Raw genomic sequence first — 288,358 nt, forward strand, 5'->3', positions numbered from 1 at the left:
ATGCCTACTACAGTAGTACAAGTTTATATGCCAACTACCTCTGCAGATGATGAAGAAATAGATGAAATGTATGACGAGATAAAAGAAATTATTCAGGTAGTGAAGGGAGACGAAAATTTAATAGTCATGGGTGACTGGAATTCGTCAGTAGGAAAAGGGAGAGAAGGAAACATAGTAGGTGAATATGGATTGGGGGGAAGGAATGAAAGATGAAGCCGCCTTGTAGAATTTTGCACAGAGCATAACTTAATCATAGCCAACACTTGGTTCAAGAATCATAAAAGAAGGTTGTATACCTGGAAGAATCCTGGAGATACTAAAAGGTATCAGATAGATTATATAATGGTAAGACAGAGATTTAGGAACCAGGTTTTAAATTGTAAGACATTTCCTGGGGCAGATGTGGATTCTGACCACAATCTATTGGTTATGAACTGCAGATTGAAACTGAAGAAACTGCAAAAAGGTGGGAATTTAAGGAGATGGGATCTGGATAAACTGAAAGAACCAGAGGTTGCAGAGAGTTTCAGGGAGAGCATAAGGGAACAATTGACCGGAATGGGGGAAAGAAATACAGTAGAAGAAGAATGGGTAGCTCTGAGGGATGAAGTAGTGAAGGCAGCAGAGGATCAAGTAGGTAAAAAGACGAGGGCTAATAGAAATCCTTGGGTAACAGAAGAAATATTGAATTTAATTGATGAAAGGAGAAAATATAAAAATGCAGTAAATGAAGCAGGCAAAAAGGAATACAAACGTCTCAAAAATGATATCGACAGGAAGTGCAAAATGGCTAAGCAGGGATGGCTAGAGGACAAATGTAAGGATATAGAGGCTTGTCTCACTAGGGGTAAGATAGATACTGCCTACAGGAAAATTAAAGAGACCTTTGGAGAGAAGAGAACCACTTGTATGAATATCAAGAGCTCAGATGGCAACCCAGTTCTAAGCAAAGAAGGGAAGGCAGAAAGGTGGAAGGAGTATATAGAGGGTTTATACAAGGGCGATGTACTTGAGGACAATATTATGGAAATGGAAGAGGATGTAGATGAAGACGAAATGGGAGATAAGATACTGCGTGAAGAGTTTGACAGAGCACTGAAAGACCTGAGTCGAAACAAGGCCCCGGGAGTAGACAACATTCCATTTGAACTACTGATGGCCTCCGGATAGCCAGTCATGACAAAACTCTACCATCTGGTGAGCACGATGTATGAGACAGGCGAAATACCCTCAGACTTCAAGAAGAATATAATAATTCCAATCCCAAAGAAAGCAGGTGTTGACAGATGTGAAAATTACCGAACTATCAGTTTAATAAGTCACAGCTGCAAAATATTAACACGAATTCTTTACAGATGAATGGAAAAACTTGTAGAAGCCGACCTCGGGGAAGATCAGTTTGGATTCCGTAGAAATGTTGGAACACGTGAGGCAATACTGACCTTACGACTTATCTTAGAAGAAAGATTAAGAAAAGGCAAACCTAAGTTTCTAGCATTTGTAGACTTGGAGAAAGTTTTTGACAATGTTAACTGGAATACTCTCTTTCAAATTCTGAAGGTGGCAGGGGTAAAATACAGGGCGCGAAAGGCTATTTACAGTTTGTACAGAAACCAGATGGCAATTATAAGAGTCGAGTGGCATGAAAGGGAAGCAGTGGTTGGGAAAGGAGTAAGACAGGGTTGTAGCCTCTCCCCGATGTTATTCAATCTGTATATTGAGCAAGCAGTAAAGGAAACAAAAGAAAAATTCGGAGTAGGTATTAAAATTCATGGAGAAGAAGTAAAAACTTTGAGATTCGCTGATGACATTGTAATTCTGTCAGAGACAGCAAAGGACTTGGAAGAGCAGTTGAACGGAATGGACAGTGTCTTGAAAGGAGGATATAAGATGAACATCAACAAAAGTAAAACTAGGATAATGGAATGTAGTCAAATTAAGTCGGGTGATGCTGAGGGAATTAGATTAGGAAATGAGACACTTAAAGTAGTAAAGGAGTTTTGCTATTTAGGGAGTAAAATAACCGATGATGGTCGAAGTAGAGAGGATATAAGATGTAGACTGGCAATGGCAAGGAAAGCGTTTCTCAAGAAGAGGAATTTGTTTACATCGAGTATAGATTTAAGTGTCAGGAAGTCGTTTCTGAAAGTATTTGTATGGAGTGTAGCCATGTATGGAAGTGAAACATGGACGATAACTAGTTTGGACAAGAAGAGAATAGAAGCTTTCGAAATGTGGTGCTACAGAAGAATGCTGAAGATAAGGTGGGTAGATCACATAACTAATGAGGAGGTATTGAATAGGATTGGGGAGAAGAGAAATTTGTGGCACAACTTGACTAGAAGAAGGGATCGGTTGGTAGGACATGTTTTGAGGCATCAAGGGATCACAAATTTAGCATTGGAGGGCAGTGTGGAGGGTAAAAATCGTAGAGGGAGACCAAGAGATGAATACACTAAGCAGATTCAGAAGGATGTAGGTTGCAGTAGATACTGGGAGATGAAGAAGCTTGCACAGGATAGAGTAGCATGGAGAGCTGCATCAAACCAGTCTCAGGACTGAAGACCACAACAACAACAACAACAACAACATGATTTACGTCCGGTAGACACCACACCCCCCTATGCGCTCACCACGTTCAGTGCTTTTAATGACAATTGTGCACACGATACGACCACGCCCACCGTGCAGGCAGCCGCCCTGCGTGTTGATGAACATTCCCCGCCCCTCTCACCCACGCCGGTTACCCCAGGCAAGGCTGACAACAGACAGTCGTTGCGCATCCCGACCCACTCCGTGCTGCGCACACAGCCGACCTCACCAAACAAGTGCACGCCATGCTCACGTAATAGGCATGTGACTTTTGTGCTGCCTTTTCGCACCCGCGCTAACAGTTACGCCTCGTCGCGGCCCACTCATCCAAAAACTTCACGTCAGGACGTTACTCAGTCTCATGTGCAGGTCTCAGTTTCTTCCGTCACTGACGGAATAGCACACATGATAATTACCACTCCTAGCCCTCCCATTAGGCACAGGGTTAGACGCCTCAACCCCATTAAGTTGCAAGTGGCCCGGCAGCAAATTAATGAACATTTGGAGGCAGGTATTGTACAACTGTCGGACAGCAACTGGTCTTCACCAATTCACCTCATCCCCAAACAACGGTTCTTTTCAAATGTACGGTGATTACAGACACTTAAACGCTCGTACCGTCCTGGACAATTACCCCATGCCGAACAAACGATTTCACTCACATGTTATCGGGATCTTAAGTGTGATTGACTGTAATGTACCTGTCACCGGATTTCCCGGAAGTCATTCCAAAGACAGCTATTATCATGCCGCTCGGTTTGTTCCAATACAAGTTCATGCCCTTCGGCCTGAAAAATGCGGCACAAACATGGCACTGTTTCATTGACTCAATCTTACGACAGTTCGAGTTTTGCTTTGAATATCTGAATGACACTCATTTTCAGCAACTCAGCTGAGGAACACGAAAATCATTTATACAAGGTCCTCCAGTCCTTGAACTCCAACAGCGTCGTGGTCAACAAGGACAAATTCCAATTGCGCCATTCCTCTGTCAGTTTTGGGTTACACCGTCTCAACAGACGGAACAAAGCCTCCCAAATCCAGCGTGCAGGCCCTCACGTCACTTCTGCCTCTGGCTGCTTACAAAGAACTCCAACGTTTCTTGGGTACAATAAATCACTAACATCGGCATCTGCCTTCTGCCGCCGCTATGCAGGCCCCGCTGACAGACTCGCTGGCGGGCAAACAGACTTCAGGCCTTAAATCAGTTCGCTGGACTGAACATAAGCTGGAGGCCTTCAAGGCTCTAAAAACTTCCTAAGTTCACGCCGTGACACTCGCCCATCCTGACCCATCGGTCGAGTTGTCCTTCACTCTGGACGCCAGTGACATCGCGGTGGGGGCAGCACTACAGCAACACGAGGGTGACACCATTTCTTCTCTAAAAAACATATCTAAGCTCAGAAGAACTATTCGAGGACCGCTCTTTCTTCATCCTCACTGATGACAAACCACTAGCAGACGCTTTCTGCAATCCTCCTGAGGACCCACTCCCTCGGTGTTTCCGCCACTTTGATTTAGTCTCTCAATTCACAACAGACGTTCGCTACATCAAAGGCACAGAAAACATCCCCACTGATTTTTTTCTCGCAGATCAATAATGTCTCACGCATCGACTTATCCAACCTGGCCACTATCCAGGCCTCCGACAAGGAATCTCGAGCTCTCCTCACGGACCCTCAAACATCTCTTGTGTTTCCAGAATGAGATTTTCACTCTGCAGTGGAGTGTGCGCTGATATGAAACTTCCTGGCAGATTAAAACTGTGTGCCCGACCGAGACTCGAACTAGGGACCTTTGCCTTTCGCGGGCAAGTGCTCTACCATCTGAGCTACCGAAGTTACATATCAGCGCACACTCCGCTGCAGAGTGAAAATCTCATTCTGGAAACATCCCCCATGCTGTGGCTAAACCATGTCTCCGCAATATCCTTTCTTTCAGGAGTGCTAGTTCTGCAAGGTTTGCTTCTGTAAAGTTTGGAAAGTAGGAGACGAGATACTGGCAGAAGTGGAGCTGTGAGTACCAGGCGTGAGTCGTGGTTCGGTAGCTCAGATGGTAGAGCACTTGCCCGCGAAAGGCAAAGGTCCCGAGTTCGAGTCTGGGTCGGGCACACAGTTTTAATCTGCCAGGAAGTTTCATCTCTTGTGTTTACAAAAGCTAAGTTCCCCGGCGTTTTGGAGGAGGTGTGGTGCGATTCTTCTACCGGCACCCTGCGGCCGTTGCTCCCGCCCGCATTGCGCCGGCAGACCTTCGACTCCTTGCATAACCTCACTCACCCTGGCGTCTGTGCCACTACATGGCTCGTATCCGAGCATTTTGTTTGGAAAAATATTAAATGGGACTGTCAGAGCTGGGCACGCAACTGCATCCCGTGTCAACACAACAAAATCAGCTGCCACACCAACCCTCCAGTAGGGCCACAGATATATTCTCTCCACAATCATGTCTGGCTGGGTGGAAGCTGTTCTTTTACCCAACATCACCACTGAAACTGTGGCCAAGGGTTTCGTCTCATCACGGATTGCCAGGTTCGGTTGCCCAACCACCACCACCACCACCACCACCACCACCACCACCACCACCACCACCACCACCACCACCACCACCACCACCACCAACCAAGGTCAGCAGTTTGAGTCTGCACTGTTCACCATTTTATGAACCATCTGTGGCATTAAAAAAATTCATACAACAGCCTACCACCCGCAAAGCAATAGGTTAGTTGAAAGGTGGCACCGCACCCTCAAAACTGCCTCTGGTCTGAGGCGCTTCTATGGGTGTTACACGGTCTCCATTCGACCTTTAAACCAGACTTACAGGGAACCATTCTGAATTCGTTTTCGGGGAGAACCCAGTCCTACCAGGGGAACTTATCTTGCCTCAAGCACCCGAGGATTTCCCCCTCCCCTACCCAGATTTCATTAGTCGCATGTGCACTCACTTTAAACGTGCACAGCTACACCCACCTATCAGCCATTCCCCGCCAGACACTTACATGCCAACCGCACTTAACACTTGCTCCCATGTTATGCTCAGGGATGATTCCGTTAGACAACCCCTCAATCACCCTACCTCAGCCCCTTCAACGTACTCCAGCAGGGCGAGACAACGTTCGACATCATGGTTAAGGATCGTCTTCAAACTGTTTCATTGCACAGGCTCAAACCTCCTTTCGTGGACTCTGATGCCCCTCTGCCGTCTCAGTCGGACCCTCTCGACGACTTTTCCGCCACAGAGCCTCAAATGCTTTGTCTGATCCCATGGCGGTGTTTTCTCCAACCCATGATTTGTGTCGCCATTCGCAGGTTTTCCAGGCACGTCGTCATCCACCCTATGTGCAGGTTCCGCCACCACTTCACTGACTGTGGAGATTCGCTTTCCCACATTCAACCTGGGCTGCAACGTGCCACCACACGACAATGTGTCGATCGTCACCTCCAATGACCATGTGCTCAGGCTCCTAACAGACACCGTGGCCTCGCCATCCAATGGGCAGTTAAATGTCGGTGTGGTACATTGCCTGTCCCTCACCCGTGAGTGTGACCCATCAGAAATCTGCATGTTCATCCCGTCGGACGGTTCGATCTGCATACAGGGCAGACACGCCTGCACCACGCCGCACGACGTTCCACACGCTTGCTCTCGGGTCAATCGACGCATCGTCCAGCTCTGCTGGTTAACCAACTACGAGGTGGACATGCCACCAGTCACACCGCCTCTGCCTCAACACTGAGATGGAAAACCCGGTTGTGCGCCTGCTGACTCGCACACGACCTCCACTCAAGCCTCACCGGTGGTACTGCGGGGCGGGAGGGGGGGGGGGGCAGATGGGGCCAGGCAAGCTGCTGGGAGAAGGTTAATACTCTGGAGCATGTTCCTGTGAAGATAAGACCAGTGGTGATGCCAAAATGGCACCACCTGCTGAAAGACGGCAACATAGAGATAATATGAAGGGATGATAGAGTAAGCAGACCGAGGGTGGAGGACTGCAGTCTTGGCATCAATGTCAGCAGCCTCTTTTCCCCTCAGACGGGATGTGACCAGAAACTCACGTGAATGTCACAGTGGCTCCCTCAAGAGTGAGCAAGTGAAAACTTCCTTGGACCCATTGTGCTAAGGGATGGACTGTGTACAGCACACAGAGGCTTTGAAGGGCATTGAGAGAATCAGAGCAGATGACGCAATTAAGAAGTCTGTGTCACCATATGTACTGCATGGCCTGACACAGAACGAAGAACTCTACTGTGAATACTGAAAATGGATGGTGACAATGACAAAGGCACACCTGACAACAGTCAATCTGCAAATCACAATTGGTCTCCAAAAGCAAAGTTCCATTACGTAAACGAGAGCACGATTACACAGGGCCTGCAATTGCGTCAAAACCTTCGCGAATAATAAATGGATTAACCGTAGCGAAGGACTGACTTCGTTCAATATATGTTACCATGAGGAACCAAGGTGTAGCTGGGAGATTCTTTGAATCTTTAGCCTCATTCTGCTTAAGTTTAGAAAATGTAGACTGAGATGGTGATTGGGTCATTGCAAGAAAATCCCTCCGTGACTCCCAGTGTCTCCAATGTCATGCTCCCTCAAACTGGGAGCGAGGCTGCCCCCTCCCCCCTTCCCCTCAGAAGGGGGCTCACTCGCCTTAGGTGATTGTTCACACCTCCTGAACTCCTGACAGAGGGACCAATTGGCAGTCTGGGAAGGTAACAGCTCAGGCAATCAACCCTCCATGGGCCTGGGCTGTAGCAGGGGTAAGCGTGATCCCTTACCTGTCAGCCTGGGGCTGGCAATTATGCCCTACCTAGTCACCTGTTATGTGTCAAACGTGTGTGCCGGCCTTAATGTGCACACAGGAAGGAAGAAGAAACAAAGGGGAACCCCAAACATCGATGTGGAGGAAGGTAGGAGATGGTAAATGAGGAAAGAGAGATAAAACAGATGAGAGATTGTTCTGATATCAGGCTACTAAAACTTTAGAATAAATTCCCAAAATATCACACATGTTCCCCAAGGGAGAGGGGAAAAAGAATAGCAGGAAGATAGACATGCAGCACAGAATGGGAAAAGGTGCTGCGAAGACTGGGGCCCTGTGTTAGCCAGGCTCGAACTCACCAAGGAGTGGTGAGCCCCCAAGAGGAGAGGTCGCTGGGTGCAGTATAACAACAACTGACCCTGCAATACATTAGTGAACAGACGGAAGTCTTTCCTCACTTGCCACCGAGGAGGAGTTCAGAGTAAGTGCCTTAAGCTCTAAATGAACATAGGCTAGAGCACAAAGTACTACTAAAATATTCTCATCTCAGTTTCACAGCTTTCACTATGAGCCTGTGACATCTGGAGCAAATGCAGTGCGAGGTCTGCTGTTTGGCCAAAGGATGGGGCAGCCTGCCTTGAGTCACGAGGGCTGCCACACTGTCATCACAGTCACACCCAGGAACATCGCTAACGGCAGCATTCAAGTGATGCCATTGTCAGCCCCACTCTTTCCTGCCTGTGATGCCAGAGATTTATTGTTTCATGAGAGAGGCAACTGGATGCTTCTATGAAGCAGTTCCAGATGTAGTATGGCCGAGGGCAGGAACAAAGAAGTCAATTAAACAAATCTACTATCGTCCTGACATCTCATTTCGCTCTCCAGAGGGACAATCCATGGGTCACCTAACAAAAATAATGATTTTTAAAGATCAGGATCATATACATTAAAAGTTGTGACATGACAGCGATGTACGAATACTTACCAACCAGTGCTGGTCTGATATAATGGTAACTGTTGCTATTCCATGGTTTTAAAATGGTGGTAACTGTTGCTATTCCATGGTTTTAAAATGGTGGTAACTGTTGTTGTTGTTGCTGCAGCTGCTGCTGTTATACGGCCATCTGCTGCTGAAGCAGCTCCTGCTGAGCTCCAAACTGCAGCTGATGCAAGGTCATTTGTTGCTGGAGACTTTTCAAAACTCGTAGTAATGTTGCACCTATCTAGCAGCACTATAGATTTGTACTGTCTCACCACTGTTGAGATCATGGCACACGTTTTGTTTACTGGACTCAAGACACAAGAATAGTTTGCACACAGTACAAGTCCAATGCACAAAGGCAAGTCCAAGTGTAGTCACCAGTGAACAGCTAGTAACAATCCAGTCAACACAGTAAACCATAGCAACTATATGGAATAGACAATAGTTGTTATTGATGCAACAGAAGCTTAAAATAACAACATGAAGTGACCAAAAAGACAAATTTGCTTATGCCACTCTGTGTGGACCACCTCTTGCCACCAAGGAGAGCACTGGTTGCAGCCACTTAACCCTAATTGAACCAGGGATGTATCAGCTGCCTGGAGTGCTGCTCTCATAAACCAGCACTGCTGTATAGTTGCTCCGCCAAAAAAGAAACACCCATAACCTTTCCGCTGGGATATGGCACAAAAAACATTCAGTTTAGGAAAGTCTCATTGCAACTCTACTATCTTGTGGCAATTTGCTGACTGCAGATGTGTACATCATGTGTACTCACATTTACAGTTAGGTGAAATGTCAATTCATCAATGAAGACAACACGATACAGAAAAATCTTCGTCATGCAGCAACATTTCTTTTTCAAAGTAGGCACGTAAACCACAGTCTGCACGCTTTAGAGCTTGGCTGCGCGAGATTAGCCGTGCGGTCTAAGGTGCTGCAGTCATGGACTGTGCCGCTGGTCCCGGCGGAGATTCGAGTCCTCCCTCAGGCATGGGTGTGTGTGTGTGTGTTTGTCTTTAGGATAATTTAGGTTAAGTAGTGTGTAAGCATAGGAACTGATGACCTTAGCAGTTAAGTCCCATAAGATTTCACACACATTTGAACATTTTTTTAGAGCTTGTGTCAACTGCAAACATAAAGGATGTAGTATCTCCTTACATCTCAACACAGATTTCACCAGAATTGCTAATTCACGTCTAGCCTTCTGAACTGTTTTCTTGGAGCTAAGCATGGAAGGCTCTCACTCGTTCAACATGCTCTACAGTCACTCGTGGTTTTTCCACACTCTTCCCTTTGCAAAGGCAGCTTGTGTCTTCAAACTGATGATACCATCTACAGATGTTATAACTTGTAGAGTTACAATGGAACTTAATACAGAATGCATGTTGAATGTCTAGTGTCCTTTTGCAGGGTCAAGAATAGTAACTAATAATAAGGTAAAAGTAGGCTAAGGGATCTGCAAAATTTTGCAGATAACCATAAGTTAAAACTGCACACCACAGTGGAACTACAGCCATCAAAACAACAACCAATCTGAAATGAGCTTATGAAAGTTTGTGCTTTTAAACTAACCTGTTCCAGTTAATATTTGCTACACTAAAGAGTGCAGTTACTAATTAAATTAGCTGAAGATAATCATTTCAGCTAGAAAATAACATTTGTCAAACTTTAAATTTCTGAAAGACTAGTTTTATTAGACAGGAATTATCTGTAATATTTACTGGGTACAGCTTCAGTACTGAATCAGCAATGCTAAAAGTACTGTAATTACATTAAAAGATAATAAGCATTACATAACAGCAACTTAGTCAGACAAAACTGCAATGCTAGACAGTCCAGAACCCATTCACTGGACAAATGAAGCCGAGTTGCCGGTTCTGTAGCCATAGCTTCACAATGGTGCATTTCCGACGTATTGTCATTTGGAAAATTTTGTTCATTTGACATTACCTACCCTGCTCCGACTTCATTATTAAATCATTTTTCTCCACCATATATTACATTTCGTACATTGACTTAAGAGTCTTACTAAAATTGCACTGTTTCAAAGGAAATAAAGTATAAGCACTGCACAAGCACAAACTAAGTTTTATTTAGCTTTCATTTTGATAACTGTCAATCTGCATTATTTACGATGCAGTTGACAAAAGATGAGACACCAATAACACAGTACAATTGGGAAGCACTTCATTTGCTGGGTGGGATAGTTTTTTGTTCTTCACTTATTATTCCTTCCTCTAAAAACAGTTTGTCTCCTGGTGGAGATTTCAAAGTGAACACAACAGGTATCTTGGCTAACTGTGGATTTCCGTCAGTTTCCAGCAATCTAATCCAAGAAAGCAGAGAATCTCTGCTCGAAGTACCAGTAGCACACATGGCCAATATTGTGCCATCATCTTGTTCGTGTACACTGGGTGCTTGCACAACAGCAGTAATTCTGTCTCCCGATATATCGATGACGGGATCCCTTAGATTGCTTACATCTGCAACATTAGACAGTGATTCACATGAATTCAATATGGAACTTGCTGGAATTAAATTGATACTATGTTGCACATTTGTCTCTTAACTTATGAGAGTCATATAAGGTTTTTTTTTTTTTTTTTGCAATTTTTATAGGATACAGAGATACAGTTGTCACATGCAGAGATACAGTTATCAAAATATAACCCAATGGACACTCACAAAAAGTATTAAGCAAAGACAAATCATTTTCAAAGTTGATTTTCCTAACTCCCACCCCCACCCCACCCCTCATTCCATGACTTCAGTGAACTTTTGGTTGCCAACAACACATGTAGTTCCGAGATTGTCTTGGCATTCTTTTATGAGGGCAGCACCATTCGTAATCCAAATGGTTCAGTCATCTCTTGTGTCTTGCCTTTCAACTATCCCCACAAGCAAAAATCTAAATCGATAATGCCCACTGGGGACTTAAGTAGCCAAAAAACATGACCATTTCTCACGCTCCATGTTCAGGACAGCGTTAGGTTTAGATGATGTCACCTGACATTCAGAATGCGCATTATGCTGGAAGAACATAACCCATGCTTGTTAATAAAAGAAAACTCTTGGAATAATGCTGGAAGCTCGTTTTCAGGGAAGTCTAGAAAATGGGGACCTATAAGGCGATGCTTAAACAATACCATGGAACTGGTCAATAAATAACCATAATCAGTGTTGAACACTTCAAATATATACACTTAAGCACAACCAAAAATGTCATTAATAAATAAACCCCTGCAACAGTTGTACCAACATATCAAATGATAACATGTTTCTTATCTGCATAAATAATTTTACCTCTGTAATCAATGAAAATTCAATATATGGCAAATGTTTTTTTTATTCTAATTTGTCTACACTACCACCTCCTAAAAGATTTTCTATTCCTCCTGAGAACACTATACAACAAATCAATTCATATGCAAGTCTTAAAATATGTATTTTATATTATAAAACTTTGCTTAGCTTAGTTTTTACTACAGGACAAAGAAGATGATGTACACAGGGTGTATACGTGGACAAGTAAAAAAAATTCCTGGATTTTTTCCAGATCTCCTGGTTAAAAATACATTTTTCTCCTGGGTGGGAAACACTTTCTCCCGGGTGAACATACACTTTTTCCGTGTTAAGTGAAACTATACGTTCCCTCGGAACTGTAAAATTTATCAGTCATTTGAATGGTTATGGTTTTATACAGCGGCTTAGAATTTCCCGGCACTTTAGGAAATGAAACTCAGGGGGAAAAACCACGTTTTGGAAAGTTCTCTCATGTGCAGCAACATATATGCTGCATATTTTTGTATTACGAAAGTATAAATTCGAATTGCACCAAAAACCGCATGTTACTTTCCGAAGCATTGAAATCGAGATTGCTATACGCTTTTGTACGCCAGTCATAGCTCATATCACGATATCTCGCCAGCCGATGACAGCGGATATTCATAGCATAGGACACATGATGTAGTCAGCCAATAGCAACATCACTTACGTGGTTTAAATTAATATATGCTTTGTTGATACAGGAAAAGCAAACTTTTCATATATTATATTTGTAAGATTAATAAGTTACAAGTGAAGCTAAGCTTTCACATATAATGTTGATCTTTTTTGCATGTTTTACACTTTAAATAAGACACATCACACAAATGTGCCAGTAAAATGTTTAATACCAAAATAAATCTCTGATCCTCTGGGCTCAAAATTCTTCTAGATGGCTTGTCATCAAAGAGTTGATTTTTAAATGAGAGTCAAATGCTCTGTGATTTAAGAAATCTATCGTACATTCTCGCGCATAGTTCATCTTGCGCAAAAGGAAATTTACTTTGAAAATAACGCTTTTCAAACCACAATTCGCAATATTTTCCCAAGATCTGTTGCAAATAGATTTGTTCCAGCATTTGCCAGAGAGTGCCACATAAGAGGCGTCCCCCGCACTTGCGCAGCTACGACGACGTAGAAAGCCCATATGTTTGTATGTGTAAAACATTAAAAGATCTTACATTATGTCATAAAAGAAACAAGGCATCAGAGAATATTCCAAAAGAGCCGGAATTTCTTGAACCATACTGAAATGAATAATTCGCGTTAAACTGCACATTCATATGTCGAAGATTCGCAGCGAAGTAGGCCTCGATACAATATTAAGCTTTTCAGTGTGATTTTCGGGATGTAAATTTTCTTGGAGTACCAGTACTGTATTATCTTAAGGTTTCTTCTTTATTATGGCATAATGCCATATGTGCTAGAAGATAAAAACGTGCACTTGAAATGCAGTGAATAGTTGAAACTAGCCAATAGTGTGGAATTAAATACTTCCTTTGAAACAAACTGGCTGCCTCAGTGGAAAAGATAAATAAAAAGACAATTTCTTTAGCAAAGCGACAAAAATAACTTCATTGTTCTAAAAGGTGATTAATGCTTGACTGTCAGAAAGGTGGAAATAAAATAAGATCTGGAACTAACAACATATTGTAGCCTTCCATGAATGTATTTTAATTCACTTGATAGCTCCCAGCCACAGAAATCACTTTTTTTTTCATTTGATGTGAGAGCAATAAACGAAGAGGCAACAGCAAAATCACTAAATGTAAACCCCCCGCTGTAAGTCGGACTGCTCTGCGCATCAGCCCCGGATCTACGATATTTCGAACCAGGGCAATACTAGATGATGCCCGCCCCCCCCCCCCCCTTTCGAGCATTTGAGACAGGACGCAAAAAAAAAAAAAAAAAAAAAAAAAAAAAAAAAAAAAAAAAAAAAAAAAAAAAAAAAAAAAAAAGTTCATTTTGTAGCGCACATCTTTCTGAAGAGTCTGATGCATAAAACTTCGAGGAAATGTAAGAAGTGTTATTTGGTCTTAAGTGTGCCAAAGTGCAGTGCCACCCCTCTTCACACAGCATTCTTCTACCACATGTCACTGTACTTCGCATTGTGGAACTCAAATGTGTATATTTTGTAATTCTCATGCTCCCAGTCGGATGCCGGCACGGTAGCTCAGCGTGCTCGGACAGAGGGTTAGCTGCCCTCTGTAATAATAAAACTGAGTTAATCAATCAACAGCGAAGTTACACGGATGTCTTACAACTTTCGCCCCGAGTAGATGCAACAAACGAAAGCGAACAAAACGAGATTAAAAAAAAAATAAATAAATAAAAAAATTGACATAATGCCCCTCTTTTTTATAAAAGAAACCCTTGCAGTTAATACTGGATGGGATTATTTGTAGCCGAAAGAACAAGAACTCTTCAGAAAATATGGACTCTTTATTGCCTATTAGCTAATAACTTACTGTTCCGTGAGGCATAAAATGAAATACAGGGTTGGGTTGTTTTGGGGGAGATCCCGGAATTTGCCTGAAGAGATTTAGGGAAGTAACGGAAAACCTAAATCAGGATGGCCGGACGCGGGATTGAACTGTCGTCCTCCCAAATGCGAGACCAGTGTGCGTACCACTGCGCCACCTCGCTCTGTGAAATACAGGATACATAAAACCAGGTACGACAAGAGACAAGCAAGACAGTACACATTTCTTCAATCCTTAAGTCTTAGCGTTTTTCTTTCTCTCTCTAATCTTGGTACAGCTTTACATGATGTGCTTTCCTTTCTGCGAAAGAATCTATTACCTCATCAAAGTTCGTCAAACGTTTTGCTACATGAAAATTCTAAACTAATACTGGCAAAGCTGTTAATGCAAATAGTACCCAAGACTGGTGTGGTTTCTCGATCTGATTACGCCTATTTTGTCACTGTCTGCTAGACAAAAGAAAACAGGTATTTCTAATATTGCAGCAACTGTAACACACACCAAATAAGCAAGACTGTTTTGGAAATAATTGTCATTTTTATAATATGACAGAATCTAATTCGCGAAGTACCAATCTGAAATGCCTATTTGGCCTACTACAAGCAAAAAGCTTTATTTTAGGAAATAGTTTCATATTTCATTCATACGCTCCAGTTTTTGAAGCACGAGATCGAAGAGTAGTAGTACGAAATTTTTGTATAAATTTGGAATCGTCATATTATTCCATAATCTGTGTGATGTCCCCGTTTCTTTTCCTTCCTCATTCTAACAAACTATCTTCTCATCACTAATTCTGTAACTATTCCTATCATTGTCTAAGCTCATTCATTCTCCGGTTAACTCTACTAACCCTACCAGAATCACCGGTTTAGTTATCCAGTGTTTATTCTCCGGTTAGGCGTTATTACGTGTTTGTACAACGCGTTTTCTGCGCTTCTCCCAGAATAGAACTTAAGCGGCTTCTAGCCAGGTAATGTACAACTTGCCCTTTCTACTGTAGCAATCTGGTCAAAAATTTTCTGTCAAAATTTCATTTTCTTGGATACACCGAGAAGATAACGTAATCTTTCTTACCTGTTAGTCGTTTATTTCCACTCTGGTAGTCTGAATCTATGTACTTCGCTAGTAATTATAATAACGCTAATTATTCGCATACCCAATCCATCACTTAAACAAATGGCTTCCACCCGTTCAGCTTTATTCCGCTCATCTCTAATAGCCCAATCCCCTTTTGTCTGCAGGGAACTTTATTTCTATATGCGACGAGGATTTCCCTGGCATGGACATCACGTACACTATGCACGCATTAAAAAATCAACTTATGATTCATTCAGAAATCAAGTTAGAATGTGTTCAAAAAGCAACAGGGATGAGTTTCAAAATCATTTGAATAATCGATAGACTAACTTGCGCTAACTGCTTGGCGCTTTGTGAAACAAGTTTTTTTTCCCTCAACAATACGAATTGGCCCCCTCACCACCGAAATTGCCGCTGCGTACACAACCTACAGCAACATTTCTGTAGCCAGAAGCGGGAGGAGCTACTACGCATACGCGACTCAACTACGCATGCACATGATCCCGCTCGCAACTGCTTACATGAATCTAATCTCATCGGAGGAAATTCGTTATCACGAAGCAATGCATAGTCTTCCAAAACCTTTTGACGCATTTTGCTGTTGGCAAATTCTTGTATGAGCACTGTTTTCTTTTTTTTATGGTGTTTTTCCTATGCAATTTAAGTTTTATTCTCTAGTTCATATTTTGTTGCTGCAGTATTATTCTGCAGTAGCGGGATACAGTAATATCCTTTGTTAGAGTATCGGTTCTTACCAGTCAAAATTACAAAAAAATTAACTGAAAACTAAAACAATGAAACATTCCCGGAATTCTAAAAAATTCCCGAGTTTTTCCCGGATGAAAAAATTCCCGGGTATTTCCCGGATCTCCTGGGTCGTATACACCCTGTGTACATTGGTGGCAAAATATACACGAGAGAAACTCAACAGATGTAGAGTGTATGATATGGGTGTAATTAATGCAATGTTTAATGTTTTCCAGTTAGTAGTGATCCAATTTTTCTAGCTTTGTGCTCCTGCATTTGCACTTAAACTTTTGCTCTACTTATTTGTTATTTTATTCCTACTGAGTCAATACAATTTCTGATGTTTAATTACAATAATGAGCAAAAGCTACAGCTTCAAACTACATTTACTCTCGCGCACAGTTTAAGGCAATTTGAGTAAGAGCTAACAGTAATACTACTATGATGATTAACAAAAATAACCAGTTTTTGAAACTATAATGTAATTGGATAAACAAAAAGTCTACTCACCAGTTGGCAGCAGGAGAACGCATATATAAAGGTATTTAAATTTGCAAGGTACTAGGGGCAGTGGCTCCTCCTCCTGGCAGAAGGGTTGAAGGAGAAGGAAGAGGTGAGTTGTGAAGGAAAGGAGCTGGCGAGGTTTAGGAAATGGGGAGAGTCTGGAAAAGCCGCCCAGAGCCTCAGGTTAGAGGACACTTACTAGACAGGACGAGAAGGAAAGACTGATTCTTGGGGAGTACACCGGATAAGATTTGAAAACCTGAGAGCTTAAAGGTGGAAGGCAGGGTAATACTCAAGGCAAAGATTATTGCTAAAACTTTGTACAATACTTAATAAGAGTGGAAGGCTAAGTGCATTGCATGTGATGGAGATGGGAGGGGGGGGGGGATGGGAGATGGGGGCGGGGGGGACAGATGGACAGGTCAGAAAATGAAAGATGTAGAGAACTAAAAGGGAGTGAAGAAAGGAATAGCTACTGTGAAGAAATTCTGAGATTGAAGAAATTAACATAAATTACGGCCAAGTGGGTGGTGAGAACCGAGGTCAAGCTGTAACGCCAGTTCCCACCTGTGGAGTTCTAAGCAAGAAAGAAGGGGGAAGAATCTAGATGGCACATGTGGTGAGACGGGCACATAGATCACGACTGTCATGTTGTAGAGCATGCTCTGCAACAGGACATAGTGTGTTGCCAGTATACATCCTCTCCCTACACCCATTCATCCTAACTTATAATATTGTGGTTGTCATGCTGATGTACTACACGACCACTGTATTACTGCATTTGGCCTCCTGCGGCCATTAACAGAACACGCAGTGACGTTAGATTAAACAAGTACAGTGGTGTTCAAAGAAACCCATCGCACTGTGAATGTTTTCAGGACACTTGGGCATCCCCATGGCATATCACAATAAAAATTGATGATAAACCAACCAAAGTGCCCTCACTCCCCTGTGGTCAACTAATAAAAGGCCACATAGTGTTTACATAGTAGCTGGTATATGATGTGTAGGTGATGGTAGGAGAGTACATACTGCTAGTCTTACTGTGGAGACAGTAACAGTGGTAAGAGCCATATGTTAGCAAAATGGGAAGGAGCATAGGGTCCGACAAGGATATTGTGGGGACTGGAAGGCAAGAAATGGCTATTTTAGGTGTGGTGAGCAAAATGTTTGACACAATGGACCTCATTTCAGGGTGCAATTTTAAAGTCATAGCCTTGTTGAAGTAGTTGATTAACCCATTCAAGACTGTGATAATAGTGAATGACAAGAGGTGTACTCCCTAAGTTGTTTTTTTGGAGGGATCAGCAATACCAGCATTGGATGTGATGGCCTGGGAAACCTGCTTCTTGGTTGGTTTGGGGGATTCAAGGGACCAGACTGCGACGGTCATCGGTCCCTTTTTCCAAATACTAAAAACACCCACAGAGAACAAAAAAATTCTTTAACACAATAGGAGACAGACGACACAGAACAAAAGAAACGTAGACAAGGACCAGACAAAACGAAATAAATTCACATAGAGTGTGACAGTGGTTGGCCGACCATAGGAAAAAAAAAAAGGAAAAGCCAACCACCGAGAACACATTAAAAACTCAGTTTAAAACCGGAGGCCAAAGGCCAGAATCAACACAAAACAATAAAATAAAACACAATCACTCAGATTAAATGATAAAAACCCCCTGCCCGAATAAAACACAAAATTAAGCCAGCCATAGCAGGGTCATCTGTTAAAAGGGCAAGGAGCGTGTCAGGCAGTGCGAACGTCTGCCTGAGCACAGCTAAAAGTGGACACTCCAATAAAATGTGGACCACAGATAAAACAGAGCCGCAGCGACACAGAGTTGGGTCCTCACGGCGCAATAAGTGGCCGTGTGTCAGCCGAGTGTGACCAATGCGCAGCCGACAGAGGACAACAGACTCCTGGCGGGAGACCCGAAGGGACGACCGCCACACAGTCGTCGTCGCCTCGATAGGGCGAAGATTGCTGGGCATGGGCAGGTTGCGCCATTCAGTGTCCCATAAATCGAAAAGTTTTCGGCGTAAGATTGCCCGCAAATCAGTCACCAGGAGGCCGATCTCCAGAGGTGGTTTACTGGTGGCCTCTTTCGCCAGGCAGTCAACATTCTCATTGTCGGGTATCCCAACATGGCCTGGGGTCCACACAAAGACCACAGAGCGGCCGCAACGTGCAAGAGTATGCAGGGACTCCTGGATAGCCATCACCAGACGAGAACGGGGTGTAAACACTGGTCGAGAGCTCGTAAACCGCTCAGGGAATCACTACAGATAACGAAGGACTCACCTGAGCAGGAGCGGGTAAACTCTAGGGTACAAAAGATGGCGACCAGCTCAGCAGTGTAAACGCTGCAGCCATCTGGCAATGAACGTTGTTCGGAATGGTCCCCTAGAGTTAGCGCATAACCGACACGACCAGCAACCATCGAACCATCAGTGTATACAACGCCAGAGCCCTGATAGGTGGCCAAGATGGAATAAAAGCGGCGGCGGAAGGCCTCTGGAGGGACTGAGTCCTTCGGGCCCTGTGCCAAGTCGAGCCGAAGGCAAGGGCGAGGAACACACCATGGGGGTGTACGCAAAGTGGCCCAGAAAGGAGGTGGAACAGTGAAAACCCTAAGCCCGGAGAGAAGCTCTTTGATGCGGACCGCGATCGTACAACCTGACCGAGGACGACATTCTGGCAGATGGACGACCGATTGCGAGAACAGGAGAGGATAGTTTGGATGCCTGGGCAAGCTGAAAACATGGGCAGCATAAGAAGCCAGCAAACTTTGGCGGCGTTATCGCAATGGGGGACACCCGCCTCCACAAGTATGCTGTCCACTGGGCTGGTCTGGAAAGCACCAGTGGCAAGGCGTATCCCGCTATGGAGGGATGCTGAGCCATAAGCCAGGCTCCCATAATCCAGACGGGACTGGATTAAAGCCTGATAGAGCCGTAACAGGGTAGATCGGTCGGCGCCCCAGCGAGTGCGGCTCAAGCATCTCAGAGCGTTGAGATGCCGCCAACACACCAGTTTAAGCTGCCGAATATGAGGCAGCCAAGTCATCCGCACATCAAAAACTACACCCAAAAACCTGTAGGTCTCCACCACAGCAAGGAGTGCGTCGGCAAGATAAAGCCGCGGCTCAGGTTGGACTGTTTGGCACCGGCAGAAATGCATAATGCGGGTCTTGGCAGCTGAAAACTGAAAACCATGCGCTACAGCCCAAGACTGCGCCTTGCAGATAGCGCCCTGTAGCTGACGTTCAACAGCTGCAATGCCAGTAGAGCTGTAGTAAAGGCAGAAGTCGTCAGCATACAGGGCAGCGGAGACAGAATTTCCCACCGCTGCAGCGAGCCCGTTTATTGCGATTAAAAACAGGCAGACACTGAGGACAGATCCCTGTGGTACCCCATTCTCCTGGACTCGGGAGGAACTATGAGAGGCCGTGACTTGCACGTGGAAGGTACGATACAACAGAAAATTTCGGATGAAGATCGGCAGAGGGCCCCGAAGACCCCATCCATGAAGCGTAGAAAGAATGTGATGACGCCATGTCGTATCGTACGCCTTCCGCATGTCGAAAAAGACAGCGACCAGGTGGTGATGGCGGGCAAAGGCAGTACGGATGGCCGACTCCAGACTCAACAGATTGTCGGTGGCGGAGCGGCCTTTACGGAACCCACCCTGAGACGGAGCCAGAAGAGACTCCAGTACCCAATTCAAGCGCCGGCTCACCATCTGTTCGAGAAGCTTGCAAAGAATGTTGGTGAGGCTAATGGGGCGGTAGCTGTCCACCTCCAAGGGGCTCTTGCCCGGTTTCGAAACGGGGATGACAATGCTTTCCCACCATTGCAACGGAAACTCCCCCTCAACCCAGAGACGGTTGTAAAGGTCGAGGAGCCGTCGCTTGCAGTCCACTGAAAGGTATTTCAGCATCTGACAGTGAATGCGATCTGGCCCAGGAGCAGTATCAGGGCAAGCGGCAAGGGCACTGTGAAATTCCCACTCACTGAATGGAGCATTGTAGGTTTCAGAATGGTGGGTGCGAAAAGAAAGGCTCCGACGTTCCATCCGCTCTTTAATGGAGCGGAAGGCCAGTGGTTAATTGGAAGAAGCGGAACTAAGAGCAAAATGCTCTGCCAAGCTGTTGGCAATTTCGTCAGTCTGTACAAACTGCTCCATTCATTCAGTGAGAACGCAGGGACACTGACAGGGGTCCGATAGCCATAGAGGCGTCGGATCTTGGCCCATACCTGCGATGGAGGGACATGGAGGCCAATGGTGGACACGTACCGCTCCCAGCACTCCTGCTTGCTTTGGCGGATAAGGCAGCAGGTCTGCGCACGCAGCCGTTTGAAGGTGTTGAGGTGTTCAATGCAGGGATGTCGCTTGTGACGCTGAAGCGCCCGCCGGCGACCTTTAATCGCCTCAGCGATCTCAGGTGACCACCAAGGCACAGTCCGCTGCTGAGGGGACCCAAAAGAACTGGGAATGGCAGATTCTGCGGCAGTAACGATGCTGGTGGTGACTGAGTGAACCACCGCATCAATGCTGGCGTTAGAGAGAGGCTCAATAGCGGCAGTGGAGGAAAACAAGTCCCAGTCAGCGTTATTAATATCCCATCTGCTGGGGCACCCAGAAGAGTGACGCTGTGCCAGTGACAGAAAGATCAGGAAGTGGTCACTACCACACAGGTCGTCATGCACTCTCCATTGGACAGACGGTAAGAGGATAGGGCTGCAGATCGAAAGGTCGATTGCGGAGTATGTGCCATGCGCCACGCTGAAGTGTGTGAAGGAACCATAATTTAAAAGCGAAAGATTGAGCTGTGCCAATAAATGCTCAACGGTGGTGCCTCGACCTGTCGCAACCGACCCACCCCACAGAGGGTTATGGGCGTTGAAATCGCCCAGTAACAAGAAAGTTGGCGGCAATTGGGCTATCAGCGCAGCCAGGACATGCTGCGGGACATCACCATCCGGTGGCAGGTAAAGACTTCAGACGGTAACAGCCTGTGGCGTCCACACCCGAACTGCGACAGCCTCCAAAGCTGTTTGTAGAGGGACAGACTCGCTGTGAAGAGAGTTAAGGACATAGATGCAGACGCCACCAGACACCCTTTCATAAGCTGCCCGGTGTTATAATAACCCCGATAGCCACGAAGGGCAGGGGTTCGCATTGCTGGAAACCAAGTTTCCTGAAGAGTGATGCAGAAGAAAGGGTGAAGGCTGATAAGTTGGCGGAGTTCAGCTAGATGGTGGATGAAACCGCTGCAGTTCCACTGGAGGATGGTATTGTCCATGGCTGAGAAAGGCGTGACGGGACTGGGAAGGCAAATTACGCCGCTGGGTCACCTGCTGCCTCTGATTGAGCACTGGTGCTAGCGCAATCCATGGCGTCTGAGGGACCAGCGAGATCGAGGTCCTCAGCGGACGCCAGAATCTCCACCTCATCCTCAGACGCAGAGCTGGAGGGTTGCGGTGGGGTGGCTGCCACCGCGAGTTCCTTGGGCTTAGAGCTCTTCTTCTTGGATTTCTCACGCTGCTCCTTGGGTTTAACTGGCTGGGAGGGCTTCACCGATTCAGTCTCCGGGACTGAGGAGGATCGTGAAGCCCTGCGACCAGCTGATTGTGGGCACTTACGCCACTGTCGGTCGTCAGCCTTCCCGCAGGTGGAAACCTGGGAAGAAAGGGATCCAAGGGACCCCATGCGAGCGTGAGAAGCCGAAGAAGTTGGACACTTCTCCGGCTGAGAAGCGGGGACGGACGTCCCCGATGGGTGGGATGGTGTTGCTCCTGAGGTAGATGGCGCAGGAGCAACCCGGTGGGTAGAGCCCCCCACTGGCAAGGGGGCAGGAGGAGTTTTACCACTCGTCGATCCGGCCGGAAGTCGCGAAACTGATGGGGCGAGCACAGGTGTTGTAGCAGCAGCGTAGGAAGATGTCATTCTCACAGGATGTAATCGGTCGTATTTCCTTTTGGCCTCAGTATAAGTCAGTTGGTCCAGGGTCTTATATTCCATGATTTTGCGCTCTTTCTGGAAGATTCTGCAGTCTGGCAAGCAAGGTGAATGGTGCTCCCCGCAGTTGACACAGATGGGAGGCGGGGCACATGGAGTATCAGGATGAGACGGGCGTCCGCAATCTTGACATGTGAGGCTGGAAGTGCAGCGGGACGACATATGGCCGAACTTCCAGCACTTGAAGCACTGCATCGGGGGAGGGGGATATAGGGCTTGACGTCACATCGGTAGACCATCACCTTGACCTTTTCCGGTAACGTATCACCCTCGAAGGCCAAGATGAAGGCACCGGTAGCAATCTGATTTTCCTTCAGACCCCGATGAACACGCCGGACGAAATGGAGACCTCTGCGCTCTAAGTTGGCGCGCAGCTCGTCATCGGACTGCTAAAGAAGGTCCTTATGGTAAATAACTCCCTGGACCATATTTAAACTCTTATGCGGTGTGATCGTAACAGCAACATCCCCCAACTTGTCACAAGCAAGTAACCGTCGTGACTGGGCAGAGGATGCCGTTTGTATCAGGACCGATCCAGAGCGCATTTTGGACAAGCCCTCCACCTCCCCAAACTTGTCCTCTAAATGCTCGACGAAGAACTGAGGCTTTGTGGAGAGAAAAGACTCCCCATCAGCTCTCATACAAACTAAGAATCGGGGTGAATAACTGCTACTGCCACCCTGAGATTTACGCTCATCCCACGGTGAGGCCAGGGAGGGGAACGTTTTCGGATCGTACTTCTGAGCGTTAAATTGAGCCCGAGAACGCTTAGAAACTGCTGGCGGCTGGCCACCAGCGAGAGACGATGTACCACGCTTCATTGCGGGTCATCCACTCTGATGCCACCTACTCCGACCAAGGGCCCTCCCCACGGGCGCCACCCAGACACAACAAGGGCCACCTGGCAGGATGGCCATTGCCGGGAGTCCCGATACCCCAGGAGGATAGGCATCTACTCCTTGGCATACGTGGGGAGTTAACGGCGCAGGCATCAGCAGAGCGATCCCTGTGTTGTCAGGCGGCTACAACCAACAGGGTACATGGCGGCCCCACTACAACAGACTGGCTACCGTGCTGGATGTTAGGCAACATCTGGTTCATGGTTGCTGTCAGTGCAGAAAGAGTCACTGCACAGTGCAAGGTGTAATCTGCACGCAGGAACGTAGTCATGCCCAAGAGATGTAGAGCGGGCAGGACTGCAATTCAACAGCGAATAAGCTGGCGAAACGTCTGATCGCAAAATGGACAATATGCACCAAGTAAGGCGCCCTTCCCCAATCGGCTCGCTCTTCGGAAAATTTTGAGAGATGGAGGTCAAACCCAACAGGGGACCACCACAGAAGGCCGAAAAGTTTGAGACTCCTTTTAGTCGCCTCTTACGATAGGCAGGAATACCACGGGCCTATTCTTACCCCCGAACCTGCAGGGGGTAAACCTGCTTCTGAACTAGGCTAGTGGTTTAACTATGTGCAGTGAAGGATCAGGTGAGAATGGTGGTATATTGCTGTTTCAAATCTCGTCTGGTGCAGTCCCCAGAAATATGTCTTTCTTCTCATTCCGTCAAGTAAGTCTCCCCTCACCTGAGGATCTATGCAACTTATCCAAATCCTTCCCATTTCCTAAGCCTCACCAGACCTTTCAAGGATGTAGCCAGGATTTTGTCAAAAAAGAGGGGGGGATCTGATTTCTTAAAAACAATCTTACAAAGAGTCATGTTTTTCATTTATTTTTAAAATTTCTGTAAAGAACAATAAACCATTTTATTCAAAATTGATCTCTGAGCTCTCATCAAGTGTTACATAAGAGTGCTGTAAATTGGCAAATCACTAAGAAGCAATCATGCTCCAATCTCCATCATCCAAGGTCATTTTACGCTCTTCTTCTTTCAGTCTGGATTTGAGCTGATGAAGTGATCAAGAGTGCAGAAGTTCTAATTTTAGGGACACCATGATTATTAGCAACAGGGCTTTCGGAATAAAGAATCTTTGTGCGACAGAGATGCTAGAACAATTTTTTGTGGCGAAAATGCGAAGGGTCTGAAATTATTCAACCTTAAACTTTCCCAAATTTCCTCATTTAAATATGCATGTCATGTCTTGCAATAAAAGAAAGATCATTTTCTGCATTAAAAGAATATCCCAGTAGATGAAAGTGTGAGCCTAGGGGAGGAGCATTTGGATTATTATTTATTTATCATATGGCTTTTAGTGCCAAGACTCCCAAAGAGATGTTCAGCTCGCTTTCAATGCAGCTCTCTTTATTTAAGCAGATGGGCTGCAACTTTAAGGGCATTGGATTATGTCAGCAAAGAATGGTGTTCAGAAGGAATTAGCTGTGGCCTATAGTAAGGGACCAACCTCAGCACTAGCGTAAAAAGAATATGGGAAACTGCTGAAAACCATTTTCAAGGTTGCCAGTAGATGGATTCAAACCATCTTGCTTCCCGAATCCAGAGATTGCTAGCTCAGTGGCTCAATGTGCAGAGCTACCTGAAGCCAGTGGAAAGTTTGGAACAACTGCTTGTTCTACATTGTTTTAAAATAAAATAAAATGCATCACAACAAAAGACTGAATTCTGACTGCATGTTTTTCATTTAAGTGTGGATGTTTAGTAATTTAATAGTGCATGAATACATGCATATTTTAAGATTTAATTGTGCATAGAATAGCTGGCTTCAGTTATTATAGTGTTACAAGAATATAAATAGGTTTAAGTTGAAAGGGGGAGGGAGGAATGAAGGGCACTGTCGGCTCCGATGAATTCAAGCTGCCTGTTGAAAAAAATCTTTTAGAAACGAACAAACTATGGAATGTGCTGTCATTTCTCCCTCTCCACAAACCTCTCCCCATCATTCCATCAGAACTGGCTTTCATAACTGAGTACCACCAGATGGCCAGATTTGGCGATATTTTGCTATTTTGGCTACTAATGATACAATACTGAGAAAATTTTTTAAAGAAATGCAACCATTACAATCTGGGTGATATTTTTGTTGATCAGCATGATTTTTGGATCACACAGACAAATCCAAGTGTATTTTGATGCATTTATTTTAATTTAACGTTATTTGTTATGGTATTTACCACTTAACTGACTAGGGAAATACTGAAATATTGGAACCCTGAAGTTCTACCAGTCTCCAAATAATGACTGCAGTGCCAACATTTAACTGCTATAGATTGGTAATTAGGGTATTATAGTAGTGCAAACACATTTTTAACTTATCATAAAGCACGCAGATGAATAAAAATCTGCTTTCCTCCTCTTTCTTGTTAAGAACATATCCATAATTAGAAACTATTACAACAGATTCAGAAGGATGTAGGCTGCAGTACATATTGGGAGATGAAGAAGCTTGCACAGGATAGAGTAGCATGGAGAGCTGCATCAAACCAGTCTCAGGACTGAAGACCACAACAACAACAACAGCACACTGCACAAAAACAATAAATGGTAGTACTTAATATTCAATTCAACTGCAAGTAAGAACTGAACTGATTAAAAAAACAACTAAGCTCAAGTAAGGCCAACAATTGGTCTTGCATAAAATAGGGACTGGCGATGGCTGACAGTGCTATGGATGTGTAGATAGTTCAAATCTATCGTTGGCCTTGCCGACTATCAATAATTTTTCATCATATGATTGAAAATAAACATAACTCAATTTCACTACATGGCAAATAAGTTGTGTGTAATTTCATTTAGGTGATAGGAGGGGTCTGGACTCCCTTGGACCCCCTCCCCCCCACCCCTTTGGCCGTGTACTTGGTCCTTTTCCTTCATGCCTCTTCCATCCCCTTCAAACCTTCTGCCACAAGGAGCCACTGGCTCCAAAAGCTTGCAAATTTAAATTGCTTTATATGTGTGGTCTCCTGCTGCTGCTTGATGGGTAGATTTTATTATCTACACCAGTGGTTCCCCACAGGTGGTCCGTGGACCCCCAGGGGTCCGCGAGCTTTGCCAGGGGGGTCCGCAAGATGCTATTAGAATAAAAAATATATTTCGTATGATAACAGATTTTTTGTTTTGGTCGCTCAATAGTTTTTCAGTAATGAATATGTCAACGTTTTATCTAAGTACGAAAAATAGAAAACGTATAAAAAGACTCTTAATTTGGATTTTTTAGGTACTTGCTACTGTGCTATGACAAGGTACCAATCATGCTCAATGAGGGGGTCCTCGAGAAAATTTTGTTGGGAACCTCTGATCTACACAATTACATAATATAATGATTCTTGTCTCAGCCAATGCTAGCAAGTCAAAACTGTTTGCTCTTTTTAAACAGATAACATACATCTAGTGAAGTACTACTAGAGTTTATTTAACTAAATACAATTTCCAATGTTAAAATACTACAAGGTGATACCAAGATTAGATCCACTTGTCTCCAACTCAAAAACTTTTCCAGAAATGTCACCACCACTACATCACATACTTGAGAAAGTAAAAGGGGATATGAATCTTAATCTTACACACACAGTTGTTTTAACATTTGTGAAATCATTTGTCAAATCATAATTTACAAAGGGCTGATTTCTAAGTAAAGCACTCCACGGTTCTTGAGGTTAGATAACACACAAGGGCCTAATTAGCATTAGTAGGTGGGTAAAACTATAGGGACCAATAACAAAGGACATTAAATAATAGTTAAAAAAAGCAACAAACACAGTGGAGCAGTAAAGTCAACAACTTGAATGACATCCGCTTTTAGCACTTTGGAGTCCAAGCCTTCAACATCACTCGGCCGACATCTTGCCCGAGTATAGCCTGGGCCTCAATTTAATAAATGCACGAGCCATCTTTCACTCAGAAACTGGACTCATTTCATATGAGAACAATGTACGGATGTCTCACTACCTGTCCTTTGACAGGTGCTGCCTTCTTGTAGTCAATTCTAGAATTATTCTGAAGGGAACATTAGCAAACAAAACAGATGCTGCCATGAATGGCTGAGCCAATATGTGATGGCTCTGACACAATTTTGTGCATGTACTTGTTCAGTTTCACACTTTGCTGTAATTCTGCTACAAATAAGTCATGTTTGTTGAGTGAGCAAGATATTTTGGAAGTTCAAGATGAAATTTCTCGATAACTCAATTCTCACTTTTTTTATAAATGCTAATAGTACTGAAACTTCCTGGCAGATTAAAACTGTGTGCCGGGCTGAGACTCGAACTCGGGACCTTTGCCTTTCGCTGGCAAGTGCTCTACCAACTGAGCTACCCAAGCATGACTCACGCCCCGTCCTCACAGCTTTAATTCCGCCAGTACCTCGTCTCCTACCTTCGAAACTTTGCAGAAGCTCTCCTGCATACCTTGCAGAACTAGCACACCTGGAAGAAGTGAGAATTTCATTCTGAAAACATCCTGTAGGCTGTGGCTAAGCCATGTCCCCGCAATATCCTTTCTTCCAGGAGTGCTATTTCTGCAAGGTATGCAGGAGAGCTTCTGCGAAGTTTGGAAGGTAGGAGACGAGGTACTGGCGGAATTAAAGCTGTGACGATGGGGTGTGAGTCGTGCTTGGGTAGCTCAGCTGGTAGAGCACTTGCCCGTGAAAGGCAAAGGTCCCGAGTTCGAGTCTCGGCCCAGCATACAGTTTTAATCTGTCAGGAAGTTTCATATCAGTGCACACTCCGCTGCAGAGTGAGAATTTCATTCTGCTAATAATACTTTCTGACATTACTGTTTTAAAATTTGTAATCTATCTAAAAACTGAAGTAAATACAAAAACAAAATCATGAGGCTTTGTCCTGTTTTAATATGTATTACTATATAAGATATATCAGTTAGACATGTGCCAGAAGTGGTTAAAACAATGGCATAAATGACTGGTCTTCTTTGCCCGATATTTCTCTATCTGGCCAGTCTTCAAAGTGTTAAACAGGCTGCTCAGTGAAGCTATGACACCTGCAACTACAGTCGAAAATTAAATCTCCTTTGCCACGTTGCTCAAGTGACTAAAGAGTAGAATGCATTCTACAGCATGTGCTGTACTTGCTAAAACCACAGATAATAAAAACACATTAAAATGCAGGGGATATCTAAAACTTTTTCAATTTTCTTGCCATGTCAATTCGGGATGAAATCTGGAGCTTTTGATGATAGACTCCATCGTCATCGTCAGGAGCAACTGACTGTCTTCACTGCTGCTATGGCGGCCTTATATAGCCTGTGGATGGCTTCTGATTGGTCGGCTTGTGATTAGTCAGGTATTATGTACTGCTGTCGCACACAGTGTCAATGTCTGTGCTGGTGGAATGTCTCTGCTGCATCTCTGCATCGACCGTTCATTTCCATGCACTGCTCGGATAATACCCGCTATCGTGGTTAAAGTTTTTCTCGCTCATTTGTATTTCAACAGCCTCCTTAATAACAGAATCTCAGTATGTGGAGGCATGGGGCAAAATTTTTATCTCATCAAACAGTATTTTATTTTTGTTAGTTAGGCTGTGCTTCGCAATTGCCAATTTCTCTAGTTCTCTATTTTTAATACGCCATTGGTGTTCCATACAGCAGTCAGAAACGGTATCAATTGGCCTGACCTATGTAACTGCTTTCACACTCACATGGGATATTATAAATTCCAGGGACCCCGAGGTCAAGACGGTCCTAAACAGGGTGCATCATCACCTTAATTTTCTTGTTGTTGTTGTTGTTGTGGTCTTCAGTCCTGAGACTGGTTTGATGCAGCTCTCCATGCTGCGATATCCTGTGCAAGCTTCTTCATCTCCCAGTACCTACTGCAACCTACATCCTTTTGAATCTGCTTAGTGTATTCATCTCTTGGTCTCCCTCTACGATTTTTACCCCCCATGCTGCCCTCCAATGCTAAAATTTGTGATACCTTGATGCCTCAGAACATGTCCTACCAACCGGTCCCTAATTCTTCTCAAGTTGTGCCACAAACTCCTCTTCTCTCCAATTCTATTAAATATCTCCTCGTTAGTTATGTGATCTACCCACCTAACCTTCAGCTTTCTTCTGAAGCACCACATTTCGAAAGCTTCTATTCTCTTCTTCTCCAAACTATTTATCGTCCATGTTTCACTTCCATCCATGGCTGCAGTCCATACAGATACTTTCAGAAACGACTTCCTGATGTTAGCAAATTTCTCTTCTTCAGAAACGCTTTCCTTGCCATTGCCAGTCTACATTTTATATCCTCTCTACTTCAACCATCATCAGTTATTTTGCTCCCCATAGCAAAACTCCTTTACTACCTTAAGTGTTTCATTTCCTAATCTAATTCTCTCAGCATCACCCGACTTAATTCGACTACATTCCATTATTCTCATTTTGCTTTTGTTGATGTTCATCTTATATCCTTCTTTCAAGACACTGTCCATTCCGTTCAACTGCTCTTCCAAGTCCTCTGCTGTCTCTGACAGAATTACGATGTCATTGGTGAACCTCAAAGTTTTTATTTCTTCTCCATGGATTTTAATACCTACTCCAAACTTTTCTTTAGTTTCCTTTACTGCTTGCTCAATATACAGATTGAATAGCATCGGGGAGAGGCTACAACCCTGTCTCACACTCTTCCCAACCACTGCTTCCCTTTCCTGCCCCTCGACTCTTATAACTGCCATCTGATTTCTGTACAAATTGTAAATAGCCTTTCGCTCCCTGTATTTTACCCCTGCCACCTTTAGAATTTGAAAGAGAGTATTCCAGTCAACATTGTCAAAAGCATTCTCTAAGTCTACAAATGCTAGAAATGTAGATTTGCCTTTCCTTAATCTTTCTTCTAAGATAAGTCTTAAGATCAGTATTGCCTCACGTGTTCCAACATTTCTACGGAATCCAAACTGATCTTCCCCGAGGTCGGCTTCTACCAGTTTTTCCATTTGTCTGTAAAGAATTCGTGTTAGTATTTTGTGGCTGTGACTTATTAAACTCATAGTTCAGTAATTTTCACATCTGTCAACACCTGCTTTCTTTGGGATTGGAATTATTATATTCTTCTTGAAGTCATAGGGTACTTCGCCTGTCTCATACATCTTGCTCACCAGATGGTAGAGTTTTGTCAGGACTGGTTCTCCCAAGGCCGTCAGTAGTTCTAATGGAATGTTGTCTACTCCCGGGGCCTTGTTTCGACTTAGGTCTTTCAGTGCTCTGTCAAACTCTTCACACAGTATCATATCTCCCATTGCGTCTTCATCTACATCCTCTTCCATTTCCACAATATTGTCCTCAAGTACATCGCCCTTGTATAGACTCTCTATATACTCCTTCCACCTTTCTGCTTTCCCTTCTTTGCTTAGAACTGGGTTTCCATCTGAGCTTTTGATATTCATACAAGTGGTTCTCTTTTCTCTGAAGCACTCTTTAATTTTCCTGTAGACAGTATCTATGTTATCCCTAGTGCTATACACATCTACATCCTTACATTTGTCCTCTAGCCATCCCTGCTTATCCATTTTGCACTTCCTGTCGATCTCATCTTTGACACGTTTGTATTTCTTTTTGCCTGCTTCATTTACTGCATTTTTATATATTCTCCTTTCATCAATTAAATTCAATATTTCTTCTGTTACCCAAGGATTTCTACTAAACCTCGTCTTTTTACCTACTTGATCCTCCGCTGCCTTCACTACTTCATCTCTCAGAGCTACCCATTCTTCTTCTGCTGTATTTCTTTCCCCCATTCCTGTCAATTGTTCCCTTATGCTCTCCCTGACAGTCTGTACAACCTCTGGTTTAGTCAGTTTATCCAGGTCCCATCTCCTTAAATCCCACCTTTTTGCTGTTTTTTCAGTTTTAATCTACAGTTCATAACCAATAGATTGTGGTCAGAGTCCAGATCTGCTCCTGGAAATGTCTTACAATTTAAAACCTGGTTCCTAAATCTCTGTCTTACCATTATATAATCTATCTGATACCTTCTAGTATCTCCAGGATTCTTCCATGTATACAACCTTCTCTTATGATTCCTGGACCAAGTGTTAGCTATGATTAAGTTATGCTCTGTGCAGAAATCTACCAGACGGCTCCCTCTTTCATTTCTTACCCCCAATCCATCTTCACCTACTGTGTTTCCTTCTCTCCCTCTTCCTACTCTCGAATTCCAGTCACCCATAACTATTAAATTTTCGTGTCCCTTCACTACCTGAATAATTTATCTCATCATACATTTCATCAATTTCATCATCATCCGCAGAGCTAGTTGGCATATAAACTTGTACTACTGTAGTAGGCGTGGGCTTCATGTCTGTCTTGGCCACAATAATGCATTCACTATGCTGTTTGTAGTAGTTTACCCTCACTCCTATTTTTTTTTATTCATTATTGAATCTACTCCTCCATTACCCCTATTTGATTTTGTATTTATAACCCTGTATTCACCTGACCAAAAGTCTTCCTGCTGCCACCGAACTTCACTAATTCCCACTATATCTAACTTTAACCCATTATTCTTTTTCAATTTTCTAACCTACCTGCCCGATTAAGGGATCTGACATTCCACACTCCGATCCGTAGAACGCCAGTTTTCTTTCTCCTGATAACGACGACCTCTTGAGTAGTCCCTGCCCGGAGATCCGAATGGGGGCTATTTTACCTCCGGAATATTTTACCCAAGAGGATGCCATCATCATTTAATCATACAGTAAAGCTGCATGCCTCGGGAAAAATTACGGCTGTAGTTTCCCCTTGCTTTCAGCTGTTCGCAGTACCACAACAGCAAGGCCATTTTGGTTTGTGTTACAGGGCCACATCAGTCAATCATCCAGACTGTTGCCCCTGCAACTACTGAAAAGGCTGCTGCCCCTCTTCAGGAACCACACATTTGTCTGGCCTCTCAACAGATACCCCTCCGTTGTGGTTGCACCTACGGTACGGCCATTTGTATCGCTGAGGCACGCAAGCCTCCCCACCAACCGCAAGGTCCATGGTTCAAGGGGGGGTTAATTTTCTTAGGAGGATAAAAAATCGGTCTTGTACCCCACCAACCCAGGACTCTTCCTATTTTACTGGATACAGCGCCACAAAAAGGAAGAACCGCAATTGATGGTTCATCCTGTGAGTGTGCAGCATTTTTATGTTTCCTTTTCTTGGAGAACACTGCCTTTATATCATGTGCACCATAGCCATTCTTTTGGAACACGTACCTCAGATGGTTAAATTCGAACTTCAAATGGTCCTTGTCAGAAACAGTTTTTGCTCTTTATACCAACATGTAAAACGGGCTCTCTTCTGAACAGGATGATGGAAACTCTGTGCATGAAAATATAAATCAGTATGTGTTGGCTTTCAGTACACAAGAGTGGCCTACACGCCCATCTGCCTGTCGTCTTACTAAAACATCTAAGAATGGCAAGCTTCCTTTCTTTTCCATCTTGACAGTGAACCAGATGTTTGGATGCATGCTGTTCATGTGTTCCATGAATTGTTCGAGAGGAGCTGAGCCATGCGGCCAGACCATAAATGTATCGTCAACATAATGATAAAATAAGGATGGACAGAGGGGAGCCTACAATTTAATGCATGTACGTCAAAATTCTCCATGAAAAGGTCAGCCATGATGGAGACAATGGAGAGCCCATTGCTATATCATGTTTCATTTTATAAAATTTACTACCATATAAGAAGTAGGTGGTCGTAATCACATGCCAGAACAACTTTATAGTTTCAGGAGGAAAAAGATCCACAAACATTTTCAAAGTGTCTTCCACAGGAAGTTTAGAAACAGCGATACCACATCCAGGCTGACTAAAATGTCATTTCGACCAACTCTAATCTGTTTGACATTCTCAATGAATATCTGGGAGTTTTTGATGTGATGTTCACAACAGCTGAATACGGGAATCATCAACTTTGTTAGGTATTTGACCAGCTTGTAAGTAGGGGAACCAACTGCACTGACAATAGGTCTCAAGGGACCATTATCCTTGTGGATCTTCAGTAGTCCATACAACCTGGGAGGTCTAGGAGCTCAGTCTCTGAGATTTTTCATATCATCATCTGGAAGATGGGAATTCTTCAGTAGCTCCATAGTTTTTCTGCTGTACATCAGATCTGTGTCCCGTTTAAAACATTTATATGTGTTGTCCTTCAGTACTGATGTCATTTTGCTATGATATTCAATAGTATTAACCTTCATTACTCCGAAGTAAATGGAGCCCACCTCTCTCCTCTCTACTGAAATTAGATTTGGGAGGCTTAGCTGAGGCCAAAAAGCGACTGGTAATAGGCCTCACTTCGTCGGCATCGTCCTCACTGATAAGATCCATGATGGGTATAGTATTTAGTGCAGGAGCAAAACTCAAACCTTTATTAAGAGCCAAGATAGCTCCTTTGTCCAGGTTCTTGTCTGACAGGTTGACAACAGTGCATGCTGTTTCAAAGATGACTCTGATCTTTGCATACCTGCAAGATGCTCAAATTTCTTTACTTGTTTAGCCGATGTATTGCTAAGATGAGCTTTTTGATGAGCAGCCGTCATCATATCGACCCACTCCCAGTCAAAATGTGAGAAAACTGTAGATAACAAAAGATGGCAACTATATAAACTGTGTGCATTAAAATCCAGTTCGTACCTTGTGTGTCATAACCTTACTTTGACAATTGTCTGGCTGGTCTTCCATAATATATTCTTCATTCCAACTGACTTGATATGGTGTTTAACCACAGCAAACTTTGGCACAATCTCCTTGTCGTGACAGCATTGCAGAAATGCCAAATTACTCCGCAACTGCGCATATTTGACACGCAGCTTCTCCAGTTGATGAACTGGGCATGCAATGTGCTCCCCGTAGAGGAAAGTAATATGTATTCGTACAGTTTCCGACCGCTGTGCAGAACACCAATGGCATATTAAAAATAGAGAAATTGGCAATTGTGGAGCACAGCCTCACTAACAAACATAAAATACTGTTTGATGGAACAAAAATTTTGTCCCATGCCTCCACATACTGGGATTCTGTTATTAAGGATGCTGTTGAAATACGAGTGAGCGAGAAGAACTTTAAATGTGATAGCGGATATTAGCTGAGCAGTGCATGGAAATGACAGCTCGATGCAGAGAAGCAGCAGAGACATTCCTTGCAGTTTTTACGTTCCCGCAGAAGCAGTGACACCACCAGCGCAGACACTGACATCATCTGCAACGGCAGTACATAATCGCCAATCAATCACAAGCCGACCAACCAGGAACCGTCCGTCCATGGGCTGTATAAGGCCACCACAGCAGCAGTGAAGATGATGACAATGGAGACTATTGTCGAAAGCTCGAGATTTTATTGCGAATTAATGCTACAAGAAATCCGAGAATGTTTTACGTATCAGTGCTGTCGTGAAAGACTTCATTCTCATAAAACACAGAGGGTTAAGAAACTGACATTGAGTTAGAAAGTGGTGTACTGTTATCGGTTTGTTACAGTGATCGCAAAGTGGTGTAGAGCTGCCAGTCAACAGAAAATGATGGTTGAAAAGACAGTGCCTGATATACAGCATAGTTAAAGCCATCACCTGATGATGAGATGGTCCTAAGGAAGCCATCTGATCCATTGGGAGGTTTAACCTCCCTGAGCTCATTCTCACAGAGAGATGACCAGTGTCCATTCCAAAGTGATAGAATGTTCCCACGTATAGAAATATTAAGATCTTCTGAGGGGACATGGCAACTAAAAGGCCAGGGTGTAGACTGACAGTCTCAGAAGAAGAAGAAAAAAATAGGAGCCTCATTCCCAACACGCTGACATATCAAAGAATCAATACGAACAACACACCAGTGCCAGCATCAGTGAGCTAATGAAGGCATACCTGGATTTGCTGTACGTGTACAGCACATGAAAACTGCTGAGCACTCAGAGGATCATGGCATTCAAAACATTTAGAGATTCTGTGTCACCAAGCATGTGGCCTGATAAATGGGAGGGCTCTGCAGTGAAAATAAAGAGTACAGGTCTAAAAGGCAATACCTAAAATCCTCTTCACCAATAACAGACATACATCCAGTACCTCTGTCATCCTTGGAGCCACCAGTGTAAATGAAGGTGGTCTTTCAAACTTTATAAGAGGTTCCAGAAATGTCGAGCAAATGACTGAAGCTGGACTAATATTCTTTGGAAGTGATTTAAGTCCAAAAAGGACCTCTGCACAAAGCCATGGAAGGGAAGGTGTCTCAGCCCTTCATAATGCAGCAAGTAATACGTACTAAAGCTTTCGAAGCAGAACACAAAAGTAAATTCTGGGAGACAACAAAGAAGCAGAGTGGCTCATACTCACGGTCAAGGTAGATATCAAAGAAGGAAACATATTTCCTGGGCACACAGGACAATCAGCAAGTGTATTTGCTGTTGAGAACATCATGGTGGAGTGACATTGGGAGTTCAGCTGCTTCCACATAAAGACTCATAACTTGACTGGTAGAGAATGCCAAACAGATCCCCTTACGATGAAATGTGTTACAGTGATGTACAGTGGATGGTTGAGCAGATAAATATACAACACACCTATCGTCCAGCTTTGATCAAAGGATAGATACAAACAATGGAGAACTGTCCGGCCCACTCCTCATGAGGGGTAAGTCAGAAAGTGTAGGACATTCAGAGAACAGAGACAGGGTGCTGCCAGGTAGGGCATACGGGAGGACCAACATAGCTTTCTATCAAACATTAATCCTAAGAACTTGGTGGTTTTAATGGATGAACGAGAAGCTGAACCAAGACAGTGTCCCAGCTTAATGAAAGTGCCAGCATGAACATGAAGAACGAAAGAGCAGACGCAGCTGTGAGACGACATCAGCCAATAGCACATTGAATAGGACGTCACCACAACAGGAGCGGCCTCTACCCGAAGAGAACATAAGTGTCACTCCTGCCAGCCATGGCTGGACAGCAGAAGACAGGCAGTAGCAGACCTGGACTAGAAACCACATTGTATATAGCGAAAGACATTGATTGTTTGCATCTCGCTAATTGCTTGTGACACATTCTTGTAAACCAAAGTTAAGTATTGTCAATCCTCTTTATTATAATAAAAATGATTAATGTGATTTGCTTGAATTGTTGTATAGCTATCCGAGAAACAAGTGCGCAGGACCCCACAGAAGGAACTGATTTCACAACCAGAAATTCATATACATGGTTTTTTTCGTGGAGAAGTGGAAGCCATTATCTACGCTCCTATAGTAGAGGTGGTCGAAAAAGCACCAAGTTATTGCTCAAGTAAATAGGTTAACTGAGAGGCAATTGACCACAAAATCATAGCTGAAGAAAGAGTCTGAGATATCTGGTGGGAGAGTCAATAAGTGGGTTTATTGCTATAGGAAATAAGATTATTCTTAGCACAGAGTCATAGGTAACCTGTTCTTCTGAATAAAAATGTCTGGTAGCATAAACCCACATGTGCATTAAAAGCCCAGCCTTTTTAAAAACTCCCAAATAAATTGAGCACGGGGCTTCAGAAGACCCACATTCGCATTGTACGAAGGATGCCCACACTCCGACAAGTAAGTGTCATAGGCCTTCTGGGTATCAAAAAATATAGCTTCAGTGTGACACTTCCACAGAAAGTTGTCCATGATGTGAGTCAACAAAGTGACAAGGAGGTCAACTGTTGAGTGACAATGTCTACAAAAGCCGCACTGGATGTCTGTTGACAATTCCTGAGACACAAGTCACCATACCAGCTGCACACTGTTCATCCATCTCATTACTTTGCAGACACTAGTGGTGAGGGAAATGGAGTGTTGCCTGTCTTCACCACAGTGGCTTTGCACCAATGTACAGCAAATGTGCTATTCTTCGGATACAATTGTTAGTTATACTTAGAAGGAGAGACAGCACTGGTCATATTTTTTTGTTTTATTAACCGCAAAATCGATTTTCGGTCACTTAGTGACCATCCTCAGTGCTGTAATATACAATTTAAATTGGTAGGCACTGGTGTCAACAAGCTTAGAGCGATCACATTTAAGCTTGTTGACACCAGTGCCTACCAATTTAAATTGTATATTACAGCACTGAGGATAGTCACTAAGTGACCGAAAATCGATTTTGCGCTTAATAAAACAAAAAAAATAGGACCAATGCTGTCTCTCCTTCTAAGTATATCCATTATCTGGTCGTGGTGCACAGGACACTCCATGGAGTCGCCAATCAATACAATTGTTAGTATTGAGGAGAAAGTGCATGCCAGCAGGAGATAGGTGCTGCAACATCTGAACGTGGATGTCATATGGTCCCAGAGTGGAGGAGCACGACACTGAAAAGGCATACTCCAGTTCATCACAGTACAAGCAGTCTCTTAGTATTCACGATCACGGGAAGTGAAAGACATTTCCCGAGCATCGGCCACTCACTTCTGAGGCAGGAAGGCAGAACAGCAATGTGCAGAGTTTGAGACCATTGAAGCACTGGCTCGAGGACCGATAAAGATATTTTTCACAAAAGCAAAACCAGGTATCTAAAGATAGATCTGTCCCCCGCAACATGACAAAGTATATTCCAAACGACAAAAGAAGTATTAAAGGAAAGTCCACGCAGAAATATCAGAAATATTACAAAACGGACAGATTGTAGAAATTTGGCCAAAGGCAAAGTGGATCACCCTGTGGCACCAACCTGGGCCACCTGGATCCTCCCCTCAACCACCAGCTTTCCTGCACTGTGCAGGTGGGAGTTGTCCTTAGAACACATTATCTGCTCCTGAAATTGTCTCAGCCTCAGCCTACAGTCCCCACAGTCTCCATCCAACAGTTTCCACTCAATCTATTACCACCTCCCAATTCACATCCCCTCAGCCTCAGTTTGCACCTCTCTCTGCCAATGCACCCACCAGTCTTTTTCCCTTCTCTGCCTGTCTCCTTTTTCACTCTCTCCTGCCTCCCAATGCTAAGCAAGTGTGCTTGTTAGTGTGAATGTGTGTGTTCCTTATGAAGAAGGTTTTGGCCTACAGGTCAATATGTAACAGTCTCGTCATTACGCCTGTCTGCAACTCGACAAGTCATCTTTATGGTGAGTAGCAATCTCTCTCTTTCATACTACTAATAAAAGGTGGAGTAAAACATTTAGAAGAATTAACAAAAGAGGAAAATGTTCTGGCTATGGAACACTTAGCTGGCACTGAGAATAATGTTGACAAAGTACTCTACCCAGTCTTCACTGCTGCAGAGTTATTATTTGTCGGCCTGAGGAGGGAAGCCCACCTCACGTGGATGTAGTGGCGCTCACCTGAAATCTGAGTGTGCCAATGCACAACCCACTCACCAGTTGGAGCAGTCTATCGTACTGAATTTAAACACAAGCAAATATTTCTTGTGCATAATTTGTTTACTAACCACATACAAGCCACGTGCAAGATGACTTGTCAGCTTTCTAAAGCTGTGGGGAGGCTCTACTCCTCATTGTCGACATTGCCTCAGATGCCCTATGTGAACTGATGCTGCATACATTCCATCGGAGTTTAGCCATTTTTAAGGCCAACGGCTGTTAACTGCATATTAGGGGTGATTATCTTGGCAGCTTCACAGTGCCTGGTTTTGTACACACTGTACTACAGCATTCAGAAGCAGGAGGATCCTGCTCCGTTATTTCTTCAGAGGTAGGGTTTTTTTATCAGCTGTCTCTATGGCAGAGGAACAGTTGGTGGTTCACACTAAAGATATGCTGGGTGATGTTTTTGCACAGGACTGTTATTGAAGGGATCTCAGAGACAGAATAGGGGCAGGAAAATTTCTTTTTATTTGTTTTATCATTTGCTTTGCATTTTTTGGACAAGAACGGCGAGATTAGTGTGTTAACATTTCATCAACAACAAAGTCATTAGAGACGGAGCACAAGCCCAGATTACTGAAGGATAGGGAAGGAAATTATCAATGCCCATTCAAAACAACCATACAAGTGTTTTCTTGAAGCAATTTAGAGAAATCACGGAAAATCCAAATCTTGATGACCAGATGTGCATTTGAACCATCGTCTTCCGAAATGCAAGTCCAGTGTCGTAACCACTGGGCCACCTCACTCAGTGTTGGACAAGGATCTGGACTTATGCTTGCCAGAGAAAACCAAATCATCATCTCTGAAGTATTATCTCTTAAATTTCCGTACTTCTGTACGAGTCACCTCCATGTGTGGGTGAATGTTTATTACCATGTTGTGCAGATATAGTGGTGTTAGACAAGGGTGGTAGTTTAGTCCTCAGAGACTTTACAACTGGGTGCTAAGCTGGAGGTCACAGGTCTCTGTGGTCATATCCTTCATCGGTTGGTAGCCACGATAGTGAGAGTGGTGTTATGGAATGATTTGGGTGGTGTATATTTTCAGAGCAGCAGTAAGAGGGACCTCTTCCCTCACTCAGATCTCGTATATAGACTGCTCATCAAGGTACACAGGGCATTTGCAGGACAAAGTGGCATGGCATCCTGTACAGTTAATACTGGGAGGCGGGGGTGGGGGTTTGTAGATTCCCTCACATGCTGCAGTCTGATTCTCCATTACTGTCAGCGTCTCTGATGGAGAGCTCTTTCCTTCTGGGTGTTCGTATTATTGGGGTACTAACAGGCCTTAATGACTGTCCTCGCCTCCCCACCTCCAGACCGAGTGACTGGCTGGCGGTTGGGGAGGCACCAGAGCTCTGGCACTCACTGGCCTCCACTAGGGAACGTGTGTGGGCCCTGCCTCTCACCCCGGGTACCAGTCACCTTTTACGTGTTTAACACGTGACTGGTATTCAGGAATGCATGCGAGTAAGAAGGTGACAAGGAAGACCGACACTGAAGCAGAGTAAGAACATAAAAAAAATCTATGAACGAGACAGGAGGAGGACAGCCTGGGAAAGAATAGTGGAAGAATAAGACTTGATGAACAGTGAAAGTAGTAATATTGCAAGTTCTGAAGCCCCTTGTTTGTTAAGTGCATACTCAAAAGAGTTGTGAGTGGGGGTGGGGGCAGAGTGATTAAAAAGTTAGTTATCTTGTTCAGTTACCTAATAATGATTTCTCTGCCAATGATCCTTAAAATTATGGCTGTACCACTCCAACTCAAAGAAAATTTTGAGCTCTACAATGAAATGTGGATGTTAGTAGTAGCCTAAGCAATTATATCATTTAAGATCTTATGATACTCGTTTCACATTACATCTCAGCTTTCATAATGTTTCGGAAGGGGGGCAAAGATGAAACAGAAGGCAACGTACAGAGATGGTGACTACAGTTAAATACAAGGTCCACTGAAAAACCACATCTAATTATGGTGATTTCAGAGCAAGTACTGTATAAGGTGCTTACTAATGATGTATTGAGTACGAGTCACCTTAGCATGTGACCACACACTCTCAACTATAATTCAGACGATACTGGGGACAACAGGAGTTAGTGCTGCATGAATGGCATTTTTGAATGTGGAATAAATGACAGCTTTCCTTCTCCTCCTCTGATGTTCAAGGTGAAAAGTGAGATTTTGATGCTGAAGTCTTTGACCTATGCCTTATTTGTATGCCTCTTTTACACAAGCGCACGCACGCACGCGCGCGCGCATACACACACACACACACACACACACACACACACACACAAATATACAAACCATCTGGATCTTCAGCTGCAACTTGTGGTTTTTGCACTGGTTTTCGCATGAGTATGAAGTAATTAACAGCAGCATCTCGTAGCCACACTCTGTAAGCCCCTTTAACATAAACTGGTATGTTTTCAGGGTGTGTGTCTACAAGTTTCCTTTGATCTGGACTTTGGACACTCACAACCCATGTATCATCTACACTGTCAGCTAGCTCTGCTGTCTGCAACACAGTTAAGAAAAGTTTACATACAAAATGGTTTAATTATGCAGAAAGGCTAAAAAATTAAATATATATATATATATATTTTCTAATGCAAAATTAGTCTGTCCGTTTAACAGAAATTTAGGAACATTTAAGTAGAAAATGGAGGTTCCACCTCTCTGAACTTCTAAATGTACCTTCTTCAGTGAGGTAAGTAGGTAATGGTTGTAAAAGGAAAAGAAAAAAGAAAAGGGGGGGAGGGGGAGACACACTAGGTTAAGAGCTGTCCACTGTCCATTTTCGCAGAACAAGGGAAAGTAAACATTAAGGAAAGTAAACCCCATACAGATAAACTTGGCCGTACTCCAAGTTCATCATTCTCAAGTTTCTAAATACAGTCATATGCACAGTGATTTACTGAAACCATTGAATGACACTTCCATGTTTTTAATGAATGCGAGGTGAAATTTATACCTTTTACAACCTTATTCTCAACTCTAAAATGCATCGAAAAAATCTTCATTGTGACTTTTCATGCTTTTCCGGTGGATCTGTTGCAAATACGCTTCTCGGGTTTGCCGCCGTCGTATTGTGTAACTCGCACAATATTTCCTCGGTGCATCATCAGTCGTGCCTTGCAGCAGTGACAGCAGCAGCTACCACCATCTGATGATGTCGAGCAGTTGCATCCAGGAAATATTGTGCGAGTTACACAATACGATCCAGCAGCAAACCCGAGAAGCATATTTGCAAAATCTTCATTGTTATGCGGATCATCTTGTCGGATGGTAAAACAAATCAGACACAGTGATACGGAGCAGCTGCACATCACTACCATATCACCAAGCCGAACAGAACCTAGCAGTTAATTTTAATAAAGTACCCCTACACTGCAGACATGACATATGCTTTGCTTTAAATAAGTGACTTATTAACTCTTAAGATTTTGTAAACTCCATGAAGTATCACACATATTAAATGTGCTGATGAAATTATATCAATAGTTATTAGTATATGTTTTAGTGAGCAATTTTTACCCACCTCTAAAGAGTTAAAAAAAAAAAAAAAAAAAAGTTTTAGAGCAGGTCTGAGTCTTACCGTCTCTGAAAAATGCACTGCTTTAAGACACTGCTTTTGCCAATAACTGGAGCATTTTCAAAAGAGTTGTCCGATTTAAATTTCCTTTTTTATTTAATAGGCAAGTTTGTAACATTTAACACTGGTGACAATAAAAGCTATGTTTTATTTTTATTTATATGAACCATTTAAGATATGAAATAGCTACATAACTCAACTACTTCTGTGGCTCTACACCAACAGAAGGAGATACAAAACAAACTGAACTTCTCAGAACTGTAGAAGGAATTTACTCTAGAAAAGTGCAAGTAGAGTCAGACTAGGATTGCAATCCTAGTCTGACTACTTCCATTAGGTGAAATAACTATATAACATAGGTGATTGACACATGGTTTACAGGAGCTGTGTACAAAGATTCCTCAACATCTGCTGAGCAAACAGTAAGTGTGGAAGTAAGAGACAGGAAGAAGAAAGAAAGAAATAAGGGTGCTTACAAATCATCACACCCTGTAGATGCAGATGGGCCTATCGTGAAGTATGTAACCAAGAGGGAAAGCTATTTTAACACCACAATAATTTATATGCACTGTACTGTTTATGTTTGTCCTGTGATACATTTACTTCTGGGGGAGGAAAAATGAGCTCTCACATGAAATAGGATCTAATAAGACATGACAGAAGAAATAACTTTTTACATTTTATGAACTCACCATTAGACCTTAAGTGTACTGGTGCAAACAACTCATTTAGACAGTATGATTTAGGGATTAAAATATCTTATATCTGAAAGTATAGGAAGTGTGTCATTTCCTTAATTCATTATTTACAACATATAGCCACACATTCTTCCATTTACACATCCATTTTCTCAATGAAGAGGAGACTGGAAGTACAGTTGGAGTAGGCTATGCTATACTGTATTCCATAATTGACCATTTGTTGTTCCAGTTAATTCCCATTTAACTGCCATGTGACTCAGTATTTGTCAAATACAGCTGGTCTCCAATACTGCCACATGAAGGGGTAAATTCATGTAAGAACTGAGTGATTTTTAGAGTTCCATGCCTCAATCGGTAAAAATGGAACTGCCATCCTTTCATCCTTCTGTCCAGGCGTCTGTCTGTCCAACCATTAAAAACCCTTTTCTCAGGAATCAGTAGACATATGAAGTTGAAATTTATGTCACACACTTAGGTCTATGGTCACTTGGCAGTATAAGAAATTGAAGCTTCTAAGCCATGCAATCAAAAGAAACGGCCCATTATGTCACATACTTTGATACTCACAAACTCGCTCATTAAAACCTATACGGCACTTCCCATTTGCCTAGAATCATGAAATTTGGCAAGAACCAAGGTTTCACAGTACAAGTAAAGGGGAAAAAATCAGAAAATTGTTAATTAGTAATTATATCTCACAAAAATATTTGTTTTTTATTCATTTTTCAGACTTCAAAATTAAAATTAAAACATCACTGAAAGTCTTTGAAATGAAATGTGCATGTAGCTAGGGCCTCCTGTTCGGTAGACCAGTCGGCTGTTGCAAGTCTCTTTAGTTGCTGCCACTTCGGCGACTTGTGTGTCAGTGAGGATGAAATAATAATGATGGTCACCCAGACCCTGAGGAGAAAATGACCCACCTAGGAATTTAATCCAGGCCCCTCGCCTGGTATTCTGTTGTGCTGCCCAGTCAGCTATGGAGACAGACAGAAAGTCTTCAAATTCTAAGGACTGGTATCTTGCCAGTGTCAATGTTGATAATAGGGAACAACTGTCAAAACTGTTGATTCCCAGGGTGGACGAACTGTCTACATATACAATTAAATTTGTTTGGAACCCTCAGAGTGTGAGTCCTTGTTGCACTTTGCCAGTTTTTATTGGTTAGTACATATTCTACAAATACAATGAAAACTGGATCAGGTAATACAGTTTTGTGCAACCCCTTGATAAACCCTAATCTCTTCCAGAACTTCGACAACTGCATAGAGCTATATAGAAAAAAATTTTTTTTAAAAAAAGAAACATCTCCCTAGAATGTTAAGACTCAGGGTAAAATAATAAATCTACTGATGAGTCATGTCTATCTCTGGCTTAAAGTAATAAGAAAATGTTTTACAATGACAATGCTTCATTAAAATTTCCAAGTACAATTTTTTCTGCATCATTTTCCTCTGAAATCATCTGCTATCTGCAATCTTGATCTGTTATATCAAGTTGTTCAACATCTTATTCTTCATCCAAATTCCTAAGGACAAGTGCACCTGTTCTATGATGGATAAGCAATATCATAAGAAACATATTGGAGACCACACTTACATATTGAGTGGGAGAAGAATGTGTGTGTGTGTGTGTGTGTGTGTGTGTGTGTGTGTGTGTGTGTGTGTGTGTGTGCGCGTGCGTGCGTGCTCCTGTACACACACACACACACACACACACACACACACACACACACACACACACACACTAATCTCTTAATTCAGAATAGTCCCTATGCAATATGCAATACCATGGTTGCAGCAGGAACATACAGGGGCTCTGAATTTTCTCAGTGGATTTTGTGAGAACACTGCCTTCTTCCAAAGTTTCCCATTTAAGTTCCCCATCTACATCTATCTACATCTACATTTATACTCCACAAGCCACCCAACAGTGTGTGGCAGAGGGCACTTTATGTGCCACTGCATTACCTCCCTTTCCTGTTCCAGTCACGTATGGTTCGCGGGAAGAACGACTGCCGGAAAGCCTCTGTGCACGCTCGAATCTCTCTCGAGTTTGCTAAACATCTCCGTAACGCTATCATGCTTACCAAATAACCCTGTGACATAATGCATCACTCTTCTTTGGATCTTCTCTATCTCCTCTGTCAACCCGACATGGTACAGATCCCACATTGATGAGCAATACTCAAGCATAGGTCGAACAAGTATTTTGTAAGCCACCTTCTTTGTTGATGGACTACATTTTCTAAGGACTCTCCCCATGAATCTCAACCTGGCACCCGCCTTACCAACAATTAATTTTATATGATCATTCCACTTCAAATTGTTCCGTACGCATACTCCCAGATATTTTACAGAAGTAACTGCTACCAGCGTTTGTTCCACTATCATATTATCATACAATAAAGGATCCTTCTTTCTATGTATTCACAATACATTACATTTGTCTATGTTAAGGATCAGTTGCCACTCCCTGCACCAAGTGCCTATCCGCTGCAGATCTTCCTGCATTTCACTGCAATTTTCTAATGCTGCAACTTCTCTGTATACTACAGTATCATCCGCGAAAAGCAACATGGAACTTCTGACACTATCTACTAGGTCATTTATATATATTGTGAAAAGCAATGGTCCCATAACACTCCCCTGTGGCACGCCAGAGGTTACTTTAACGTCTGTAACGTCTCTCCATTGAGAACAACAAGCTGTGTTCTGTTTGCTAAAAACTCTTCAATCCAGTGACCAGCTGGTCTGATATTCCGTAGGCTCTTACTTTGTTTATCAGGCGACAGTGCGGAACTGTATCGAACGCCTTCCGGAAGTCAAGAAAAATAGCATCTACCTGGGAGCCTGTATCTAATATTTTCTGGGTCTCATGAACAAATAAAGCGAGTTGGGTCTCACACGATCGCTGTTTCCAGAATCCATGTTGATTCCTACAGAGTAGACTCTGGGTTTCCAGAAATGACATGATACGTGAGCATAAAAAATGTTCTAAAATTCTACAACAGATCGATGTCTATAGTTTTGCGCATCTGCTCGATGACCATTCTTGAAAACTGGAACTACCTGTGCTCTTTTCCAATCATTTGGAACCTTCCGTTCCTCTAGAGACTTGCGGTACACGGCTGTTAGAAGGGGGGCAAGTTCTTTCGCATACTCTGTGTAGAATCGAATTGGTATTCCATCAGGTCCAGTGGACTTTCCTCTGTTGAGTGATTTCAGTTGCTTTTCTATTCCTTGGACACTTATTTCGATGTCAGCCATTCTTCGTTGGTGTGAGGATTTAGAGAAGGAACTGCAGTGCAGTCTTCCTCTGTGAAACAACTTTGGAAAAAGGTGTTTAGTATTTCAGCTTTACACGTGTCATCCTCTGTTTCAATGCCATTATCGTCCCAGAGTGTCTGGATATGCTGTTTCGATCCACTTACTGATTTAACATAAGACCAGAACTTCCTAGATTTTCTGTCAAGTTAGTACATAGAATTTTACTATCAAGTTAGTACATAGAATTTTACTATCGAATTCACTGAACACTTCACTTCACACATAGCCCTCCTTACGCTAACTTTGACATCGTTTAGCTTCTGTTTGTCTGAGAGGTTTTGGCTGCATTTAAATTTGCAGCGAAGCTCTCTTTGCTTTCGCAGTAGTTTCCTAACTTTGTTGTTGAACCACATTGGGTTTTTCCAATCCCTCACAGTTTTACTCGGCATGTACTTGTCTAAAACACATTTTACGATTGCCTTGAACCTTTTCCATAAACACTCTGCATTGACAGTCTCGGTACAGAAATTTTCATTTTGATCTGTTAGGTAGTCTGAAATCTGCCTCCTATTATTCTTGCTAAACTGATAAACCTTCCTCCCTTTTTTTATATTCCTATCTACTTTCTATATTCAGGGATGCTGCAACAGCCTTATGATCACCGATTCCCTGTTCTGCACTTACAGAGTCGAAAAGTTTGGGTCTGTTTGTTATCAGTGGGTCCAAGATGTTTTCTCCATGAGTTGGTTCTCTGTTTAATTGCTCCAGGTAATTTTTGGATAGTGCACTCAGTATAATGTTACTCGATGCTCTGTTCCCAAGTGTCTGTTACCTTCTCGTATGGACTGTACCAACCTGTTACAGTCCTACAGTCTCTCTCTATATTCATTCAATTTCTGCTATCTTACTTACTTGATAAAGACTCCAAATGCTGGGCCAATATTCTATAACTGGTCAAATTAGCATCTCACAAAGAGAAAATTACAAGTGGTACAATACAAAACCTTTTCAAAACTATGACTGGTTTCAATTCGCCCCCCCCCCCCCCCCCCCACCCCTCAAGAATCCTCTCACTGACAGTGGTCACATGTTTAGTGCCATTCTAAAATCAAATTTTAAATGAATCTTAAAATAGTATACTAATTTAGATGTAAATATAAGATAATTCTACAATTTGAGTATTACACAAATTTTATGAGGGTTCAATGTGGCTGCACTTTGTTAGGTGATGGTATCTTAATTTTCGACATACATATCAAAACATACTGCAATGGCTATTAGCAATTAGTGTCACAATCATTTTACCCTTTCTTTTGGTTGTTCCACCCACATCAACCATAGCTTTCTCAATAAATATTAATTTATAAGATAAGCTGCCTTCCTCTAGCCACTGCACAAAATCTGCATGAAAGTCACTACCTTCAGCAGCTCATGGCTTCCACGGTATCTAAGAATTTTTAGGGCTTCTGATGAAAGTTTACACACACTCTTCAAGGTACTGTATACCTTTCTTTGCTGTAATTGTACAGTTGCGTTCTGTACTCTCAAAAATATTTACGAACAACGTACAGGGTGATTATAATTGAAGTTAAACTTTCCAACCCCTGTAGAAATAACACCACTGGTCAGAATGACGTCATATTGCAACAGAATATTATCAGAGAAGGAGGAAACATATAGCAGAAGAAAAATAAATAGTTACAAAATGTAGCAGTGGATGGCGCTGCAAGAATCATAATTTACAGAAAGATAGATCCTTTATCATTTAGCTACAAAATAGCAGGTCAGCAACTGGAAGCAGTTAATACCATAAATTATCTGGGAGTACGCATTAGGAGTGATTTAAAATGGAATGATCATATAATGTTGATCGTCGGTAAAGCAGATGCCAGACTGAGATTCATTGGAAGAATTCTAAGGAAATGCAATCCGAAAACAAAGGAAGTAGTTTACAGTACGCTTGTTCGCCCACTGCTTGAATACTGCTCAGCAGTGTGGGATCCGTACCAGATAGGGTTGATAGAAGAGATAGAGAAGATCCAACGGAGAGCAGCGCGCTTCGTTACAGGATCATTTAGTAATCGCAAAAGCGTTACGGAGATGATAGGTAAACTCCAGTGGAAGACTCTGCAGGAGAGACGCTCAGTAGCTCGGTACGGGCTTTTATTGAAGTTTCGAGAACATACCTTCACCGAAGAGTCAAGCAGTATATTGCTCCCTCCTACGTATATCTCGCGAAGAGACCATGAGGATAAAATCAGAGAGATTAGAGCCCACACGGAGGCATACTGACAATCCTTCTTTCCACGAACAATACAAGACTGGAATAGAAGGGAGAACCGATAGAGGTACTGAAGGTACCCTCCGCCACACACCGTCAGGTGACTTGCGGAGTGTGGATGTAGATGTAGATGTAGATTTATTAACGGTTGATTACAAATGAGAAATGAATCATACAACAATGCCCAAGACATATGTTTGACATTAAACAAACTGTACTACTCAGTGTGCATGGACGTACAGGTGTGATACTGTTAGTTACATAAGCCCATCCACCACGGCAAGGTCATATCACATCGCACAGGAAAAATCGGTTTTTAATTGTCCCGAGACCAAAAACTGCATAAGAAGTATCAATCACATTGGCTTTCAATTGTCCTGAGACCAAAAATTGGCAGTAAGAAGTATCAATCACGCCGACTTTTAATTGTCCTGAGGCCAAAAACTGCATAAAAAGCACCAATCAAGTTCAAATTGGATAACTAATTTCCATATCACTGGTGCGAAACATATTCAATATGCTGTCCACCATTTTCTGCAAAAAGTTGAAATCGAGAAACAGCATGTTCCACAACTGATCAAAGTGTTTCTGGGGTCACATTCAGAATGTGTAGCGCAATGTGTGCCTTCAGTGCGGCTAAGTTTGCAATCGGAACACTGAGCACAACATTTCTCAGAGAGCCCCACAGCCAGAAGTCACACGGATTAAGATCGGGTGATCGTGACGGCCAGGCTGTAGGGAAACGGCGGCTGATAATTCTAGCATTTCTGAAACAGCAGCTCAGCAGCTGCCTAACTGGATTTGCAATGTGTAGTGGTGCGCCATCTTGTATTAAAATGATCCCATCCACACATCCGTGCTGTTGGAGAGCTGGAATGACTTGATTGTGTAAGACACCCACAGTGCTTACCAGTGATGGTAAAAGTAACAGGACTGGAAGCAAGTGTGTCTTCGAAAAAATATGGCCCTACGATAAAGGATGCCGTAAACCTGCACCACACAGTGACCTTTTCTGGATGAAGTGGTACTGGTTGATTTGTGTGTGTATTTCCCACAGCCCATATTCGACAGTTCTGTATATTGACATATCCTGTCAGATGGAAGTGGGCTTCGTCTGTCCACAAAATCTCCCACAGCCAATCACTGTCCACTTCCATGCGAGCAAGAAATTCTAAAGCAAAGGCCTCTCTTGCTGGCAGGTCAACAGGAAGCAACTCATTCACAAGGGTAATTTTGAATGGATAGCAAAGAAGAATGTTTTGTAGGAGCTTACACACTGTGCTCACGGGTATGTCCAATGATCGGGCAATTCTCCATGCACCACACGTTTGTACACCACCACTCGTCTCCTCCAGCATTGCTGTGGCCACTGCTTCAATTTGTTTCCTTCCTCTACCAGGTTGCACACAAAAAGAATCCATCTTTTTGAATTTCCAGACCCTTGGCAGTCATTGGACCAAAACCCTTCGGTGTCTGGAACTTCTGCAGAGTGACGTGTGCACAGTCATCATTCTCGTAACACAGCTTTACAAGCAGAGCGAACGTCACAGATGCGAAAGGAGGAAAAGCCGTGTACCTGGCGTGTTTATACCAACTTAAGTGGGTCATGTGAATGACAGGTGTTTTCATTTACGTATTCTGACACACACAGTGCCATCTATTGATCAATTTTCACACTATTATTTTTTTTTCCTTCTGCCATACGATTTCCCTCCTTCTCCGATAACATTCCATTGTAACTTGAAGTCATTTTAACGAGTGATGTTATTCCTACAGCATTTTGAAAGTTTAGCTTTAATTGTAATCACCCTGTCTAACATTCCATTAGCACTGATGTTTCAAACAAGTTGCGACAGTTGTAAGAAAATGAAACGCCTACAGCTGCCCTTATATTCTTATTTATTGTGTAGCTACCTGTTCTGGTGCTTCAATATGCCATCTTCAGGCCTTAGTTGATGCTGAAGGGGTTATTACAGTTCATATACATGCTGCATCAGTGGGCCAACGTAACTGGTTTACGCAGACTACCTGTACCTGTGATGTGAGCACTCCAGCCAAACTGCCAACTGACTGGATTAACATTCAAAGAGTGCCAACATCACACCTACAGATAGACTGCATAAACCAGTTATGTTGGCCACTGATGCAGTGTCTATATGGATCGTGATAACCTCTTCAGCATCAACTAAGCCCTGAAAAAAGTGCACTGAAACACTGGATCTGGTAGCTATATAATAAATAAGAACAGAAGGACAGCTATAGGTGTTTCATTTTCTTACAATAGTGAGTGGCTGTGGTCCCAAAGACCTCCAGTCAAAAGGGTGGAGATACAAAAAGTTGAGACAGGGTCAATAAAAATTAACACAGAACTTATTTTTGTACTTTTAGAATTTGTACTGAACTATTACTTAAGCATTCATTCTTAGTTGCCTTAAAGTTAGATTTGAAAACAACTGGTAGCCTCTTAACATGGAATAAGCCAAATTAATAATGCTTCTTCCATCACTGAATCAATGCAAGAATCAGTAGAAGACAATAAAATAACAGAAAAAACCAGCACAGAAAAAGTAACAGAAATGTCATTTATCAGCTGTCTCATCAATAAAAACAATTTACTACAAAACTAAGCAGAAATATTTACAGACACTGCAGATCACTAGAGTGAAGCAAGATGAGGAAAGTCCCTTATTCCACAGTCCAGTTATTTAGGGGGAACAACTGTGAGCTTTTCTTTCAGTAAGAGCTAAGATTTGTGCGGAAAAAAGCTTTTGATACATTCTTCAAGATTATTTCATCAATGTTTTTCTCCTCTTTGCAAACACGTCAGCTGTCAGTTTCTTCTTTTGCTGTGACTTTCATTTCCATTATTTCTACTTTCTTCTACATTGTATTTTGCTTCATAACATTTTAGTGTGTATTGAATGTCCTGGGATAACTAAGCACCTGTCATCCCAATGGTACAGAGCTAATGTTTCAGGTAATCATTTCAGAATTTTCTTCTTTTTGTAATACTCCTTTTAGTATATTATATCTGTATTGATTGTGATCGTATTGACCATATCAAAATGTATGACCATGGGTAATGAGCACAGTTCTCGGTACATTATAAGAAGCAAGCAACTTGTCAGCATTGCCTACACCATCTTTCACTCTATTTTAAAATGTGATAAATGCTTCTATTTATCTTCTATGCCAGCATCTTTTAACTAACACCATGCATGTTTAATGCCAAGATATGCACTTCCTGTGTGCAGGAAAATAAATGTTCCTCCACTACGATACCAACGTACAGCCAGTTTTCAAATTGAAAAGTGAAATGTTGACAGCTTTTTCTTTACTAGCTCTTTTTTTATCAACCCTAAAAAGAAAGGTAATTTCTTCAAAAATCCAATACTGGTCAACCAGTTACCTGTAGTTATTTTGTGAACTGATTGACAGTACCAGGTTCACAGGGTCTCATAATAGTGGTGATGTCCTTCAAAGTATCTTCCTTTTCATTGTTATCCTCTTCAAGCAGCACATTTTCATTTCTTCAAAACGTTCTGGATCAAGGATATTACATATGTTACTGCTGCCTGCCATGATCAACCATACCTCACCTAAAATATGATAAGGTCTCTGAAATAATGCAGCCAGGTGCAGTGTATCAGCTTGCTATTTGTATGTAAAAGTATTGAAACTCTTTAAAGAGAAAATAAATGCATGTTACATGCTAAACTATTGCTGTATTACCTCCTGTGTGATGTAATTAAAACTAAATGTACTACTGAAAAGAAATGAGAATGGATATTGTCTAACAAAATGAACAATTAGTAGACATCTAGCGGACAGAGCAGCCATCCTGAAACCAGCTTGTAACAAAACAAAGTGGGAGACAAGGAGCTGCTACAGCGAAGGTACCATCGCTGTCAACTGTCAAAAATAATGGACAGAGAATGCCAACTTGCATTGGTGTGAACAGCTGTAACTGATTGAGGGTTAAAAATAATCTCTGCATAAGCTTTCAACAACACAGTCTATGGTTCAAAGAAGTTCTGATCTTGTAAAAAAAGAACTTAACTGTCACCTACTTATATGAGGGAAATGTCAACTGTCATTGTTGTGGTCTTCAGTCCAGAGACTGGTTTGATGCAGCTCTCCATGCTACTCTATCCTGTACAAGTTTCTTCATCTTCAAGTAATTACTGCAACTTACATCCTTCTCAATCTGCTTAGTGTATTCATCTCTTGTCTCCCTCTATGATTTTTATGCTCCACACTGCCCTCCAATACTAAATTGGTGATCCCTTGATGCCTCAGAACGTGTCCTACCAATCGATCCCTTCTTCTAGTCCAGTTGTGCCACCAATTCCTCTTCTGCCCAATTCTGTTGAGTACCTCCGCATTAGTTACACGATCTACCCATCTAATCTTCAGCATTCTTGTGTAGCACCACACTTCAAAAGTTTCTATTCTTTTCTCGTCTAATCTATTTATTATCCAAGTTTCACTTCCATACATTGCTGCACTCTGTACAAATACTTTCAGAAAAGACTTCCTGACACTTAAATCTACACTCGATGTTAAGAAATTTCTCTTCTTCAGGAACTATTCACATAAATTACATGAATTTCTTGATTCTGAAACTATGTAAGCATATTAGTAGTATAAGGGACAGTGTTCATAGTAAAATATATCATTGTGATTACAGTGCAAAGATGTTTCTTGCATCAACTAATTGACAGTGAACTCACAAAAATGATATTAACACACTTTCCTTGTGGAACAGGGCAACTTTTGGCATCACCAACAGATTCAAATGTCCTGGGGGTCAATGGCCTTAAGTCCTTGATAGCACTCAATGGGATTTTATACATTTTCCACAAGGACAGTGTTCTAATTGCATGTGATATCAAAGAAGTGCAGTGGAACCTTGATTCTTTTCCAGTCGCAGCTGTAATGGTTTAATAATACATAGTGCTTCAAAAAGATTCATCTAGTTTCAGCGGACTGTATCCCATAAATGAATGAAGATATAAACTTGAGGTAAATTTGTACTTGCACATCAGAACTAAAGGTCTGCCTTGGTGCCAGTTGCAACTTGTCAGCTTATGTTGTTGCCAGCAGGGGTCTCCCTGAGGCAGGTAGCTCAATCTGCTACTTGCTGTTCATCACACAATGCGTGCCATGTTGGTGATAATAGAGCAACAAAAGACTTGTATTCTCTGTTGCAACAGGTGCAATGCACTTCCAACTGCCTGGCATGACTCGTCAATAGTGTAGCCTATACTGTACAGGCCATACGGATCTTCCACTGCACCAGTGGCCACCGAGGTCACATGATCTCACAGTATGTGATTTTGTGTAGTTTTTGAAACATTTCACTTGCGTGCTCCTGACTCGAGAACTTTGGGTGAATTCCACCACCACATAGTGACAGGGGTAAATGCAGACATCAACACAAAAAAACAGGACAAGTTTGATTATTGTCTAGATGTTTGTGACACATCTGGTGGAGCATTTGTGAGCAGTAAATGAAAACTTTGATCCTAAATATAAATGTAAAAAGTACCCCAACACTGTGTGTGAATGTTTGTAAAATACATCCACTTCTAAAAATGAGATGGTTATTTTAAAAAAATGAAAATAAAAACTAACTATCCTATGAGTAAGTTAAAATCCACCCCCAAGATTTTATCTTCATTCATGTATAAGACATAGGCTAGTGAAATTGGATGAGTCTTTTTCAAACAACCTGTATTTCCAGACATGACAGTTATGTAGACCAGACAGGTCTTATTTCACCCTAATGCTGATCCACTAATCTTTCACATTTATAATGAGATGACCATAGCTACCTTCAAAATTTCAGTCATCTACTAGGTATAATATCAAAAATCATGTCACGAACATTCTAACTAGACCAAATGCCCCCTTGAAAACCATGATACAACTATCCAAAACATTAAAGAATGTTATGTTCTCAACACACAGATATTTTGTGTTAGGGGATGCAGTAAATGTTTGCATTGGTCAGTAGTGCAAGATTAATATTTGCAGCATGTATGTCTCTTCTAAGCAGTCTCCGACTTTACAAGAGTTTATACAATAAAAGCTCTGCAATGGTTTCAGATACTGGTATGAAAATGAGGAAGAAGTTTCTGAAAGTGTATGCCTGGAGCACTGCATTATATAAGAAATACTATGTGGTCCACAAGAAATCTGAAGAAGAGCTACTGCTAAGGCCACCAAGAATAGTTAACCTTCCATTGGAAGGAGCAACAGCAGTGGAGGGGAAGGTTAGATAAGATACTTGAGTGTGTAAAACGCAATACACAGTGTGTTGGGTTTGGTAGTTCTGCAAATATTACAATATCGGCACAGGATAGGACAACAACAAACCAGTCCAAAAGACAGATGACTTGAAATGAGAAAGTCTCCCAATCTACATTAATAAGTTAATGTTTCTTCTGCTACTGTGTTTACTAGAAAAAGTTTTTTTTTCCCCCAGGAACTCCGTATGCTGCCATAAAACTAAATAAAGTAGGTCTTGATATCCCTAACTGAATTGTGGCTTTCCACAGATGTACCAACAACGTAGACACCAAAAATCTTCTTCATGCCAGAATCCATAAAGTTCAAGATAATGACACCATAATGATACCAGATGTACTTGCAAGCTCAGAACACATCTGAGGATGCTACTGCAAAAGGACAGGGGTAGCGGGGGTGAAGGATAATACAATAACATCATCAATGTTTTTTAGTTAGTCAGAAACCAATTTCCAGAAATTAGATGCGTAAACACAAAGCTGTTCATATAACTTTTCCAACACTAGAAAGCCCAAGACAGACTTCTTGTTATTTTTCCAACCTTTATGTATTCAAAGTGTGATGGCAGACATACAGCAATGGAACAGTGTAAGTGGAACACCATCATTTTTAAAGTAGCAGTTTCCCTGTTATGCAGTGTGTTAATTCAGATCTCACCAAGGATAATACCTATGGAACAGAAGAGCAAATTATTAGAGTGGGGCACAATCCTAGCTGGAATGTAAAGGGATGTGGCCTCTCACCACTCTTGCTTTTATTAAGTGGAGACATGTGCCACACGGTTTCATTCAAATCAAAGGAAACACGAAGCTTCATGCTCTGCCTTCTGCAGATGTTCTGTATACAATTTACAGGTTATATCTGAGAAATACAGCACAGACATCAACAACTAAAAAACAAAAACTATGGCCGTCTGTGGAAAATACCCCGGACAAAGTGAGATGTATTTGAAAAATAAAATTATAGAAAGAGTGAACACATTCAGCAGTTTAAGTTGTAAACTATCCTTTCTTGAAGAAGCAGACTTGGCTGAGAAAGCCATAAAATATACAAAAACAATGAGATTTATTAATAATGTAATAAAAACTTCTCTAGTTCAGAAGCACACCAAAATATGCCTTTATAAGGCCCTAGCAAGGTGTGTGCTATGCTACAGCTGTGAAGCCTGGACACCAAAGACAAATTACGCAGAAAATACTAACAGTCTGTGAATAAAGACGCATTGAAGAAACTTAAAATGGAACATATCACACATTATATACAGCACTACCAAAACAACTGGGGAAAACTTCTACAATACATGACCTCGCAGAAGATCCCAAACTATGTACTACAATACCATCCCAATGGTACAAGATCACTAGGTCAACCAATGAAAAGATGGCAAGAGAACTTCTGGATGAGAATGAAGTAATAGTTTTTACTTTTTTCCCATATGTATCTTTAACACTACTTCATATATCTTTGTCCTGTGCATTCATCTCTGGTCCCCAAACCACTATACTGTGTGTGTGTGTGTGTGTGTGTGTGTGTGAGAGAGAGAGAGAGAGAGAGAGAGAGAGAGAGAGAGAGAGAGAGAGAGGAAAGCGTGGGATTACATTTCCTTTAGATCCTTCTGATAAATATCTCTCACGTGTATTAGATTTAGGTTTATGATATCACTGATCAGTTTTTTTTGTTTTTGTTTTTTTTGTTTGTTTTTTTTTTTGTCAGTTTACACATACATTGCATTTATTTATATTGAAGGTAAGCTGCCAGTATTTTCACCAAGTGATGTTGCTCTGCAAGTGTACCTGCATTTCATAATTATTTTCTAATAAAGTGACTTCCCTTCATACCAGTGCATCATCTATCAGCATGCCGAAGACAGCTAAAATCATTGTCTGCCATTTTGTTTGAATGTATCTTTAATAATGACAGTCCCATCAAATTTCTTTGAGGGACACTGGATGTCACTTTAAACTGTGATGATGTCTTCACATTATAAATAAGTTATGGATTCTTTTAGTTGGAAATCTTTGGTCCAATTCCATCTGTCTCACATATTTTGTAAGCAAATACTTTGTATACTATATGTGGAAGTGAGCTGAAAGCTGTCTAGAAGTCAAGAAGCACTGCCCAACTGTGGGCTCTGCTCTCTGCAACCCTATGAATGAACATAGTGGGCCAAACATCATTCATTGGTATTTAAAGAATCTGTGTTTGTTTCCACTGGTCTCCAAAAAAATTCATCCATCTATCTATATCCGAATCCTGCTCCAGCTACTGCCGAGTCTGGGTGCTGACGAGTCCTCTCCATTTGGCTCGGTCCCCCCACCACTTTTCCTCCTCCACTTGCTGCCAGGTCACACCTCTCCTTTCTACAGATATTCTCACTCCCATTTTCCACCGTGTTTTTGGATGCCCTCTAGGTCTTTTCCGATCCATCTTTAGTTTTTCCATAATTTTGGGGAGTCTCTGCCCATGCATCCTCTTAACATGCCCATACCATCTTAATTCTTTTTTTCAATTTCTTCTCTCATATTTTCTTGTTTAAGGTCCTTTCTAATCTCTACATTCCTTACTCTGTCCATTCTTGTTTTTCCCTTAACTGCTCTGAGAAATTTCATTTCCCCTGCTTGCAGTCTGCTCCAGTCCCTTTCTGCCATTGTCCATGTTTCTCCACCATAGGTGACAATAGGGAAGTAATAATTCTTATACATAAGGAGTTTTGCTTCTTCTGAAACTTCCTTATTTCAAATCAGGTGTTTGTAGGGTTCTCCATTCAAGGTAATATTACCATTGATCCCTTTCTCTCTTCCAAATACCATTCCTTCACTCTTATCTTTATTTATTTTTAATCCATACCTTTTCATTATTTCCTTCCACACATCAAGCTGTAACTGTACATCTACCTCTTTATCACCCCATATTACCATATCATCTGCAAGAATCATCTTTTTGTCTTTTTCTTTTACTGTATCTTTAACTGCCCTTTCATTCCCTCCTTCACAACATTAAAAAGTGCAGGGGATAGAATACTTCCTTGCTTAAGTCCTTGTCTTATTCCGAAGTATTCAGAGTTCCCCAATGGTGTTCTAATTCTACAATTGTGTCCTCTGTACATTGTCTTTATTACATTAATGTATCCATCTTCTATATCTATCTTCTTCATTTCTTCCCAGAGTCTTTCCCTGTTAACTGAGTCAAATGCCTTTTCTATGTCTATAAAAACCATTATCACCCTTTTGTTACACTCCCAACTTTTTCCCATCAGTTGACGGATAGAAAATATCAGGTCAATCGTGCTTCTTCCTTTCCTAAACCCATGCTGTTCTTCACTCAGCTCCTTTTCTATTTCTTCAGTTATTCGATTTAGTAAAATTCTTTCAAAAAATCTTAGCTGTATGACTCATAAGGGTTATTCCTCTGTAGTTTTTACAAAGCCTTTTATTGCCTTTCTTGAAGATGGGAACAATGTCTCCTGTTCTCTAATCGTCAGGTATTGAACTATTTCTCCACACGCTTGATAGTACTCTATACAGCCACTGCATTCCCACTGGACCTGCTGCTCTTATCATGTCCACTGATCCTTCATCAGGTCCTGGGGCTTTCCCCCCAGTCATCTTCTTCACAGCTTTTTCCATTTCTTCCCGTGTAATTTGTCCTAATTCTGTTTCCCAACTTCTCTCAATTTCTCCATTATTTGTTTTTTCCTCGTGTAACTGCTCCTCAGTGTTTAACAGCTTAAAATGTTCTTTCCAGAGATCTTTTATATTCCCTGGATCTTCAATCACGGTACCATCCTCTGTTTCCATCTTTACTGGTACTTCAGAAGCCTTCCTTTTATTTCTCATCATTCTTATTGCTCTTCACATCTTCAAGTTTTTTTGTAAACTCTCCCCATGCCTGATTCTTTGCTGTTTCCACTATTTCTTTGCACTTCTTCTTTTCCTCTATATATCTTTTATGGTCTTCGTCATTTTTAGTTTTCCACCACTTTCTCCGTGCTCCTTTTTTCTTCTAACTGCTTGGATTGTGGTATCATCCCACCAACTTGTCTGTCTTACTTTCTCCTTTCCAGATGTTCTACCATATACTTTTAGTGCTGCTTCGACTAAAGTGTCTTTGAATTAACTCCATTCTTTTTCTACATCACAGAAAACTTCTTTTGGAAATTTTTGTGTGATTAATTCTCTGTACTTCTCAGCACATTCACTCTCCTTCAGTTTCCAATCCCGTATCCTCATCACTTTCTTCTGTTCTCTATTTTTCACACGCTGATTCATTTTCCATTGTCCCACCAGTAATCTGTGGTCTCCATCTGCACTCACACTTGGAATTACCTTCACATTTGTTACTTTCTCTCCCCATTCCCTAGCTACTAGAATATAATCAATTACACTCTTGGTTCTTCCATTCCAACTGTATCTGGTGGTAACATGACTTTCTCTCTTCATAAACCAACTGTTTGCTATTTTCACTGCATTCCTCTGGCACAAATCCAGAAGTCTTTCCCCCTCTTCATTTCCGTCTCAATATCCAAAACATCCCAATACTTGCTCAAATCCCTTTCTGTCTTTGCCTACCTGTGCATTAAAATCTCCCACCACTTTGAATAAACTCCATTCTTTTTCTACAAATTCATATCACAAAATGAGTTTCATGATTTTACAACAAACTGATGTTCCAGTGACCTACAAAATAGATGACTGCTAGAAGAGGTGTCAGTTCTACACTCCAACATTGAACTGAAAGGTATGCCGGCTGATTCAATAGTTTTTCCTCTATCTTCTTCTTCTTCTTCGTCCTCTTTTCTCTTTTCATTTATTCCAATGTTGACATATTTCTACTAAGTTTTGCATCCATGATATTGACAAAAGTAATAACTGTGCTGCAATCTTCATAATTATAGATGTTTCAGATAATTTTTGTGTTTCAGCCATCATTTTATCATCTTGCATTGTGGTAGCATTATTCTCAATGACAATCTGGACACAAACCTTTGATCCAATTAATGACTGTGTATGACCAAAAATGACACCTCATCAAGTAAAATCTTCCTTCAAAAACACTGAGCACTTCTCACACATCTGTCTCTACACTTGTTTTGACTTTGTTCAGCTCTCGTTTCTCATCAAGGATTCAATTTCATACAAATCTTTCTCTATTTTTACTAGTAATATTTTATTATTGTTACTGAACAATGGTAGGTCATTCACATCTCACACTATCTTACCACAGCACAAATATGTCTAGCATGTGGTGTGCAATATTTATGATTTTGTGTTACAGATTGTTCACATTCTCCTTCCCTTCTTAAGTACAAATATGTTTCTACCTTCAACTTTTTGCTCTATATTACTAGTAATCAACGATGTTCAATAACTTTGTGGCTACTAGTTGTTACCTCTACACTTACAGAATGAAAAAGTTGGGATATGTTTGTTGCCAGCAGATCTCTTTCCATCACTAACAGGCCACCTAACCAAATGTTAAAGTTTATTTTCAAAAACTGTGTTTCATTATAAGCTCACATGAATGTGTGCCCCTCCCTCCTTCCCTCAAAATATGCGCATCTCCCAGTCTATATATTGTACAATGAAATCTCTTCCTACTCCTTAGGCTTCTCTGCATCATCCCACAACTTTATGTCACATGCGTGGGCAATAGATTAATATTTTTTTGACCACTTTTAGCATTTATGTTCAATAAAATTATCTTACACTTTGCAGAGTTATTGAGTTCTTCAAGGCCACACATCCTCCCCCTCCCCCCCCCACTGACGGACATGACACTACATGACAAATAGATAAGACATTTCATCTCTAAAGTGAGGTAGTTATTATACACCCCCTACTGGATTGTGGTGCACAGCAACAGTTGCAAATGATATTATAAATTATCCAGAAACTACCTGATATGTATCCCACATAGTCACAAAGCACCATCAACTTCCATGGCATATGGCAGCAGAAAACACACCAGAGTGTTTAAAAACAGAGCAAGCAGCTCAGCAGTCTGCCTGCATTTATGAAGCTGCTGGCCCTTAGTGATTTTCCTACCCTGACCAGCTGATTCAATGCCCACTATGGAGCATGACTGAGAATACGTATATAGATTCATGCAGTTCATGTAGCCGCATGAAACAATCTTCAAAACTCCAAGCAAGTGTTTGTGGGATGTGATGGTCCAGATGCAACTAAAACTAAATACAAATAACAATGAGCTATGAGCAAGTACTGAAACAGTGTGGCTCCTGATGACAAAACAAATAGAAATCAGAGCCTTAGTATGAGGTTGTGGATGGGGGAGGGATGGAAGACACTAATGCTGATAAAACAGTGCCGCTATATTTCACATTGTACATTTTTTCTTATTTGTCTACCTCTCCACCTGTTATAGAAATTCTTCAATGCTGTTTGTTTATTTCTACTTTTTGCTGTGACAGACAGGCTTGCTTTCTTCTCCCACATCCATCATGTTATCTTCAACCATTATAGTAGTTGTTAGCAGCAGTTTATAATAAATCACCAAAGTTACAAACACAGGAAATTCCACTACAAGTGTGCTTCTGTGTCTAAAGTTTACAAGTTTCATGACTAATAAAGATAGTATCATTACTGTACGTACGTACCTGATAAACCACCACCTTTGACTGCAAGTCGACACTGCTTATTCTTTTCATAGCTAATTTGGCAAGTTCCAAATTATCATTTGGTACAGGGTTTGGTAGTGGCCACGGAGATAAGTTTTTAAATTTTGGCATCCAGTACATCATTCTCCAGTATTTACGTACTGGATGCCCTCTCCTACCAAAAATATTTATTAGAATTGTTTCTAACTCTGCATCTGGCATAACTCCTGCAAGCAAAATACATCACAATTGAGGCACTAAACAATAATTATCAGTTAACATCTGTCATTACAATTAATTACATTGGAACGAGCTGTTGAGAAAAGCAATGATATTAGCACGTAAACTACTTCATGGTTGTCTTTGACTGCTAAATTCTTTATTTGAACAACCCACTATAGCAATTTCGTACATATGGCCATTATCAAGTCGACATAACTGTGCTTTACCACATGTCAAAACCTAAAAATTATCTGACTTATATGCATGTCATCACATTTGTGCCTACCTAGCTTGCAATAGTGGATTGTTCAAATAAATAATTTTAGTCAGAGGTGACCACAACATTGTTAATAATAATAATAATAATATACATAAACTACACTCCTGGAAATTGAAATAAGAACACCGTGAATTCATTGTCCCAGGAAGGGGAAACTTTACTGACACATTCCTGGGGTCAGATGCATCACATGATCACACTGACAGAACCACAGGCACATAGACACAGGCAACAGAGCATGCACAATGTCGGCACTAGTACAGGATATCGTAGAGATGCTGGATGTAGTCCTGTGGAACGGCTTGCCATGCCATTTCCACCTGGCACCTCAGTTGGACCAGCGTTCGTGCTGGACGTGCAGACCGCGTGAGACGACGCTTCATCCAGTCCCAAACATGCTCAATGGGGGACAGATCCGGAGATCTTGCTGGCCAGGGTAGTTGACTTACACCTTCTAGAGCACGTTGGGTGGCACGGGATACATGCGGACGTGCATTGTCCTGTTGGAACAGCAAGTTCCCTTGCCGGTCTAGGAATGGTAGAACGATGGGTTCGATGACGGTTTGGATGTACCGTGCACTATTCAGTGTCCCCTCGACGATCACCAGTGGTGTACGGCCAGTGTAAGAGATCGCTCCCCACACCATGATGCCGGGTGTTGGCCCTGTGTGCCTCGGTCGTATGCAGTCCTGATTGTGGCGCTCACCTGCATGGCGCCAAACACGCATATGACCATCATTGGCACCAAGGCAGAAGCGACTCTCATCGCTGAAGACGACACGTCTCCATTCGTCCCTCCATTCACGCCTGTCGCGACACCACTGGAGGCGGGCTGCACGATGTTGGGGCGTGAGCGAAAGACGGCCTAACGGTGTGCGGGACCGTAGCCCAGCTTCATGGAGACGGTTGCGAATGGTCCTCGCCGGTACCCCAGGAGCAACAGTGTCCCTAATTTGCTGGGAAGTGGCGGTGCGGTCCCCTACTGCACTGCGTAGGATCCTACGGTCTTGGCGTGCATCCGTGCGTCGCTGTGGTCCGGTCCCAGGTCGATGGGCACGTGCACCTTCCGCCAACCCCTGGCGACAACATTGATGTACTGTGGAGACCTCACGCCCCATGTGTTGAGCAATTCGGCGGTACGTCCACCCGGCCTCCCGCATGCCCACTATACACCCTCGCTCAAAGTCCCGTCAGCTGCACATACGGTTCACGTCCACGCTGTCGCGGCATGCTACCCGTGTTAAAGACTGCGATGGAGCTCCGTATGCCACGGCAAACTGGCTGACACTGATGGCGGCGGTGCACAAATGCTGCACAGCTAGCGCCATTCGACGGCCAACACCACGGTTCCTGGTGTGTCCGCTGTGCCGTGCGTGTGATCATTGCTTGTACAGCCCTCTCACAGTGTCCGGAGCAAGTATGGTGGGTCTGACACACCGGTGTCAATGTGTTCTTTTTTCCATTTCCAGGAGTGTATATACATATACATAATATAATAATAATAATAATAATAATAATAATAATAATAATAATAATATACATAAACTACATGGCAAGCACCCGTATCATCTAACACAGCCACACATTGACCAAGACGCATCCAACACATGGCTAAGAAAAGGCAATATATACAGTGAGACGGAAGGATTCACGATTGCAATACAGGATCAAACAATAAACACCAGATATTACAGCAAGCATATTATTAAAGATCCCAACACCATAACAGATAAATGCAGACTTTGCAAACAACAAATAGATCGAAATATCCATATCCAATACAACAAATATACAAAAGAAAACAGGAGAAAAAATTGAAAAATACATCCAACTGGCTGAGGAAGTCACGGACATGTGGCATCAGGATAAAGTTGACATTATACCAATTATACTATCAACTACAGGAGTCGTACCACACAATATCCACCAGTACATCAATGCAATACAGCTACATCTAAACTTATATATACAACTACAGAAATCCGTAATTATTGATACATGTTCAATTACCTGAAAGTTCCTAAATGCAATATAACATATACCGTACAGTTAAAAGGAAGTGACGCTTGATCAAGGTCCGCGACACTTTCAGTTTTTAACCAGACCTAAGATCTGAGAAAGGAAAGAAGATAATAATAATAATAATGAAGAAGAAGAAGAAAATCTCCACCATGAGCTGTCTCCTTTCATATTTCACGTAAGTAATGACAGCAATCAAAAAACCTCTTATTATTTTGTTTTTGTTCACCCCGTGGAGGCCTGGGAAGAGAATAGGCCTCCGGTATGTTCTGCCAGTCGTAAAAGGCGACGAAAAGAACGAACCACTAATATGGCTAACCCCCCTTTTAGTGTGATTACTTGGTTCAGGACAGAACTAAAGAAGCCTCGGACAAGCGCCGTCATGGTCGGGGACGACGCTTGAACCCTATGCCCGCCCACAATGGTAACGACACTGCTAGCCAACTGGAAAATGTTTTAAATCCAAATAGAGGTGTTTTGCAGGATATGCTTCCTGCAACCACCCTAGAAGGAAAACAAAGACAGAGGATGAGATGGTCAGATGAAGTTAATCGACACCTCATGTACTGTTATTACCAAGCAACAAACCTAGGAACCAACACAACTGGATACAGATCACAAGTATTACCAGATACCCAGAATTAAAATTTTTAACAGAACAACGACTAGCTGATCAGATCCATGTAATAATCAAACATAACAGGATACCCCAGTCAGAATTAGAAAACATCAAACAACAAGTACAACAAATACTGGAACAAAATAATGTGCAATCAGAGGAAGAAGAAAATACAGTAATGGACTCAAACATCCCAGAGCAAACAAAGACCAACATGCATCAATTAAACAATCAGAGGAAAACGAAATCTTAAGACAGCCACCAGAACAAGCACAAATAGAACACGAAGTGACACACATGTTAGATATAGAAGAGAAATTTCAGCTGACATATATAGAATACAAAGACACAAACACAGACATTAGACCATTCTTGCATAGACCACAAGATTGAAACAACAATAAAAACTATCAACACAATCATACACAACAAAATAAATGAAAACACAACCATGGAAGAGTTACAACCACTTGTTTATATAGGAGCACTCACTACACTAAATATACACACTAGGCAGAGATCAGAACCAACCAACACACAGAAGAAACCCACAAAACCAGCATGGCAACACAGGCTACAGATCAGAATAGAAAAACTGAGAAAAGACATTGGACAGCTAACACAATTTATAAGAAATGAAATGTCAGAAAAAAAACGAAAAAGGTTAGGTAAAATCTCACAACAAGAAGCGATAGAGCAATTAGATGAAAAGAAGCAGAAATTACAAGCATTGGTCAAACGACTTAGAAGATACAAAAAAAGTGAAAACAGAAGGAAACGAAACCAAACATTCAACACAAACCAAAAGAAATTTTACCAGACAATAGATAACACACACATTAAAATAGACAATCCACCAAGCATAATAGACATGGAACACTTCTGGAGCAACATATGGTCAAACCCGGTACAACATAACAGGCATGCACGGTGGATACAAGCAGAAACAGACACATACAAGATGATACCGCGGATGCCTGAAGTGATAATTTTGCAACATGAAGTCACCCAAGCAATTAATTCTACTCACAATTGGAAAGTCCCTGGAAAAGATAAAATACCAAATTTCTGGCTAAAGAAGTTCACCTCAACACATTCACATCTAACTAAATTATTTAACAATATGAATATAATAGAGGGAAACATTCCACGTGGGAAAAATATATTTAAAAAGAAAGATGATGAGACTTACCAAACAAAAGCGCTGGCAGGTCGATAGACACACAAACAAACACAAACATACACACAAAAATCTAGCTTTCGCAACCAACGGTTGCCTCGTCAGGAAAGAGGGAAGGAGAAGGGAAGACAAAAGGATATGGGTTTTAAGGGAGAGGGTAAGGAGTCATTCCCATCCCGGGAGCGGAAAGACTTACCTTAGGGGGAAAAAAGGACAGGTATACACTCGCACACACACACATATCCATCCGCATATACACAGACACAAGCAGACATTGGCCTTTACAAATGTCTGCTTGTGTCTGTGTATATGCGGATGGATATGTGTGTGTGTGCGCGAGTGTATACCTGTCCTTTTTTCCCCCTAAGGTAAGTCTTTCCGCTCCCGGGATGGGAATGACTCCTTACCCTCTCCCTTAAAACCCATATCCTTTTGTCTTCCCTTCTCCTTCCCTCTTTCCTGACGAGGCAACCGTTGGTTGCGAAAGCTAGATTTTTGTGTGTATGTTTGTGTTTGTTTGTGTGTCTATCGACCTGCCAGCGCTTTTGTTTGGTAAGTCTCATCATCTTTCTTTTTAAATATAAATTATTTAACAGTTACATTGCAGACCCATACACATTCCCTGATACACTTACACATGGAATAACTTATCTGAAACCTAAAGATCAAGCAGACACAGCAAACCCAGCTAGATATCGCCCCATAACATGCCTACCAACAATATACAAAATATTAACTTCAGTCATTACACAGAAATTAATAACACATACAACACAGAGCAAAATTATAAATGAAGAACAAAAAGGCTGTTGCAAAGGAGCACGAGGATGTAAAGAGCAACTGATAATAGATGCAGTTGACATATCAAGCTAAAACTAAACAAAGGTTGCTACACTACGCATACATTGATTACCAAAAAGCTTTTGATAGTGTACCCCACTCATGGTTACTACAAATATTGGAAATATACAAAGCAGATCCTAAATTGATACAGTTCCTAAAAACAGTAATGAAAAATTGGAAAACCACACTTAATATCCAAACAAATTCAAATAATATCACATCACAGCCAATACAGATTAAGCGTGGAATATACCAAGGAGACTCATTAAGATCTTTCTGGTTCTGCCTTGCTCTGAACCCACTATCCAACATGCTAAATAATACAAATTATGGATACAATATTACTGGAACATACCAACACAAAATCACAGATTTGCTATACATGGATGATCTGAAACTACTGGCAGCAACAAATCTACAACTCAACCAATTACTAAAGATAACAGAAGTATTCAGCAATGATATAAATATGGCTTTTGGAACAGAAAAATGTAAGAAAAATAGCATAGTCAAGGGAAAACACACTAAACAAGAAGATTACATATTGAATAACCACAGTGACTCCATAGAAGCGATGGAAAAAACAGATGCCTATAAATATCTAGGATACAGACAAAAAAATAAGAATAGATAATACAAATATTAAAGAAGAACTAAAAGAAAAATATAGACAAAGACTAACAAAAATACTGAAAACAGAATTGACAGCAAGAAACAAGACAAAAGCTATAAATACTTATGCTATACCTATATAGACCTACTCATTTGGAGTAGTGAAATGGAGCAACACAGACCTAGAAGCACTCAATACACTTACATGATCACAATGCCATAAATATAGAATACATCACATACATTCAGCAACAGAAAGATTCACATTAAGCAGAAAGGAAGGGGATTTATCGACATAAAAAACCTACATTATGGACAGGTAGACAATTTAAGAAAATTCTTTCTAGAACGAGCAGAAACTAGCAAAATACACAAAGCAATCACTCATATAAATACATCGGCTACACCACTGCAATTTCATAAACACTTCTACAACCCTCTAGATCACATAACATCAACAGATACGAAGAAAGTAAATTGGAAAAAGAAAACACTACATGGCAGGCACCCGTATCATCTAACACAGCCACACATCGATCAAGACGCATCCAACACATGGCTAAGAAAAGGCAATATATACAGTGAGACGGAAGGATTCATGATTGCAATACAGGATCAAACAATAAACACCAGATATTACAGCAAGCGTATTATTAAAGATCCCAATACCACAACAGATAAATGCAGACTTTGCAAACAACAAATAGAAACAGTAGATCACATCACAAGCGGGTGTACAATACTAGCAAATACAGAATACCCCAGAAGACATGACAATGTAACAAAAATAATACATCAACAGCTTGCCTTACAACATAAACTTATAAAACAACACGTTCCCACATACAAGTATGCACCACAAAATGTACTGGAGAATGATGACAACAAATTATACTGGAACAAAACCATTATAACAGATAAAACAACACCACATAACAAACCTGACATCATACTCACCAACAAAAAGAAGAAATTAACACAACTAATCGAAATATCCATACCCAATACAACAAATATACAAAAGAAAACAGGAGAAAAAATTGAAAAATACATCCAACTGGCTGAGGAAGTCAAGGACGTGTGGCATCAGGATAAAGTTGACATTATACCAATTATACTATCAACTACAGGAGTCATACCACACAATATCCACCAGTACATCAATGCAATACAGCTACATCCAAACTTATATATACAACTACAGAAATCCGTAATTATTGATACATGTTCAATCACCCGAAAGTTCCTAAATGCAATATAACATATACTGTACAGTTAAAAGGAAGTGACGCTTGATCAAGGTCCGCGTCACTGTCCATTTTTGACCAGACATAACGTCTGAGAATAGAAAGAAATAATAATAATAATAATAATAATTAAGAAGAAGAAGAAGAAGAAGAAGAAAATCTCCACCATGAGCTGTCTCCTTTCATATTTCACGTAAGTAATGACAGCAATCAAAAAACCTCGTATTATTTTGTTTTAGTAGCTTCTCTTACAGTTATTATATTATTTAAACAAAACCTGAGAAACTAAATAACAGATTTCTAATTAGCTTATAATTATGTTACCCATTGTTAAAATTCTTTAAAAATACATGGGTCACCATTAGAATTCTGTGCAAGAAGCTAAAATGCTGTGGCAATGCAGGCTTTCTTGGCAGATTTTAGTTATTGATGAAATCTTCTCCGGTTATTAGCTGAGTCGTGGCACAGTGTTGTCGCAACATTTTGACTAGTTTCCTGTTTGTCATCTTCAGGTGAACAGTCAGGTTTATGTTCAGTTGGTTCCTTTATAACTGCTGCCACCAAGGCGTTATTCTTCAACATTTTGACTGTCTCAGGCTATATACGCCTTCCGTGAGAACGACGACAGTCCATACTGACAGCTGACAAAGGCTGTTACTGTCAGACGACTATTGGCAGAAGATTGAGATGCTACTAAAAAATCCAGCATATGAGCAAGTGAAGAAGGATCCTACATTAGTTTTGACAAGGAAGGCCACCACCTTCATCAACAACTCACAAGTCGACACGGATAAGGTCAGAATGCTGCACTCCAAAGTGTCGGCACCACTATCCCCAGATCCCCTTCCCTTCCACTGTGGCTCGAAGGGCCCTCACCTCCGGCAGCAATGTCTCTTCTGGAACACTGCTAAGTGGCCCACCCATCGGGCCGCCAGCAGAGGAGTCTGTGGTTTAGCAGCTGTAAAGGAACAAACTGGACACGAACTGCACCCTTCACCTGAATATGACATAAGATGCCACGACCCAACTGATAACCCGAGAGAATTTCATCCACTTCCTTAAGTCCTTGATCATTACCCACAAGTTTTTAATCTACGACCTTGTATGCTAAAATTTTGTAAATCATTTTACCCTTCCCATTTAAAGTTACCTTGGATGGATGCTTGAGATGTTATGGCATGGAGTACAAAAAAAATTGTCAACTGACGGTAGCAGGAAGTACAAAACTCGTGCATCAGAGATATCTATCACAGGCATCTGTAGATGCAAATTTCACAGACTGCATAAAAGATAAGGTCTTAATAAAGTACAGAAAACAAATGCACCTAGAAAGTATAGATATCTGTGCTCTACTGCGAAATCTACATCTAAGAAACATCTAAAGACTGCAAATTTTCAGCTACCAACAACATGCAACACTTCAAGCAATTGTGTGCACTAATTAAACATAATAATGTGATTTGTTAACACTGAACATATATTTAAGTGGTTGGAAGTCTTTTATGAAGTTATTATCTGCAGTGTAGTCTTGTAGGGAAGAGAAATGTGGATGCTGCAGAAAAATGCTTAAAATTAGATGAGCATTAGGTTACAATCACTGTAATGGTGACAGATGTTAAGTTACTCCCTATCTTCATTACTGTCTTTTCTAGTTTATTTTTGCAGTCATAGGACTACTGAACACAAGTACTGAGAGCTTACATAGAGATCACACTTTGTTATGAAAATAAACAGACCACATATCTATTAAGAATCCATCTCTCTTATATGTCCAAAATGTCTCTTATACGTAGCAGAATAATGAAGTCATTTAATTAAAGAATGAAAACTGCCTCTGTGAAATGGTAACACCACAAGTTAAATTACCATTATTATTGTACTTTTTACACGACACTTCCCTAACAATGCCTACAGTCATCCGGTCCTGTTTAACAGCTGTGTTTGTTACAGATGTACACAGAACCAATCATTGCTACATTGCATTTTCCACATAAATTAAACAGGTGAAACTCTCAATATGAAACAATGGTAACTTCACGTTGGAATATTAACAATATTAGGAAAAGGAAAGATTGCTACTCACCGTAAGAGTTGCAGACAGGCACAAAAACAAGACTATTACACATAATAGCTTTTGTTACACATTAATTATAGTGTTGTGTGTGTACTCGTGCACACTCTTTGCCGAAGAAGGCTTTCGCTGAAAGCTATACTGTGTAGCAGTCTTTTCGCTGAGCCTATCTGCAATTCAGTGGGTCATCTTTACAGTGAGTGGCACCTTTCCTTTTCCAAATATTGTTGCTACTCTCAATATCTTTCTCCACGACAATTACTACTTCTAAAGCACAACACTGAATGTACGTTGCTCCCCACAAAATTATTGATTCTCCAACAAGACACTGCATCAACCATAAATCTCTTAATTCCAACACCCTTTTCACAAAATAACTGGAATACTTTTCTCCTATAAACCAATGTAACACTCTTGACTATTAATTCCACTTTCTACCCGATTTACATATTACATATCTGCAGTGCTGCGGCACGCGACTGCTTCGTACAGAGGCCGGACAATGGCTCCTTCTTCCACTAGCACTGGGGTTTTGTTGTCTTTACATTAAAGATAATGCTTTCACAGAGAAAAGGCACACTCGATTCTTAACATTCCAGGAGCCAGCGATTAAGTAAGGAGTACAATATCGAAAGTTAAGACAGCAAAATTAGTAGTACTCCTAACGTGGGTGGATCAAGTAACTAATACAGATGTACTGAATCAATCTGGGGACTCGTTTTTGAGGCATCAGTGTAGAGCCAGTCTGGTAATGGCAGAAAGTTGGGGGTAAGGGGCAGGGGGGAGAAGAAAACTGTAAGAGGACATCAAAGTCTGACTTCACTGAACAAGTCGAAACGGCACTAGGTGTGGAGGTGTGAAGAGGCTTGTACAGGATAGACTAGCATGGAGAACTATGTCAAACCAGTCTTTAGACTCAGAGCCACAAGAAACAAGAAAAGTAAATTTAAACTTCACTGAACATATGAGTATTTTGTTAATAATAGGTAATAAATGTAAAACAAAACATTCCAAAAAACAAACATTACAAAACAAGATAATGGTCACTGGGGAGCTTCTGAATGTGAGCTTTCAATGTGTTACAGAAATTTTACAAGGAATGCAGAATAGAAAGCACTGAACAGTAAGAGCCGTAAGCTGCGAGCTCCTGTCCTTCACAGTGATCACTCATACCCCTCATATGCCCATCGAGCCCAGTAACGACACTAAATGTGAACGACAATAGGACACACTGGTGGCCATTCTAGACCCCCTGAAAAACTAACAATTTGTCAGAAAAGTTCACTGTAGACTGTATCTATGTGTTTGTGTAATTAGCTGTTACGCTAACAACTGGTTTTGAGGACAGGTAAAATCTAAAATTAATTACTTATGAAGTTCTGTGCCTCCTTTATAGTTGCTTGGCGTCCATTCTGGTTGATTCCACACATGTTGTAAGTAAGGTTTTCATTTTTAAGAATGAACTATGAACTGACCAGTTACAGGAGTTTGCTCTTCGAAAATATAACTCAACTTTTTGTCACAAACTAAATCGCCTCAAATCAAACAGTTCACACCACTGACAACTCCATAGTGTTTCTTTCAACAGCCATCTTCCAACTAATTCCTCCATCATACTACACTACTTGGCAGTTGCTAAGGACAGAAACATCATTGGACAGGATCAATCACAAGCAATGATGGACACCGTGAAACATAGCACATATGTAATGGAGGTGGAGTGGTATATTTATAATGAAAAATGGTACAGATTTAACCACATGGGAAAGTAGGATATCGGACATAAGTTCACGTTTGACACAAGTCAGACTCTCAACATAATGGTCAATATTGAAATCTCAGTAAGGAATACACCTTTCTCAGCAGTAATGCACATTATTCACCTGTTATTCATGCTGGCCACCAAACTGTTGAGGAGTCCTTGGGGCATATTGACCCACTCCTCTCTCAAGACAGTTTTCAGTTCTTGCGTGGTTCGGGCACGGGGTGCTAAGTGGGAAACATGCCTGCTGAAAGCATCCCAGGCATGCTCTATAGGATTTTGGGCTGGAGAGAGTGTAGGTCATTCCATATGTTCAATATCTTCATCTTCCAGTGTGTCCAACCCCCTGCAGTACTGAGTATGCAGGCATTGTCATCCGTACACAAAGTAGGGGCCTACCACACTCCTGAAAAGCCAGACATGATCCAGAATAATCTCCCTGGAATACTGCTGTGCTGTAATAATACCTCGCAGAAAGACATGCAGCAGTGTTTAGCAAATGCGCATAAGTCTGCTCAAAACATAATGCCTAGCCCGTACTGCAGACTTTCACGAACATTCCATGGTGTGTAAAATGTTACGCTCTCTCCTCATTAACTGGTGGCCAGAATCACATACCACAGTGAAGTGGGATTCATTGGAGAACATCACTCTGAACCAATGTTACTGACCACAACCAACATGCACAAATTACTGAATGCATACAGAGTGTTTGTACACATGTTCACTGCAGTTAACACATCCTGCCCTCTACATTTCCTTTTACTTCATTGCTTGGTTGTTCTGTAGCAATTTTTGGTTGCTCCTTATCAATTGTCAAGCAGTGTACTACCACCCCCACTACTACTGCTACTGCTACTACATAACTCATATAAAATAAATATCAGTAACAAGTTGCAGCTCAGCGATATTTGAATACATTGCTGTTTTACATCCAAAATATTTCTTTCACAGTTAAATACTTTGTGTTCAATGTTTTCGAAACAAATTATACACATTAGAATAATGGCAGTAATTTAATTTAAAATTACAACTTAAAATTATACTGCAAATAAATCTTCTCCAGTTGTACATATTAGTTTTATTTATGAAAAAAAAGTAAGAATAAATTAGAGTTTTAGAGTTATGATTTTGATTCCAGCAAATCACCTCATGAATTTAATGAGAATATCATATTACATGGCGTATGACAGAAAGCGCTCCCCCCCCCCCCCCCCCCTCCAATGAACCATGGACCTTGGACCTTGCTGTTGGTGGGGAGGCTTGCGTGCCTCAGCGATACAGATGGCTGTACCGTAGGTGCAACCACAACAGAGGAGTATCTGTTGGGAGGCCAGACAAACATGTGGTTCCTGAAGAGAGGCAGCAGCCTTTTCAGTAGTTGCAGGGGCAACAGTCTGGATGATTGACTGATGTGGCCCTGTAACACTAACCAAAACGGCCTTGCTGTGCTGGTACTGCGAACGGCTGCAAGCAAGGGGAAACTACAGCCGTAATTTTTCCCGAGGGCATGCAACTTTACTGTATGGTTAAATGATGATGGCATTGTCTTGAGTAAAATATTCTGGAAGTAAAATAGTCCCCCATTCACATCTCCAGGCGGGGACTACTCAAGAGGACGTCATTATCAGGAGAAAGAAAACTGGCGTTCTATGGATCGGAGTGAGGAATGTCAGATCCCTTAATCAGACAGGTAGGTTAGAAAATTTAAAAAGGGAAATGGATAGGTTAAAGTTAGATATAGTGGGAATTAGTGAAGTTCGGTGGCAGGAGGAACAAGACTTTTGGTCGGGTGAATATAGGGTTATAAATACAAAATCAAATAGGGGTACTGCAGGAGTAGATTTAATAATGAATAAAAAAATAAAAATTAAAAAAATTTGAGTGCGGGTAAACTACTACAAACAGCATAGTGAACGCATTATTGTGGCCAAGATAGACACGAAGCCCATGCCTACTACAGTAGCACAAGTTTATATGCCAACTAGCTCTGCAGATGTTGATGAAATTGATGAAATGTATGATGAGATAAATTATTCAGGTAGTGAAGGGAGACGAAAATTTAATAGTTATGGGTGACTGGAATTCGAGAGTAGGAAAAGGGAGAGAAGGAAACATAGTAGGCGAATATGGATTTGGGGTAAGAAATGAAAGAGGGAGCCGTCTGGTAGAATTCTGCACAGAGCATATCTTAATCATAGCCAACACTTGGTTCAAGAAGCATAAGAGAAGGTTGTATACATCGAAGAATCCTGGAGATACTAGAAGGTATCAGATAGATTTATATAATGTTAAGACAGAGATTTAGGAACCAGGTTTTAAATTGTAAGACATTTCCAGGGGCAGATGTGGACTCGGACCACAATCTATTGGTTGTGAACTGTAGATTAAAACTGAAGAAACTGCAAAAAGGTGGGAATTTAAGGAGATGGGACCTGGATAAACTGACTAAACCAGAGGTTGTACAGAGTATCAGGGAGAGCATAATGGAACAATTGACAGGAATGGGAGAAAGAAATACAGTAGAAGAAGAATGGGTAGCTCTGAGAGATGAAGTAGTGAAGGCAGCAGAGGATCAAGTAGGTAAAAAGACGAGGGCTGGTAGAAATCCTTGGGTAACAGAAGAAATATTGAATTTAATTGATGAGAGGGGAAAATATAAAAATGCAGTAAATAAAGCAGGTGAAAAGGAATACAAACGTCTCAAAAATGAGATCGACAGGAAGTGCAAAATGGCTAAGCAGGGATGGCTAGAGGACAAATGTAAGGATGTAGAGGCTTATCTCACTAGGGGTAAGATAGATACCGCCTACAGGAAAATTAAAGAGACTTTTGGAGAAAAGAGAGCCACTTGTACGAATATCAAGAGCTCAGACGGAAACCCAGTTCTAACCAAAGAAGGGAAAGCAGAAAGGTGGAAGGAGTATATAGAGGGTCTATACAAGGGCGATGTACTTGAGGACAATATTATGGAAATGGAAGAGGATGTAGATGAAGATGCAATGGGAGATACAATACTGTGTGAAGAGTTTGACAGAGCACTCAAAAACCTGAATCGAAACAAGGCCCCGGGAGTAGACAATATTCCATTGGAACTACTGACAGTTTGGGAGAGCCAGTCCTGACAAAACTCTACCATCTGGTGAGCAAGATGTATGAGACAGGCGAAATACCCTCAAACTTCAAGAAGAATATAATAATTCCAATCCCAAAGAAAGCAGGTGTTGACAGATGTGAAAATTACTGAACTATCAGTTTAATAAGTCACAGCTGCAAAATACTGACACGAATTCTTTACAGACAAGTGGAAGAACTTGTAGAAGCCTTGGGGAAGGTCAGTTTGGTTTCCGTAGAAATGTTGGAACACGTGAGGCAATACTAACCCTACGACTTATCTTACAAAATAGAGTAAGGATGGGCAAACCTAAGTTTCTAGCATTTGTAGACTTAGAGAAAGCTTTTGACAATGTTGACTGGAATAATTTCTTTCAAATTCTAAAGGTGGCAGGGGTAAAATACAGGGAGTGAAAAGCTATTTACAATTTGTACAGAGACCAGATGGCAGTTATAAGAGTCGAGGGTCATGAAAGGGAAGCAGCGGTTGGGAAGGGAGTGAGACAGGGCTGTAGCCTATGTTATTCAATCTCTATATTGAGCAAGCAGTAAAGGAAACAAAAGAAAAATTCGAAGTAGGTATTAAAATACATGGAGAAGAAATAAAAACTTTGAGGTTTGCCAATGACATTGTAATTCTGTCAGAGACAGCAAAGGACAGTGTCCTGAAAGGAGGATATAAGATTAACATCAACAAAAGCAAAACGAGGATAATGGAATGTAGGGAACGTAGTTGAATTAAATCAGGTGATGCTGCAGGAATTAGATTAAGAAATGAGACACTTAAAGTAGTAAAGGAGTTTTGCTATTTGGGGAGCAAAATAACTGATGATGGTCGAAGTAGAGAGGATATAAAATGTAGACTAGCAATGGCAAGGAAAGTGTTTCTGAAGAAGAGAAATTTGTTAACATCGAGTATAGATTTAAGTGTCGGGAAGTCATTTCTGTAAGTATTTGTATGGAGTGTAGCCATGTATGGAATTGAAACATGGACGATAAATAGTTTGGACAAGAAGAGAATAGAAGCTTTCGAAATGTGGTACTACAGAAGAATGCTGAAAGATTAGATGAGTAGATCACATAACTAATGATGAGGTATTGAATAGAATTGGGGAGAGAGGAGTTTGTGGCACAACTTGACAAGAAGAAGGGACCGGTTTGTAGGACATGTTCTGAGGCATCAAGGGATCACAAATTTTAGCACTGGAGGGCAGCATGGAGGGAAAAAATCAGAGGGAGACCAATAGATGAATACACTAAGCAGATTCAGAAGGATGTAGGTTGTAGTAAGCACTGGGAGATGAAGAAGCTTGCACAGGATAGAGTAGCATGGAGAGCTGCATCAAACCAGTCTCAGGACTGAAGACCACCACCACCACCACCACCACCACCACAACAACAACTTTCATCACTTACTTACTCGCTGTGTGTGTGTGTGTGTGTGTGTGTGTAAAAAGTTACATTGACATCTGACCATCTCTTCTGGGTATTAAGAACTGAGATTTATGTTTAGGAAATGTATTTAGTTCTGAATGCTGTGGTATGTGCATTAAATGTTTGCGAGTGTGAATGAGCGGACAACCAGTCTTGGCCACAACTGGCGAAAGTTCCATGCACAGACATGATGGAGCCTGCTTGCTAGGCCATCTGAGTCATCCCGGATGTGGATCATAGGAATAGCACCCCTTTCTCTATACTGGAAAAGCCTTGTCTCATTTACACACAGAAACATCCTGCCCTGCAATATTGATAAAAGAATTACCACAAAAGTTTTCTAAGCCAATCTGTGATGGTTGAGATACCCTGTACTCATGCGAGACTTAGTTCATCCAGCTGGCCGAACTGCAGAATATACAGGTTTTTGGGGCATTCGGATGTGACAGTGGCCAGATGCTTGGCCAAATGAAAATGTGAGGAGAGGCACACATGTGGCGTTCCAGTCAACCAAGTCTGACCACCAAGAGAGAGGACTACTGTATTGTGCACCAAGCACACAGTGACCCCTGCACCTCCCGCCTGAAAACAAATAATGGGCTCCCTGCGACATTTTTGTCATCCTGCACCATTGGTTGGAGACTAGTAGCAGCCGGCTCAGGAATTAGTGTCCCACGCATAAGCTACCACTAAACCCAGAACACAGAAAGCTACATTCACAGTGGTGCAATTATCAGGAACTGTTGACTGCTGATGAATGGTGTCGCGTTGTGTTCAGAAGTGAACTGCAGTTAAGCATGACCATCGATGGCGAGTACGCAGGTGACCTGGGGAGAGATCCCATTCTTCCAATGTTTTGGAGAGGGAATGTTACTCCTGGCTTCACGCTGAGGGGAGTCGTCGGGTACTGCCTCAGGTCACAGCTGGTAGTGATTAAGAGCAAAACGATACATCACGGATGTCGTGCATCCTCATGTTACCTCTAACGTAACAGTATTATGGTGCAATTTTTCAACAGGATAAAGGTCGACCACATAGGGCATGTGCTTCTATAAACTGTCTTGACTTATTCGGACATCAACTCTGTTCCAATGCCAGTATTCAGGATATCAAAAACCAGTTACAACAGTTGTGGGCCAGATTACCTTCAAAGATTATACAAGATTTATGACTACCTTGCCAACTGAATCAATAACATAGTAATGATAAGTGGGCTCATACTGCCAAGTTGTTTGTAAATTTGACTTAGTTTTGTAATCACTGGAATAACATCACACACCATCTAAACCTGTGAAGTCTTGTTTCGTTTCCTCCTTCCCTTCTGTGTCCTTCACTTTTTGGTCACATCTCTACAAAGGTCAGGTACACACTACTCATCGAAGGCTGTCATCCGTGTTGCTGACTGCACGGAGTGCGCACAAGAGTTTATTTAGATTATGTGACTCCATCCATTCCAGGTAACAATATCTGTAGGAGACTGGGAGGTATCAGTGTAAGATACAATGAAATGCTCTCTAGTGGTTATATGTCTAAGCATTCACAATGATGTACCACAGTTTGATGCATTCCTATACAACAGGTAAGATCGCAAGGAAAGCTGGTTAAAAGTTGATTTCAAACACATTTTGGGGGAAAATTTAAGCATATATTGAAAGGATATGCTAATGAGAAATGGAGATGGTGTATTTGTTGCATTAGACAAGAAACTAAAAATTCACCAAGGTAGAAATTGAAGCCGCATGCAAGATTGTTTAGGCAAGACTCGGTAGCAGAGGTGGGCAACAAATTACAACTGTGACCTTTCATCAACCATGAGACTCTTGGTGTAACCAAAACATTTAGAGAGAACCCCCATTAACTGGAGCATAAGTTCCCCCAATCATACTGTAATTATCGGAGCACACTTTAGTCATCCCACGATCAATTGGTTGAAATACTATTTTGTTAATGGGGGCTAATCCATATCTTTTCAATAAATTCTTTCTTAGCTCAGGCATCAGTATTGCCTTCAGTGCCTTGGTCTTAATGTCTTACATACTTCTGTCATCAGAACACATACTTTGTGGATGTTGCTAATTCCAAATGAATGACCCCTGGATCGAGGGTCTGACGACTTTGCTATTTCATCCCTTAAACAACAGAAGAGATCAGATCTATTCGTTGCCATTATATACAATATTTATTTCATCAGGCAAAGTGAATGCGGAGTGTGATATCACTCCTCTAGCCAAACAGTTGGTCAGTTCATTCCCTGAGATATGCACGATTTGGGATCCAGAGAATGACAATCGAGCAGTCAGTATGACTGATTTCAGCGAGAAGGGCAGGAATAACAGAGACCACAGGGTGACATGAATAACATCAGTCAATGGTCAGAAGACTGCTAATTGAGTCACTACATATTAAAATATGGTGAAGGAAGGCCCATTTAATAAGGTGGAGGGCTTTTAACTGCTATCACCTGGTTTGTAAAAACACCACACCAATAGGTAAGATCTGCAATTCGGCAAGGAGACTGGCTACTGGATTAGTCCAGAAAGCACCAGTGGCAAGACAAACTCCACAATGATAGACTGGGTCTAACAATTTCAAAGCCAAAGGCGCTGGCAAGCTGCAAACCTTATAACCATATTCCATTCAGGATTAGACGAGGACCTGGTAAATATGGAGAAGAGTAACATGATTCAAACTCCAAGAACTGTGGGTAAGGAAGCAGAAAGTGTTAAGTTTCTGCACACAGCTAGTGTCTAGTTGACAAATATGGGGTTGTCAATACAGGGGAAAAAACAAAACACACACACACACACACACACACACACACACACACACACACACACACACACACACACACACACAGAGAGAGAGAGAGAGAGAGAGAGAGAGAGAGAGAGAGAGAGAGAGAGAGAGAGAGAGAGAGAGAGAACTTCCAAGAGCTGATTACCCAAGTACAGTTTGGATCAAGATGGACTGTGGTACAATGACAGAAATGCATGACCCACAGTTTTTGCAGAGAGAATTGGAAACCATGAAAAGCGTCCACATAGAGACCTGTCAGATGGTGCATTGAAGCTGGCATTCAGCCAAGGCTTCTCCGTGGGAACTATACCAAAAGTCATCAACATACATCGAGGGGTGACCAGTCACCTGACATTGGTCACTAGCCCATTATGGCAATAGCAAAGTGTGTGGGTCTTGGGCCATGGTCTTGTGGAATGCCACCCTCATGGACCTATGGAAAGCTGAGTGAAGAAATAGCTCTTACCACGGAACAACCAATGGGACAAAAATTGTAAGGAAGGGAGGAAGATTGTGCTTAACATTATGTCAACACTGCGGTCATCAGAGATGGAGAACACTCAGATAATGCCAAGGATGGGGAAGGAAATCGGTTGTGCCCTTTCAAAGGAACCTCCTGGCATTTGCCTGGAGTGATTTTTGTAAATCATGGAAAACCTAAATCTGGATGGCCAGATGTGGGTTTGAACAGTCGTCTTCCCAAATGTGAGTCCAGTGCCACCTTGCTTGGTGACAAAAACTGATGAATATAGAAATGGGAGATCTTCTGGAAGGTTCCCTCTGGTCTCCTGACTACAATGGAAGTGTTACGGCAGACTTGGTACTATAATTCTGAGACTTGTCAGGTGGACTTGCCATCCAAACTCTCCTTGATGGGTGGATGTAGTTACTACCCAACAGTAAACCCTCTCCCCATCAGGAGTAGATCTGAGTTGAGGTCACATCATAGAGATCCCAAGAGCCACAATGGAAATAAATGTCCAAAGAGGGCCTGCCAAGTGCACAGCAACATCAACCTGATGCTTACTGCTCTCTTTGACTCCAACAGTATGGTATACCATTAAAGAGTGCTACAGGGATGTTCTCTGTAGTCTATGTGATGCTGTGTGTTGCAAGACACAGGACTTGTGGTCAACAGTGAACTGGTAGCTCCATCATGACAATGGTCCAGCACATACCTCACACTTGATTCAGAATTTTTTTTAATCAAAAAACAGGTTCCTGTGCTTCAACTGGCTCCTTATTCTCCTGATATTCCCCCCCTGGGGTTTCTGGCTGTTCTGCAAATTTCAGAGGCCATTGCACTGAAAGGAATGTGATTTCAGACAAGTCTTTATGGCAGCAACGACAGCTGGGAGAAGTGTGTGGAGTCCCAAGCACATTACTTTGAGGGTTATAACGTGTCCCACACCTTTTTTCCCCAAAGGTTGGATACTATTCTAACTGACCTCTTATGTGCTGCAGGTGGTGATTTTCTTTTCAAGGCTTCTTCATTAAACACTCATGAAATTCATCTTTAAAGCACTCAAAAATATTTGTTTCATAGTGAAGCGTGGAAACATTGGACATAGGAATATTGTGGATGTCCTTCTGGTCACTTACGGTTGAGAAAACTGTCAAACAGTATGGTGTGTACAATGAAAAAAATGACATTTCCTCCTACTACTTAGAATGATTTGTGTCTGTCACTCAGGAAGGCACAGTCGCACATACTTCTTTCTTTCTTTGTCTATCTTTGATTAAATAGACACACTACATTTCTTTACGATCTGCTGAAAAACATGTGTCATAGACTGCAAGTTTGTATGGTTGTGTTGTGTGTTATCTAGCAGTCCCATGATACAGTCGTGTGGAGATTTCAGCTGACCTTTTACCATCTGTCTTGTGCTGCAAGTAACATGTATCATCTTGAACACAGGTTGCAGATTGAAGTTTAGTGACAAATACTAGGATCATCACATGTTAACACTTTGCCTTCATTGTGCTTCATTTGAGCAAGACTTTCTCTGTAATGTTTATAATGAACTATCTCAACAGCCACAGCTCAACAATATCACAACATTTAGAAACAGCCCTTCTTGTCATAGCCACTTGTCACATTTGAACTAGACAAGAAAAAAAATCACAGCAAATACTTTTACCCTTCCACCTTGAGCTATTTTTTTAAAATATTCTGTGGTAGTTGACTATTTGCCTCTTTTGGATATGATTTGCAATAAACTTGTGTAATTGGGGTGAATTTTTCAGGTTCATGAAAACACTATCTTGATTCAACGATCAAGATAAACTGATTAAAAACGTCTGTGTGCACTATTTTGACATGCAGCAGGTTTGTTCTAGATCCATGGTACAATTCAACCTCTTTTGCTTTCTCAAATTTTTCCATTTTCACTGTAGGAAATTTATCTGAAAACATCTCTAAATAATGCTTTTAGTTATTAACACAACATTTAAACTCTGTAATGTAAACCACAGTGAAATACCGGGTGATCAAAAAGTCAGTATAAATTTGATAACTAATAAACCACGGAATAATGTAGATAGAGAGGTAAAAATTGACACACATGCTTGGAATGAGATGGGGTTTTATTAGAACCACCCCATATTGCTAGACGTGTGAAAGATCTCTTGCGCGCGTCATTTGGTGATGATCGTGAGCTCAGCTGCCACTTTCGTCATGCTTGGCCTCCCAGGTCCCCAGACCTCAGTCCATGCGATTATTGGCTTTGGGGTTACCTGAAGTCTCAAGTGTATCGTGATCGACTGACATCTCTAGGGATGCTGAAAGACACCATCCGACACCAATGCCTCACTATAACTCCGGACATGTTTTACAGTCCTGTTCACAACATTATTCCTCAACTACAGCTATTTTTGAGAAATGATAGTGGACATATTGAGTATTTCCTGTAAAGATCATCATCTTTGCTTTGTCTTACTTTGTTATGGCACTTCATCTGATCAGAATATCAATAATTACCATTTGTCGGACATTTTTTGAACTTTTGTATTTTTTTGGTTCTAATAAAACCCCATGTCATTTCAAGCACGTGTGTCAATTTGTACCTCTCTATCTACATTATTCCACGATTTATTCAGTTTTAAATTTATACTGACTTTTTGATCACCCGGTACTTCGTGCGAGTTAACAGAGGAAGTTACTTTACTTTGTCCTACATTTTAACTTAGCTTTTCTGCATCCAGATTGCTAGCCTCTGTATTGCTAATATTATTACTGCTATTAAAAACAGTCATAATCAGAGCTGGAACAGTCCAGCTGTAATGATGTCTGTAATAATGACTGTAATGAGCTGAGCCATGAAATAAGCACATTAACGAACAGCTGAAGAATTCTCTATCGCAACATTTAGTATGAAAGAACATAAATAATGATGAAATGCAAAAGTGTAATTACAAGTAAGAAAATCTGTCAGAACATCCAGTTATAATGTACAGGGTTGTTATAGCTAAAATTTCGCTACTTGAGCTAGTATATATGAAAAGCTATCTACTGTATGGGTACCCAACTTTATAGGAAATGCCTATGTGCTGCAGAATTTGTGTTGTTATTAGTAGTGTTAGTGTCATGGCTTGCCATTAGGTGGCAGTATCAATAGCAACTTTTGTCATGTGATGCAGATATTCAAGTAGCCTTTGCTGTTACGTTTCTTGCAAGGGTTGGAGTTGATGACATGTGGCCTTCATGGAGTGATGAAGCGCACTTTACATTCACTCGGGCTGTGAGCACTCACAATTGTCTAATTTAGGAATCATCATCACCGACGAACGTTCATGAAGTTCCCCTGCATTGTGTGATGTGGCGTCATGGCACAGTTCTTGATTTTTTTGAGGAATTTCATCCCAAGAACCTAGCGTGACCAGCACACATTACTGCTATCTGCTTTGCGAACATGTGATCCCTGCTACGAGAGAGATGCTTTGGACTCAGCTGTTTTATGCACAATGGAACTCCACCTCGCACTGCATGTGAGATCACTCAGTTACTCCTTAAAGCATTTGGAGAAAACCAAATCAATAGCTGAGTGGCCAACAAGATCATCAGATTTGAACATGTGTGATATTTGGCTGTGGGATTGGCTGAAGGACATGGTTTATCAGTTGGACAGTAAGACACATTGGAGGCTGAAAATGAACACAGCCAACATCCAGCCCGCTACAAGATTGTTTGAAATTCCACTACTAAGGGGCTGAAACAGGGGATGAAAAGCTATTTGGAAATATGCTGCTGTTAAAGCAATTTTGAATGTAGAATTAGGAAAAATTGGTATCTGGTATCACAGTCATAAATTAAAAAAAAGTTGTGTTGAGTATTTTTGGAAATTAAATGACTAAAGGTATATAAAGTCGTGTGAAAGTTTTTTTTTTATTATCAAAAAACTACTAAATTTTTTTAAAGCTACTTCTATGAGAACTAGATAACAAAAACTTTTTCTTTTTTAGTATAGCAAACCTACAAATAAAAAAAACTGTCCTGGAACTTTTCTGACAATGGGAGACATTCTATCCCTGATGGGGGATCTCTCTGTCTAGAGCAAAAGTATAAGCTGCAAATCACTACCAAGACAAACAGTTAGGTTCTAACAGCTAAGGCCTCAAGTGTGATGAGTAGTAGTACCTTTTTGCCAAAAACAGGCAATTGTACTGATATGCAAATGCCTCCTGAAGCTTTCTTTGTGTTCATACAACTGTTACTATAGTGCCACAGAAAGATATACTGGACAAATGTAAATTTTTTAAAAGTTTTCCCCAGTCAGTGCAGAGCCAAGCCACGGCACACCCTAGCGCAGTGTCACAACCAGAATGTCAAACAGGCAAGAGAGTAAAAACTGCAAAAACTGTGACGCACAACTGAGGCCATTGCCACATATCACTTGAGCGAGGTGTCTGAATTGTCAATTCAGCAATATCACCTCAATGTGAATGGAACATAATGTCATTCTGACATCACTGTAAGGAGCCATAAAAACACCTAAATCTTACACAAGAATGCCTTTCAGACTGCTGTCATTGCAGAAAGTGCCACATTGAAGAGCTGAAAAACGCAGCTGACACTGATGTGATTCGGTCATCCTCACCGAGGGATAACGTCACTGCCTCCAACAGACAGCGACAAATACTCGGACCCTCGAGCCCTCTTCTATTCCAGTTGCAGTAAGCCAGCTCCAAGGCAGGACGTACGATGTGCCGACTATCATTTGCCAGACGACTACTGCCTTCGAGACTCCAGCCAGCTAGGTCAGCTAAACATAGCTGTTGCGATCTGCTGACCTCTCATCTGCTGACGTGAAGACTTGGAATCTTCTACCACTGGCTCACTGAAGGAACTGATGGCAATTAGGTGCACTGTCGAACTGTCGCTGTACCAGGGAGGTGCACTAGCTACTGCTCCCCTGATTTGCATTCATTAGTAGAATAACAGCATCCTCGACCTTCGTCTGGTGGAGAGGCCATCCTGTGCTGAGCTGCTGGGAGCTTATTGGGGTGCTCCTCTGATGTCCACACATGCATACGTGCACCCTTATAAAATTTGTCATTGAGCTGTGGGGCATCACCACCAGATAAGCAACTCCTGCTGCCAGCTGGGCTGGCTGCCTTGCACAGTGCCACTTCTGCTGTGTTAGCAGCCACGACCTCACCGACGGCCCCACGACTGCTGAGCTGGATGCATCAGCACACTTACCAATCCTGCATGCCACCTCTACTGCCCTTGCTGCTGCTGCTGCTGCTGCTGAGAAGAAGATTCAATTGTAAAACCCAAATCTAATAAATGTATAAACTGCCAATTCTGTCTCATTAGCACCACGGGTGCTTAACGGACCCTCACCACCATGCTCCACACTTTGTAAAGCTGCATCCTTAAGGGTCACCACAAACATATTACGGAAAGGTGATCTTCCAATAACCTCAATCCTTGCAAGGTATAAGTGCGATGGAGGAGATGGACATCAACTTCTCGAGTTCAGGCAGATGGCAATAAGAGCCACTAAAATTCAATTGTATGAGCGAGATGGGATGATGTGGCAGTGAAAGAGTAAGCCGGTTGAATTAAGTCACTGTTTCTTCCCCCCGCTTCCTGTTAGACTAGTGTAATATCCAAACTTACAGGTAGAATCAAGTAGGGCTTTTTTGTACAGCTTTTCCTTCCTATCTTTCTTCTTCATTTTTTCCTTGGAAGACTTTACTTCTTGTGAGAGCCTGTCAAGTTTATACCTCGGTGTCAAGTTTATATCTGGGTACAAGGGTCTCTGAAGTGTCTCACAGCCTGATGTTCATACAAATACAAGACAAGCCAGGGGAGATCTCTCCAGTTTCACTGGACAAGGACAGAAGGGTTTTGGCTACATCAGCACAGATGTATCCACAGATGGGGTACGGGTGGCTTTCAAAAACAGGGGAGAAGTAACTTTTCCTCAAATAGTTTACAGATTTAGTCAGTAGTTCACAACTTTGAACAGAGGAGGTGCTAGTTGTAACCTTTGCAAAATTGGTGATCATACCAACAAAATGAAGTCGTTAATATATTTTTGGGGCTTCAAAGAATGCAAGGCAATTGAATGTTTTGTATAAAATATAAATGCAATATAACCAGTCACTAAATTTGAAGTTTATTATTTACAACATGTACTGTAGACATTAAAAATATATACATATCAAGTGACAGCCAGATGTAATTCTGAATTACATAACTGACAATGAATAAACAAAAGTAGTAATGAACTTAAGTGAAACTTGCTTCTTCCCTCAAACCACATTGTATGCAGTTGACCCTCCTTAATTTTGTCTAGATTATTCCAGATCCTCTTCTATATTTCAAAATATATAAAATTAAAATCCAATTTAGTTTATACAATAAAAGTCAGATCTCAAACAAAATATATATATTATTATTTTTCAATCATATGGGTGACATTTTTGAAGAATTTACTAACCACAGGTCTCACTTATGCAGAAATATGTAAAAATTATTTAGAAAAATGTTAGGAGCAATAACCACTGATGTATAACTTTATTATAATCTTTGCAGACCATAAGACAAAAACACAGTATACATAACATCTCTGTAAGCCAGGAGACACTAAATACTTGTAACATCATCATCATCAATAAATAAACTTCCAATCTAGTGACTTATTATAATGTGTTTTTATCAATATTACTATCAGGCAGTCACATTAACAGCCCACAAAATATGTGAATGTTTAAAATGAATTTCCTTTTCCTTTATAACAATTAGGGCAAACTTGCAACTGAAGTGCAGTGAGAGAGAGAGAGAGAGAGAGAGAGAGAGAGAGAGAGAGAGAGAGAGAATCTGGGCAGTTTTTCGATAGGGGAGGAGGGGAGGTTGTTCACAAGGGCAATCTTACAAGGGAACCTCCCCATCGCACCCCCCTCAGATTTAGTTATAAATTGGCAGAGTGGATAGGCCTTGAAAAACTGAACACAGATCAATTGAGAAAACAGGAAGAAGTTGTGTAGGACTATGAGAAAAATAATCAAAATATACAAACTGAGTAGTCCATGCGCAAGATAAGCAACATCTAGGATGATCTGAGCTCAGGAGCGCCGTGGTCCCGTGGGTAGCGTGAGCAGCTGCGGAACGAGAGGTCCTTGGTTCAAGTCTTCCCTCGAGTGAAAAAAATAATTTTTTTTATTTTCAGATAATTATCAAAGTTCAGGCACTCACACATAATCAACTTCGCTCTCCAAAATTCCAGGACATAATCAGATTTGCTTGGACATAAACAGGATTTCACGGTCTACACACGGAAAAATTTGAAAACGTTAAAAACATATGTTTTGACAGAGCACAGGGAAAACTGTGCGACTGTGAAACTGTTGCATTCATTTGTTGCAGTTTATGTGACAAACTCTTATGTTTTCATCACTTTTTTGGGAGTGATTATCACATCCACAAGAAAACCTAAATCGGACAAGGTAGAAGAATCTTTTTACCCATTCGCCAAGTGTAGAAGTTAGGTGGGTCGACAACATATTCCTGTCATGTGGCGCACATGCCGTCACCAGTGTCGTATAGAATATATCAGATGTGTTTTCCTGTGGAGAAATCGGTTGACCTATGACCTTGCGATCAAATGTTTTCGGTTCCCATTGGAGAGGCACGTCCTTTCGTCTACTAATCGCACAGTTTTGCGGTGCAGTCGCAAAACACAGACACTAAACTTATTACAGTGAACAGAGACGTCAATGAAGGAACGGACAGATCATAACTTTGCGAAAATAAAGTAAGTAAAACTTTTCACTCGAGGGATGACTTGAACCAAGGTCCTCTGATTCCGCAGCTGCTCACTCTAACCACGGGACCACGGCGCTCCAGCACACAGTCTCCTTGATGTTGCCTATATTGCAGATGGACTACTCAGTTTGTATATTTTGCTTATTTTTTTCATAGTTCCACACAACTTCTTCCTGTTTTCTCGATTGATCTGTGTTCAGTTTTTCAAGGCCTATCCACTGTGCCAACTTATAAGTAGATCTGAGGGGGGTGCGATGGGAAGGTTCCCTTGTTAGTGTAAATTTCTACCAAATTTAAATACCACGACTTTTACTTTTCCAGGTAAGACATACCCTTTGAAGGCCAACATGAAGACACCTGTGTCACCTAGTCTGCTTTTGGAACTCTCGCAAAAATAAATGCTATGCTGTTCCAGGTTTGCTCAGAGAGTGTCACACTGCAGCATTACATATCTGTGAAAGCTAATGCCTTGGGCATGTTAAAGCTTTTTTGGAGGAGGGGCCAGAGGGGGGTCATGTACCACACACACTAATATCTCCTAGCTCAGTATAGGCTCATTGTGCTAGAGACTGCATTTCAGTTGCTGCTTTGATCAATAAGAATCCTATTACATTTTTTCCAGGTAGGTTATTTCATTGAATTTATATCTGATATTCTCCACAGAATACAAGTTTTGTTATTGTGAAGGACTCACCCTTTGTCCTAGTGTACACTAAATGTTGAGTAAAGTGTTTGGTCAGAACAAGTGACCTTGTCTCTTATCATGACCTTTATCTTAAGGTGTGGCTCTCTAAGGGAAGGCTGAGGGGTTACAGGCTTCTGCATTAAATTTTCTCATTCCAAGCACAGAAACAGCTAACTCTACATGGCCTTTAACTAATCTTAAGTCTTCTCATATGTCAGACAACCACTATGATTCTGCCTGCCCCAGGTGAGTTCTGTTCAGGGGCAATGCTGAGCCCCAGTAATGTCCTGACAGCCACTGCTCAGACACCCAGTGCCTCAAAAGGATAGGCATCTACTTTTACACAGGGACGTAACAGTTCAATGATTGACTGACTGATGATTGGGGGGGGGGGGGGGGGGTATGGGACTAAATAGAGGGGTCATCAGACCTACGATTCCCAAGTTACACACGGAAGATTTTGATTTGATTTATTGCTCATTTAGACACGGAAGAGAGAGGGTCTGCTAAAAGTCGAGAGGAGTCAAACTATAAAATGAGGAAGTTAAAACATACACAGTAGAAGGTATAAAAGGATAGTCAAAATCTCAAAGCTGGGAAAACAGAGGGATACAAGAGTAGTCTTTGCAAGGAAGAGTGGTCATGGGTTCCAGACCGAGAACATGAAGAGAGGCTCCAGCCACAACCACCCTGCCTGTGCTCCAGAAGTAAAGCAAAACCTTACACCTGAAAATAAAAACCACTTTCTCAGAGGAGACTGAGGGCCACTTCAACCATCAGTGAATCGTCTGCTAATACTAAATTCAAGGAATCTGGAAATCTATACCGAGTACGAAGGGCCAAAAGAATGGGACATTCCACAGATATATGGGATACTGTCAGTCTGGCTCCACAACCACATTGTGGGAGTGGTTCATTACACAAGAGGAAACAGTGAGTGAGCCTGGTATGACCAATGTGTAGACGGGACCAATGCGTAGACGGCATAAAACAGTGGGCGCCTTCCGAAAGGAGTGGAAGGAAGAGCGCCAAACCGCAGTAGACTTCTTGATTGTATGGCGTTTGTTACTATGAGCAGTAGCGCTCCAGATGACATTCCACTTTTGGGCAAAGAGAGATTTTACGTAGATCTGCATATCCACAGCTGGAATCATGAAAGGAAATGGGGAATAAGTATCTATTTCTCTAGCCAAATGGTCAGTTAGTTCAATCCCTGGGATGCCCACGACTTGGGACCCGGAGAAAGGCAACTGTGGAGGCGGCATAGCCAAGGGCAGGAAGTGGGTCGTGGGCAGCAGAGGGTAAATGGTGACTAGAGTAGCATCAGTCAATAGTCTGCAGACTGATCATTAGGTCAATACAAATTAAAACACTGGAGGCCTGAGAAACAAAATGGAGGGCTCTGTGAATGGCTAGGAGCTCTGCTGAGAATACACTACATGATCCTCACAATAAATGGTTTTCTAAGCCAGGAGGAGACATAAAAGTGTCTCCCACCTTGTCTATCATCTTAGAACCATCAGTGTAGAAGATGGCAACACCCTGGAACTCAGCGAGGACAGCACGAACAAGGTGCTGGAAAACCACAGGGGCGACAGAGACCTTAGGACCCTGAAATAGGTCGGTCTTAATCGTTGGTCTAGGCACCACCCAGGAAGGGTGTGGGAAGAAATACACGGGGTGCATTGCAAGTAGATGGAGATCCTGACAGAGGGAAGCGAGACACATTCCTACCGACAATCCCATCCTTAGGCGGTTATCAGCAGAGAGAGATCCCTCATTTGCAAAGAGGGGGAATCCCCACTTCTGCCAGGAGACTGTAGGCTGGACTAGTGCAAAAGGCACCAATACCAGCAGGACCCCACAATGGTGAACAGGGTCAAGTATTTTCAGAGTGGAAGGAGCTGCTGAGCCATAAACCTAACGGCCATAATTTAGTCTGCACAAGGAAAGAGCATGGTAAAGATAGAGAAGAGTGGAATGGTCTGCACCCAAAGGTGTGTGGGCCACGAGACGGAGAGCATTAAGCTTCTGCATACGTGTGGCCTTTAGGTGGCGAATGTGGGGCAGCCATGTCAGATTGTTATCAAAAATAAGGCCCAAGCAATGGGACTGTGCTACAACATCAAGGAGTTGGTCGCTTAAATAAAGTTCTGGATCGGGCTGTACAGTGGGTCGACAACAAAAATGCGTATCCCGTGTTTTGGAGAGAGAAAACTGGAAGCCATGGGAGATGGCCCACACAGAGGCCCGTCTGATGGCACCTGGGAGCTAGCACTCGGCAGATGCTACCACGGGGGAGCTCCACCATATGCAAAAATCGTTGACGTACAATGCCGGGGTAACCACAGGCCCAACAGAGCTTACAAGCCCACTGATGGCTACGAGGAAGAGTGTGACACTTAGCAGAGAACCCCGTGAAATACCGTTCCCCTGAATCTGAGGGGCACTGAGTGAAGTGCCACTACCTGGAGAGTCAGTGAGATAAAAACTAGTGGACAAAAATCTGAAGGGGACCACGGAAGCTCCAATCACGGACGGTAACTAAAATGTGACTGCGCCAAGCCGTGTCTTATCCCGTACGTAGGTCAAAGAAGACCGTGACAAGGTGCCAGTGGTTAGTAAAAGCTTGTCCGATTGCTCTTACCAATATGAGTAAATGGTCAGTTGGAGGTCCTCCTTCCCCGAAGCCACACTGATACGGGGACAAAAGGACCCGAGATTTGAGAACCCAACATAATCTGAAGATAACCATCCTCTCAAGCAGTTTACAAAGTACATTTGTCAGCCTAATCGGGAAGTAGCTGTGGAGAGATGTTGCGTTCTCCCTGGGCTTAATGACAGAGATAACTATACTGCCTCGCCATTGCAAAGTGAAAGCATCCGTGAGTCAAATGCGGTTGAAGACTACGAGGAGATTTTGCCTCTGGTAACGTCCAAGTGTTGGATCATCTGGTTCTGGAAGGAAGCCGTGCCTGCTCAGACACCCAGCACCTCAAAAGGATAGGCATCTACTCTTACACAGGGACGTAACAGTTCAATGATTGACTGACTGATGATTGGGGGGTACAGGACTAAATAGAGAGGTCATCAGACCTACAATTCCCAAGTTACACACGGAAGATTTTGATTTGATTTATTGCTCATTTAGACACGGAAGAGAGAGGGTCCGCTAGGTTCCTGCAAGAACTCCCATTCAGTGGAGAGTTCATTATAGGGTTCAGTGTGGTGCAGGCTGAAACAGAGGGGAGTCTGCCAGAGATGGGTAGTGGGACAGGAAGAGGACGCCTACGCTGTCACAAAGTGTGCTGCGTGGTGTTCTGCAAGGACCACTGGACCAGTGCACAGAGTATCTTGGACGTTAAGACCACGGACAGTTGACTGTAACTGGCAGCCTAGAAGGCTACAGAGTTTAGACCAAATCCGTGATGAAGAGGCACATGTCCCCAGGGAGGAAACGTAGTGCTCCCAGCATTCCCTTTTACTCTGCTTAATAAGGTAACAAACCTTAGCACAGAGATGCTTAAAATTGAAGGGTTTTGCTTAAATTGCTGCAGTGCCTGTCGGCTGTCCCGGACAGTGACTGCGACATCCTCGGTCCGTCACGGTAACGGTCGACGATGAGGGGGACCTGTGGATAAAGGGACAGCAGTGCCAGCAGTATGAAGAATAGTGGCATAGATGCCTTCCATGACTGCATCAATGGAATTCGAGAGGGAGGTGTCAAAGTGCAGAGCAGACGTATATAAAGGACAGTCGGCCCTGCAGAAAGCCCAACGTGAGGGCCTATCTGCCTGACAGCAGCAGGGGAACGATAGAAGCACCAGATAGTGGTCACTGGCACAAAGGTCGTCATGGGATGACTAATGTAGGGAAGCCACGATGGCAGGGGAGGAGATCGTGAGATTGACAGCAGAGAAGGTGCAATAAGCAGTGCTGAAATGGGTAGGGAAACCATAATTGAGGAAACACAAATCAGTGTCCATGATAAATTGGTCAATTAGGAGACCCCTACACATCGAAGTGGCATTCCCCCCCCCCCCCCCCCATCCCCCCTCCCCTCCCACGCAGTGTGTGGTGGGCACTGAAGTCCCCGAGGAGGAGAAAAACAGGTAGGAGTTGCTGTATTAAGGTAGATACTTCAATATAAGGAAGTGGCCTACCTGGACGGAGGTAGACATTGCGTATGGTGATTGCTGGAGTTGTCTGCACTCTAGGCACTACTGCTTACAAGTTGGTACGAAGAGGGTTCCAGTCACTAATGACATAATAGTGAACCAAAGTCCAGACCCTGCCAGACACTACTCCGGGACCAACAGATTCCAACAGAATGCTCAATAACCACAATAGGTGGCAGAGTGGTCATCATGGAGGTGAGTTTCTTGAAGAGCAACACAGAATGCAGAACAGGAAGAAACAAGATGGTGTATTTCCAGTATGTGATAATAGAATACGTTGCAATTCCACTGGATGATCATGTGGCAGGAGTGCAGGTTAGACATAAAGAAGTTGAGAAGAGGTCATGTCACTGTCATTCATCGTCACCAACAAGGACGGGGTGACATCCATAAATAAGATGCCACACTCAGGTTGCAAGAGGGGAGATGGCACCTCTGGGGTTGCCTTGTCTTTGGACTTAAGTTCCTCTTCCTCCTCCACTGAAAGAGAGCAGGCAATCTTGGGGCGCACAGATGGTGCATCTTATGGCCAAGTTGTGGTAGTAGGCTTCTGGCATGCGAGATGCCAGGGAGAGGAATCCCGGGGGCCAGAGCCCCATCACCGGCAGGAGCCAAAGAAGGAGGTACTTCTCCAGGCGGGGAGGGGCAGCTCCTGGGAGGGAGAGGCGGAGCGGGAGTGGGGGAAGGGGCTGGGGTAAGGAAGAAGTAGGAGGGGACAGGATGTAGCAGAGGCAAAAGTTGAAGAACGTGACACTGTATGGAGTCTCTCTCATTTTTGGCAAGCCTCAGCATAAGACAGGAGAACCGGTGACTTGTACTCTTGGATCTTCTTTTATCTCTTATAAGCTGGGCAATCTGGCGGGCGAGGGGAGTGGTGGTTATGACTGTCGACTCAAACAGGTGGCAAAACACCGGGGCATCCCTCGCGGGAGTGGGTGTCCACAGTCACCAAAGAGAGGGCCTGCCATGCAGCGGGAAGACACATGTTCAAAACACAAGCACCGAAAGCATCTCGTGGGTGGGCTTCACATCACATCCGTAGCACATAACCTTGACCTTCTCTGGGATGGTATCCCCCTCAAAACCCAGAATGAATGCACTGGTATCAGTGCAGTTATCTTTGTGAGCCTGCTGCATATGTCGAACAAAATGAATACCACGTTGCTCTAGATTAGCCTGGAGTTCCTCATCAGTTTACAGGATGAGGTCCCTATGAAAAACCACTCTCTGGACCATACACATAGGTTGGTGAGGGGTAATAGACACTGAGACATTGCCAAGATGTTCGCAAGCACAAAGAACTGCAGACTGGTTGGCAGAAGCAGCTTCCACGAACAGGGAGCTGTTCGCATTTTACTGAGAGACTCGATTCACCAAACTTGGCCTCAATATTCTCCACAAAAAACAATAGCTTTTGTGACGGTGAATGTGTCCCCATCTGTACCAGGACAGATTAGGTAGCGGGGAAAGTATTTCATCCCAAGATGATGAGCCTGGCCCTTCTCCCATGGTGTAGCCAAGGAAGGGAAGGCTGCCAGGTTGTTCAAAGCAGCCTTCAATGATCCTTAACCCAAAAGTAGGGAAGGTTTAGGTAGTTGATGAGTCTGTTCAGCCAATGCGTTCAGGGGTACTGCAGCATCTGGAGGAAAATTATGTTGCAGACAGTTATTTCCTATGTCGTCCTTATCCTGACAGTCACAGCTTCAAGAAGGGTTTCAAGAAGCAAAGGTTCATTGCATACTGAGTTCAGGACATAGGCACAAACTCCACCTGACACACTGTTATACTCGCTACGGTTCTTGTAATATCCCCCATAGCCAAGAAGGGCAGAGGTCTACATTGCCGGGAACCATTTTTCCTGGAAGGCAATGCAGAAAGCAGGTGTAAAGCTTAACTGTTGCCGTAACTCAGCCAGGTGGTGGAAAAACCGACTCAGCCAGGTGGTGGAAAAACCGCAGCAATTCCACTGGAGGAGGACATTATCACGAGGCTGGGAAGTATGAAGCATGCAAGGAGACAGGTTACGCCTCAGGGTCACCTGCTGCCACTGACTGAATATTTGTATCCACTCCTATTGAGGATAAGGCCTCAGTGAGATCTAGGTCCTCAGGGGACACTGAGATCTCCACCTCATCCACAGGTGCAGAATTGGTAGGGAGTGGTGGTGTTGGGGCCACCGGAGGGTCCTTTTTCTTAGTAGATGTCTTTGCTTGCTTGCCCTCTAACTTCTCTTTAGGGGCTTGCTGGGAGGACTTCTCTGAAATAGCTTCAGGCATGGAGGAAGACCACGAAGCTCTTCGTCCAGCAGCTTTTGGCTCCTTGAGCCACTGGTGAGTGTCGTGGCGTTAGTGTAGACCTTGGGAGAGAGGGTCTCCAAGGAACCCCTTCCACATGAGAGGAGCGAGGAGGCCATTGCTTCTCCGGCTGGGGGGAGGGGACCAACGTCCCCTGCCTTTGGGGAGACCTTGCTCTCAAAGTAGGTGCTTTGAGAGCAATGGAAGGAGATTTTCCCCCTACCACCAAGGGGGCAGATGTATTCTGGAGGCCCGAAGGGTCCACTGTTCGTAGCACAGAGTGAGGTACGACTGGTATGTGTAATGGCAATGGTAATGTAGCTCCAGCGAGCAGGGGGAGTCCTGTTCTCTGCAGTAGATACAAGTGGGAGGAGGCGCACAGGGGAGTATCTGGATGCAGTGGACATCCGCAGTCTCAGCACGTCATGCCGGAAGTGCAGCAGGAAGACATGTGCCCGAATTTCCAACACTTAAAGCACCGCATAGGGGGAGGGACGTATGGTTTAACGTCACAGTGGTAAACTATCACCCTGACCCTTCCAGGCAATGAATCACCCTCAAAGGTCAAGATGAAGGCAGCAGTAGCAACCCTGTTGTCTTTGGGGACCCTGTAAACGTGTCGGATGAAATGAACACCCTGCCATTCTCGATTGGCATGGAGCTCGTTGTCAGACTGCTAGAGAAAGTTGCAATGGAAAATAATCCCCTGGACCATGTTTAGGTTTTTATGGAGAGTGACAGAAACAGGAGTATCACCCAGCTGGTCACAAGCAAGTAACGCCCAGGATTGGGCTGGAGATGCTGTCTGAATCAACACTGCACTGCTTCTCATCTTGGACAGTGCCGTCACTTCCCCAAACTCATCCTCAAGATGTTCGATAAACAACTGAGGCTTCAAAGATAGAAGGGAGTCCCCATCCATTCTGCCACAGACTAAATACCGAAGCGAATATGGCTCTCTTCTTTCTGTAGCCCTACGTTTCTCCCATGGTGTAGCGAGGGAGGGAAACTACTTAGAGTCACATCTGTCAGCATTGTACTCTATCTTGCCCTTCTTAGAGACTGCTGGCGCCATACAGTCACGAGAAAGAGATGACTTGGTCCGCTTCATTGCAGGTCATCCGCCCTGATGCCACCCATTCCGATCAGGGGCACTCCCCACAGTCACCACCTGGCCAAAGCAAAGACCACCTGGCATGATGGCCGTTGTCTGGAGTCCTGATGCCCCAGGAAGACAGGCATCTATTCCTTGGCATACGTGGGGAGTTTAAAGCTCAGGCATGAGCAGTGCAATCCATGTGTTGTCAGGGGGCTGCCACCAAATGGGTACATGATGGCCCCACCACAACGGACTGGCTACCGTGCTGGATATTGGGCACAGAGAAATCCAATACTGTCATGGGGCGAAAGAGGACAGCAGAAAACAGAAGATGACATACCCCGGAAAGTGTCCTCACCTAAATAGTCGAATTGCAGTTGGAGATGCAAAGCCATGACAAGAGGTTCAGGAGATCGACTCGAAGGGCACTATGGATAACTCGTGCACCACGTAAGGCGTCCTTCCCCCTATGGGCCGCATTTCTCTAGAATTTGGAAAGTGACAGTTCAAACCATAAAATGGGACCTGAACTTCTACGGCCGAAAAGTGTGAGACACCTTGCCTCTTATGACAGGCGGGGATACCTTGGACCTATTCTACCCCCCAGACCCGCAGGGGGATATCAGTGCAAAGATTATCTTCTCTATGAACAGAGGTAGTCTCCTAGCACAGCACACCAGAATTTTTGAATTGCCTCTCCGGCGGACAAGTACAGTGGTTTTCCTCTGTTAGGAGTCTGAGCTCCTCTATGCAAGTTCTGAACTGTTTCTTGTTCCACCGAATTACAAGTATCATTAATCAGTAAGCACGCACGCACACGCACACACACACACACACGCGCACACACACACACACACACACACACAGACAGTGCTTTACAATTCAATGGTTTTTACTTAGCTATGGTAAGCATTTAGTTGAACATTCCTCTCCTGTTGGTGGTTGTAGAGTTTGTGCAAGCAAGGATATAGTTTTGGATTCTTAGGATTGAATGTTCTTGTTTTGGTGACCTGATGGCTTCTGAACACTTTAACAGTTCAAAGAAGCCTTTCCTTAGTATATTCAGCTGCAAGTACCTGTACACATGTCCAACTCCGATGTTTGGGTTTGTGTTTGTGTTGGACAGTTTTGATGGCATGTTTTAAAGAATTGCTCCAAAAGCTTGGTGAATGCGTAACATTATATTATCTTGCAGGCTTTCTTAATTGCACTATCTGGTTCTCTCTTGATGACCTGCAGTTCTTGAATTTTTCTGTCACTGCTTTACACAGGATGATCACTTGAATAATTTATACACTTTGGTGGAGATGTACACAATTCATTATGTGATTCTTCTGTTTCTCCCAGCATATTTTTTGCTCAAACAGTCCACAGGTGTACTGCGGGTCCGTAGTGTCCAACGGGCACAATATTTCGGCGATTAGACATGTCACCATCGTCAGATGCGCTGATGAACTGAGCTCCTGAGGGCGGGCAACCGTCTTAAATCCCCTCCCACTACAAGGCATTCTCTCCGGAGTCCGTGACCGCGGCTGTGCATCAGCGGTCGCTGAGATGTTAGGCATCGGCATCTGTGGTGGCGTCAGTGTATTTGCCTCGTCCGCCCTGCTCACCCGTTCTTTTTCTTTGCTGAGCATCTTTTTAATTAGACTCAGTGCTGGTTCCCATGCCTTGCTGAGGTTATAGCCGCAATCTCTGTTGATGAGTCCATCCTCGATACGGATATTTGATAGCCTCTCTAACAATGCTGTCCTAGTAATTAGATGTCTGTGCCAAGACCCTGGTATGCTGATAGTCTATTTCGTGATTTTCAGACAAACAGTGCTCAGCGACCGCTGACTTGTTGGGGTACCTAAAACTCGAATGTGCTTCTGATGTTCTCAGAAACGATCTTCGATGATGCGCACTGTCTGTCCAATATAATCTTCCACACTGACTCTGCAGACCACGGAGAGAATGCCTCGCAGGGGCAGGGAATTTAAGAAGGCCGCCCACCCTCAGGAGCTCAATTCGTCAGCGCATCTGACGATGGTGACATGTCTGATCGCGGAAATATTGTGCCCGTTGGACACTATGGACTGGCAGTGCACCTGTGGATTGATTGAACAATTCATTTTGTTCATTTCCTTTAGATCTGCATCCATCATATAAACAAGAGTTGCGTACTGAAAGTTTGGGAATTTAAAACACTCCAATGTCTGCTGTATTGCATCCAATTTTGATGCTATGATACTCTCTGGAAATACAAGGAAAATGGTGGAGAGGTGTATGGGAATGGGGTCGAATGTTAAAGCAACTGAGGTTTTTCCTAGTGACCCATTTACCTCCTTCAAAAAGTTCTTTATTTCTGAGATTCTGCCTCTAATTCTTGATGGTAATTTCTATTAGCTCAAAGTAAATGAGTATCATCTTGTTGAAATTAAGTATGTTATTCATTCCAGTCCCTGTTTGGTGGTGGGAGGGAAAGGGGGGGGGGGGGGAGGGAAGAGGTCATTATAGCTAGTAGTAGCACACAAGAATTGCGTGAATACAACAGAAACAGACATATGGCAACAAAAATGAAACAGTTCATTTAAGTATTCCTGAAAGTGTATGTGGGAGGAAGTACCAGACAAAGGCTCCCTGCTAATACCAGAAAGTCAACATACCTTCTGCTAATCTCAAATTTGGTGCAGATATTTAATTGACACTGAATCTGTTTAGTGTATTCATCTCTTTGTCTTCCTGTACGATTTTTACCCTCCACGCTTCCCTCCAATACTAATACAGGGAGCGAAAGGCTATTTACAATTTGTACAGAAACCAGATGGCAGTTATAAGAGTCGAGGGGTATGAAAGGGAAGCAGTGGTTGGGAAGAAGGTGAGACAGGGTTGTAGCCTCTCCCCGACGTTATTCAATCTGTATATTGAGCAAGCAGTGAAGGAAACAAAAGAAAATTTTGGAGTAGGTATTAAAATCCATGGAGAAGAAATAAAAACTTTGAGGTTCGCCGAAGACATTGTAATTCTGTCAGACACAGCAAAGCACTTGGAAGAGCAGTTGAATGGAATGGATAGTGTCTTGAAAGGAAGATATAAGATGAACATCAACAAAAGCAAAATGAGGATAATGGAATGTAGTCGAATTAAGACGGGTGATGCTGAGGGAATTAGATTAGGAAATGAGACACTTAAAGTAGTAAAGGAGTTTTGCTATTTGGGGAGCAAGATAACTGATGATGGTCGAAGTAGAGAGGATATAAAATGTAGACTGGCAATGGCAATGGCAAGGAAAGTGCTTCTAAAGAAGAGAAATTTGTTAAAATTGGGTATAGATTTAAGTGTCAGGAAGTCGTTTCTGAAAGTATTTGTATGGAGTGTAGCCATGTATGGAAGTGAAACATGGACGATAAATAGTTTGGACAAGAAGAGAATAGAAGCTTTTGAAATGTGGTGCTACAGAAGAATGCTGAAGATTAGATGGGTAGATCACATAACTAATGAGGAAGTATTGAATAGGATTGGGGAGAAGAGAAGTTTGTGGCACAACTTGACTAGAAGAAGGGATCGGTTGGTAGGACATGTGTTGAGGCATCAAGGGATCACAAATTTAGTATTGGAGGGCAGCGTGGAGGGTAAAAATCGTAGAGGGAGACCAAGAGATGAATACACTAAACAGATTCAGAAGGATGTAGGTTACAGTAGGTACTGTGAGATGAAGAACCTTGCACAGGCTAGAGTAGCATGGAGAGCTACATCAAACCAGTCTCAGAACTGAAGACCACAACAGCAACAACAACAAACAGCTGAACTGGGGTTTTTGTCTAAGGTGTTTGGTTACATCAGGAGATGAGTCTGATGGGCAAAAGAAGGATCCAATGATCACTTTATGTCCACCCCAATACTGAGTCTTGCCCAAATAATTTCACATGCAGCTTCAATTTCTATCTTTGCGGATTTGAGTTTCTTGTCTACTGCGAAAAATACACCACCTCCACTTCCCATCTGCTTATACTTCTGATACACACTTAAATTTTCTCCAAAAATCTCACTGCTATCAATTTCAGGTTTCAATCAGCTTTCTGACCTAGTAGTATGAGAGCTTCACTATTTCCCACAAGTGCTTCGAACTCTGGCACTTTGCTGCGAATGCTTCGGCAGTTTACCATAAGTATTTAATACTCTCGCCTGTGGAGGGCATTTCTTTTGCTCTTACACTGATACTTCTGGATTTCCAACAGTTATTGTTATTGGGACTGGATGGAGAATCACCTAATCTGAAAAACCCTTGTGTGCACCCCATGCACAGTCAGCTACCTGAGTAGCAGCATGTGATGTGTAGTGCACACCTGACCCGCATGGGGGGGGGGGGGGGGGGGACATTACAGTTCTCAACCCTATGGTGCAAGTCCAGGAAGTCGCAGCCTAGACACTTCAAAGTCTCTCGTTTTGTCCTTCCACTCAATGCAGAAACAAAGGGCACAATCAGTTCTGAGCCCAGATGACAGGCTTCATTTGTTCCAATATGCACCACAATCTGTAGTTGGTTGCGTCCTGTTCCCTCAATGGCAAGCCGGAATAGCCTCTTTAACATGTTGATTGAATGAGGACTGCCCCCCCCCCCCCCCCCCCACCTCCTCAGGCGCGCACACACACTCAGTGCACCCCGTATCCTTTCCTGTCCCTTGCTGCCTACTTGTGACACAGATCCGAAAGAAATGGACAACAACCCATGTGGTCATTTCGCTCTCGTTATGCAGACCACTAATTCGGACTCCGATGAACCAGTAATCGTAAAACTTGACTGGAGAAAATTCACAGCTGAGTGCAATACCTTGGTCGACCACATAAATCAGTTTAGAAACTTTTAGACGTCTTGCATGACAGGTTATAAGCAATAAAGCAGTATTGTCATATCAATGCATGATGTCCGTTATTAGTACGATACCTACGCCTAACAGGACAAGCTACCACATGTTCAATAATGATTCCACATACAAACAAAGCTCCAATATAAGTGCGTTTGCAAACTTCCCCATCAAAATACAGCCTTATGTAGCAATTATTGCTGGTACTGATGTGTAATATTTGTTCATCACGTAAGTATGCACTTTCAAAAAAATTCTGTGTTTTTCATTTGGGCCTAAAACAATTTCAATTGTGTGGTCTTGCATAGAACACTTCCTCTGTGTTACACATTACTATCGAAAGCATTACTTAAAAGACTTTCTTATTGTTAATTTCTTCTAACACGAGCCTAACGGTGTTTAGTTAGCCTAAGTAGTATCTCAGATTTTACAACTACTACACAAAATATTAAAATATTTTATGAAATCTACAAACAAAACTCATGTTATTAAACAGCCACAATGTTTAACACTGTTTACCTAGGCATACGTTTTCAGGCAGTGGTTTCCAAACTTGTATAATCATATGTGCAACTTGCATAATCATACGTGCACTGAGAAATACGTGAGTGTTGTTCAACACGTCATTGACAGTCATTAACTATTGCCGTATTCTCAGAAAAGTTTCCCCTCCTCCTCAGGTCATCTTACATAGCTATAAATATAGTAACTACACTGACTGACTCAATCTGCACTTGTTATATTATGATCAGAGATGTCTGATGAAACTGATACATTCATATTAAGTGCTATTAATGTGATGGACAGAAATTCGAGTCAGAATTTTCTATATTAGTAATGAATGCATTAATACCTTACTATAGCTGCTATGTAAAATTTTTGTGTGCTGTAAGAATCAGTTCCATGTGCTTACGTTCCTTTAAGGGAGGAACTACATACTACAGCTGGCCCATGAAGACAAGATCAGTGTAATGGAATGGGAAGAAGCCCTAATATGCGGTATAATGGTAAGTACCATTTACCACACACTTAATAGTAATTTACGGAGTACAGATGTAGAAGAAAACGACTAAAGTTAATCCCAAAATGAGCTACAACTCATACATACCATTGTCTTCCATTTGCTCTAACACATCTATAATACATTGTTGTTGTTTAGGATAATGCATAAACTCAGCTTGAAAAATGTTTGTCGGAATAAATTTCCCCTTAGGCAACACATTGATCAGCGCTTTGTACACTTCCAAATCCTTGTGCACGCCAAACTCCTTCATGTGTTTCATAGCCGAATAGATAAATTCTACGTGTCCACGTCTTTGAACCGAACTATTCTCGTATATATGAACCATTTCTAGATACGTTTCTTTACTCTTGTCCTTGATATTCTCGAAATCTTCGGCTTTTATCAGCTGTCTCTTGTATGTGTTGTCCTTCTCCAGCAGTCGACGGGCACTATGAATTTGCCTAATGTAATAAAATAAATTCTCTGCTCGGTCAAATGGCCTTGTCTTTCGTCGATGCTCGTGTAACACGCATCGCAATTTTGTACAGATCACAGGAAAACTCCTCCTATACATTGTCTGCAAATCTCATCACAGCAAATATAAACTTTATCACTCCTCTGGCTTCGGAACATGCCAGATGACACCCATACAGATAAAGTTAATTATTCCACAACACACTGTATAATGTTGTTCAAACATACAGCTGTAGAAAAAAAGAACCGAGCTTGATTACTAGCAGTGAGAGGTTACAACCATCTCACACCGCACACCGGCAAGATAACCAAGCGTCTTTGACCCACGTTCAACGCTTATATGTAGACAGATGCACCCATTGTCATTTCACACGTCTTCATGGGTAGTACAGTACATGATTCAGGTGTGATACGGCGATAGCTTTCCACAAATTAATCCAGTGGCCTCGTTTGGACAAAAAAAAATTATGACTGGAAAACAAACACCTTGTAACAGTTTTTGATTTTCACTGACTGATGTAAATAAAATTATATTTTTCTTTGCTTTTTTCATTGTTTGATATAAATACAGCTATGTTTCAGTGCTTGTTAGCTGATTAATATTGGCTTAATTATTTTGAGGGATTTTCCGCAGTGGCTGTGGATTTAGCAACTGTACGTAAGAAGAAAAAAAAACTGTGAAACTCACAGATATTGCTCGACAAGTTAGTGGAGATGTGTTGTTGTGGGAAGAATGTTATTTTGAATTTTTGACAATGAAGTTCAGAGCAGTTGAATGAGACATTTCATTTTACGTGTGGAGCTTCTCGTTCCTGATTGCTGCAAGAGCTCATAAAAATGACTGATAAGGAATATGCAGGTCTTTCGGTAGGTGATATTTGCTTTGCACTTTGCGCCCATGTTTACGGCACCGTGATACGTATCATTCACAGCTCACACTAAACAACACTACAGCAGTAGTGGCAAAGATAGATTTTGTATTAGGCTTGATAGCGATCTATTTAAAATATGCAGATAAGATAGCACGTGACATATCTTTCTTTCTACAACAGGGCATCCGTTGATGTAAATGAACAAAGCAGATATGCAGTACTTACATGTACTGTAAATGAAATTGTGAAGAAATCTGTAGGCAACACAGCATCAGATACTATCAGTAATTTTATTTTTTGAACGAATTGAGAAAACACGACACATTGTCAGTCTAAAGTAAGTCAGTTCAGTGTAAGAATGAGAAAGATTGCGTCGCTACCATGGATTATTGTGTTTTTAGAAATCCGTGTTGACTAGATGTTTGTTGATGCATGATTGAAATTGTAAACCAAAGTGGTAGTTCATTATACATTCAGTTATACTTATTCATTGAATTATAATTAGGTACTAGTAATTATCTTCACAGGATTGGCTACTGGCTTAGTACTCTATGAATTTACCACCATGACTGTTGCTTAATCCGATTGCAAAAATTAAAGATAATTGATTTTTGTGAGTCAGCTGAATGTGATAAAATGAGATATGTAAAAAGCTATCGACGAGGCTTTTTATTTAATATGGATTTTACTGTCTTCATAAATTGTGTGCTACTTACATGAATTAAAAGCTTATGAATGTTGGCTGTCTTTATTGTAATAGTTCTTATATGAAGATATTTTGTATCTTATGGGACTACAGGGGTATTGGATGTGCGTTACATTTAAGATAATTCTACACAAAATATTTTTACTCAGGCTGACATGTAATTTCATATCTCTTTACCCATACACATGCATGAAGACTGTACTTAAACATAATATGTATGTAACACTATTAGAGATTTAGAAACCTAGGCTTTTTTACTAGAAATTGCCACTTGAGGTATGATAGAAATAGTAAAGGGTAAGGCAATCACTCGCAAATAACTTTTATTGCAAATCCGTATTTTGCTCAGTGTTTGGCCGTCTTCAGAGCTGTAACAGTAAGTTAAAATGTTAAAGGGACTTACATAGACACACAATTCCAACTGAACTGGTCATGTCGAGGGTTGAGTGCAACCAGTCCAGTTGGGACTTAGTGGTTTTAATGTTTTGACTTACATTTACTGCACTGAAGGTAGCCACACTATGACCGAAAGGTGGTTGTGCAATAAACATTATTTGCGACTGATTGCTACAGGGCACAGCACAACTTATGGCCATCGTAAGGCCAGTTCAAGATAGGCAACATGTTTACTATGGGGGAAAAGAGGTTACTTCAAAATATTGTTTTATATATATATATATATATATATATATATATATATATATATATATATATATATATATCTAAAAACAAAGATGATGTGACTTACCAAATGAAAGTGCTGGCAGGTCGACAGACACACAAACGAACACAAACATACACACAAAATTCAAGCTTTCGCAACAAACTGTTGCCTCATCAGGAAAGAGGGAAGGAGAGGGAAAGACGAAAGGATGTGGGTTTTAAGGGAGAGGGTAAGGAGTCATTCCAGTCCCGGGAGCGGAATGACTCCTTACCCTCTCCCTTAAAACCCACATCCTTTCGTCTTTCCCTCTCCTTCCCTCTTTCCTGATGAGGCAACAGTTTGTTGCGAAAGCTTGAATTTTGTGTGTATGTTTGTGTTCGTTTGTGTGTCTGTCGACCTGCCAGCACTTTCATTTGGTAAGTCACATCATCTTTGTTTTTAGATATATTTTTCCTTCGTGGAATGTTTCCTTCTATTATAACCATATATATATATATATATATATATATTTTTTTTCAAAGACTGTACATTACAAATACGTGGGAACAAATGTTCTAATTTTTATCGAAGAATGGGAAAAAAATACAAAATGGTGTATTTCACCAGTTTTGGCTGCATTAACTATAGCAATGGTCAGTCAGGTCTCCACTTTTGGCCACTGATTGTTATAATAAAACAGGAGAGAATGTAATTTGTTCTTTATACAAGCGTATAAGAAAACAAGTGTCCATAAATTAAATAGAAGGTACAACAGTTGAAGTTACAGCAGTTGAGTGGAACAGTATTGTAATGATTGAACTAGTAACAAACTATTAATTCCACTTTAGGAACCAGAAAGAGGTGTCACCCGTATTAAAAACCCTGTAAGGGTAAGATAACATATCCTTATCATTCAGAGATTCAGATACTTCCTGCTACCAGTTTCTAATTTTTCCCCTGTAATATAAACTCTGGCCTCATTAACATTCAGCATCTTTTGTGCCAAAACTTTTTTTTCTCTTCAAAAAACCATATAATCACTTTTTCCCTGATTGATTGTTTGCAATGCACCCTTGGAACTTCACAAATGTGGCTTTTCAATAAGCTTATGCACAGATACATAGTCTTCCCTTAGTAAATGGAACCCACATGTGTTGGAACAGTCCAGAACCAAGTCCATCAACATATAACCCCCCCCCCCCCCCCAAAAAAAAAAAAAAAAAAGTGTGGTGGTGGTGGTAAGGGCCACACTGCCCAGTAGATTTTTGTGGAAGTAAGAGTGGTAATTTAATGTTTTTGTGGCTTTGTATAACTTGTCTGCAGCAGCAACCTTCATTCCCTTAACAGTAGCCAACAGTGTATTTTTTACGTCGCTGAGAGCATATTGAAATCTGTTATTCTCAGGGTGTCAAAAAAAAAAAAAAAAAAAATCTTTGAGTTAAAAATTTTATCATTTTGTAATTTGTATTGCATATTTTGAAACATGGAAAGGATAAATTACTATGAGATGGTCGGGCATGACTATTAGTTAGGTCTATCTTGGTATAAAAATAACAGAAATATTTTAAATAAACCTACTTTAATAAAATAAACTTAGTTTCCAACCGGATATATATTGTAGATATTTTTGTATAAATTTTAAAATTTGCCAAAAGAGGACACACTCAGCTTGTCTTTTACTGATTGCCATAAGCATGGCAATAACAGGGAACCAAGAATAAATATGGTTCTGTTAATGGCCATAGAAGTTTAATAGTATGTGTTCGGGTTGTACGAGACCTTACATTTGTATAAAATGAAACTATTAATACTTGACTTTACCTATGCCCAGATTAAGTTGCAGTAAGTGGGGTAGTGGCCAAACCTGCTATATGGCTGCTGGCAAATCCGTTTCCACGTGGAACCAAACCTGATATAGCACAAAGACAGCATACTGTTAAATATAAACCTAAACCATTACATAGGAGCAGTAGATGCAAGCTCAGATTAGGAGAGAAAGTCAGCCATGTCCCTTAAAATAACCACCCTGGTATTCATCTTAAGTGATTCATGGAATTTGCCAGAAATCTAGATCTGGGTCGTCTTTATGTTCAGTAGCAATCTGTCTTTTCCTACATTGTTGATATTCCTACCTGGAGTTTTCATTACTTGATTCTGACAAGAAACATAACTTTTAATTGTGATAGCACACAGGCAGTCAACTATCCTCTCGAAGATGCTTTGGTGACACATGGGAAATGCGTAAATAAGGAATTAGCATGAAACAGTAGTCATTCGCTTTCTTATGCATTTGCTTAATAACTATTGAGCCACTTAGAAGGGATTACAACAGTGTTGATTGACTTTCTTCACATTTAAAGTAGTCTTGGGACCTATAAATTGTAGAATCTTTGAAGAGAATAAATTAACTTTTCCTGCAGACTTGAATATTTGATGTAGCTTTTGACTGTCATATATTGAAAATTGTATTGAATTACACTATTCTTTAATTTTTTTATGATAGATCACTTCTCAACAACAGACATTCATTAAGCAGAGTTGAAAAAAAAAGAAAAAAAAAGGGGTTACAGTCTTAGGAATACCAAAATTTCTTCATCACCTATTCTTGATTCTTCTGCAATACAAGGTCAATACTATTAAAATTTTACAATATGAAGGCACTGGTGTGGTACCTCAACTAGCTTCTACACATGCCTAGGCCTGCATGCTCACATCCTGTCTCCAAATTATGCAGCTCCTAACGTCAGTTTTCCTGTAGTTGCTTATCAGTTAGCTTTAAGAGATGTTGCAGTGAGGGAAAGTTGATTTCTAAGCAATATTACGATGCATTTGCCCTTGAACAATGATAGTAGAGCAGTACTTGGAGATTGTTGTGAGTGCTTAGAGAAGACTATGTTCTTCAAGTATGTTCATTGTTTTTTAGAATGGTAGAAAGAATGACATTCTGCTCAGATTGCCCTAATTTACTAATGTAACTGTAGTGTGGAAATCAATGAGGGTTCTAGTATCACGCAGAGAAGTCCTTGGTATCATCTCCACCTGCATTTCAGTTATGTTACAAAGCCATGGTACAGTACATTACAGATGCTTTTTCGTAAAATTGTACAATATATTGATGGAAGACTGATGATGATACGACTGAAGGGTAGTTCAAAAGATTTGGTATTAATACGGGTATATATGCCAACCAGCGAGCACAGAGATGAGGAAGTGGAAGAATATTATGAGAAAATACAAGAACTCATCGAGAAAGAAAATAGAAATGCCTGCATTATCATCATGGGGGACTGGAATGCAGTGGTGGGTGAAGGAAGTGAAGATACAGTAGGGAAATTTGGATTAGGAATAAGAAATGAAAGAGGTGAACGACTAATTAGTTTCTGTAAAGAAAATTCATTAGCAGTGGGTAACACATTATTTGAACACCACAAAAGGAGACGTTACACATGGATATCAAACTTGAATAGGGAAAGATATCAGCTGGACTACATCCTGATACAAAAAAGGTTTAGGAACTGTTTGAAGAATGCTAAAGCTTATCCAGGAGCGGATATAAATTCAGACCGCAACCTAGTGATGGGAGAAATACAAGTGAAGTTGAAAAAAGTCTGGAAAGGTAAAGCAAAGGAAAGACGAAACATAGAAAGACTCAAAGAGGTAGGAAAGGCATCAGATTTGGAGAACAGATTTATGGAAAAATGGCAAAGAGGTAGTGTTGATGAAAGTGTTAATGACAAGTGGATAAAAATGAGGGAAGGACTCATGGACTCTGCCAAAGAAGTACTGGGAATTACAGTATCCCAAAGCACCAGGAAAAAATGGATAATAGAAAACATGTTGAAAAAGATGGAAGAGCGCAGAAAGTGGAAAAGTGTAGAAACTGAAGAAGGCAAATAGAGGTACAGGAAACTGAATAATGAATTAAGAAGAGAAACTGAAGAAGCAAGAGAAAAATGGATGAAACAGAAATGCGACAAAATAGAGAAAATGGAGAGAGAGGGAAAGTATGAAATGACGTATAGACTGGCTAGTGAGATAGTTTTTGAACGTAAAACAAAGAGGAATAACATGGAAATAGAAAGAGTGGATGGTACTCTAGCAGAAGAACCACAGGAGGTTTTGAACAGATGGCAAGAATATATTGAATGTCTGTATAAGGGGATGAAATGCAAAGCGAAATTAAGGTTGAAGAGGAGCAATATGTGCCGGAAGATGGAAAGGGATTTACCATCTTGGAAGCAGAAGTAGAAAAGGTGCTGAAGGAGATGAAGAATAGGAAGGCATGTGGAATAGATGATTTACCAGCAGAACTGTTGAAGAGCCTGGGAAACAAGGCAAGAAAAGAAATAGTCTACCTCTGTAATGAGATATATGACAAAGGGGAATGGCCTGAGGACTTCGCTGCAACTGTTATGATACCAATAGAGAAAAAGAGAAACACTAAAAAATGTGAAGAGCACTGGTCTATTAGTCTAATTTTTCATGCAGCTAAAGTCTTGCTGAGAGTGTTGAATAGAAGGTTATATGGCAAGCTGGATAGAGGGATTGCAGAGGAGCAGTTCGGATTTAGAAGAGGAAAAGGAACAAGAGATGCTATTGGCCTGCTAAGAACTATAGGGGAAAGATATATGGAAAAGGGTAGAGAAATCTTTGCTGTTTTTATAGATTCAGAAAAGGCTTTTGACAGAGTTCAGTGGAACAAGCTGATGGATATCTTGAAGAGGAAAGGAGTAGATTGGAAAGAGAGACGACTGATACAGAATCTATATTTACACCAGAAAGTAAGGATAAGGATTGGAAATGAAATGTCAGAAGGAAGCAGCATTGGATGAGGTGTCAGACAAGGTTGTTGCCTTTCTCCACTGTTGTTTAATGTATACCTTGAAGAGATTACTGCGAAAAGCTTAGATGGGAAAAGAGAAATATGTATTGGTGGAAAGAGAATAGAATGTATAAGATTTGCTGATGACATGGTATTAGTGGCAGAAAGTGAGCGGACAGTGAATAACATGCTCAAAGATCTGAATGAAGCTTGTGTGGAATATGGGATGCAAATAAACACAGCAAAAACAAAGAGTATGGTCATCAGTACAAGACGCAGACTGTCAAATATTAAAATAGGACAATCTACCATTAGCCAAGTAAGTGAATTTCAATATCTCGGAAGCACAATAACTGAAGACTTGAGATGTCACCAGGAGGTGAAAACTCGAATTGCCATAGCGAAGGAGGCGTTCAACAGAAAGAGGAGACTCTTATGTGGCAAATTAGATAAAGGACTAAAGAAAATGCTTGGTGAATGTTTTGTCTGGAGTGTGGCACTATATGGGGCAGAAACATGGACACTGAGACGAGAGGATGGAAAAAGGTTAGAAGCAATTGAGATGTAGATGCGGAGGAGAATGGAGAGAATAAGCTGGATGGAAAGAGTGAGTAATGAAAGAGTATTGGAAAGGGTTGGTGAGAGATGTCTGCTGAAGGTTGTAAGAGAAAGGAAAAAGAACAGGTTGGGACATTCATTGAGAAGGGAGTGCTTGCTAGTAGATGCTTTGGAAGGATTGGTTTGTGGGAGAAGACTGAGAGGAAGAAGGAGATAAAAGATGATAGACGACATAAAGGGAAGAGGAAATTATGCAGACCTGAAGAGGATGGCAGAAGACCGGATGGCCTGGAGAACAATCATGTGAAAACCTGCCTTTAGGCAGAACACTGATGATATGATGATGATGATGATGATTTCATAAAATGTATTCACAAATAATGAATAGAATATTACATCAGCCGTATGGTTTACTGTAGACATATGAAAATTTGGGTTGGCTCAGGACTCAAACTGGACTTCCCATTTGTCGATGGTTGTTGCCTCAACCACTTTAGCTATCCATGCACGCCACCTGGGCTGACCCAAACCTGCACACACCATAGTGTCTATGTCCCATAGTACTCACACACTGTTCATAGGAGGAGACAATGTTCTTCTTGTCAGTTTCCCATGCTTTAGTGTGAAGTACAGTTTGTGCAGTGCCTGTATTTCAAGTGTATGTATAGTTGCAAATGTCCTTCAGACATGCATGAATATCGGAAGGAACAGACACCGCTGACGATTTACAGTGATATTTATGATGATATACATTTGTGTTGAACTATACAAGTTCTGCACTAACTGTAGATGCTTTTTTGTTTGCGGGTAACACACTCCTCGAGTATAGCAGATGTTTTTATCATTTCATGGAAAAGGAAATGTGTGAAAAAATTCACATTGTGTAATTTCGTTGTACATAAAAAAACTACCTTTTTATTGTGATCCTACATGGAAGACACTTTTTGAGATTTTATTTTTTATTATTGTTATTCATCCAAGAATCATCTCAAAATGGTACAATAATTGTCATTGTAATACGGTGAAAATCAATAGCTGAAGTTGCAGAATACGTATCTACACCCTATAAGGATAGAACTGGCTCTGAGCCATGGCCTTGATGGAGGAACCATCCTGGCATTTGCCTGAGGTGATGCAGGAAAACCCAAATCAAGATGGCTGGACAGAGTGAACCCCATCCTCCCAAATATGAGGTTTGTGTCTTTAACAGTTGATTGCCTCATTCGATAGGCCCCTATTATACACTTTTCTTTGATTTACACACAATTAGCTTAATATAATTTATAACACATAGTTAGTTAGTTTCATGTTCTATGGACCATTTTGTACAATAAATCATAATGATATTGAACAAGTCATTTTACATTCAGATCACAAAGTAATTTGTAAATATGGCTACAATCTGAGCATTTTTATAAGATGATTTTTTTATACACACACACACACACACACACACACACACACACAGAGAGAGAGAGAGAGAGAGAGAGAGAGAGAGAGAGAGAGAGAGAGAGAGAGAGATGTTAGTAAATTATGTGGAGCTGAGGGTTTGGTGGAAACGTTAACAACAGTGTTACGGGAATTGTTTGACTCTGTATTTAGTGGAGAGCTGGTAGGGGCATTGGGGCATGTGGCTAGTTGAAAAAGTCAGCTAGGCAGGGATTAGTTGCTATGAGGGGTGGATGAGGAGGAACACTGGGGGTACGATAGGGGTTAGATAGTGGTGCCCCGAGGCAGCAGTGTGATGTCTGCAGGTTGGATAACTTAAGGTGGTTGTATCTGGAATGCTCCTCCAAGTGATGAGGGGCAAGGGATTGAATTTCAATTCTTACTGCTCTTGAACACTACATTTTCAGTCGTCATTAAGACTCCAAACTCACTGCCTCATTCCTCCTACCTCTTGCTGACTTCATCCTAACCCACAACTACTTCTCATCTGAAGGGAAGGTACAGAAACAAATTTGCAGCATAGCCATGGGCACCCACATGGCACCCTCCTATGCCAACCTTTTAATGAGCCATCTGGAGGAGACCTTCCTAGCCTCCCAAAACACCAAACCCCTAGTCTGGTTTAGGTTCATTAATGATATCTTCATGATCTGGACTTGGGGCCAAGACACCCTATCCTTGTTCCTTCACTACCTCAACACCTTCTCTCCATCCACTTCATGTGGTCCTCCTCAACACAGTGTGCCAACAGTGTGTTGACCTCATCCCTGATGGCTCCATCCGCACCTCTGTCCACATTAAACCACAGTTGCCACCCCTTTCACACCAAAAAAATCCCTTCCTTACACCCTGGCAACCTGGAGATGGCACATCTGCAGCGACAAAAACTCCATTGCTCAATATGCTGAGGGTCTCACCAAGGTCTTCACAGACAGGCATTGTCCTCCAGACCTAGCCCACAAACAGATCTCCCATGCCATTTCCCCTCACACCCCCAATCCTCCCACCACCCCTGACCCCTGAAATGAGGGACACCCTACTAGTGATACTAAAGTGGTGTTCCGTCGCTTACCCAACCTCCACAACATCCTAGTCCATCCCTATGCCACTATCGATCCCAACCACTAGCCACAAGGATCATATCTCTGTGGAGGACGCAAGCGCAAAACCTTCCCAATCCACCCAATCAACACTTCCTATTCCAGTCGTGTCACAGGTTTATCCTACCCCACCAGGGACTGGGCCACCCATGAAAGCATCCATGTAATTTAATGGCTCTGCTGTAATCATTTCACAGCTTTTTATATTGGTACGATCACCAACCAGCTGTCCAAAAGGATGAACACCCCCCCCCCCTCCACCCCTCCCCCAGACTGTGGCCAAGGGCAAAGTAGACCATCCTGTGGCACAACATGCAGCTAAGCATGACCCTTTTTTTCAGTGACTGCTTCACTACCTGAGCCATCTGAACTGCGCGGATGGGAGTTATCCTTCCAGCACATTCTCCGCTTCCGTAATTATCGCGTCCCCAACCTACGGTAACATACTGTCATCACACCTTCCACCCAACAGTTTCCACTCCCTCTGTCCTACATCTCCTCTCCATTCTCATTTCCCCATCCTGTTTATTTGCATACCTCTGCCAACCCATCCACCCGTCTTTCCCTACCCCTCTCCTTTTTTGCTCCTTTTTTTCCCCTACTTTCCTGTCCCACAAATTCCTCACACTACGCCTGCTGGCACTGTAGTCTCTGCACACTCCAGCAAACAGCATTCATCTCTCTCCCCACCTGTACACTGCTATCCCTTCACCTTCTCCACCCCCTCCAGATAGCTGCTTGCATCCCACGTGATAGTTGCATTCTGATCCAAGGTGCTGGAGTTGGCAGTCTCTTGTGTGTGTGTGTGTGTGTGTGTGTGTGTGTGTGTGTGTGTTTACTGATGAAGGCTCTGGCAAAAAACTCTATGTAAGTGTAGTTCCTACGTTGTTGATATTCCTATGTTGATTTCCATTGTTTGATGAATTAATTCTTTTTTTATTAACACACATTGAAGTTCTTCCAGTACAGAACTGGCAAGCACAAATGAGTAATGGGTATAAAGGTAATTCGTGTATTTCTCTTAACTACGTTTCACAAAACTGAATCTTACTTTGCCACTTGTTAAAGACAACTTATTTCTCTGTCAATCTGACTGGTACAGGTAGATAAGCTAAGTTGGTAATGTACTAGAACCTGCTCACAACCTTAATGAATAATACAGTAATAACATTTCTCAATATAATAGCCATTTTAATAATCTTATATATGTGGCAAGCACTATAATAATTAACGTTGTTTTACATAAACAAAAAACTTGAAACAAATACTCATAATTTAACATTTCTGTTCCCTTGACATGTTGTTGTTGTTGTTGTTGTTGTGGTCTTCAGTCTTGAGACTGGTTTGCTGCAGCTCTCCATGCTACTCTATCCAGTGCAAGCTTCTTCAGCTCCCAGTACCTACTGCTGCCTACATCCTTCTGAATCTGCTTAGTGTATTCATCTCTTGGTCTCCCTCTACGATTTTTACCCTCCACGCTGCCCTCCAGTACTAAATTAGTGATCCCTTGATGCCTCAGAACATGTCCTGCCAATCAATCCCTTCTTCTAGTCAGGTTGTGCCACAAACTCCTCTTCTCCCCAATCCTATTCAGTACCTCCTCATTAGTTATGTGATCTACCCATCTAATCATCAGCATTCTTCTGGAGCACCACATTTTGAAACCTTCTATTCTCTTCTTGTCTAAACTATTTATCGTCCATGTTTCACTTCCATACATGGCTACACTCCATACAAATACTTTCAGAAACGACTTCCTGACACTTAAATCCATACTCAATGTTAACAAATTTCTCTTCTTTAGAAGCACTTTCCTTGCCATTGCCAGTCTACATTTTATATCCTCTCTACTTCGACCATCATCAGTTATTTTGCTCCCCAAGTAGCAAAACTCCTTTAGTACTTTAAGTGTCTCATTTGCTAATCTAATTCCCTCAGCATCACCCGACTTAACTCGACTACATTCCATTATCCTCGTTTTGCTTTTGTTGATGTTCATCTTATATCCTCCTTTCAAGACACTGTCCATTCCGTTCAACTGCTCTTCCATGTCCTCTGCTGTCTCTGACAGAATTACAATGTCATCGGTGAACCTCAAAGTTTTTATTTCGTCTCCATGGATTTTAATACCTACTCCAAATTTTTCTTTTGTTTCCTTTACTGCTTGCTCAATATGCAGATTGAACAGCATCGGGGAGAGGCTACAACCCTGTCTCACTCCCTTCCCAACCACTGCTTCCCTTTCATGTCCCTCGACTCTTATAACTGCCATCTGGTTTCTGCACAAATTGTAAATAGCCTTTCGCTTCCCTGTATTTTACCCCTGCCACCTTCAGAATTTGAAAGAGAGTATTTCAGTCAACATTGTCAAAAGCTTTCTCTTAGTCTACAAATGCTAGAAACGTATGTTTGCCTTTCCTTAATCTTTCTTCTAAGATAAGTCGTAGGGTCAGTATTGCCTCACGTGTTCCAACATTTCTACGGAATCCAAACTGATCTCCCCGAGGTCAGCTTCTACCACTTTTTCCATTCGTCTGTAAAGAATTCGCGTTAGTATTTTGCAGCTGTGACTTATTAAACTGATTGTTTGGTAATTTTCACATCTACCAGCACCTGCTTTCTTTGGGATTGGAATTATTATATTCTTCTTGAAGTCTGAGGGAATTTCGCCTGTCTCATACACCTTGCTCACCAGATGGTAGAGTTTTGTCAGGCCTGGCTCTCCCGAGGCTGTCAGTAGTTCTAATGGAATGTTGTCTACTCCCGGGGCCTTGTTTCGACTTAGGTCTTTCAGTGCTCTGTCAAACTCTTCCCACAGTATCATATCTCCCATTGTGTCTTCATCTACATCCTCTTCCATTTCCACAATATTGTCCTCAAGTACATCGCCCTTGTATAGACCCTCTATATACTCCTTCCACCTTTCTGCTTTCCCTTCTTTGCTTAGAACTGGGTTTCCATCTGAGCTTTTGATATTCATACAAGTGGTTCTCTTTTCTCTGAAGCACTCTTTAATTTTCCTGTAGACAGTATCTATGTTATCCCTAGTGCTATACACATCTACATCCTTACATTTGTCCTCTAGACATCCCTGCTTATCCATTTTGCACTTCCTGTCGATCTCATCTTTGACACGTTTGTATTTCTTTTTGCCTGCTTCATTTACTGCATTTTTATATATTCTCCTTTCATCAATTAAATTCAATATTTCTTCTGTTACCCAAGGATTTCTACTAGCCCTCGTTCTTTTACCTACTTTATCCTCTGCTGCCTTCACTACTTCATCCCTCAGAGCTGCCCATTCTTCTTCTACTGTATTTCTTTCCCCCATTCCTGTAAATTGTTCCATTATGCTCTCCCTGGTACTCTGTACAACCTCTGGTTTAGTCAGTTTATCCAGGTCCCATCTGCTTAAATTCCCACCTTTTTGCAGTTTCTTCAGTTTTAATCTACAGTTCATAACCAATATATTGTGGTCAGAGTCCACATTTGCCCCTGTAAATGTCTTACAATTTGAAACCTGGTTCCTAAACCTCAGTCTTACCATTATATACATACACATACATAAAGATGAATGTGGTGTCCATCCATACCCAGGAGCTACACACACACACACACACACACACACACACACACACACACACACACACATTTTGTGTGTCATCACTTTCAGTACCTGGGGATGCATTGATTAATTATTTAAACTATCAAATATTGGCCTCACAATATATTTGATTCTGTACGGTCTTTAAAATATTTTGTTTGGAGCCCTTTAATTGCTTGTACAGTCTCCCATACCATATTTCTGAAAAAATTTCACATAACTCAGAGACTTCATTAATTGCTCCAAAAAGGATTTTTACTTATTGAATATGGTGTTTTTTCTCCATAATGAACCTTGGACCTTGCCGTTGGTGGGGAGGCTTGCGTGCCTCAACGACACAGATAGCCGTACCGTAGGTGCAACCACAACAGACGGGTATCTGTTGAGAGGCCAGACAAACGTGTGGTTCCTGAAGAGGGGCAGCAGCCTTTTCAGTAATTGCAGGGGCAACAGTCTGGATGATTGACTGATGTGGCCCTGTAACACAACCAAAACGGCCTAGCTGTTGTGGTACTGCGAACGGCTGAAAGCAAGGGGAAACTACAGCCATAATTTTTCCCGAAGGCATGCAGCTTTACTGTATGATTAAATGACGATGGCGTCCTCTTGGGTAAAATATTCCGTAGGTAATATAGTCCCCCATTCGGATCTCAGGGCGGGGACTACTCAGGAGGATGTCGTTATTAGGAGAAAGAAAACTGGCGTTCTACAGATCGGAGTGTGGAATGTCAGATCCCTTAATCGGGCAGGTAGGTTAGAAAATTTAAAAAGGGAAATGGATAGGTTGAATTTAGATATAGTGGGAATTAGTGAAGTTCGGTGGTAGGAGGAACAAGACTTTTGGTCGGGTGAATACAGGGCTATAAATACAAAATCAAATAGGGGTAATGCAGGAGTAGGTTTAATAATGAATAAAAAAAATAGGAGTGTGGGTAAGCTACTACAAACAGCATTGTGAATGCATTATTGTGGCCAAGATAGACACGAAGCCCACGTCTACTACAGTAGTACAAGTTTATATGCCAACTAGCTCTGCAGATGATGAAGAAATTGATGAAATGTATGATGAGATAAAAGAAATTTTTCAGGTGGTGAAGGGAGACGAAAATTTAATAGTTATGGGTGACTGGAATTCGAGAGTAGGAAAAGGGAGAGAAGGAAACATAGTAGGTGAATATGGATTGGGGGTAAGAAATGAAAGAGGGAGCCGTCTGGTAGAATTTTGCACAGAGCATAACTTAATCATAGCTAACACTTGGGTCAAGAATCATGAGAGAAGGTTGTATACATGGAAGGACCCTGGAGATACTAGAAGGTTTCAGATAGATTATATAATGGTAAGACAGAGATTTAGGAACCAGGTTTTAAATTGTAAGACATTTCCAGGGGCAAATGTGGACTCCGACGACAATCTATTGGTTATGAACTGTAGATTAAAACTGAAGAAACTGCAAAAAGGTGGGAATTTAAGCAGATGGGACCTGGATAAACTGACTAAACCAGAGGTTGTACAGAGTACCAGGGAGAGCATAAGGGAACAATTGACAGGAATGGGGGAAAGAAATGCAGTAGAAGAAGAATGGGTAGCTTTGAGGAATGAAACAATGAAGGCAGCAGGGGATCAAGTAGGTAAAAAGAAGAGGGCTAGTAGAAATCCTTGGGTAACAGAAGAGATACTGCATTTAATTGATGAAAGGAGAAAATACAAAAATGCAGTAAATGAAGCAGGCAAAAAGGAATACAAACGTCTCATAAATGAGATCGACAGGAAGTGCAAAATGGCTAAGCAGGGATGGCTAGAGGATAAATGTAAGGATGTAGAGGCTTATCTCACGAGGGGTAAGGTAGATACTGCCTACAGGAAAATTAAAGAGACCTTTGGAGAAAAGAGAACCACTTGCATGGATATCAAGAGCTCAGATGGAAACCCAGTTCTAAGCAAAGAAGGGAAAGCAGAGAGGTGGAAGGAGTATATAGAGGGTCTATACAAGGGCGATGTACTTGAGGACAATATTATGGAAATGGAAGAGGATGTAGATGAAGATGAAATGGGAGGTATGATACTGTGTGAAGAGTTTGACAGAGCACTGAAAGACCTAAGTCGTAACAAGGCCCCGGGAGTAGACAACATTCCATTAGAACTACTGACAGCCTTGGGAGAGCCAGTCCTGACAAAACTCTACCATCTGGTGAGCAAGATGTATGAAACAGGTGAAATTCCCTCAGACTTCAAGAAGAATATAATAATTCCAATCCCAAAGAAAGCAGGTGTTGACAGATGTGAAAATTACCGAACTATCAGTTTAATAAGTCACAGCTGCAAAATACTAACACGAATTCTTTACAGATGAATGGAAAAACTGGTAGAAGCCGACCTTGGGGAAGGTCAGTTTGGATTCTGTAGAAATGTTGGAACACGTGAGGCAATACTGATCCTACGACCTACTTAGAATAAAGATTAAGGAAAGGCAAACCTACATTTCTAGCATTTGTAGACTTAGAGAAAGCTTTTGACAATGTTGACTGGAATACTCTCTTTCAAATTCTGAAGGTGGCAGGGGTAAAACACAGGGAGCGAAAGGCTATTTACAATTTGTGCAGAAACCAGATGGCAGTTACAATACTCAAGGGGCATGAAAGGGAAGCAGTGGTTGGGAAAGGAGTGAGACAGGTTTGTAGCCTATCCCCGATATTATTCAATCTGTATATTGAGCAAGCAATAAACAAAAGAAAAGTTCGGAGTAGGTATTAAAATCCATGGAGACGAAATAAAAACTTTGAGATTCGCCGATGACATTGTAATTCTGTCAGAGACAGCAAAGGACTAGGAAGTGCAGTTGAACGGGTTGGACAGTGTCTTGAAAGGAGGGTATAAGATGAACATCAACAAAAGCATAATGAGGATAATGGCATGTAGTCGAATTAAGTCGGGTGATGCTGAGGGAATTAGATTAGGAAATTAGACACTTAAAGTAGTAAAGGTGTTTTGCTATTTGGGGAGAAAAATAACTGATGATGGTCGAAGTAGAGAGGATATAAAATGTAGACTGGCAATGGCAAGGAAAGTGTTTCTGAAGAAGAGAAATTTGTTAACATTGAGTATTGATTTAAGTGTCAGGAAGTCGTTTCTGAAAGTATTTGTATGGAGTGTAGCCATATATGGAAGTGAAACATGGATGATAAGTAGTTTAGACAAGAGGAGAATAGAAGGTTTCGAAATGTGGTGCTACAGAAGAATGCTGAAGATTAGATGGGTAGATCACATAACTAATGAGGAGGTGTTATGTTGTTGTTGTTGTTGTTGTTGTTGTTGTTGTTATGGTCTTCAGTCCTGAGACTGGTTTGATGCAGCTCTCCAGGCTAATCTATCCTGTGCAAGCTTCTTCATCTCCCAGTACCTACTGCAACCTACATCCTTCTGAATCTGCTTAGTGTATTCATCTCTTGATCTTCCCCTATGATTTTTACCCTCCACGCTGCCCTCCAATACTAAATTGGTGATCCCTTGATGCCTCAGAACATGTCCTACCAACCGATCCCTTCTTCTGGTCAAGTTGTGCCACAAACTTCTCTTCTCCCCAATCCTATTCAATACTTCCTCATTAGTTATGTGATCTACCCATCTAATCTTCAGCATTCTTCTGTAGCACCACATTTCGAAAGCTTCTATTCTCTTCTTATCCAAACTATTTATCGTCCATGTTTCACTTCCATACATGGCTACACTCCATACAAATACTTTCAGAAATGACTTCCTGACACTTAAATCTATACTCGGTGTTAACAAATTTCTCTTCTTCAGAAACGCTTTCCTTGCCATTGCCAGTCTACATTTTATATCCTCTCTATGAGGAGATATTGAATAGAATTGGAGAGAACAGAAATTTGTGGCACAACTTGACTAGAAGAAGGGATTGGTTGGTAGGACATGTTCAGAGGCATCAAGGGATGACCAATTTAGTACTGGAGGGCAGCGTGGAGGGTAAAAATCGTAGAGGGAGACCAAGAGATGAATACACTAAGCAGATTCAGAAGGATGTAGGCAGCAGTAGTTACTGGGAGATGAAGCAGCTTGCACAGGATAGAGTAGCATGGAGAGCTGCATCAAACCAGTCTCAGGACTGAAGACCACAACTACAACAACGTTAATAATTTTCTTCTTGTTACAGTTTTATTCCTGGTCTTTACTTGTTGCCACACCTGTTTCGTCACTCACTCACATCATCATCTACAGCTCCCTTACCATGAGAAGGAAATTCCACTAATCGCACAAGTTAAAATCTTCCGTCAGGAAATTATTCCTGATATTGTTTATCTTTTTTTTTAACCATCCAGCCCATCCATCTGAGTAAAACCAAACAGTTCATAAGCCTGGAAGCTTTTTTTCTTAGGTCTCTGATGATGACAGCATTAAGAAATGTCCAAAATGAGTAGTTGTCCTATGTCAGGTTGCCTCTTTCATAGCATACAAAAATTTTCTGTTATCATTAAGTCAGCTGCATACTGTAAAAATAGTTATTTGCTGAGCATTGCAGTGCGCAGACTGCGTAGTTCATCTGTATATGTTGCTACAAAATTCTCTACGACTGTTTGCAGTGTAACTTCCTTTTTCTGATCTTTTCCTAATGTTTATCAAAAATTTAGCCTGAACATCTTTTCTTCCAAAATAATGGGCTAAAGTTGACTTCTTCTGAAGCTCAGGAAAATACTCGAAACACTTATCTCATTCTATTGCCTTCTTGGAGGTTGTTTGTTAAAAGAATATCGGTTGTATCAATCCAGATACTAGTCTTATTGAATTTAGCAAGAGCTGCTCTTACTGTTCCCTCTTATACTTGGACTCTTCGACAGAATAATGCTGATCCATTTCACAGCTTAGCGCAGTTATTGTGCTCATTTTTAGTACCGTGATGGAGATGGTAGTTAATTTAAAACAGTAAACTTCTCACTTTCTCTGTATCTTTTTTGCCACTCAACATATTTTAAGTGTTTCGTGTGTGTGTGTGTGTGTGTGTGTGTGTGTTTGGATATTAATTGAGTAGCCAAATACAAAGCTAGGCTCATCAATGCCTGTACGTGACAGAGTTACTGCAGCTACCCAATTCACAAACAGTTTTCCATTTGGTCTTAGCCACATTTGGAATTGATGAATACGTTCAGTAATGACAAAGGCTGTTGAATATACTCAGAAATGACATAGGAATGTCATTTATTATAGCGTGCATTGCACCAGCTGGAATTTTCTTGGTGATACACCAGAATAACGTCCATTGTACCTGTCATAATTATAATTGCATTCTGAATGGCCATTTGGCAGTCTCCTAATTACAAATAAAATTTAGTTATGTTTTGTAACTCAACTCAGTCCCTTTCCTTGCCATACGGTTCGTACTCTTATGACTGTCTCCCTGTGAAACTTTTTCGTTGCATTCTGTTATCTATTCTATCTCATCATCCCCAGCCTCTCTTTGTTATTTTGCTCTCTGTGTTTATTTTCATAAATTTAGTCCCTCTCCTTGTCTCTTTCTGTCTCTGCTCTGTCTCTCTCTCTCTCTCTCTCTCTCTCTCTCTCTCTCTCTCTCTCTCTTTTTTTTTGGTCCTGCTAGATTTAATTTTCTTTGATCATGTTGTGAAACAGTTTTTTCCTGGACTTCATAAAGCATTCTCTTTGTTAGAACAAATCCTGCAGTGATATTGATCCCAATTATTACTGCCTGTTTAGTAGAATGGACCTTTCTTCAAAAACCTCTTCCTTGATTTCAGTCTGCTGATAAAAAATTTAGGATGTTGAGTCCTGTAAAAAATTACTTCATTAAATATGAAATGAAATGTGACTGTGTCTCAGATGTATTACGCAGGGGATCTTGACATCAGGGGTCTCTGAATACTACTCTGCAACTATCCTGCTTCATACGTTTTTACATTTAGTTAAATTAATTGAGTGCCTCAAAAGAATATTCTGCCCTATCTTTTGGTCAGAGTTGATAGAGATTTATTTCCATAGAAAAATGATGGCCAGCAGCAGTGGTCTTGGCCTTGACAGTAATGCAGTTCCAGTACACCACACTGTATACTGCAGTGTACTACGTGGGAGGATGTGCAGCATAACAAATTACATGTAATCTCACAGGGAGTTATAAGGTGACCATTTCAGTACTTAGTAGTCATTCTCTGAAAATTGGGGAAATTGGTGCCAGATTAGTTACTAGATACACACTTTTGACCCTTCAAACCTGAATTTTTATGAAAGGGTAGAATTAGGACAGCTCTACTTGGCAGTTTTACTATTAAGACATGTATCAGTGTACCAAATATGACTAAAATCCAAAATGGTCACCTTATGCTCTACCAAAATCTAACGAGTTTACACAGAAAGAACCATTATGCCTTGTAGCAACTGCTGTTCATTCAAAATATGAACACTAGGAACATTTCTCTGGATAAAGCTGACAAGCAAAGATGCCAATACATAAGTTTTATCTTTATTTTTGCCTTTATGTAGCGTAATACATCACTTAATATATTCTGCTTGCATCACACGCAATGAGAATTGTTTTTCATTATTCTTATGTGGTAAATAAAATTTTTATGACTAATATAGATTCTGTAATGCTTCCTTAACTCTTCCTCTTTGGTTTTATGCATTCCATGGCCCTACCCCTCCTTCTTGCACTTAATGACTTTTTCTGTCTGCAGAATATAAGTTATTGCTGTAAGTACATGTCTAACTTGACAGTTGTACTGCACATCTGTTATTGCTTCTGAAATTGGAAATGTTATTCACAGAAGGAGGAGATTGCTCGACAGTTCATGCTTCCGGAAAGAAAATCAAAAATAGCGACACTTCTGAAGCAAGATGGACAAGCCTACTGCATCTGCAGGTCCTCAGATTCTTCGAGATTCATGATGTAAGTTTTTCTCTATTATTATTATTATTTCTTTCTATTCTCAGACGTTATGTCTGGTCAAAAATGGACAGTGACGCGGACCTTGATCAAGTGTGACTTCCTTTTAACTGTACGGTATATGTTATATTGCATTTATGAACTTTCGGGTCATTGAACATGTATCAATAATCACAGATTTTTGTAGTTGTACATATATGTTTGGATGTAGCTGTATTGCATTGATGTACTGGTGGATATTGTGAGGTATGACTCCTGTAGTTGATAGTATAATTGGTATAATGTCGACTTTATCCTGATGCCACATGTCCTTGACTTCCTCAGCCAGTTGGATGTATTTTTCAATTTTTTCTCCTGTTTTCTTCTGTATATTTGTTGTGTTGGGTATGGATATTTCAATTAGTTGTGTTAATTTCTTCTTTTTATTGGTGAGTATGATGTCAGGTTTGTTATGTGGTGTTGTTTTATCTGTTATAATGGTTCTGTTCCAGTATAATTTGTATTCATCATTCTCCAGTACATTTTGTGGTGTGTACTTGTATGTGGGAACGTGTTGTTTTATTAGTTTATGTTTTATGGCAAGTTGTTGATGTATTATTTTTGCTACATTGTCATGTCTTCTGGGGTATTCTGTATTTGCTAGTATTGTACATCCGCTTGTGATGTGATCTACTGTTTCTATTTGTTGTTTGCAAAGTCTGCATTTATCTGTTGTGGTAGTGGGATCTTTAATAATATGCTTGCTGTAATATCTGGTGTTTATTGTTAGATCCTGTATTGCAATCATGAATCCTTCCGTCTCACTGTATATATTGCCTTTTCTTAGCCATGTGTTGGATGTGTCTTGATCTATGTGTGGCTGTGTTAGATGATGCGGGTGCTTGCCATGTAGTGTTTTCTTTTTCCAATTTACTTTCTTTGTATCTGTTGATGTTATGTGATCTAAAGGGTTGTAGAAGTGGTTATGAAATTGCAATGGTGTAGCTGATGTATTTATATGAGTGATTGATTTGTGTATTTTGCTAGTTTCTGCTCGTTCTAGAAAAAATTTTCTTAAATTGTCTACCTGTCCATAATGTAGGTTTTTTATATCTATAAATCCCCTTCCACCTTCCTTTCTGCTTAATGTGAATCTTCCTGTTGCTGAATGTATGTGATGTATTCTATATTTGTGGCATTGTGATCGTGTAAGTGTATTGAGTGCTTCTAGGTCTGTGTCACTCCATTTCACTACTCCAAATGAGTAGGTCAATACTGGTATAGCATAAGTATTTATAGCTTTTGTCTTGTTTCTTGCTGTCAATTCTGTTTTCAGTATTTTTGTTAGTCTTTGTCTATATTTTTCTTTTAGTTCTTCTTTAATATTTGTATTATCTATTCCTATTTTTTGTCTGTATCCTAGATATTTATAGGCATCTGTTTTTTCCATCGCTTCTATGCATTTTTCTTACATTTGTCTGTTCCAAAAGCCATATTTATATCATTGCTGAATACTTCTGTTATCTTTAGTAATTGGTTGAGTTGTTGATTTGTTGCTGCCAGTAGTTTTAGATCATCCATGTATAGCAAATGTGTGATTTTGTGTGCGTATGTTCCAGTAATATTGTATCCATAATTTGTATTATTTAGCATGTTGGATAGTGGGTTCAGAGCAAGACAGAACCAGAAAGGACTTGATGAGTCTCCTTGGTATATTCCACGCTTAATGTGTATTGGCTGTGATGCGATGTTATCTGAATTTGTTTGGATATTAAGTGTGGTTTTCCAGTTTTTCATTACTATGTTTAGAAACTGTATCAATTTAGGATCTACTTTGTATATTTCCAATATCTGTAGTAACCATGAGTGGGGTACACTATCAAAGGCTTTTTGGTAATCAATGTATGCGTAGTGTAGGGACCTTTGTTTAGTTTTAGCTTGATATGTCACCTCTGTATCTATTATCAGTTGCTCTTTACATCCTCGTGCTCCTTTGCAGCAGCCTTTTTGTTCTTCATTTATAATTTTGTTCTGTGTTGTATGTGTCATTAATTTCTGTGTGATGACTGAAGTTAATATTTTGTATATTGTTGGTAGGCATGTTATGGGGCGATATTTAGCTGGGTTTGCTGTGTCTGCTTGATCTTTAGGTTTCAGATAGGTTATTCCATGTGCAAGTGTATCAGGGAATGTGTATGGGTCTGCAATGTAACTGTTAAATAATTTAGTTAGATGTGAATGTGTTGAGGTGAACTTCTTTAGCCAGTAATTTGCTATTTTATCATTTCCAGGGGCTTTCCAATTGTGTGTAGAATTAATTGCTCGGATGACTTCATGTTGCAAAATTATCATTTCAGGCATTTGTGGTATCATCTTGTATGTGTCTGTTTCTGCTTGTATCCACCGTGTATGCCTGTTATGTTGTACCGGGTTTGACCATATGTTGCTCCAGAAGTGTTCCATGTCTGTTATGTTTGGTGGATTGTCTATTTTAATGTGTGTGTTAGCCATTGTTTGGTAAAATTTCTTTTGGTTTGTGTTGAATGTTTGGTTTTGTTTCCTTCTGTTTTCACTTTTTTTGTATCTTCTAAGTCGTTTGACCAATGCTTGTAATTTCTGCTTCTTTTCATCTAATTGCTCTATCGCTTCTTGTTGTGAGATTTTACCTAACCTTTTTCGTTTTTTTTCTGACATTTCATTTCTTATAAATTGTGTTAGCTGTCCGATGTCTTTTCTCAGTTTTTCTATTCTGATCTGTAGCCTGTGTTGCCATGCTGGTTTTGTGGGTTTCTTCTGTGTGTTGGTTGGTTCTGATCTCTGCCTAGTGTGTATATTTAGTGTAGTGAGTGCTCCTATATAAACCAGTGGTTGTAACTCTTCCATAGTTGTGTTTTCATTTATTTTGTTGTGTATGATTGTGTTGATAGTTTTTATTGTTGTTTCAACTTGTGGGTTATTTGGCGGTCTATGCAAGAATGGTCTAATGTCTGTATTTGTGTCTTTGTATTCTATATATGTCAGCTGAAATTTCTCTTCTATATCTAACACGTGTGTCTCTTCGTGTTCTATTTGTGCTTGTTCTGGTGGTTGTGTTAAGATTTCGTTTTCCTCTGATTGTTTAATTGATGCGTGTTGGTCTTTGTTTGTTTGCTCTGGGATGTTTGAGTCCATTACTGTATTTTCTTCTTCTTCTGATTGCACATTATTTTGTTCCAGTATTTGTTGTACTTGTTGTTTGATGTTTTCTAATTCTGACTGGGGTATCCTGTTATTTTTTATTATTACACGGATCTGATCAGCTAGTCGTTGTTCTGTTAAAAATTTTAATTCCGGGTACCTGGTAATAAATGTTGTGTATACTTGTGATCTGTATCCAGTTGTGTTGGTTCCTAGGTTTGTTGCTTGGTAATAACAGAACATGAGGTGTCGATTAACTTCATCTGACCATCTCATCCTCTGTCTTTGTTTTCCTTCTTGGGTGGTTGCAGGAAGCATATCCTGCAAAACACCTCTATTTGGATTTAAAACATTTTCCAGTTGGCTAGCAGTGTCGTTACCATTGTGGGCGGGCATAGGGTTCAAGCGTCGTCCCCGACCATGACGGCGCTTGTCCGAGGCTTCTTTAGTTCTGTCCTGAACCAAGTAATCACACTAAAAGGGGGGTTAGCCCTATTAGTGGTTTGTTCTTTTCGTCGCCTTTTACGACTGGCAGAACATACCGGAGGCCTATTCTTTTCCCGGGCCTCCACGGGGATTATTATTATTATTATTATTATTTTCCTTCTGTTTCTGTATTTCTAGAAGTTATATCTGCACCTGGAATCTGTTATTGACATCTTCATCTTGCACTCACAACAATTAACCGTCATATATTTTACATGTGTTACATATTTTTATATGAGGTCTGTTCAAAAAATTCCGGAATTTCGTCCACAAAATTTTTCAACACTTATCTGTTACTTATTCTGCATGGTCTCCTTCGAATTACTCTCCTCCACAATTGATACATTACTCCCACTACTGTTTCCACTTCTGGAAGCAGTCTCAGTATGCCACTTGTTGGATTGTGTTAAGTGCCATTTGCGAATTTTCTTTTGTCTCGTCCATCATTGCAAATCTTCGTACATTCATCGGAGTAACACGTTTGCGTTACCATGATATAAGAGCCATGAATTGTCTCGCCACATTTCAGGCTGTTTCCTTCTCACATTGTCTTTCAGGTGTCGCATTACGTCCTGATAGTACCATTGATTAACAGTTTGTCCCTGCGGCACAAATTCATGATGAACTAATCCTTCAGAGTTAAAGAAAACTATCAGCATGGCTTTGACATTTGACCTGCCCTGACGAGCTGTTTTTATTATTCTTGGAGAACTTTCCTGGCCCATTGTGAAGACTGAAGCTTGAACCGTGGTCTCAACATCATAACCATAGACCTATGTCTCATCTCCAGTTATGAATCTCTTAAGGAACGTCTGGTTCTTATTTGTGCAATCTAAAAGCTCTTCACAGATTGTGTGGCGAAGATCTTTCTGGTCTTGACCCATGAGCTGTGGAACAAACTCGGCGGCAACATGATGCTTTCCAAGATGCTATCTCAGGATTTCATGACATGATCCAACTGAAATATTACATTCTTCTGCAATCTCTCGGGCAGTCTGTCTTTGATTGGCATGTACAGTTCAGTTGGCGTTCCTGACATGAGTGTTGTTGGGAGACATCGAAGGGTGTCCTGAATGAGGGTCATCTTTTAACTTTAGTGTGGCCATTTTTAAACCATGTGAACCATTTGTAACGCCGAGTATGGCTTAAGCACTCATCACCATAGGCCTCCTGCATTATGTGGTGTGTCTCTGTAAAGCTTTTCTTGAGTTCCATGCGAAATTTAGTGCAGACACGTTGCTCCTCTATAATTCTGCCATCTCGAAATTCGCTAACTGTGTGATACAACAGTCTATTCAATACACCACTGAACAGTAACTAACAGACATACAACAATGTAACACATTAAACTCAGATGTTTGCAGGGATGCCAACCACATCTTTCTCCAGCACACATTGGTGTGAAATTACAAATGTTCTGGAATTTTTTGAACAGACCTCGTATCACAAAAACACAGTTAAGAAAACTGTTCTGTGATATAACACATTAAGTGATTGCATTGAAATTAGGGCAGCGGACAAGGTGAGACCCATATTTTGAATTAGAAACCAATGGCTAGTGTTTACATGCATTTCAGCTGTGTATTTCGTGCCCTTGTCTGCTGTTTCGCAAAATAATTATTCAATGACCAGTGTCAAAATAAAATGTCACCTAGTTTCTTATTACAAATACTAAATGCCCCTTTGATGAGGGACCTCATTAGTTTGCTACCCTATTCAGTTCAAGGGTATTGGTTTTCCAGTAGTGACTGAGTAAAGCTAATGTATCAAAGTACTGTGAAGACTGTGTGCTATGTCACAACTTACTGGATAGTTGTGAAGGCATAATTCACTGAGTGGAATAAAAAAAAGTGCAACATGACATGTCTTCTTTATGTTGAGTATCAATCTATCTTTTCCTATATTGTTGATATTCCTGCCTGGAATTTCCACTGTTTGAAGCAGTTAAGTGTCAATTTTGATGAATTATGTTATTTGGTTTTTGGCGGTCGTGTGTGTGTGTGTGTGTGTGTGTGTGTGTGTGTGTGTGTGTGTGTGTGTGTGTGTGTGTGTGCTTTTTTACATTTAATTGGTTGTCATTGTAACATAAAATGCTACATAGTGATCACAAGACAGTTTATCGAACTGCAAAGGTTTGATTATCTTTTCGCTTAAAGGATATTTTATTAATTTCTTGTTAATAGTTGTTTGTGGTGTTTTGTGGATAAGAGGCTTGAATCTGTAATACAAACTGCTGCACCTTGGCCTGACAAATAAAAATGTTACAGGGACTGTTAATTGATGAAATATGTTGTATCTTAAAATCTGTTTCGCATCAATCACGTCATAGAAGCAAATTCAAATTTAACATTATGAAGTGAAATTTAAGGAAGGATTAGGTCACCTCACCTCTTTGGTATGCTCAGGTTATGCATCAGGAGTCAAACTGGAACAGGAAATGCTAAATGTATTTCTCTGTGAGTCTACTCTTGCATAACAATAATTTGTATTTAGTTTGTACAGTCTAATTCACCAAACACATGTCCCTTCTGTTCCATTTGTGGAAATGTGAAACTTGGTAAAAAAAAGGCATTCGTGGTAATAATGATTTTCATCTCACCCACACCTTTTGTTATTAACATTTTACTAGTTGGCAACCAAAACTTATAAATGACTAATGGTTTTTCATCATACTGAAGTTTTCCACATTGCACTGTTGTTTAAGCTCAGCATTCCTTCAGCCTGTCAATGTTTCAAATGGCAGAACTAGAGAAATATACATTATGACAGTCTTTTGCAGCAGCAAACATTACAAATATCTGGATTGACACCGTCACAGATGAAGTGGTGGCACAGGGGGGAATGGGAGACTTCCTATGGGCTGGGTGACACAGAATAATTGTTGTCTGTAAAGATCTAATTTACATATGGAGTCAAGCTGTAAATTATTATAGTAAATATGCTTAAAATGCAAATGGTACATTGCTAACCCATTTACACTATTTTCAGAGCATGTGATAATTGTGAAGAATGGTACCATGGTGACTGCATACGAATCAGTGAAAAAGAAGCAAAGTATATCAAACAGTTCTTCTGTGTGGTAAGAACACTTTCAAGATCATATAATTAGTATGTTCGTAGTTTTAGCTTGTGGTTTTAATTACTGTATTTGCCCAACTATAAGACGTCCGCAGCTCGTGGTCTAGTGGCTAGCATTGCTGCCTCTGGATCACGGGGTCCCGGGTTCGATTCCCGGCCAAGTTAGGGATTTTATCTGCCTGGGGACTGGATGTTTGTGTTGTCCTCATCATTTCATCATCATCATAATCATCATCATTCATGACAGTGGCTCGATCGGACTGTGAAAAAATTGGCGCCGATGACCACGCAGTTGGGCGCCCCACCAACTCGTCATCATCATCATCATCATCATCATCATCATCATCATCATCATCATCCAACTATAAGACAACCCTTTGTATAAGCTGACCCTACCCCCCTTTACTTTCTAAGAGGCTCTTTGAGACATTTTTATTTTTAACATATTCTGACTAATCCATATTACAAACTATCTTATTGATATAAAGTAGCCACCTAATTATATTATTGATGCTATTTATTGACTGTCTACATTTTGTCAGTACAAGGAGAAATAAAATAAACAAAATGAAATAGTATACAATAGTTGTTACCTTCTCTTCCATTTTTGCTTAATTACTTGAAGTTGTGAGGTCATTCCACTACCAGGGATTATTACCAGGTCTATACTGTTTCTTGTTAATATTGAGTATAGATTTAAGTGTCAGGAAGTATTTGTATGGAGTGTAGCCATGTGTGGAAATGAAACATGGACAATAAACAATTTAGACAAGAAGAGAATAGAAGCCTTTGAAATGTGTTGCTACAGAATAATGCTGATGATTAGATGGGTAGATCACGTAACGAATGAGGTTTTACTGAATAGAATTGGGGAAAAGAGAATATTGTGGCACAACCTGACTATAAGAAGAGATTGGTTGGCAGGGCCTCTTCTGAGGCATCAAGGGATCGTCAGTTTAGTACTGGATGTAAGCGTGGGGGGAGGGGGGGGGGGGACCAAAAAGGGAGGCCAAGAAATGAATACAGTAAGCAGATTCAGAAGGATGTAGGTTGCAGTAATTACTCGGAGATGCACAGGATAGAGTAGTGTGGAGAGCTGTGCCAAACCAGTCTTTGGACTGAAGACCACAACAACAACAACAACAACAAGATTGTTTCTTGGTACCAGATTCTTAGCTTCCTGCGTGAGGTGTCTCCTGAAAGGATCCAGCACCAATATTTTCCTTCTGTTAAGCAAGGAGCCTGGTATTTTGTTAAAGACAACCTTCACCCAATCTAGTATAATTTCATTTGCCAATCTAGTATCATTTCATTTGTTGTCAGTTCTTCTTCTTCTTCTTCTTCTTCTTTCCCCCCCCCCCCCCCCCCCCCTTCTTCTTCTTCTTCCCCATCTAAAAATAAGCCCTGCAAGAAATTTTTCTTTTAATAGTGTTTTCCTGTAAAGAATCACATCTGAGAGAAGCTTCCCCCTATCTACTAGTGCCTTCTACATTACTGTCATTCAGGCCTTTTCATTGCCGGACCTTCTCATAGAAACAATTTTAATACCGTTCATGTCAACAACAACATTTGACGAGATATCAAAATAATCAGGCGTCTGATAAGTGTTGCTCATATGGCCTAGCAAGTACTTGTGCCTTTCCTTAGAATGATTGTAAGATGCTAGTAGCATAATTCTTTGTTGTAACATATGGTATTTACCTGAATATATGAAGATCCTGATCATAAGGTGCTCCCCTTTTTTTCAACATGCTTTTGAAATCAATTCAATTCAGACAACAAATGGAATCAAGCAAACTGCAGTGTAACATGCGGTAGATATTGATGTAGATGTTTCTAAAAAGCGAAACTATTCAGTAAATTTTTTAAATGAATACACACCATTTTGACTGTATTGTTGTTTATTTAATGATGACCTAGGGTTTGCTCTGGGTCGTAATTAAATAAGCAACAGTACAGTCATATGGCGGTGTGTTCATTTAAAAATTATTGTATGACTGTTGCTCAGAAACATCAAAAACTGTATGTGTATATATCCCCATGGTTGGCAACATGACATAATTAGCTGCCCAGTTACTCCCCTCCCATCGCGCATCAAGTTCTCAGTCAAGCCCCCAATGATTCCATAGTGCTGTGCTTGAGGAAATGTGAAACATGGACTGCAATGTCTTGTAGGGTGCAAGTCATATGTAGCAACAGCAATTAATATATAAATAAAAGATAGCAATCACGATTCAGTCAATCTACTGACTTCTGTTGCTACTATTTCCACGACAGATTTTGTTGCCGTAATTTATTGTCATGGCAACAGTTAGTTAGTGCAATATACTTTAATTTGTATGTTAGACATTTCATTCTGGATTAAATTTCCTTCTTGTTTCATCTCAATGTCACCACTATGTTCTAAAGCTGATTAAAAGCCAATAACGTTTTGACCTGGTATTCTAATATGCAAACAACCACTGAATTTTTCATTTGCAACCCACTTAGTTACAGACCTTCATAATCAAAAAAAGTGTTGATCTGGGTTCAGAATCAGGTAATCTTTTTTTGAAAGACAACATCTCTGCTTTCAAAGGTTACCATTACTTAAAAAACAACATTAATGTTTTTACACGGTCTCCATATATATACAGGATCAAAGGCAGAGCCACGTGTGAAAGCACCCACGTGATTTACCAACTGACATGCCTACACCGTGAAGCCTTCTATGTGGGAATGACCAGCAACAAACTGTCCATTCGCATGAACGGACACAGGCAGACAGTGTTTGTTGGTAATGAGGATCACCCTGTGGCTAAACATGCCTTGGTGCACGGCCAGCACATCTTGGCACAGTGTTACACTGTCAGGGTTATCTGGATACTTCCCACTAACACCAACCTGTCAGAACTCCGGAGATGGGAACTTTAGCTCTTCAATATATTCTCTCTTCCCGTTACCCACCAGGCCTCAACCTCCGCTAATTTCAAGTTGCCACCGCTCGTACCTCACCAGTCATTCAACAACATCTTTGCCTCTGTACTTCCTCCTTGACTGACATCTCTGCCCCTCTTTGCCTCCTGTGTCTGTATATGTGCGGATGGATATGTGTGTGTGTGCGCGCGAGTGTATACCTGTCCTTTGTTCCCCCTAGGGTAAGTCTTTCCGCTCCCGGGATTGGAATGACTCCTTACCTTCTCCCTTAAAACCCACACCCTTTCGTCTTTCCCTCTCCCTCCCTCTTTCCTGATGAAGCAACCTTGGGTTGCGAAAGCTTGAAATTTGTGTGTGCGTTTGTGTTTTTATTGTGTCTGTCAACATACCAACACTTTCGTTTGGTAAGTTACAGCATCTTTGTTTATAAAAAGAGTCTGTAAGATGATATAATTTAGTGCTATTTCCTCCTGTGTTTCTCAAAATTGTCAAATTTTAAGCAGAGCAAGATATTATTGTTGTGACTGTTCATTGTTTCTCCTTGTCCCTTGCATAAAGGATCCCTGCACTAGCTCAGCATCAGTCAGGTGTTAAGTGTTTGTTCAAGCAATGTCGATACTCTGAGTGCTTCTCATATTAGGAAATTTTGAACCAGTTTGAATGCGAATATCATTTGCCCAGTACTGTCAAAATTTCTTTGAAATAAATCTGCATGTAGCCACCATAGCCAAAGCTTCATCTGTAAATGTAACACAATCCCTATATAATCTATTAAACAACATAAAATTGTTAACCTCAGCAGCAATAGTTTAATCTCTGAATATAAGTTGGCCCTGTATTCTTTGAATGATAAATTTGGGAAAAAACCTCGCCTTATAATTGGGTAAATACAGTAAGCCTCATCTTCATCACCTTCACACATGCGCCAGTACTTGCTTTGTATTCCACGATGCATGCAGTTATTTCTCTTATCCCCGACACCTTCCTTCGAACAGTTTATCGGATAATTGGGAAGCCTTCATTGCATTTCTCTTTCACCTACTGAGGAACCAGCTGTTCCAGTTCAGGAAACAGTCCCTGTTTCAGTTCTCTCATAGGGTAGCAAGTAGAACTGGTCATCTTTAATTTATTCTTCACCTGGCCCCACCTACAAAATTTTCTTCCAGCTCCAAAGTTTATGGCCTCTGCTTGATGAATCACTGTTAGCATAAAATTAGTGTTGTGTTTTCTGCATGATACAGTTGTGAACAATGAACTCGTAGATACATGTTTCTCAACAAAGTTATGGCCGTGATTTACACCCATCATTGACTGGTGCAATTTTCAGTGCTTACAGCACTGACAATATAAGGAGACCAAATGACAACAGTAAGATGTCCTCTCTGGCCCCTTACAGCTGAATCAGCAGAAATCATATCAGACAGTGTTAACATTGTTGCATATCTTAAAAATGAACAGAGCTGTTGAGCAGTGACATATTCATCATTGTCGTTAAAGCTCGTGTTTCATTTGTTGTGCCATGTTTAAAGTGGTCTTTGTAAATATGTTTTTGTTAACATTGATTTGTCTCCTGTAGAAACATGGACTATTGTTGAGTATTTGTGCAGTTTTAAAGACAGTTTAATTTTGATTACAGTGGGATTCAGGCAGACTGAAACTCAAGCATGCTAGATGTTCATAAAAAGACAAGGTACATGGTATAAATTCCTACAGTTGACAGCACAACAAAATTTGCTGCCCACTCACCTCCTTAGATTCGTCCTAGAGCTTGGCTGACTGGTGCTACTGTTTTCTCCCCACCCTTCGCAGTCTTCAGGTTAAATCTGCAGGTGACCTAATTTGCCAAAGCTTCATCTGTAAATGTAAGATGACACTTGTATTAAGCTAGTATACAATGAAAAAACGTTGCCCTTCGGGATGGTAGTTTAATCTGCAAATGTCCCTGTTGGCAACACTGCGCCGACGCGGACACTTGGAGTATTTGCTGCACTAAATAATTATAAAAAGTGTTGTTATTAAGCTATTTTTAAACATCTACAGGTGTTATAAACATAACTCATAGGTAAACGTTTCCAGTTGGTATAAATATATTATAAGTGTTGTTACATTAGTGGAAGTGTCAGTGAAGTGTTAAATAAGATTAAATGGGGTAAGAAGTTTATTTTCCTTCTCGCACCTATAGCACAGATTTTTGGCTTAATTTTACGCGCACGTATCGTAAGTAAACAGTGACTTAAACTTATATGTAATCACCAGTTTTTTTATTAATTACTCTTTCAATTTATTTATATCTGCCTGAATAGTTTCTAGGGTCCTTTGTTTACGTATTAGTCAGTACTTAACACGTTCACTGCCACTGTAATTGGCCTTGCTTTGCCACGTAACCAATATTTTTCTTAATAGAATCTGAAAATATATTGCTAAAAGTAATATAACATGTATTTAGTTTATAAGTACACAATCAAATTTACTCTCGTGAATCAAAGTTGTTTTGGGGCGCACTAAGGCGTCAGTGGCATATCAGGCCATATTCTGTAGCGGGTGGCCGTGGACGCGCCAATGCGTCTAGTGTATTGTTCCTGGTTAGTGTGACAGTTTAGGTTACTACAATTTCATTTTATATTCATAAATGAAACGAAACATCCTACTGACAAACGACATATTTATTGGACAAAAAATATAGTAGAAACATTCAAATACAAACACAAGATCTCGAAGAAACTTCTGAAATAAAATGTATGTCAAATCTAAGAAAAAAACAATCTAGAGCTTTATCCATTACACTCTCAAACAAATAAAATAAATACAAAGTTTACGAATAGTACCGACACATAACTGTCGAAAAATAAATGAGCAACGAAAGTGCTATCTGCCTTTAGAGGTGGTGAATAACACAACAATTCAAACAATATCCTGCTTTATTTGGGCAATCTAGGCACTCGTAAATCGTGTCTGTTCGTTGTCCACGGCTGGCGCATGATCTGCACTTTTTTCGCGGTGTTTTTGATTTTCCATTTGATTCTCGTTTTACCACAACATGTTGGGGATTTCTGACTGGCCGTTCTACCTGCTTTCGTGGCAATAGTGCTCTTATAATACTGAGTCTAAATTCTTGGAGGGGCATTTTTGTGCCACAATATTTATTGTGTAGGGCATGTGCGTTTGTCAGTATCATTTCCACAACGTGGATAAAAAGTTTCTTGTACCAGCGTATGGTTTTGCGTTCCGAGAGGTAATATGATAACATCTGATCGTGCCGATCAACTCCCGCCATAAATTTATTGTAGTTTACAATGGCCAAGGGCTTAGATTTCTTCTCCTTTCTTTTGGTTTCAACCTCAACCATTTCATTTGTAAATGCATTAGAAATGTAGCAAACCTCCCTCTTATCACGCCACTTACCTATCATAACTCCTTCCGCAAATCTGGCAACGGCTTCACCTTTTCGTAGTTTTGCTTCCTGTATTTCCTTGGGTGTATCCTTCCTATTCGCCCTCAGAGTTCCCGTGCAGTGGGTCTTCTTATCCAGGAGCAGCTTTGCCAATGCGAAGCTGTTATAGTAATTGTCCATGTACACATGGTGACCAGCATTCAACTTTTCATCTAGTAAATGAAGAACAATTTTTTGCGCATGGCCTCTTCCTCCTAAATCGTCCAGCATGCCAGTGTATACCGCGAATTTTAGGACCATTCCAGTGGGAGTTGTCAAAATATATAGCTTTATGCCATATTTGTGCTTTTTGTTTTTGATGTATTGGCGGAAAAGTAATCGTCCACGCCAAAGGATCATTGATTCGTCCAGAGACAGTTCCCGTCCAGGGTAGTAAACTTGGCACATCCTTTCATTGAAAAAATTGATAACGGGACGTATTTTATACAACCTGTCGGATGGTGTTGGTTTGCCCTGTTTTGGATTTTCAGAAAAGTGTAATGCACGTAGTATTAGCAGAAAACGATTTCGTGAAATACTATCGGCAATTCCTTTCACGTTGAATAAAGCGTCCTTTTTCCAATAGTCCTGCAAATTCCTCATCTTTACATTTCCCATGTGCAGGAAAACTCCCAAGAACACTAACAATTCGCCAACAGTCACATCTTTCCAACAGTTTATTCGTGATTGTCCTTTGGTTCCCGCAGAAAGGAATAATTCAATCGCGTTTCGATTTGTTTCTTCTACAACTGTCAATAGAAATTCGTCCGTCAGCAAAAGACGAAAATAATCTAAGGGAGTGTTTTCCGTCGGTTGAATAAGCAGTCCCTCATTTTTTATAAATGGGCAATTTATCATTCCAACTGGCTCTCTTTCCCACGCAACAGTTGTATCAGCTGCGTTATCTCTTGTTACCACTCCTTCTGCCATTTCCCTGTCGCTAGGATTCACAGCCATTTCTACAGTCTCATCTAAAACAAACTCGGCTCCGTCAGACTCTTCACTGGATTCCACGCCGTCCTCCTCACTGGCCAGTTCCGTTTCCGAATCGCTTTCTTCTAATATTCGTAATAATTCCGCATCCGTTAGTTTTTGTACGTTTCTTGTGTCCTGTGTTTTACGTTTCTTAGGTTCTGAAGGGCCCGCCGTGTCACGATTGTCTTCCATTTTCAGTCCCACAACAGAGAAAAACTGTAGGGAAAACACACGAACCGCACCCGCAAAAATTGAAAACAATACGTTCTTAGAGTGCCTGCGCAATGAACCACACCGAATGGCTGTGCCCGACTAAACTGTGGCGCTGAGAAACAGCTGAGTGTCTCGCCGCGCAGGCGCGTCGACGGCATATGCACTAGTATCGGCCGGACGCGCTGGTGCGCCGATGGCAGTGAACGTGTTAAATCAGTTTATACGATTTCTGTTTTTGCCATGAGTGAGAAGTGTGTGACATGCCATAGGATCGTTAGTTCCGGGGTATGGTGTGATGGGTGTTGTAGTTTCTTTCATTGGGGCGAATGTAGTGGCGAGGGAAATGGGGACATAAATGAGGGTCACCAGTGGTATTGTAGGATCTGCAGGAACAGGAAGGGAAAATTGCAGCTCTTCAAGCTGACCTAGACAAGGCAAGGGAGTATCTGGACAGGTTAAAGAGGGAGAAGGGTGAACAGAGGTGAGAAGTGGCGACAGGTAATAGGGGGAACAGGCAAAGGAGAGCATCAGACAGCTTTATCATAAATCTTGAAAATAGATTTGACCTGTTGCCTCAGTCAGAATCGGATGAGCCTCATGTAGCTGAAGCTGTGGAAAGGGCACAACAAGCTTTCAAGGACTTGAAAAAGGTAGGGAAATTTGTAAAAAGAAATAAAGTTCTGTTGTTACGTAGCTCCCATGGTAGAGGTGTTGGCCAACTACTACTGCAGGAAAATCTAGGTCCAGAGTACCAGGTCACAAACTTTTTCAGGCCTAGTGCTGATCTGGGTCAGGTAACAGAGGATTTAGGTTCTTTATGCAAGAATTTCACAAAAGAGGATGCTGTGGTTATAGTGGGTGGTCCGGGAAATAGCATTGACAGAGACTCTTGAATATTCCATAGAGAGTGACCTGGTGAAGATAGCATCAGCAACAAAGCATACGAGTGTGGGATTTGTGTCTGTGTTGAGACACTATGATCGGCCTCATTTGAACTCTTCTGTAGGGAGGGTGAACTTGGAGTTGGAGTGGCTGCTTAGGATGGATATAGGGTCTCATATTGGTTTGATTCCTGTGGATGCTATCGATTGGTGGGACTACACTAGGCATGGCCTTCACCTCAATAGGAAAGGGAAGGGAAAACTGTCTGGGTTGATTGCAGAAAACTTAAGGGGGGACACTTTTGTCACAAGTGGTAAAATACCAGTGGTCACAGGTGTCCGAGGGATGCCTTTTTTAGGATAGGGAAGGGGGAAAGAAAACGAGTTTTAAGAGAGATTGGCAGACACACTCAGTTTGAGAAAACAGATGAACAGGAGTCAGATTTTAGCATACAGCCTCCATTTAAACAATGTTTAACAGAAAGTAATCAGAAACTGCCAGTTCATCTTCACCAAAGCAGTTATAATCCCATTAGTATGCAGTATGAGTTATCTTTATTACACCAGAACATTCCAGGACTCAGAAATAAAGTTGATGAACTACTCATTTGTATCGATGAAATGAATTCATCTAACCAAATTGACATGATATGCCTCTCCAAACATCAAGTGACCACTGGTATAGATATGTTAGACATTTCAGGATTTAAGCTAGCTTCCTACTTCTGCAGAGTAGATATGGATGCAGGAGGAGTTGTCACATTTATTAAAAACTGCCATAAATTCAAGAACATTGACATTAATAAATTCTGTTTGGAGCAGCATCTAGAAGCATGTGCAACACAAGTAGAGTTCCATAACAGATCCTATACAATAGTAACTATTTACCGAGCACCTGCAGGAAATTATAATCTATTCATAAATCATCTAGAAGCTCTTCTGGGTTATTTAACAGGAAGAAACAAAGAAATTTTGATTGCTGGTGACTTTAATACAGATTTTCTAATGCAACCTTCCAGCAAACATTTACTGCAGTTAGTAATGTTGTCTTTCAGTCTAGCTCACACTGTAAACTTTCCAGCTAGGATCACTAAATCCTCAAGGACAGCCATTGATAACATTTTTATAGAGAAATCAAAGGAACAAAATCATATCATAAAACCTGTAATAAATGGACTATCAGATCATGACATGCAGCTCCTTGTTTTGGATGTAAATTCTAAGCAGATTATCAAGACTGCTAAATCTGAGTACAGGAGAGTATTCAATCAACCAAAAATTGAGTGTTTTAGAAAACTGCTCAAAGATATGAACTGGAAAGATGTTTCAGTGCTCATGACATGAATGAAAAATATAACACATTCATGAACAATGTCAGTATCATGTTTGAAAACTGTCCTCTAAAAGTTACTCAAATTAAACAGAAGTCTATAATAAAACATGGATCACACAAGGAATAAAGACTTACTGTAAGACAAAAAGGAAAATGTATTTGTCGACCAAGAATAGCTTCAATGCTGATGATTTAGCTAAATACAAGGAATACTGTAAAATATTAAAAAAATTAATTCAGACATCTAAACAAATGCACTACGAGAAAAAGATTGCAATGTCAGGGAACGAAATAAAAACAATATGGAATATAGTGAAAGAGGAGACTGGTAGAACCAGAAAGCAACAGGAGCAAATAGCACTAAGGGTAGATGACACATTAGTTACCGATGGGCATAGTGTGGCAAATCTATTTAACAAGTATTTTATATCCGTTACTGATAGAATGGGATTGTCAGGATCAGTAAATAATGCCCTTGAATATCTGAAACTAGCCTTTACAAATAGCTTCAGCTACATGAATATGTCACTCACTTCACCAAAAGAAATAACTTCCATAATAACATCTTTAAAAACAAAGCATTCTAGCGGTTACAATGAAATATCAACAAAGTTAATTAAGGCATGTTCTTGTGAGTTTAGTACAATTCTAAGTTACTTGTGTAACCAGTCAACTATAACTGGGACATTTTCTGATTGGCTGAAATATGCAGATGTTAAGCCTCTATTCAAGAAAGGGGATAAAGAGATGCCATCAAACTACAGACCGATTTCACTTTTGCCAGCATTTTCAAAAATTTTAGAAAAAGTAATGTACAGACAGCTTATTAACCATCTGACCACAAATAACTTATTATCAAGAACACAGTTTGGATTTCTGAAGGGTTCTGATATCGAAAAGGCTATTTACACCTACAGTGAAAATATACTTAATTCATTAAATAACAAGTTACAAGCAGCAGGTATTTTCTGTGATTTGTCAAAGGCATTCGATTGTGTAAACCACAATATCCTTTTAAATAAATTAGAATTCTATGGTGTCACGGGCAGTGCTGCCAAATGGTTCAAGTCATACCTCGCTAACAGGAAACAAAGGGTGTCAGTGCAAGGGACTAGTGAATTAAGTCATCAGTCATCATCAGAATGGGAAGAAATTACATGTGGTGACCCACAAGGATCCATCTTAGGGCCATTGCTTTTTCTTGTGTACATTGATGATCTCTCATCAGTTACACTGCCAGAAGCAGAGTTCGTTTTGTTTGCAGTTGACACAAGTATTGCAATAAATAGTATGTCGAGTGTAGTTCTAGAAAGACCTGCTAATGATATTTTCATGGATATTAATAAATGGTTTACAGCCAACTCACTGACATTAAACTTCGAAAAGACTCGCTATATGCAACTCAGAACCTGTAAGAGGTTTCCACCCAGCATATGCATAAAGTACGAAGAAGAGCAGATAGAAGACGTTCACAATCTTAAATTCCTGGGATTACAACTTGATAATAAATTCTGTTGGGAGGAGCACACCACAGAACTGCAGAAACGCCTTAACAAGTCTGTATTTGCAATTCGAGTGTTAGCAGACATAGGAGACATAAAAGTGAAAAAGCTTGCATACTTTGCCTACTTTCATTCCATAATGTCATATGGTATAATATTTTGGGGTAACTCTTCAAGTCAAACAAAAGTTTTCAGAGTCCAAAAGCATGTAATACGTATTATTTGTGGAGTAAATTCACGGATGCCTTGTAGAAACCTCTTCAAAGAACTGGGTATACTAACTACCGCCTCTCAGTATATTTACTCCTTAATGAAATTTGTCCTAAATAATATATCTCTTTTTCCAACAAACAGCTCAGTTTATACATACAATACCAGGAACAAAAATGATCTGCACAAGGACTTAAAAGCACTTACTTTAGTTCAAAAAGGGGCCCACTACTCAGGAACACTCATCTTCAATAATTTGCCAGCAAACATAAAAAATTTAGCTACAAATAAAGATCAGTTTAAAAGGCGCCTGAAAGACTTACTAGTGGCCAACTTCTTCTACTCCATTGACAAATTTTTCAATAGAAACAAATGATGTATTGTATATATTCATAATATTAGTATTGTTATTTCAGCTTTAAAAATAAAAAAAATAAAAATAGTGACATGTCCCACATCCACGAGGATCTCCTCAACAAGGATCTATGGAACGAAAAACTAATCTAATCTAAGATTACCCTCTATTTTTCAAATGACGAATAAGGGGAAAATATCTTGTATTATAGTTGGGTAAATACAGTGAAGGTCTTTTTCAGTTAAAAGAACAATATACTCTGTTTCTGTAAGATAATTCATCCCTGAATCCAGATTTAATTTCCAAACTTTTGTACCAGCCTCAGTTTTCATATAATAGTGTTTTTTGTAAATGCTTATAGCAGCCTATGTATTATAAGTATCTGATAAAGAAAATAAAAATATTCAAATATACAAAGGAATCAAAGAAATAATTAACATAAGTATAAAGAAAAATAAAGAATCATACCCAAAATAATTCTTTCTTGATTTCCTGCTGTGCTTTACCTCAGGAACGTCACTTCTTAAGAACCTACAATAGTTGGACAACTTGTGATACTCCTGTTATCTTGATAATGCATTTTGATTTGAGAACTGCCCTGGTGGAACCATTGTCCACATTTGTTACTAACATCGCCAAGGTTATCTGGAAAGACATTTTTGTGGCCAACAAGAGGAATGTTCACCACATTCTTCTGTGTAGATAGTAGTTCATTCAGAGCAGGCCATTCTTTCCCCCGTAATAGTGGCTTTCTTTTGGCTCAGCTGCTCCACACAGTGAGAAAGTAGCAGTGCTTTGTGTATTTGAGCTGCGTGCTGAATGGAATTGCAGTTTCCTTGACATTTCCACACACATACGTTATTCATATTTTTCATACAAGATAAATGTAAGAAGCAGTTTAAAGTTCTCATATGTCTCCTAAAGATTAACTGCATGCGCAGTCATAACAGAATGCAATTTGTTCCTGTTACGTAAAGTACTGCTTCCAGACTAAGTTCGCTGCAATCTGTGAACAAGCATTGCTCATACACTGAAGTCATCGCTGAGTGTCTCTGTGGCAGTCACGGTAATATTGCAAAAAAATAAGGTCGCCACCTTCTGTGGAGATACATTCAGAAGAAAAACAGCATAGCGCTCACAATAAAGACTCAGTTTCATATTACAAAAAAAGACGATTCCATTCTCTTAAATCTGAAACTCAGATCTCAGCCTGTTGCGTGGACAAATTTGAATCACGAATAAGATAACTGTGATCTTCTTGAGACAAGAAAATGTTCCTCATTTGATTCATTGTGGCTTTGAAATGTTTGGTTGGCATGCTGTATTTTGCGTGTTTGTCCCTGTAGTAGTCTTTAGTCACTGTCACATCCTCAGGAAGCACTGATACTAGTAGTAGTTCACCGTGACATATGTACTGTATAGCAGTTGGTAAGTTAGGATATTGCACATTTTCATTGTGTTCAAGGAGATTCCATCTGTTGTTCTCAAGCAAAAATAACTGTTTGTGACCTGGTCTGTTGTTTCCCTCCAAATATGGGGACAGCAAAATGCATGTGGTGTGATCCTTTTTAACCAGGGGGAGGGGGGGGGGCAGTTGTTGTACAACTCACCAACCTTACACCAGAATTAAAATTCCTTGCTCTTATTTACAAGCGGATCAAGTTTCCATTTTTGCTAATTTTGAGTTTATTCTCCACAGATATAACGAAAATAATTTTGCTGTTTACAAGGATATAAGGCATTTTGTCTTCTGAATTAACACAAATCCCAAACTCTAATGAACTTAGAACAACAAGTAGTCACTTCCAACAGTCGTCTAAACTATCAATACTGAGATGAAAGAGTCAACAGACAAAGGATAGATCGCTGTTCACCATGTAGATGAGACCTTGTGAGACAGGCACAAAAAGATTGCTATACATACATTTAAGGTATCAGCCAAAGGGCCTCCTTATAAAGTAGAAAAAAACACACACACACACACACACACACACACACACACACACACACACACTCCTCAGCAACCAGAGACAGTGTGAGTTGTGCTTGTGTCAGTATTTTCTACTCTGGAAGAAGGCTTTTTAGCCAAAAGCTTAAATGTATAGCAGTCTTTTTGGTGTGCCTGTGTGCACGTCACTGTCTCCTCCATATTCTTTTCGTAGCAATCCATCCTTTTCATGAAATTGTTCTTATTCCATCCTCTCGTGATATCATTCTTATTCCGTTCCGGATTTTCCAGTGTGACTCTGCATATTCAAATGTGCTGAAATACACCTCCATTTCCAGGAGGTAGATTTCTGAGAGTTATGCATGGTAATGCCCTTTACGTATTTCTCATATTTTCAGTTGCACAGAATATTTAAATTGAGCCAGCATTTTCAAGGATTTTGATAGAGAGAGGGCAGCATGTCGAGGGAACCGAGGTCTGTAACCAAAACTGATTCCATGTTTGAATTCAGTACGACGACATTGCAATGATCACCATTCACATTCATTATTATAAAAATGTTGTCAGCCTGTGTAACTCGCACCTGCCATTCATATGAATGTGAGAGATTATTTAATAGGACGTACAAAATTTATAGCTTCTGAAAAGTTGTAGAGATATTTCAGAATTTTGATATCCGCCAGTTACGTATAAAATGTTAGTTTTATTGCTTGTCACTTTGTGATAAGCCTATTTCATGCTCCTCCAACTCAGTCCACTCGTGTCCACTTAGTTGAGTTTGGTTTTGGACTCGCTAAAAACAAAGCTTCCCTGTCCATCCCTATCAAATTATTTCATTTCCCTCCTTAAAAAAAATCACTCTTCAGTAAACTGAAAAAAAAAGTCTTCGGTAAACTGCAACTAAATGCTGCTTTTTATGTTCTAATTTTAACAGGCACTTAAAAGCCTTGTAATGTCTTTTAATACAGTTTAATGTATACTGTATTAAAATACATTATCACAATTAAGCTGTCAAAGGCCTCTCCATATGAATGTAAGTCAATCGTTCATAAACTTTAAAAGCTATTGGCGTTTCTAACAATTAAGAACAGTAATTGCAAAATATAACCAGCAATTCCAGTTGATGGAGGATCCTGAAATATAGGCAATATGCATCACATAAGAAAAAAAAAGATACATATAAGGCTGAAACAATGCCCTTTGCACCAGGATGATGCAGTTGAAAGACACAGTGAAGCTTGTAGCTTCTTACCTTGGCTTTGCTGAACCGGAATTGTCTGTCACAAATATTTTAGAGGAACATCCATGGAGAATCTTCTTTGGTGAAAGAATTTTGTAAAACTATAGGTACTAACTCCGCTGTAGTGGCTCTGTTGTTGGTAATTTACCTTTCCAGTTGTGCAGTGAAGTTATTGATTGTCTCTTGCCACAGATTACTTTACATATAACCAGAATCCCTTTTGATTTTTCTGCCAAATTTCGAGACAGAAGTTCATTGTGGAAACTATTAAAAATGTCTCACATTGAAGTATGTACTAAATTTTAAGGTTCAATAAAACATCACCAATTGGAAATTGGAATTTAATTTTTTTCATTACTTAGGAAACAGTGTTCTGACCTGTTTTATGTATCAAGAGGGATCAGCACCAAAATCAAACCATGGAAAATCCATGACGGAATGCAACAATATTATGAGAAGGAAACTTGCTGCTCACAATATAGCGGAGATTCTGAGTTGCAGATAGGCACAACAAAGAGACTTTCACAACTAAAGCTTTCGGCCGTTGGACTTCGTCAACAACACCACACACACACACACACACACACACACACACACACACACACACAAGACTGCAGTCTAAGGCTACTGAAACCACACTATGAGCAGCAGCACCAGTGCATGATGGGAGTGGAGACTGAGTGGGGGTAAGGGGGAGGCTAGGACAGGGAGGGAAGAGAGAGTATAATGGGGTGGCGGACAGTGAAGTGCTGCAGGTTAGATGATGGGCAGTGGAGAGGTGGGGCGGAGGACGGGCGAAGTACCAGGAAAGGAGAGAAATAAAAAGACTGAGTGTAGTGGTGGAATGACGGCTGTGTAGTGCTGGGATGGGAACAGGGAAGGGGCTGGATGGGTGAGGACAGCGAGTAACGAAGGTTGAGGCCAGGAGGATTTCGGGAATGTAGGACGTATTGCAGGGAAAGTTCCCACCAATTCAGAATTGCACAGGACGTATTGCAGGGAAAGTTCCCACCAATTCAGAATTGCACAGGTGGGAACTTTCCCTGCAATACGTCCTACATTCCCAAAATCCTCCTGGCCTCAACCTTCGTTACTCGCTGTCCTCACCCATCCAGCCCCTTCCCTGTTCCCATCCCAGCACTACACAGCCGTCATTCCACCACTACACTCAGTCTTTTTATTTCTCTCCTTTCCTGGTACTTCGCCCGTCCTCCGCCCCACCTCTCCGCTGCCCATCGTCTAACCTGCAGCACTTCACTGTCCGCCACCCCATTATACTATCTCTCCACTCCCCGTCCTAGCCTCCCCCTTACCCCCACTCAGTCTCCACTCCCATCATGCACTGGTGCTGCTGCTCACAGTGTGGTTTCAGTTGCCTTAGACTGCAGTCGTGTGTGTGTGTGTGTGTGTGTGTGTGTGTGTGTGTGTGTGTGTGTGTGTGGTGTTGTTGACGAAGGCCAACGGCCGAAAGCTTTAGTTGTGAAAGTCTCTTTGTTGTGCCTATCTGCAACTCAGAATCTCCGCTATATTGTGAGTAGCAAGTTTCCTTCTCATAATATTGTTGCAGTTTTTTGGTACATGTGACTCAATTGGTTTTGATACTACGAGGGTCAGTCAAAAAGTAATGCCTCCTATTTTTTTTCTACGTTTAATTGTCAGGAAATTTAAATGCAATTACATAGATTGAAAACCACAACATTGAGGATCATTTTGTCATTTTTCAATGTAATCTCCGCCCATCTCTACAGTTTTGGTCCATCTTTGAACAAGGGCATGTATCCCAGCACGGTAAAAATCACAGCTCTGCTTCCTAAGCCATTGACGCACGGATGTTTTGACGGCCTCCTCATCTTCAAAATGAATCCCACGATGAGCTTCTTTTAGTGGCCCGAACAGATGGAAGTCTGATGGTGCCAGGTCAGGGCTGTATGGGGGATGAGGCAAAACTTCCCATCCAATTTTGACAATCTCGTCAGAGGTGTGACGACTGGTGTGTGGTCTTGCATTGTCATGCAAAAGAAGAACATCTGCCATTGATTTTGTTGGGCGAACTCGCTGAAGACGTGCTTTAAGTTTGTTGAGGGTTGTGACGTATTGAACAGAATTTATTGTGCATCCCTGCTCCAAAAAATCAACCAGAATCACACCCTCTGTATCCCAGAAAACTGTTGCCATAACTTTCCCTGCCGATCGCACAGTTTTGAATTTTTTCTTCCTCGGCGAGCTTGTGTGACGCCACTCCATTGACTGCCTCTTTGATTCGGGTTCAAAAAAATGCACCCATGTTTCGTCCCCGGTCACAATTTTTTTCAGAAACTCATCTCCCTCCAAACGGAAGCGCTGCAAGTGTTCGGAGGCTATTGTTTTCCTTGCCTCTTTATTCTGATCGGTTAACATTCTTGGAACCCACCGTGCACAAACTTTTGAGTACCCCAATTGTTTAATAATCGTGATCACACTGCCTTTACTAAGAGAAATAATGCGACACACTTCATCTGCAGTCACCCGACGGTCACCACGAATGATGTCATCAACTTGCTGAATGTTGTGTGGAGTCACTGCACTCACCGGCCTGCCGCTCCGCTTTTCGTCAGTCAACGGTGTTTGCCCTTCAGCTTCCTTACAACGACGAACCCATCGTCTAACAGTGCTGACATCCACTGTCACAACACCATACACCATCTTCAGTCTTTCATGAATGCGTATGGGCGTTTCACCTTCTGCATTCAAGAATTCAATCACACAACGCTGTCTCAAACGAACATCGATGTCGGCCATCTTACAAACTTCTGCTGTGCTGCCACCTGTTGACACAGAAAGTTACTACTGCAGTGGATTGCAGAAGAAGGTTTGAGGAATGGCGCCAAATTCAAATTTTTCACTTAACTTAATTTCTTTAAGTAGAAAAAAAATGGAAGGCATTACTTTTTGACCGACCCTCGTATTTCTCTGAATGTAAGCCACATCTGATCTACACTTACATAGTTAGTATGGAGGAAATGGAGACTCTCTCTTTGGAAGGTGTCAAACAGAATTTTTATCTGATTTTTTAAATAGATACATTTTGTGTTTATTTCTGGTGATTTTGAATCTTATGGTATTAATTATTACTAGTCACTAATCCTTTTATCTGTGGTGATGCTCCCTATATCGAGTAGGTTCCCGAACTGAAGTCGCCAACATCTATAATTGTATGATTAGGGTTCTTGTTTGAAGTGCAACTCAAGTTTTCTTTGAACTGGTCATCAACTACATCAACTAAGTCGGTTGTCGATAAAGGAACCTGTTAGTTTCTTCTACCTGTAGTAACTTACAGGAACTATCTGTTTCAATTTCATTGCAGGGTAAACTACATCTAACAGCAATAAACACTCTGCTACCTTTTGTATTCAATCTCTCATTTCTGAAAACCATTAGATTCTTCGTAAAAATTTCATCTGAACTTATCTCTGACTTAACCAGCTTTCAGTACTTACAACGATTTCAGCATTAGTGCTTTCTGATAGCGCTTTGAGCTCTGGATCTTTTCCAACACTTCTACGGCAGTTTGCAAACACGAGTTGTTACTAGGTCTACCTTCATGCGTTTGCCCTGTACCCTTTTATACTGATGCCCCCTCTGTAGTTTCCTGAGATCTTCTGACTTAAAGAAACTGCCCAGTCCACTCCACACAGCCCCTGCTATCCATGTAGCCCCACCCTGTGTTTAATGGACCCCTGACATATTAAGCAGAAAGTGAAACCTCACCATCCTATGGTGCAAGTCGAGAAATCTGCAGCCAGCACAGTCACAGAACCGTTTGAACCTCTGATTCAAACCCTCCTCTGCTCTGTATGAAAGGTCCACAGTCAGTCCTGCCGAAAATGCTACAGGTGGTGAGCTTTGTCTTCACATCACAAGCAAAACTGAGGGTCTTTTTTTGCATCAGATAGCCACCCAAAACTGGGAAGTCTCTCTTCAGATCCAAAGTGACACACACCCTTAGTACTGACATGAGGTACCACCTGCAGCTGTTTGCATCATGTGCTCTTCGTGGCATCCAGAAGAACCCCTACTCCCTTCCCACCCCACACGGTATGCACGGAGTGCACACTGAATTCTTCCTTTCCTTGGCAGCCATGTCCTTAAGGGGCCCCATTATGCACCAAACGTTGGAGCTCCCAACTAACAGTAATCCCATCCTCTGTGAATGCTCAGATCTTGCAGGCTGAGATGCTTCCTCTGAAACAGGACAAGTGATTACATCTAGCTTAGGGTCTTTGTCAGATAAACCACGGCGGCCGTTTGATCTCCCTCCCAGGAACCTCTTTCATTGCCTGCCACACCTTGAAACCTCCCACTCCACATGGGTGAGTGGTCAGCCTCAGTGTGGGCAGTACTCTGGGCAGCCACGGCAGTGAAATTTTTATTTTTATTCTTGAGTCAGAAACATACATAGGTACATAGTTAATGTGTCATGTAGTCTTTGACCAAAATTTGGTCACTTCCAGTCTATTTTCTGTTGCTTGGAGGTTTTCTGTAATAAAGGAGGCTGGACACAGTCGACACTGAAGCATGTGCTGGACAGTCTGGACTTCTCCACAGTCACACTTAATATTGTTTCCCATATTGCAGCTCCATCTTGCCAGATTAAACCTTGACGTACCCACACCCGATCTAAGCCTATTCAAAGATTTCCAGGTCATCCATTCCTCTTCATGTCCTGGAGGCAGAGTTTCAGAAGCTCTTTTCCAACCAGAGGGAAGGGAAGTTGTATCCCTCCAAAGTTGCTCCCTGGCATTTTCAGCAGTGGTAGTAAGTAGCCTTGATGTTCTGTGGAAACTTTTCCTACACCTCAGTCATTTTGAACGTCTTGGAGGACACATGGGTTCTGCTGGTACATTGTTATATTTAATGTATTTTGTAGTTTTATAGATAAGATTAGCTTGTGTTCCTGGTTTTCAAATCATGTATTGAACTGTCCATTGAAACTAAACTTGCCTTGCGCGTGTTTTGTCGCGTGGTAATGTTGGTAAAGAGCTGTAGCAGATTTCTTGTTGCGTGCTCTAGAGTCCATCGAAAGTTGCCACGTTTATTGGCAGGTTCATTGGGCAATCTCTCCAGTGTCTCTTCAACTCCACATCAACTTAGTGTGGCTGAAACTTCCTACAGGTATTAGAAAGACTAGAAAGAGTAATATTTACAATCAAGTCTCTCCTAATTATTTATTCAGGGTGTATACGATCCGCGACAACCGGGAAATCCGGGAAAAACCCGGGAATTTCCGGGAGAAAACCGGGAAAAACCCGGGAATTTTTCATTGTTTTAGCTTTCAGTGAAATTTTTGATTGCAGTATTGATCTCTAGCAAAGAACGTTATTGTATCGTGCTACTGGAGAATGATACTGCAGCAATAAAATATAAACGAGAGGGAAAAAAATAAAACTTTAGTGGCAAAGGAAATGTACAATTTACAACAACAAAACACCGTGCACTCACAAGCGTCTGCAAATAGCAAAAATATGTCAAAGGCCGTAGGGCGCAGACTATAATTCTTCGTAACAATAAACTGCTTGTTATGAGCACGACGTCACAACTGTTCACATTAGGTTCGTTTGACCAGTTGCCAGCGGTCTGTTGCGCATGCGCATTTGACTCGCGTATAAGCAGTACCTTCTCCCGCTTCCCGCTACTTGAAGTTTGGCTGTTATCTGTATCGGTAGTAGCAGCAAGCAGCCAGATGCAAACGAGAAAAAGTTTGCTCGCGCGCCCTAGCTGCCAGATTCGTGCTTGCACAGAGTTGTCTGAGTTGCAGTGGGGAGGGGGTTAGTCTCCACGTGACCCGCGTTTACGTTAAGTGATTTCGCTGCTTCTCTTCGTGTACAGCTCCCACGTCAAATAAAAACAAAACGGATTTCTGTGGCCGGAAGCTATCAAGTGAATTAAAATACATTCACATAATTATGGAGGGCAAAAATATATTATTAATTTCAGTTTTCTGATTTTATTTTATTTCCAAGTTAGTAGCAGTCAAGCATTAATCGCCTCGCAGAACAGTGAAGTTATTTTTGCAAGTTTGCTAAAGAAATTTGGCTTTATTAATCTTTCCGCTGAGGCAATCATTTTATTTGAAACGAAGTGTTTCGTTCTACAGTATTGGCTAGTTCCAACTGTTCGCTGAATCTCAAGTGCACGTTATCTTCTGCCGTGTATGGCATTATGCCATAAGAAAGAACCAAAAATGAGATCGTAGAAATACTGGTACCCCAAGAAAATTTACATCCCAAAAAACCACACTGAAAAGCTTAATATCAGATGGGACCTACTTCATTGTGAATCTGGAAAAAGCCAGTTTGCACTTCCAAGCCGAATTATGCATTTTAGTATGGTTTACGAAATTCTAATGCTCTTTGGAGTATCCTCTCATGCCCTGTTTCTTTTATGGTGTAATGTAAGCTCTCTTTGTGCTTTATGCACACGAACATGCGGGCTTCCTACACCACGCTGCAGTTGCACACGCACAATAATGCCTGTTTTCTGGCGCTGGTAAATCGAACCTATTTTTAACAGCCTCCGGATAGTACTGCGAACGGTGGTTAGAAAAGCGTTACTTTTAAAGTAAATTTCTTTTTACGCAAGATGAAATATGTTAAGTGTGAGAAATTGGGATGGATATCTAAATCACAGAGCGTTCGAAACTGAACAGTTTGAGAACCAGCAACTTACAAGAATTTCGGGCCGAGACATTTACGTCATAATTTTAAATTTACTGGCACATTTGTGTGACTTATCTTAAAGCATAACACACGCAAAAAAAGATCAATATTACATGTGAAAGCTTAGCTTCTGTTGTAGCGTGTTAATCTTAGAGACCAATATTATATGTGAAAGCTTAGCTTTTCTTGTAGATATACGGTACTGTTTACATTAATGTAAACCGTTAACTTTTCCTCTTGTGTGTTCGCGCTATGTAACCAGTGATCTTGCTATTGCCTGACTATAACACGTGTCCTAAGCTCTGAATAGCTGCTGTCATCGGCTGGCGAGATCTCGTGGCTTGAGACATGACTCGCTTACAAAAGGACATCGCAACCTCGGTTTCGACGCTCCGGAAACTAACACACTGTGTTTGGTGCAATTCGAATTTATACTTTCGTAATACGAAAATATGCAGCGTATATGTTACTGCAAATCAAAGGTCTTTCGAAAACTTCTCTCCTTTTTTTAAATTAAAAGTCTCTCCTAAACCTTTTCTGCCCCGTCTTTTTTTTTTTTTTTTTTTTTTTTTTTTTTTTTTTTTTTTTTTTTTTTTTTTCGGGAAGTTCTACGCGATTGTATAAAACGTTAACCATTCAAAGAATTGATAAGTTTTACAGTTCCGAGGGAAAATCTACGGGAAAAAGTGTATTTTGGCCCGGGAAAAAGCATATTTTTTAAACGGGATATCCGGGAATTTTTTTTCCTTGTCCCCGTATACACCCTGTTATTAGAGATGAGCAATCATTTATTTCTCCCTTGAATACAACTTTTACTCGTACGGTTGGGTTGTAATACGTAAAATTAACAATTATGAGTTCCCTTTGTCTTTATCAGAACAAGAACAGGATCCAAGTCATTAACATTACTGTCAACAAAAGAGATTATAAAAATTGGAGATAATGCAATGCTTTTCTTATGCAAAGAGTAATGTCTGTGGTTCCTGCATGCAGCACAGTATTTAACACAGCTATTTCTACATTTAGGTGATTTTTTTCTGGATCACAGGTCAGCTTTTGCCTCCATTTCTTGCAAAAATCCTTTGATTTCATTCTATATACAGGAAACTCTCCATGTAAAAATGGTGAGTTTTAACTCACTTTATATTTAATGTGCAGTTAAGATGCATTAATAAATTTGCAGATATTATTTCATAACATGCATAGTATAATGTGTAATATTCAGTGCAATTTGTCTTTATAACTGGTTGTAATATGCCTTTTGTTAATAAGTTCCCACATCAGTTGATACTCGTCATTCTATAAATATTAAATGTTCAGAGATTTATTGTAGATGACTGCTTTAGTGTCAGCTTTGATAAGTTTTTTGTTACTTTAAACTGATTAATTTCAAATGAACAAATATATTGCTCCCACATCAAGAACAGTTTTAACTTCACTTTTAGCAATTTATATTATCTTTCTTCAGTTACTTATAAACCATTGTATACTTTTGCGATGTTATTCTCAAGGGTGTGATGGGCAAGTAATAAGTTTCTGATGTACCTTCACTAATCATGCGCATGATTTTAGAGATTGCACATCCATACAGTTCACAGGCTTGCTTACAGATGCCACCAGTGTCAGCCCCCTGGTGCACTCTGGTGAATCTCCTTATTTAAGTGATTGGAAAAGAGTATTCGGCCTATTCTGTAACCTGCATTACTGTTGTCCATTCAGAGTGTTTAGTGCTACGCGCAACCTGTACCTCATTATATCTTACTTTGGCTCTATAAAGTGCTCCGTAAATCATGTTTGTTCTGGCTATAACAGTATGTAAATTGGAATTACCGATAAAATGCCTTGCTGGTGAAATGTTCTCAGATGACAACAGATTTGGTTCTTCAAAGAATATTCCATCCAGTTTCACAGTGCAATAGTTGTAAAGAATAGTAATAATTGCTAACATTTGATGATAAAATTTCCTGTAACAGCAAATTTCCTATAGATAGACATTTATCAATAATGAAGTTTAATTTTTGAGCTTCATTTAAGTGAAAGCAGTTAGATTCTAGTGCTGTACAATCTTCATGCTCCCCTGTCCTCCAACTCTGTCCTCACTGTGAGTCACCTGCTGCATGTTTTACCCAAATAACCAACATGTCGTATTTTACGGTAAGTTTTGGTTTTACACTTAAGCAATATCCTGTTTGTTTAAAGAATAGAAGTCCCAATTGAATAGTCCATCTGGACCTAACAGGTGAATTAATACAACTTGAGAAATTTCAGAATGGAAAGCCAACCAAACAATTGCATATGGACTCAAAAGCTAGTGTAGCTATCTGATCATTTGTTTGCAACTATCACCCATCAGTCATCTGCTGGTGAGTTGTTGTCTTTCCTCATTATTGGGACTAGTGACTCATGTTTGGGGTACTGAAATTAATTTTTATAGGCATTATGTGTGTATAGAACAGAAGTTTAAATTCGTGAGAACATGTTCGAGGTGTGATGTCATATGTATTTTCTGCAATTCCCATTGTAACATTGATTTCAGTTATGCATAAATTATCATCATATATGAGTTTTATAAAACACTATGGTATTTTTTATACATTTACACAGAGATGTCGGGAAGAGGATCCTACGTTAGTTACTAAATACAAGCCTAGAAAACGAGAGGGTGAACATTCATCTTCAAATGCTATTGATCGTCAGTCGAGAGACAGAAAACGGAAAGAAAAAGTTGGGTCTGGTATGTACTATCATAGTTGTTTATATTTTTAACACAATGCTTTTTGTAACAATAGTAAATCATTAAGTACAGATAATATATCATTTGAGATCTGTGTTAAACATAGCTCCTCATCTCAAGCATACAGTACTTACCATATTTATGACTGTTTATGAAATAAAATAATTGGAAAAAAATTTACGTCAAGCCAGAGTGTATGTGGAGGATAAGGGGATGTATAAAATAACTAGTATAGAAAGTTTATGGTACAAGCTACAGGTCTACTGTCTATTTTGATCAATAATTATCGAAATGGAGAGGATATAAGATTCTGGTTCACATAAATAAAAATGCAGACCTGATTTTGGCTTCTGTAGTATAATTGATGAAAGGCTCATTTTTGGGTATCTGAGACTATTATTTCAGATTTATGTACAGTATTTCATTCACTAAGTCCATAGATGTGATAATTGTCTAGAATTCAATCAAACTAGGTCTGCGTTCGAGATATTGTGGAGAAAAATTAAATTGTCAACATAGCTCGAAACCTAAAATTTACTTATTGTGTCGTTAAAATCAATATTTTAGTTATGTGATTGCAAATCATTCTTCTGATGATAGGCAAAACACTTGTGTGTTGGTATAATGTAATGGTTCAACGGGAAGGAAGAGGGATGAAGGAAAACGACTGTCGAGATTTAGGCCAGAATCCAGTAACTCTCCCCTGACCCGGGGTCTGCTCAACATTTCCTAAATATTGCCAGTACTTTTCCTTCATTCTTTTTCCTTCCCATTCAACCCTGCCAGAAGAAGGAACCAATGGCCCCAAAAGCTTACACATTTCTTTAACCTTCGTATATGTTTTCTTCTGCCACCACTGAATGGATTGATTCTTATTATCTGTCCAGTTATATCAAATTTTCAAAAAAGAACATTATAGCTAGGTAAGATGTATACATAGGCCAAGAAAGAAGGAATTATAATAGTTGGAATATGTTACTACAATAACTTTTAAATACAAATATTTTTCATTTAAGCAGTATCAAACAGTGGAAAGTCCATGGTGGAGTAAGAACAATACGGAAAGGGTATATTTCTACTCGTCACATAGAGGAAGTGTCTAGCCACAGACAGGCACAGTGAAGGAGGCTGCTAAAATATTCCTAAGTAAAAATCTTGCACATCCACACGAGCACAACTCGCATACGCGGGCCACTGTCTCCAGACACTGGGGCCTGACTGCAACTGCATCTGACATGAGCAGCAATCAGCTGGGATGGGTAGTAGGGATAAGGAGGTGCACGTGGCAGGGAGGGGGAGGGATAACAGACTAGGGATGGGGGAAGATTCTAGTGCTGCCTGTGGAAGTGTGCAAGAACATGGTGGGGACAGGGCAGGGCTGCTAGGCGCAGCAGTATGCTGGAGAGATGGGAGGGGAGGGGAGGGGAGAGAGAAGTAGAGAAGGGGAAAACGGGAAAACACTAGTAGACAGCATTGGCGGGATAGAAGGCGTGTGTAGCACTGGACTGGGAGCAGGAAAGGTGATGGGTAGGTGGTGGATAGGACGTAGTGAAGGTTGAGGCCAGGCAGGTTAATGGGAGTGAAGTTTATGTTTTTGGGAGGGCTCCCACGTACGAAATTCAGAAAAACTGGTGTTGGTAGGAAGAATGCAGACAGTACAGGCTGTGAAGTAGTCGTTAAAGTGAAGCACATCGTGTTGGGTAGGATGTTCAGCAATTAAGTGGTCCAGCTCTCTCTTTGCCACAGTTTGGCGGCGGTGATTCGTGTGGACAGACATCTCATTGGTTGTCATGCCTTCATAGAAAATAGCACAATGCTTGCAGCTTAGTTGATAGATCGTATGGCTGCTTCCACAGATTGCCCTACCTTCGATTGGGTGGGAGATAATTGTAACAGGTCAGGAGTAGATGGGACTGGTCCTGCATCTGTCTATTGTAGAGATATGAGCCATGAATGAGGCAAGGTGATTGGGATCGTGGGTGCAGTACAGATGGAAAAGGATATTCAGGGGGCAACGGAATACCATTGTGGAAGGAGTGCAGAGGGAAATGGGGAGGATATTTCTCATTTCATGGCACGATTAGAAGTATTTGAAACTCTGTTGGAGAATGTGGTCGAGTTGCTCCATTCCTGGGTGGTACTGAGATACAGAGAGAGGAGTGTTGCTTTGTGGCCAGACAGTGGATATGTAGGAGAAGGTAGGTACTGGAGAGACAGAGCACAGGAAATGTGTTTCCAGACAAGAGTGGAAGGGTAATTTTGGTCTGTGAAGGCCTCGGTGACACCCTCAGCATATTTGATCACTGCAGGTATGACAACCCTTCCAGTACAGTCACAGGCATCTCCGACCCGATCAGAGGCAGAACTACCTGTGAAAGCAGCTCTGTGATCTGCCAAACAAGCTGCAACCTTCGTACCAATTTGTATGTGGGCATGACAACTAACAAGCTGTTCGCCTGCACGAATGAATGGCCCCAGCTGGAGCACCTAGTTGCTGGAAATGCCACCCGACATGACGTGCTTCACTTTCACGATTGCTTCACGGCCTGCGTCATCTGAATTCTTCGTACCGACACTAGCTTTTCTGAAGTACGCAGGTGTTCTCTCCCCCAGCAATATATCCTATGTTCCCATAATGTCCCCTGGTCTCAACCTACACTAGTCTGTCCTCCAACTACTTATCACCCACGCCCCACCTCTTCCCCCACCCCTACCCTCCTGGCCATGTTGCCTCCTTACCCCCACTGTCCACACCAGCATATTGCCGATTTCATCACACAGAGTCACAATCTGGCCCCATTGCTCAGACAGTGGCCATGTGGAAGGAGGGCTTTGTCTAAAAACATGAATATTTTAGTGGTCTTTCTCACTGCGTTGTCTTAGACTCAGTGCCTCCTCCATGTGGTGAGTAGCAATCTATCCTTTTCATGTTATTGTTATTTTTCAGTTGGTGTATACAAAGAAATAGTCCAAAAATTTGTTGGAAGTTAGAGATGCAACGTTCAAGCTCTGACAAAAAGAAACATAACTGCTCATACTACTGAGGAGCTATTTGTCATAGCGTACAACTGCTCGGATCACTTGGTGGCAAAGGACATGCAATTTACTACAGTCATGCAGAGTCTCAGAGAATATGACATATAGAAATCTGTTGAATGTGGAAGGAACAAATTTGGATTTAAATGGGCTCTACTTTGAGGATGACCAGCAATAATTGAATGTATTTGGTAAGTGCAATTTGCTGCATCAGTCTTGTTTCTTCTGTATCATTCCTCATATATTGGAGTGCAAGAACACACCTGTAATAATTTGCTCATCCAATAACAGTGAGATGATCAGTTTTGATGACTCTTGTTGTAGCATAAAGGCATAGTTGAAAGTTGAAAAACAGTCATTTACAAATACTTCACACTAAGTGCTTCCTTAGTAATATGAGCAGTCTCGTTCTTTCTTATCTGATCTTTAATGTGTTTTAGAACAGCCAAATTTTATAGAGAAAAATAATAATTAAAAAGTGTCATGTGCAACAAAGTTTATTTGTTTTCCAGGTGGTATTTATAAACAGTTGATAGAAAATAAGATATTGCTGCTATGTTACAAAGGAGGAGGGTTAAGTTGATGTTAAAAAGCAGTATAATTAGTTTTGTAAGGTATGTCGCGTCACAGTGTCCGAACAAACACGTTCCTCGGTATTAAATTTTGTCCAATAGTAGAAAAACTGTTTGAATTTCATTCATAGCTTAACCCTTTGCACTCCGTAAGGCAGACACTGGGCGGCTCCCCGTGCTCTTATTTAAATCGCCGCCGCCCGGGTGGCAGTGCACCGCAGAGATTTGCGTGGATCTCTTTGTGGAAACAAAGTGGCCGCTGGCCGACAATAGGGGTATACATTAAAACAAAACGTGTGCTTTCATTCATATATCTACATAAGCTTTTACAGTACAAAGCTTTCCATAGTGTGGTATTTTTTGAAACGCTCTTCAGGGTGGAGAGCTGGGTTTCGTGAGCGTGTTCCGCAGTAACACACGGTTCCACGCCTGACACCTTTCTATTTTCTGTCTGAGCACAATGCACAATCCTTATGCTTGTTCCCAGGAAGCTTGTCGATAATGTGCAACTTTCCATTCGAGCATTCCTCGTCGTCGGAAGTTGAACGACGTCCTCTTTTCTGTCCTCGAGTTCTTTCTTCGGCAACTGATCCTCTTATAACACTTTTACGGAATGCTTTGTGAGAGGGTATTGTCGAGTTGTTTTTCTCACAGTGGTTCTTGTATAGTAAATAGCTGTTTACAAGTCCTACCTCCAACAGCCAGAAGTATAGTTTTCGCCACCACTTGAGACTTTTCATTAGAAAACCGTAACTAGGAATAAAATGGTCAGATCGATCAACTCCACCCATTTTGAAGTATAATCAATAATCACATTTGGTTTCTTTATTTCTTCCCTTTCCTTTCTGTTTCTGCTTTCTGTAAGTGACACTGAGTTATTGGCTTTTGTAGAAAGCACGAGAACTGTTCGTTTATCTTGCCGTGCCAGAACCATCATTTTGTTGTTGCGGAGGCATTTTATTTCGTGCTTCCTTAGACGCAGAGCTCCTTTCTCGATTGCAGCTGGAAGGTTTTTGCGATTGGCCTGAATCGTTCCTGTGAGATGCGTGTTCTGTTTCAACAGCTCGTCAGCTAATGCGACACTTGTATAAAAACAGTCGGTGTACAAATGATACCCTGATTGCCCTGAAGCATTTCTGATATTAGCTAGCAGCTAAAGAACTATTCTCTCAGAAAAATTCAAGTGTGGACAATTCAATGACTCAGTTGTTACAGTGCCCAAATAGGGTATCAAACTCCAGATATAACTATTTGATGAATCCGAAATTACATAAACTCTGAGTCCCCATTTTGTTGGTTTTTGAGGATTGTACATTTTGAATAATACACGACCCTTGAACTACACTGTAGATTCATCAGCAGCTAAATATTGATATGGTCGATAACTTTCGAGAAACGTGCCAGACAAGTAATTCAGTACATTTTTCACTTTACTCAGATGTGACTGAACCTGACTGTTGACATGTGTAGCACTTGTCGGATTAGAAACATGAAGTGCCCAGAAAATTTGCATAATTCGTCGGCGACTAAAACAGTCTGGGAAGAAGTTGGATGATTGTAACCATTCTCTTGAAAAAAATTCCTGTAAGTTCTTGCACTTTCGTAATGCCATATTCAGTAGCACACCATGGAAGCGTTTCATTTCTTCCATGGTAACATTTCTCCAGTCCCACCATGCAGAATGTTGTGGAAGTGGTGTCACTTTACGTATTTTTGATGTAGCATACCTATTCGATTCAGCTATTTGTTGAAATAGGTTATCTGTAAAAATTAATTGAAAGTTTCCGATGGGTGATGATGGAGCAGAACTACTTTCTGTTATAGAACATCACTTTGATTCGTCAAAAGGAAAATCTGTGAAGTCAGTGTCAGTGTCGCTCCACATTCACCACGAATCCTCTGCTGAATCACTAGAAACATGCACATTGTCACTTGTTTTCTTCGTCATTGTCACTCGAATTCTTTTGAAATGAATCACTATCATAATCAGAATCATTTTCACTCTTGTTTTCACTTAGAGATTGCTCTAAAAGATCTAAAATCTCTTCCTCAGAAAGGACTGTGCATGAAAAACTAGCCATTTCGAGCGTGTGGACTTGAACGTAATAATTACAATCTTTCACATAACACAGCTGCTACTGTTCGACACCAAGTTAACACTGTTCTCCTAGATGGCAGCACACTGCAGCAATAATGCCTAGTAGACTCAAAATACGTCTGAGAGCTTCGAAAAATAGTGTCGAATGAGGCTCAACATCGGAGCAGAAAACAAATTTCGCGATGTCGAGTGGCACTCGACATTGGAGTGGAAAGGGTTAAGACACATTACAATTAACTTTTCATAATACTAGTGTTGGATTGAATGTGGATTCCCATCATGACTGCCCTCTTCTTAAGTGGCCTCAATGATCACCTAATTTAACTACATGTGATTTATTCTTATGGAGTTGTGTAAAAATCGTGTTCCTTTCTCCACTACCACTTAATTTGGAAGAGTTGCAAGAAAGAATGATTATTGTGGTCAGTGATATTGAACATGAAGTGTTGCGACATGTATAGCAAGAATTAGACCATCCTATTGACATTGGTTGCAACACAAATGGTTCCCTTATTGGGCATCTGTAATGTGAGTTGAAAAATTGAAGAGATGAGATGCTTTATCCACTGGCATGTGTGTACTTTCTGTAGGTACTGTGGTTTTTGCAGTGTTATCTTCTGAAACCGTGGGGATACGTGTGAATAAGCCTGTAAAGTCATGAGAACAAAGCCGTAAGGGAATGAGTAGAAGTTAAACTGCAGTATAAAATTTGCATTATGACCAGAAGAAAGATTGTCTTCCCAAGTGTGACATCCACTTCCAAACATATAAAACATATAAAAACTTTTTTCGTTGTGTTTAAAGTTATCTGTTCTTTCTCCCAGTAGGTGCTCATTTTCTTAGTGATACAAGAACAGAGGGGGGGGGGGGGGGGGGGTTAGTGATGGTGCCTTCTGTGTAATGACAACCCTAGATAGTCACAATCCCTGTGTCCCCCTTAATGATCATGACTGTCTCATTTCTCTTGGAATTATGTCGTGATTCCTGTTGACAAATGTACTGGTTGCAGCATGTAACTCATAAGGTGGGATTCCAACCATGTCCGCAGATGGCAAGTAGCACAGACCAGGCACAGGTGGCACCACTGGTTCCACTGTTTCCAAGGTGAGGCACGTGGAACATAGCAACAGCGTCAGTCGCCACTGTACATCTGCCTTGGGAGCAGGCCGCACCCCCATTTGAGAACCAGCAGCAGAGCTGGCACCAACTGTGTCGTAACCCGAGACTGCTTTTACTGGGCAAACATATTGATTTGATCAACAAAAATAAGTTTTTCAGCCTCCGATGAAGAAAAGTTAATGAAAGTGTGTCAAGATACTCCGTAATTTATGATATAGGACGTGAGGAATACAGGAATATTTTAGTGGATGATTTATGAGAATTGTTATGAATGTATTAAAAAGGCGAAAGTCTGTACATTTTGTCTTGTATAAACTGTTATTCACAACCCGTTGTAAACAGCTGCCTCTTGCCATGCCACAGAACCATATTCACTGCAGAAGGAATCTGAGTTTCTCTGATTTCGATTTCAAATCCGTTGCTGTTTAAAAATCCTCCAAAACTAGCAAAGCTAAGTGTGTTGTTTTGACTGGCTGCTTAATTAACATTGTAACCATAAAATGGGGTATCTTTCGTTTCAAGTCAACCGTCGTGTAGCAAACTGTAAACCACATCGCCAATAATATCAGGTCGTCAGCCATATTGGGTACTTCAGCACTAGGACTATAATAGCCCAGAGGCATTTTCTGTCACTTGACGAGCATGGCATAACCTATAGTTATAGATTTGTTTGTCTGATTGTGATATAGAAACCCTTCTCAAATAAGCTTTCAACATACGATTATTAAAAGCAATCAGGAAATGGGGTAACATCCAAATCGTGCCTGGCAAGCACTTTTGCTGCTATTTTCTTCCCCCAGAGCCAGTTTATGCAATACATATCCTGTTACCGGGTTCTTTGCCTTGAGCTGCAGTTTATTGGGCAAAAAAAAGTAATCTTGTGTCTGACTGTGAAATAACAGCTGCACAGTGCAGTACACATCAGTTGTCAAATTATGTCAGCAATCCTTCAACCTCCACACATCTGGCATTGTATTTGGTATTATAAAGTAATACCAACTTGCCAAGTCTTCAAAATGTGGCCCAACGTAGTAGTGTATGAAATTTTGTACACTTACCTCAGTTCCAAAAATAATTTTTCTTCTGTGTGTATTGCATTTCTTAGGCACAGTGGTTTTATTTTGCCTTTAATAAAACTGAGCACAAAATTAAACTGTCTTTTTATTTTAAACAGCTTTTGAAAAAACTGAATAAAAGTACTATCAAACAGTGGAAAGTCCAGAATATTAGAGAAGGAAAGTCGCTACTCAGTGTGGTTTCAGTTGTCTGAGACAGCAGACGTGTGTGTGTGTGTGTGGTGTGTGTGTGTGTGTGTGTGTGTGTGTGTGTATGTGTGTGTGTGTGTGTGTGTGTGTGTGTTTATTGCTGATAAAGGCCTTAATGGCCCAAAGCTATAATTGTGTGAATCTTTTTGTTGTGCCTATCGCTACTCAGCATCTCCGCTATATGGTGAATAAAAGTAATTTTTCATTTGATTTTAACTTCTGGCAAAATTTGAAATACATTACCAATCTTCTGTACATCTGCTGTTTGTTTAATAAGTGAGCCTAATGATATAGATTCACATATATTTAGAACTACTTCAACATAATAATAATAATAATAATAATAATAATAATAATAATAATAATAATAATAATAATAATGGGAAAGACTGTGGACTACCTCACAAGGAAGATATGAAACAATTACGCAATTAAATATTGACATGTTAATTTTTATGTATTATTATGAAGCTGTGCCAAGTCAGCCATCATAAGAATATTTGTATATCAGTTCATTGATGCTCTCTCACTGTCCAGTGTGTGTAAATATTGTGAAGTTCGACATTCTACCTTTTAGTTTCTTGTGATCCTTATGAGGTCTATTATGTCACCACTCCTTTCAGTAATTATTTCCAAGTTAGCTATACTGGAGGCGAATTGGACATATTCTTTGTTAAGTCCTTTGACTTAAAACTGTCTTAAATTGTTATATGTAATGATTGATTAACACCCAAATATTTGCGTACTTCATATTGTACATTTTGCACATGATTAATTTTAAACTCTGCTCCATTACAAATAAAGAGTTTTGCTCAGCTCACTCTTTCGCTACAACAAACAAGAAAACCATCTCGAAAAGCATAACAAAAATGGGTCATAAAGATTCACTTTTTCTTTCCAGTCATGTTTCCTTGATATTTTCAGTGATTATATTGTTTGCTTTATAAAATTACACTTATGTTTTTTCCCACTAAATGCATACTTCCATTTACAAATTTTTAGAATGACAAACAACTTTTGATCATGTGCCAAGTACCATCACACTGCTGTATTCAGCTAAACTGATTCTCGGGTAATTGCTTCAGTGTTCTTCTCTCACTGCACACTGACCTCTCTAAATTAGCTTTGAAATTTGTCATGCGTATGCTGACAGTAAATAGTTTCATGCATCTCTAGAATCACCTTTTATTATGACAGCCATTTACATAATGTTTCTATCAGTTTTCCTCACCACCTCTGAGGAAGTACTAAGGGTTTCTGTTATAGATAGTTTCTTGTGAGCTTTTCCCACAGCTCTGCTTTCTTTTTAAGGCTAATTAATTAATTATAATTAAGTAATTATTAATTTTTATTATTTTATTGCCTTCATTCGACCATTGTAGTTCATTTTACAAAGGGTTATACAGGGAGTTGTTATTCAATAATGCTTTTCAGTAATACAGTGCTTATATGAACAATTATATATAAACATACCGTATTTACTCGAATCTAAGCCGCACTCGAATCTAAGCTGCACCTGAAAAATGAGACTCGAAATAAAGGAAAAAAAAAAATTCCCGAATCTAAGCTGCACCTGAAATTTGAGACTCAAAATTCAAGGGGAGAGAAAAGTTTTAGGCCGCACCTCCAAATAGAAACAAAGTAGGTCCATTGTAATATGAGACACAGTTTAGGTCGAATGAATGACGATACAGCTACAGTAGTTTGGTTCGAGTCGTAAGCTTAGCAGTTAAGCTTTACCACATAGCCATTGCTATGCGTCAGGCGCTCCGTCCATATTTATACGGATACCCTTCCTTTTTCACCTGCTTCGTCTGGTTTGAATCGATTGCTTATTTTGCTTTGATCTGATAAATGCCGTTTTCTTTGTTATAGGTGTTTGCATCACTCTTAAGATGAAAATGCATTACTACACTGTGTCATGCATTGTTTGTCGCATTCTGATAGTGCGTGTTTACGGCCTGTCGCGGGTCGCAGCATGGCTTGCTTTTGTGCGCACTACCGCCGCGTACAATTAAAAAAAAAAAAAAAAAAAAGAGAGAGAGAGAGAGAGAGAGAGAGAGAGAGAGAGAGAGAGAGAGAGGAATCGTCTGATTAGCGAAACAATGGCAAGAGACTGCTATTTGTTGTTACTTACACTGCTGCTTTCTTTGATAATGATCAACAAGAATCAAATAATAGACTGCGTATGATAGAACATGTTCTGAATGAGAGTTAGCCGAAAATTTTTCTCCGTTTGAAAATCTTTGTGGTTGCTTCTTTATTACATCAAATTCTGCACAGAAATTAGAGTCATCTTAGATTTAAAAATCTAGTCACTTGCCGTGCTTCATTTCTGACAGTATCACTATTAGGCATAAGAATAATACGAATATAAACATGACACGATACGTATATTCTTCCGTGTTTGCTGTTGTCTCACTCTAGTTTCGTAGTTTATTAGGCAGACAGGATTTAAATGAGATAGCAGCAAACACGAAAGAATACATGGCAAAATGGTTATATTCGTATTATTCTTATGGTGAAGAGAATACTGTATGTGATTCAAATTTCATCAGGTTCCTATTAGCAACCATCTCTTCTCACAGATAGGAAAAAATTCAGAACGTAGAGTTGGCCATATTGACAAACATCCCAAACAGTCTTGCCAGTCAGATTTTCGTAGTACACTGAAATGGTGCTACATTCGAAAATGAACAATACGGAATTTGTATTTACTTCGTTGGATAATGTATGAAAATGCAGTGCTCGAAACTCGCGGCAGAGAAAAAAAGCTAGTCTTCCACTTTTTTTAAAAAAATTTATTTACTGACGCATAGGTTTTGGCGCCAGTATTTATCTTTGTGCCTACAAAGCATGCCTGCATAGCGCTACATATATTCGACAGCAGAAGTTAGTTGTGGCGGCACGTACGAACATTTTTCATAACTTCCGCTTGCTTTGCACTCGATTCTAAGCTGCAGGCGGTTTTTTGGATTACGAGAACCGAAAAAAAAGTGCGGCTTAGATTCGAGTAAATACGGTATATAAAAAACAAAGATGCTGTAACTTACCGAACGAGAAAGCGCTGGTTGATACACAATAAAAAAAACACACACACACACACACACACACACACACACACACACACACACACACACACACACACACACATATTTCAAGCTTTCGCAACCCAAGGTTGCTTCATCAGGAAAGGGGGAAGGAGAGGGAAAGACAAAAGGATGTGGGTTTTAAGGGAGAGGGTAAGGAGTCATTCCAATCCCGGGAGCGGAAAGACTTACCTTAGGGGGGGGAAAAAGGACAGGTATACACTCGCGTGCACACACACGCACATATCCATCCGCACATATACAGACACAGGAAGACATGTAAATGCAAAGAGGTTGGGCAGATCCTCGACTGACATCTCTGCCCAACCTCTTTGCATTTACATATGTCTGCCTGTGTCTGTATATGTGTGTGTGTGTGTGTGTGTGTGTGTGTGTGTGTGTGCGGGCGCGCGCGCGTATACCAGTCCTTTTTTCCCCTAAGGTAAGTCTTTCTGCTCCCAGGATTGGAATGACTCCTTACCCTCTCCCTTAAAACCCACATCCCTTTGTCTTTCCCTCTCCTTCCCTCTTTCCTGATGAAGCAACTGTTTGTTGCGAAAGCTTGAATTTTGTGTGTATGTTTGTGTTTGTTTGTGTCTATTGACCTGCCAGCGCTTTTGTTTGGTAAGTCTCATCATCCTTTTTTTTTTCCAATTATATATAAAGATTTTTTTCTGCCTGATAGTTCTTCACCCTTTGTTTGTTTGTATGTTTGTTTGTTTTTCTTCATTTGAGATCACCCTTCCTGTTGTCCTTCAATGATCTTTCTGTAATCTGCTTTGTGTGTCTTGCAGTATTTTAGTTTTGTCTTATTCTTTTATGATATTTATTGTAACTTGTAGTTCTGTTACAATGTTATCAAAAGGAAAGTCGCTACTCACCATATAGCAGAGATGCTGAGTCGCAGATAGGTACATCAGAAAGACTGTCACAACTAAAGGTTATGGCCATTCAGGCCTTCGTCAACAATAGACTAGACACACACACACACACACACACACACACACACACACACACACACACACAAACGGAACTCATATACACGACTGCAGTCTCAGGCATCTGAAACTGCACTTAGTCATGACAGTCTTCTTGTTGTGCCTATCTGCGACCCAGCATCTCTGCTATATGGTGAGTAGAAACTTTCCTTTTCATAATATTGTTACATTCCATCCTGGATTTTCCATTATTTGGAGTTCTCTTACATCTTTCTTAATTTCTTTAATCCGTTTAATGTGTTCTTACTGTTTCGCAATTTTTATTTTGTTCTCTTACTAATTTGCCAATGGTGTTGCGATCAGATGTCGAAAGAGTGAAATGCATTTCTTCCTGATTGTGCTCATTAGCGGTTCTCTTTTCTTGGATACTGTACTGTTTCATTTCAAGCTATTCTCGTATGTGTACATTTACTTGATATTTTTTATTTATGTGTATCCTAATTATTGTTCTTTATGTCTTGAATGCTCCATCAGTTTCTGCTGTATTAGTTATTTTGAGGGTTGTTTCAGATGCATGTGTTGTTTCTAGCTGTGTAACTGTTTCATAATACTTTCATCTTGCAAATATCAGTAGACTTTTTTGTTGTGTTGTAGTTAATTTGCTCTGTTCAGTTTTTTAATTCTATTTTGTCATGTCGGTTTCTCATTTAGGTTGTATATTATGATTTCGCCTAAATATTTAGATTTATCAGCCATTTTTATTTCCTTTTTTTCTGTTGTAATTTTGTTCGCTAGTGGTGGATGAGTTAGCACAATGTCAGTTTTTTTTTAAACTATATTTTGAGGCCTGTTTTCTGTCCTGTTTCTCATAGTGATTTAACTTGTTTGTCTTTTTGAACACTTTTGACTAGGAGAACAAGATCATCAGCTAATCCCAAGTAGTTTAAAGTTGTATCATTTTTGTATCTTCGAATTCTCATCATCTTTGGGTTGTCCTTGGACCATTCTCTTCTCATATGTTTCAGTGCACTGTTGAATAGTGATGGTGATAAGCAGTCACACTGTCATATTAAGTAATATAATAAGCACCCCATTCTAGCAGACAACGAGTTGTTGTTGTTGTTGTTGTTGTTGTGGTCTTCAGTCCTGAGACTGGTTTGATGCAGCTCTCCATGCTACTCTATCCTGTGCAAGCTTCTTCATCTCCCAGTATCTACTGCAACCTACATCCTTCTGAATCTGCTTAGTGTATTCATCTCTTGGTCTCCCTCTACGATTTTTACCCTCCACACTGCCCTCCAATGCTAAATTTGTGATCCCTTGATGCCTCAAAACATGTCCTACCAACCGATCCCTTCTTCTAGTCAAGTTGTGCCACAAACTTCTCTTCTCCCCAATCCTATTCAATACCTCCTCATTAGTTACGTGATCTACCCACCTTATCTTCAGCATTCTTCTGTAGCACCACATTTCGAAAGCTTCTATTCTCTTCTTGTCCAAACTAGTTATCGTCCATGTTTCACTTCCATACAGGGCTACACACCATACAAATACTTTCAGAAACGACTTCCTGACACTCAAATCTATACTCGATGTTAACAAATTCCTCTTCTTGAGAAACGCTTTCCTTGCCATTGCCAGTCTACATTTTATATCCTCTCTACTTCGACCATCATCGGTTATTTTACTCCCTAAATAGCAAAACTCCTTTACTACTTTAAGTGTCTCATTTCCTAATCTAATTCCCTCAGCATCACCCGACTTAATTTGACTACATTCCATTATCCTCGTTTTGCTTTTGTTGATGTTCATCTTATATCCTCCTTTCAAGACACTGTCCATTCCGTTCAACTGCTCTTCCAAGTCCTTTGCTGTCTCTGACAGAATTACAATGTCATCGGCGAACCTCAAAGTTTTTACTTCTTCTCCATGAATTTTAATACCTACTCCGACTTTTCTTTTGTTTCCTTTACTGCTTGCTCAATATACAGATTGAATAACATTGGGGAGAGGCTACAACCCTGTCTTACTCCTTTCCCAACCACTGCTTCCCTTTCATGCCCCTCGACTCTTATAACTGCCTTCTGGTTTCTGTACAAACTGTAAATAGCCTTTCGCTCCCTGTATTTTACCCCTGCCACCTTTAGAATTTGAAAGAGAGTATTCCAGTTAACATTGTCAAAAGCTTTCTCTAAGTCTACAAATGCTAGAAACGTAGGTTTGCCTTTTCTTAATCTTTCTTCTAAGATAAGTCGTAAGGTCAGTATTGCCTCACGTGTTCCAACATTTCTACGGAATCCAAACTGAATATCCCCGAGGTCGGCTTCTACCAGTTTTTCCATTCGTCTGTAAAGAATTCGTGTTAGTATTTTGCAGCTGTGACTTATTAAACTGATAGTTCGGTAATTTTCACATCTGTCAACACCTGCTTTCTTTGGGATTGGAATTATTATATTCTTTTTGAAGTCTGATGGTATTTCGCCTGTTTCATACATCTTGATCACCAGATGGTAGAGTTTTGTCATGACTGGCTCTCCCAAGGCCGTCAGTAGTTCCAATGGAATGTTGTCTACTCCGGGGGCCTTGTTTCGACTCAGGTCTTTCAGTGCTCTGTCAAACTCTTCACGCAGTATCGTATCTCCCATTTCGTCTTCATCTACATCCTCTTCCATTTCCATAATATTGTCCTCAAGTACATCGCCCTTGTATAAACCCTCTATATACTCCTTCCACCTTTCTGCCTTCCCTTCTTTGCTTAGAACTGGGTTTCCATCTGAGCTCTTGATATTCATACAAGTGGTTCTCTTCTCTCCAAAGGTCTCTTTAATTTTCCTGTAGGCAGTATCTATCTTACTCCTAGTGAGACAAGCCTCTACCTCCTTACATTTGTCCTCTAGCCATCCCTGCTTAGCCATTTTGCACTTCCTGTCGATCTCATTTTTGAGACGTTTGTATTCCTTTTTGCCTGCTTCATTTACTGAATTTTTGTATTTTCTCCTTTCATCAATTAAATTCAATATTTCTTCTGTTACCCAAGGATTTCTATTAGCCCTCGTCTTTTTACCTACTTGATCCTCTGCTGCCTTCACTACTTCATCCCTCAGAGCTACCCATTCTTCTTCTACTGTATTTCTTTCCCCCATTCCGGTCAATTGTTCCCTTATGCTCTCCCTGAAACTCTCTGCAACCTCTGGTTCTTTCAGTTTATCCAGGTCCCATCTCCTTAAATTCCCACCTTTTTGCAGTTTCTTCAGTTTCAATCTGCAGTTCATAACCAATAGATTGTGGTCAGAATCCACATCTGTCCCAGGAAATGTCTTACAATTTAAAACCTGGTTCCTAAATCTCTGTCTTACCATTATATAATCTATCTGATACCTACTAGTATCTCCAGGATTCTTCCAGGTATACAACCTTCTTTTATGATTCTTGAACCAAGTGTTGGCTATGATTAAGTTACGCTCTGTGCAAAATTCTACAAGGCGGCTTCCTCTTTCATTCCTTCCCCCCAATCCATATTCACCTACTATGTTTCCTTCTCTCCCTTTTCCTACTGACGAATTCCAGTCACCCATGACTATTAAATTTTCGTCTCCTTTCACTACCTGAATAATTTCTTTTATCTCGTCATACATTTCATCTATTTCTTCATCATCTGCAGAGGTAGTTGGCATATAAACTTGTACTACTGTAGTAGGCATGGGCTTTGTGTCTATCTTGGCCACAATAATGCGTTCACTATGCTGTTTGTAGTAGCTAACCCGCACTCCTATTTTTTTATTCATTATTAAACCTACTCCTGCATTACCCCTATTTGATTTTGTATTTATAACCCTGTAATCACCTGACCAAAAGTCTTGTTCCTCCTGCCACCGAACTTCACTAATTCCCACTATATCTAACTTTAACCTATCCATTTCCCTTTTTAAATTTTCTAACCTACCTGCCCGATTAAGGGATCTGACATTCCACGCTCCGATCCGTAGAACGCCAGTTTTCTTTCTCCTGATAACGACGTCCTCCTGAGTAGTCCCCACCCGGAGATCCGAATGGGGGACTATTTTACCTCCGGAATATTTTACCCAAGAGGACGCCATCATCATTTAATCATATAGTAGAGCTGCATTTCTTCGGGGAAAATTACGGCTGTAGTTTCCCCTTGCTTTCAGCCGTTCGCAGTACCAGCACAGCAAGGCCGTTTTGGTTAATGTTACAAGGCCAGATCAGTCAATCATCCAGACTGTTGCCCCTGCAACTACTGAAAAGGCTGCTGCCCCTCTTCAGGAACCACATGTTTGTCTGGCCTCTCAACAGATACCCCTCCGTTGTGGTTGCACCTACGGTACGGCCATCTGTATCGCTGAGGCACGCAAGCCTCCCCACCAGCGGCAAGGTCCATGGTTCATGGGGGGAGACAACGAGTAACAGCTATATCGGAATGTAAAACATTCATAAAATTGACACACAGTCAAAATATAGACAACGAGTAACAGCTATATTTTGACTGTGTGTCAATTTTATGAGTGTTTTACATTCCGATAATAGTTCAGTTCTCCAGTAACAGTTTCTTGAATCACTTTGGTCATAATAGACTAACCATTATTTTTTCTGATATATATTTTTGGCTGTATTTTTTTTTCTTTAGCTTTATGAAGCAAAAGAACAGTTTGTGCAAAAATTGTGAGCTCTGATGGGTTGGACATGACTCATTTCTACTCCTCTAGCCGATGAGAAAACCAGGATGTCAAAGCGATGTGGACGTTGCAAAGGCTGTTACCGAACAGAAGACTGTGGACACTGTGACGGTTGTCGTAATACTGACGGTATAAGGCACGGACGACAGATACCGCGCTGCTACAACAGACTCTGTATAGGCGTCCACCGTTCTGCAACAGCTTCGAGACGTCGTGTACGTACTCGCGACTCCAGTTCAGATGGTGGAGGAGCTATGCCTCCTACAGTTTTTGAGCACGGTGGCATTGTGCGTCAGTGTTATGGCCCAAGCTGTACACAGCCTGCAAGACCCTCCAGCAAATACTGCAGTGATGCTTGTGGCCTGAAGCTTGCTGCAAATCGCATATATCAGGTAACACAGCAAAATTTTATGTTGTGGACTCACTATAATTACTTTGCCATTGTCATGTGCAATTGTATTTTGTTCTTTTTCATGTAATTTTTTTATTGGAAAAGGAAACAGGCCAACTGTAAGTTCAAGTAATTTTCCTAATTTTTCATACAAAAATGTAGCGTTGTATTGGTCTGCTGCAAATTCCTTGAGCATATTCTCAGTTCGAATATAATAAATTTTGTTGAGACTGAGAAGCTTATGTCCACAAAACCGTGTGGTTTTAGAAAGCATCTCTCATGCGAAACTCAGCATGCCCTTTTCTCACATGATATTCTGCAAACTATGGTTGAAGGACGATGGACAGATTCCATATTTGTAGATTTCTGGAAAGCATTTGATACGGTGCCTCATTGCAAGCTGTGCAGAAGGTACGAGCATATGGAAGAGGTTTGCAGGTAGTGGGTCAAAAACATAAGTTATAGAACCAGGTATGTTGTCCTCGATGGCAAGAGTTCATCAGAGACCAGGGTATTGTCGAGAGTGCCCCAGTGGAGTGTGATACGACCGCTGTTGTTCTCTGTATACATAAATGATTTGGCGGACAGAGTGAGCAGCAATGTGCAGTTGTTTGCTCGATAATGCTGTGGTATACAGTAAGTTGTCGAAGTTGAGCGGCTGTAGGAGGATACGAGATGACGTAGGCCTAATTTCTGGTTGGCGTGATGAACGGCAGCTAGCTGTAAATGTAGAAAAATGTAGGTTAATGTAGATGAGTAGGAAAACGAAACCTGTGATGTTTGGATACAGCATTGGTAGTATCCTGCTTGACACAGTCACATCATTTGAATATCTGGGCTCGACATTGCAAAGCGATACGAAATAGAATGTGTGTGTGTGAGGATTGCAGTAGGAAACGTGAATGGTAGACTTCAGTTTATTGGGAGAATTTTAGGAGAGTGAGGTTCATCTGTAGAGGAGACTACATATAGGACACTAGTGGGACCCATTCTTGAGAATTGCAAGAGTGTTTGGGATCCGTATCAGGTCAGATTAAAGGAAGACATCAAAGCAATTCACAGGCGCACTGCAAAAAGCTATTAAGAAAATTTAGAGAAACGGCATTTGAAGCTGATTGCAGAACAATTCTGCTACCTCCATCATACATTGCATGTAAGGACCATGAAGAAAAGACACGAGAAATTGGGAGCCATGTGGAGGCATTTAGACAGTCGTTTTTGCCTCGTTCTGTTTGCCAGTGGAACAGGAAAGGAAATGAGTGGTAGGGATGTGGGGTACCATACGCTGTAAGATGGACTGTGGAGAATCGATGTAGATGGAGATGTAATGTAATGTAGATGCAGGTCCTTTCCAGGAATACATTTTTTGAAGCTGTTTTTGTAAGTAATTGCACTTCTATGTTGCTCTTGTTAACCTCAACATACTGAAATGAATACGTAAATGTGAATAATGCTGTATGAGAGAGCAGCTGTTGTCAGAATAAGGAAATGTTGTATTGAAAGCTATGAGAAAATTTTGTACATGCACAATAGTTAATAGAGATAGGGAGGAAAAAATAAGACCAAATGATTCTGTGAAGGTAGCACACTACCCAGAAATCAAGACTACACGAATGGGATAGAAGCGAATGACAGTATCAGAGATTTGTATGTGGGAAAAACCGATCACTTGAGATGAGTTCTGTTAATATGCATAGTAACATCATATAAGGTAATGGAATGTAGAAAAATTAATGATTGAAAACATGTTACTACCTAAACAGGTAAAATTACAGGCGTTGAGACGTAAGGAGAAAAGTGCAGATACGAATGAGTAATGAGACTGAATACAAAGTAAAGAGAACTGTGAAAACATTTACTAGATTGGGTGTGGCAAAAAGTGGAGGAACACCTTACTGGTGGTGTTAAGTTGTTTGTTACAGAGGAAGCTCCTAGAATTCCTTTCACTTTAATGGTATTAGATAAAGCATTACAACCTCACAGCCATTATATCAGGTTTTGAAACATTCCCTGGAGGATATGTGGGCGGGGCAGTGATTAAGGTGTTCCGTACAAAAAATTTTGTTGCGGCTGTTTAGTTTGCAGCGAAGTTCATTGAGATCCCTCAAGTGAACAATCAATCTATGTCACCTCACTGGTCCTGAATGAATAGAAAGCAGTGCAGTTGAAACAGAAACTGTGTTTCAGCTGCTGGTAGAACCTTTTCAGTTAAACAATATTGTAGCGTAGTACCAGCTTTACTGAATAACACAATCAGTTTAAACAACGATTCAAGTGTTTCGTGGGGAATTGTCTCTCCTTTCATTCTGTACACATAGTGCCACATACCAACAAATACTTCTCTCTTCAGACACTCTGTGAACTTGTTTATCACTTTCTATGTGAAGCCCACAACTAGACCTTTTATTGTTTTCAGATTCTTTTGTTTATTAAAGTACAACAAAAGACTAAAGTCAATAATATAACTGAAAATTGCTGAGAAAATTATACTGATGGAAGTGTCTTATCATTTAGGTCTTGCCGCAACGTATCCAAGAATGGTCCCTTTCACCGTGTGTTGCAGAAGAAAACAATAAAAGACAATTAGAAAGTGTACGGAGACAACAGTTGGAAGTACGTGCTATTCTTCATGATCTTGATAAACGGCATAAGGAACTGGATGCTATGATAGATCGGGCAGCTGCTGCTGTAGCTGACCCTAACTGGAAAGAGGAAGCAGAGGATGAATGTGAAGCTAGCATGTACTGCATCACTTGTGGTCACGAGATACATTCACGAACTGCCATCAAGCATATGGAGAAGTGCTTCAACAAGGTAGATCACTACGCTATGAATTCTTAGCCTTATTTCTTACAAAATGAGAATTAAATTTTTATTGTGATTATTTTTTTTCTGTTAACCGTTTGCATTTTATGTTTTAGTACGAAAGTCAGTCTTCATTTGGATCTATATACAAAACGCGCATTGAGGGTAACAATATGTTCTGTGACTATTATAATCCAGCAAACCAGACATATTGCAAGAGACTGAAGGTACTCTGCCCAGAACATTCAAAAGAACCAAAGATTTCTGATACTGAGGTGTGTGTAAAACGTGATGAATAGTTTTCTTGAAAGTGAACGTAATGTAGTATTCATTTGGCTAAGCGTTGTTTTAATAAATGTCCTACCATTTGTATCAGATTATCTGTACTGCAAGGTCAGAAAAAGATTTCTGTTTCATTATTGTTCCTCTCAGGTATGTGGCTGTCCTCTGGTGGTAAATGTATTTGAACCTACAGGCGAATTTTGTCGTGCACCAAAAAAGAGCTGTGTGAAACACTATCATTGGGAAAGATTGCGGAGAGCTGAAATTGATATGGAGAGAGTTCGACAGGTATGTTATTTCTAGGTGAAATCAAACAATGGAAAGTCCAGGTTGGAATATCAACAATATTACGAAAAGAGTAGATTGCTACTCACCGTAATGACCACTTGCTTACCTTTAGGCTAAAACCTTCTTGAGAAAAGAAAAGAAAATATTCATTCACACAAGCACCTCATGCATTCATGATGGCGTTCTGGCTGCAGTGGCTGGAGGGAGTAGTCATTTACGCATGAGGTGTGTTTGCTTGTGTGAATATGTATGTGTTTTCATTTCTGAAGAAGGCTTTGGCTAAAAGCTAAGTGTGTAACTGTCTTTGTTTTGTGTGTCTGCAACTCAACATGTCATTTTAAAGGTGAGTAGCATTCCAGCCTTTTCATAATTCTATTGTTTTTAGGTAACATGTTTGTAGTAATAGACCTGAGAAAGAAATTTTCATCAGTTACATTTTAAGTTAAATCAAAATCCCCACCACAGTGTCTGTATAAGTTAGGCTAATCTCAGAAACTAATGTACGATTTTGGTTTGGTTTTCACTTTTACTTTGATTCATGAGGAAGGCTTGTGTACATAATTTATTACCGCAAAGTAATGGTGAGTAGCAATCCACTCTTACCATAACCTCTCGGAGATATACTGAATTGGATGCATAAGACCCACTTGATAACATGGAGAAACTAAAAGAAATTAATTTTAATAAAACAGCAATCAGGAACAGTGGCTACAATCCTTCCCTTGTTGACAAACTTTCAGGTAAATAAAAGCTATAAACAACAGATCTACCACCACCTTGCCAATGCAATCTGCGAAAAGCATGATCAGATATGCTGCTATACCCTTTCTATGAAGCTTGTCCTGTAAGATAGCCAGTCTCCTCAAAAGTACAAATATAAGAATAAGTTATTTCACAAACAATAAGCTGAAACATTAAGCTATTCATAATGTAGGTACATCCATCCAACCCAATAAGAAATTTAATATAAACAAATTATTATACAATTCCTGTCAAAAATACTAAATTGGTCAGACAGGCAGAAGCTTCAAGATAAGATTCAAGGAGCATCTCAATGCAGTTCAGCTAAACAAAAAAAAAAAAAAAAAAAGCTTCTTAACACTACTCTCTCATAGGACACCAAAATTAACTACTCCAGTTGCTAACACAAATATAGACCTCAAATGTTTCTAATAGATTACCTATACACCACACATTAAGTATGTGGGATTGTTTGAAAAAAGTAAAAGTTCATTTAATTAGTGGACAATTGCTGTTTTTACAACATAGCTTGTACAATCATGGAACCATCACAATGTCAGTTACTGACGACGTAGCTTTAGTCTTGTAATCTTTGAATACAGTATTGATGTTGTACTCCCCAAGAATACAGTATTGATGGTGTTCTCCCCGACATAGTCGTGACGATTAAGTATCTAGGCATAACATTGCAAAGTGATACAAAATGAAATGAGGACATAAAGTCAGTAGTAGGGGGAAGGCGAATGGTAAACTTTGGTTTTGTTGGTAGAATTTTGAAAACATGTAGCTCATCTATAAAGCATGCCATGCGAGTATTATGGAGACACTTCATGAACTCGAATGGAAATCCCCAGAGGGAAGATGATGATCTTTCCAAAAAACATTGTTGAGATAATTTAAGGGGCTGGCGGCATTTGCAGCTGACTGCAGAACAAGTTACTGCTGCCAACATGCATTTCGTGTAAGGACCGTGAAGACAAGATAGGAGAAATAGGACTTACACAGAGTCGTGCAGACAGTCTCCCCCCCCCCCCTCCCCCCCCCCCCTCCATTTGTGAGTGGAACAGAAAGGGAATAACTAGTGGTACAAGTTGCCACTTAGATGCAAATGTAGAGCAATGTGACAAACAGCCAGTGCTCCAAAATAGCTCATAACTTGGTGGTGACTAGTTTCATGTTATTATTCAAACCCATTCTCAAATCATCCATCCACTCAGAATAAATATTAGTCCACATAGCAAAAAAGCATGACAATAGTTATGATGGCTTGCTTTGACTCCTTTGGATAATGATTGTCATGATTTTTTGCTATGTGGAGTAATATTTATTCTGATTAGATGGATGAGTTGAGGATAGGTTATAAATGAAAACCCAAAACTAGTCATCATCAAGTAATAAAAAGAACTATTTTGCAACTTTGTCTGTTCGTCGTGTTGAAATAGCATCATGAGTTGCTGACACTTCAGCATGCTGGAAACCCATCAATGTGCATGTAGATAAATGTGTAAGTTGTTACTGTTTATAACAGAACCATCAAATATCTTTCAACTCAGTTCATAATTTCTTTCTTTTTCTCCAAACTATTATCTAATGTACTAGTGCTGATGTTCACAGTTGCTGTTTTTCAGTGGCTGAAGATAGATGAGCTGATAGAACAAGAGCGTCAAATACGCCACATGATGGCGAGCAGGGCAGGTGTTCTTGGTCTGATGCTGCATTCCACATACAATCATGACCTCATGGAGCAGATGACATCAAATCAAGACCGACAGCAGTAATATTGACCGAGAGAAGCAATGTTACCAACTACGATATCACAATGTTGATGCTGTGTTAAATTTAAAAAATATTTTAATTACAGTTAAGTTAATCTCTCTTGGTTCCACTTGAACATATTATTGTATGTTTTTATCAACAGTGAGCAATTATTAACATCATTTTCTGCTTGTCAGAAAATAAAATGGACTGCACTGCATAAAAAAGATAAACTGTTTTTCATATAAAAACCCTGCATAGCCACTTAATGGTAACAGTTGGCTGGTATTAGCCACTTTATAGTGATGGTTCACTGGTGTGATTATTAGCCACTTAATAGCAATGGTTCACTGGAATAATTATTAGCTTTTTGTATTCGTGGGGACCATTAAATTAGTCTGTCATTACTGAGGAGAAGGAGAAAGTGATAAGGAATAGCATTGCTCTCCACCATGACTGTACAGTGGCTTGTGATGTATTTATGAAGGTGTATACCTGGCAGAGAAAGGCTTTTGATGTTATGGGCAATGAATGTGGCCAGCACGGGAAGATAAAAAATGGAGCAAGGGAGTGATATGTTCTATTTTATAAAGTTTTTACATTGTTATTCTACTTCTCTACAATTTTAACGTGTGTTCTTATACATCAGAACTGTGCAATGTTGCTGTCTTTTGAATTCTTACTGAATTGGTAATAAATGTAAATGTCGTGTGACTAGGGCCTCCCTATGGTTAGACCATTCGCCAGGTGCAAGTCTTTCGATTTGATGCCACTTTGACGACTTGCGCATCATTGGGGATGAAATGATGATGATGATGATAATACAACACCCAGTCCCTGAGTGGAGAAAATCTCTGACCCGGCCAGGGATCAAACCCGGGCCCTTAGGATTGACATTATCTCGCGCTGACCACTCAGCTACCGGGGGTAATGACATTCCACAATCAATTTTTTATTTCATGTTAAGCTGCTTGGTAGAATATGATTAAGTCGCAAGTCAGATGTGCCTTGGAGTGGCAGATTCAGATCTATCTACTCACTGTCATGTTAGTAAGTGTATCCAGCATCTCTATTATCCAGGAGACAGAGTAGCAGTTACCTTAGATAAAATCTTCTTCGCCCTGTGATCTCGTGGATCTTTATCGGAAAGCCCCTGAAACATACACAGATTCAGATTTATAAGCTGGCTCACATTCTGCACTTCTTTGCTGGTTAGTCCGTATTGCACAACTAAAAAGAATAGTGCTCTCAGGATTCAAATTATAAAAACACTAATGTTTAATCTGGTAGAACTATATTGTTATCTCTACAATTTCTCTTGAAGCTCAGTGATAATTCTTAAACTTCACAACTATTTGGATGTCTTTTGATCCCTATTAGAGCCTAAGATACCGTTGAAACTATGTCTATCTTTGCTATCAGTAATTAACTGCAATTATATTGCCAGATTCCAAAAGTCCCTCAGGGAAATCTTTTCCATTCTCCCAAGGACATTTCAAGATGGTTTCAATAGTGAGAATTGGCATCTCTCTACGATCCACCATATGACAAAAAAAAAATTTCGGTCTTCATCATAGTGTGGAAAATAATTCAGGTGATTTCATTAATGAATTAGTGAGTGAAGTGCTACTGTGTTAAAACACTGGATTCATATTCAGAAGGAAAATTGTTATTGTTCAAATCCAGATTTCCATAAATTGCAGTAAGTGAATGGTATGATTTGTTTGAAGTGGCTCTGATTGATTTCCTTCACTATCCTCCTCACACTACAGAAGTGATTTCATTCAGATGTTAACCTGTCACATTTTAGCATTTGTTACTCTCTGTTTACCTTCCTTCCTTTTGCTTAAGAATTTTCTACCATAGTGCTAGAAACTTTCAGAATTAAATGGAACATGAAAATATGAGGCATGTTTTTAAGTAATACTGTATTGAAATAAGGATAAAACAAGTAGACATTTCATTGCAATTTTATTTTTACATTAAAACTTGTGCAAGTCTGTACTTTAACCTACTTTTTTTAATACTCGCCAGTACTGAGGTGCATATCGTATCTTACAACTGGTTTTTGAAAACCATTCTCATAGAAATCTGCCCCCAGATTAGGCAACAGTTGCATAAACCACACTTCTTGACACTTGAGGAAACTCATCGCATAACATCAAAATTGTAAAGCAACTGTTCTCTCTCACTTTCTCATAAACTTCCTGCACCAAATAGTCAGTAATGACTGAGGGTTGCGCACTTCATTCCTCATCATGCACATTCTTGCAGCCATCTATAAAAGCTTTCACCCATTTTCGTACCATCCCATCGTTCATAATGTTTTCTCCACATGTTTTACTGATCTGATGAATTACAGCCACTTTCATGTACTAAGAAAATGGATGACAGAATATATTTCACAATCAGTGTGATTCTCAATCATAGGAGGCATTTCAAACACTCGCGAATAAATTTAAACATGCGAGATATTTATGGGATTTATGTAGAAAAATAGATTAAGTACAGGATTTCATGTAAAAATAAAATTGCTAAGAAAAGTGTACATATTCCTTGCACATTTTAAGGATCAGAAAGAGAATGTTTATGAAACTGGATTAAAAACAAGTGTGTAGAACTTCTCCTGTTTTCGACATTGTTGATTATGCAGAAGAATGCCTTCAGTGACAACACATCAGTAACAAAACCATTAGGGATCTGAGCAGTAACTGATCAGAGAGTATTAGCTGTAGAGGTTCAGATGTTTACATTTGGCTATTGTACACTGTAGCGAAGGTGTTGGATCGAACGGGATTTGTCTCTGGGGTTGTGCAGGTCTGGGTTTATTTTTATAAAAGCATTTACTAACAATGTAAGTATTTTCACAGAAACATAATGGCACCAGTGTAGACAATTTATAGTAAATAAACAGTATTTTGCCCAAGCTTGAAGGTGTGACTCAAATGAGCTTCAGCCTCTGTGAGACACAGTGGGCACTAACTAAGAACAACAAAATAGAAGGCACAATATTCACACTCCTCGCACATCGCACTTGACAGTCATGTGATCGCATAAGCGTGATAAATGAATAAAATCACAACAAAATCTGCCTCTACTACCCAGTACGTCTGTCAGTAACTTACTATTGCTACCCACAGCAGAACTACCAAGGTTAAGTAGTCTATGGACATCAACAGCAACATAAAAATTACAAAAATTTTGGATATGTACAATAGTCGAACATGCCTTCATACTTGAACAAGCCTTTAGTGCGATTACAAACAGGATGTAGAACTCTCCTTTGTGCGGCAGTACAAATCACCCTCAGCTTGGAGATAAGGTACAATACCAAAGCGCTCCCATGGCCGTGCCCTGTAATATCAAAACTTGTAAAGAAAAACAATGTTAGGGAAGGGATAGATTGCTACTCACCATACAACAGACAACCAGTTGGAGCTGCCGGTGGTAGTGGTCGTGTGCAAGGGATGTGCTTGTTTCTGTGAATGTATGTGTCTTTTTCTGTGCTGAAGAAGGCTTTGGCCGAAAGCTATAATGTGTAACAGTCTTTTCATTATGCCTGTCTGCAGCTCAATGGATCATCTTTATGGTGAGTAGCAATCTGTCCTTTTTCTAGTACTGTTGATATTCCAACCTGGAATTTCCTTTGCGGAAACTTCTAAAGAATTCTTCACGCTCAAAGCACATACTCGAGCCGGTGGGTGTCCTCACCGTACACAGTACTCGTTGTGCAGTAACTCCAATGTGACAGCTGTCGATTGCCAGACACTGCAGGCCACTAAAGTATACTCCTAGTGCTCCATATGTTACAGAAATAAGAAAACCACTCTTCTCCATACCTAGTTGCAGTTTCCACCGTCCCCGACCACTCGGTAAAGACACGTTTGCTGGTTGCTGGCCACCAACCGACTGCTGACCTATTTTAACTGCGACCCGTGAGGACAACTTGGGTCAACCACAATGCACCGTAAACAAGTCCACATAGCAAACCACAGCAGGACCGGAGCTGCCCCACCATCTGTCCACTGCTTACCGCTGCAGCTTCCAGCAGGGGCTGAAGTTTGCACTGCGCCTCCCCATTCTGCTGCCGACACAGACGACGTCGGCCGTCACACCAATCCTCGGTCCCGATGGTGCACCCGAGGCATGTGTGCTGCTTCTAACTGACCTCTTCTGCTTTTTATATGTGTGGTGTGTCCAAAAGAATAGACACCACACACACAAATATATTTGCCTTGACAGAAATTAATGATCATTCATTGCAGATGCACTCTTTCTTCAGCCCCCTGTGGGAATTAGTGTGAAGCTGAAAGCAGTGAGAGTAATTAACAGGGGATGCTATGTACGTAGTATGCATCAAGTTGGGAGTTTGGGTTAGATGTGAAGTATGCTTGACAGTCGAAGTGGTTGAGACAAATACTTGCACAAAGTGGGAAGTCTGGGTTCAAGATCCAGTCTGGCACATATTTTCACCTTTTGCCATTGAATTTACTTTGGTGCTCAATTTCAGATAATGTCAGAATTTCAATTTCATCTACCTCTTCTGTGTCGTGCTGCTGAACCTAAGCTCAGTGCAGCGCTGCTGAGGCTCGAACGACTCCGACCACACCCTTTGGACAAACAGTGGGCAACAGAGCAAAGCTGCTGCAGCAGCCCGTGCTGCAGTTCAATTTCACAGTACAACACAGACTGTGTTTTTCTTTTAATAATAGTGACATGCAGAAAGTTTATTTGTTTCATAATATCTTAAATAGGCACGAAAATTTTTGAGTTGTATACTCGTGTGGAACAAAACAAGGGAACTTCACTAACTGCTAATTTCTTTCCAGTACAGATATTCAGAATTTGTTTTCTAAGAGAAATTACAGTTTTCTACACCATATTGGAATGGACTAGATGTGACTGCAGCTTTCAGTTTGACATCTGTTCAGTCCTCTGTGTGCTCTTCAGACTATCTGGAAATTGTACATACCTGAAAAGCATGTCCGTAGCATCAGAGACAAGCTTACTTTATTACAGAAGCAAGGGGAGGAAGTTAAGCCTGCTGAGAACTTGGTCATATGAAATCAACAGAAATGAGTTAAGTGGTATTCCACTGAAGGTGAATTGTAATTGCCAATACACAATTATTAGATTAGGAAATGAGAAACTTAAAGTAGTAAAGGAGTTTTGCTATTTGGGGAGCAAAATAACTGATGATGGTCGAAGTAGAGAGGATATAAAATGTAGACTGGCAATGGCAAGGAAAGCGTTTCTGAAGAAGAGAAATTTGTTAACATCGAGTGTAGATTTAAGGGTCAGGAGGTCATTTCTGAAAGTATTTGTGTGGAGTGTAGCCACGTATGGAAGTGAAACATGGACGGTAAATAGTTTGGACAAGAAGAGAATAGAAGCTTTCGAAATGTGGTGCTACAGAAGAATGCTGAAGATTAGATGGGTAGGTCACATAACTAATGAGGAAGTATTGAATAGGATTGGGGAGAAGAGAAGTTTGTGGCACAACTTGACCAGAAGAAGGGATCGGTTGGTAGGACATGTTCTGAGGCATCAAGGGATCACCAATTTAGTATTGGAGGGCAGCGTGGAGGGTAAAAATCGTAGGGGGAGACCAAGAGATGAATATACTAAGCAGATTCAGAAGGATGTAGGTTGCAGTAGGTACTGGGAGATGAAGAAGCTTGCACAGGATAGAGTAGCATGGAGAGCTTCATCAAACCAGTCTCGGGACTGAAGACCACAACAACAACACAATACACAATATAGCGCAATCCCCTTGCATGCAATTTATTAATATGGTCACGGTTCAGTGACAGAGTTAGTGGCTGGAATTGAGGACACAGGGACCAAATATCTCCTGAGAAAAGGAAGTCTCTTCTGTCAGGAAAGTGCCAACAGCCTCTTCGAATTTGGATGAGGGGAAGTAAGGTGGCCCTGCAATGGGAAATCTACTATGGCCAACACCACAAGATGCCAAAGGCAATAGGAAAACACGACATTAAAGACCCTAGTCGTAATCCTTTCCCTATATGAATAATCCAAGCATGGCAGGTCCTCAGAAGAAGATTTTGGAGTAATATACCCACTCTCAAACCCCCAAATTGGTACTTTGTCAGGAGAGGCGTATTGTATGTTAAGAATAATAATGGGAGAAAAAGGAAAGTATTGTGTTTCAAAATTGGAATGTGGAATGTAAGAAGGAAAAATAGAAGAGTAAACTGAGAAATGTGGTAAGAGACATGAAGAGGTATAACAGTTATAGTTTAGAACTAAGTGAGCAGAAGTGAACAGTAGCTGAATATCTAGCTGTTTTTAGTAGTGCTATATATTTTTGTTGCAAGAATTTGCAATTCTTAATCTTTTGCTGGAGTGAATTTACCCTAGTGTAGTCTTCTGCCACAGAAGTTGCTACTGCTGCTTTATTTGCTTGATTCCACGAACCTTGCGAATAGTAAATGTTCAGTAGACCTCCAGCCTCAGAGTCTCAGATTTTAGTCTCGCATTTTGTAAGTGTATATTCAGTCAGTCAGTAGTGCAGTAGTTGCTCAGCTGTTTGTTTTGAGAGTAGTGCCTGTTGTAATTTGCATAGTTAGCAACTCTGTTCGGTGCCAGCTATCACCTGTAACACATCTCCAGGGCATCGAGTTACATATTTAGCTTTTCTTGTGTGTGCTTAATAGTATGTATTTGTTTAATTGCTTGCATATTTTGGTATTTAGGAAGTGTAGTCTCACCTTTTTTTTTTTTTTTTTTTTTTTTTTTTTTTTTTTTTTTTTTTTTATAAGTGAAGATCCAGGCAGTCCGTAGATCAGTTGACATTTCTTCTGGATAGACAGCTACAAAGTTCACACGTGTGTAACAAGTTGCTTATCTAGGTTTCTCCCAGCTTTCACTGTTCACTCTTCAGTTAATCTTGCTAGAATGGGTAAAATGTGTGCCTGCTGTCTGCGCCCGGAGGAGGAGCTGGGTGCAGTTTGTGAACAGTTGAATGTGGGTTTGGCTGCAATCAGTCTCCTTCAGGCTGCCGCCTCATGGTGTAGTGGTGGCGGAGGTTCTAGAACATCTCATGGGACACCTCGGGTGTCGCTTGTTTCGCCTGTGGGCTCTACTGCTGAGGCACCTTCTAGTGTACACCACGTGGTGGACCAGCAGGGTGAGTGGTGGGTGGTAATGCATTCGTGTCGCTCGAGACTGAAGGCCAGTTTGGAGGCTGGCCGTGTGGCCTGGCCTACTCAGCCTGTGGGTGAACAGGTGGCCGTTCCTTCAGCAGGGTCTGAGCAGGAATACATGGGCAGGGGTTTGCTGGTTATTTGGAGCTCCAGTGTTGTGCAAATTATGGAGGCCCTTAGGAACATAGCATTCAGGGCTGAAAAGGAAGCCAATCTACACTCAGTATGTCTGCCAGGGCACCTCTTCTGAAATGTGGAGGTGGCCTTCACTGCAGCTATCGAATGTAGAGGGTGCAGTCGTCTGCAAGTTGCGGCTCACGTCAGCACCGACAATGCCTGTCGCCTGGGCTCTGAGGCCATCCTCAGTTCTCACCAGCAGCTGGCAGAGGTGGTGAATACTGCTGGCTTTGCACGCGGGGTACGAGCAGAGCTTCCAATTTGCGGCATTGTTCTCAGAATTGGTGGGGTGCTTTGCCTTGGAGTTGTGTGGAGAATCTCAACCAAAGGTTTATTCATCTCTGTGACGGTCTTGGCTGCAGATTTCTGGACCTTGTACTGTAATCAACCATTGGAGATAAACTTTATCTTAAGCGAAAAGTATGATGACCACAGTAAAGAGTTAAGGTAATTTCATGTGTTTAATTTATGTAATTATGAATATTTTCTTTTATGATAAATAATGGACTTGTTTAAGATGTTAAATGCTCTAGAATCTAGGAAGCGGGAATGTCTGCAACTTCTGAGCACGTGTTGGCTTGCCAGCCACTTCTTTGTCAGTATTGGAGGGAGACGGACGTGCTTATGTGACAAGTGTAGTGTAGTGTAATGGTCTTAGATTATCAATGTCCATAGTGAAAATGGTGTAGTTCCTAACAAAAAGTACAAATAAATATAATTTTTAGCTGAAAGTATTTCAGATCCAGTGGTGTTTATTTCAAACAAGAAGAAAACCCAGGCCATGCTTGTTGGCATGATTATTTTGCAGACAAAACTAAGAGAACCCCCTAGACAAATGAGATCTGCAGTGTGTAATCTTTCAGCAGCTACTAAAAAATAAGTCTTGGTGAAATTGTACTGGAGCTGGTCATATTATTCCCATTCAAAAACACGTGGTGAGAGTGTGGTCCTACCACAATATACTGGGTAAGATTCTACAAACAATTTTTTTTTAGTTATCTAAGAAACAAGAAAGATAACAACCAGTACAATATGGTGGCGTCATCCAGGATTATTGAAAAAGTTATCGAAATAAATTACCACTGAGATTGCGAAGACGACAGAATTCGTACAACCTGGATGAAAATATTCAAGAAAGTCATATGCTGATACCTTCAGGACAACGGAATGCACTTACTGGAGCAAGAATAACGGCGCAATAAGTCAAGAAAGAAGAAAAAAGTGTAAAGTGTTGTGCAACAAAAAAGCAATTATTCATATAAGTGTAGTGTTTCAGTGTTGTGAATTCCATCAGGCACCAATCAACAAAGAAGATGTTATAAGATGAGTAAACTGTGAGTAAGATAATTTAGTATCCTTTAGCAAAGATAAATTTATTGTGTTTGTTTATTCCTGTGTAAAAAGATGACGATTGTAAAAGAGGAAAGTATTGGCAACAGTACGCCAACACTAGTACCAATGTAAATTTATCATACGAAAGTGACTGCAACAGTAATAGTCTGGATCCTGTAGAGAAAGTTGAAACTCGTACGGAAAGAGAGGATGAAGTTAAAGACATGTTATCAACAATAATGAATTATATGGAGGGAAAATTTAAGGCAATTGATGACACTAACAGACAAAACAGAGAGCAGTTAGGAAATATTAAAGACAGGCTTGATACTAATGAGATTCGTTTGGAACAAATGGAGCAAACCAACGCAGCTCAGTTAGACCAGAATCTTAAGGACATCAGTGATAGATTTGAAAAACAGTTCAAAGAATATGAAAAGAAAAATGATGATCACTTTCAAAAAGTAGAAGCAAAAATTTCCAGTTTGAGTCGTAATATGGTTAAGATCACGGGTAAGGTCAATTATGTCGGGAGAAAGGATAAAAATGTAGATGCAAAAGTAAAAAATCTGAAAACTGAAATTAGCACAGGTAGAGAGAAAATCCATAATGTGTTTAAAGTTGAGCATGTAGATATCAAACATGTAGAAGATACAGTATCTGATCGTATTTCTATAGTAGACGTAAAAATTGTTAAAGTAGAAGGCAAATTTGAACAAAAGATAGGAAGGATTACTGAAAAAATAGATATTTAAATAAGCAAAGATTAAGTCAAGAGTTTAGAAAATAGTATAAGTGACATCACTAAGAAACTTGAAAGTGTTAGTAGCAATATGATCACCAATAGTTTGGCGAACAATATTGGCCCTATGTGGTGCAACATTCCAGTAAAAAACTTTTCAGACGAGAGCAGTATGCATCCGGTAGATTTCCTGCAGCATTGCAAAGATAACTTTTTTCCAAGTATGAATGATAGTTTGAAAATAAAATTTGTGAAAAAGATTTCCAGAAGGTGAAGCATTGTCATGGACTAATCATTATTGTATTGAAGGAATGGCTTTTGCAGAATTTGAGGAGAGGTTCTTAAGTAAATTATGGTCAGAGACAGAACAAGCTACAATAAAAAGCGAATTCTTGAATGGACCTGTTTATAAACATGAGTTTGGTAGCATGAAGCAATTTTGCAAAAATCAGTTAAGGAAACTCACTCACCTAAACAAACCTTTTGATGAACTCACTCAAATCAATGCACTAAAAAGAAGGCTACCATATGAATGAGTTTTTGAAGTACAGGGTTATTACAAATGATTGAAGCGATTTCATAAATTCACTGTAGCTCCATTCATTGACATATGGTCACGACATACTACAGATACGTAGAAAAACTCATAAAGTTTTGTTCGGCTGAAGCCGCACCTCAGGTTTCTGCCGCCAGAGCGCTCAAGAGCGCAGTGAGACAAAATGACAACAGGAGCCGAGAAAGCGTATGTCGTGCTTGAAATGCACTCACATCAGTCAGTCATAACAGTGCAACGACACTTCAGGACGAAGTTCAACAAAGATCCACCAACTGCTAACTCCATTCGGCGATGGTATGCGCAGTTTAAAGCTTCTGGATGCCTCTGTAAGGGGAAATGGGGAAATCAACGGGTCGGCCTGCAGTGAGCGAAGAAACGGTTGAACGCATGCGGGCAAGTTCCACGCGTAGCCCGCGGAAAATTGGCTCATGCCACAACTGGAGACCGACAGCACCAACTTCATCTTTCAACAGGATGGTGCTCCACCGCACTTCCATCATGATGTTCGGCATTTCTTAAACAGGAGATTGGAAAACCGATGGATCGGTCGTGGTGGAGATCATGATCAGCAATTCATGTCATGGCCTCCACGCTCTCCCGACTTAACCCCATGCGATTTCTTTCTGTGGGGTTATGTGAAAGATTCAGTGTTTAAACCTCCTCTACCAAGAAACGTGCCAGAACTGCGAGCTCGCATCAACGATGCTTTCGAACTCATTGATGGGGACATGCTGCGCCGAGTGTGGGAGGAACTTGATTATCGGCTTGATGTCTGCCGAATCACTAAAGGGGCACATATCGAACATTTGTGAATGCCTAAAAAAACGTTTTGAGTTTTTGTATGTGTGTGCAAAGTGTTTTGAAAATATCTCAAATAATAAAGTTATTGTAGAGCTGTGAAATCGTTTCAATCATTTGTAATAACCCTGTATGTAGAGAAACTAGACAGAATTATTGAGAAAACAGGTAAACCATCACACCAATAGTCAAAACCATTTTCAAAAGACAGGACGTACAAATTGGGGAAACACACAACATGACAAAAAGGAACCAAACAATTTTGGAAGTAATGATTCCCATCAGAGAAATCACCAGTACAACTTCAAGGGATCACAAGGAAACAATTTCCATTACAAGGGTCAAAATGGAAATAATCATCACCAATTTGGTAAAGGACACTTTGGAAATAAACCAAAGGAGTGGCATAGTCATAATGGTATGGAGAGAACTGAACAGGAAACTATACAGTAGTTAAAAAACTGAATAGGGCTGCATTGGCAGTCTGCAAGGTAGGATCTGCTTATACACAAATGGAAAGGGCCAATCCAAACTGTCAAACTAAAGAGAAAAATAACAATGAAATAACGAGTAATTATTTTAAAGAGAAGTGTTATCCCATTAATGTGGTTTCTGTTACAAATAATATATGTCATACAAATAAACCAGAAACAAAAGGTAAGTTATTTAAAGACATTGATTGCTTAGAGAACTGTGAAGAAGAATTAAACTTGGATTTATTCTGTGAGTGGGCTGAGAGGGACACCTTGCTGGAAAATAGTTGTTCAAATGATCAAAGTGTGTTAGGAATTAGAGAACTTATGGAGGAGTCTGGTGGGCTAGGAATGAAAATTGCACCTAGTAAAGATGATTTAAATGTGTATCTACATACTGAAGGTAAGGGTGCAGAGGATGTGATGTTGTTTGGGAAGAAAAGGAGACTGAGGATAGTAGTGAAGAAAGATGTTTTATTGGTGTAAGTGAGGAGTTGGAAGCTTTATGGATTACTAATATAAAAGAGGATAGTAATGAAGTTAGCGAGGTACACATGAACACAGTTGACAATTTGAATGATAAGGATGCCAGAATTTTAGTCAGTGTGCTATTTGATCTTAATACATGTAAGAAAAACAATGAGAGGGAATTGACAGCAGGTAATCTTAACAGGATGAGGGGAGTAGATGATGAAATGTCAGATAGTGAGCAGTTTTTGTTTAACTTATGCATTATCAGTAGTGCCATTAAGAATGATGAAAATTTCAGAAAGGTAACACTTGATATATGTGAAACTTTGTATCCAGAATTAAGTACCACATTGCACAAATTTTAAGAAATAAATATAAAGGAGAGATGCACAATAGCACAAATGAATGTAGGCCCTAGTTGGATTAATGAAATATTCAAGAATAATAATCAGGCCAAAGACAATGCAATTAGGATAATAACAGCATATAACTGTGGTAGTAATGATACAGGTAAGGACACTAGAAAGGGATATGGATTTAGTGAAATTGAAGATGACTTATGACATGAAAATATTAATAAAAAATTAGACTTTGATGTAACCAGACCATTTATTGCGGTACAGGTAGGATCATGGAAGGAAAGTGTTTAGTGGACACAGGAAGTCAAATATCTGGGATATCAGAATCATTAAGTAAAAAACTGAAAACTAATAAGGATTATGTTACCTGTAGTAGGAATTAAAATAAGAGGCACTAGCGGGAGGCACAGTGAATCAGTAAGGAGTCAGGCTTTTATTACTTTTGAAATTGAAGGAGTATCGTGGTCATATGGGTGTCTCGTTATTCCTGATCTCACAGAGGATTTTATCCTAGGCATGTCTTGGATAACAAAAGTTAGTGCAGCATTTGATTGGGTAGGACAGAAATTAATGACTGTACCAAATGGTGAAGTCATTGCTGCGAAACTTCTTACATCAAATGTGTCGTGTATGAATAAGACTGTGAACAGTATTGAATTTACAAAATTACATTGAAAGCCATGTCACAGATTTTGATACAGATGAGATAGAGTTTGAAAGCTTGGTAAATAAAAAGGTAGCCGAAGCTAGGGAACTAACTGAGAACCAAAAACAAGATTTGAAATTATTTTTGTGGGAATATAGTGATGTATTTAGCAACATATCAGGTAAAGTAGTTGGATACCGATGTACCTTGCAGTTGAAGCCACATGATCCTTTATTTACAAAGCCGTACTGTGTTCCAATCTCGAATAGGGTAGCAGTGGAGAAAGAATTACAAAGCCTGTGAAACCATTGAGAGGAGTATAAGCCCGTATAATAATCCCTTGGTCACAGTAAATAAACGTAATGGACAAGTCAGATTAGTATTAGATTCCAGACAGTTAAACAAATGTTTATACAGAGAAACTGACCACCCAGAGAACATCGATGAGTTGCTATATAAATTTAAAAATATCCAAATTATGTCGAGCCTTGACCTAACTCAGGTTTTCATCAAGTACCTCTTGCAATTAGTTCTAGAAAGTACACTGCTCTCTTATATAATGGAAGATGTTACCAATATTGTGTAGTGCCTTTTGGATTAAACTCATCAGTCGCAGAATTTATAAGAGCACTAGACTATGTACTTGGCCAAGAAATTGTCAGAATTAACCATTTATGTAGACAATATATTAGTATCAAATCAAAGCTGGGAGGATCATTTGAGTGTTATTGAAAAGGGTGTGTGAAAAACTCAGAAGAGGGGTAATGACATTGAAACTACAAAAATGTAAATTTGGTGTGTCAGAACTCAAATTTTTAGGTCATGTCATTACTAATGAAGGAATAAGTGCAGACCCTGAGAAAATAAAATCTATCGTAAACTTTCCATCTCCTAGAAACCAAAAACAATTGAAATCTTTCTACAGAATCTGTGGATTCTATTGAAAATATATAAATGGACTATGCCTTAATGTAACATGTTAAAGCAACTAACTTAGAAAAAATGCTACATGAAATTGGTCCGAAGAGTGTCAGAAAGCATTTGATAAATTAAGAATGAACTTGTAAGAACATTCTTTTACACATACCAGATTTTAGTTTGCCATTTTGTCTTCACGCTGACAGTAGTGATTATGGACTAGGAGCAGAACTATTTCAGGATAAAGTTGTGAATGGAAAAAATCTTCATTGTACTATTGTATTTGCCAGTACAATGTTACATAATCATGCGAGAACTTACACAGTCACAAAAAAAGAATTACTCGTGGTACACTGGGCCTATACAAAATTTAAAACATACCTGTTAGGACACAAGATAAAAGTGTATTCAGACCACAAAACTTTAAGTTATTTACTGGAGTGCAAACTAAATTATAATAGATTAACCAGGTGGACAATGTTCACACAACAGTTTGACTATGAAATTGAGTATATTAAGGGGTCAGAAAATGTAGTAGCTGATGCTTTATCCAGGTTACCAGTAGGAGGAAATGTTTGATCATGAGGAAGAAAAAGAATTTAAAATAAGATACATGAAGGGAATCCGAGATGAAAAGCTCATAAGGACACTTTGCAATATCATCAGGAGGGGAAAAAATAGCGATCCTTATTGGAAATTGGTTAAGGACTGTTTAGGCAAAAGGGTATGATAAACTTGGCAAATACTATAAGGTCTTTAAGGGAACACTCTTTAGAAGAACAGATGTGGACTGACAGCTGGAAGCTGTGTTGGCCAGAGTGTGAGGCAGACAAGTCAATAAAGTACACCCACGAAAGTTATGGTCACTGTGGAATACAGAAATGTGCAAAAAGTTACAAGAAAATACCTACTTTTATAACAGGGTAAAGAAGGTGAGGAACAAAATATCAACATGCGACAAATGTCAAAGAGGAAAAGTAAGCAACAGAAGATGTCAGGGAGAAATGCAGAACATTATTCCAGATAAGCCGTTAGATTTAGTAGCTGTAGACTTTTATGGTCCTTTGCCTAAAAGCAAAGGTGGTCATTGTTTTATATTCGTTATGGTTGATGTATTTTCCAACTTAATTAAACTGTTGTGTTGTCTTCAGTACTGAGACTGGTTTGATGCAGCTCTCCATGCTACTCTATCCTGTGCAAGCTTCTTCATCTTCCAGTACTTACTGCAACCTACATCCTTCTGAATCTGCTTAGTGTATTCATCTCTTGGTCTCCCTCTATGATTTTTACCCTCCACACTGCCCTCCAATGCTAAATTTGTGATCCCTTGATGCCTCAGAACATGTCCTACCAACTGGTCCCTTCTTCTAGTCAAGTTGTGCCACAAACTCCTCTTCTCCCCAATCGTATTCAATACCTCCTCATTAGGTTATGTGATCCACCCATCTAATCTTCAGCATTCTTCTGTAGCACCACATTTCGAAAGCTTCTATTCTCTTCTTGTCCAAACTATTTATCATCCATGTTTCACTTCCATACATGGCTACACTCCATACAAATACTTTCAGAAACGACTTCCTGACACTTAAATCTATACTCGATGTTAACAAATTTCTCTTCTTCAGAAAAGCTTTCCTTGCCATTGCCAGTCTACATTTTGTAACCTCTCTACTTCGACCATTATCAGTTATTTTGCTCCCCAAATAGCAAAACTCCTTTACTACTTTAAGTGTCTCATTTCCTAATCTAATTCCCTCAGCATCACCCGACTTAATTCGACTACATTCCATTATCCTCGTTTTGCTTTTGTTGATGTTCCTCTTATATCCTCCTTTCAAGACATTGTCCATTCCATTCAACTGCTCTTCCAAGTCCTTTGCTGTCTCTGACAGAATTATAATGTCATTGGCGAATCTCGACGTTTTTATTTCTTCTCCATGGACTTTAATACCTACTCCTAATTTTTCTTTTGTTTCCTTTACTGCGTGCTCAATATACAGATTGAATAACATCGGGGACAGGCTACAAACCTGTCTCACTCCCTTCCCAACCGCTGCTTCCCTTTCGTGCCCCTCGACTATTATAACTGCCATCTGGTTTCTGTACAAATTGTAAATAGCCTTTCGCTCCCTGTATTTTACCCCAGCCACCTTTATAATTTGAAAGAGAGTATTCCAGTCAACATTGTCAAAAGCTTTCTCTAAGTCTACAAATGCTAGAAACATAGGTTTGCCTTTCCTTAATCTATTTTCTAAGATAAGTCTTAGGGTCAGTATTGCCTCACGAGCTCCAACATTTCTGCGGAATCCAAACTGATCTTCGCCGAGGTCGGCTTCTACCAGTTTTTCTATTCGTCTGTAAAGAATTCGCGTTAGTATTTTGCAGCTGTGACTTATTAAACTGATAGTTCGATAATTTTCACATCTGTCAACACCTGCTTTCTTTGGGATTGTAATTATTGTATTCTTCTTGAAGTCTGAGTGTATTTCATCTTGCTCACCAAATGGTAGAGTTTTGTCAGGACTGGCTCTCCCAAGGCCGTCAGTAGTTCTAATGGACTGTTGTCTACTCCCGGGGCCTTGTTTCGACTCAGGTCTTTCAGTGCTCTGTCAAACTCTTCACGCAGTATCGTATCTCCCATTTCATCTTCATCTACATCCTCTTACTTTTCCATAATATTGTCCTCAAGTACATCGCCCTTGTATAGACCCCCTATATACTCCTTCCACCTTTCTGCTTTCCCTTCTTTGCTTAGAACTGGGTTTACATCAAAGCTCTTGATATTCATGCAAGTGGTTCTCTTTTCTCCAAAGGTCTCTTTAATTTTCCTGTAGGCAATATCTATCTTACCCCTAGTGAGATAAGCCTCTACACCCTTACATTTGTCCTCTAGCTATCCCTGCTTAGCCTTTTTGCACTTCCCGTTGATCTCATTTATGAGACGTTTGTATTCCTTTTTGCCTGCTTCATTTACTGCATTTTTGTATTTTCTCCTTTCATCAATTAAAAGAAGTATCTCTTCTGTTACCCAAGGATTTCTACTAGCCCTCATCTTTTTACCTACTTGATCCTCTGCTGCCTTCACTACTTCATCCCTCAGAGCTACCAATTCTTCTTCTATTGTATATCTTTCCCCCATTCCTGTCAATTTTTCCCTTATGCTCTCCCTGAAACTCTGTACAACCTCTGGTTCTTTCAATTTATCCAGGTCCCATCTCCTTAAATTCCCACCTTTTTGCAGTTTCTTCAGTTTTAATCTACAGTTCATAACCAATAGATTGTGGCCAGAGTCCACATCTGCCCCTGGAAATGTCTTACAATTTAAAACCTGGTTCCTAAATCTCTGTCTTAACATTATATAAATCTATCTGATACCTTCTAGTATCTCCAGGATTCTTCCATGTATACAACCTTCTCTTATGCTTCTTGAACCAAGTGTTAGCTATGATTAAGTTATGCTCTGTGCAAAACTCTACCAGACGGCTTGCTCTTTCATTTCTCTCCCCCAATCCATATTCACCCACTATGTTTCCTTCTCTCCCTTTTCCTACTGTCGAATTCCAGTCACTCATGACTATTAAATTTCTGTCTCCCTTCACTACCTGAATAATTTCTTTTATCTCATCATATGTTTCATCAATTTCTTCATCATCTGCAGAGCTAGTTGGCATATAAACTTGTACTACTGTAGTAGGCATGGGCTTTGTGTCTATCTGGCCCACAATAATGCGGTCACTATGCTGTTTGTAGTAACTTACCCGCACTCCTATTTTTTTATTCATTATTAAACCTACTCCTGCATTACCCCTATTTGATTTTGTATTTATAACCCTGTATTCACCTGACCAAAAGTCTTGTTCCTCCTGCCACCGAACTTCACTAATTCCCACTATATCTGACTTCAACCTATCCATTTCCCTTTTTAAATTTTCTAACCTACCTGCCCGATTAAGGGATCTGACATTCCACGCTCCGATCTGTAGAACGCAAGTCTTGACCCGGACGGTGTAACACTGTGCCAAGATGTTCTGGCCATGCACCAAGGCATGTTTAGCCTCATTTTCACAATCTGCCGCCACAAAACCACTCCTTTTAATACATTTGCACTCAGATTTTTCGAAATCTTCCCGAATTGCTCCACCCTTTTACGTGTTTTGGCGCAACACAACCACCTAACCTTTGTGCACATTGTTGTCTACCAACCCAAGTTCACCACAGGATCAACAAGCCCAGCTATAACCAACACTTTTTCGCCTTTTTTTCACACCAGATCTCCAGTTGCGTTCCAGTTCACCTTTATCTCTCCCCATATATATATATATATATATATATATATATATATATATATATATATATTTCTTTTCATTTTCATTTCAGCCTTATGTTACACTTTCCACCTTCTAATACCATGTCACCCTCACACCATCCCCACAACGACCCTATTAAGTTTTATTTACATTCCCTCCGCAAACTTGCCTTTGCCCTAGCCAGATTACACTCCCATATTTTATTTTCTCAAGCTTGTCTGACATTTGGCATTACCCCAAAAGGCCTCACACTTCAAGTTCCCATCTCTGGCTGTAACCCTTCTTTCCATCAGTCCCTATACCAGTTCCAAACTGAACAATCCATTGCCCTCACCCACCTAATCCTTCACCTACACATCAACTCAGCCAATGAACACACCCGTCAACTCCTATCCTTAATAAAAGTCCTCAGTCTTTCCTCTCCCACATCCACACTGGCTGTTCAGAGCATCCTCCTACAGGCCAACTGCAAATTAGAACAGCATGCCACCCTCCACCTCAAAAAACTATCCAATCTCCTGGTTTCCCACCTCCGGAAAGGCAACCCACTCACCCTTCACAACCTTTCCAGCAAACCTCAACCTCCTCTCATTGCACACAGACCCAGTCTCTCCCATCTACTCAATCTCCCACTTCCAGCTCCACACCCCCCAAAACCTCAAAATTCCAATCAACACAATCTGGAACCACAACACCCCAATTCAGTAGTTAACCTTTCCTCCAAACCTCTCTCCCAATCCGAAACCTCTGTCCTATCCAAAGGCCTCACCTTCAGCCCCACTCCCAGATTTAACCAAACAGCCCTCGTCAAAGATTTACTGTCCTACACCCGTACTCTCTGCTGGAAATATCACTTTGCCACGAAGAAAAATGATCCTAATCCTACTCCTAATGATCCAACTCCCCAAGACACTATCCAAATTGAACCATGCCTGGAACAGTTCCGTCCTCCGTCACAGCGGGACCCACCTCCTCTTCCTCAAAATCACCCTCTCCTAACCTTCCAGGAATTTCTGACTTCCAGCCTTGCCTCTCAATCCTTCTTAAAAAACCTTAATCCTACTCCCAACATCACCACTGCTGAAGCCCAGGCTATCCGTGATCTGAAGGCTGACCAATCCATCGTCATTCTTCCGGCGGACAAGGGTTCCACGACTGTGGTACTTGATCGTCGGGACTATGTGGCTGAGGGACTGCGCCAGCTTTCAGACGACACTACTTACAAAGTTTGCCAAGGTAATCCCATTCCTGATGTCCAGGCGGAGCTTCAAGGAATCCTGAGAACCTTAGGCCCCCTACAAAACCTTTCACCTGACTCCATCAACCTCCTGACCCCACCGACACTCCGCACCCCTACCTTCTACCTACTTCCTAAACTTCACAAACCCAATCATCCCCGCCGCCCCATTGTAGCTGGTTACCAAGCCCCCACAGAACGCATCTCTGCCTACGTAGATCAACACCTTCAACCCATTACATGCATCTCCCATCCTTCATCAAAGACATCAACCACTTTCTCGAACGCCTGGAATCCTTACTCAGTCTGTTACCCCTGGAAACCATCCTTGTAACCATTGATACCACTTCCTTATACACAAATATTCCACATGTCCAGGGCCTCGCTGCGATGGAGCACTTCATTTCACGCCGATCACCTGCCACCCTACCTAAAACCTCTATCCTCATTATCTTAGCCAGCTTCATCCTGACCCACAACTTCTTCACTTTCGAAGGCCAGACATACCAACAATTAAAGGGAACAGCCATGGGTACCAGGATGGCCCCCTCGTACGCCAACCTATTCATGTGTCGCATAGAGGAAGCCTTCTTGGTTACCCAGGCCTGCCAACCCAAAGTTTGGTACAGATTTATTGATGACATCTTCATGATCTGGACTCACAATGAAGAAGAACTCCAGAATTTCCTCTCCAACCTCAACTCCTTTGGTTCTATCAGATTCAACTGGTCCTACTCCATATCCCATGCCACTTTCCTTGACGTTGACCTCCACCTGTCCAATGGCCAGCTTCACACGTCCGTCCACATCAAACCCACCCACAAGCAACAGTACCTCCATTATGCCATCTGCCACCCATTCCACATCAAACGGTCCCTTCCCTACAGCCTAGGTCTTCGTGGCAAACGAATCTGCCCCAGTCCGGAATCCCTGAACCATTACTCCAACAACCTGAAAACAGTTTTCGCATCCCGCAACTACCATCTCGACCTGGTACAGAAGCAAATAACCAGAGCCACTTCCTCATCTCTCAAACCCAGAATCTCCCACAGAAGAACCCCAAAAGTGCCCCACTTGTGACAGGATACTTTCCGGGACTGGATCAGACTCTGAATGTGGCTCTCCAGCAGGGATACGACTTCCTCAAATCCTGCCCTGAAATGAGATCCATCCTTCATTAAATCCTCCCCACTCCACCAAGAGTGTCTTTCCACCGTCCACCTAACCTTCGTAACCTCTTAGTTCATCCCTATGAAATCCCCAAACCACCTTCCCTACCCGCTGGCTCCTACCCTTGTAACCGCCACTCTTGGTACATAGAATTTTACTTTCGAATTCACTGAACGCTTCACGCATAGCCCTCCTTACGCTAACTTTGACATCGTTTAGCTTCTGTTTGTCTGAGAGGTTTTGCCTGCATTTAAACTTTGAGTGAAGCTCTCTTTGCTTTCGCAGTAGTTTCCTAACTTTGTTGTTGTACCACGGTGGGTTTTTCCCGTTCCTCACAGTTTTACTTGGCACGTACCTGTCTAAAACGCATTTTACGATTGCCTTGAACTTTTTCCATAAACACTCAACATTGTCATCATCGGAACAGAAATTTTCGTTTTGATCTGTTTGGTAGTCTGAAATCTGCCTTCTATTACTCTTGCTAAACAGATAAACCTTCCTCCCTTTTTTTATATTCCTATTTACTTCCATATTCAGGGATGCTGCAATGGCATTATGATCACTGATTCCCTGTTCTGCACATACAGATTCGAAAAGTTCGGGTCTGTTTGTTATCAGTAGGTCCAAGATGTTATCTCCACGAGTCGGTTCTCTGTTTAATTGCTCGAGGTAATTTTCGGATAGTGCACTCAGTATAATGTCACTTGATGCTCTGTCCCTACCACCCGTCCTAAACATCTGAGCGTCCCAGTCTATATCTGGTAAATTGAAATCTCCACCTAAGACTATAACATGCTGAGAAAATTTATGTGAAATGTATTCCAAATTTTCTCTCAGTTGTTCTGCCACTAATGCTGCTGAGTCGGGAGGTCGGTAAAAGGAGACAATTATTAACCTAGCTCGGTTGTTGAGTGTAACCTCCACCCATAATAATTCACAGGAACTATCCACTTCTACTTCACTACAGGATAAACTACTACTAACAGTGACGAACACTCCACCACCGGTTGCATGCAATCTATCCTTTCTAAACACCGTCTGTACCTTTGTAAAAATTTCGGCAGAATTTATCTCTGGCTTCAGCCAGCTTTCTGTACCTATAACGATTTCAGCTTCGCTATCAGCGCTTGAAGTTCCGGTACTTTACCAACGCAGCTTCGACAGTTTACAATTACAATACCGATTGCTGCTTGGTCCCCGCATGTCCTGACTTTGCCCCACACCCGTTGAGGCTGTTGCCCTTTCTGTACTTGCCCAAGGCCATCTAACCTAAAAAACCGCCCAGCCCACGTCACACAACCCCTGCTACCCGTGTAGCCGCTTGTTACATGTAGTGGACTCCTGACCTATCCAGCGGAACCCGAAACCCCACCACCCTATGGCACAAGTCAAGGAATCTGCAGCCCACACGGTCGCAGAACCGTCTCAGCCTCTGATTCAGACCCTCCACTCGGCTTTGTACCAAAGGTCCGCAGTCAGTCCTGTCGACGATTCTGCAGATGGTGAGCTCTGCTTTCATCCCGCTAGCGAGACTGGCAGTCTTCACCAAATCAGATAGCCCCCAGAAGCCAGAGAGGATTTCCTCCGATCCATAGCGACACACATCATTGGTGCCGACATGAGCGACCACCTGCAGATGGGTGCACCCTGTACCCTTCATGGCATCTGGAAGGACCCTTTCCACATCTGGAATGACTCCCCCCGGTATGCACACGGAGTGCACATTGGTTTTCTTCCCCTCTCTTGCTGCCATATCCCTAAGGGGCCCCATTACGCGCCTGACGTTGGAGCTCCCAACTACCAGTAAGCATAACAGGTGACTGGGTAACGTGTAATTACCAGTCCCGGATTGATTTCCTGAGCTGTTACCTTCCCAAATTGTCGATTGGTCCCTCTGTCAGGTGTTCGTGAGATGTGACCTGAGGTGTGAACAATCACCTAAGGCGGGTGCGCCCCCCCCCCCCCCCCCCCTCAGAGGAGGGCTCCCAGTTGGAAGGAGTGCACCATCAGAGACGCTGGCAATTGTGGGGGATTTTCTCGCAATGAGCCAATCATCTTCTTCTTCACAGTCTGTTTATATTAAACGTAAATGGAACAAGGCTAACGATTCAAAGAGCCTCTCAGCTGCACCATGGTTCCTCATAGTTTCCCCTTCTTCAGTAAATCTGTTTATTATTCAGAAAGGTGTTGATGCCATTTCCAGCCCTGTGAAATTCAGCTCTCATTTAGGCAATGACAGTTTGCTTTTCGAGACTACTTCTGATTCTCATGCACAACTGCTTGCAGTTTCCCTCCCGTATGGCTATGCTGTTCGTGTCGAGACCCATCAAACGATGAATTCTTCACGTGGTATTACTTTTTCCAGGCTGCTCACTGGTCTGACCGAGGCAGAAATCCAAATGTACCTTTCTGAACAGGGCGCCACTGCATTTCATCGGGTGATGAAAGGGTAGAAGCATCCTTAGTGCCCACATGTACTCTTTTTTTCTCACATTTGATGAAGTAGTTCTTCATCAAGGATCAAAGCAGGCTATGAAGTTACCACAGTCTGCGTGTTCTTTCCAAACCAGATGTGCTGCTACCAGTGTCATCGTTACAACCACATTCGAATGTCCTGTCAACACCCAGCCAAGTGTGTAACCTGTAGTAGGGATGCTCACGAGGGTAACTGTCCACCTCCTTCTCGCAACCGTATCAATTGCAATGGCGACTGTGCAGCCTCCTGCCGAAATTTACCCTTGTATCTTGATGATGAGCAGGCCATCCAGGAAATCTTGAGTGAAGGGAAAGGTGCCTTATGCTGTTGCTCCCAAGCTGTTGGATAATGGGTAACTGCTTTTTACTATCCGGCTTTTACAGTACTGTTCTTACTACATCTTGCTCTACAAAGGACATGGCCACGCAGACATACGACCTTGAATTCAACACCGTGATTGTAAAATCGCCCAGTGTGACGGTAGCATCCCCGTCTCTTCCTCCTCCAGCTGTGCAACAAGCCACCAAACTCGTCTCACAGGGTGAAGTCACCTGCTGCACAACCGGCAGGCCAGAAAGAACAGAAGGAATACTCCCCCAAAGACTTCTTACACACCTCCAACCACCAAATAACTGAGTCTTCCTCTGCCAACCAGAAAGGCTCTGAGAAATCAAACAGAGGCGAACAGTCTTCTCCTTCACCGACTCGGAGATCATCTTCAATGGTGTTGCCATGTGGTACCCTCACCTTTTCAAACTCCATGTCACTGGTGCGCACCACCAACAGTCTTTCTGCCCTGGACTCCACAGACCAACACAAGAAGAATGCTGATGCCTCTGTAGATCTCATGGAGCAGGATCCTCCAGTCTCTGTGCTCTGTAACAGTGAGTCTTCAGAGGCTGGCACTCGGCAGCCACCGAGGTGACACTCCTCCATTTTTTCTCTCCTCCCCTTTCCTCGCCATCACTCTCCTCCTATGACATGTTCACAGCCTTAGGTCCAACAAAGAGGAATTGTGTCTGTTCTTGGAATGCAGTGTCCACTTGTTCTCTGCCTCCAGGAAACAAAATTGCATCCCCCCAACTGCTTTGAGATCTCGCATTTCTTTCCAGTCCACTTTGACCTTCCCCTCTAGGACAGCATTCCATCTCATGGAGGAGTCTGCACTTTCCTTGTTCACTTGACCTTTTCCCTTTGTAACATTTAAACCCTCCATCATTTGGTGTCATCAGGGCAGATTTCCTCCAGCTTATCAGGCAACGCCCTCACCTCTTTATGTTGCTCAGTGACTTTAATGCGCACCATCCCCTTTGGGGTTATCCCAGAAGCTGAGCGAGAGTTGCCCTGGTGGCTCACCTCAATCAGCTTAACCTCCTTTGTCTTAACACGGGAGCACCCACATTCCTTCCAGACTCTATGCACACTTATTTCCATTTGGACATCTGCTTCTGCACTGCACAGCTTGCCCCTTGTCTAGAGTGATCCATTCTCTGACCCGTACTCGAACTACCATTTCCCATTTGTTATCTGTTTGCTGACTCCTACCCCACCTACTTGCACTCACAAATGGCAGCTTTCTATGGCCAACTGGAGGCTGTGCTCCTCCCTGGTGGCTTTTGATTAACATCATTTCCCCAGTTGTGATGACCAGGTAGAATTACCTTACAATTGTTATCCTTATTGCTGCAGAATGTTCCATTCCTCGCACTTCACCTCTGCCACACCTTGTCCTGGTACCTAGGTGGACTAAGGCATGTTGCAAAGCAATTCGTGCTTGGAGAAGTGCTCTCTGCATTTAAAACAATCATCCTCCAATTGCAACTGCATTTGTTACAAACAGTTGCATGCGCAGTGTCATTGTGTTCTTCAGGATAACAAAAAAGCTAGCTGGATTTCATTTACTAGTTCTTTTAATTGTTCCAACCTCCGATGGCTCTCTGGCACCAAGATCTATTCCCCAATTTCTGGCCTGACCCTAGTAGATGATTTCCTTGTGAACCCTATTACTATCACCAACACTTTGGGCCGCTATTTTGTGGAGATTTCAAGATCCATCCACTATCACCCTGTCTTCCTCCATCAGAAACAAGTGGAGGAGGCCCGGGCGATACCCTTCTCTTCTCAGAATCGTGAGTACTACAATGCCGCCTTTACTATGAGGGAGCTAAATCGTGCTCTCACTTCATCCCAGTCCTGAACGATGTTCACATTTAGATGTTGCAGTACCTTTCTCTTGCAGGCAAGCACTTTCTGCCTCATATACAATCGCATCTGGGCAGAGGGCACGTTTCCCAGACACGGGTGTGAAGCCACTGTCATACCTACACCTAAGCCCAGTTAGGACAAATACCATCCTTCTAGTTACCGCCCCATTTCTCTCACCAGTGTGTTTGCAAGGTGATGGAACATGTGATTCATACCCGGCTGATTGTGTCTTGAGTCTCGCAATTTACTACCCACTGCACAGTGTGGATTTTGAGCACGCCGTTCTGCAGTTGACCATCTCGTCACTTTGTCAACTCACATCATGAATGGTTTTCTGCAGGAATACCAGACTGTGGCCATGTTTTTCGATCTGGAGAAAGCCTACACCTGCTGGAGGACTGGTATCCTCTGGTGTGTGTCTACATGTGGGACTTCCGACACTGCAAACCCTGTTTCCTTCAGGAATTTTTAAAGGACCAAGTTTTCAGGTGCCTGTGGCTTCTGCTTGTCGGACACCTTTATCCAGGAAAATGGTGTGCCTCAAGGTTCCGTCCTGAGCATCATCCCCTTTGCTATCGCCATTAACGCTGTTATGTCCTTTCGCCCTTTCTGTTTACAATTTTGCAGTTCTCCACAGCCTTGTCTCCTTAGTGCCTTTGGTGTTGGCCTGATGGTCATTTGTGGAGCATTGACAGTGGCTTTCACTTTTCCTCTGACAAAAATGTTTGTATGAATTTCTGGTGGCACAAACGGTTTCTTCCACCGTCTTTACATCTTGGGCCAGTTGTTCTTCCATTCGTTGAAACTACGAAATTCCTGAGGCTCGTGCTCAATAGGAAACTTTTGTAGTCCTCCCACGCATGTTACCAGACCATCTGCTGTACGCAGTCCATCAATGTCCTACGTGTCCTCAGCGGTACTTCCTGGGGAGCAGATTGACCCACCTCCTCCATTTGTACCGGACCCTTGTCTGTTTGAAACTAGACTATGGGTGTTTTGTGTATGCGTGTGCACATCCATCCATCCATCCATCCATCCATCCATCCATCCATCCATCCATCTTATGCTGTCTCAGTACAATCCACCATCGTGGCATCCACTTGGCCACTGCTGCCTTTTACACTAGCCTGGTTGAGAGTCTACGCAGAAGCTGCTGAACTACCACTCCCACACTGCCATGATTTTCTCTTAACAGATAAGCATGTCGGTTGATTGCCATACCCATCCTATGCCTCCTTCAATGACTCCTTTGATCATCAATATGGGGTGCATCCTTCTTCTCTATTACCTCCTGGAGTTCAGTTTCGGCTATTGCTCCGCCAACTTAACTTCATGCTACCTATCCCATTGGGTGTGAACCCTTCACCATCTTTGCTTCATGTGGTGGCCCATATCCACCTCGGACTTCTTTCACTTCCTAAGGACACTACGACAGCCTCGCTCTATCGCCGTAAGTTTCTCGACCTTCCCACAGAACTTCGTGATAGTACCCCTGTGTACACTGACGGCTCTCGGTCTGACCACGGTGTCAGGTGTGCCTCCGTAATTGGCAGCGACCATTTTTGTTATCGGCTTCCAGAACACTGTTCAGTATTTACAGCAGAGCTCTTCGCCTTGTATCAGGCGACACAGTACAAGTGACACTACTCCAAGTCTCTCAATGGCATTCAGAGCCTCTGTGTGCATCCATCCCATAGTGCAACGGGTTAGGAAAGCTTTCACTTGCTCATTCTTGCGGGAGCAACTGTGACGTTTATGTGGGTCCCCGGTCACGTCGGAGTGACGGGAAACGAGGCCACTGCTGCTGGTGCCAAAGCTGCTGTCCTTCTACCTCAGACCGCTTGTTCTTCGAATATTTCCGGTGATTGTGTTGCCGTCTGTCAGCAGGTGTTGCCACGTTGGCATCACCACTGATCTTCTCGTCATGGGAACAAGCTCTGGGTAATTAAACCTCTCCCAGCAGCTCGGACGGCCCCTCTCAGCCCTCTCGTCGCGAGGAGATCATTTTAATTAGGTTGCGTATTGGGCACTGGCTTGTTAGCCATTGCCATTTGTTAAGTGGCGATCCCCCACAAGTCTGTGCTCATTGCTGTCAGTCTTTGACGATTTGCCATTTTCTGACGGAATGCCCCATTTTCAACCACTTACTTTCTCATTTACATTTGCCGTCTGAGTTATCAGCCGTTTTAGCGAACGTGCGGGCTGTCGACCACATTTTACTCTTTTTCTGTCATAGAAATGTGGCAAAGGATATTTAATTTTTATTTCAGAACCTCTGTTTGGCATATTTTTAGATGCCTTTCCTTTCATTGAGTGGGCTTAATGTGTAGTCGTTTTCAACTCCTCTTTCATCTTCATGTTCTGCGATTCTGACATGGGCACTTATGACCCTTGTTTCTTTTGTGCCATAAAACAAACGGCACCCCACTGCAGCCTTTTAACAAAGGTATGTGCTTACGGAATTGATTTCCAGATATGTGACTAGGTCCAAGACTTCTTTAGTAATAGAACCCAGTATGGTGTCCTTGATGGAAAATGTTCATTGGAGACAGGAGTAATATCAGGAGTGCCCCATGGAAGTGTGAGAGGACTGTAGTTATTTTCTGTAAACATAAATAATCTGGCAGACAGTGTGGACCACAGTCTGCAGTTGTTCGCTGGCAATGCTGTGGTGTACAGGAGGGTGTCAAAGATAAGTGACTGTAGGTTGATTCAAGATGACTTAAACAATATTTCTAGTTGATGTGATGAATGGCAGCCGGTTTTTAATGTAGAAAAATATAAGTTAATGCAGCATTAGTAGTGTCCAGTTTGACACTGTCATTCCATTTAAATATCAGGGCATAACATTGCGAAACTATATGAAATGGAACGAACGTGTGGGGATTGTGGTAGGGAAGGTGAATGGTCGACTGTAGTTTATTAATTTTAGGAAAGAATTTTAGACCGCATATAGGAAGCTAATGCAACCTATTGAGTGCTGCTTGCGTGTTTGGGATCCGCACTGGGTGGGATTGAAAGAGACATTGAAGCAATTCAGAGATGAGCTGCTAGATTTGTTACTGATAGGTTCGATAAGCATGCAAGAGTTACAGATATGCTTTGGGAGCTCAAGTGGGTATCACAGGAGGGAAGAAGACATTCATTTCGCTGACTGCAGAACGATCCTACTGCCACCAATGTACAGTTCGCATAGAGATCACAAAGATAAGATATGGGAAATTAGGGCTCATACAGAATCATGTAGATAGTCATTTTTGCTTCGCTGTGCCTGCGAGTGGAACAGGAAAGGAAACAAGTAGTTGTGGTAATGGGTACCCTCCATCATGCACCGTATGGTGGCTTGTGGAGTCTGTATGTAGATGAAGATGTCAACATAAGTGAAGTGCGATAGAAATAATTTGAATATGGAGACTGTAAAGTAAAATTCAAAAGGAGGAGAACAAAAATCAAATGAGATTGGTTTAATGTGCAATAAAAATCAAGATGAGAATATAAGTAAAGTTATGTCACTGAAAGAATGCAAACAATGAAGTTGCTGTACGTTCCTGTGTGTGTCCTGATAATTCAAATTTAAATACAGAGGAAGATGAAATATGTGAATGGATAGTGAGGACCTGTGGAGAAAGTTGGGAGTCAACAAAAATCTATAATGATGGAAGACTGGACTAAGCTACTAGGAAAGGGTAAACAGAAGAAAGTAGTTGTAGAATATTGACTTATGAACAACTATATACATGGCAAGCTCCTGGTTAGACCAGAAGATAGCAGATAGATTTTAATTATAACTATCCAAAAATTCCAAAATCATACCAAAATGGCGGCAACCTTCCCCAGCACAGAAACTGATTGTTTGTGGTAGACAAACAAAGAAAGCTGAATCATATTAAGTGAAGGCACTGGGTAAGACATGCTTCTAAAAGTCCACAAACCCATCAATCCCATTGTAGCTGGTTACTGTGTTCTCATTGAAAGGATTTCTACTCTTCTCAACGCTTTTAGCATAACCTGTCATACTGATCCAAACCCCTTCATTCACTGACTGTCTACCATCCACACCACAATACCTTCTCGATCTCTATTAGTCACTGTTGATGCCATCTCCCAGTGTCCTTTTGTCTCCAACCCCATTACCTCATTCCTAGTATCTCTTACCAGTTACATCCTGACACACACATGGGGAAGACATAATACCAAATCCAAAGCATGGCCACAGGCACCCATATGGCAACCTCCTGTGCCAATCTGAGGACTATCCTCCCAAACCCCATGTCTGGTTCAGGTGCAGTGGTATTGTCATGTCTGCACCCACGGCCAAGACATCTTTATGTTCATTCCTCCCAACAGTCCTCATTCCTCCCTCACTTGCAACAACTCTCCCATTTGCTTCATCTGGCGCTCTGCAGTCCAGCATACCACCTTCCTGGACATTGACCTTCACATCTGTGAAAACTCCATCTATACATCAGACCACAAGAAGCCTACTGGCTGTCAACAGTACCACCATTTTGACAGCTGTCATCCATTCCACGGCAAAAAATTGCTGCCGTATAGCATGGCCACCCATGGATGACGTATATACGCAGATGAGAATTCCTTTGTCCAATTTGCTGGAGATCTCAAGGCGTATTTGCAGACAGGCACTGGTCCCTCAAACCTATTCCACAAACAGATTTCTCATGCCATATCCTCGCACACCTCTAATGCTCTCACCATCCCCAAGAACTGCAAAGCAGCTACCCTGTCAACTTTTAGTTAATGAAACAGGATTGCAAATTTGCTTATTATGTACTCAAATTAAAACAACACATTATAAATTGGTACTTGCAAATAAAATTCGAGCAACGCAAATTCAGCACCACAACCGATGTTTTTCAGAGTGTTAGCACAACACCAACTGACAGTATCGTCAGCTTTGAAATTCATCTTTCCCCAGTTACATTTGTCCAGTGCCAACCTAGACAAACCAACCTTTGAATGATACCCCATTTGTCTTCCGACATGATAGCACTGAACTTTTTTTTTTTAAGTTTATTTTTTGTTCACTCCATTTTACGGTACAGTTTATATTGGAGACTGTCAAGATGGATGCTCAGGAAGTTTATTTCACAGTAGATTAACCTCAACTCGCCTGTCTCAGTGTATCTGTATGACAACAGTGACACTGCTCACATGTGAAGCGTCTGCTTTTAATTGAGGCACTGAGAGCACAAGCGGACTAACCCCGGAGAAGTCAATATGGAGGAAACAGGTCTCATAATACGGGCCCACAAATAATGTATGTTTGTGATACATTGCAGCCTTGTAACATGCATATGATGTAACTGTGGTTTTATTGAACAATATTTTGACATAGATAAATTACAAAAGTACTATATAGTAGAATATTAGCAGTTCTGTTGTGGCTTAGTCCATTTTCGCTCCAAGTAGTTGAACATTCTCAATGACAGGTCCGTTAGTACGCTGATGCATGTGACAATAGTATTCATTACTAGTATACATTGTACACATTACATGTACCATTTTACATTGGTTTCTGTAATGTTACGCATTGTGTTACATTTCAAAATCATCCACAGGCAATGTTTCTACAGCATTTGATGACGTTTGTAAAGTTTTGTAGAAATCATGATGAAGTGGAGGTACATACGGAAGCAAACTTAGCAGATCCTTCTTTTTTGCCTCTGTAATTACATTTCCATTAGGATAAAGCAGTTCGAGATTGCTGATGCATGTGGATGTTCGTTTGGCCACATCAATTTCCTGAAATGGCTCTTGGTTTTGGTTCGAGTATTTATACAATATTTTGAATCTGTTGGTTGCTTCATACCGCAGCCACTGTATGTTCAACCATTGTACTTTACAATTGCCAGAAGACATTTTTCGATTCGTGATGTTTCTTTCAAGTTGTTTTGTTGAAAAGAAACATTCCGCATTCATATTAATTACCTTGAATGGATTCCTTTTTCTGGCACTCACTACCACATCATTCCAGTGTTTAGGACGGTAAATATTAGGAAAATACTTTTTTCGTTTCTGAACTAAGCCAAAATCCTGATCACAGGGCAGGTACGAGTGTCCGCTAACTAAAAATTTATGGTCTATTTCCTTCACAGAGAACTCTGAGCTGTTGACAATGTATTGGCACAGTACAGCAACCTTTATGTTTCTATTCTGGCCTCCGCACTGATCAGAGTACATAATTAGTTTTTCAGTCCTGACAAAATTGCGTATGAAGTACAGCAAACAAGAACCAATTTCTTGTGGCCCTCTCGACGCAATGGATTCATGCCACAGAAACATGTATACATCATCATTGTGCATATTGTGGATGCCAAAGCAATATGTCCACAACTGACGTTTGTAATAGCAAACTCCAGTTGAGATGATCGGTGTAGGCAAAGTTTTCATCAAATCAAATGTTATCACTGTAACGTTACCATCTGATTTGCTAAGCAATGTATCACTATGTAAACCTGCCCGTGCATACTCAGCTTTTTGCTGATGGAATTCACGTTCTGCAATTAACTCCGTCCTCTCCTTATCATTATCGGCAGCTGTTATTTTTACCTGCAAAGCATCACATGTTCGACAAGAGTCGGACACTGGTGGATGAAATGACAAATTGAAGTTTTCGTAAAAAATTTTGCGGAAAATAAAATGAGAAACGGGCATTTGCTCCTCTGCACAGTACAGTGAATACATGACTGATAAATTTAAATCTGGTCCTAAATACTTTCTACCGTTATTTTTATGATACGCATAATGGCTTTCATACGCCGGGAATTTTTCTATGAAACGTTTTACTACATCAACTTTGTGGCGAGGTGTTTTATTACCAGGTTCACCTTTACCTCTACCATCACGAGGAGGGGTGGCTTTTTCCCCTTTATTCTTGAGTACCCTATCGATTCTTCCAGCAGATACGGCTAAAGTATTCTGAAAGAATCTTTTGCACACCCTCGTTTCAGACCCATTTGAATTGAGCAAGTAATACAATCTCGTCTTCTCCCTACGTGAATGTTGCTGACCTACGTAAGACCGTGCTTTATCAACGACTTTAATCATGGTAAACAGGAAAGCCGACTGCAGATCGTGGCTGCCTAAATTATAAAACTCATTGAACACTTGTTCCTGCTGTTCTTCGTTGATGTGTTTGTGGCACTCATACCGGCACGTACACTCGCTGATTTTCCGCAATTCCTTTCGAGGTACAAGGTTACCCTTACGGTTTACATACTCTTGACCTAGAGCTCTCCGTTCTTTCCTAACGTTACGAAGCCATTTATCTTCGTTTCTAAGGCGCTTCTTTCCTCGGCTCCGTACCACGGCATCGTCGTTCGTCTCTGGCACGTCCTCTGGAACAGTTGTTGCTGCAGCCGTGCTTGCTCTCGCGTCTCCCGGCACGTCCCCATCGGACGCAAACATCTCTGTAATAACAATATCCATCCCTCAATGTAATATTAACTACACTACAGTAATGGTCAACGTGTGCATTGGTATCCACAGGCGAAGCAATTGCTCAACACAACTCGGCGGGCGGTAAAACATTGTTGTACACATAACATTACAAGTGATCGTTACTTGATTACACAAAATAGCAATACATAAAGTATTGTTTGTATGTCATTCTGTTTTCGTATGGAAAACAACCTGCATTTTCTGAACAAAGTCACCATTCGAGATACGGTACATCTAGACGTGTTTGCATATGAACGCGTTAGTGTACAATCGACAATGTTATCCGCAAAAAAGGAATGGAACACAATACAAACTAACCTTCCAACTGCTCCTCCACGCTTTTCGCAGGGGCTGCCATGCTGATCAACTGAAATACACGTCCACGTGGTCACTGGTCCAATACGTTGTTCCACACTAAATACACAAGTCTTTCGTTCGCCGGCGTCACGCGCAATGGCAGTGGACGGAGAGCATAGAGCACAAATGGACTATGACGCATAGTCCACCCCTGCTCTCAACGGTATCTATCGGCGGTTGAGTGCAACAGCAATGTTTACGTTGCTACATTAGACAAACCTTCAGATAAACAAACAGATCAACATGCATTGCATAATACTCGTATACTGTTATCACAACATGTCAGTACCTCAAATTCACAAAAAGTGTGGGTTAGTCCGCTTGTGCTCTCAGTGCCTCAATTATTGGAATTGGGCACTATAAGTCCGAGCAATATTGCAACATGACTTTGACCATTTTACTACTGCTCATTTAATTAGCACATGTCATTAAGTCTGATTTACGCCATAGCACAGAGAAAATGAAAATAAAATGCATTAATTTAAAAGATAAAACTGAAAATAAAAGGTTAAATACTGAACCCAAGAATTATCCTGAAACTGTACAATACTGCTATATGCAAATAGCTGTACAGTTACAGTATTCATTTTGAAGAGACTTGCGTAACTAGTCTCATATTTTAGATATGGTGATTTCTCTCTCACACACATGGAAATTTAGATTTCTACAAACAATAAAGTGGCCCAATGTGTCTTGTCGATACAAGTTGTGATTTGTTATTTTATCCATCCCAGATCTTGTTAACTCTGCGGCTGAAAATGATTGTTGGTGGACAATTAAACCAGTATTTCCAGGGTCAGTGGAAAAAACCAGGTAAGTCACTTTCGTCGAATTTGAGTTATTGCTTCATCTAGATGCAGACTGTCATGAGGGTAAAACTGAAAAAACAAAGTTCAGAGACAATAGCACTCAAAATTTTGCTCTAAGGGGAATGAACCAGGCAAATGTAAGATTAAAAACAGATGTGGTTATTGAACACAGAAACGTCAAACTAAGTAGAGAGCAGCTAGCTGCAGTATTTATAGACTAGCATAGAGTATACTACACACATCAAAAAAAGTTTTGCATCACAGCCTTTCCCAGAACTCTGGAAGATAGATTTTGACTGTGGATATTGTATCACAGACACAGTCCCTTTGACTGTTCAGAGATGTCACTAAACCCACCCAAAGATGTAAACAACCATGCATGAGCAACACCTATTAGACGGAGGGGGTCAGACAGCCGATCAAGTCCAGCCATTCCACCAGGAAAGAGGTACATGGCTTGTGTTGTCCGTAGTTCAACCATGCCTAGATGGTCAATACCGTGGTTCGATTGCGTCCGCATTGTTACGTTGTGCCAGGAAGGGCTCTCAACAAGGGAAGTGTCCAGGTATCTTGGAAAGAACCAAAGCTATATTGTTATGACGTGGAGGAGATACAGCGACACGAACTGTCGACGACATGCCTCGCTCAGGCCGCCCAAGGGCTACTACTGCAGTGTATGACGGCTACCTATGGATTATGGCTTGGAGGAACCCTGACAGCAATGCCACCATGTTGAATAATACTTTTCGTGCAGCCACAGGACGTCGTGTTACGACTCTAACCGTGGGCAATAGGCTGTGTGATGTGTACCTTCACTTGCGGCATCTATGGCAAGGTCCATCTTTGCAACCACAACACCATGCAGCGCGGTACAGATGGGCCCAACAACAAGCTGAATGGATCACTCAGGATTGGCACCATGTTCTCTTCACCGATGAGTGTCACATATGCCTTCAACCAGACAATCATCGGAGACGTGTTTGGAGGCAACCCGGTCAGGCTGAATGCATTCGACACACTGTCCACCAAGTGCCGACAGGTGGAGGTTCCCTGCTGTTTTGGGGTGGCATTATGTGGGGCCGACATTTGGCGGTTATGGAAGGCGCCGTAACGGCTGTACGATACGTGAATGCCATCCTCCGAACGATAGTGCAACCATATTGACGAGGCATTCGTCTTCATGGACGACAATTCGCACTCCCATCGTGCACATCTTGTGAATGACTTTTCTTCAGGATAACGATATAGCTCGACTGGAGTGGCCAGCATGTTCTCCAGACATGAACCCTATCGAACATGCCTGAGATAGATTGAAAAGGGCTGTTTATGGATGACGTGACCCACCAACCACTCTGAGGGTTCTACACCGAATCGCCGTTGAGGAATGGGACAATCTGGACCAACAGTACCTTGATGAACTTGTGGGTAGTATCCCACAACGAATACAGGCATGCATCAATGCAAGAAGACGTGCTACTGGGTATTAGAGGTACCAGAGTGTACAGAAATCTGGACCACCGCCTTTGAAGGCCTCTTGTATGGTGGTACAACATGCATTGTGTGATTTCCATAAGCAATAAAAAGGGCTGAAATGATGTTTATATTGATCTCTATTCCAATTTTCTGTCCAGGTTCCAGAACTCTGGGAACCGACGTGATGCAGAACTTTTTTTGATGTGTGTATGTTGTGCGCTGATGCTGTAATATACACTCAGTTAAATAATATTTAACTTTTTGTGCAGCGACATATTGTTGTAATACCTTATACAAAAATAGAATTTAAGTTACTACCAAAATGAAATAAGATGAAGCGCCCAAGAAACTGGTGTAGGCGTGCATATTGAGATACAGAAATATGTAAACAGGCAGAATACGGCGCTGCAGTCGGCAACGCCTATACAGGGTGTTACAAAAAGGTACGACCAAACTTTCAGGAATCATTCCTCACACCCAAATAAAGAAAAGATGTTATGTGGACATGTGTCCGGAAGCGCTTAATTTCCATGTTGGAGCTCATTTTAGTTTCGTCAGTATGTACTGTACTTCCTCGATTCACTGCCAGTTGGCCCAATTGAAGGAAGGTAATGTTGATTTCGGTGCTTGTGTTGACATGCGACTCATTGCTCTACAGTACTAGCATCAAGCACATCAGTACGTAGCATCAACAGGTTAGTGTTCATCACGAACGTGGCTTTGCAGTCAGTGCAATGTTTACAAATGCAGAGTTGGCAGATGCCCATTTGTTGTATGGATTAGCATGGGCCAATAGCTGTGGCGCAGTAAGTTTGTATCGAGACAGATTTCCAGAACGAAGGTGTCACGACAGGAAGACGTTCAAAGTAATTGATCGGCGTCTTAGGGAGCACGGAACATTCCAGCCTATGACTCGTGACTGGGGAAGACCTAGAACGATGAGGACACCTGCAATGGACGAGGCAATTCTTCGTGCAGTTGACGATAACCCTAATGTCAGCGCAGAGAAGTTGCTGCTGAACAAGGTAACGTTGACCACGTCACTGTATGGAGAGTGCTACGGGAGAACCAGTTGTTTCCGTACCATGTACAGCGTGTGCAGGCACTATCAGCAGCTGATTGGCCTCCACGGGTACACTTCTGCAAATGGTTCATCCAACAATGTGTCAATCCTCATTTCAGTGCAAATGTTCTCTTTACGGATGAAGCTTCATTCCAACGTGATCAAATTGTAAATTTTCACAATCAACATGTGTGGGCTGACGAGAATCTGTACGCAATTGTGCAATCACGTCATCAACACAGATTTTCTGTGAACGTTTGGGCAGGCATTGTTGGTGATGTCTCGATTGGGCCCCATGTGCTTACACCTACGCTCAATGGAGCACGTTATCATGATTTCATACGGGATACTCTACCTGTGCTCCTAGAACATGTGCCTTTACAAGTACGACACAATATGTGGTTCATGCACAATGGAGCTCCTGCACATTTCAGTCAAAGTGTTCATACGCTTCTCAACAACGGATTCGGTGACCGATGGATTGGTAGAGGTGGACCAATTCCATGGCCTCCACGCTCTCCTGACCTCAACCCTCTTGACTTTCATTTATTGGGGCATTTGAAAGCTCTTGTCTATGCAACCCCAGTACCAAATGTAAAGACTCTTCATGCTCGTATTGTGGATGGCTGTGATACAATACGCCATTCTCCAGGGCTGCATCAGCGCATCAGGGATCCCATGCGACGGAGGGTGGATGCATGTATCCTCGCTAACGGAGGACATTTTGAACATTTCCTGTAACAAAGTGCTTGAAGTCACTCTGGTACGTTCTGTTGCTGTGTGTTTCCATTCCATGATTAATGTGATTTGAAGAGAAGTAATAAAATGAGCTCTAACATGGAAAGTAAGCGTTTCCGGGCACATATCCACATAACATATTTTCTTTCTTTGTGTGTGAGGAATGTTTCCTGGAAGTTTGGCCGTACCTTTTTGTAACACTCTGTATGAGACAACAAGTGTCTGGCACAGTCTTTAGATCGGTTACTACTGCTACAATGGGAGGTTATGAAGATTTAAGTGAGTTTGAACGTGGTGTTATCGTCGGAGCATGATTGGTGGGACACAGCATATTAGAGGTAGCGATGAAGTGGGGATTTTCGTGTACGGCCATTTCAAGAGTGTACCATAAATATCAGGAATCTGGTAAAACATCAAATCTCCACTATCGCTGCAGCCGGAAAAAGATCCTGCAAGAATAGGACCGACAATGACTGAAGAGAATCGTTCAAAGTCACAGAAGTGCGACCTTTCCACAAACTGCTGCAGATTTCAATGCTGGGCCATCAAGTGTCAGCGTGCGAACCATTCAATTAAACATCATTGATATGGGCTTTTGGAGCCGAAGGCCCACTCCTGTACTCTTGTCGACTGCACAACACAAAGCTTTACGCCTTGCCTGGGCCCATCAACACTATGGACTATTGATGACTGGAAACATGTTGCCTGGCAGAAGAGTCTTATTTCAAATTGTATCGAGTGGATGGACGTATACGGGTATGGAGACAACCTCGTGAATCTATTAACCCTTCATGTAAGCAGGGGAGTGTTCAAGCTGGTGGAGGCTCTGTAATGGTATGGGGCATGTGCAGTTGGAGTTACGTGGGACCCCTGATACATCTAGATACGACTCTGGCAGGTGACACGTACATAAGCATCCTGTCTGATCACCTGCATCCATTCGTGTATATTGTGCAATCCGATGGACCTGGGCAATTCCAGCAGGACAATGTGACACCCCACAGGTCCAGAATTCTAGACAGTGGCTCCAGGTAAATTCATCTGGCCAACAAACTTTCCAGACATGAACATTATTGAGCATATCTGTGATGCCTTGCAACGTGCTGTTCAGAAGAGATCTCTGCCCTCTCGTACTCTTACGATTTTATGGACAGGCCTGCAGGATTCATGGCGTCAATTCCCTCCAGCACCTGCTTCAGACAGTCAAGTCCATGCCACGTCGTGATGCACCACTTCTGCGAGCTCACAAGGGCCCTACACGATTTTAGGCAGGTGTACCAGTTTCTTTGGCTCTTCAGTGTAGTATAACAGCAATTAAGTGAAACCAGATAAAATTAAGAGGAATAATTAGTGCACACACTCCCACTTTGTTTATGTAATATAAGGCAGTAAGGAAAAAAACTGTATTAACATGAAGACATTAAGTAGCCTGTTTCTCTAGTGAGAAAGGTTCCACATTAAAAAAGTTTATTACCTTTTGAGACATTATTACAGGAAGTGTTTAACAGTTCCCTCTCATAATAAACTACACTCCTGGAAATGGAAAAAAGAACGCATTGACACCGGTGTGTCAGACCCACCATACTTGCTCCGGACACTGCGAGAGGGCTGTACAAGCAATGATCACACGCACGGCATAGCGGACACACCAGGAACCGCAGTGTTGGCCGTCGAATGGCGCTAGCTGCGCAGCATTTGTGCACCGCCGCCGTCAGTGTCAGCCAGTTTGCCGTGGCATACAGAGCTCCATCGCAGTCTTTAACACTGGTAGCATGCCGCGACAGTGTGGACGTGAACCGTATGTGCAGTTGACGGACTTTGAGCGAGGGCGTATAGTGGGCATGCGGGAGGCCGGGTGGACGTACCGCCGAATTGCTCAACACGTGGGGCGTGAGGTCTCCACAGTACATCGATGTTGTCGCCAGTGGTCGGCGGAAGGTGCACGTGCCCGTCGACCTAGGACCGGACCGCAGCGACGCACGGATGCACGTCAAGACCGTAGGATCCTACGCAGTGCTGTAGGGGACCGCACCGCCACTTCCCAGCAAATTAGGGACACTGTTGCTCCTGGGGTATCGGCGAGGACCATTCGCAACCGTCTCCATGAAGCTGGGCTACGGTCCCGCACACCGTTAGGCCGTCTTCCGCTCACGCCCCAACATCGTTCAGCCCGCCTCCAGTGGTGTCGCGACAGGCGTGAATGGAGGGACGAATGGAGACGTGTCGTCTTCAGCGATGAGAGTCGCTTCTGCCTTGGTGCCAATGATGGTCGTATGCGTGTTTGGCGCCGTGCAGGTGAGCGCCACAATCAGGACTGCATACGACCGAGGCACACAGGGCCAACACCCGGCATCATGGTGTGGGGAGCGATCTCCTACACTGGCCGTACACCACTGGTGATCGTCGAGGGGACACTGAATAGTGCACGGTACATCCAAACCGTCATCGAACCCATCGTTCTACCATTCCTAGACCGGCAAGGGAACTTGCTGTTCCAACAGGACAATGCACGTCCGCATGTATCCCGTGCCACCCAACGTGCTCTAGAAGGTGTAAGTCAACTACCCTGGCCAGCAAGATCTCCGGATCTGTCCCCCATTGAGCATGTTTGGGACTGGATGAAGCGTCGTCTCACGCGGTCTGCACGTCCAGCACGAATGCTGGTCCAACTGAGGCGCCAGGTGGAAATGGCATGGCAAGCCGTTCCACAGGACTACATCCAGCATCTCTACGATCGTCTCCATGGGAGAATAGCAGCCTGCATTGCTGCGAAAGGTGGATATACACTGTACTAGTGCCGACATTGTGCATGCTCTGTTGCCTGTGGTTCTGTCAGTGTGATCATGTGATGTATCTGACCCCAGGAATGTGTCAATAAAGTTTCCCCTTCCTGGGACAATGAATTCACCGTGTTCTTATTTCAATTTCCAGGAGTGTAGTTTATCAAAGAAACAACGCCACTTTGTGAAAATAAAGGAAAACATTGTGAGATGTAGAAGAGGAGGACAACAGTTCCAAAGAAGAAGTGGTGTTGACAAACAAGGTACCACTTGTCGTAGTTGTTGCTTTGGTGTCTTCGTGTGTCAGTGGAGCAACGGTGCTTTTGCAATGTTGAAAATGCCTTAGTCTACAGGGGCCTCTATTGTGTCGCTAATAATGTGGGTATGATACCCTAAGGTGCTGACTAGGGCCACGAACTTGGAAGTATTGTCTATGATTCCATAACGGCATAGTACTAACTGACACTGAACCATGTGCCCGTTGGAAGGTCTGTAGTTAAGATTGAGAACCTAATCATATATGTGTTCCACAGAAGTCCTGTTGTGGATGTGCTGCGACTTGTCACTGCAAGATCGTGGGCAGACGAGATTCTGTGGACCATGTACGGCGCAGATGGAACACCAGGTGCTCTCAGGTGGCCCAGTCGGCCGAGCCTCACAGTGGATTACGAACGATTTCAATGGATCATTCTTGATGCAGTCGGCATGGTAAAATTGCATGAGGTGCCGTCATGTAGACGTGAATTAGTTGCCCGAATACTGTCTTGCTGATGTGAGGCAAGATTTGTCTCGTCACTGGAATGAATGTGGAATTCAGAATGCGTTACACATTGTCCATGCACACATTTACCATTGTTGTTGTCGTTAATAGTAAGACAGGCCAGAGCGTCAATTTCATATTTCACGCAAACAGTAGACTGATCTCGGTGAAAAAAATTATGCCAGTCACTTTGAAAGGAACCATTTTGTCCAAAAAAGATGGCGATAATGGAACAGATCCATTGTCGAAGCAAACATTGTCTGATGTAGAACACTCCTTACAATTGAGTAGACGCTGCTGTTTGTTGTAGGGTCACCACTGTAGTGATTTCATCGGGGAATGCTCACATAATGAAGCAAAACGCTACTAAAAATTACCAACAATAGATGTACAACAGAAACAAGTGTGCATGGAATTATTGTTCATAGCGAACTCAGTCAGGCCAGAGAACCAATAATGTTCCTCCCTGCAAGAGGCCTCAACTCATATCATGGCTGAAGAGTCTCGTTTGTGTGATATTTCGTATCATCGATGGTGAGATCCTAACATGTTTACATTCGGAATTCTTGACTTGGCTAGCACATAATAGCCTTGCAGTTATCTTCTGTTTGCTGCAATCTAGCTCGAACAAATCCGTTCTTTGTTTTAGATTTTATCCAATTTCCAGCCTGAAATGTAATTATTTGCAAAGCCTCATGAAATTTTTCCATCCTGGTGCTGTGAAATTCTTCACTCAGCTGCCGCATAGTTAAATATATGTGGTGTTAGTACTATCACTGTATTACCAGAACAAGAAATTTGTTCAGTCGTACTACCTACTATGGAATTATTTCATCTTTTTCACTTCACTTAATGTTTGTTTCTCCTTGCGAAATGCAGTGCTCCAGAAGAGGGCGGACAGGTGTAATGTAAGCAGTCTCTTTAGTAGAACTGTTACATTTTCCAACAAGAAACTCCACGAGTGTGAGGTCGTGAGTTCAGTTTTTATTAAAACTCATTTGAAAGTGTTGTGTTAACACTTATGACAGAAATAAACATAAGCTGGTAATGACTCACCATGCGCATCAGGAGGGTGACAGAAAATAAGTGTCTGGGAGGTGCAGTAATCAGCCTTCGATGGAATGTATGTATTACACTTCACAAAATGGGCATCGTCGGCATTCAAGAAATGTTTAGAACAAACCACGAACACCGAATGAAAAACAGCGCGCCGCAGTAATTTCAAAGGTTCTCACAGTCATGATCAAAGACGATCTCTGTAGGCATTACAGACCGTGCAGGACGTTCAGCTAGACGTCCAGTCTTAAAGAATGTTTATAGGACCATATTGATGTAACGGGATGGTGAGAACTGATGTAACGTGATGGCATGCAATCGAATGCGAAACGATCTGTTCTGGAGCTTATCATGAAACTGGTGATCCTTTAAGATGTGGCTGCAGACAATTTGATAATATATTTTATAAGCATGGAAAAAACTATCATCTAGAGATTGAATTTGTACAGTGGTTCCAGCACAACTGCAGTGCCACACCTAGTTTAGGAGGGATAGTTCGCTCTAATGGTGTATGATACTTATACGCAAACCAGGAATCAAACAAAAGCAAGTTATTTTGACCAGTTATTGGCCAAAAGCAGTGCTCAAACCATAGCTGTAGTTCTCTTAGCGCCCATTTTCCCACTCTTGCTTGATGTTGCGTAAATATTCCCTGCTGCCCTTACAAGATCGCACACATGAGAAAGAACCGTAGGGGCAGAGCACCTTCAATTTCACAGCACAGTAAATTACTTTCAAGCCAATTTGCCACCCAGATTTACAGTCGCCATAATCGTATATGAATGTGTTAATGCATTATTTGTACAGAAACCAGATGGCAGTTATAAGAGTCGAGGGACATGAAAGGGAAGCAGTGGTTGGGAAGGGAGTGAGACAGGGTTGTAGCCTATCCCCAATGTTATTCAATCTGTATATTGAGCAAGCAATAAAGGAAACAAATGAAAAATTCGGAGTAGGTATTAAAATCCATGGAGAAGAAATAAAAACTTTGAGGTTCGCCGATGACATTGTAATTCTGTCAGAGACAGCAAACGACTTGGAAGAGCAGTTGAATGGAATGGATGGTGTCTTGAAGGGAGGATATAAGATGAACATCAACAAAAGCAAAACGAGGATAATGGAATGTAGTCGAATTAAGTCGGGTGATGTTGAGGGTATTAGATTAGGAAATGAGACACTTAAAGTAGTAAAGGAGTTTTGCTATTTGGGGAGCAAAATAACTGATGATGGTCGAAGTAGAGAGGATATAAAATGTAGACTGGCAATGGCAAGGAAAGCGTTTCTGAAGAAGAAAAATTTGTTAACATCGAGTAGATTAGATTAGATTAGATTAATACTTGTTCCATAGATCATGAATACGACACTTTGTAATGATGTGGAACGTGTCAGGTTAATAAGATGTCTGTACAAGATATTACATTACACAAAATATTGCATGACACTAATGTTTAAGTTGTGTTTTTTTCCCTCCCTTAATTTATATCTAAAAACTCAGCCAATGAGTAGAAGGAGTTGTCATCTAGAAGTTCTTTTAATTTATTTTTAAATGTTAGTTGGCTATCTGTCAGGCTTTTGATGCTGTTTGGTAGGTGACCAAAGACTTTTGTGGCAGCATAATTTACCCCTTTCTGTGCCAAAGTCAGATTTAACCCTGCATAGTGAAGATCATCCTTTCTCCTGGTGTTATAGCTATGCACACTGCTATTACTTTTGAACTGGGTTGGATTATTAACAACAAATTTCATAAGTGAATATATATACTGTGAGGTTACTGTGAGGATCCCTAGATCCTTAAATAGATGTCTGCAGGATGACCGTGGGTGGGCTCCATCAATTATTCTGATTACACATTTTTGAGCAGTGAATACTTTTCTACTCAATGATGAATTACCCAGAATATGATGCCATACGAAAGCAGTGAATGAAAGTAGGCATAGTAAGCTAATTTACTGATTTGCAATAACCCTAATAGCATACATCGCTGAACTCAGACGTTTCAGCAGACCATCAATGTGTTGCTTCCAGTTTAACCTTTCATCAATGGACACACCTAAAAATTTTGAAAATTCTACCTTAACTACAGACTTCTGTTCAAAGTCTATCTTTATTACTGGAGTTGTGCCATTTACTGTACGGAACTGTATATACTGTGTTTTATCAAAATTTAAAGCGAGTCCGTTTGCTGAGAACCACTTAATAATTTTGTGAAAAACATCATTTACAATTACATCACTTAATTCTTGGTTTTTGGGTGTTATTACTATACTTGTATCATCAGCAAAAAGAACTAACTTCGCATCTTCATCAATATGGAACGGTAAGTCATTAATGTATATCAAGAACAGTAAAGGACCTAAGACCAAACCCTGTGGGACCCTGTACTTTATAGCCCCCCAGTTTGAGGAATCAGCTGTTGTTTTAAAATTACATGAACCGCTTATTTCAACTTTCTGCATTCTTCCAGTAAAGTATGAATTAAACCATTTGTGCACTGCCCCCCTCAAACCATAATGATTTAGCTTATCTAAAAGAATTCCATGGTTTACACAATCAAAGGCCTTTGAGAGATCACAAAAAATACCAATGGGTGATGTCCGGTTATTCAGAGCATTTAATATTTGATCAGTGAAAGCATATATAGCATTTTCTGTTGAAAAGCCTTTCTGAAAACCAAACTGCCATTTTGTTAGTACTTTATTTTTAAAAATATGGGAGTCTACTCTTGAATACATTACTTTCCCAAAAATGTTTGATAGAGCTCTCAGAAGAGAGATTGGGCGGTAGTTGTTGACATCCAACGTATCCCCCTTTTTATGCAATGGTTTTACAATGGCATATTTCAGTCTATCGGGGAAAACACCCTGCTCCAAAGAGCTGTTACATACATGGCTGAGAATCCCACTTATCTGTGGGGAACAAGCTTTAAGTACCTTGCTGGAAATGCCATCGATTCCGTAAGAGCTTTTACTTTTCAGTGAGTTTATTATTTTACTGATTTCAGAGGGAGAGGTTGGTGGAATTACAGTTGTTTCAAACTGCACAGGTATGGCCTCTTCTATTAGAAGCCTTGTCTCTTCTAGTGAAGATCTAGATCCTATTTTCTCCACAACATTTAAAAAATGGTAATTGAAAATATTTTCAATTTCTGATTGTTTGTTAGTACACTTGTCATTCAGTTTTATAGCACTAAAGTCTTCCTGTGCTCTTGGTTGCCCTGTTTCCCTTTCAGTAATATTCCAAATTGCTTTAATTTTATTATCAGAGTTACTGATCTCAGACATGATACACATGCTTCTGGATTTTTTAATAACTTTTCTTAGTACCGCACAATAGTTTTTATAATATTGAACAATTTCGGGGTCAGTACTCCCTCTTGCTGTTAGATACAGTTATCTTTTACAGTTGCAAGATATTCTTATTCCTTTAGTTAGCCAAGGTTTTTTATATGTTTTCTTGGAATTATGTTTAACTATTTTCTTGGGAAAACAATTTTCAAATACTCTTAAAAATGTATCGTGAAATAAGATACATTTCAAGTTTGCATCGGGTTCCTTATACACTTCATTCCAGTCTAGCTGCTGTGGGCTTTCCCTAAGGTTTGCAATATTTATATTGTTAATTGAACGCACTGCTTTGAAAGTCTGATTTGATATACTGCATGGAGCTATGTCATGTACTGTAACTAGCTGTGCACCATGATCTGAAAGACCATTCTCAACAGGATAAGCATTTATGTCCTTAAACTTATCTTGGTCTATAAAAAAGTTATCTATCAACGTCCTGCTGTTCTTTGTTATCCGAGTAGGAAAATCAATGACTGAGCTCAAACTGAAAGAACTGAGTAATATTACAAGGTCATTCTTCCTATTACACTCTTTCAGGGAATCAACATTGAAATCCCCACAAATGATAATTTGCTTCCCCCTGTCTGACACAGCACTACAAAGCATCCAAGTTTTCTAGAAATAGCTGGCAATTCCCTGAGGGGGACCTATACACTGTTACAATTATGAAAGTGCCATCATTTAGTTTAAGTTCAGTGGCACATGCTTCCATATGTTGCTCTACACAAAATTTTTTAGTTTCTAAATTTTTTACACTGTGGAAGCTTTTGACATATATGGCAACTCCTCCTCTCATCATATTATCTCTACCTACATGTACAGCTAATTTGTACCCATTGATGCTAACCTTTTGCATATCAGTGACAATGTGATGCTCAGACAGGTATAGTACATCTATTACATTCTCAGTTTCTATATCTTCTAAACAAAGCAGAAGCTCATCAATTTTATTCTTCAGTCCCCCAATGTTTTGATGAAATATACTAACATTATTTTTCACTTTACTTTTGTGAGTATCTTGAACTTTTTAAACATCTTTAGTACTTGCCTGGCTGAGTTTCCCACTGGACACTGATCTTACACTAAAAAAGCGTTTCCACCATGAGATGTAGTTCCTCCCCCATTTAAATTTCCTGCTATCAGCCCAGCCAGTTTACCGTTCCCAGAACTGACACAAACCCAACACTGGTATGACTCGATGTTGATGCAATCTTTTCCAGGTCACTCTCTTTGCTGTACCCCGGATCACTGTCAATACTGTTGCCCGGCCCACCCACAATAACCACGGTATCTTCCTTAGTAAAGCCTCTACATAGTGAACCTAAACCCTCTGTAACCTGCCCCAGTCTAGCACTAGGTTTGAAAAACTTGTGACCTGGTATTCTGACCCTAATTCATCCTGTAGAAGTTGGCCCACACCCCTAGCATGCGAACTACCTAGCAACAAGACTTTCTTTCTCTTTGCAGACTTCTCTACATTCTTATTCAATTTGCTGCTGAAAGCTAGTTGAGCCCTGTCTACATCTACTTCTGTGAGAGGCTCATCAGTTTCTGACTGAGGCAACAGGTCAAACCTATTTTGTACATTAATAAAAAAGCTGTCAGAAGAATTTCTTGGCCTGTTCCTTATGCCTGTTGCCACTTCCCACCCCTGTTTACTCTTCTCCCCCCTTAACCTGCTCAGTTCTCGCCTAGCCTCGTCTAACTCAGCCTGAAGGGCAGCAATTTTCCCCTCCTGTTCCACAATCTTTCTATCTCTACTGCATAGCCTACAGAACCACTGATGAGTCTCGATCATTTTCCCAATTCCCACGCCACTACAATCGCCCCAATGAAAAACGTTACTACATCCATCACACCAGACCCCGGAGCTAACGATTCTACGGCACGTCAGGCACTTTACACTCATGGTACAAATCGATTTTAGTGACAGAAAGACAATTAAGTTACCGGAAAACAATGAAAATACGTGTACGAAAAATTAGGCCTACACGCGACTATGTAAACAGTGGTTCAGAAGTTTATTACTGGAAATTACTTAAGAGATGACGATACTCCACAGATATAAAGGGGCAGCAAACGTATTTAGCACACCAAACTATCAGTAAATGCACTTAATCTGAAAGCTCAAAAGTTCGGCCTGACCGCGATATGTAAACAAAACGAACTTTACGTGATTACTGTGAAAATACGCTAGTAAGACAAAAACCTTTAATGGTACGCTTGAAGAGCACTGTAATTAACGTAATAAATTAGTTTAAAGTGTTACAAATGTTAACATCGAGGATTGATTTAAGTGTCAGGAAGTCGCTTCTTAAAGTATTTGTATGGAATGTAGCCATGTATGGAAGTGAAACGTGGACGATAAATTGTTTAGACAAGAAGAGAATAGAAGCTTTCGAAATGTGGTGCTACAGAAGAATACTGAAGATTAGATATGAGGAGATATTGAACAGAATTGAGGAGGAGTTTGTGGCACAACTTGACTAGAAGAAGGGATCGGTTGGTAGGACATGTTCTGAGACATAGAGGGATCACCAATTTCGTATTGGAGGGCAGCGTGTAGGGTAAAAATCGTAGAGGGACACCAAGAGATGAATACACTAAGCAGATTCAGAAGGATGTAGGCAGCAGTAGGTACTGGGAGATGAAGAAGCTTGCACAGGATAGGGTAGCATGGAGAGCTGCATCAAACCAGTCTCAGGTCTGAAGACCACAACAACGCATTGGTGTTAGTTGATCTTGATACAACTCACTTCGTACCTCTAATTTCCAGGGTTCTTTTCATATGTATTTCCTTTCCAAATCCCGACTGATCAGAGTTGAAAATAGACTGCTTACTGAACAATGGTATAAGCTTGTTTATCTCATGTACAAATTTTTAGCCTGATTCCGCTGTTTGCCATGCGACATCAAATTCACACTTCGTTCGAAATTCCGTTGTGCCTTACCATTCTGTAACACTGTTTGAAGTTGTGCAACCACCCACTGCTTCTGTTGAAATCACTGGAATCTATTTCATTCACAATACAATGTGAATAACATAGTTGGTTACTATAATGCACGTCATGTAAACTATATCGAGCATCCTTGAAACTCGGAAGCACCAATTTTAACAAGTGCGCCTTCTCCTCCTATGAATATCTATCACTTTGCTTATGCACTACACGGCAATATTACTGCAGACTTATTCAGAATCTGTTCATAATTATTTTTGTACTATGCTGCAGACGATCTTCCATGTACATAATTATGTTTAGTACCTGCTCCTTGGAGAATGACTGTCCTTTGCTACGTTTCACTGGATTTTGCGGCACCCAGGCCGACAAGGATGATGACCTACATGGCTTGACACCTGTTGCAGTATCAACTGTTAAACACGTACTGTTGTCATTGTACTTCTCATGTATACTGTCTGCACAGTCGAGCGTATACGACATCACGCATTCCACTTACTTATCTTGGAGAAACGCTAATATTTCTCACTCTGCAAAATGCCTAGGTTTCCTTACTGACAAAATGTCAGCTTCGGCAACTATTGTTGACAAAATGTAATGACTGCTTTAGCATTTCCACTGCTATGCTTTGTATCAACACCTGTAGCACTGTTGTGAATTACTCAACGACAAAGCAATTCAACTCCACTCCATATCCTCATCCTGTGCTCACCACTGGATACTTCCAGTCCCGCTCCCGCCTGTTGCCATTGTTGTTGTTGTGGTCTTCAGTCCTGAGACTGGTTTGATGCAGCTCTCCATGCTACTCTATCCTGTGCAAGTTTCTTCATCTTCCAGTACCTACTGCAGCCTACATTCTTCTGAATCTGCTTAGTGTATTCATCTCTTGGTCTCCCTCTACGATTTTTACCCTCCACGCTGCCCTCCAGTACTAAATTGGTGATCCCTCACTGTCTCATAACATGTCCTACCAACCGATCCCTTCTTCTAGTCAAGTTGGGCCACAAGCTCCTCCTCAATTCTGTTCAATATCTCCTCATTACTTATCATCAGTTATTTTGCTCTCCAAATAGCAAAACTCATTTACTACTTTAAGTGTCTCATTTCCTAATCTAATTCCCTCAGCATCATCCAACTTAATTCGACTACATTCCATTATCCTCGTTTTGCTTTTGTTGATGTTCATCTTATACCCTCCTTTCAAGACACTGCCCATTCCGTTCAGCTGCTCTTCCAAGTCCTTTGCTGTCTCTGACAGAATTATAATGTCATCGGCGAATCTCGACGTTTTTATTTCTTCTCCATGGACTTTAATACCTACTCCGAATTTTTCTTTTGTTTCCTTTATTGCTTGCTCAATATACAGATTGAATAACATTGGGGATAGGCTACAACCCTGTCTCACTCCCTTCCCAACCACTGCTTCCCTTTCGTTCCCTTCGACTCTTATAACTGCCATCTGGTTTCTGTACAAATTGTAAATAGCCTTTCGCTCCCTGTGTTTTACCCCTGCCACCTTTAGAATTTGAAAGAGAGTATTCCAGTCAACATTGTCAAAAGCTATCTATAAGCCTACAAGTGGTAGAAACGTAGGTTTGCCTTTCCTTAATCTATTTTCTAACATAAGTCGTAGGGTCAGTATTGCCTCACGTGTTCCAATATTTCTACGGAATCCAAACTGATCTTCCCTGAGGTCGGCTTCTACCAGTTTTTCCATTCATCTGTAAAGAATTCGTGTTAGTATTTTGCAGCTGTGGCTTATTAAACTGATAGTTCGGTAATTTTCACATCTGTCAACACCTGCTTTCTTTGGGAATGGAATTATTATATTCTTATTGACGTCTGAGGGTATTTCGCCTGTCTCATACATCTTGCTCACCAGATGGTAGAGTTTTGTCAGGACTGGCTCTCCCAAGGCTGTCAGTAGTTCTAATGGAATGTTGTCTACTCCCGGGGCCTTGTTACGACTTAGGTCTTTCAGTGCTCTGTCAAACTCTTCACACAGTATCATATCTCCCATTACATCTTCAACTACATCCTCTTCCATTTTCATAATATTGACCTCAAGTACATCGCCCTTGTATAGACCATCTATATACTTCTTCCACCTTTCTGCTTCCCCTTCTTTGCTTAGAACTGGGTCTCTGTCAAAGCATTTTGCACTTCCTGTCGATCTCATTTTTCAGACGTTTGTATTCCCTTTTGCCTGCTTCATTTACTGCGTTTTTATATTTTCTCCTTTCAAGAATTAAATTCAATATTTCTTCTGTTACCCAAGGATTTCTACTAGCCCTCGTCTTTTTACCTACTTGATCCTCTGCTGCCTTCACTACTTCATCACTCAGAGCTACCAATTCTTCTTCTATTGTATATCTTTCCTCCATTCCTGTCAATTTTTCCCTTATGCTCTCCCTGAAACTCTGTACAACCTCTGGTTTAGTCAGTTTATCCAGGTCCCATCTCCTTAAATTCCCATCTTTTTGCAGTTTCTACAGTTTTAATCTACAGTTCATAACCAATAAATTGTGGTCAGAGTCCACATCTACCCCTGGAAATGTCTTACAATTTAAAACCTGGTTCCTAAATCTCTGTCTTAACATTATATAATCTATCTGATACCTTTTAGTATCTCCAGGGTTCTTCCATGTATACAACCTCCTTTCATGATTCTTGAACCAAGTGTTAGCAATGATTTAGTTATGCTCTGCGCAAAATTCTACCAAGCGGCTTCATCTTTCATTTCTTAGCCCCAATCCATATTCACCCACTATGTTTCCTTCTCTCCCTCGAATTCCAGTCACCCATGACTATTAAATTTTCGTCTCCCTTCACTACCTGAATATTTCTTTTATCTCATCATACATTTCATCAATTTCTTTGTCATCTGCAGAGCTAGTTGACATATAAACTCGTACTACTGTAGTAGGAGTAGGCTTTGTGTCTATCTCGGCCACAATAATGTGTTCACTATGCTGTTTGTAGTAGCCTACCCATAGTCCTATTTTTTAATTCATTATTAAACCTACTCCTGCATTACCCCTATTTGATTTTGTATTTATAACCCTTTATTCACCTGACAAAAATTCTTGTCCCTCCTGCCACCGAACTTCACTAATTCCCACTATATCTAACATTAACCTATCCATTTCCCTTTTTAAATTTCCTAACCTACCTGCCCCATTAAGGAATCTGACATTCCACACTCTGATACGTAAAACGCCAGTATTCTTTCTCCTGATAACGACGTCATCTTGAATAGTCCCCACCCGGAGATCTGAATGTGGGACTATTTTACATCCGGAATATTTTACCCAAGAGGACACCATCATCATTTAATCATACAGTAAAGCTGCATGCCCTCGGGAAAAATTACGGCTGTAATTTCCCCTTGCTTTCAGCCGTTCGCAGTACCAGAACAGCAACGCCATTTTGGTTAGTGTTACAAGGCCAGATCAGTCAATCATCCAGACTGTTGTCCCTGCAACTACTGAAAAGGCTGCTGCCCCTCTTCAGGAACCACACATTTGTCTGGCCTCTCAAAAGGTATCCCTCCATTGTGGTTCCACCTACGGTACAGCTATCTGTATCATTGAGGCACGCAAGCCTCCCCACCAACGGCAAGGCCCATGGTTCATGGGGGGCTTGGGGGGGGGGGGGGGGCTGTTGCCATTAGCAGCCAATATTGTGGTTGGATGACAGACAATATGTGGCGCAGCAAATGCTGTAAACATCATTGGCCTTTTGTGACCTCGCACTCAAGGGGTTCCTTGTAAGTCTTCTGTCAATAAATCGCAGACTTTGGTGTACTTCCCCCACAATATTATCTAAGTGATCGTACGAGTTTAAGTTATTCTTAAGTCTAATCACTGAGCATTTAGTTGAGTTTACAGCCTTTAGATTTGTGTGAGTTATCATGTAATCGAAATTTAGCGAATTCCTTTTAGTACTCAGGTGGATTATTTCACACTTTTCATTGTATATTGCATCTTACAATGTCTTATCGAAATCATTTTTCAATTCGTTTTGATCATCTGATGACTTTACGAGACGGTAAATGACAGTTTCATCTGTCAACAATCTAAGACGGCTGCTCAGATTGTCTCCTAGGTCGTTTATGTAGATTAACAACAGAAGGCTTATAACTCCTCTTCAAGGAATGCCACTAATTACTTCTGTTTTAGTCAATGACTTTCCATCAGTTATTGCGAAATTGACTTTTCTGACAGGTAGTCACAAATCCAGTCATACAACTAAGATGATACTCCATAAGTACACAATTTGATTAGATGTCGCTTATGAGGAATGGCGTCAAAAGCATTCTGGAAATCTAAAAATATGGAATCAATTTGGCATCCCCTGTCGATAACCTTCGTTACCTCATGAGAATAAAGAGCTAGTCATGTTTCACAAGAACGATATTTTCTGAATCCGTGTTGGCTATTTGGCAATAAATCGTTTACTTTGAGGTGATTCATAATGTTTGAGCACAGCATTTTCTCCAAAATCCTGCTGCAAAACAACGTTAGCGATATGGGTCTCTAATTTATCGTATTCCTATTTTCTTTCTTGGGAACTGGTGTGACTTGTGCAGCTTTCCAGTCTTTGGGTAGGATTTTTCCACGACTGGGCGGTTGTATATGATTGCTAAGTATGGAACTATTTTATCAGTATACTCTGAAAGGAACCTGACTGGTATACTATCTGGACCGGAGGCTATTCCTTCATTAAATGCTTGAAGCTGCTTCGCTAAACCGAGGATATCTACTTGTAAGTTACTATTGTTGGCAGTTGTTCTTGATTCGAATTCTAGAATATTTACTTCGCCTTCTTTTGTGAAGGAATCTCGGAGAACCGTGCTAGTATCTCTGCTATAGTGGCACTGTCATCGATAACGACAGCATTGTTATTGCGCAGTGAAGGTATTGATTGTCTCCTACCATTCGTGCACTTTACGTATGACCAGTCTCTCTTTGGGTTTACTGCGAGATTTGGAGACATGGTTTCGTTGTGGAAATTATTAAAAGCACCTCGCATTGAAGTTCATGCTAAATTTCGAGCTTCTGTAAAACTTCGCCAGTCTTGGCTATTTTGCATTCTTTTAATTTTTTCATGCTTTTTTCATTGCTTCTGCAACAATGTTCTGATACGTTTATATACCATGGAGGATCACTATCATCTCTTGTTAATTTATTTGGTATGTATCTCTGTTGGTGTCAACAATAGTTCTTTGAGTTCAAAACACATCTGATCTACACATACATAGTCAGGCTGGAAGGAGTGTGGACAGTTTCTTAGGAAGGAGTCAAGCGAATTTTTATCTCCTTTTTAAATACATGTATTTTGCGTTTATTTTTGGTGGTTTAGATGTTATGGTATTCAGTATAGCTATAATCACCTTGTGATCGCTAATTCTGCATCCATCATGATACACCATATTTGGTTAGGAATGTGTGCTGCTAAGAGGTTAAGTATATTTTCGCAGCCATTTACATTTCGAGTGGGCTCCTGAACTAGTTATTCAAAAACATTTTCTAAGAGAGTTCAGTACAATTTTGGACGACATTTTATGCCTACCAACGACTCCAAACATTTATTATCGTCAATATATCTAGGGTAGATTGGAGTCACCACTAACTATAATTGTACGAGTGAGGTACATCTTTGAAATGAGACTTAAGTTTTCTTTGAACTGTTCAACAACTGTCTCATTTGAGTCGAGGAGTCGGCAAAACGAAACTATTATTAATTTATTGCACTTCTGAAGTTTTTTTCTGAATTTTTTATGTGAAGATTACAACTAACCTCGGGATTAAATTAGAGACCACTCTACATAGTATATTACACACAATCATGAGGAAAGATAACTGTCAGGATGCATTTTGTTTGCTATATAAAATTTTTATTTTTGGCCGAAGTTTTCCAGGTAAGGGGGTAACTTCAGCCAGCAACGAAATATTATGGAAACACACAGTCACACCCTCCTGCATTAGCTCTGGCCACTTAAAAAAAGCTCTCTAAGATCACAGTAATTTCCTCTAACTTTCTCAGACTAAATTTTGTATTAGTGCAACGATTCATGTAGAATGTTACTTATGTTTCTTCTGCCTAGTCCATTGATGAAAAAATGCGAAATTTTCATGCTTCACAAAATTTATAGACATTAATTGACATCCGAACTGCACACTCGTCATGTAAACAAAACATGGACACACTTCACTGATCTCTTTGATCCAAAAGTAACTTTAAAACTGACTTATCACTGCATTGCATTATATAGAATTTTAACAATAGTTTCCAAAATAAAGCATTATTAATTTTGTACAATTTTGATGTTACAATTAAAATTTACAAATGTAAAGAAACTGATGTTACAGCTAAAACAGGTATAAAAAACAATGTTCAGTGACAGTCTTTTATAGTAATATCTTCAGTTCTCCATAAGGAAATCATTCTGAACTTTAATTACAATAATGTATCTCATATTATTTTAGTTACATGATTAATTACAGTTTGGATTTGGTTACTAACATGTAATGCTAGTACAGAACTTGTGCTTTATCTGATTAAATACATAGAATGTACAAATAAGGCCTCAAATTCTGGAAACTGGAGAACTGTGAGATGTAAACAATTGGAGAGTTAATTAGAAATGTAATTACAAAGAATATTAATTACAGAGGAAGACATAAAAATAAATAACAAATGAAAATATGTAACTTTTAAGCTGTTTCTTAAGATAGTGTGGTCTTCTGATACTGGATTTTTAGATTACCATTTTGTTAATTAGAAGCATTGATTTTTCATGCTAACATCTCTGCAGTCTCTAGTTATTTATTGCTAAGGACTTATTACTTCAATTTTTTGATTAGTTACTTAATTTAGTATATGTACATAATTTTATCAAGGACCACCGATAATTACAATACATGTCCTTCCAGAACATTCCACATCCCGTCACAATGAATATCAAGTTTTTTTATCAAATAGTACAGAATGATACATATATAGACACACATACAAGGCTTTAGGAAGCACTGAATTGTTTAATAACCATCCAGATGCATACAAATAAAAGGTGGTATCGGACATTTCATATGAGTCCTTGGGGAGGCTGTACCATTATAGTATGTTGTTGTTATAGTCTTCAGTCCTGAGACTGGTTTGATGCAGCTCTCCATGCTACTCTATCCTGTGCAAGCTTCTTCATCTCCCAGTACCTACTGCAACCTACATCCTTCTGAATCTGCTTAGTGTATTAATCTCTTGGTCTCCCCCTACGATTTTTACCCTCCACACTGCCCTCCAATATTAAATTGGTGATCCCTTGATGCCTCAGAACATGTCCTACCAACCGATCCCTTCTTCTGGTCAAGTTCTGCCACAAACTTTACTTCTCCCCAATCCTATTCAATACTTTCTCATTAGTTATGTGATAGTAAACGAAATCTGTAAGATCACAGTTATTTCCTCTAACTTCCTCAGACTAAATTTTGTATTAGGGAGTTAAATACACAAATAATTTTATTAAACAGTTTATTGAAAATAAAGTTGGTACATCATAGCCTCTGGCTTAAATATATTTATTTCTATCATACGACCTTCAGTTCGCTAACTGCAAACATTACAATATAAAAATATTTGAGTACGATATTTCAAAATGTTTCCAAACACTCTTTCACGTTGTTGAAAAGATATGTCATGAAATTCAAACATTTCGGCGTATAAATTTCTAAGAACAGTAACATGAAAATTAACATCCCTCCACAGAAAGGACACAAGGATGCCCGATTTTTCCTGAGAGTTACTTTCATTTAGTCCTGGAGGGTTGTTTTAAGGAGCAGCACACATTTTGGACGTGCAGTGTAACGATATTTGTTTCTGAGTCTCTTATAATGCATTTTGTAAATCAGCCTGGTTGTAATTACAAAAGGTGTGCCCTCCTACTTTTCTCATGTGCTTTTGACAGAGCCGAAGTTACCCTGAAAATTCACACTGGCAGCCTTAAATCTAACTCAGCCAAACACTAATTGTTTAGGTATAGTTTTTGCCTGTGAGTGTTGAGAGATATTTATATAGCAGTTCTGTTAAAGAGGTAATGGTTTTCGAAATAAGATTTCAGCTGTGCAGAAGTTTGTTTTCACACTTCAGCTCTGCGTTATTCTGCACTGACTAGAAATCAACAAACATTGCACGGCAGTTTTCGTGCGCAAAGTCAAGAGAAACAATGAAGATGTCAAAGACTTGTATCAACCTTTAGAAATAGTTAAACCATGAAGTCAACAAATGGCAACACAAAAAATAAAAATAAAAACAGATTTGACAGTCTACTGGCCAAAATTACCCCAGTTGGCCAAGTTAGCACATATTATGGTATTGCCGTTTCTTGTTTGGTCTGACAAGTTCAGTATGTGTATGTCAATCTATTAACCATAGTAATTATGTATATTGGCAGTGCACCTCTGATTGACCAACAGTTATATGAGTATCATATCGTAACTATAATATGCACTCTGTATGCTGGTTTTTCTTTGGTATCAAATCTTGTGACATATCCATGTGTGGAACCGAGTTGGGGGTTTTGTATCTTCTGGTGCAGATAAACTGTGAGGAGAATTGTTAACCTGTGAATGAATGGAAATGAATTGTCAAGAGGAGGGAGTCAAATGAAACATCGTTGGTGAGATACAAATAAAATTGTGTCAGCTTCTTGTTTTATTAATCAGTCATTAATGCTTCAGTTATGATAGAACAGGCTTAACAGGAATTTTTGGTTGCTCCAGACGAGTCTGCTACATGGTCAACATTATTTCACGCCCAGGATCCTTCCAACGATTGACTAATCTTTGTTCACAGGAGGTGCTTCCTCACTTAGATCTTCTGCAGGCTTGTAAACTACACTTATGTGCCAAAGAAACTGGTATAGGAATGCGTATTCGAATACAGAGATATGTGAATCGGCAGAATACGTCGCTGCGGTCGGCAATGCCTATATGAGACAACATGTGTCTGGCGCAGTTGTTAGATGGGTTGCTGCTGCTACAACGGCAGGTTTTGATGATTTAAGTGAGTTTGAACGTGGTGTTATAGTCGGCGCACATACGATGGGACACAGCATCTCAGAGATAGCGATGATTTGGGGATTTTCGCATACGACCATTTCATGAGTGTACCATAAATATCAGGAATTTTTGTAAAACATCAAATCTCCAACATCGCTGCAGCCGGAAAAAAGATCCTGCAAGAACGGGACCGACGATGACTGAAGAGAATCGTTCAGCATGACAGCTGTGCGACCTTTCCTTAAACTGCTGCAGATTTCAATGCTGGGCCATCAACAAGTGTCAGCGTGCGAACCATTCAACGAAACATCATCGATATGTGCTTTCGGAGCTGAAGGCTCACTCCTGTACCCTTGATGACTGCACGACACAAAGCTTTATGTCTTGCCTGGGCCCATCAACACCGACATTGGGCTGTTGATGACTGGAAACATGTTTCCTGGTCGGACGAGTCTCGTTTCAAATTGTATCAAGCAGATGGATGTATACGGGTATGGAGACAACCTCATGAATCCATGGACTGTGAATGTCAGGAGGGGACTGTTCGAGCTGGTGGTATGGAGCACGGGCAGTTGGAGTTATATGGGACCCCTGATACATCTAGATATGACTCTGACAGGTGACACATACATAAGCATCCTATCTGATCACCCAATGTCCATTGTGCATTCCGACGGACTTGGGCAATTCCAGAACGACAATGGACACCCCACATGTCTAGAATTGCTACAGAGTGTCTCCAGGAACACTCTTCTGAGTTTAAATGTTTCCGATGCCCACCAAACTCCTCAGACATGAACATTATTGAGCATATCTGGGATGCATTGCAACATGCTGTTCAGAAGAGAATTCCACCTCCTCGTAGTTTTACATATTTATGGACGCCCTGCAGGATTCATAGCGTCAGTTCTCTCCAGCACTACTTCAGAAGTGAGTTTAGTCCATGCCAAATCGTGTTGGTGCACTTCTGTGTGCTCACAGGGGCCCTACAGGTGTACCAGTATCTTTGGCTCTTCAGTGTAAATCATATTCTAATTCCAAAAATTTAATTTTAACATCAAAACTAAATAATCACAGTAACAAAAAATATTGTAAGAAATGACTCGATCGATTTTATTTCTCCTGGATCTTCATCTGAGCCTGGTTGCATTATTCACTAACATGTTGTAATTGTTTCATTCAAATAGCTAATATAAAACACCACAAAGAACTGTAGTAGCTGGAAACACCCACTGAAGGTTGCCTAAAATATAATGAAAAGTGGAATTTTTGATTTTGTTCCTGTACATAAAAATCCTGTATGTACATGGGACCTTGCACCATACATCACTGTGGCCCCTGACTCGCAAAGCAGAATGCTGAATCATAGATTACATACATTCATGAAAGTTATGTTTTCATAGAGAAGAAGGAAAAAAATGGCACCGAAAAATGCATTTGTGGAGTAATATACGCAATAAGTCCCATATACCTGACAGAAGAGAATTATTATTTTTAATTATTCCAAGAATGGTAAATGTTTTCACTTGAATCTTTAATGATTTACAGTTTTCACCTCAAATACTGTCAGGACATGATAACAGGCAATATTGAAAAGTACTGACAAGTGTTATCAAGCAGGTTAAAACAATGCTGTACATTAAGAGCAAAATTAACGCGCTGATCGCTGTGCACTTATAGATGGACGTTTCACCACCATGTTGGAGGCATGCTGTGACCGCTGGCAGCCAGAGCCACACGATGCTCATCGTAGATCTATATGGTCAGCTGTGGAAGATATATCAGTGCAGAATGTGGGTGCTCAACAAGTTACGCCTGTCTTATGTGACAATGAAACTGTTAGTGATCCACCAGAGATGTGGAAAATACTTAATCACCAGTCCTTGTCAGTAGTCATCAAGTTAAATTAAAATTTTATTGGTACAAGTAAATATGCAGAACTCTTGAAAGCTGGTGTTCAGTTACAGGGAACAACCAAGATGATACTGAATCCATTTTACATTGTTAAATAGTAAAGAATCTTGTGAGTATGTTGAAATTTCAAGTAGGATTATGAATGTCAGGGCTTACATTAGTTCTGTATTATGTCACCTGTGGAATGGATTTCAGGAGTCGTCAGTTTCTTGACACATTCAAACACTCGTCAGTGACGCCACTGAATGAAAATGGCTGAAAGAGATAACGTAGACAATTACTGGCCAATTTCTTTGCTACCATTGTTTCCAGAAGTTGGCGAGGAAGCAATGCATAAGTAAAGTAGTGACTCATCTCAATACACACAGTTTGCTGCCAGACTCATAGTTTGATTTCAGGAAAAGAGTATCCTCAGAAAATGCAATTTATTATTTTGTGTATAAGTCATTATCAGGGCTAAATGGTATGTGTGTGCAGTAGGTAATTTCTTTGACTTAGCAAAAGCATTTGATCATGTGGGCCATGCAACAAATCTGCATGAGAGTTGCAGACAATATGGGGTTAGGTAAAAACCTCAGTAATAGTTCGCCTCGTATCTGAAAAGTTGCAAGCAAAAGGTTGTCCTCCAGTGTTAACAAATGGGGAAGTTGTTTGATCCTGGTTGGTTCACATAAAGTGAGGAATGCCACAGGGTTTACTTTTGGAAGTATACATTTTCTTGATAATTTATATCAAGGGATCTGCCACTAAACATGACACTTGACTCAAGAATATTTCTCTTTGCTGATGACATAGGTATTACCATGAAGACATGGAACATAATATAAATAATGTATCTAATATAGTAGTCAGTAACATCTGTACATAGATTTCGTAGCAACAAAACACAATGCACCCAGTTTCTGACGTGGAACGCTTGTAAAGGCGAAATTTTACTGTCTCAAGCGTCAAACAGCGAATAAAGTTGATTATTTCAAATTCTTAGGACAGAGGGAAAATGGGAGACTTCCTTGGAAGTGTCACATTCAAGATGTTGTTCTAGAACTGAACACTGCTACCTCCATTACAAGAATAATTTTTAATGTCTCTGTCACTGAAACACAAAGGCTTGTTTACTTTCACTTTATTATCTCGTACAAAGTAATATTTTGGGACTACTTGCACACCAGCCAATAATATTTTTAGCTCAAAAAAGGGCAGTCAGACTGACCTGCAGTGTCAATTTGCCAACTTCATGTAGGCCATTGTTCAGTCGTCTTGGGATTCTAGCTCCGCCATTCCTTTATACATATGCCATCATGGGATTTGTTTTTGACAGCATTGACTCATTCAGACGAAACTGCAGCTTTCAATTAGTAAACTCTAGATGGAAAGATGGTATGCACTTGTAGTATGTTTCAATACAAGTAAGCATTCGATATCTTCGTTTCGAAACCTACTACTTTGAGAGTCCAATCATTCTTTCAATACTTACTCGATTCGAAAGAAAAGTACTTATATTGAATCCATTTTATGTGCATATCCTAATAGTGAGTGAGCATGGAAGTAAGAATCCCCTCCATGTACTGCACTCTGCACTTCCTCCCCCCCCCCCCTCTTCTGTTTTCATTTGCTGCGTTTGTCGGCCGTATTGTTTGTTGTGCTTTGCAATCGTGCAGTGTATGCTTATTGTCAAAATATGAAGCTTATGTGGCTACAGCTAGATCTAGATTGCCAAAAATACACAATATTTGTCTCACACTGGATATTGGGACTGCAACAATGAATGAACAAGGTAATTTAGGTGTGACGGTCCATTTACTATGAAATGGCGAAATTCATATTTTATACCTAGACACTTGGGCACTATCGAATGATGCACAGCTCCACATGTATCAAAAACACTTCCTGATATTCTTGATAACAGGAGTATATCACAAAGAAAATTCGCCATATTGTGACAAATAATGTCAGCTCTATGTTAGCAGCCTTCACACATGCAGTAAATCTCGTCGTCGATGAGATTTTAAAATACTTTGCTCTAAAACATATAAAGTTCGATAAATAGTGAATTGATCTACAAGGAGTGTTGTGCAAACAGACAAATATTAAAAAATTCAAGTTGGAACAATTTTCCTGGAGGCTCACCGTTTAAACTTGTTGCTTGCGTTAAATCAAGGTGAAATTTGGACTTTTTCATGTTGGAGCACTGCTTACATTAAAAAACGTGATATCTGAAGTCACAATTGATAGCCCCCCCCCCCCCTCCCCTCCCCCGAGGGGGCTTGCCGCTATTTGGTGAGTTCGTGCTTGAGTACCACAGGGCCCCAGCCTTTGGAGCATCTTTTTCCTTTTGTACTGCATCTCTATCCTCCTGTTGTTCTTTTTCCCCTCCCCTGGGGAACTTGTCTGGGATAGTTTTGGGAATGCGTTATGAAGTTTTAGTAGCCTGACATCGGAAAACGTCCTTGACTGTTCTATCTTTCTTTGTTCTCCATCTCCTATCCTTTCTCTGCTTCTGCGTTTGAGTGTCCTATTCGTCTCTTCATCCTCCATGTACGTTCCTGAAGGCCCACCATACCCATCTGACGCCTAACAGGTGACTGGGTAATGTGCAATTCCCAGCCTGGGTTAACAAGTAGGACTCGCATGTACCACCTGGTACAGGTGGTGATTGTCTGAGCTGTTACCTTCCCAAATTACCAATTGGCCCCTCTGTCAGCAGTTCAGGAGCTATGACCTGAGGTGTGAACATTCACCTAAGCTGAGTTAGCCCCCCTCTGAGGCGGGCTCCCAGTTGGAATGAGTGTGCCATTGGAGATGCTGGCAATCATGGGGGATTTTCTTGCAATGAGCCAATCACCATTTCAGCCTACATCTACTAAATGTAAACGGAATGAGGCTGAAAATTCCAAGACTCTTCTAGCTGCATCTCAGTTCATCGTGGTATCACATACTGAAGGAGGTCAGCCAGGGCATCACTGCAGTCCATCGTGTAACAAAAAAGATTGATGCAGCCTTAGTGCCTACACACACTTTTTTCCTCAAGTTTGTAGAGTAGTGCTTCCATCAAAGATCAAAGCAGACTATGAAGTCATCACAGTCCAACTGTACATTCCAAACCCCATGCGCTGCTACCAGTGTCAACGTTACAACCACACTCGAATGTCTGTTGAAACAGTGCCCAATGTGTTACTTGTGGTAGGGGTACTTATGAGGATGATTGCCCACTTCCTTCTCCCCACTGTATCGACAGCAGTGGTGATCTTACAGCCTCATCCAGAGAATGTCCCAAGTATCTCAATGAGCAAGGCATCCTGAAGATCTGGGTGAAGGAAAAAGTGCCTTACCCTGTCACTCGCAAATCGTTGGCTAGTTGAAAGCCCTGCATTTTACCATCTGGCACTTGCAGTACCGTTCTTGCTACATCTCACTCCACAAAGGATACAGGCATGCAGACTTGCAACGTCAAGTTCAGCACCGTGGTTGTAAAATCACCCAGTGTCATGGTAGCAGCCCTGTCTCCTTCTCCTCTAGTGCAATAAGCCACCAAATCTTGCCCTCCAGCGACCAAATCATCTGCTTCACAACTGGTACGCTAGTAAGGACTGAAGGAATATTCCAGCGAAGCCTTTTTATGTCCCTCCAGCCATGAAGTTTCCAAGTCTTCATGTGACAACCTCAAAGGCTCTAAAAAACCAAAGACAAATGGTCTACTCCTTCACCGAATCAGAAATCCTCTTTAACAGTGTCGCCGTGTGATACCCTCACCCAGTCGACCTCCATTTCGCCATGCACACAGCCAACCGTTTTTCTCCCCTGGCTTCTACAGTCTGACCCAGTGAGAATGCTGACACCTCTGTATATTCATGGAACAGGATCCTCCAGCCTCTGCGCCCCGTAGCACTGAGTCTTCGACAGCTGCTGAAGTGACAACCTTTCATTTTCTCCCACCTCCCCTTTCCGCATTATGACTTCCTCCAATGAAACAAATGAAACAAAATTCCGTTATTACGACTGCTTTTGACCTCTCGTATTTCTTTCCAGTCTACTTTGACCTCTTGCCCACCCTCCCCGAGGACGCCACTCCATCTAATGGGAGGAGTCATGCTGTTTATTCAGGATGACGTCCATAGCCAAACCATCTCACTGTATCCTCGTGTGCAAGCTGTTGCAGTCTTCATTCTTCATTTTCCTTCGTCGCTTCATCTTTCCTCTTTGTACTGTCTACATCCCTCCATCATTTGGTGTCACCAGGGCAGACTTACCTGGCAACTCCCTCACTCCTTTTTGGTGCTCAGTGACTTCAATGTACACCATCTCCTTTGGGGTTCTTCCAAAACCCGTTCCAGAGGTGCCCTCTTAGCTGCCCTTCTCAATCAACTCAACCTCATCTTTCTTAACATTGGAACACCCACATTCCTTTCAGACATCACCCTCACCTATTCCCATCTGGGCCTCTCATTCAGCACTGCCTAACCTGCCTGTCATCTCGAGTGGTCTGTTCTCTCTGACACATATTCGAGCGACCATTTCACATGTGCTATCCGTCTGCTAACTTCTACTCCACCTACGTGAAAACCCAATTGTCATCTTTCTAAGGCTGACAGAAGGGTTCACTCCTCTCTGGCGACCTTCGATGAACATTTCCCAGTTCTGATAACCAAGTAGAATACCTTACAAATGTTATCCTTATCACCACACAATGTTCCATTCCTTGAACTTCACCTTTACCACGTTGTGTCGTGCATGGAGACGTGCTGTCCACATTTTTAACCATCATCCTACGATAGCGAAATGCATTCGTTATAAAAAGTTGTTTGCACATTATTTTTGCATTCTTTGGGATAGCAATAACCTAACTGGATTTCATTTACTAGTTCTGTTAACAGTTCCACTCCCTCTTCTGCCATATGGGCCAGTCTCCCATGGCTCTCTCGGATCAAGGTCAGTTCCTCAATTACTGGGCTCACTGTAGAAGATGACGTTATTGTCGGGCCCACCGCTATCTCCAACATCTTAGGCCACTATTTTGCGGAGATTTCGAGTTCCACCCACTACCACACTGCCTTCTTCCATCGGAAACGAGTGGGGCAGGCCTGGTTGATACCTTTCTCCTCTCAAAATCGTGAATGCTACAATGTAGCCTTTACTATGAGGTAGCTAGATCATGCCCTCACTGCACACTGCAATCCAGTCTTTTGCCCCAGGGCCGAACGATGTTCGCATTCAGATGTTGCAGCACCTTTCTTTTTTGGGCAAGTGCTTTCTCCTTCATGTGTGCAATTATATCTAGGCAGATAACGCGTTTCCCAGACACTGGTGTGAAGCAACTGTCATACCCTTATTTAAGTCTGATAAGGACGAACACCTTCCTTCTAGCCATTCCCCCATTTCCCTCACCAGCTGTGTTTGCAAGGTGATGGAAGATATGATTTATGACTGGCTGGTATGGTGGGTCGAGTCTTGCAATTTACTGATCACTGCAGAATGTGAATTTTGAGCACGCCGTTCTGCAGTTGACCATCTCGTCACTTTGTCAATCCATGTCAAGAACGATTTTCTGCAGAAATACCAGACAATTTGCAGTGAGCCTACAACACCTGTTGGAGTACTAGTATCCTCCGTGGTGTATACACGTGGGGCTTCCAAGGTCACCTGGCCTGTTTCCTTCAGGGTTTTTTAAAAGACCGAGTTTTCAAGGTAGGTGTGGTTTCTGCCTTGTTGGACAACTTCATCTAGTAAAACAGGGTGCCTCAGGGCGCCAACTTGAGCGTCGTTCTCTTTGCTGTAGCCACCAGTGTGCGATTTGCAGGGGGGATGGGGGGGATTTCCCGCCTCTGCATCAGACAATCCCCTCCTCTGGTTTTAGTTTATGCATCCCAACCTGGGATGTTTATTTCCCACGCACTGGAGTAAAACTTGACATATAATGTAAATTTGTGGAGCAGAACACAAAGTTTTTAATAAGTATTACTATTAACACTATTAATATGTTTCAGTTTTCTATCATCAGAATAAGTACAACTTTTCACAAATCTGCCTCTACGTTTTGAATTCCCCTCGTGTATCTGTACCTGTATGTAGATGATTTTGTAAATAAGCTTTACCTATTATGTACTTTTAAAGATATAACAAGGGATGGCTTTTCTGATAGTGCATACGCGTCAACAGTGAGTTTCGGTGCTTTAACATCTATTTCTAAATAGCTGTTGAACCATGCGTAATGCCACGGTCCAAGCTAGTAACATACATAATTCTACTAACCCCCTAAGACATCCCCCCCCCCCCCCCCCCCCCACTGGTAGAAGCACAAATCGCACCCTGGTAGCCACTAAGCTGATATGGCCTGTCTCCCGCCAGCCATCTCCGGCTACGTTTTCTTTGACGATTTTGCGACCTATTGAAGTTCTCCACGAACTTGTCTTCTTGAGCGGCCTCTTCAGCTATGTCTCGATCGTCTTTACTCGTGGAGCATTGACAACGTCTTTCGCTTTTCCACTGGTAAAACCGTTTATATGAATTTCTGGGGTTCTTCCGCTGTCTTTGCATCTTGGGTCAGTCGCTCTTCTGTTCACTGAAACTATAAAATTCCTGGGGTTCTACTTGATAGAAAACTTTCTTGGTCCTCCCAGGAGTCATACGAGGCCGCCTGCTCTACCTCATCCCTCAGTGTCCTGCGTGTCCTAAGCAGTACTTCCTGGGGAGGGGATCGGACCACCCTACTACATTTGTACCGATCCCTTGTCAGTTTGAAAGTAGAATATGGGCGTTTCGTTATGCATCTGCACGTCTGTCCATCTTACGCCATCCAAATACAATCCAGCATCATTTCTGGTTACACATCAAGTACGGTGGGGACAATATATAACAATATTGCACACTTAAAGCCATACAGTAGGTATGAAAGGATTACTGCTTACTCGGAACTCGCCTGAACTGGGCCTGTTGATAAGTTCAGCAATGTCGGCGCTGGTCTGCACCGTCTCATAGTAGAGAGCCTTGAACTCGTCAACTGGGACGATGGCGAGGATCTCATTGAGCGTGGACTTGAGGCTCCTGCTGCTGCTCCTCATTTGGTTGGCGGGTTTCATATCGGAGGACTGCCCAGGAAGTCGTGGATCATGTTGATGAATCCGTAGGGGTCAAGGCCTGAGTCCTTGAGGAAGTTGGGCAGTTGTGGAAAAATTTGAGCAATCAAAAACTTTGTCATGCAATACCTCATAGCTTTGTGATATGTCAAATGGAGTGATGCTTACATTGTACAGCTCAGGCTGGTGGTCGCCAAAGACGACAATGCTCTCAAACTCCTCAGACACGAGGTACTGAAGGGCGGCCTGCACTTCAGCGCCGTTGGCGACGTAGTTGAGGACGATGTTGGCGATTTCGTCGAGGGGGATGAGGGCCAGGAAGTCGTTCAGGTCATCCTGCAGGTTGCGGCTAGATTTGTTTGCAGGGAAGCGCTGGATCTTCTCTTCTTGACTAAAATGTAAGGTCCTGTAAAAGACAAGCTGAGTGTTATTACTTGGAATTAACCACATAACCGTTAGAGAATTTGAATCTGACCAGTTAAAATATACTGACCTACAGCTGAAGGCTTTTTCTGCCGCTGTGGACTATATGCCATGTAATGGTATGTGAGGTGGTTATTTGGCCACTGGTGCCCCTTACACTAGCCCAGTTGACAGTCTCTATGCACTTGCTGCCGAACTACTGCTGTCATACCAATGTGATGTTCTCCTCAGCTGAAATGCATGCTGTTTGTCTGCCATGCCTGGTCACCTGTCCTATGCTTCCTTCAATGACAGCCTCGATTAGAGGCTGTTCACAGATCTAGTTGAGAAGGCTCCTCTTGCATGTTGGACCCCACAATGATGAATGAGGTCCAGTATCTGCAATGCTGAGGGTGATGCAGAACCATACGCAAGACTCCTGTAGTCAAGACGGGACTGAATCAGGGCTTTGTAGAGCCACAAATGGGTTGAGTGATGTGCACCACCGTAGCTAGCGTTCATGGGGCAGCGTACGGAGGTGTCACTAGCACTTCCGCTTAAGTTGGCGAAGGTGGGGAAGCCACATCAGCCGAGAATCAAAGACTAGTCCCAGAAAGTGGTGTCTCAATTACAAGTAGTAATTGATCATTCAGGTGAAACTCTGGGTGTGGATGGGCAGTATCATGGCGATGGAAGTGCATGACACGAGTCTTGGTGGCTGTATTAGAGGAGCAAACATAAAAGCAAAAATCGTCACCATACGAGAAGGGCGATACCGAAGAACTCAAGCCTCCACTAGATCGCTGATGACTACCAGAAAGAGGGGGACGTCCTGTACAGAACCCTGTGTGAGCCCATTCTCTTGGATGTGGAGGGTACTGAATGAAGCACACAATTGAACCTGGAAGATTCTGTGCTACAGGATGTTCTTGACGAAAGTCGGGAGTGGACCCTGCGGACCCCACTCATGTAAGGCAGTAAGGATATGGTGTCACCATGACGCGTTGTAAGCCTTCTGTGGGTCGAAAAAGACAGTGAGAAGGTGATAACGACATACAAAGGCCGTCCAGATGGTGAACTCCAAGTGAACCAAATTATCGGCAGTTAAATGAAGGCTGTCAGCCACTACGTTGTCCACAATGAGAGAGAAAGCCTGAAAATTGCTATTCTCGACACTCTCTTGACACTGTGGATCTCTGAATATTGAATTCCCTAACGATTTCTAAAATGGAATGTCCAGAGCCTCTAGCTCCAACTAACATTCAGCATTCGAAGTCTCGTAACTGTCGTCGTGCGGCCATAATCACATTGGAAACCTCTTCACATGAACCACCTATGTACAAATGACAACTCTACCAATGCAGTGCCGTTTTATACCTTGTGTACATAATACTACCGCCATTTGTATATGTCATGGAGGTAAGAATAGAGGGAGACGCCGTGACGTCACAGCTGTGAAGCTATGTGAAGCCGAGGGTAGCCATCTCAATCCGACCAAAACATTGCTGCTGTAAGCTTGTGTGCATAGGCTTGTCGCTCGCTTTTGGAAGGATTTTGCGCTATTATGGTGACTTGTGTGGTGTTCGGATGTACGAATCGTTCTGATTGTAATGCGAAATCGAAGGGAATAACATTTCACGTGTAAGTTGTCTCGTTAAGTGTGATTTTACCACTTCATTGTGAATGAACTTGTGCTACATCGGTACTTATACTATAGCGTGTTTTTCTCCTGATTTTAGATTTCCTAAAAATGAAAGTCGTAAAGCTCTGTGGGAGAGTGCCGTGAGGAGGAAGAATTGGCGTGCGTCTAAATGGAGCACTATATGTTATCAGCGTTTCCGAGAAGAGGACATAGACCGAACTTCCCTTTCAACAGTAAGACTCCGAGAAAATGCTGTACCATCAGTTTTCCCTACACACCCAAACCATTTGCAAAAGGTATGTTAATTCAAAGAATTACATTCTTAGTTTTCAAGTTCACGATTCAGTATAATACCTACGTATCATCGATAATCGAAGTGTTGAGTAACTCACTTTGTCTTCATCACGTACCAAATTAAAAGCTAACACTACATTAACTGGCGTAAAGTATAGGCCTAAACAAGACACTGTGTACATTTGCCATTCTATGTACCGTATTTCAGTAAATATTGGTGGTAATGAACAGTGTTTCCCAGTAGTGTAACGTAGCTGAAATGTCCCAGTACGTATTACAAACAAGATGTATTTACGGGGCTTTGGAGGGAGGGTATAGCTAACTTAGTTTTCAGTTTCTATTATTTAGTTTGTGATACACGTTTATTACTGAATTAACAAAATTGTATCGTTTACATTGAAGGCTAGCTGTTCGTAATATTACATTAAAACTATTTTTAATCCGAAGAAACGCGGAATTTCGCCTTTACGAGATTTAATTTGAAACAAAAACTTTGAAACAACCAATCTGATGACGTTACATGCGTATATGGTGCAATTAGCGACTGTAATACACGCAGCGCTATAGCACACTGGCAATGTTTTGGTCAGAGTGTCATGGCAGCGAGCCACGCCCCCATGGCTTCAAAACGTAGTACAGCTGGGATACGTAGTGCCATCTCCCCTTATTCTTACCTCCATGGTATATATATATATATATATATATATATATATATATATATATATATATATCCCATGGCTTTTGTCACCTCTATGATCTTTGGCCAAAGCAAAGATTCAGCTTTGTAACACTTATCTGTTTGTGTGACTATGACATCTGCATATCCAGTTTCGACCGTCAGGGAGATCTATCGACTTTTGTGGTCATACCCTGTTCTGAGAAGTGGCAGAAGCCATATCTGATAAGTTTTAAACTACAGCATATGTCCTATGACTGTACGGTGTTCAGATATTGAGAATCTCTCGAAAACGCGTCGTTGTTGGTACGATTTGTTATAATTAAAATATAAGATAGAAAGATAAAGGCAGTTGAACGCTACAGAGAGTCTAAATAAGATAACAAGTCCCCTGTCTACTCCGTTGCATAGACGAAAGAATGTCGGGTAATGAAGAAAAGTTTAGCTTGTGCTTGGGTTCACATCCTGCTGTTTTTTCCTTCCCTTCACTTTTGTAAAAGATTCTGGGACCATGTATTTAATGTTATCTACATCTACATCTACATCCATACTCCCTACGTAGGTGAGTGCCAACAGAATGTTTTCGCAGTTTACATCTACATCTACATCCATACTCCGCAAGCCACGTGACGGTGTGTGGCGGAGGGTACCTTGAGTACCTCTATCGATTCTCACTTCTATTCCAGTCTCGTATTGTTCGTGGAAAGAAGGATTGTCGGTATGCCTCTGTGTGGGGTCTAATCTCTCTGATTTTATCCTCATGGTCTCTTCGCGAGATATACGTAGGAGGGAGCAATATACTGCTTGACCCCTCGGTGAAGGTATGACCTCGAAACTTCAACAAAAGCCCGTACTGAGCTACTGAGCGTCTCTCCTGCAGAGTCTTCCGCTGGAGTTTATCTATCATCTCTGTAACGCTTTCGCGATTACTAAATGATCCTGTAACAAAGCGCGCTGCTCTCCGTTGGATCTTCTCTATCTCTTCTATCAACCTATCTGGTACGGATCCCACACCTGTGAGCAGTGTTCCAGCAGTGGGCGAACAAGTGTACTGTAACCTACTTCCTTTGTTTTCGGGCTGCATTTCCTTAGGATTCTTCCAATGAGTCTCAGTCTGGCATCTGCTTTACCGACGATTAATTTTATATGGTCATTCCGTTTTAAATCACTCCTAATGCCTACTCCCAGATAATTTATGGAATTAACTGCTTCCAGTTGTTGACCTTCTATATTGTAGCTAAATGATAAGGGATCTTTCTTTCTATGTATTCACAGCACATTACACTTGTCTACATTGAGATTCAGTTGCCATTCCCTACACCATGCGTCAATTCGCTGCAAATCCTCCTACATTTCAGTACAATTTTCCATTGTTACAGCCTCTCGATATACCACAGCATCATCCGCAAAAAGCCTCAGTGAACTTCCGATGTCATCCACAAGGTCATTTATGTATATTGTGAATAGCAACGGTCCTACGACACTCCCCTGCGGCATACCTGAAATCACTCCTACTTCAGGAGACTTCCCTCCATTGAGAATGACATGCTGCGTTCTGTTATCTATGCTCTTACTTTGTTCATTAAACGACTGTTGGGAACTGTATCAAACGCCTTGAAGAAGTCAAGAAACACGGCATCTACCTGTGAACCCGTGTCTATGGCCCTCTGAGTCTCGTGGACGAATAGCGCGAGCTGGGTTTCACACGATCGTGTTTTTCGAAACCCATGCTGATTCCTACAGAGTAGATTTCTAGTCTCCAGAAAAGTCACTATACTCTAACATAATATGTGTTCCAAAATTCTACAACTGATAGACGTTAGAGATATAGGTCTATAGTTCTGCACATCTGTTCGACGTCCCTTCTTGAAAACGGGGATGACCTGAGCCTTTTTCCAATCCTTCGGAACGCTACGCTCTTCTAGAGACCTACGGTACACTGCTGCAAGAAGGGGGGCAAGTTCCTTCGTGTACTCTGTGTAAAATCGAACTGGTATCCCATCAGGTCCAGCGGCCTTTCCTCTTTTGAGCGATTTTAATTGTTTCTCTATCCCTCTGTCGTCTATTTCGATATCTACCATTTTGTCATCTGTGCGGCAATCTAGAGAAGGAACTACAGTGCAGTCTTCCTCTGTGAAACAGCTTTGGAAAAAGACATTTAGTATTTCGGCCTTTAGTCTATCATCCTCTGTTTCAGTACCATTTTAGTCACAGAGTGTCTGGAGATTTTGTTTTGATCCACCTACCGCTTTGACCAAAATTTCTTAGGATTTTCTGCCAAGTCAGTACATAGAACTTTACTTTCGAATTCATTGAACGCCTCTCGCATAGCCCTCCTCACACTACATTTCGCTTCGCGTAATTTTTGTTTGTCTGCAAGGCTTTGCCTATGTTTATGTTTGCTGTGAAGCTCCCTTTGCCTCCGCAGCAGTTTTCTAACTCGATTGTTGTACCACGGTGGCTCTTTTCCATCTCTTACGATCTTGCTTGGCACATACTCATCTAACACATGTAGTACGATGGTTTTGAACTTTGTCCACTGATCCTCAACACTATCTGTACTTGAGACAAAACTTTTGTGTTGAGCCATCAGGTACTCTGAAATCTGATTTTTGTCACTTTTGCTAAACAGAAAAATCTTCCTACCTTTTTTAATATTTCTATTTACGGCTGAAATCCTCGATGCAGTAATCGCTTTATGTGCTTATAAGAGCGCTTCTCTCCTAAGAATGAAAATGCCAGTAAATCTACTAAATACGTTGATCATCTGGTAAATTTATCTATATGCCACTCAAAATAAAAAGCACAGAAATGACGTATACATCTGAAAAAGTATAAAAATGTAACTTAGTCTAAGCCGTCTGTTAAGTATAAGAGAAATTTTATAAGCTAGTTTAGTTTTAGGAGAATTCTTTTCCAAACAAGAACTTCTCATATACCTGCAGATGAAATGTATTCTGGCACTGCTATATAATGTACCTGCTGCTGGTTTTTCTCGTTATTTCAGTTACTCTCTAGTGCAAAGGAAGAAGTTCATTTTCTTGCTGTAATCTGTAATTTTTCTCACAAATTGGAACTTACTTCTCGCAACCGGCACACTTTTACCATTGGGGAAGCGTATTGTGAAGTACTTTTGTAATACATAATTATCTAAATAATGAGTATGTAGTTGACAGGTTCTCACATTTAAAGAAATAGAAGGCAACAATAGCTTGAAAAATAACAATGAATGTAGAAAATGAAGATACACTTTAATTCGTGAACAAGAATAGCTACCAAAGCCACAGCATTACTCCATATTTACAATCTCAGAAGAGTGTTATAATTATACTACATTTATTATTTTGTTGTGCAAAGCACTTATATTTTGTACACGTAACTATACAAAATTACGTTATATATGATCCTAAAATGAATAAACAGTTCAATTAAAACGAAATCAATAAACAGGTCAAATCGAGTAAGGTGAGGAAAGCTGTGACTTATCCACTGGTCAGCAACCAATAAATACTAATAAGGCACACACAATGATAGAGTATTTGCAGGCTTTTTCTGTAAAGAACATAAACTTTTGTCTACCCATTACTTTCATGCTCGTAAATAATTAGGTGTGATATTGAACACAACAACCAGCCACATTGTTTTAGGTCAGTGAACTGCTATCATAAAAACATCCCAGTAGTATTACACTTATCATCACGATGACAGTGCCATCTTCGAAGTGAAGCCGTGAGACAGCAGACTCACGGCAACGGCGGTAATACATCTCTGTAAACGCAACATGGATGACCATTGCATGGGAGGGTAACCTATAATCCACGAGGCTTTGTGCAAACATGATCTCATTTTCACATGAAACGAACTTATTGAAGACCGCCGGAGCTACCATCGAGTATCGCTAAGATTCGATGCTGAGTGCTTGGGAAACACCGTTCTGGATTCCATAATTTCGTGTCATAACGTGCGTGTTATGAAAGTGTGCAATTTCAAGGCAGTGGTACATTGATGATCTAGAAAAACACGTCGTTGTTGGTACGATTTTTATAATTAAACGTCACATATTGATGCATTGGAGGTTAAGGCCTTCATGAGACCCGAGTTTCAGTGCAAAACGCAAGCTATCGGCGGTTCATTATGTTGAACATTTACAACTCTTGGGTTACAGAGTGCAGTGTAACTATACAGCAGGTAAGCGTCCTGCCGTATCTGAAACTTTTTTCTCGCCATACTTTTCTATAATGTTAAGTTTCTGGGAGTGCCTTATTAATAGAACTATGTTCTCCGATATTCGATGTTATGTAAATATAAGAGTGCTCTCTCTCTCTCTCTCTCTATATATATATATATATCCATCTGTCTCAAGAGTGAATTGTCATTGTTAGTAATTTACAGATTAAGCATGAAACACGTAAATGGGAATAAATATTCAAAATTGTTGATCATCTGGCAAAACAAACTACCACTCAGAATAGAAAGCGCAGAAAGAATGACACATTTGAAAAACAATTGAAAGGCAGCTTAGTCTCTGCCATCTATAAAGCATAAAAGAAAATTTACGACCTAGTTAGTTCTTTTAGGACACTATTTCGCAAACAAAAATGTCTTCAACTGAAGTACATCTTTGACCACCAATCTGACGTTTTCCGTTGTGGGAGCAGGTTGCTCTTCCATATAGTGTTTTGGTGTGTTAGTGAATGTTTTGACATCGATAAGGCTGGCTTCAGAGCTATATGTTCTGTGATATCACAAGAGACAAAAGAGGATCATATTGCTTTTGAGAGTTATAAAATGTATCGTTGCCTAAGCAACACGCCAATTCACGTCTTATAAAATTTTATAATAAAGAAGTGTTAAGTTCTTATTTGTGTGTGTGTTTTCCTGTGTTAGACACCACCGAAAAAATTGGTCACTCCGACGTGGTCGGCGAGACAACAAAATAAACCCTGCAACGTAATTATCGGCGAATTGTCCAACGCGGAATCTGCTGAAATTCGGCACAGACGGTGTTCAATAAAATACTCAAAATGCAATCAGGAAGTGGACTTGACGGGGACAATCCTGTCAGTACTCCATAAATGAATAAGGTAAGCGTAATGCTTCCTCTCTTTTGGGTAGAAAAGCCGGATATTTGGTTTTGCCAAGCCGAGACCCAGTTTACAATCGCTGCCATAGCAACGGAAGCAACTAAGTTTAGTTATCTGCTGGCCCAGCTTGAACCGAAATATGTCGAAAACATCTGGGATCTGGTAATCAGTGACGAAGATAATAAATATTCTCTGGCAAAAGAACGACTCTCAACAATTTTCAAGGAAAGTGAAGAGCGTAAAATAAAAAAAAAAAACGGTTGAGTTGGTTGGAACTTGGCAATATGAAACCTAGCCAGTTATTACGAAAAATGCGAAACTATGCTGGTACCAACTTGTCGGAGAACACTTTAAAAACATTGTGGCTCGATAAACTTCCTAGTAATAATCGAAGTATATTAGTAATATCGGAAGAAAGGCCGGACAAGATCGCGCAGATGGCCGATCGTATAGTGGAGATGCAATATGCTGAGGAGCTTCAAATTACCTCATCCCTATCAGTTCCTTCCACATCCCAATAAAGTCCAAGATCTTCTTTTAAAAATAAAAGACTTAGAAAATGAAGTTAAGATGCTGCGAGGATCAAATAGATCCAGTTCATGCAGCAGAAGTAGAAACAGAAAACAGCTAAAAAAAAAAAGAAAAAAAGGTCAATACTGTTATTATCACTTCAAATTTGGATCACGTTGTAAACCTGAAAAGTGTATGCAACCTTGCCAATGTAAAAATAAGGAAAACAAGGAAGGGTAGATTCAAAAGCGGCTGAATGCTCTACCCTAGTTCCTACAGTAAGCCGCCAAAATCGATTGTTTGTTAAAGACAGAACTTGTGGACGATCTTATCTGGTAGATAGCGGCGCAGATTTGTCTCTTATACTAGTAGCAAAAACTAAGAATCTTGAACCCTCTGAGTGTAGCCTCTATGCTGCAAATGGTTCTGAAATAGAAGCTTACAGATCAAAGCTGTTATCCATTGATATAGGTCTTAAACATAATTTGAATGGCCATTTATAGTAGCAGATGTATCAAAAGGAATATTGGGAGTTGATTTTCTTCGTCATTTTGGTTTACTCATAGATTTGAAAAATAAAAAGCTTATAGATAATATTACTAAGTTAAAAATTTCGGCAGAGGTAACTGCAGTGGATGCTAACGATTCAGAAAGCTCACGCTATGCAAAATGTCAGATTGCAAAGCTGTTAGAGAAATTTCCTAAGCTAAAAAAAACCATCTATAACACCAAAGGTGTTAAAGCATAAAGTACAGCATTATATCACTACTTCTAGTGGTCCACCGGTGTATATTAAAGCTCGTAGGATGGATCAGAAAGTGAAATCAACGGAAACAGCAATTGAATCATTAACAGAATCAATCATACAGGCCTTGCACAACAAGATGGTAGTGTCTGGAGTTTTCCTTGACCTATCCAAGGAGTTTGACACAGTTGATTATACAGTCCTAGTGAAGAAACTGGAGAATACTGGTATTCATGGGCATGCAGCGAACTGGATAACATCATATCTAAGTAACAGGAGGCAATATGTAGCCATTAATAACTTATACAGATCAGAAGTCAGAAGCACTAAGTATGGTGGACCTCAAGGATCTGTAATGGGACCTGTTCTCTTCAATTTATTTGTGAATAATATACAAACATGCGATAATGAAATCAAAATGCTTTATGCAGATGATATGACTGTGCTAAATGTTTCCAACAATTTGGAGGCACTTGAGCAAAATACATTCATATCAGTCAGTAGTACAGCAGAATGGCTCTCTGAAAATGAAGTACTTATTAACCTGAAAAAGCTGTGTACATGGTCTTGAAAAATAAACAAAATGAAGAACATATAGATGTTTTCTTAGATGAAAAAGGACTGGAAGAAGTAGCTTCAGTTAAGTTCTTGGGCATTACAATAGCCAGTGAAATAAATTGGAAACAGCAGATACATACTGTTTCCAGTAAGCTAAGCTCAGTGATATTTATAATGAAACAACTGGCTCAGTATATCACTGAAATCTATTGCGTACTGTCTATCATGGACTTTTTCAACTATACATGCGATATGGAATCACAGTATGGGGGAACTGAACTGTCACAGGAATGAAGATAATATTCACATTACAGAAGCAAGCCATTCGAATAATATTGAAAAAGAAGCAAAAAGAATTGTGTAAAAGTTGTTTCAAACAGCTAAACATTCTAACATTTCCATCATTGTATATATTCAAGACCATGCATTTCATGATCACACAAAACTGGAGACTAATGAGACTGTTCATACACACAACACGAGGAACAGGAAACAACTGCAGTGCATTCCACATAGACTTAAGAGTTTTGAAAAAGGACCCAAGACATCAAGTTAATACAAGCATTGCCAAGGGAATTACAAGACCTCAAAACTGAGAAAACGTTCCCCACAACTCTAAAAAAGTTTCTGATACAAGGAGAATTTTACAGTCTAGCTGACTACATTAGCAAACAGTGATCAAAAGTTCATCCTGTGAGTGATAAATCTCACGCATCATAAAAAGACATAGCAACAGAAATCAGAGTTAAAGAATTTAACTATAATTAGGAACTACTGATGTATAGTATAAACTAATTATATCTCACAAAATTATTTTTTTGTATGTATCAAGTATCGTAATTACTTTTGTACCGTGTAATATTATGAATGTACTGCATCATAAGTCATTGTGTACAATGTAATATATATATATATATATATATATATATATATATATATATATATATATACTGTGAAAGCTCCTATGTATATTTAATGTATAAGCTAATTTATATACTTTTATATTTCATATTATCTAGATTGTAAGCCTAATGATCTGTCCTATGTTACAAGTACATATCTGTACAAAAGGTAATTTACAGGACCACTAAAAATCATAATCACCCACATAAATTACAAATGGCTAAGAAAGAATTTCAGTTTCTGCTGAATAATGGTGTTATACATCCATCACAGTCACGATGGGCTAGTCCACTTTACCTTGTTATGAAGTCCCATGGTCAGTGGCGAGTTTGTGGAGATTATCGTAGTCTTAATGACAGGACTCTCCTAGACCAGTATCCAGACCCTCGAGTAGATGACGCAAATTTGATGCTTCAGAATAAGACGATATTCTCCAATATTGACCTACTAAAAGCATATTATCAGATACCTTTAGCTGAAGAAGACAAAGCAAAGTCAGCAGCTATTACTCCTTTTGGTCTCTATGAATTTAATTATATGCACATCAGACTTCGAAATGCACCTAGCACATTTCAGAGGTTGATACACGAAGTTGTGAGAGAGCTGTATTTCTACTTTCCTTATCTGGATCTACATCTACATTCATACTCCGCAAGCCACCTGACGGTGTATGGCGGAGAGTACTTTGAGTACCTCTATCAGTTCTCCCTTCTAATCCAGTCTCGTATTGTTCATGGAAAGGAAGACCGACAGTATGCCTCTGTGTGGGCTCTAATCTCTCTGATTTTATCCTCATGGTCTCTTTGCGAGGTATACATAGGAAGGAGCAATATACTGCTTGACTCCTCGGTGAAGGTATGTTCTCGAAACTTCAAGCCAGTACCGAGCTACTGGGTGTCTCTCTTACAGAGTCTTCCACTGGAGTTTATCTATCATCTCTGTAACGCTTTCTCGATTACTAAATGATCCAGTAACGAAGCGCGCTGCTCTCCATTGGATATTTTGATAGCATCAGAATCTCCTGAACAACATGTTGAGCATCTAAATTTACTCTTTAAACAATTGAATCAGTATGGTCTAGTAATAAATGTTGCAAAATCCGTATTTGGAGTGAAAGAACTCACATTCTTGAGGCAATTAATCACACCTTCAGGAACTAAGCCGTATCCAGAAAACGAGTTTGCGCTATCAAACTACAAGCGATTTGAAACTGTTCGCGAACTTCGAAAATTTTTAGGAGTCATCAATTTTTATTGTAGATATGTAGAACACGCTGCAGAAAACAAAACCTTATTGAATCATTACAATTAAAAATGACCAAAGACATATTGACTGGATAGAAGAGGCAATTGCTCAGTTCCAAATATGTTAAGAAGATCTTGCAAACGCAACGCTTTTAACATTTCCGGGTTTGCACAGCCAACCCGCATTATTTGTGGATATATCCGATTTTGCAGCTGGTGCTGTGTTGCAACAGGGGTAAGATGAACAATCGAAACCTATTGGATTTTTTTTCAAAAAAGTTCACGAATGCACCGAAAAAGTATTCCACATATGACAGAGAACTACTTAGCATATATATGACTGTCAAGTATTTCAGATATCTGTTAGAAGGTAGAGACATTGTTATTTATACTGATCATGTCCCTCTAACATGTGCATTCAAGCAGAAGAATGAGGAAGTAACATTAATCTAATTACGTTATCTCCAATATATTTCACAGTTTACAACAGTTTGCGACATATTTCTGGTAAAGCAAATGTTGTGGCTGATAGCTTTTCAAGGCTTGAAGAATTGGTTCCAATTAACTATGAAGAGATAGCCCAAGCACAAGATGAGGACGAAGAGCTTCATCAACTGCAATCTGGCAATAATACGTAGCTTGAGTTAAAATACTATTTGACTCAGACAAGAAAGCAATTGTGGTGTGATGTCTCGACACAAAGTATTCGACCTTATATTCCTGAACAATTTTGTTATACTATTTTTCAACATTATCATAATTTGGCTCATCCAGGTATCAAGACAACTGTAAAAATGATTACATCAAAATGTGTCTGGATGAATAATGAAAAGGACATTGCAAAATGGTCATGAGCATGTGATGCTTCTCAAAAAACAAGGTATCACGACATGTACATTCACCAATAGGACACTTTCCTGACACTGATGTTTTAAAGTAATTTATCTGGATTTGATAGGGCCAGTGCCTCCTTCTGAAGAATATAAATATTGCTTAACATGCATCGATAGAGTTACGAATTGGACAGAGGTAATACCACTATGGGATATACAAGCAGAAGCTGTAGCTGAGGCTTTCTTCAATTGTTGGATTACTACACTCCTGGAAATGGAAAAAAGAATACATTGACACCGGTGTGTCAGACCCACCATACTTGCTCCGGACACTGCGAGAGGGCTGTACAAGCAATGATCACACGCACGGCACAGCGGACACACCAGGAACCGCGGTGTTGGCCGTCAAATGGCGCTAGCTGCGCAGCATTTGTGCACCGCCGCCGTCAGTGTCAGCCAGTTTGCCGTGGCATACGGAGCTCCATCGCAGTCTTTAACACTGGTAGCATGCCGCGACAGCGTGGACGTGAACCGAATGTGCAGTTGACGGACTTTGAGCGAGGGCATATAGTGGGCATGCGGGAGGCCGGGTGGACGTACCGCCGAATTGCTCAACACGTGGGGCGTGAGGTCTCCACAGTACATCGATGTTGTCGCCAGTGGTCGGCGGAAGGTGCACGTGCCCGTCGACCTGGGACCGGACCGCAGCGACGCACGGATGCACGCCAAGACCGTAGGATCCTACGCAGCGCCGTAGGGGACCCCACCGCCACTTCCCAGCAAATTAGGGACACTGTTGCTCCTGGGGTATCGGCGAGGACCATTCGCAACCGTCTCCATGAAGCTGGGCTACGGTCCCGCACACCGTTAGGCCGTCTTCCGCTCACGCCCCAACATCGTGCAGCCCGCCTCCAGTGGTGTCGCGACAGGCCTGAATGGAGGGACGAATGGAGACGTGTCGTCTTCAGTGATGAGAGTCGCTTCTGCCTTGGTGCCAATGATGGTCGTATGTGTGTTTGGCGCCGTGCAGGTGAGCGCCACAATCAGGACTGCATACGACCGAGGCACACAGGGCCACCACCCGGCATCATGGTGTGGGGAGCGATCTCCTACACTGGCCGTACACCACTGGTGATCGTCGAGGGGACACTGAATAGTGCACGGTACATCCAAACCGTCATCGAACCCATCGTTCTACCATTCCTAGACCGGCAAGGGAACTTGCTGTTCCAACAGGACAATGCACGTCCGCATGTATCCTGTGCCACCCAACGTGCTCTAGAAGGTGTAAGTCAACTACCCTGGCCAGCAAGATCTCCGGATCTGTCCCCCATTGAGCATGTTTGGGACTGGATGAAGCGTCGTCTCACGCGGTCTGCACGTCCAGCACGAACGCTGGTCCAACTGAGGCGCCAGGTGGAAATGGCATGGCAAGCCGTTCCACAGCACGACATCCAGCATCTCTACGATCGTCTCCATGGGAGAATAGTAGCCTGCATTGCTGCGAAAGGTGGATATACACTGTACTAGTGCCGACATTGTGCATGCTCTGTTGCCTGTGTCTATGTGCCTGTGGTTCTGTCAGTGTGATCATGTGATGTATCTGACCCCAGGAATGTGTCAATAAAGTTTCCCCTTCCTGGGACAATGAATTCACGGTGTTCTTATTTCAATTTCCAGGAGTGTAGATTTGGTACACCTTATCACACAGTAACCGATCGCAGAAGACATGTTAATTCTGAGCGATTTCAAGCACTATCAAATATATGTGGTTGTAATCAAACTCAAACTACTTCATATCATCCTCAATCCAATGGAAAAATAAAAGATTTCATCACACACTTAAAGCAGCAATCTGTTCACATTCACCTACAATATGGACTCAAACAATACCTGTAATCCTTCTTGGTCTTTGTTGCTCAATCAGAGAAAACACGAATGCTACGATCATAAATGGTTTATGGTTCACCCATCAGGATACTTGGTGACTTTTTTCAAGAAGTCAGAACAAAAAGGGATTCAGACTTACCCCAATTTGTTTCACAACTAAAACAATATATGAACCAGCTGAAACCTGTGCAAATAGCTCACAGAGTAAAAGAGACACCATTTGTATATAAGGACCTCAGCACTTCAACAGACGTATTTGTAAGGGTTGACAGAGTTAGAGCCTCCACATGAAGGCCCATATGAAGTCGTGGAAAGAACACGAAAGTTTTGGGTACTCAGAATTAAAGACCAAGTAAAAAACATTTCCATCGACCGATTGAAACCTGCATATTTGCTGAATGAAGACGTTAGATTGCCGTAAGATATTCCAGTTTCACCACCACCCCAGGACAAACAACCTGAAGATAAAAAACCACGAATATCGAGATCTAGTCACGTTATTGGATTTCCTGCAAGGCTAGTGGACGTGGTACAGTGAACTGAGACTGTCTTACTGAGAAGAGGATGTTGTGGGAACAGGTTGCTCTTCCATATAGTGTTTTGGTGTGTTAGTGAGTGTTTTGACATCGATAAGGTTGGCTTCAGAGCTATATGTTCTGTGATATCAGAAGAGACAAAAGAAGATTGTATTGTTTTTGAGAGTTGTAAAATGTATCATTGCCTAAGCAGCATGCCAATTCACGTCTTATAAAATGTTATAATAAAGAAGTTTTAAGTTCTTATTTGTGTGTGTGTTTACTTGTGTTAGACACCACCAACACCGCAATTTTGTTAGAAGAAATTTTACCAATACCGACGCGTTTTTGAGAAATTCTCAATCATTTGAAACTGCATTTATGCATTGCACATAAGATAAAAGTAGCTGGAAATTGCTGACAAGGGCCCAAATTTGGAGCAAGTCAGAAATTTTTCTGTCCTTCTCCTTAATAAAAATTGCGGCCATTCAATTCAGTTTATTAAATAAAATATAACTGAATTCCATCAATCACTATATCATTTAAAATTATTAATTTTAATCGAATATAAAACAATTAAACATCTCACATATTTTAAAACTTTAAATTTTTAATTGTTCAAAGTTTTTAAAATTTTTAAATTTTTTAAATATTTTTATTTATGATTTTTTTTACTAAGATTTTCCTCTATATGAAGGTTTTCTCCAACATAACAAATACCCATAATTTATTGCCTCTGTTACATAAGACCTTAGTTTATCTCCTTAGGATGTGCCTCCAGGTGTTTTGATCCTATAGATCTTGTTCCTCTGTGACAAGTCTTCTTAACTGTTAATTGTACAGTTTGGAGTCAGGTGCTCATAGGCCATCTTCTTCTTTCCATCCAGTTCCCATTGCAGCATCATTTTCAGTGTTCTGGCTTCCTCCATTCTTCTTATGTGTCCAAACCATTGTCACTTCCTTCTAACAATTGGGTCATGTATTCTTTCTCTTACTTCATTTTCTTTATTATTTCGTTATGCTGATCTTCTCCAGAAGTCCATTTCTACTGCTTGAAGCTTTTTAAAATGTTTAATGTTAGTAGTCCACGTTTCCACTCCATACATAGCTATACTCTCTAGTAACAATTTATAGAAGATTCTTTTGGTTCAGATTATTACATTTCTGCTTCATAAGACTGAGTTGAGCATCCCAAGACCTTCCTTCTACTGCTAATTCTTATATTAATTTGTACCTCTGATTTTCTCACTATAACATGGATCCCAAATAACAAAAAGTATTGACCTTCTTAATTTTCTTCATCTGGAATATTAGTGAGGTATACTGTTTTCTGATAGTTAATCTTCAATCCCCAGTTTCTGTGTTCCATTGCAAAATAGTGAAATATGTAAGTTGCATCCTCCCCATCTTGTGCTAATACTACTTGATCATCAGCTAAAGCAGATGATGTAAATAAACTCCATCAGTAATTACTAGCCCTGTCCCATTGCATTTACAAGACTATGTCTTTAGACTTATCTCTATATAGATTTTAAATAATGTTGGTGACATGGGCCAGCCTCTCACTCATATGAAAAAATTAAAATGCTAAAAAACCTAAGAATATGCCTCAGAAAAACTAGAATCTTTTAAATTTTTTTAATTTATATTTTTTCTATTTGAAACTCTAATAAGGTTTTTATTTTTCATTTTTTAAAAATTCACATTTGCTGTATTTATGTTTTCCATAAAAAATAAATGAACTGTATGTTGATTCCCAAGCTATATTCCAGGCAATCAAATATGTAAGTAAATCATATCACAATGCTTTCAGCTACACAGTTTCAACTCCTTTTTGAAAACAATTAAATTTTTGTAATATTTTTACATATCTAATTTTAGCAATTTTTACACAAATCTAATTAAAAAATTTTCTATATAAATGGAAGCTCAAAATAAAATGTGTACTACAAACAAAAATAGATATTCTATAATAGAACCTTCATGGAAAAAAAGGCAACTAACAAAAGTTTTGGCACATGGATCCTGGCAGAAGAGTTAAATAACAATAGTATTATTACAAATATGGGATATATTAACTAAACAAAAGAAGGAAAAAATTAGAGGAATTCATAACAATTACAGAACCATTTTAAGACAACATGATGAACATTAAAATGAAATAACAGATTTATAAATTGTGTAGCTCAGTGTTGGATAGACCATCAGCGATGGAGCACTTCGTGTTCCTGCTGCTAATAAGGCGAGTACACTGTTCGTTTCTTATATATTTTTACGAGCTTCCAGCAGGAGCGACTTATTTACAGATACCTGTGTAGTTAATAGATTATGCTGGTAATTTCTTGCATGTTCAAGTGCTTACTAAATACAAGCTTTTATTTTAATAACAGTGTAGTGTACAGTACCGCCATTGTTAAAGACCCTTATATCGACCCTCGAATCGTACAGGCTTTTCTTTGTTTTGCTTACTATAGCTCAATGTCGGATAGACCAACAAAGACAGAGCACCTCGTGTTCCTGCTGCTAATAAGGTACGTATACTGTTCGTTTGTTATATATTTTTATGAGCTTCAAACAGGAGCGACTGCAGTAATGAATAGGAACTGTGATTGCTGTGTACAGATGCGAGCTGAGTTGGTGACCCTTCGCTCACAGCTCCAGGCTGTGTTGGCTTCCGTTATTCAGCTTGAGCTGCTGCCAAGGGGCATCACTGTGGGGGTCAGACAAGGGGATGCGAGGGACGTCCAGAGCACATCCCTTGTGTCCTTCGATTGGTCCACTGCTTTGGCCACATCAGGTACTGCCTGCACTGAGGTTGACCCCTCACCTGTGGTCGAGTGGGAGATCATTCCAAAGTCTGGCAGGCAGCGAAAAACTTTCTGAGGGGCCAATCGTTTGATGAACAGGTTTAGAGCGTTATCTGTTTCTGACGATGTCTCTAAGCCGGATGCAGTCATCCGCCCCGTTCCACAGGAAGCTTCTCGGCCTGCAAGGTCTGTGCATTCACAGAGGTTGGGTTTGCTGGTAGTTGGGAGCTCCAACATTAGGCTTGTAATGGGGCCGCTTAGGAACATGGCTGCCAAGATGAGGAAGGAAGCCAGCGTGCACTCCGTGTGCATACCAGGGGGAGTCATTCCAAATGTGGAAAGGGTGCTTCCAGATGCCATGAATAGTACAGGGTGCAGCCAACTGCAGGGTGTGGCTCATGTCAGTATCAATGACATATAGGCTTGTAATGGGGCCCCTTAGGAACATGGCTGCCAAGATGGGGAAGGAAGCCAGTGTGCACTCCGTGTGCATACCAGGGGGAGTCATTCCAAATGTGGAAAGGGTGCTTCCAGATGCTATGAATAGTACAGGGTGCAGCCAACTGCATGGTGTGGCTCATGTCAGTATCAATGACATACGTTGCTTTGGATCAGAGGAGATTCTCTCTGGTTTCAGGCAGATAGTGGAAATGGTAAAGACTGCCAGTCTTGCTTGGGAGATTAAGATGGAGCTCACCATCTGCAGCATCGTCGATAGAACCGACTGTAGTCCTTTGGTGCAGAGCCGAGTTGAGGATATGAATCAGAGGCTCAGGTGATTCTGTGACCATGTACACTGCAGATTGCTTGACTTGCGACAGCAGTTGGTGGGTTTCTGGGTTCCGCTTAATAGGCCAGGAGCCCACTACACACAGGAAGCGACTAGACGAGTAGCGGGGGCTGTGTGGAAGGGACTGGGCGGTTCTGTAGGTTAGATGTCTCAGGGAACCACAGAAAGGGCGTCTGTCTAAAAGGGGGAAGGTAAAACACAGGAAGTTAGTTGCAGAAACGATAGGTATCGTAGTTGTACATTGTTGTAGCTATGTTGAAAAAGAAGCAGAGCTCCAAGTCCTAATAGAAAGTACTGAAGTTCAAGCAGTTATAGGTACAGAAAGCTGGCTAAAGCCGGAAATAAGTTCAGCCCAAATTTTTTCAAACGATCTAACAGTGTTCAGAAAGGATAGATTAAATACAGTTGCTGGTAGAGTATTTACTGCTGTCAGAAGTAGTTTGCCTTGTAGCGAAATTGAAGTAGATAGTTCCTGCGAAATAGTATGGGTAGAGGTTATACTTGACAGTCGAACTAAACTATTAACTGGATCGTTTTACCGCCCCCCCCCCACCCCCGCCCGACTCAGAAAGATATAGTTGCTAAACACTTCAAAGAGAACTTGAGTCTCATTTCGAATAGGTACCCCAATCATACAATTATGGTCAGTGGTGACACTCTCGATATGCTACGTTTAAAGCCAGTAGCAGGCATAAAACGTCATCCGAAATTGTACTGAATGCTTTCTCATAAAATTATTTTGAACAATTAGTTCATGAGCCCATTCGAAGCGTAAATGGTTGCGGAAGTATACTTAACCTCTTAGTAACAAATAATCCTGGACAAATAGTGAATATCGTGACCAATACAACGATTAGTGGCCACGAGGCAGTTACTGCTAGGCTGAATACCATAACACCTACGGCCACCAAAAAGAAACGCAAAGTATATATATTTAAAACAGCTGATAAAAATGCTCTTAACGCCTTTTTAAGAGATAGTCTTCACTCCTTCCGATCTGATCATGTAAGTGTAGAAAAGTTGTGGAATGTTTTCAAAGAGATAGTATCGACAGCAACTGAGAAATATATACCACATAAATTAATAAGTGATGGTACTGATCCCCCATGGTACACAAGACAGGTCAGATCACTGTTGCAGAATCAACGAAAAAAGCATGCCAAATTTAAAAGAATGTAAAATCCCCAAGACTGGCAAAGTTTTGCATAAGTTCGAAATATAGTGCATACTTCAATGCGAAATGCTTTTAATAATTTCTACAACGAAACTTTGTCTCGAAATCTGGCAGAAAACACAAAGAGATTCTGGTCATACATAAAGCACACCAGTGGCAAGACACAATCAATACTATCGACGGACCCTCTGCCAGGCACTTAAATGTGATTTGCGGAGTATCCATGTAGATGTAGATCACTGCACGATGACAACGGCGAAGTCAGCGATGACAGTGCCACTAAAGCAGAGTTATTAAACACGGTTTTACGAAACTCCTTCACCAAAGAAGACGAAGTAAATATTCCTGAATTGCAAACAAGAACAACTGCCAAGATGGGAAACATAGAAGTAGATACCCACAGTGTCGCAAAGCAGCTTAAATCACTTAACAAAGGCAAGGCTTCCGATCCAGATTGTATACCAGTCTGGTTCCTCTCAGAGTATGTTGATACAGTAGCTCCATATTTAGCAATTATATACAACAGCTCGCTCACAGAAAGATCCATACCTAAAGACTGGAAAATTGCTCAATGCCCAAAAAGGGAAGTAGGACTAATCCGTTGAATTACAGGCCCATATCACTAACATCGATTTGCAGTGCGATTTTGGAACATATACTGTATTCGAACATTATGAAGGACCTCGAAGGAAATGATTTATTGACACATGGCACGGATTCAGAAAATATCGTTCTTGTGAAACACAACTAGCTCCTTATACTCATGAAGCAATCAGTGCTATCGACTGGGGATGTCAAATTGATTCCATAATTTCAGATTTCCAGTAGTCTCACTAGCGTCTTCTAACCAAACCGCATGCCTATGGAATATCGCCTCAGTTGTGCGACTGGATTCGTAATTTCTACATCTACATTTACATCTAAATTTATACTCCTCAAGCCACCCAACGGTGTGTGGCGGAGGGCACTTTACGTGCCACTGTCATTACCTCCCTTTCCTGTTCCAGTCGCGTATGGTTCGCGGGAAGAACGACTGTCTGAAAGCCTCCGTGCGCGCTCTAATCTCTCCTCAGGAGGTATAAGTAGGGGGAAGCAATATATTCGATACCTCATCCAGAAACGCACCCTCTCGAAACCTGGCGAGCAAACTACACCGCGATGCAGAGCGCCTCTCTTGCAGAGTCTGCCACTTGAGTTTGCTAAACATCTCCGTAACGCTATCACGGTTACAAAATAACCCTGTGACGAAACGCGCCGCTCTTCTTTGGATCTTATCTATCTCCTCCATCAACCCGCTATGGTACGGATCCCACACTGCTGAGCAATGCTCAAGTATAGGTCGAACGAGTGTTTTGTAAGCCACCTCCTTTGTTGATGGACTACATTTTCCAAGGACTCTCCCAATGAATCTCAACCTGGTACTCGCCTTACCAACAATTAATTTTATATGATCATTCCACTTCAAATCGTTCCGCACGCATACTCCCAGATATTTTACAGAAGTAACTGCTACCAGTGTTTGTTCCGCTATCATATAATCATACAATAAAGGATCCTTCTTTCTATGTATTCGCAATACATTACATTTGTCTATGTTAAGGGTCAGTTGCCACTCCCTGCACCAAGTGCCTATCCGCTGCAGATCTTCCTGCATTTCGCTACAATTTTCTAATGCTGCAACTTCTCTGTATACTACAGCATCATCCGCGAAAAGCCGCATGGAAATTCCGACACTATCTACTAGGTCATTTATTTATATTGTGAAAAGCAATGGTCCCATAACACTCCCCTATGGCACGCCAGAGGTTACTTTAACGTCTGTAGACGACTCTCCATTGATAACGACATGCTGTGTTCTGTTTGCTAAAAACTCTTCAATCCAGCCACACAGCTGGTCTGATATTCCGTAGGCTATTACTTTCTTTATCAGGCGACAGTGCGGAACTGTATCGAACGCCTTCCGGAAGTCAAGAAAAATAGCATCGATCTGGGAGCCTGTATCTAATATTTTCTGGGTCTCATGAACAAATAAAGCGAGTTGGGTCTCACACGATCGCTGTTTCCGGAATCCATGTTGATTCCTACATAGTAGATTCAGGGTTTCCAAAAACGACATGATACTCGAGCAAAAAACATGTTCTAAAATTCTACCACAGATCGATGTCAGAGATATAGGTCTATAGTTTTGCGCATCTGCTCGACGACCCTTCTTGAAGACTGGGACTACCTGTGCTCTTTTCCAATCATTTGGAACCTTCCGTTCCTCTAGAGACTTGCGGTACACGGCTGTTAGAAGGGGGGCAAGTTTTTTCCCGTACTCTGTGTAGAATCGAATTGGTATCCCGTCAGGTCCAGTGGACTTTCCTCTGTTGAGTGATTCCAGTTGCTTTTCTATTCCTTGGACACTTATTTCGATGTCAGCCATTTTTTCGTTTGTGTGAGGATTTAGAGAAGGAACTGCAGTGCGGTCTTCCTCTGTGAAACAGCTTTGGAAAAAGATGTTTAGTATTTCAGCTTCACGCGTGTCATCCTCTGTTTCAATGCCTTCATCATCCCGGAGTGTCTGGATATGCTGTTTCGAGCCACTTACTGATTTAACATAAGACCAGAACTTCCTAGGATTTTCTGTCAAGTCGGTACATAGAATTTTACTTTCGAATTCACTGAACGCTTCACGCATAGCCCTCCTTACGCTAACTTTGACATCGTTTAGCTTCTGTTTGTCTGAGAGGTTTTGGCTGCGTTTAAACTTGGAGTGAAGCTCTCTTTGCTTTCGCAGTAGTTTCCTAACTTTGTTGTTGTACCACGGTGGGTTTTTCCCGTCCCTCACAGTTTTACTCGGCACGTACCTGTCTAAAACGCATTTTACGATTGCCTTGAACTTTTTCCATAAACACTCAACATTGTCAGTGTCGGAACAGAAATTTTCGTTTTGATCTGTTAGGTAGTCTGAAATCTGCCTTCTATTACTCTTGCTAAACAGATAAACCTTCCTCCCTTTTTCTATATTCCTATTAACTTCCATATTCAGGGATGCTGCAACGGCCTTATGATCACTGATTCCCTGTTCTGCACATATAGAGTCGAAAAGTTCGGGTCTGTTTGTTATCAGTAGGTCCAAGATGTTATCTCCACGAGTCGGTTCTTTGTTTAATTGCTCGAGGTAATTTTCGGATAGTGCACTCAGTATAATGTCACTCGATGCTCTGTCCCTACCATCTGTCCTAAACATCTGAGTGTCCCAGTCTATATCCGGTAAATTGAAATCTCCACCTAAGACTATAACATGCTGAGAAAATTTATGTGAAATGTATTCCAAATTTTCTCTCAGTTGTTCTGCCACAAATGCTGCTGAGTCGGGAGGTCGGTAAAAGGAGCCAATTATTAACCAAGCTCGGTTGTTGAGTGTAACCTCCACCCATAATAATTCACAGGAACTATCCACTTCTACTTCATTACAGGATAAACTACTACTAACAGCGATGTACACTCCACCACCGGTTGAATGCAGTTTATCATTTCAAAACACCGTCTGTACCTTTGTAAAAATTTCGGCAGAATTTATCTCTGGCTTCAGCCAGCTTTCTGTACCTATAACGATTTCAGTTTCGGTGCTTTCTATCAGCGCTTGAAGTTCCGGTACTTTACCAACGCAGCTTCGACAGTTTACAATTACAATACCGACTGCTGCTTGGTCCCCGCATGTTCTGACTTTGCCCCGCACCCGTTGAGGCTGTTGTCCTTTCTGTACTTGCCCGAGGCCATCTAACCTGAAAAACCGCCCAGCCCACGCCACACAACCCCTGCTACCCGTGTAGCCGCTTGTTGCGTGTAGTGGACTCCTGACCTATCCAGCGGAACCCGAAATCCCCCAACACCCTATGGCACAAGTCGAGGAATCTGCAGCCCACACGGTCGCAGAACCGTCTCAGCCTCTGATTCAGACCCTCCACTCGGCTCTGTACCAAAGGTCCGCAGTCAGTCCTGTCGACGATGCTGCAGATGGTGAGCTCTGCTTTCATCCCGCTAGCGAGACTGGCAGTCTTCACCAAATCAGATAGCCGCCGGAAGCCAGAGAGGATTTCCTCGGATCCATAGCGACACACATCATTGGTGCCGACATGAGCGACCACCTGCAGATGGGTGCACCCTGTACCCTTCATAGCATCCAGAAGGACCCTTTCCACATCTGGAATGACTCCCCCCGGTATGCACACGGAGTGCACATTGGTTTTCTTCCCCTCTCTTGCTGCCATATCCCTAAGGGGCCCCATTACGCGCCTGACGTTGAGCTCCAAACTACCAGTAAGCCCACCCTCTGCGACCGCCCGGATCTTGCAGACTGAGGGGCAACCTCTGGAACAGGACAAGCAGCCATGTCAGGCCGAAGATCAGTATCAGCCTGAGACAGAGCCTGAAACTGGTTCGTCAGACAAACTGGAGAGGCCTTCCGTTCAGCCCTCCGGAATGTCTTTCCCCCCTGCCACACCTTGAGACGACCTCCCACTCTACCACAGGTGAGGGATCAGCCTCAATGCGAGCAGTATCCCGGGCAACCACAGTCGTAGTTTGATCGGGGGATGCGTGGGACGAGCTGGCCGTCCCCGACAAACCCCCATCCAGACCCCCACAGTGATGCCCATTGGCAACAGCCTCAAGCTGAGTGACCGAAGCCAACACTGCCTGAAGCTGGGAGCGAAGGGATGCCAACTCAGCCTGCATCCGAACACAGCAGTTGCAGTCCCTATCCATGCTAAAAAATGTTGTGCAAAGAACGTCTGAACTAATCTACAGAGAGCGCAAACAAATCGACACAAAATTTATACGGTTATTAAAATACAAGATTGCCTAGTAAATGCAGTAATGCTGCTACTTGCGCACTGCTGACACACTGCTCGGCGGCGGAAGGAGACTACGCGATTTTACACTATTCAGGTACTAAAACGCGATGCTACAACTATCAAATACTATAATACGCTCGAAATTTATGAATTAAACAATGCAAATACCAAAAACACGCAAAGAAATTAAGAATTAAACTATGTAAAAAATGCATGAGCTAGGAGTATACGACTTGCTGCTGCAGCTGCTTATCCAACGGCGGCAGGGAGCACACTGACTGTGACCAACCGACACTGGCCGTTCAAAACAAAAACAGAAGACAGACGACTACGCGAATTTACACTATTCAGGTACTAAAACGCGATGCTACAACTCGCAAATACTATAATACGCCCGAATTTTTCCTGTCAGAAAGATCACATTTCACAGTAATAGATGGAAAGTCATCGAGTAAAACAGAAGTAACATCCGCCATCCCCCAAGGAAGGGTTATAGGCCTTCTATTTTTCCTGATCTATATTAACGACATAGGAGGCAATCTCAGTAGGTGTCTTAGATTGTTTGCAGATGATGCTGTCATTTACCGTCTTGTAAAGTTATCAGATGACCAAAACGAATTGCGAAATGATTTAGGTAAGATATCTGTATGGTGCGAAAAGTGGCAATTGACCCTGAATAAAGAACGGGGTGAAGTAATTCACATGAGTACTAAAAGGAATCCGCTAAATTTCCATTATGTGATAAATCACACAATTCTGAAGGCTGTAAATTCAACTAAATACTTAGGGATTACAATTACAAATAACCTAAATTGGAACAATTGGATAGATAATGTTGTGGACAGAGCAAACCAAAGACTGCGATTCATTGGCAGAACACTTAGAAGATGCAACAGGTTTACCAAAGAGACTGCTGACACCACGCTTGTCCGCCCTATTCTGGAGTACTGTTTTGCGGTGTGGGATCTGCATCATGTGGGACTGATGGATGACATCGAAAAAGTAAAGTACAAAGAAGGGCATCTCGTTTTGTATTATCGCGAAATAGGGGAGATAGCTCCACAGGCATGATATGTGAATTGGAGTGGCAGTCATTAAAACAAAGGCGTTTTTCATTGTGACGGGATCTTCTCATGAAATTTCAGTCACCAGTTTTCTCCTCCGAGTACTGCCAGTGTCGTCGTAACTGCCGTCAGCTTCACATCTCTTGTGCAGCAAGCTACGTTAATTTAAGTATTAACTGTGTTTTTCTTACTTGTCACTTCTTTTTCCGTGTGTTTTTGCTTTTAGAAAGATTTAATTTTCGAGTACTAGTAATAGTGTTCCATAGATTTCGTGTTTGTTTTGAATACAGTCCAGAGGCACTTAGTGCTTATTTTCATCGTTTACAACAAGAAGTGTCTGGTAACGACAGTTTAGTCAGCTATCAGCCGTCTTTAGTGAATTAGGAGGCCGGCCGGTATGGCCGAGCGGTTCTAGGCGCTTCAGTCTGGAACCGCGCGACCGCTACGGTCGCAGGTTCGAATCCTGCCTCGGGCATGGATGTGTGTGTTATCCATAGGTTAGTTAGGTTTAAGTAGTTCTAAGTTCTAGGGGACTGATGACCTCAGATGTTAAGTCCCATAGTGCTCAGAGCCATTTGAATTAGGAGTCTAGTTAAAAGTTGATTACTTAGCTCTCTACAGTAAATTGTTGATATCTTAGGATGGATAGGATGTGTGACTGCTGTGTACGGATGCAGGAGGAGCTGGCCACTGTTCGCGAACAGCTTAACATGCTGATGGCCGCGGTCAGTCGTCTACAGGCTGCTGCCTCGGAGTGTAGTGGCAGTGGGAGTCTGGTGCGTCGCAAGGTACACCCCAGGTGTTACATGCTTCACCCACGGTCCCTGCTGTCGAGACATCTTCGTGGGTACCGGGTGCAGTTGGGCCAACCTCTCCCCAAGGGGGGTGGCGTGTTCAACTGCGTTTGCGTCGCATGAGTCGGAGGGCCAATGTGGAGGCTGGCCGTGTGGCATAGGTTACAGTACACTTGTTTGCCCATTGCTTGAACACTGCTCACAGGTGTGGGATCCGTACGAGATAGGTTGATAGAAGAGATGGAGAAGATGCAATGGAGAGCAGTGTGTTTCGTTACAGGATCATTTAGTAATCGTGAAAGCGGAGATGATAGATAGATTCCAGTGGAAGACTCTGCAAGAGAGACGCTCAGTAGCTCGGTACGGGCTTTTGTTGAAGTTTCGAGAACATACCTTCACCGAGGAGGCAAGCAGTATATTGCTCCATCCTACGTATATCTCGCGAAGAGACGATGAGGATAAAATCAGAGGGACTAGAGCCCACACAGAGGCATACCGACAATCTTTCTTTCCACGAACAATACGAGACTGGAATAGAAGGGAGAACAGATAGGGGTATTCAGGGTACCCTCCGCCACACACAGACAGGTTGCTTACGGCGTATGGATGTAGATGTAGATGTAGATGAAGAGGAGTCTGATATATTGTCACTTGGACTACCCGTAAATTATAGAAACTCACTGATGAACTTATTTGCAACATTTTCTTTGTATTAACGTACTTGTGTTGTCTTCCTAAATCAAGTTTCAGGTGCTGCATTCACAATGACAATGGAAAGGAAGACTAGAAACTGGGAAGGTTTACATGTAAGACACCACACACACATACACACACACACACACACACACACACACACACATTCACATTTACACACACATTCAAAAATCCTATCACAGTTAAGCATGTTAGGTTTCAGATAGCAACTTTTTTGCGTGTTATGTTTAAATCAAGAAATCTTGGATATTAGTTTTAAGTCATATGCTTATGCATGTTAGGCTAACGTTAGGATATGAAACTCTTAAAGATGGAGGGTATGTGTGAGTTACTTCATAATTAGGTATTAGCGGTCACATAGGACATGATGCGGCCCCCAATAGAAATATTTTAGGCTGTAACCATAGATTTAGCTGTAGTTCCAATTATAAAAAGTCTCTGTTTTTTTCCTTCATTATATGTACAGCTGTCTGTTTATATTTTTGTACATGTTAAATTATTTTAATTTCTTTTACGACTATCAACAATTTTATTTTATTACATGAACAACTTTTTGTTTATATTTTGTCATACAGAGGAGTTCAAAAAGTTTTGCCCACTTGTTTCTAATTTTTTTGCAGGAGAATGAAATTTTTTGTGAACATACTTGGAACATTTAGCTATAGGTTAGTATACAAAAGTATTTCCTTTTATTTACAGGTGAGTCATAATGGACCATGAAGTAGATGTCAGGTTGCGATAAGAGTCGGTGATGGAGCTTCTCTTCAAGACCGCCGATGACTCTGACACATCGATTCACTGCTTCTACTGAAATGATGTCACCTGATGGTGTCTGCACCTACTCAACATTGCTGGGTGCTACTGCTGGAACTGTCAACGACTTGTTAGGAAAGCATTTTATGTGAATATTGTATAAACTGATTTTTTGTGTATTGTTGTTTGTGAAAAGTTATAAGACTCTTACCTGCTCATATTCGTCATTGCTGACGCGATTGAATTGTTTAACCACATGATATTTGTGTAAACTATTATGTAAAGTCATACGTATGAAAGAATTTGTATTCCTTACTGTATTTTATATATTAGGCTATTGAAAGGTCAGTGCAAAGCCAAAATTTTATCTAGTTATATGATATTTACGTATTAATATTATCTTTTATTTTTGTCTGTATTTTTTTGACGAATTTGGTGGTATTTTCACCACCAATGCTGGCAAAAATACCATCAAATTCTAGCCCGTGGAGGAAGGGCATATGAAAGGTGGCTACACTGAGCCACAGCGCCAAAGATCGCGCCAGAGAGTATTGTTCCGCCGCCTCCACTGGCAGTGATTATTGAGACGTGGCGGCAGGCAGTTCTTACCGAGAAGTTGTGGTGGACACTGCTTGTCGTGAAGTCAGAGTAAGATGTGGTAGTGGAGAGTGTTGTTCCATGTTTTATGCAGTGGTTTGATGGGAGAGATAGCAGATGTTGTTCTAATGGAGATATTGTAATGGTCAGAGTGCATTTCGTCAATATATATGGAGGTATTTTCTTTTATTCTTTCAGTGACCTGAATAATGTGTCATTACAGGTTCAGTCAACAAAGCATCTGGCGTGTGTTCTTGTATTAGAGTGTAATTTTGGTTTTCTTGAGCAATTATAGTATTTCTAATTTTTTTTCTATCACGTCAGTATAAATGGTATTTGAAATTTCTTGTCTTGTTGAAGAAGAACCGTGCCAGATGTGTACGTTGAGTCACGCTCCCACACACAGAACAGTTATACTTGTGCTTTGGTTTCGTAGGTTTTATAGTTGCTGGGGACTTAATTAATTAATTGTGTTAACGAAAATTTTCATTTCATTCTTTGTTGTTGTTCTATGCAGTCAGATTGCGTAATAATACTAGTCAGGGCCAGCCGTTTACGAAACAGCGTAATCGGACATACAGCGACAGAAAATTAAAAAGTATTTGCTTTGCATTCTTATATCTTTATTTTAATTAAGCCCCCATGCACATCTCATACAAACTCGTGGCATACATTGCATTACATTCGTACTAGTTCCATAGATCATGAATGAAGCATTTTGTAATAATGTGGAATGCGTCAGTTTCACATAAGTTTTCTTTACACAACTTCTTTTTTACAGTTACTACTTCATATCAAAAATTCATCTACTGAATGGAAGGGCTTGTCATTCAGAAATTCTTTTAAGTTGTTTTTAAATGCTATCTGTCAGACATTTAATGCTGTTTGGCAAATGACCGAAGACTTATGGGGCAGCACGATTCACTTCTATCTGTGCCAGTCAGATTGAACCCAGAATAGTGAATATCATCCTATCTTCTAGTGTTGTAGCTATACAATGGGCTATTATTTTTGATTTGGGGTGCGTTATTAATAACAAATTTCATAAGTGGATATACGTATTGTGACAGCACTATGAATATCCCTAGTTCCTTAAATAAATGTCTGCAAGGCGACCCTAGTAGGGATTCTGCTACTGTCCTTATTACACGCTTTTGTGCAATGAATACTTCTTGTCTTAACTGTGAATTACTCCATACAGACAGACAGGAACAATTTCACAGATTTTCGCGCTAACGTTGCTACATAATAGTGACTTATTTTGTTTCATAATCGAGAAAAGTCTTTCTCACTCGTATGTAGATCGGAATTGCAAACTTATTACGGAGAACTGGAAACTCTTCGTGAGAAAAACAATGTAGCCGTCCTGGACAGTTGTAGCGTAAAAAGTTTGTCTTTAAAACAGGAATTAAACTGCAGATGAATCAGCTCCATATGCTCATGCTATCAACTGAAATGGCAAACACTGTCGTAAACAGTTCAAAGACGGTGGTAAGACTGGCAGTGTGCCCAAAATGTCTAGAAAAGTATCCTTGTAATTCTTCAAAGGCCACAAAGAATTCTTTAAACCTTGCATTTTCTTTTATTCCAGATCTGTCCCTTCTACAATGCCATTTTTTTTAAAAATGCATCCCCATGAAATCAGAAATAAGTTGTTTAAAAAATTTCAGTGTCTTACTGGTGACAGTGTGCAGGAAAGTCCACAATAAAATGCGAGGTCTGCAATCCATTCCAGATTTTTTTTTTTATTTTCGCTCCTGCACTCCATTTTGCTTCATAACTTCTACAATAGCGGATATTAAATCGAGAAATCGTTCCAAGCAGGCCCCTTGACTTAACCAACACTCTTTGCAGCAGTATATAAAGTCTTCATACTCACTGTTCAATTCCACCGAAAACTGTTATAACAGACATTGGAATAATGCGTATGGCTTCAGAAATTCGATTTCTTCATATACAGTAGAGCGTCGATTATCCGAACGTCGGTCGACCGAACGACCGCTTAACCGAACTGTGCACTCGCTCGCACCGCACCTGTTACTCCCCCACCCTACCGTCCGTCACCTCCCTCACTCCAAACCAAGCAATAGATTGCCACGAATGTGATGAAGAAGACGTTCATGAATGGATGCATATCGATGATGCAGATCCAGGACACCAAATCATGCAGGACGGCGAGATTGCAAACGTCGTCACTGATAAAGATGACGCCGCTAGCATCTCATCAATCGGTGCTCCAGAAAGTGAAGATGAAAGCATACCAACAGCTTCTGAGGCGTTCACTTGTTTAGATACTGCCTTGCAATGGTCTGAAGCCCAAGATGAAAGTGACCAGTTTCAGATATCTGTAATGAAGAAAGTACATGACTTAGCTGCTGGTAAGCTGTAGGCTTGCTTAGACAGACCAAAATAAAGGATTTTTTTAAATGTTAATTTTGTGTACTGTGTGTATTGTTCATGCAAAATGCGTATGTAATATGTATATATTTTTGTTTAATAAACTGTGCCACATACTACACTCCTGGAAATTGAAATAAGAACACCGTGAATTCATTGTCCCAGGAAGGGGAAACTTTATCGACACATTCCTGGTGTCAGATACATCACATGATCACACTGACAGAACCACAGGCACATAGACACAGGCAACAGAGCATGCACAATGTCGGCACTAGTACAGTGTATATCCACCTTTCGCAGCAATGCAGGCTGCTATTCTCCCATGGAGACGATCGTAGAGATGCTGGATGTAGTCCTGTGGAACGGCTTGCCATGCCATTTCCACCTGGCGCCTCAGTTGGACCAGCGTTCGTGCTGGACGTGCAGACCGCGTGAGACGACGCTTCATCCAGTCCCAAACATGCTCAATGGGGGACAGATCCGGAGATCTTGCTGGCCAGGGTAGTTGACTTACACCTTCTAGAGCGCGTTGGGTGGCACGGGATACATGCGGACGTGCATTGTCTTGTTGGAACAGCAAGTTCCCTTGCCGGTCTAGGAATGGTAGAACGATGGGTTCGATGACGGTTTGAATGTACCGTGCACTATTCAGTGTCCCCTCGACGATCACCAGTGGTGTACGGCCAGTGTAGGAGATCGCTCCCCACACCATGATGCCGGGTGTTGGCCATGTGTAGCTCGGTCGTATGCAGTCCTGATTGTGGCGCTCACCTGCACGGCGCCAAACACGCATACGACCATCATTGGCACCAAGGCAGAAGCGACTCTCATCGCTGAAGACGACACGTCTCCATTCGTCCCTCCATTCACGCCTGTCGCGACACCACTGGAGGCGGGCTGCACGATGTTGGGGCGTGAGCGGAAGACGGCCTAACGGTGTGCGGGACCGTAGCCCAGCTTCATGGAGACGGTTGCGAATGGTCCTCGCCGATACCCCAAGAGCAACAGTGTCCCTAATTTGCTGGGAAGTGGCGGTGCGGTCCCCTACAGCACTGCGTAGGATCCTACGGTCTTGGCGTGCATCCGTGCGTCGCTGCGGTCCGGTCCCAGGTCGACGGGCACGTGCACCTTCCGCCGACCACTGGCGACAACATCGATGTACTGTGGAGACCTCACGCCCCACGTGTTGAGCAATTCGGCGGTACGTCCACCCGGCCTCCCGCATGCCCACTATACGCCCTCGCTCAAAGTCCGTCAACTGCACACACGGTTCACGTCCACGCTGTCGCGGCATGCTACCAGTGTTAAAGACTGCGATGGAGCTCCGTATGCCACGGCAAACTGGCTGACACTGACGGCGGCGGTGCACAAATGCTGCGCAGCTAGCGCCATTCGACGGCCAATACCACCGTTCCTGGTGTGTCCGCTGTGCCGTGCGTGTGATCATTGCTTGTACAGCCCTCTCGCAGTGTCCGGAGCAAGTATGGTGGGTCTGACACACCGGTGTCAATGTGTTCTTTTTTCCATTTCCAGGGGTGTATATATTCCTACTGAAGTTGCCTTTGTATGTTACTTTGTAATACTAAAAGAGATGCCTGTTTTTATGAATAAATTTACAGTACAGTACTTCTTTTTGGCAAATAAACATGTACGGTTCGATTATCCGAACAAACCAGTTTTCCGAACACCCATGTCCCCCAGTTACTTCGGATAATCGACGCTCTACTGTACTCCATACCTGAAAATTGTCACAAAGTGCTTCTTGACGTACAGAACAATGAACCCAGTCTCCTGATCGCTGTAATTTGTTACACTTTCGTTGTCAAATAATTCTTTAAGTTCTTTTTGCATGGTGTTGTAATGTCGTTTCGTAGCACATTTGCAGTACACATAGATTATACAACTGCATAATAGAGATTGAGAATTCTCGTCTCTCTATCATTTGCATTCATTTTCAGAGGATTGTGGCGATAGATCACCAGGTAGGCACTTTTTGCACAAACGGCGCCTTGTCCTGTGCACATCCATTATATCACGATAAAGTAGCGATGGGTAGACAGCACGGACACCACGGATCTGCCGAACTGAAGACAGTCGTACGCCACACCCCAGCGCTGGATGGAATGTCACGCTGCACTGCGCGCTCCTGAGGAGGGCAGGACTGAGCAGAGCCGAGACAGGCCTAGCCCGACACCCCCGGGATAACAAGGCCGTCCAGCAGTGTTAGTGACGTCACACTAAGCGGCCCATAGCCGACGCAGCAGTCCACGGACACCTCCGTACAGACGCGCCTGATGCTAACGATCTTCTGTCCGTCATACAGAAAGGAGCGAACTATAATTCGAACCAAAGACCAAATTATACATATTCTTGTAAACAGCATAAAGGTTCTTAACGAAATACCGATTACATATATGGGCAGGAATAAGTTTAATGGATTGAGGAACTTTGCCACTATTTTATAATTGTCAGAACACTATTTAGCTTTAAAACACGCATACAGGTGGTGACAAATGCCAACTGACAGCAGGACTTAACATTTTCAAGCTATTACACTGAAAGTAAATTATCTTAAACACTGTCATACATAGCAAAACCCTCACAACTTTCGTTTACAATAAGGTAACAAGAGTTGGCTTTATCTCATAAAACACGTGACTATTGTGAATTTACTCATATGTTCATGGTGACAGCTCTTTTCAAGAATTTTTACAAGTGTACCCCCCGTAATAAAGAATGGAAACAAAAGATAGATATCAAACATTCTCCTTTTAAAAAATCACCGAACACAAGATTCTGTCTTGCACTGTGATACTAAGGGACTGCTCTTTCCTTTAAGAAAAGCCTGACAATTTGAAGTTCACTCTGCTATTGAAGATACACTTCTTGAGACAATATTAAAAATGTCATGAAAGGTAAGGAAATGAAAAACAACCAAGTGCATTACATGTAAGAATGTGAGCAAAAGGCTGAGGCTCTCTTTACTTACCATTTTCAATCTCTCTACAGTTTATTTCCTTTTCCACGTATAAATCACCAACTGCAAGTCTCATTATTGCTGTCTGTTACTAACAAAGTGCTTTTCTATTTAGAAAACCTGACAATTTGATGTTCATTGTGGTACTGAAGTTAAACACTTTTCAGAGGAATTCTAGAACCTATTCCTGCCCGTATATGTAATCGGTATTTCGTTATGAACCTTTATGCTGTTTACAAGAATATATATAATTTGGTCTTTGGTTCGAATTACAGTTCGCTTCTTTCTGTATGACGGACAGAAGATCGCTAGCATCAGGCGCGTCTGTACGGAGGTGTCCGTGGACTGCTGCGTCGGCTATGGGCGGCTTAGTGTGACGTCACTAACACTGCTGGACGGCCTTGTTATCCCGGGGGTGTCGCCTAGCCTCGGACCGCAAGCTGCCCACACGTCCGGCCTGCGTGCAGCCTGCCACACTGCGCCCGTCTCCAGTCTACGTCTGAAAAACACTGTGAGGGGCATGGCAGAGGGTACGTTGCACAGCGCCACTTATTAGGGTCTCTGCACGTTCCATTAATATATGGAACCCAAGAAGAATGATTCTATACATGTCTTTCTACATGCTGTAATAAATCTAATCTTGTCCTCAAAGTCCTTAAGTGGGTGATACGACCGTAAGTCAATTTTAATCCGCAAAGTACTTATAAAATTTTATTGTAATCGAATAGGAAACTTACAAGAACATCATTTTTCGACATAGTCTCCTTGCGTTTCAACGCACTTGGTCCATCACTGTACAAGCTTCCTGATGCCCTCATAAAAGAAGGTTCTCGGCTGAGCTGCACTGCTTCTTTCACTGCTTCGTCCGAGGCAAATCGGTGGCCCCTTGATGCCTGTTTAATTGGACCAAACAAGTGGTAGTCAGAAGGGTCAAGATCGCGACTATATGGAGGATGATCCAGTAATTCAAATTTGATTTTCTGAAGAGTTTCAGGAGTGTAGGCAGCAGTATGCGGACGGGCATTCTCGTGCAACAACGCAACACCTTTTCACAGCTATCCTCGGCGTTTGCTTCGAATTGCAGGCTTTAGTTTGGCAGTAAGCATCTCACTGTAACGTACACTGTTTATTGTTATGCCCCTATCCCCATAACGTTCCAGTACTGGACCTTGTGAATCCCAAAACACCGTAAACATTAGTTTTCCTGCGAACGGTTGGGTCTCGATCTTTTTATTACACTCCGAATTTGGATGTTTCCATTCCACACTCTGCCATTTACTCTCCGGCGCGTAATGATGGATGCATGTTTCGTCACTAGTAGTGATCCTATCTAAGAAGTTGCCCCCTACGTTACCAGAGCGTTCCAAATGTTTTTTGCAGATTTCCAAGGGTGTTTGTTTATGCAACTGTGTGAGTTATTTTGGGACCCATCTTGCACAAACTTTATGAAACCCAAGTCTGTTGTACACGATTTCGTAGGCAGAACCATGACTAAGTTGGAGACGATGTGCCACTTTGTCAATAGTTAGTCGTTTTTCTAAGAGAATCATTACACGTGAACGCTCAATGGTTTCTTCATTTGTGACAGTAAACGGTCGTCCAGCTCCTTCATCATGCGTAATATTTGTGCGACCATTTCGGAATTTTTCAATCCATTCGTAGACACTCCGTTGTGGCAAAACACTGAAATCACTGTTCCCACACTGCATCGAAAGTCTTTGATGAAGTTTGGCTCCTGATATGCCTTCCGACCACAAAAAACGGATCACTGAACATTGCTCTTCTTTGGTGCAAATAGACAGCGGAGCAGCCACGATTAACACAATGGCAGCGATAATCAAAGTAACCTAGAAGCTCTAAAATTGCAAAGATGTAACAGCAAATAAACAAAGCATGCGTCATCAACGTAAACCGACAGTACTACCAAAATAAACAAAAATATAACTAAATTGTGGATAATAATTGACTTTACTTACCCTCGTACATAGGGGGTGTGGTATTTTCCTAGAGCAGTGGTTCTCAAAGGTGTAGAGATGGGGGATCCGCTCTTGAACTGATTCATAGAGTTGAATCTTTCAAAGGAGTGAACAATCAGTGATTCAGAAAAAAAGAACGGTAGCTCCAAACGTTTCCCATGGCAGAGAGAGAGAGAGAGAGAGAGAGAGAGAGAGACAGAGCATACCAACAGCGCCTCTGCTGGTCACAGCACAGTGCACACCACACAACACAGCCAGCGCCGGCGCCGGCCTCTGCCCTGCTTCTACCTTGGCTGCCTGCATTGTGCAGTGCACCATTGGATTTTGTGTTTCACATATGCCATGCCGTCTCTGTGTGTCGTCTGCTGCGTGCAGTGTCTGGTGCAGCTTAACTTCGCATCGCACTCTGTCGGCGATCGTTTCAGTCGCACGTCCTGCCCTCTGGGCAGTTGATGAGAGCAACAGGACAGAGAGCCACCTAGCGGATAACATAGGAACTACTTGCAACAACCTGCTCGCAAGGGAACGGACGATTTGTCTCAGAGCGGGTGAGTTCACCGCTCCCCCCACCCTCGGAACTCGCCCGCTCAACGCTCACCCCACCGTTCTCGACTCTAGCCAGAGCGTTGAGCAAAGCAACTCAGGTGTCACTATGGTCTCTGCGGTCTTAGCTCACGCAGTAATACAGCTCGCGGCTCGACCTGCTCGACTCAGTGCTTCTGCATCGGAGTTCGTCTCTACTGGATATTGTTCTTCGTAGTAATACCGCTATGTATATTACATTATTATGTTATGTATACATAATTTGTTTTTATTTTATTTTTATTTGTTTAAACTGATCAGATTAGGTTCCTGATGACTCCTCTTACTACAGGATTTTTATTATGGACACTCGAATTTACGCTTTAATTACGAGCGAACCGGTAAACGTATCGCAAAATGTGATACATCAATATTTTCCTTGTTTTATTCTGCGTAAGGCTATATGCAGCACTTTCGTTTTACAGTCAAATTTATATTTTTTTTCTTATTCTGGTACGGATTTTGCGATTTTAGGCGTCTTCGGAAGGAAACGTTCACTTTAAAAATATATGGCTTGCGATGTATTTGTATGAGGTTAATGAAATTTTAATACATTATAGCCAAATATATTGTTAATGTAAATCTCAAGTTACAACATTTTCCGATCACCCAAAAAACCACGATAGTGCAAAATAAATCAATAATCAAAAACTTTGTCATATCGTGGAAATTTCAATAAACAATACAAAATTCTTACTCATTATCTGTGCTACTTCAAAATAGGATCAAATAAGATCAAAATACAGGTATAGTACTGGAATAAACTAAGTTTAAAGGGCAATGTGCCTTCCATTTATTTTCTATTGTAAATGAGTGGTGAGTCATGAAACAGAGCTAATTCATTTCAGGGAGTGAACAGTTCTGATCCGATCTCTGAAAAGAACAGTTTTGCCCATCTCTACAAAGGTGTGCCCTGTAACGTTTTGGGAAAACATATGGCCAAATATGAAAGAACGTATAGTTACTCAGTTTTATCCAATTCACGACAGGTATAAAACGGAACGAGTCCTTAACTTTTGCAGAATGGTTCAATTTCGTTAAGGAAATAAGATGGCTTATTCTCCTTGCAGAGTCGATAGTATTCGGAACGTTTCATGCCGACTGTCTTCTCTCTCCATTGCTGCTAATCTTAGCTATCTAACAGTAGCTGCTGTTTGGAAACTGGGCAATGGTATTTCAATATAATGAGTGATGACAAAGCCATTGCTGACCCATCAAGGTCATCCCTTACATCACTGAGAGGTGTAAGGAATTCTAGGAAAACTATAATTCGCAGTGGGGCAAGAAAAATAATTATTTGGGTGGCAGAATGCTGCGGTCTGGAGAAACAGAAAAGTCAGATAACTGTCACATTGCTACAATTATAACAATATGCAGTGGTGGGAGTGATTAATTCATTTAATAATGAATGTAACTATGGTTATAAATGTAACACTTTATTTATGGTAAACTTTGGCCTGGACAACACAGTAACATATTACATATGTCGTAAAAAACTTGCAGTCCAAGACTGCAACCATGTACTGCAAGTTTCTTACAACATAATGCTTCACGCTCATTTATAACTAAAAATGCTTCAAATGCCTTTTACTTCAACTCCTCGCACTAGAACTGAATTACAACAGCCTTACCTTAATTTTACAATTTTTGAGGGAAAGAATGCGCTTTTAGGGAACCCTTTTTACTTTTGTGTGAAAAATATAACTATCTTAATCGCTGGTCGATACCAGACACACGAACATCCGTGGATGACTAGCATTGGTCATGAAATTTTCCCAACCATCCCTCCCTCTCACCTTCCTTCGCCGTGTAGGCGCTGTGCAAATTATTTTCGCACTCCTCGTTCCCTGCCTTATTTCGGAAACCAAACAGTACGAAAGTTGTGTCTCTCTTAAGGTCTGTAAATAATCACTGGGTTAATCCACAGTGTTGTCAAGCATTAATGGATTTCTGGTCAGATCCAAACGTTCAGAATGAGGACAAAAGGGATGAAAAATATTTGACGATTGACAGATTTTTTCCGATGGAAACTCTTACGGATATTGTCTGATCTTGTTGGGCTATTGTTTCGCAGTTGATTTGCTTATGGAGGTTTTTCTTTTATGGTGGTAGCCAAGCTGAAATTGAGCCTTGTGCGCTATGCATGTGATCACAGCTTGTTCATAGAGTTTGGAAGGTTTTGTGTCGTTCACAATGATTGCGAACCTGTTCCACCTGACTCCGAGTAGCACTGCAACGGCACGTAGGTAGTGAACTGCATATTATTACTATTGGCCATGATGACCTATTTAGGATTGACGGAAAGTCATCGAGTAAAACAGAAGTGATTTCAGGCGTTCCACAAGGTAGTGGTATAGGACCTTTGCTGTTCCTTATCTATATAAACGATTTGGGAGACAATCTGAGCAGCCGTCTTTGGTTGTTTGCAGATGACACTGTCGTTTATCGACTAATAAAGTCATCAGAAGATCACAAAAACTGCAAAACGATTTAGAAAAGATATCTGAATGGTGCGAAAAGTGGCAGTTGACCCTAAATAACGAAAAGTGTGAGGTCGTCCACATGAGTGCTAAAAGGAACTCGTTAAGCTTCGGTTACACGATAAATCAGTTTAATCTAAAAGCCATAAATTTAACTAAATACCTAGGTATTACAATTACGAACAACTTAAATTGGAAGGAACACATAGAAAATGTTGTGGGGAAGGCTAACCAAAGACTGTGTTTTATTTTCAGGACACTTAGAAAATGTAACAGACCTACTAAGGAGACTGCCTACACTACACTACGCTTGTCCGTCCTCTTTTACAATACTGCTGTGTGGTGTGGCATCCTTACCAGATAGGACCTGATGGAGTACATCGAAAAAGTTCAAAGAAGGGAAGCACGTTTTGTATTATCGTGAAATATGGGAGCGAGTGTCCAAATGCGAAAATATTTTGTTGACACAGACATACGTAGGGAGGAACGATCACCACGATAAAATAAGGGAAATCAGAGCTCGTACGGAAAGATATAGGTGTTCATTCTTTCCGCGCGCTATACGAGATTGGAATAATGGAGAACTGTGAAGGAGGTTCGATGAACCCTCTGTCAGGCACTTAAATGTGATTTGCAGAGTATCCATGTAGATGTAGATAGATGTAGGTATAATGACAGTGTATCAAAAATTATAAGTAACATCCGCAACCAGTCACTTTTTAATAATATGTTATTGAAAATGCATGCCTTTCTGTTGTCAATGAAATATTATTGAAAAGAGAAATCGGGAGAGGAAATTATCTATGAGAGCTGGTTATTGTTTGACCTCGAGCTGTCCATGACTAAAAGAATTTCATTTCATGTTCTTTGCTACAGGTAAGTAGCAGAAGTGAACATGATCGTCGTTGTTCATGAAGCCTTGCTAGTTCTGAGCGTCATTTCCACTGCAGTTTAGTGATCCAGCGGATTCATGACACAAGCTTCCAGCAAGGTTAACGGAACCTGAAAATTATCGTTGGCAGCTCTGTTAACCCATGGAGGCACAAGACTCCAGGCCCAAAATTAAAACGCGATTCCTTTGTTGTGGGCTTTGACGCTATCGCAGAGCTTTCAGGTGATGTGTACAGTGAGGTGTTGTTAGCATTTGTGGTGCTCATGTTCTGTGTACAGCGTATTACTTAATTTCAAAGTGTTAGAAATGAATACTATGTGCAAAATACAATAAAATAAAGTGGACGGATCTCTGAAGAACAAGCATGCCGTCAAAGAATGCGATTCTGGATGTGAACAAACGCTAAGTGCAAGTAAAGAAGCAAAACAGCGGCCTAGTCGTAAGCGCAATGAAAACTACGTAATCTATGGTTTCACTTGGACTGGGAGTGAAGATTATCCTTTCCGACTATGCTTAGTATGTGGGTATAAAATGGCAACTGAATCTCTGCTTCCTAGTAAACTGAGCAAACATTTTTAAAACAATACATTTGCATTTGCAAAACAAACATGTAAGCTATTTCAACAGACCGTCTGCACAACAAACAAGGGCGGCAAATTCTTTTAAAAGTATTTCTGATTAAGTTCTGATCGCTTCCTACCAAGTCTCTGAACTAATAGCAAAGAGTATGAAAGCTCGTAGTATAGGCGAGTCACTTATTTTGCCTGCTTGCAAAACATGCATCATGAGGATGCTAGGAAATAAAGTAGCTATGAAAATAAGCAAGATTCCTTTATCGAATAATACAGTTCACAGGCATATTACAGAAATGTCTACTAATATTGAGAAATGTATGCAGTAGATATTACCAACCAATCGCAACTCTTAGCATTTTTGCATTTTATTAATCAAGATCAATTAGTAAATCAGCGTCTTTTTTGCAAAGAACTAAGTGTGTCTACTAAAGGTGAGGATGTTTTCAACATTTTAAATGCTTATCTTAATAAGTTGCAGTTAACATGGACGTCCTGTGTAGGCATTTGTACAATATATACTAAGATGGAATCTGTTCTTTCGGACATGTCCGAAGGAACAGATACCATCGGTGACCATGCAGCTCGTTAGAATGAAATTACAATGAAATGAACGCCCTTAGCTGTTTACAGGCGTTGACATACGTCAACGGTGACAGCTGAAAATGTGTGCCCCGACCGGGACTCGAACCCGGGATCTCCTGCTTACATGGCAGACGCTCTATCCTTTTGAATCACCGAGGACACAGAGGATAGCGCGACTGCAGGGATTTATCTCTGGCACGCCTCCCGCGAAACCCACATTGTCAACGTATTGTCCCGCACTACATTCGTAGTGCCCCCGCCCATTATACTCATTACTCGCGGCGCGTTGCCGATTCCCGTAAGAGTTGGGGCTCTGTTTGTGCATTCGCACAGAAGAAGAAGATGGTCAAATGAAATGGCCGGTGAGCCTTAACTATATATATACTGTTCTTTCTGTAGTACGGGACAATACGTTCAGAATGTGGGTTTCGCGGGAGGCGTGCCAGAGATAAATCCCTGCAGTCGCGCTATCCTCTGTGTCCTCGGTGATTCAAATGGATAGAGCGTCTGCCATGTAAGCAGGAGATCCCAGGTTCGAGTTCCGATCGGGGCACACATTTTCATCTGTCCCCTTTGACGTATGTCAACGCCTGTAAGCAGCTAAGTGTGTTGATTTCATTGTAATTTGTACAGATGGCGACCCTCATTAGTAGGCTGTGCTAAGTACGTTATTTATTTTGTAAAAAAAAATTAAGATGTTATCGTATCTCACTGCATTCTTCGTAGGGAGACCTTAAAAGCAAAGACATTGGGAGAACAATTGAGAGAAGTCTTAGAGAAAGTTGTTCAGTCGGTAAATTTTATTAAAAGAAAACCTGTCAGATTCCATTTATTCCAAAAGCTTTGTGACGGTATGGAGTTAGAACACAAACAGTTGCCTTTACACAGAGAAGTCAGGTAGTTGTCTATGGGGAAAGTACTTGCCTGAGTGCATGAGCTATGACAAGAACTCGTGTTTTTTCGAAGAAATGAAACATTTACATTTTTGCAACCTCCTTTGGAGTGAATTTTGGATTGCCAGATTGCAGTATTTGGCCGATATAGTTCAGCACTTCAATATTTTGAACACTAGCATGCAGGGAAAAGAAGAAAATATTCTCACATCCACGTACAAAATTAAAGCAATTCACAGAAAACTACAAATATGAAAAAGAAAAGCTGTTCAAGATAACTTGCTAAGGAGCACATGCATAAATGAAATACATTACTGGCCATTAAAACTGCTACACCAAAAAGAAATGCAGATGATAAGCGGGTATTCATTGGACAAATATATTATGCTAGAACTGACATGTGGTTACATTTTCACGCAATTTGGGTGCATAGTTCCTGAGAAATCAGTACCCAGAACAACCACCTCTGGCCGTAATAACGGCCTTGATACGCCTGGGCATTGTGTCAAATAGAGCTTGGATGGCGTGTACAGGTACAGCTGCCCATGCAGCTTCAACATGATACCACAGTATATCAAGAGTAGTGACTGGCGTATTGTGACGAGCCAGTTGCTCGGCCACCATCGACCAAACGCTTTCAATTGGTCAGAGATCTGGAGAATGTACTGGCCAGGGCAGCAGTAGAACATTTTCTGTATCCAGTAAGGCCCGTACAGGACTTGCAACACGCGGTCGTGCATTATCCTGCTGAAATGTAGGGTTTCGCAGGGATCGAATGAAGGGTAGAGCCACGGGTCGTAACAAACCTGAAATGTAACGTCCACTGTTCAAAGTGCCGTCAATGCGAACAAGAGGTGACCGAGACGTGTAACCAATGGCACCCCATACCATCACGCTGGGTGATACGCCAGTATGGCGATGACGAATACACGCTTCCAACGTGCGTTCACCGCGATGTCGCCAAACACGGATGTGACCATCATGATGCTGTAAACAGAACCTGGATTCATCCGAAAAAATGACCTTTTCCCGTTCGTGAACCCAAGTTCATCGTTGAGTACACCATCGCAGGCGCTCCTGTCTGTGATGCAGCGTCAAGGATAACCGCAGCCATGGTCTCTGAGCTGATAGTCCATGCTGCTGCAAACGTCGTCGAACTGTTCGTGCAGATGGTTGTTGTCTTGCAAACGTCCCCATCTGTTGATTCGGGGATCGAGATTTGGTTGCACGATCCGTTACAGCCATGCCGATAAGATGCCTGTCAGCTCGACTGCTAGTGATACAAGGCCATTGGGATCCAGCACGGCGTTCCGTATTACTCTCCTGAACCCACCGATTCCATACTCTGCTAACAGTCATTGGATATCGACCGACGTGAGCAGCAATGTCGCGATACGATAAACCGCAATCGCGATAGGCTACAATCCGACCTTTATCAAAGTCGGAAACGTGATGGGACGCATTTCCCCTCCTTACACGAGGCATCACAACAACGTTTCACCAGGCATCGCCGGTCAACTGCTGTTTGTGTATGAGAAATCGGTTGGAAGCTTTCCTCATGTCAGCACGTTGTAGGTGTCGCCACCGGCGCCAACCTTGTGTGAATGCTCTGAAAAGCTAATCATTTGCATATCACAGCATCTTCTTCCTGTCGGTTACATTTCGCGTCTGTAGCAAGTCATCTTCGTGGTGTAGCAATTTTAATGGCCAGTAGTGTACTTCCAACATTAATAGATCATTTAATAAATTTAGAAGAGAAGAAGGTTCTGCTGCTAGGTAGTTCGCTTATTAGTGGTGTGGGCCAGCAGTTGAAGGAAGTGCTGGGGAGTGAGTACCAGGTCAGGAGCATTGTGAACCCTAGTGCAGGGTTGGCTCAGGTGACTGACAGCATAGGGGAATTATATAGGAATTTTACGAAGGAGTATCAGGTAGTTCAAATGGCTCTGAGCACTATGGGACTTAACATCTGAGGTCATCAGTCCCCTAGAACTTAGAACTACTTAAACCTAACTAACCTAATGACATCACACACAGCCATGCCCGAGGCAGGATTCGATCAGGTAGTGATAGTGGGTGGAGCAGGGAACAGTCTTGAAAGGGACGGGGAATATGACGTAGGTGGTGACCTGGTAAAGATAGCTACTCAAACTGGTGACACTGATGTGCATTTCGTGCAACTGTTTCAGCACCATGATCGGCCTCATTCTAATGTGGCTGTTAGGCGCGTTAACATAGGGCTGGAGAGGGCACTGATGGCAGAGGGCGTAGGTCACATTTCAGTGGTGCCAGTTGGGTCTGTCAATAGATCGAGTTTCACTAGGCATGGCCTCCACCTCTTTAGGTATGGGATGGGGCGGCTGGCTGGTAGTGGCATCATTCATGGAAAAATTCATGTAGTAATTGATGTTAGAGCTGCACTTTTTTTAGATTGAAGGCAGCTGATAGGTATACCTGCTTAAAGGAAGTCCCTCTAAGTAAGGGCTCACCTTCAGAGGATGTCGTCTTTCCAAGTAGAGAAGGAATTAGAATATTTCATCAAAATATGAGTAGTATTAGAGATGAAGTTAATGAACTGCTTATAGATGTTGACTCTGAAATTATTGGTATCTCGGAGCACCACTTAAATAATTTGACAATCCAGAGGCTTCCTTTGCCAGAATACAGATTAGCTGGCTGTTTTTCAAGGAGTTTCTTTTGGGGTGGGGGAGTGGTCAAGTACGTAAAAAACAGTATCCCATTTGAGGTCATAGACGTATCACGGCACTGCACCAAACAGATATTTGAATGTTGTGCAGCGGCAGTTGAATTTACTGAAACTAAACTTCTAATTGTTGTTGCTATTTATATAGCGCCTAACTCAAGAGCATT

At 41.3% G+C, this 288,358-nt stretch overlaps 3 protein-coding genes and 1 non-coding gene across 6 annotated transcripts; 2 read left to right on the forward strand and 2 right to left on the reverse strand.

The window, feature by feature from the left end:
- Positions 1-10,411: 10,411 nt before the first annotated feature.
- On the reverse strand, positions 10,412-102,999 carry LOC126187402 (evolutionarily conserved signaling intermediate in Toll pathway, mitochondrial). The gene is made up of 4 exons (XM_049928465.1): positions 102,177-102,999; positions 61,492-61,718; positions 41,028-41,238; positions 10,412-10,822 (listed from the first exon to the last, which is right to left on the reverse strand). The coding sequence occupies exons 1-4, from the start codon at positions 102,643-102,645 to the stop codon at positions 10,527-10,529; spliced, it is 1,203 nt and encodes a 400-aa protein (XP_049784422.1). The 5' UTR covers positions 102,646-102,999; the 3' UTR covers positions 10,412-10,526.
- On the forward strand, positions 28,018-28,092 carry Trnas-uga (transfer RNA serine (anticodon UGA)). Its single transcript has one exon. It is a non-coding gene; the product is annotated as a tRNA-Ser (tRNA).
- Positions 103,000-103,219: 220 nt separating the features above from the next.
- LOC126187401 (CXXC-type zinc finger protein 1-like) lies at positions 103,220-177,666 on the forward strand. 3 transcript variants are annotated; one of them, XM_049928463.1, is made up of 10 exons: positions 103,220-103,412; positions 103,598-103,754; positions 123,086-123,207; positions 129,835-129,925; positions 154,227-154,356; positions 171,198-171,559; positions 174,073-174,372; positions 174,480-174,638; positions 174,796-174,933; positions 177,303-177,665. In XM_049928463.1, the coding sequence occupies exons 3-10, from the start codon at positions 123,110-123,112 to the stop codon at positions 177,450-177,452; spliced, it is 1,428 nt and encodes a 475-aa protein (XP_049784420.1). In that variant the 5' UTR covers positions 103,220-103,412; positions 103,598-103,754; positions 123,086-123,109; the 3' UTR covers positions 177,453-177,665. The 3 variants fall into 3 exon arrangements, with proteins under 3 accessions (XP_049784420.1, XP_049784418.1, XP_049784421.1); XM_049928461.1 differs by lacking the exon at positions 103,598-103,754 and having other exon boundaries at positions 103,221-103,412; positions 177,303-177,663; XM_049928464.1 differs by lacking the exons at positions 103,220-103,412; positions 103,598-103,754; positions 123,086-123,207; positions 129,835-129,925 and adding an exon at positions 151,344-151,452 and having other exon boundaries at positions 177,303-177,666.
- A 65,430-nt stretch (positions 177,667-243,096) lies between these two features.
- LOC126187603 (uncharacterized) lies at positions 243,097-251,893 on the reverse strand. Its single transcript, XM_049928792.1, has 3 exons — positions 251,889-251,893; positions 243,472-243,709; positions 243,097-243,315 (listed from the first exon to the last, which is right to left on the reverse strand). The coding sequence occupies exons 1-3, from the start codon at positions 251,891-251,893 to the stop codon at positions 243,097-243,099; spliced, it is 462 nt and encodes a 153-aa protein (XP_049784749.1).
- Between the last annotated feature and the right edge of the window lie 36,465 nt (positions 251,894-288,358).

Source organism: Schistocerca cancellata, chromosome 5 (genome assembly GCF_023864275.1).
Source record: "Schistocerca cancellata isolate TAMUIC-IGC-003103 chromosome 5, iqSchCanc2.1, whole genome shotgun sequence".
In the NCBI taxonomy this organism is placed as follows: Eukaryota; Metazoa; Arthropoda; class Insecta; order Orthoptera; family Acrididae; genus Schistocerca; species Schistocerca cancellata.

What these genes read in the sequence shown, in the direction of transcription:
- LOC126187402 (XM_049928465.1), bottom strand. Translation starts at nt 102,645, where the DNA reads ATGTATAGGAGGAGTTTTCCTGTGATCTGTACAAAATTGCGATGCGTG. An exon ending in CAAAGGTGGTGGTTTATCAG is followed by an intron (nt 41,239 to 61,491) that starts GTACGTACGTAC and finishes ACTGTGTTGCAG; the next exon opens with ACAGCAGAGCTAGCTGACAG. An exon ending in TGCAGCTGAAGATCCAGATG is followed by an intron (nt 10,823 to 41,027) that starts GTTTGTATATTT and finishes CTAATGTTGCAG; the next exon opens with ATGTAAGCAATCTAAGGGAT.
- LOC126187401 (XM_049928461.1), top strand. Translation starts at nt 103,383, where the DNA reads ATGACTGATAAGGAATATGCAGGTCTTTCG. An exon ending in TCAAACAGTTCTTCTGTGTG is followed by an intron (nt 129,926 to 154,226) that starts GTAAGAACACTT and finishes ACATTTACACAG; the next exon opens with AGATGTCGGGAAGAGGATCC. An exon ending in GAAAGAAAAAGTTGGGTCTG is followed by an intron (nt 154,357 to 171,197) that starts GTATGTACTATC and finishes CTACTCCTCTAG; the next exon opens with CCGATGAGAAAACCAGGATG.
- LOC126187603 (XM_049928792.1), bottom strand. An exon ending in ACCAGCCTGAGCTGTACAAT is followed by an intron (nt 243,316 to 243,471) that starts GTAAGCATCACT and finishes CTTCCTGGGCAG; the next exon opens with TCCTCCGATATGAAACCCGC.